General features: G+C 47.9%; 9 protein-coding genes across 33 annotated transcripts in view; 8 read left to right on the forward strand and 1 right to left on the reverse strand.

Moving 5' to 3' along the window:
- The window catches only part of KDM4A (lysine demethylase 4A), a gene marked incomplete at its 5' end in the record, with an annotated part of 16,490 nt that extends 9,608 nt beyond the window's left edge, over positions 1-6,882 (forward strand). Inside the window, 5 exons of the mRNA XM_081144363.1 lie at positions 276-461; positions 2,563-2,733; positions 4,702-4,821; positions 5,088-5,180; positions 5,311-6,882. Of these exons, the coding sequence (XP_081000489.1) occupies positions 276-461; positions 2,563-2,733; positions 4,702-4,821; positions 5,088-5,180; positions 5,311-5,451 (711 nt within the window). The 3' untranslated portion in view covers positions 5,452-6,882. The remainder of the gene's footprint in view (positions 1-275; positions 462-2,562; positions 2,734-4,701; positions 4,822-5,087; positions 5,181-5,310) is intronic.
- Positions 6,883-8,560: 1,678 nt separating this feature from the next.
- Positions 8,561-152,129, forward strand: ST3GAL3 (ST3 beta-galactoside alpha-2,3-sialyltransferase 3). 4 transcript variants are annotated; one of them, XM_081143646.1, is made up of 12 exons: positions 8,561-8,776; positions 25,654-25,798; positions 53,406-53,453; positions 70,901-70,943; positions 89,208-89,300; positions 124,673-124,767; positions 128,656-128,719; positions 129,594-129,689; positions 129,985-130,171; positions 146,946-147,092; positions 147,259-147,405; positions 151,084-152,129. In XM_081143646.1, exons 2-12 carry the CDS (start codon positions 25,684-25,686, stop codon positions 151,171-151,173), a joined length of 1,125 nt encoding a protein of 374 aa, XP_080999772.1. In that variant the 5' UTR covers positions 8,561-8,776; positions 25,654-25,683; the 3' UTR covers positions 151,174-152,129. The 4 variants fall into 4 exon arrangements, with proteins under 4 accessions (XP_080999772.1, XP_080999773.1, XP_080999775.1 ...); XM_081143647.1 differs by lacking the exon at positions 53,406-53,453 and having other exon boundaries at positions 8,572-8,776; XM_081143649.1 differs by lacking the exon at positions 70,901-70,943 and having other exon boundaries at positions 8,610-8,776.
- Positions 152,130-154,532: 2,403 nt separating this feature from the next.
- Positions 154,533-158,016, forward strand: ARTN (artemin). The gene is made up of 4 exons (XM_081145191.1): positions 154,533-154,858; positions 156,527-156,588; positions 157,116-157,254; positions 157,320-158,016. Exons 1-4 carry the CDS (start codon positions 154,753-154,755, stop codon positions 157,799-157,801), a joined length of 789 nt encoding a protein of 262 aa, XP_081001317.1. The 5' UTR covers positions 154,533-154,752; the 3' UTR covers positions 157,802-158,016.
- A 6,848-nt stretch (positions 158,017-164,864) lies between these two features.
- On the forward strand, positions 164,865-185,325 carry IPO13 (importin 13). 2 transcript variants are annotated; one of them, XM_081146226.1, is made up of 21 exons: positions 164,870-165,738; positions 167,537-168,115; positions 168,206-168,273; positions 173,702-173,842; positions 173,953-174,094; positions 174,203-174,369; positions 174,569-174,689; positions 174,776-174,923; positions 175,358-175,539; positions 175,622-175,648; positions 175,821-175,955; positions 176,158-176,301; positions 177,655-177,735; positions 178,511-178,648; positions 178,846-178,942; positions 181,856-181,908; positions 184,118-184,184; positions 184,278-184,336; positions 184,491-184,580; positions 184,878-185,059; positions 185,154-185,325. In XM_081146226.1, exons 1-21 carry the CDS (start codon positions 165,655-165,657, stop codon positions 185,248-185,250), a joined length of 2,802 nt encoding a protein of 933 aa, XP_081002352.1. In that variant the 5' UTR covers positions 164,870-165,654; the 3' UTR covers positions 185,251-185,325. The 2 variants fall into 2 exon arrangements, with proteins under 2 accessions (XP_081002351.1, XP_081002352.1); XM_081146225.1 differs by having other exon boundaries at positions 164,865-165,738; positions 167,537-168,273.
- Positions 185,326-187,515: 2,190 nt separating this feature from the next.
- On the forward strand, positions 187,516-191,687 carry DPH2 (diphthamide biosynthesis 2). Of its 7 annotated transcripts, none has more exons than XM_081143741.1 (6): positions 187,516-187,872; positions 188,092-188,204; positions 188,455-188,678; positions 188,878-189,561; positions 189,646-189,822; positions 189,904-191,687. In XM_081143741.1, exons 1-6 carry the CDS (start codon positions 187,726-187,728, stop codon positions 190,026-190,028), a joined length of 1,470 nt encoding a protein of 489 aa, XP_080999867.1. In that variant the 5' UTR covers positions 187,516-187,725; the 3' UTR covers positions 190,029-191,687. The 7 variants fall into 7 exon arrangements, with proteins under 7 accessions (XP_080999867.1, XP_080999869.1, XP_080999866.1 ...); XM_081143743.1 differs by having other exon boundaries at positions 187,518-187,820; positions 189,904-190,674; XM_081143742.1 differs by having other exon boundaries at positions 187,537-187,848; positions 189,904-190,674.
- A 3,212-nt stretch (positions 191,688-194,899) lies between these two features.
- On the forward strand, positions 194,900-198,365 carry ATP6V0B (ATPase H+ transporting V0 subunit b). The gene is made up of 8 exons (XM_081143749.1): positions 194,900-195,263; positions 196,006-196,054; positions 196,290-196,373; positions 196,502-196,579; positions 196,788-196,857; positions 196,970-197,021; positions 197,178-197,368; positions 198,070-198,365. The coding sequence occupies exons 1-8, from the start codon at positions 195,197-195,199 to the stop codon at positions 198,094-198,096; spliced, it is 618 nt and encodes a 205-aa protein (XP_080999875.1). The 5' UTR covers positions 194,900-195,196; the 3' UTR covers positions 198,097-198,365.
- Positions 198,366-199,279: 914 nt separating this feature from the next.
- On the forward strand, positions 199,280-209,116 carry B4GALT2 (beta-1,4-galactosyltransferase 2; the record flags this gene model as incomplete). Of its 4 annotated transcripts, XM_081146098.1 has the most annotated exons (8): positions 199,280-199,640; positions 200,491-200,670; positions 201,199-201,554; positions 201,771-202,006; positions 204,895-205,085; positions 205,257-205,379; positions 205,493-205,597; positions 208,246-209,116. In XM_081146098.1, exons 2-8 carry the CDS (start codon positions 200,621-200,623, stop codon positions 208,394-208,396), a joined length of 1,212 nt encoding a protein of 403 aa, XP_081002224.1. In that variant the 5' UTR covers positions 199,280-199,640; positions 200,491-200,620. The 4 variants fall into 4 exon arrangements, with proteins under 4 accessions (XP_081002224.1, XP_081002227.1, XP_081002225.1 ...); XM_081146101.1 differs by lacking the exon at positions 200,491-200,670 and having other exon boundaries at positions 199,311-199,640; XM_081146099.1 differs by lacking the exons at positions 199,280-199,640; positions 200,491-200,670 and adding an exon at positions 200,036-200,057.
- A 356-nt stretch (positions 209,117-209,472) lies between these two features.
- On the forward strand, positions 209,473-213,375 carry CCDC24 (coiled-coil domain containing 24). Of its 6 annotated transcripts, XM_081143676.1 has the most exons (9): positions 209,526-209,604; positions 209,773-209,928; positions 210,151-210,326; positions 210,468-210,584; positions 211,281-211,358; positions 211,937-211,991; positions 212,472-212,541; positions 212,637-212,715; positions 212,795-213,375. In XM_081143676.1, exons 2-9 carry the CDS (start codon positions 209,803-209,805, stop codon positions 213,024-213,026), a joined length of 933 nt encoding a protein of 310 aa, XP_080999802.1. In that variant the 5' UTR covers positions 209,526-209,604; positions 209,773-209,802; the 3' UTR covers positions 213,027-213,375. The 6 variants fall into 6 exon arrangements, with proteins under 6 accessions (XP_080999806.1, XP_080999802.1, XP_080999805.1 ...); XM_081143680.1 differs by lacking the exon at positions 209,773-209,928 and having other exon boundaries at positions 209,473-209,604; XM_081143679.1 differs by lacking the exon at positions 211,281-211,358 and having other exon boundaries at positions 209,572-209,604.
- Positions 213,335-249,798, reverse strand: SLC6A9 (solute carrier family 6 member 9). 7 transcript variants are annotated; one of them, XM_081143669.1, is made up of 14 exons: positions 249,653-249,798; positions 244,011-244,126; positions 227,322-227,478; positions 226,599-226,730; positions 225,949-226,219; positions 220,144-220,276; positions 219,820-219,954; positions 219,623-219,726; positions 218,974-219,211; positions 218,765-218,899; positions 218,559-218,658; positions 218,371-218,471; positions 214,716-214,886; positions 213,335-214,610 (listed from the first exon to the last, which is right to left on the reverse strand). In XM_081143669.1, the coding sequence occupies exons 2-14, from the start codon at positions 244,038-244,040 to the stop codon at positions 214,419-214,421; spliced, it is 1,899 nt and encodes a 632-aa protein (XP_080999795.1). In that variant the 5' UTR covers positions 244,041-244,126; positions 249,653-249,798; the 3' UTR covers positions 213,335-214,418. The 7 variants fall into 7 exon arrangements, with proteins under 7 accessions (XP_080999795.1, XP_080999799.1, XP_080999797.1 ...); XM_081143673.1 differs by lacking the exon at positions 219,820-219,954; XM_081143671.1 differs by lacking the exon at positions 249,653-249,798 and having other exon boundaries at positions 227,405-227,478; positions 244,011-244,100.
- Positions 249,799-282,022: the final 32,224 nt, after the last annotated feature.

Genomic DNA, 282,022 nt, shown 5'->3' on the forward strand with positions numbered 1-282,022 from the left:
CATAGCCCTTCTGAGGGCAGCCTCTGCTCCACCAGTGTCCAGCTTTTACCCCTTGGTTTTGACCAGGGTTTGTGATACTCACCCCATGGTTGAAAGTGCTTGCTGAGGACACCTGTAATCAGACACGAGATTCTGAGAGGGGGTGTGTACCCTCCTGTTCGGGAAGGAAGTTGACTCCTGCTGGCCTGGCTCTGCTTTGGGGCGGGGAGGGGAGGATGATAGAGGTGACTGTACTGTCAGTTCCTGGAATCATTGGCTTACTTCCTGTGCTGTAGAAATGTGTCTTCTGTAAGAAGCGAAGGAAAAGAACTGCCGGCTGCTGTGTGCAGTGTTCTCACGGCCGTTGCCCAACTGCTTTCCACGTGAGCTGCGCCCAGGCTGCAGGAGTGATGATGCAGCCAGATGACTGGCCTTTTGTCGTCTTCATTACCTGCTTTCGGCACAGGATTCCTAATTTGGAGGTGAGGGAGGGTGCCATTTTAGACTCCTCCTGACAGTTTCCAGGATCATTTTCTCTGCAGGTTGTTCGTTCATTGTCTCAGCAAGTATTTCCTCAAGCATTATGCTTTATGGAGAGTGCTAATGAGTAAGGGATTTAGACATGGCCCTGTCCATCTCTACTCCCTGCCTGGCACTTCCTAATCCAGTGGCACCAAACTGCTTGTGGCTGATTCCTTTTGATTACCTGTTTGTTTGCCTCTCCTCCAAGGTAAACTCAAGGGTCCATATTTTATTAATCTGAGTGTCCCTGTTACTTAGCACAGTGTCAGGGACATGGCAGAAACTCTGTAAATGTTGTGAACAGACAGGGAAAGCTCCCAGCAGTTAACCATTAACCACCATACAGTGGAGACTTTGAACTTCTCTAAATGTTGAAGCTCAGAGAAAGTATATGTAATTTTAGCTGGAGGAGTTATGGAAGGGTTTCAGTAGAAGGTAGCATTTGAAGGGGGTCTTAAACAAGAGTAGGAATTGTGAGCCGGAGGGCATTCAAGGCTTCAGAAACAGAACAGACAAGTCTCAGAAGAATGAACATGTAAGACTGGTTCTGGCATCTTTGTGGGGATGGTATTGCAGGGCAAGCAGCTCCGGAGGGTGGAGGCCAGGACTGCTGTACTGCCAGTAGATTGGGAGAACTGCTCCAATATTATGATTTTAGCTACACTTCTTTTATTTGTCACTCTGGTGGAGTCAAGGATTGAAGGAATAAGAATTGGAGGCAGGGAGACGAGTTAGCCTACAAGAGATGGGAAGTCCGAAATGGGAACATAGAGGCAGAGCTTTGGTGTCACATCTAACCCTTTTCCCTCTGCTATTTGGGATTATGGAAGAGGACTTGTTGGCTGACTGGATTCTCCTCTTTCATAGAAGTATTTTACTGAGCACTATACATGGTCAGGGTGGGTGAGGGGCTTAGGAAGGTGAAAAAATAGTGGATGTAAGAATGAAACTCTGGAAGAGTAATGGCCTGAGATAGTGTTGGGCCCTGGCTCTGGTTGAGAAACAGAAGTTTTGTTGTGGAACAGGATAGTGATTTTGTGATTATCAATTGCACTTCACATCCTTAAATGGGTGGCCATAAGTTGCTGATGCTGTGAGGAAACGGCTGATGCTGTTGAGTATTCATTAATTCATTCTTTACTTATTCATCTACCACATGTCAGGAAACAAGTAAATATATAGTATATTAGATGGGGAAAATTGCAATAGGTAAAAATAAGGCAGGATAAGGGAAGTGGAAAAGGAGATCGTGAGGAACGGTGTCAATAAGTTGACATTTGGATGTGAGGGAGCAGCATGCATATAATGGGACTAGCATTTCAGATAGGGGGAGATGCAGTGCAAAAAACCCCAAGGTGGGAACACCTTTGGCACATGTGCTCAGAGAACAACAAGGAGGCCAGCATGGCTGGAGTGCAGAGCTTGGGCAGTGTGGGGAGGAGTGGTTGGACACGAGGCCACAGATGCTCTGTGATCCCATCTGTATCAAAGGCAAGTTCAGAATGAGAAGAAGGGTGATGTGAGGGTCCCAGAGATGGCAAGGCCCTTGTAATGGAGAGCCCTTTGTCCTATGCACCTGAGGGCATCCAGGGAAACTCAGTCTTTGTGTGCTAGCCGTGAGGGTAGAGCTAGTGCTAAGATCTGTGTGGAGCATTTTCTGGGGGCCCTAGACCTCAGATCACCTGTCGAATGTCTACTTTGATGTGTGTCTAAGTTGTGTGCGTTAGTAGGTGCTATTTGGTCAGTTCCTGGCAACAGGTAGGGAAGTTACAAGAGTGTTCAGGGAGTTTGGGGCAAGACAGTATGGTATGAGGACAGTTGTGGCCTGGGAACTAGGGAGGAGCAACATTTATGTAAGAAAATATACTAGTTTCTTCCAGTGTCCTGGCTGGGGTGTGTGTAATTGGAAAGACCTGTTTCAACTCCCATCTCTTACTCCTTTTTACTATTCCATTCCTTTGCTGTCTTTCCCTGGTAAAGAGGAACCAGTTGCTTTTTGGGCCCCATTTGCCAAACCTGTCAAGTCAACGTGGGAGTAACCCAAGCCTCTGTTTTTTCCAGCGTGCCAAGGGCGCCTTGCAGAGCATCACTGCAGGCCAGAAGGTCATTAGCAAGCACAAGAACGGGCGCTTCTACCAGTGTGAGGTGGTCAGGCTTACCACTGAGACCTTCTATGAAGTCAACTTTGATGATGGCTCCTTCAGCGACAATCTCTATCCTGAGGACATAGTGGTAACTTCTGAAAGGAGCTTCTTGTGCAGTTTGGGACTGGGGTATTCCTAGGTCTGGATGGCAGACTGGTTGTGGGCCTTCCTTTTCTAGTCAGGCCCGTGGTTTCATCAGTTGGTCCCAGAACAACAAGAAGCCTGGTCTTTCTGTACAAATGAAATTGTGTGCTGCTCGGGTACTGTGCCTCCTCTAGAAGCTTTTAGGAATCAGCGTTTCTGCATTTCTTTGAAACATACTTGTGTTTCAGTCTAAACTACCCTTGAAGGCATTCTACTGCAGTGAGAAGGCCCAGGCTTTGGGATCAGGCCCATGTGCATGTACCAGCTCCATTGCTTAGTAGCTGTGTGAATTTGGAATTGTCCAGCTAGCTCTCTTTTTCTATCATGCCCTATTAGTACATAGATGGCATTGGCTTTTGGTTCTTTACACCAGAAGGCTTTGGGGCTTAGCAGAAACTGCTTTGAGACACCCCTAACCTGCTTATCTCATCAACACTTGAGACACAAAGCCCTGCCTGGACCCAATCCTAGGTTTCCTGGCTCAGTACTCAAGACTTAGTTCAGGTTTCCCCCACCCCTACCCTGCCTTTTCATGTGTTAAACTAAGCATCAAGGTAGTGGGATCGAGCCACTTCTTTTAACAAAATCAGTTATTTTCCCCATTTATGCCACATTAACAATGTAGTTGCTAAAAGCACATTCATTAGTTATAAGGTAGTAAGAATGATAGTAACAGTATTTGTGGCAATAAAATAGCTATGATTTATTACGCTCTCCAGTGTGCCAGGCAGTATGCTAAGTGCTTTATGTCAGGTGTTTCTGTCACCTCTCATACCAACTCTGAGAAGTAGGTGGTGTCATCTATAACTTACAGAACAGTGATTTCAGGACTCTCCTCTAAATGTTAGTGAGGGCCCCAAAGAACTTGTATTTTTTGTGGGTTTTGTCCATCAACAGTTACTCTGTTAGAAATTAAAACTGAAATTGATTTGAAATATTCCACTTTTAATAAAAAAAAATAGCTTCCTTTTATTTTTTAAAAAAGTTTATTGTTGAAGGTAAAAACAACCTTTTAAAACGAAAAATATTAGCAGGGAGAATGCCATTTTTCTGTAATTTTGCAGGTATCTTTAATGTCCCATCTTCAGTCTGTTGCAATGTATTGTTTTGGTTAAACTATATGAAGAAACTTCTGTGTCATAGACACATGTATTTGGGAAGTGGAAGAGTGTTTTAATATCCTTTCAGATAATTGTGGTTATTTCTCTTTAATATTACACCAAAACTCAATGAGTGCTCGTTTCTTAAAAGGTAGGTACAGTGTGGGGTGTGAAAGCAGGTCAGTGAACTCTGCATACTGTTACATTCAAATCTATTGGGCGGTCTGCACTGAGAATGGGTCTTTCGCCTATCTATGCATGGTTTTACAACAATATCCATATTGGAGCATTGGGCTCTGCAGACCTTTCCAGTGTTAAATTTTCTTACACACTATCAAAATCCCATTCATTTGTATGACACATCTCAGAAAAATCTTTAAGTTTTGGGAAGCCTCAAGCTCATATTGTTGATATAACTTTCCTTAATTTCTAATTTGTGCTTGAAAGCTTAGATTTTTATCATTGGCAATACTAGATACTGTCAGTTGTTTTCCTTGACATGACCGGCTCACTTCATTCATTTTTGAGACAGTGTCGGCCAGTACTCAAGTCTGAATAACCATCGTTTGTTGCTCAGTCATTTTTTTCAAGTAAAGCTTATATTCCATGGAAAAAGCAGCTGCTTCAACTCACAACTCAGTTACACAGGATTTTCCATCATGCTGCACGTAGCAAGTGTCTCGAATGTTTCCATACAAGCAGGAATTCGTCCTGGTCACTCTGTCCTGGTCCATTCTTCTCACAGTAGATGGCGGTTACCACTGTGTTCAGGTGGACCTTCCTTTCACTCCTCTCTCTTATTGTTCCCTCAGAGTCAGGACTGTCTCCAGTTGGGTCCTCCTGCTGAAGGGGAAGTGGTTCAAGTGCGATGGACAGATGGCCAAGTCTATGGAGCCAAGTTCGTGGCCTCGCACCCCATCCAGATGTACCAGGTAGCCACAGGTTTTTGCCAGGAGGTTGGGAGGGTACTTGATTAATTCAGTGTTTCCTCTTGGGCCAGAGGTGTGTCTTTGCTCTTTGGAGAGCTAAGGGAGTTAGTAACAACCCTTTCAGAGCAAGGGACAGCCCTGTGTCCAGTCTGCCAGATGTGGCTTCAGTCCTTCAGTGTTCTGAATTCTTCCTATGTCAACAGGAAATTGCCACTGTGCAGGGTGGCCCAGGGAGAAAAGCTAGTCAAAGGCCTCTGTTTCCTCGGTAGGTGGAGTTTGAGGATGGCTCACAGCTTGTGGTTAAGAGAGATGATGTGTACACCCTGGATGAAGAGCTTCCCAAGAGAGTCAAGTCTAGACTGGTGAGTGTGTTCTGTGTGCTCTTGGTTCCTGTCTGGGAGGAAGGGAACAAGGCAAGGATGTGTCCCTTTGGTTTTTTTCTCCTGGTGGTTGGCCACAAAGTGCTCATTTGGTTTGTCTATTCTTCTATAGTCAGTAGCCTCAGACATGCGCTTCAACGAGATTTTTACAGAGAAGGAGGTTAAACAGGAAAAGAAACGGCAGCGAGTTATCAACTCAAGATACCGGGAAGACTACATTGAGCCTGCACTGTACCGGGCCATCATGGAGTAGGTGCTTCCAGGAGCCAGGAGATTCCCAGCCACCAAGGCACGAGCACTCTGGAGGTTCCACAGCACAGCAGACCTTTTGAACTCTGAAGTCTCTAAAATGAAGTTGTAAAATGCAAAGGAATGAAATAACCGACCCATTATCCTCTCACCCAACCCTCATTGCATTCTCCCCTAGTGAAAGGACAAGCCGTTCTTGGACTCGTGGCAGCAGCCGCTGAGCTCCCAGCTGAGGAGCTGAGCACTGGAATGCTGTGGCTGCATGGTCTCGAATGGGGTCGACTATGCTAGCTGGACTGGTTGCCCTGTTCCTGGCCTAGGACTTAGCTTCCTAAAGATCACCTGCACCAACTAGGAAGAGGTGCTGGTGCTTGCCCCCTCCCCGTCCCCTTTTTGTATTTATATGTGTGTGTGGGTGGGTGTGGGTGTGTGCGTTTGGTCTGGACCAGCTTTTGCCAGCCCCTGGCCTTTACTTCCTTCCTTGCCTGTCCAGGGCAAACAAAATGTGAAGTTCTGCCCTCAGCTGAGCTGAATAAGGGCCCCTGGGGTTGGCTGGAGATGGGTGTGGCATCTGTCCCTTGAACTGCCTCAAGGGAGGGTTGGCAAAGCTGCAGTGTTGAGATTCTAAGGAGTTAACACCACCTCTTTGCCCTCTCTTAAGAAGATAGAGGTAACATGGGTGTGTGCACATCTCTCTAGGCACGAGCCCCTGTGGCACGGTATTAGAGGGTGTGAGTGGGGAATACTGTGCAGGGGTATCTTAATGATGGAAGCAGGCAGAGCCTGGTGGGCGATTCTGTCAACAGAAAATTGCAATCATGCAGGGGCTGGGAGGATTAAGATGAACTGGGGCCACGTAGCCAGGGGCAGGTTTGCCCCTGCTCTGGGATGGGAGGGAGTAGATTTGGGAGGGGGTGGGGCGGGACTGGAGGGCAACACTGAAGGGGTGTTAAACAGGTTTTTGCTCCTCATGAATTTGTTTGCCTGAGCCCAGGCTTGGAGGGCTTCACACCTGTACCCTGTGTATACAAGAATCAGATTTATAATACTTCCCTGTTTTTTGTTACTTACGAACGCTATAAACCAAATTATTTTGAAAACTGGTGCATCACCTTGTCCTTAGCAATAAAATGTCTCGAGCAGAGGATTGGTTGTGTCTGCCCCAAGGAGCCTGAGTGGCCCAGGGTCAGGCTGGGGGTGTATCTATAGTCATAGGCTCTGGAGCAGGGCCATGTATTTTAAGACTCAGTCTAGAAAGATCTAGGAAGTTGTCCTAAAGAGATGGGTTCCTTGTCAAGTTCTGGTACTGTAGTTCTGTATTAGGCTAAGCACAGTGGAAAGGGGGTGCAGAGGCACCTCTGTCCATGAGCACCTGTTGCTTCCCCTGCTTTAGAGATTGGAAGGAAGGGGTAATAAAGGAAAGACCAGACCACCACTCAGCCTATAGAACTGAATTTGATCTCTCACTTCTGACTCTCTTCATTAAGCTGGTCAGGTTCATTCCAATGTGTTCCATACAGATTGTGGAACCAGCTTGAAAGGAAGGGAGTACATTTTAGGTCAAGCAAGGGACTTGACCCCCAGAAGTATCCCAGTGGAATCCTGATGCTGCTCTGAGCTGTCTGTAGTTGGTGAGAAGCTTCCCTGGAGGAAGACCTAGTCCCTGTGCCTGGTGGGCTCCTAAGGTCCACGTGGACAGCTATAGAGCAGCAGCAGGCCAGGGAGGAGCCAGTGAATAGGTGCAGGACTTGGGCACAGCAGAGCTGCTCTAGTAGGTCCCTGGATGGTCAGGCACTGTTTTATGGCCCTGTCCAGGTGCAACAGCGGCTTGTGTCTGCCCAGCAGCTCCAAATGCTTTTGTCCTGAAGCTTGGGAGGTGCCTGCCTCCTGGTGTCTCATTCTCACAGGCAGAGCAGTAGGTTTCAAAAACTATTTTATGCCAGCTCCCTCCTGGGGCCAAGGAGGAGGTTGGCTTTTTTGTGCAGCACCCAGTGATTCCCAGGGGATCACTGGGTAAGACTGGGCAGAGGCAAGTCTTAATGGATTGGTGAGCCTTGGGAGCCCATACCTTTGGAGAAATGGAACACTTCCCCACACTTGGCAGGGTCCCACTACCTCCACTGACCCCCCTTTGGAGGACCTGCATAGCTAAGATTCTTGATCTGATCCCAGCAGAGTTCACTATTTGTCTAGAAACTTTGTGCTTTTTATGTTGGTCAGGCTAATAACCGTGGGGAGACCAAAATTTAAAGAGGTCATATTTTACTTAGATTGCACATAACAGGCAGTTCTCTCCCTCACTGCCTGCCAGTTTAGTCAGCACCAGGCCTCAGAGGACCCACTCCAGGGAAGAGTGTGCTCTCCTGTCTTAGGCTCCTCCTGGGCCTTTTTTCCAGGGCAAGCTGCCCTCCTCTTAGGATTTTTGGGTTGGCAACCAAGGATTGCAACCTAACGGTTCCTCTTCCCACCTGAGGAATTACGTTTTAAATTGTTCCCTGGCGAATGCCTGGGCTCAGCTGCTGGAACGGAGTGGAATGGGAGAGAGCTCGGACCTCCAGAGCTGCAGAGGCTGACCCAGTGGGGCCTCCAGAGCTGCAGAGGCTGACCCTGTCCCCGGACAAAATTTTTTGCGAGGCTCAAGTTGGTCACCCTGAAGCGCAGCCTGGGAACCCCGTCCACTCTTATCCCACGAGGTTGGGCAGGGTCGCTCAGCCCTAGGAGGGCGATGTCTTGGGCCTCCGGGAGCGCACTGGCAGCGCTTCTGGGCGTGGACCGGCCGTGGCCCCCCGCATGGGTGAAACGGGCTCTGGAGAGGCTGGGTCAGGCCGGCTGACAGCGCGCCCTGCGGGCACCAGACGTTGGCATCCCAAACGCGCCCCCTCTGGGAAGCGAAGGCACCCGGGGAAGAAGCCTCCCGACGCCGCACTTGCTTCTGAGAGCCGGGCGAGCGCGTCCGCGCCCAGCGCGAGCGGGGACCCTCGAGCCCCCTGCCGCCCCGGCGGGCGGGCCGGGGAAATTTGGGGCTCCCGTGCCATTGGCCCGCTCTGTGCTTGCGCCTGCCCACTACCCCGCCCGCTTCCGCGCGCCGATTGGCCGCGGATGCCCGACCCGGCGAGCGCGCCGAGGCGGAGAGCGGGATTGGTGGTCCCGCCGCCCCGGGCCGCGGGCGCGCGCCCCGCCCGCCGCTGCGTCCCCACTATGGCGGCGCCCATGCCGCCCACAGCGTCCTGGGCGCCCTCCGGGGTCCCCCGCGGCTGCCGCCGCCGCCGCCTGCGCCGTGGCCTCCGAGTTCCCGCCCGCGTCGAGCCGGGCGCCGCCTCCCCGCTGCGGTAAGGTGTCGGGCGCCGCGGCTGCCGGCTAACGGTCACCCCGCCGCCCCTCCCCCGCCGCCCGCGGCTCCGGGCCCCGCGCGGCGCCGGCGCGCGCTCCGCGGGGGCGCAGGGTCGTGGCGCTGCCCGGCCTCTCCGAGCGAGGAGGTCGGGCTGGGACCGGGGCTCGGGCGCGGAGAGCGGCCCCGGGCCGTCCTGCCGGGGTCGGGTCAGGGGCCGCCAGGCCCGAGGGCAGAGGAGAGCGGGACGCGGGCCGCGTGGCCCGAGGTCAGCTGGCGGGAGAGCCCGCAGCGCCGCGCCCCTGGCCGGGGGGCGGGGGCGGGGGCGGCGCGGGGCGAGCCCGGGCGGAGCCCGCGGCGGGGAGCGGCGGCCGTGGCGGCTCCCTGCTCTCCCGGGCCGGAGGGGCCGGGCTCCCGTGGCCGGCCGGGCAGCCTCCGGGCCTCCTTTCGTGCTGGCCCTTCTCCCGCTGCGCGAGGAGAGCGGGTTTGGTGAGGACAGTGTCCCACGGATGCTTTGGATCCCTTTTTACAACAGTGCCATTTTTATAATTCCTTAATAAACCTTATTTCTATTCGTGTTCCCCTGACATGAGGAAGGAGTGAAGCTGAATTGAATCATTGTAGTTAATTGAGAGGGACTCACGAAGGCAGCTGTTACTTTGTAAACACGCCCGCACACACACAAACTTTTCTATGGATATGCTTTGAATTGTCTATACTAGCGATTTTCAACCAGTGGGCTGCAAGAATTTTTAAAACATGCAGTACCTCTTTTCCCTTAGCTTGTCAAATAAAAAACAACAAAAAACGAAACAGCCAACAACAGTAGCCATCTGGTTTGAATGAATCAAAATTTTACTTTTTTTTTTTTTTTCTGATTAACAAAAAATAGAAGACATTTTTTGGTGTGCTGGAGAATTTTAGTAACTAGTTTATCTGTGCCATGAGATGAAAAAGGTCAAAAATCGCTGGTCTAGCCCTGCCGGGCGTGGCTCGGGTTGAGCATCGACCTAGGATCCAGGTGAGCAGGGTTTGATTCCTGGTCAGGGCACATGCCTGGGTTGCGGGCTCAATCAATGATTCTCTCATCATTGATGTTTCTGTTTCTCTTCCTCTCCTTTCCTCTCTCTGAAGTCAATAAAAATGTATTTAAAAAAAAAAAAAATCGCTGGTCTATATACTATAGGTAGTTGAACAGGAAGGTAGGAAAAAGCACGTATTAGGTTTCTGAAAGTAAAATAGTCATCATGGAAAATAAGGTTATTTCTAAGTCATAATCACCCTGGAGTGATGATCACTGAATTGTGATATACCTTCAAGTCAAAAGAATTAAAAGGAAGCTGGCACAAAAATGTATGACAAAATGGTATTTTCAGATAATCTCCTAAAGCAATAGTAGCTCCTAAGATTAAAGATTCTTAACGCAAGGACATTTTGAAGTGTTAAATGATGAACCTCTCCATTCCACAAGTTACGCGAAGAACTAAGATGTGCATATTCTTAGAAACGTATTGACTTTGGATCGTCCATATTGTCTATTGCGTGTATATTGTGTGCAAGGTAATACAGCTGTGGGGAACCCAAGACCTGTGAGAGGTAAGACTTACTCTAATGGGCCTGTACGTTCATTGTGGGAATGAAGGGCACACAGGAAATTGGTAACTAATAATATGGTCTCTAGATTTCTGAGACAGTGGGTACGGTAAGACTGCAGCCAAAGGAGTTCAGCTGAGCCGTGAATGGGAAAGCCAGGGTGGACGATGAAATGAGAAAGCGAGGACGGTAAAGGGGGCAGGGGAGAACCCGGAATGCTCACGGTGGTTCCAGGGGGGTTCCTGTTGGGAAGAGTGGGCGATGAGGTTGTACCAAGAAGGTGGCATCAAATCAAGAAGTAGCCTTTCGTAATATTTTAAACAAATACAGTTTTAAAAAGAAGTCACCTTTCCTGGGTGGAGCAGTGGAGCAAAGGGTAAACAGGCAGTAGAATTCACTCCAGGCGAAGCTGCCGCCAGCCATTGGAAAAGATGCACAGCAACACCTCCCGGGCTTTCTGATCCTTTTCTGGTTGGCCTCGGCTATGTGCAGTGACAGTGCTCTCTGCTGCCGGGGAGTCATACTTCAAGAGTCATCCTCGCCTGTCTTTCTCTCCCTCTGGGCTCAGCTGGTTGCCAGGCCTTTTGATACGGCCTCGGCACGATTTCTGGCGTCTGCTGCTCTCGGTTCCTGCTGTCATCACACTGATTTGGGGCCTTCGATATATCATTCCCTTGAATTATTGCAGAAACCCCCTAACATTGTTTTCTTTCCTCCCATCTATCTTGTGTACTACCATCGCTTTCAGATATCGCACTTCCCCAGCCAGGATTTAATGGCTCCCCGCTGTCTGTTGAATTACGCACAGACCAGCCTGGCATGGGCACTATGGGTAAATTCTTTTTTTTTTTTTTTTTTGCCATTCCCTTAGATGATATTATATTTTCCAGATCAGTGGAACTGTTTGATCTTTGTGCTCTATATCTTTGCTCATGTTGCTTTTTCTATCTTAAATGACCCCCTTCAGTCTCTAATTGTTGGTTCTCACCCATGTTTCAGGGCCGTTTGATATGGAATTTTCTTTGTGCAACTTTTCCGTACTCTTCTCCCTGTCTAGATAGGACTTGTCTCTCATTTAAACCGTTATAACTCCAAAGTCTGCCTTTTTGGCACAGTTGCCAACATAAGACTGAAGCTCTTTCAAGACACGTATTGTCGTCTTCATCATCTAGCACAGTGTTTTGTACAGAGTAGGTGCTTGGCAAACACATTTTATATTGAATACAGTTTTCAGCCAGGATGGCTGCAAAGAAAATTCTTTGCACAAACAAAATACTCATCACAAAATCTGTAAATAAAGTTACTTGTGTGAGAGAATTACTTAATGAGAGATCGGGTGTATTGGTTTGGAGCCTGGGTTAGGCAGCATTCACGAAAACCCTTGAGACTTCAATGGCTTAACAGAACAAAAGTTGTCTCTTTCATTCCACATGCCCAGCAGTAGTGCATGGGGAACTCTGCTCCTCACGGCTACTCAGGGACCCAGGCTGGTGGAAACTCCATCTTAACATGGTGTTTCATGATCTTTTTGATCGACTGAAAAGTGGTGGTCAGGGGACACTGGCTTTTAAAGTCTCTGTCCCAAAGTGGCATGTGTTACTTTCACATTTCTTTGGCTAAGGCAAGTGACATGGCCATGCATAACTTTAGATGATTGATTGATTGATTGATTGATTTGAGAGAGAGAGAAGCATCAGTTTGTTGTGCCCTCACCCCGGGAGAGCAAACCCGCAACCTTGGCGTTATAGGTACAGCACTCTAACCAACTGTGCTACCCAGCCAGGGCCAGCCATGCCTGACTTTAAAATAGCTCAGGGAGTTGCAGTCTTATCATGTGCTGGAAAGCAGAGCCGGAAATAATTTGTGAATAGCACAAACGACTGTTATATCCCTACAAGTATCATGGCCCGTAGAAGATAAGAGGTAGCAGAATCAGATGGGCTGCTAGAGACAAACTTTGACAGTAGCAAGAAATAATAGCTCTAACTAGGCATGGGAGTGAGGGTGGATTTCGAAGTCAGGACTCCATTATGAGCACTGGAAATGCTCACAGGCCAGTGCTGTTGATACAAGGGCCATCTACTATATCCCAGTGCAGTCATTCCTAAGGGCATGCTGTTTTAAAGCACCTAGGTAATGAACACAGGGATGGTCCTTAGGCATCCTGAAACAGTTAAGTTATATTTAAGGCATTCAATTTAAGATGCCAGGAAGTGTGTGATAACTTGAGGCACATTTTCACTTGAATGGTTAGCATAAAAAGGAATCTTACTTCAACCTTATTGGTTTAACGGGGTTTAATTGAGGCCATCAAACTTTGGTAACGGGAGGAGATTTTACTTTTGATGAGGAATAGAAGCTTAGAGTGCTGTTTGGAGCCTTGGTTCAGGAGATAAGATCTGGGTTGAAATCTTGGCTCTGCCACTGATTGTCTGACATTGAGCAAGTGTCTTGTTCTTGAGCCTGAGTTTCCTTATCAGTGAAATGGTAGGGCAGTTATGAGGATTAAATGAGTTCGTTTGTGTAAAGTGCTGCGCACGGTACCTGGTTCAAAGTAGGCACTCGTGGTCGTGCTCCGCAGCAGCAGCAGGATTTGAAGAAACTGAGAAACCAGGAAAGGAAACCCTGGAATGTAGGCCAAAGGGTTCCCCCAGGGTTTCTTACCTTTTTTCCCTTCCTTGGATAGCATTCTTGCCACACCTTTATTATTTTCACATCTACCATACTTTACTTAGTTGTATACATCTTTGTGTCTCTAACTAGACTAGGCGCTTTTGTCATCCCACAGATATTTACTGAATACGAACGAGCTCTGTGCCAGGCTCTATGCTAGGTTCTAGCATTAGGCATGATAAACAAAAGGTGTGTCCCTGGCCTCAAAGACCCCATGGTGTGGTGGAACCAAGAGCCAGTAAACCAGCGGTTAGAATATATTGAAACAAGGGCTGTGTTTGTGGGTCCTGTGGGATCTCCTGTATTCACACTGGGAATATAAATAATGGTTTTCCAGAAAAGTTCACACCTATCCTAAGTCTTGAAGAATCACTAATTATTAGCTGGGTGGATGTGGGTTTAAAAGGCATTTAGACAGGAAACAATGGATGCAGCGGCCTAGATACATGAGAGTGGCTACATCCTGAGGACGCTTGAATGGCAAGAGAATGTTTGGGGAGTGTGTGGAGGCTGCAGAAGTCAGATTGTGAAGGCTTTGTGAGTCCAGGGGTGACAGCTCTGTGTTGCATGTGATCAGGAGCCACTTGAAGGATTCAAAGGTAGGACATGGCTTTTATCAGCTTTACCTTTTAGGAAGAGTACTGCACGTGGAGGAAACAGTAGCAAATATCCCATTTCCTTGGCATGGGAAGTTCTGAGGTTTGCGACCATAGTACTGTGCCTCCTACACGACAGTCATAAAATATTTATGTATAAGGAGAGATTAGAATGAGGTGAGACTGGTGGGAAGGATACCAGTTAGGTTGCTGCAGTAATACAAGGACTGTGTCCATTTCCTTCCTGGGGTAGAAGAGAGTACTATATATGAGTCAGTAGACCAGGATTTCAGTCATGTGTGACCTTGGGCAGAACCTCTTGTGTCTTCTTGGTTTTCAAATTTTTTAAATGGGGATAAAAATCATTTTTCAAGGTATCTCTTATAATGAAAGTACTAGTTTTAGGATTTCTCATGTTTAATATATTACCTGGTTCATGGTAAGTGGTCGTTAGCCTTAATCCCACCGCCTAGACATAACCACTGCCAAAATTGTCATTTTATTTATACATCTTAAATGATTGGTGATGCTGGTTTGGGATTGTTAGGCATGAGGGAATTATTCTGAACTTGAGAAGGAAAGAATTGATATGAATATCATACTGACTTAAACATTCTTTAAATGCCAATAGATTACATATGGCTCTTCAGCTGTCCCCAGCCCTCACTCAGAAGTCACACATGCACATGTGCATACACTTGTGGCACTGATATTACCATGTGCTCACTGCAAGGGCCGCTAAAATGTATGCACTTTTCCTTCAGCCTGTCTGTCGTCATCATTGCTGCCTGCCTCCCCCTGAAATTTTCTTCCTCCTCAGTCTTCTGAACATGTTTTTAAAGACGGTAATGGGGTTTTAATTTAGGCTTGCTCTCCATTAGATTCCTCCCTGGTCATCCTGGCTGACGGGAGTTCCTCCTCTCTGAACTCCTGTACAGCTTAATTTATGTTATTCTTTTTTTTTTCTTTTTTTTTTAAATATATCTTTATTGATTTCAGAGAGAGGAAGGGAGAGGGAGAGAGAGATAGAAACATCAGTGATGAGAGAGTCATTGATCGAGCCCACAACCCGGGCATGTGCCCTGACCGGGAATCTAACCCCAATCGCCTGGATCCTAGGTCAACACTCAACCGCTGAGCCACGCCCGGCCGGGCTAATTTATGTTATTCTGATGAATGTCATCTGCTGCCTTATTATTTATCTACATGTCAGTAAATTTTCCTTTTCCTTGATGTCAGTTTTTCTTACAGAACAGTGGAAAGATGGCATGGTAATGTATTTTTAACATGACTTGAAAACCCACTAAAACCTTGTGTTTGAAATATGTTAAACATAGGTTAGAAAAATTTCATTTAATAAGTTTTTAAAATATATGTCAGTGATTCTCAGACTTCTTGGTCTCAGACCCCTTTATAAGTTTAAAAATTATTGAAGACTCCTAAGAACTTTCATTTTTGTGGGTTTTGTCTATTGATACTTAATGTACTAAAAATTACTGAGAAATAGGTAAATCACAAGAGTACACAAGCACACACTCCATTTGCCTCTGGAAAACTCTGCTGGATCCTTGTGAGAGAGCCAGAGTGGACAAGGCAAATAATATCTGGGAATTACTATGAAAATGGTTTTAAACCTGTGGATTCACTGAAAGGGTCTTAGGGACCCTCAAGGGTCCTTGGGTCACAGTTTGAAAACTGGCATACAGATGTGAGAGGGTTTTTTAATTATTATTTTAAATTGGTTTTAGGGAGAGAGGAAGGGGGAAAGAGGGAAGCATTAATGTGAGAGAAAAACATTGATCAGTTGCCTCCCATATGCACACGGACTGGGCATCAAACCCAAAAACTAGGTATGTGCCCTGACCAGGAATCGAACCCACAACCCTCTGGTGTACAGAACGATGCCCCAGCCAACTGAGCCACCTGGCCAGGGCAGATGTGAGAGTTTTTATAAGTGACACTTTTACATCTTTTTGGCGACGAAAACAGGGATAGAAAAACTGACACGCATGTTTTCAAAATACACTCAACATAGTTTCTTTTTTTTTTTTTAAATTATTTTCTATCTTTTGTGAAGACATCTCCTTTTCTTTGAAAGGACAGATGTGTGTATTTTTGGAATATCTGCTAAGTACATCCTTCTCATAGGCATCTGCCATCCCGGAAAAGGTCAGCAAGCTTGGAACACCAGTATTTTTGTAAGAGAAAAATATACAGCTGTTCTTTAAGTTCCAGAAATCTTCTATGCATTTGACCAGATGAGAACTTCTTTGAGGTGCAAGAATTTGTGGTTATTCATCATCTCATTGTCAAGTTCAGCTATGGTCTTATGGAAAAGATCTGTTTTTTCTGAAACTGATCCCATTGGTGCCATTTTGTAGCACATGAACTGCACTGCATCACAAAAGAGTGAGTGAGCGAGGACACCGCTGCCCCCACGCTCCTGAGGACTCTTCCTGAACCTCGTGTGCCACAGGACCTGTGACACGGGTTGTGTGAGGAGGCCGTGGTCAGTCAAGTTGGTAGGCGAGCGTTCCGGTGTTCTCTTTTGCCACCGAGGTCGATCCTTTTGAGTACCTTTTGGGATGTACAGTTGGCTCTGTCTCTGTGGATTCCACACCTGTGGACTCAGCCAGCCGAGGATCGGAAATATTTGCAGGGGCTGGGCTGGGGGGAGTGTTACGTTGTGGCTGAGGCACTCTGTAGGCCTAGATGGTCGTTCCCTAAGCAATACAGCATAACAACTGTTTACATAGCATTTACCGTGTATTAGGCATTGTGAGTAATTGGGAGGATTTAAAGTACGTGGGGGAATGTGCGTAAGTTATATGCAAGTACTGAGCCATTTTTTATAAGGGATTGGGGCATCCGTGGGCTTTAGTGCCGGGGGGCCCCTGGAACCAGTGCCCCTCAGGCCCTGAGGAAGGACTGCATCCATCCTCTCTGAAGAGGAGTGGCCTGAGGGCTGCGGTGAGCCCATCTTCTTGCTCTCGCCTTCGCCTTCTCCAGGCCGCCCTCCATCCGCGGTGCTGCGTGAGTGACCTTCCTAAAATACAGATCTGACTAGGTCATCTCTCTGCGAAGTGGTTCTTCACTGCCAGTGGAATAAATGTCAGACCCCTTAGCGTGGCATCTAAGGCCTCTACTGCCCTTTTGCTGCTTCGGCTGCTGCGCTGAAGCTTTTCCTAAACCTCACCGAGGACCAGTCTCCACCCTCTCCGGCTGCCTGTGCCTTGTTTCTGCCCCACTGTGTGCCCCCTGCTGTGCCCAGGCGCACAGGAATAGCTCCCGTCCGGCTGAAAGGCTGCGGAGCTTCCAGCCTTGTTCCGCAGTGCTAATTTCTTTCCTTGCTTTTTATTTATTTATTTTAAATATGTCTTTATTGACCTCAGAGAGAGACAGGGAGAGGAAGAGAGAGAGAGAGAAACATCAGTGATGAGAGTTTCTCACCATTGATCGGCCGCCTCCTGCACGCCCCCGACTGGGGATCGAGCCCGCGGCCCGGGCATGTGCCCTGACTGGGATCGAACTGCCATCTCCGGGATCCTAGGTCGATGCTGAACCGCTGAGCCACGCCTGGCCGGGCTCTTTCCTTGCTTCTTAAGAAGAAGGTGTGGGCAGATAAACAATAGGGAACTACCACCTAGGCCTGAGACACCTAAAGTCTCAGAGAAATAATAGCAATGAAAGGGAACATTTACTTCATATTTTCTTATGATGTATTTCACATATACAAGAAGAACAATATGGTGATACCTATCATTAAATCTTAATATGACATTGTGTCAGTTTTTGTGTTTTTTTAAAAGAAATAGAACATTACATTTTGAGTAAATGCCTCCTATTTATTTTCCTCCGGTCTCCTCCCTCTTTCACCAGAGAAGACACTGTCTTGAATTTACAGTTTTTAATTTTCATACATGTTTTTATGCTTTTGCTACATATTGTATATCCAGAGACAGTACATAGCAGAGGTTGGCCAACTGGCCTGCAGGCTTCATTGGAACACAGACATGCCCATTCATTTCAGTATTATTATAGACTGCTCTCGTGCTACAATTGTCTGCTTTCAGTTTTCTGGACATATTGCCATCTCCCAGCTACCTTCAACACCAGCCACTGCCCTTTTATTTCAGTTGGCTTGGGCAAAGGAAGGTTATGTTTTCAAACATTTCAGTTGAATTTTCTCAAGATGGATTGCATTCAGCATTTTTAATTTTTCACATAGAAGTCACCTTTTTCCAATTAAAAAATAATATATATAGAACCCTTATCCTCTGAGCACCATTAAAAAAATAAGCAAAACCCCAATAAAACCAAACCTTAACAGCTCCTATTTTGGTTAAAAAAACCCAAAAAAAACCTAAAACATGAAAAACAGAAGGCCCAGCTGGGCGTGGCTCAGCGGTTGAGCGTCGACCTAGGATCCAGGCGATCGGGGTTCGATTCCCGGTCAGGGCACGTGCCCGGGTTGCCAGCTTGATCGATGAGTCTATCATCATTAATGTTTCTATCTCTCTCTCCCTCTCCTTTCCTCTCTCTGAAATCAATAAAGATATATTTTAAAAAAAAAAAAAAGAAAAACAAGGTTTTGTGCCGTTGGAATTTTACCCCCTCCCCTAGGCTTTTTGTTAGTTACTTCTAAAGGGAGTATCTGACCAGAGACAAAATAGTTTTCAGCTTTTCTCTTCTGTCCTGGATTTTTTTAAAATTGATTTTGAGAGAGAGAGAAAGGGAGAGGGAAAAAGAGAAACGTTGATGTGAAAGCGTAACATCAATTGGCTGCCTCCTGCACGCCCCCTGCTGGGGATCGAGCCCAAAACCTGGGCATGTATGTGCTGTGACGGGGATCAAACCGGCAACCCTTTGGTGCATGGGACAACACGCAGCCAGCTGAGCCAGGGCTTCTCTCATCTATTTTTAAAACCTAGGTAGATATCTGATTTCTAGTTAGAAAGTCACTGACTGCCCATGTTACAGGAGTCTGGGTCCAATCAGGAGAACAAAACCACATGGTCCTTTGGGCAGGTAAAGTTTAATGTAAGAATTATTAACTATAACAGAGAATTGAAGTAACATGAGATAAGCTAGTAAGAAGTAAATAATTAAGCACATGGAAAGATGCCCAACATCATTAGCCATCAGGAGATGCAAAGCAAAAACACAATGAGATACTTGCGGGGCCTCCACTCATCTCTAATTTTTTTGCATATCTTTTTTGGTTCCATTTGCTTGGGTGTCCTTTTTTTTTTTTTTAGCTTCCAGTTATGCTTATGCTGGATCTCCTATGAATGCCATTGCTACATGTTTTTCATTTGTTTTGGAGGTTTGTTTTGGTAATCCTTTTAAACTTTAAAAAAAACTTTCATGTTATCATACTCATTTTTTAAATTTATCTTTATTGATTTCAGAGAGAGGAAAGGAGAGGGAGAGATAGAAACATCAATGATGAGAGAGTCATTGATCGAGCCCGCAACCCGGGCATGTGCCCTGACCGGGAATCGAACCCGGATCGCCTGGATCCTAGGTCGACGCTCAACTGCTGAGCCACGCCTGGCCGGGCTTACTCATTTTTTTTAATCCAGCATGGTCTTCATGACTCTTACTGTATCTTCAGCAATGTCTACTTTGCTCTCTTCCATTGAAGCTTTTGTTCACTTTTACTGAGTGCTAATTTAATTTATTTTTAAAATATTGTTTTACTCTTGTTTTCCAAGAAGCTCTCCCTTTAACCTCTGCTTTCAGTTTGCTTTTGTTTTCTAGAGCCATTTGGGAGTGGGTGGGCTGGGAGAAGCTTTGTTAATGATCTTTACCTGTTCTGTGACAAAAATTTTTTCTGTTGAGGGATCTTCATCCCCCTTTCCCCTTCCCCATTCGTGTTCTCCACTTCAGTATTTTTGTTGACATCCTGTGCTGGTTCCTTTTTATTGTTGTTCTGATAAACTCTTGCCTCTTCAAATGAAAAATGTTATATAACTGAAGCCAGATCATTTGGATTTGAATCCTGGCTCTGCCACTTATTAGCACTATGACCTTAGACAAGATAATTTGACCTTTCTGTGACTCAATTTCTTCTTTATATAATGGGAATGATAACCTCATAGGATTGTTGAGAAGATTCATTGAGTTAAATCATACAAAACTCTTAGAACTGTGGTTGGTTCACAGTAACACATTGTTTGCGGGTAGTTTTTATCGCGCACTCTACTACCAGTCAACGTAAAACATATAAATATGTTTCCCGCGTACAATGTGGTAAGTGATATATGAATATTAGCAATATTAATTATTTTACCCCTTATATTGACTTGCAGTTAGAAAGTGCACAGCTCTTCTGCATAGAATAATTTAATATATTGCATGTTGTTAATTAACTACTTAAATCTGCTTAGTCATGCATAAAGTCTGAATAGGAGGTGTGCATTCAACAAAAATGTTATTAAAAATTGACGAGCTTTTCAGTAACTTGTTTGGGAAGCTGGGTAATAAATAGTACGTAATAACTTCTAATTAGCTTGCCTCAAAAATATTCACAGGAGACATGCTCAGGAAGTACTTTGTGGTTTTCACTGTGTGTAATTTTGTTATAATTGAATTCATATCTATTATGGCTGATATTTGAAGGTTGGCAAAATCCTGATATTTCAGACAAAATTATTGCCTGGTATAATTCTGAAAAAAAGCCATATTGTAGGATTTTTTAAAATGACAGGAGTTTGGTGAGTTTGTTTAGGTGAGTTTAAATTTTAATTTTCTTTTTATGGCTAATTAAAATAACCTAGCTTTATGTACCTTATTGCCTTTTTACCTTTTTTTGTACATACTATTACTGACTGAATATTAATCAGCAAAAAGATAGTTTTTGAATACCTAGCAGGGATACACTGGTGAACAAAATAGACATGTTTCCTGCCTGGATTAGCCAGAATGTAAATTTTAAACAGATACTCATAAGATTATAAGTGCATTAGGTGTTGGGATGGGGCTATACAGGTGCTGTGAGAATTTATAATAGGGAGACCTAACCTAACGTGTGGAGACAGGTGTGGCTTCTCGGGGATTAACCTTTAAGCTGAGACTTGAAGGATGAGTGGTAGTTGGTCAGATGAAGTCCTGGGGTCAAGAGGCTTTAGCTTGACGCTGGGAGATGACATGTTCAAAACACTGAAAGACGTGCAGTGTTGTAGACTTACAGAGGTGAGGTGGTAAGAGATGGCAAGAGATGTGGGGGGAGCGGTGGTCAGAGGCCTGATGGAGCAGAGTCTTACAGGCCTGTTAAGGGGGTTGGGACTTACCCTAAGGATGGTGGGAAATTTACGAAGTGAAATAAACTCAGCTAGCTGCTGTGTCAAGAATGACTTGGGGAGGATCAGGAACGGGCGTGGGAGGCGTGTTAGGAGGCTCGGGTAGTAGCCCAAGCGAAAGATTCCAGTGATTTGAAATAGGATGGCGGCAGGATGGATTTAAGGAGTATTTAACAGGTAACATTCGTAGGACCTGATGACTGATTGTGTTTGGAGGGCGAGATGAGAGTGAGAAGGAGGTTCAGAAGTATTTAACAGGTAAAATTCACCCTGGCTGGTTTTCTCAGTGGTTAGAGCGTTGGCCCTCGGACTGAAGGGTCCCGGGTTCGATGCCAGCCAAGGGCATGTCCCGCACGGTTGCAGGCTCGATCCCCGGCCCCAGCCCTGGTCAGGGCTCGTGTGGGAGGCAACCAATAGATGTGTCTCTCTCACACTGGTGTTTCTCTCTCTGTCTCTCTCCACTCTCAGAAAAACAATGGAAAAATGTCTTCAGGTGAGGATTACAAAATAAATTTTAAAAAAACAGGTAAGATTCATAGGACCTGATAATTGATTATATTTGGAGGGTGACATGGGATGAGAAGGAGGTTCGTGTCAAGGATAATTTCCAGGTTTCTGACAGAAACACTTGTGAAGGTGTTGCCTTTTATTGAGATAGTGAACACGAGGAAAGAGGAGGTGTATAGGGGAATTCTGAGGGCTCTGTGAAACACCGAGATGGTCTTATAGAGTAGGAAGTTAAAAAATGGATATGGAACTTAGAGATGTCTAGACGGGATATATAAAGTTTGGGATAAAGATGGTAAATGAAGTCACAGAAGTGGAATGAGGTTGCCTTGGGGATATCTGTAGAATGAGAATTTTAAAAAGCCTCAGTATCCTAAACTTTTCTCTACATTTAAAATGTATATAACCTTTAGTATATATTACTTTTTGGAATGTGTACAAACTATATTATGTTTACAGTTGGGGTATATAATTAGAAATACATTAATTTATTTAATTTTAAACATACTTCTTGAGTGTTGCTGTGTATTAGATGCTATGCTATTAAATGCATGATTCACAGACCTGTTATGGATTCTGCTTTCAAATTGTATGCCAATTCTTTGCAAAGACAGAAAAAGAAACAAGATGTTTTATAAATGCTCTGGTAGAGGTAAGCATTGGTGTTATGGGAGGACAGCCAGCCATAGCCTGTGTAGGGCTGTAATTAAGGAAAGCTTCCTGAAGGAGGTAAGACTTGAACAGAATCCTAAAAGATGGGCTGGCATTGCCAGGCAAAGAAGACAGAGAAAGGGCTCTTACCACCATGCTGTGTCTCCTCTCACGGGGTCAGGTGCTGATTGGAAGCCAGATCAGGTCATGGTGGGCTGAAGAATGAACAGGAAGTGAGAAGGTGGACAGCTCCTAGGACAAGGGTCTGAGTGTCCTCTGTGCCTTGCACAATCCCTGGCACTTAGTGTTTGTTACAGTAGCTTTGGACAGAAGGGTCACCCCCTTCTCTGAGATAAGATGAAGTGTGGGGGGGGCTGAGTCCAGATCACTGTGTTCCCTCTCCGTGCTGAGGGGAGCTTCCTGTGAGCAGCTGCAGCTCTTTACCTGCGAACCTTTTTACGGCTGTGCAAAGGAGGCCGGGGGCATCCCCACGGGCAGAAAAATCCTCAGCAGAAAAATCCTCAGCGTTAATCTCTTAGCTTTTTATGTTTCATTCTAGTCTTTTTTTAAATTGAGTATATGATACTTGTATCTTTGTATCTTAACATTTTTTCAATATTATATCCTGTGTTTCCCATGCGAAATGATTAAAATATGTTCATAAACATCTTAAGTGGCTACATAATCTCTTATTTGGAGTTTACTCCAACATTTCTCTGAGTATTTAGTTTAAAATTGGTTTTTCTTTTTTTAACTTAATTTTAAAATAATTTTAGACTTAAAAAAAGTTGCAAAAATATTACAAAGAACTTCCCACATGTATCTTCAGCTAGTTTATGGTAGTGTCTGTCAGAGTTCTCCATTGTAAAGTTACTTTCCCCCCCTCTGTAATTAATAAGTATCTTGTGGGGAGATACTTGAAGACTATATATGATCCCATTTCTCAAATTTTTACCCTTAATTTTAGCATCCTTTTTTTTTTTTAGCTGAATTATTACTAAAATGTTTGCTAAATGGTGATTTTCGTAATTACGTTATTCCTCCTGTATTCATTAGTTGACATTTCACTCTAAAAGAGCATTTTCTCCTCTCCATATTTATTACATTCTTATTTAATAGTAAGAATAAGAATGATCTAGCCAGTAGGAGCCCCTCGAACTGGCTTCTTTTTCCTTTTTACGTGTCCTCACTCTTTGAGCATTTTCCCACTTTCAGGCACAGTTGGTTTTGATATCTGGTAAAGCAAAGCCTCACCTCATTATTTTTACTTAAAAAAAAAATCTTGGCTTCTCTTGCACATGAAGTCTTCAAATTAACTTAAAAAAATTTTTTTTAATCATGGATTTTTTTTTTTTTACTAGAGTTAGACTGAATTTATAGAGAAATGGCATTTCAAAAGAACTGACATATTTCTATCATTGAATCTTCTCACTTAGGAACTTGTTATATCTCTGTATAACAAGTATGTGGATTTTTTTATGTCCTTTGGTGAAAATCTTGCCAGTTTCCTCCTAAGTTTATTTTTAGATATTTTATAGATTTTGTTGCCATAATGAATGGAATTTTTTTTTCTTTTTTTAAAAATATATCTTTATTGATTTCAGAGAGAGGAAAGGAGAGGGAGAGAGAGAGAAACATCAATGATGAGAGTCATTGATCAGCTGCCCCCTGCAGGCCCCCCACTGGGGATCGAGCCCGAAACCCGGGCATGTGCCCTGACCGGGAATCGAACCCTGATCGCCTGGATCCTAGGTTGATGCTCAACCGCTGAGCCACGCCCAGCTGGGCTGGAAGTTTTTCTAATTGGTTATTACTGGTACAGTTTTTAAGAAGCTTTTGATTTAATCTTATAATCACCTACTTCCTGTTAGTTGTAATGTTTTTACAGTTGATTCTCTTGGTTTTTCTTGGTGGGCAGTTATATAATCTGCAAATGATAACTTCCATCACTTCATTTATAATATTTATACATAATTTCTTCATAAGTTATCTCATGGCTAAGATATCTGAGTGGGGGTGGTGACGGGTGATCCTGGGAAGTCTTCTTGGCTGATGTTACATTTAAGGGGAGTATCAAAGAATGTGCAACAGGTGAAATAAGGTGGTGGAGAATGAATTCCAGGCAGGCCTAAGGGAGAGAAACAATAAGGCAGTGGCCAGTGAATGGAAAGTGGCTTAGAGCATAGGACGTAAACGAGGTTGGAAGAAGTAAGAGATGGGTTGGAGAGGAAATAGGAGCATAGTCCAAAGCTGCTGGATTCTCAGAGCAGTTACTTTATTCTAAAGAAATTGAGAATTTAATGAAAGGTGTGTTAGGTAGAATGGCCCCCCAAAGATGTTCATACCCTAATCCCTGGAATCTGTAAATATGTTACTTTACATGGCAAAAGGGACTTTGCAGATGAAATTAAGGCAATGGACCATAAAACGGGGGGTAGATTATCCTGGATTTTTTTTTTTTTAATTGATTTTAGAGAGAGGAAGGGAGATAGAAACATCGACATGCCCTGACGAGGGATAGAACCCGGATCAAAGCCACAACCTGGGTATGTGCCTTGACCGAGAATCATACCCGCAGCCTTTTGGTGTACGCTCCAGCCAACTAAGCCACATTGGCCAGGGCTATCCTGGATTATTTAAGTGGGCCCAGTCTAATCACATGAGCCTGAAAAGCAAAGAAGTTTCTCTGGCTGGAAGCAGAAGCAAGATAGGGTAGGAGGGGAAGTTGGAGAGACTGAGTGAGAGGTACTTAACCCACCCTGGCTGAAGGGGACCACGTGGAAAACATGAGCAGGAATACAGGAGCGAAGACTCTTATGGCTGACAAGGAAGCAGGGACCTTGGCCCTACAGCCGCAAGGAACTGAATTCGGCCAACAGCCTGAGTGAACCTGGAAGCAGACTCATCTCCAGTGTCTCCAGAAAGCCCTGCTTACCACTTGATTTTGGCCTTGTGAGAATCCATGCCGAGGACCCAGCTGAGCCTACAAAACTCTGAGAAAATAAATTTGTTTTATTTTACAGTGCTAAGTTTATGGTACTTTGTTACAGCACTGAGTACTAACACTGAGGGGTTTAGGCAGGGAAGTAATGTCAGATTTTGTGTTATTAACAGACTACTCCTGTGCTGCATGGAAAATGGATTTGGGAGAATGCAATTTGGAGGCAGGGAAACTTGTCTCCTGGAATATAGTGGTGGCATGGATGGAGGGTAGTGATGGTGGGGAGGGGATGTGATTTAATACTTATTTGGGAGGTTGGAATTACCAGAATTTGGTGATTAATTGAATGTCAGCAGTGGGGGAAGGCGGGACACGGATGACTGCTGAGTTCTGACTTGGGTGCTGAGTGACTGTTGAAACTGTTCCTTGACACGGATGAGCAGATGGGAAGGTGCCGTGTCATAAACTTATGGTAATTCCAGGTGATTCTTCATTTGAAAATTCTTCATTTGAAATACTTATTTTAGGGTAGAGTATATCAATAAGATGATTGCTTTATCTTTTAAGATGACCTAAATTGGTTTTATTTTGTGGTTTTTGTTTGTTTTTTTAGGTCATGTAGGAAGTCGGAAATCATGTGAAGATGGGACTCTTGGTATTTGTGCGCAATCTGCTGCTAGCCCTCTGCCTTTTTCTGGTACTGGGATTTTTGTATTACTCTGCATGGAAGCTACATTTACTCCAGTGGGAGGACTCCAGTAAGTATGGTCCCTCTAGCCTACCCCCAGGAAAAGCCTGTTGCAGATCAATTATTGGGTTTTCTTGTGGCTGCAATGTTCTCATATTCTTCAGAGATGGGCAGTGCAAGTAAATTGACCGTTTCTGCGATTTAGGCTTAGATGTTGACTACCACTTTCGTTGCTGTAGGTTAAGAACTTAAAAAAAAACCACAAAAAACTGCATGCCATGGCAGATCCTTTTATGAACGCAGTGAAAGTGCCTTCTTCAGTGTAAACTCAAACTGTGTCAGTACTTCTAGTCCTTGAACGTTGCTCGTTTTAGTCACTGTAGTGTGTTGCTGCTCCTGTTTGCCGTTTATTACCTTAGGGCTTGGGAGTGAAGTTGGTTTTCTTTTGCCTTTAAGACTTCATCTTTTCCTTAAATTTTTAATTTAATATTGTCTTTGTTTTATTTTCTGAAAGAAATTCTGTCTACTTAATCTTTTTAATCTTTTTAGCCTTTGCTGGTACTGAATTTGTAGTGGCTTTCCCACCACCCATCCCCGAGCCAATAACTCCTAATCCCTTCTTTCCATTTGGATCTCAGATCTTATGTGCTACCCAGCATGTTCTATATAGCTACCCGAACCCCTTGGACTTGGTTTCAGTTCCCCCAGTGTTGCCTGTATTGTGGTTTTTGGCTTGCAGTTGAAGGGCTTGTACTGAGAGACACCAGCTTTGCAAGTTCTCTTTTTGGCAGTAGCTTGAAGTATCACACAGTGACAAGTAGTGTTCCTTTTGGTTCTTTGGCCTGAAGGGTGTCTGAGCTTGTTGCAGGAAATACTGGGTAGTCTCTTCTGATTCCTAGTGAATGTCTCTTCCTTAAAGTAGTTTTATTTTCACAAACATCTACCTGATACCAGTGTAGAATTCACTTGAGAAGAGAGTTAGGCTCTCACTGTGAGGTTAAAATGTTAGAATGAGTTGAGAGAGGCATCTGGCAGTTGGTCTCGTGTTGAGACCTTAACATGGGAACCATTCCTATGAAGTAGTTCATTTATTTCTCAAATGGCCCAAACTACTGAAGCAGTTTCAAGCCAGTTTAAAAAATAAAGTGTTATATTTTTAATTCATTGTTTCATATGGAATGTTTAAGTGCCTTTTAACTGTTTAGCTTGTAATTATCACTCATTACTTTGTGTTTCCAGAGTTTACTTAAATTTGTGTTCCAACTTATTTTTAAAATCAAGACTACACAAAATAAGGAGTGTTTATATCAGTGCAGTGCAAAATTCTGTGGTTAGAGGAGAGGCATTATCTATATCCAAAATGGATAAATTCATCTGTATCCATTAAAATCATGGACAAGGAATGGGGATCTCCTTTTCTGATAAGGGCTACTGACCTGTAGAAGACATAATCAGGGATTAGATAATATTTTCCTAGATAGGTCAAGAAAGATATTAACTTTATGCAAGACCTATTGTGTGTCAGGTCTTAGGCTAGACAATTTATTCATTTAATTTTACTCAGTTCTTACTATAACCATGTGAATATGCTATTATTATCTATTTTCCAGTTGAGCACACTGGCATATTTAGTTTAATTAGTTTACCTAACTTACACAGCTCATTATTACAACTGGAATTTTCTATTTTTAGGAATACTGATTTTCTGTCTTTAAAATGTATGTTCATTACTTTATTGAAAAGTGTAATAAGTACTAAGGATAGGATTTAATTCTGTATTCTAATTGGTGAGAAAGGAGAGAGGAGAGGGACTCAGAAAAATAATAGAATGTCAGTCAGGAGGGCGGTAGAGGGAAAATAGAAAGGAAAGTAAGGGGAAAGGAGAGCGAAAGTTCTCCATTTCTCCAGGCGACAAAAGGGTTTATTAGGTGGAGGTGACAGGGCTGCTGTTCACTAGTGCTGTAGGCTTCGGTAGCTTATTAGTACTTATCTGCTGTCCTTTCAGTTAATTGTTAGCTGACTAACCACTATTCATATCTTTTCTGTTATTTTGGCCCTCAGGTCTTTTAGATATTTGACTTTGAATAGGTTGTTTAGACCTTCTCACTGTAGCATATTATATTCTGTGCTTAATATCAGAGACCAGAATATGACCAACCCTGATGGCTTATCGTATCAGAGAGGGGTCCTTTACTCAATAAACAAAGTCAAGCTGAAGAGGCTCCCCGGGCTTCGGTTTAATAATATTGTTGATAATACTAATGATGATAATGAAATTAAAATAACATTTTTATTGCGAGTCTACTATATGTCTGGACTGTAATGGGAACTTTATATTCATAATCTCATTTGATCCCATAGTTTCTATTATTATTACCCTCTTTTACAAGTGTAGAATCAGGCTTCAAAGAGGCTTAGTAATCACATTTGTATGTCTTTCATCTGAGAAGCTTAGAGGGCATTTTCACGTTTAAAAAGTAAATGCCCTTAGCATTATTTTTTCTTAATTTTTATACTATATATGACTTACCAAGATTACCTATTGGAATTCCTTCATGGTGGGGGGCAGAGAGGAATCTAGAGCTTTTTATTATTAAATTGTTCATTCAATAAGCAGTACGTGCCTGTTATGGTTTATGTACTATTCTGTGTAAAATGGATATGAGATGAGCATATACCTTTATGCTCTCAGCCTATAACTTGAGAAATAAAACAACTATCATTTTATCCTTTCATTAATCCCAAGACATCTTGTTGAAGGATGCAGACTGCTTTGTTTTGAGCAGCTGAGAGCTACATGTGGCCAAGGCTTAATCAAATTGCCAGGACTTGGGTCAAGTGTTTAACCGGAAAGCCTTCAAGAGTAATATTGGTCCAGTTACCAACATTTTTCAGAGTTCTGTAGCTTCCAGTTTTCAGTTCCACATGTTAAGGAGCTTGGACGTTGCTGCTCTGTCCTAACAAGTAAAAAGCTGAACAGACTGAAAAAAATCTAGTAGCTCTTCTTGGATCCATAAGAGAGGGGAGGGACACAGGGCAAACTGCTGCCCCCAAGATTGGAGAGGCAGGTGAATGCAGAGTCTCATGTGGAAACTGTCACCTGAAATATACACATGAAATTAATGGCAGCAGTTACACAGGAATGAGCAGTAGGAATTAGGATTATTTTGTTAGTATAGGGTAGTATAGTGGAATGGTGTTTAAAAGTGGGCTTGAATTAGTTGTAAATATGTATTGCAGACTCTGGGGCAACCAGTAAAAAAAAGTAAAAACAGAAGTATAACCAGTATGCTAAGAAAAGGAAGAAAATGGAATAATTTCTATTAAAAACACCAAAGGTGTAGAAAGTGGAAGACGAAAATCGGAACAGAGAATGAGGGCAGCAAATGGAAAACAGGAATGAGAGAGGACCAGGTATACCAGCTAAGGGGTGCGCGGCATGTGGTCACTCCTTATAAAGTCACCCCGAGTGAACAGTGGTTCTTACACCTTTAGGAAAGCCTGGGAAGAAGCCTGAGCAGCCAGGGAGATAGGAGGGAAGGTCAGAGGAAGAAGTTTCAAAAGGAAGGGAAGCAAGGGCATGTGCATTTCCACTTCTAGAGTTCGTCTACGGGTATTCTCGCATACTTGTTTTTAATAACAAAAGCTTGGGAGCAACTGAGGTGTTCCCCAGGAGGGGCCAAGTTCAGCTCTCCAATGGGGTGCTGGACACCTGAGGATGAGGGGGCCTTAGCCAGGCCGTGACTTGATCCCCGAGATCCCAGGTTGATTCCGTCAGGGCACACGCCCCAGTGGTGGCTCGACCCCCAGCAGGGGGTGTGCAGGAGGCAGCCAGTCGATGGCTCTCTTATCATTGATGTTTCTCTCCTTTCTTGTCTCTTAAATCAATAAAAAAATATTTTAAAAAAAGAATGAGGATTCCCTGTACATGCTGATAGAATAAGATTTCTAAAATATGTGTAAGAAGCAAGGATCAGGAGTTTTGTTTGGGGCTTAGAATGTTTTAAACTGTTACCATTGTTCTGAAAGCATATAGCAGATTATCATATTCTTTGTTTTAAATTTATCTTTATTGTTGAAAGTATTACATATGTGTTGTCCCCCTGTTGACCCCCTTCTCCCCACTCCCACCCCCTCCTCAGGCCTTCACCGCTGTTATCATTGCAAAACACTGATTTTTATTCTCAGAGCTCTAGTATTCTGTTATTCTTAGGAGCTTTCTTATTACAAGGAATAGTTGGCACGGAAGAGTGGGAAAATCAGAAATTTAGGTTATTAAATCTGCTCCATTTTGAGCCAGTCACAGTTGCCTCCTGCTGGTCTCTGTCCGACTGCCAAGTGCCTTTATATGGTATTTTAAGCTTTTTAATGGAGCTTTGATTTGTAACAGCCTCCTTGAGCCACAAGAGGGCAGAAGAACCTTCCGCTTGCTGCAGGACAGGCTTGTGCTGGGTCTCTTCCTTCTGGCAAAATCCAGCATGGGATTGTTCTTTAATTCATTCTTTCGACAGTGGGCACCTAGAAGGCAGGGCCTGTATCTGTCATCAGTGGAAGCAATCGAGGGGTGACAGGAGAGAATACAGATTTGGAATCACATATACTGTCTTTTGTTCTCCCTCCCCCCCCTTGCAAAATCTTAGTGAACTAGTTATAGTACTTGAACTCTCTCGGAGCTCGAATACGCAAGACATATATGCAATATGCAAGATTATGCAAGACATACCAGGGAGTTGAGGCTTTGGGTCCTAGCTTTGTGACTGGGTAATTTATTTGCTCTCTGAACCTGAGTTTTATCACCTGTAGAACGAGTTAAGGATTTAATGAGTGAATGCATGTAAAGCTGTTAGCATTGTGTTGTGGTGAGCACTCAAGAAGTAACTGCCCTAATTATAGTAATATCAGATACCAGCACAGATGGATAATAGATCCTCAGTAATTTTTGTTATATGGCTCTTGTTATGTACTTAATAATTCTTTTATTTGATTGCAAGCAAGGTGGTGATATTATCTTTGGGACAATCTCAAAGCTCCTTTTCTCAGAGGGGCTCTCAAAATGTTGTGGTTTCATTTATTTTCTTGCAAGGAATTAGTCTTTTAATAGTATAATACATTCTGAATTTCTCTGGAGAGTCTCAATTTTAAAGCCTTCATCCCGTTGTAATTTTGTGTATTTTCAGTTTTGATTGGAAAGTATGGGATTTGTGCCATATACTGAGGCAGAGTTGGGCAACATGATACTGCAGCAAGGATGCAGTGCCTGTCTCGGGCTGGATCATAGGGAAGTTACTCTGATAAAAAGATTAGTGTGTGGAAAGCTTATTAGGGAGTGGTTTGGGGATCAACGACCCTGGAAGGAAATGCATGGAGAGGGAGGAGAAGGAAGCATGATTTTACAGAGGACAAGTTGGATTCAGCCCCAAGAAAGACTCAGGCAGCCCCACAGGGATGGGAAGTTGGGATGGTACTGAGTTAGGGGGAGGAGACTGTGTCTTTATAGTTCCTCCTTCACGGGCCGTTGGATGCCATAGTCATTAGAGGAGGCTGCCCAGGAAGGGCATGACTCCGGCAAGCAGCTCTCTTCAGCCAGGGCATTTCCTGAAGAGGGCTGCCACTGATCCCAGCAGCTGGGGACTGGTCCTTCCTTCCTTGAGGGGGTATCTGAGGGGTACACTACAGCTTCCACCAGTGCCCAAGTCACCTGAAAGGGAAAATAATAATAGGCTGGTATGGTGTAACAAAAGGTAGCTGTAGACAGAGTTGCTTATAAGTAATACATAATTGTTACTTTTAACTTTAAGAATTCAGGATAGTATTTTAGTCAGAGTGGACTCTGTACTGTTACAGACCACCCCAAAATTTCAGTGGCTTAACACAATGAAGGTTTGTTTCTTTCTGTGACAGTCTAGTGCACGTCTGTGGGGACTGGGGAAGGAGTTCTGTTCCACCTCATACTTTCAGGGACACAGATTCCTCCTGTCCGGTAACCTCGCCAGCTGCTAGAGCCTTGAATCCTCCACTAGCTCCTCTGATGCAACTCACAGAGGAGAAACACAAAAATTTGGAGAATATGCAGGTCTCTCTGGGCTAGGCCTGCAGGTGATGTCCTATAGCCCACAGTTCATTGGCCAGACCCCAGTCACGTGGTCCTCCTGTCTACTTGGGACCTACTAGAGTAGTCGGGTGGCCAGCAGAGGGAAGGACATATAACCCTCACTGCTATGGCATTATATTGCTCATACCCTTGTGGTGCCCGGATTTTCTCATTATTGGTGAATTAAAGACACTTCAAAACTGTATGTTTTTAATTTCCAGAGTTAAATATCTAAATTGCCACCATCATAATATTAAGGTTTTCTATACCTGGGAGTATTTTAACAGGCTGAGGGAAGCAAAATTTTATCAGAGAGAAGGGATAGAGCAGAGTATTAAAGAGCTGAAAATTTAAGAATTCTTAGCTCAGGAAAGGCAAAAAGAGGCAAAATAACTTCAGGTGTGTGCAGGGGTATATTTATTTTTAGTGGTACAGAAGAAATTTGCAAAGCCCTTGATCCTGTCATATGACCATGAAAACAAGTTCTCTCCCTCAGCTATATGGCAGGAGTGTCTTCCTCATGGTGACATGGAGGAAGTCGTGAGATAATGGGATTACAAAGAAACTCTCATGTGAACAGCACTGAAAGCTCCTTGCGGGGATTCCTGTGAATACCACTCAGGCAGCCCTGGAGTTGGAGGAAGAGAAGCCCAGGGAGAGGTATCAGTGACTTTTTCTGGCAGTCAACACTATTACTGCTGAGTGACAGTTGGTTACGTCTTCACCTTTGTTCCAGGTAGCATGGGGCACGTGGGAAGGGCGGGGCAGCACTGAGCAGTTTGCACACTGCACGCTGAGGCTCAGAAAGGGAGCGAGGGTGAGACAGGGCCAGGTGAAGTGTGTCAGATCAGAAGGAAGAAGTGAAATCCAGGCAGCCTTGACAAAGAGATGGGTTCTGAAGCAGGGATCCTGACAGGTAGGGTAGGACATTTGGGGACCTGGGGCATGTACTCTAGAGAAGTAGAACATTAGCAGTATTTCTGAATCGAGTGTGATTGCTGAGAGCGACCTGTGAAGAATGGTGGGGGGCGAGGGGTTGTGAGACCAGAGATTGGAGAGGGAGGGCAGAGCCAGGTATCGAGGGCCTTAATGTCAGTTTCGAGTTTAGGGCCGTTAAAGGTCCGTACACTTAATAGAAATGCCTGGTGGAAACACAGTGTTCTGGACTTCTGTGTGGAGAATTAACAGAGCACAGAAGTTTCTTTTGGAATTTCTATTTGAGTACCTAGAATTTAAAATCACCCTTATTTCCTCAGTGAAGTTCATTTCACAGCCATTTATTCGTACTTATTAAGATAGTTACTGTACTGATCTCTAAAGATGAAAATTAAATAAGCCTTGGTCCCTACTTTTGAGGAAATTACATCAGATTAGGTAAGATATGTTTAAAAAGTAAGTGTTCTTGTGTTACATATGCTAAGACTGAGGTCTGTATAGCTGTGCACACAGTGCTCGCCAACCTTCTAAAAACCCCACACTCTCCTGTGAAAACATTGAAACCTTACAGTCCTCCTTAATTGCTATTTAAAAATAAAGTAAATACCATAATTAAAAATTAATGAAGGGAATTGCTTTCCTCCCATTCCCCCTGATTATTACCGTTATACAAGGAGTGGTTCATTTGACTAGAAGTGCAGTGTTAGGGGCCGTGTAGGAAAGGCTTCCTAGAGGAAGCGGCTCTCAAGCCTGGACTTGAAAGATGAATGAGTAAGTGAGAAGTGCATTTTGGGCAGAGAGAATGCTGCGAATAAAGGTATAGGGGCCTGGAAAAGGGCCAGGAGACCGTCTTATATGGAATGCTGAGTTTCAACTTTGAGCCAGAGGGAAGCTGCTGGTGAAAGGATTTTGAGCAGGAAAGAAATGTGGTCGGGTTTGCATTTTAGGACAGTAATTCCAGAAGCAGAGTGGAGTATAGATGAGACAGAAAGATGGGAGGTAGGGATACCAGCTGCCCCAGTACTTCACCAGCTAGGGGAGTTCAGGGATGGAGAGACTGCGCGGTGGAGGGACGCCTGAGCCGAGGAGAGCAGGATAGAGAGCTGCAGGGGCATTTCTGGCAAAGGGAAGATCATGGGCAAAGGCACAAAGCGTGGAAGAGCGTGGCGTGTCTGGAAAACTGGGGGAAGTCTAGCATGGCTGGCAGGTAGGGTACAAAAGGGGGGATGATATTCACCGGCTGGGTAGGTAATGACACAGGTCACATTAAAGAGTTTAGACTTTATCAGGTAGATGAAGAGGAAGGCACAGACCGTATATAAGACAAATCTCAGCCAGTTTCCAAGGATATATAGCATGCAGAACAAATTCTCTGACCATAGTGGAGTTAAGCTACAAATCAGTAACAGAAGGATAACTAGAAAATCCCTGTATACTTAGAAATTAAGAAATAAACTTGTAAGTAGTCATTAGTCAAAGAAAAAATCATAATGGAAATTGGAAAATATTCTGAATGAAATGATATTAAAAATATTACATGTCATAACTTGTATATAATGCTGCTAAAAACCAAGCTTAGAAGGGAATTTATAGACCTCAACACATATATTAGAGGAAAACAACAAAAAACAAAGGCTGAAAATCCATGATTGAAACATCTGTTTTAAGAAGTTAGAAAATGTTCAGTAAATTAAACCAAAAAAGGAAAACATAAAATAATAAAGAGTAGAGTTTGATGGGAAAAGCCAAACTTACAATATACAGGATTAACAAAGCTAATAGTTTGTTCTTTCAAAGACTAGCAAAATTCACGAACTTTGGGCGAGACTGGCCATGGAGGAGTGGGGGGCAGAGCGGGGGAGCAGCGGTTCCGGATGAGTAGTGCCAGGAATGGGGGCAGCACTAGAGAAGCCACCAGCAGAAAAGGGTAAGAAGAGGCTGTTACACGCAATTTTACACCAAAAGTTTTGAGAATTTTGTGAAAATGAATCAATTTCTAGAATAATATAACTGCCCAAAATCAACTCAAGAAGTGTGGAAAACCTTAAAATCCTATAGACATTAAACCAGTGAAATCAATGATCAAAAATATTTCCACAAAGAAAATTTCAGGCTCAGATGGATTTACTGGAGATTTCTCCAAAAGATTCAAAAGAATAAATAATTCCAGCTCCAATACAGACTCTTCCAGAGAACAGAAGAGGGATACCGCCTACTCGTTTTTTGAGGCTAGCACATCCTTGATACCAAAACCCAACAAAGGCAATTTGAGGAAGAAAAAATACAGGATATAAAAATATGGATATAAAAATCCTGAACAAAACTTTAGCAAATCCCACAATATACAGGGTGAGGCAAAAGTAGGTTTACAGTTGTGAGTATGCAAAACACAAGAGTTTATTCTTGTATTATTATTTATTAATTATTGTATTATTTTCCGTACAAACAACTGTAAACCTACTCTTGTCCCACCCTGTATGCAAAAGATGATACATCATGATCTAGATGGGCTTATCCTAAAAATGTACGTCATTGATTTAACAGAGAAATTCATCAATGTAGCGATTCACATTACTAAGTTAAATAGATTTTAACAGATTTTAAAAAATCATATTTCAATAGATTTGGGGAAAAAACAAAAATTCAGCATTCACTGATGCTAGGACTGCTTAGCAAACAAGGACTAGTAGAGAACTTTACTCTGAAAAGTTTTCATCCAAAAAAAAGTCTTGTTTAATCGTGAAATTTTCAGTTTGCTTTTCAAGATCAGAGAAACAAGACAAGGTCCAATCACTTCTTTTCAGCATGAAGCAGGATGCCTCACTGAGTGCAATGTGATGAGAAAAATTAAGAAAACCTAACCTGAGGAAGTGATGGATGGAGGCGCCAGCACGGGCTTGAGAGAAATTTAGGACGCCTTGCTGTGACGTGGGTTCGTTTTTATTTTCATTTAGTACAGTTGGTCAATAAATTGAAAAAAAGGGGGAAGTACTCTTTTCTCTTTCGGCTAATACTGCCTTTGTTTTTAAAACTTTTTGAAAAATCACTATATTAATGAATTTCTTAATTGGGTCCTGACTCGTAAGTAGGAAAATGGAAGTGAGAAAGGAGGAAGAGTGAAGGGGCAGAGTGTTCGAACTACAGGGTAACGCCTTCTCCGTTACCTCAGTCTAGAGATGTGCATCTAATCGTACTCTAGTGGCTATGTTTTTAACTCCTGGCTGACATCCTACCTGTGATTTTTTTTTACATTCTTTCCCCCCAAAAGAGTAGAGAGATTCTGCCTCAAGCCTTGGCATCTCAATGTTACCCTTACTGAGGTTACTGCATGCTCTGGTTTCAGGGCTTCAATTGTGACCCATCCTTAATCCTATTTATTTATTTATGTCACCTCAACTTTTTGCTTTTGAAAAATTACACACAGTGGAAAAGTTGAAAGAACAGTACAATGAATGTCAGGATCCTTTCAACTAGAATCTGCAGCTAACATTTTAAGGTTTTGCCACATTTGTTCTATCTACCTGTCTATGCGGACAGATAGACACACATTTTTCTGTACTATTTGAGAGTAAGTCGCAAAGTTTTTATTTTTAAGACTTTATTTTTTAGAGCAGTTTTAGGTCACAGAGATGTTCCATAAACCCCCCCTCCACTATCAACTTCCCACCAGAGTGGGACATTTGTTGTTGCAGTTGATGAACCTACATTAACCCATCATTATCACCCCAAGTCCATGGTTACATTAGGGTTCACTCTGGTGTTACACATTCTGTGGCTTTGGATAAATGTATAAGCATGTATCCACCATTATAGAATCATACAGAATAATTTCACTGCCCTAAAAATCTTCTCTGTCTGTTCATCAATTCCTTCCCCCTATTCCCTGGAACCACTGGTATTTTTACTGTCTCTATAGTTTTGCCTTTTCCAGAATGTCATATATTGGAATCCTATAATACATAACATTTTCAGATTGGCTTCTTTCACTTAGTAATATACATTTAAGGTTCCTCCATGTCTTCTCATGATTTGATAGTTCATTTGTTCTTAGCACCGAATAATATTCTATTGTCTGAAGGTGCCACAGTTTATTCATTCACATACTAAAGAACATCTTGCTTGCTTCAAAGTTTTGGAAATTACGAATAAAGCTGCTATAAACATACGTGTGTGGGTTTTTGTGTGGACATAAGTTTTCAACTCCTTTGGATAAATACCAAGAAATGTGATTGCTGGATCATATGGTAAGAGTCTATTTAGTTTTATAAGAAACTGCCAAGCTCTCTTTCAAAGTGGCCGTACCATTTGCATTTCTCATCAGCCCTCATGAGAGTTCCTCTTGCTCCACGTCAGCATTTGGTGGTGTCAGTGTTCCAGATTTTGGCCATTGTAATAAATGTGTAGTACCTTGTTTTAATTTGCTGTTCCCTGTTGATACATGATGGGGCATCTTTTTATATACTTATTTGCCATCTGTATATCTTGTTTCATGAGGTCTTTAAGTCTGGTGTGTCTGTTAAGGTCAAGGGCACATACCTTCGTTACGGGCTCGATCCCGAGCCCTGCTCAGGGCTTGGGCAGAGGCAGCCAATCAATTTGTCTCTCTCACATCGATGTTTCTCTCTCTCTCCCTTCCACTCTCTGTGAAAAGCAGTGGAAAAAATATCTTCGGGTGAGGATTTAAAAAAAATTTTTTTTAGTTGTATAGGTTTTATGTGTACAATTCTATAACATATTATATTGTATTGCATGTTCACCACCCCAAGTCAAGTCTCCTTCCATCACCATTTATCCCCCATACCTTCTTCCACCTCCCCCAACCCTTCCCCTCTGGTAATCACCATGCTGTTGTCTATATTTAGGAGTTTTTTTGTTTTTTGCTTAATCCCTTTACCTTTTTCACTCAGCCCCCTAACCCCCCTCCCCTCTGACAGCTGTCAGTCTGTTCCTACCACCACCACTGTGCAATGGTTCAAGGCCACAGTTTGCTCTGGCATGGGGTACTGAGAGGCCCAGGGGTACAGGCCTGCCATAAATCCAGACTCATGCATGTGTTTCTGTTTTGTTTGTTAGTTTATTTTGTCTATTAGATTCCACGTATGAGTGAAATCATATGGTACTTGTCTTTCTCTGACTGGCTTATTTCACTTAGCATAATGTTCTCCAGGTTCATCCATGTTGTCACAAAGGATAAGATTTAAGGTTTACTCTCTTAGGAGCTTTCAAATATGCAGCACAGTATTATTAACTAGTCGCCATGCTGCATATTACATCCCCGTGACTTATTTTATAACTGGAAGCTCGCACCTTTTGACTCCCTTCACTCATTTTGCCCACCCTTCAGTCCCCACCTCTGGCAATCACCAATCTATTCTCTGTATCTATGAGCTATTTTTTAATTTTTAAAAAAATTCCACATATAAATGAAATCATATGGTATTTGTCATATTTCATGTAGCAGAATATCTTCAAGGTCCATTCTTGTTGCAAATGGCAGGATTTCATTCTTTTTATGGCTGAATAATATTCCATTGTGTGCGTGTGTGTTTGTGTATATCTGTGCGTGCCCGCGCGCGCGTGCGTGTCTGTGTGTGTGTGTGTACACCACATTTTCTTGATCCATTCATTCGTCAGTGAGCCCTTAGGTTGTTTCCATATCTTGGTGTTGTAAGTAATGCAGCAGTGAGCATGGTGGTGCACATATATTTTTGAGTTAGTGTTTTCATTTTCTTTGGAAAAATACCCAGAAGTAGAATTGCTGGGTCATATGGTGGTTTTATTTTTAATCCTTTGAAGAACTTTTATTGTTTTGCATAGTGGGTGCACCAGTTTGCATCCCCACTAACAGTTTGCAAGGGCTCCCTTTTCTCCACATTCTCACCAATACTTGTTATTTCTTGTCTTTTTTGAAAGTAGCCATCCTAACAGGCATGAGGTGATTGGTATCATTGTGGTTTTGATTTGCATTTCCCTGGTGATTAGCGATGTTGAGCATCTATTCATGTACTTGCTGGCCTTCCGTACGTCTTCTTTAGAAAAATGTCTGTTCAGATCCTCTGCTCATTTTTTTACCCTCACCCGAGGATATTTCTTCCATTGCTTTTCAGAGAGAGTGGAAAAGAGAGAGAGAAACATCAGTGTGAGAGACATATCAATTGGTTGCCTCCTGCACTTGCCCAGACTGGGGCTGGGGACGAGCCTGCAACAGAGGTACGTGCCCTTGGCCGAAATCGAACCTGGGGCCCTTTAGTGCAGGCTGGCACTCTTAACCACTGAGCCAACTGGCCAGGGCTCCTCTGCGCATTTTTAAATTGGATTGTTTGGGGTTGGGGGGTTTGCTATTCAAGTTGTATGAGTTCTTTATATATTTTGGATATTCAGCTCTTATCAGATACATGATTTGAAACTATATGCTCTCGTTTAGCAGATTGCCTTTTCATTTTGCTGTGCAAACTTTATCGTTTGATGTCGTCCCACATTTTTGCTTTTTATGTCTTTGCTTTGGTGTCAAGTCCAAAAAAATTATCACCAGGACCGATGTCAAGGAGCTTACTTACTGCCTATGTTTTCTTCTAGAGGTTTTATTTTTGTGTATGGTGTAAGATTGTGTTACAGAAAGAAACCCTGTACCCATTTTTAGTCTTGCTCCATTTTCCGCCAGCCACCCTAGCCCTAGGCAGCTACTAATCTACTTTCTGTCTCTATAGATTTAGCTGTTTTGGACATTTCATATAAATGGAATCATACAATATGTGGTCTTTTGTGTCTAGCTTTGTTTTGTTTCATATAATGTTTTGATTCATGTTGAAACAAGTATCAAGACTTAATTCCTTTTTATGGTGAAATAGTATTCTGTTTTATGGATAAACCACATTTTATTTATCCATTCATCAGTTGAGGGACATTTAGGTTGCTTCCACTTTTTGGCTATTATGAATAAACTGCTATAAACATTTAAAGTTCAAGTTTTTGTGTGAACATAAAATTTTATTTCTTTTGGGTATGTTTACCTAGTAGTAGAATTGCCGAGTCATATGGTAACTCTATATTTAACCTATTGAGAAACTCTCAGGCTTTTCCAAAGCTGCTTCACTATTTTACATCTCCACCAGGAATATGTTTCATTCCTCTCCATGCCTTCCATTCTTTTTTCTTCTTTTTTTTCCTTTTTATTATATCTTTATTGATTTTGGAGAGAGAGGAAGGGAAAGGAAGAGAGAGATAGAAACATCAATGATGAGAGTCATTGATCAGCTTCCTCCTGCACACCCCCTACTGGGGATTGAGCCCGCAACCCGGGCGTGTGCCCTCACCAGGAATCAAACCTCAATCTCCTGGATCCTAGGTCGATGCTCAACCGCTGAGCCACGCCCAGCCAGGCATGCCTTCCATTCTTAATACTTATGATGAATGATAGTGATAACAACCAACTGTAACTTTTCCTTTCTCAGTATGTGTACTGAGAGGTGTATATCCTATTTTTAAAAATAGAAATATTGCAAAGTAATAAGTATACAAAATTTGTCATGAGAGAATATAAAAACTTCGTTGAGCAACTTTTTATTTTGTTCCCTCCCTTTTTCATAACTAAGTTATCTCTTGAGAATGGAATGGTACCATGTTCTTTTAATTATAGCCTATCAAGTACATCTTTTTCCCAGATGAAGGAAAGAATGTCATATGGCAAATAACTTAAGAGTCTTATCCTGTCCAAGGGTCTCTGGCACATGTGAATAATCCAGGCCATGCTTCCACAGAGATTCATATCTTTTATTATTTGGGTTTAAAAAATTACATTGGATTTTAAAGTAAATCCCAGACATCATGTCATTTTAACTATAAATACTTCAGTATGCCTTTCTAACAGATAAGAACTTTTAAAAATGTGACCATGTTATTATCTCACATTAACTAGTTCCTTAATGTCTTCTTTTTTTAGCACATTTGACGTGGTAATTTATTTTTTTAAGTTGACTTAAGAAAATATTCACAAGTTATATTCATTACAGCTATATTTATATGAGCACAAAATTAAAATGAAGTCTCAATTATGGGCAAACAGTTAAATGGTGGAAATATGTATAATTCTTTTAGAGTGTTAGTGTAGAGGCATTAAAAATCATATGACAAAATAGGTCCAGAGGCATGGATGCATGGAACACATTGACAGATCTCAGAGGGAAGAGGGATGGGGGCGGACAGGAAGAATTAACCAGAGAACTTGTATACACATATATACATAGCCCTTGGACACAGACAGTAGTGTGGTGAAGGCGCTGGCTGGAGGGGGACGGGGGGGTGGACGGGACATCTGTAATACTGTCAATAATAAAAAATGAAGAAAATTGTTATATGAAATATTTTTAATAACCCAAGGAAAAGCTAATGCTACAATGCTACATGAAAAGGGCATAATATACAAATATATGTATATAAAGTATTAATATGATAGATATTTCATATAAACGCATGCATACATAGGTGTATGTATGCATACATACAGAGAACTGCCTTAAATGAAGACATCTGTGCTAAAATTTTAACAGTACCTAATTCTGCTAATTATTTTTTTAATGAACTAAAGCCCATTCTTTATTCAGATTTCCTTAGTTTTTACATAATGTCCTTTTTCTGTTCCAGGATCCTGTCCAGGATGCCATGTGACGTTTCACTGTCACATGTCCTTAGGCTCTTCTTGGCTGTGACAAGACTTTCTCTTTTTTTATGATCTTGACAGTTTCTTTTAATTTGTCCATTACAGTTGGCGTTCAGTATTATTTTATATTAGTTTCAGGTGTACAGAATAGTAGTTAGACATTTATATAATTTGTGAAGTGATCCAATAAGCCTAGTACCCACCTGGCACCATACATAGTTATTACAATATTATTAACTATACACTGTACTTTACATCCCTGTGACTATTTTATAACTACTAATTTGTACTTTTTAATACCTTCTTTTTTGTTTACCAACCCCCCAACCCCTCCCCCTTCTGGCAACCATCAGTTTGTTCTCTGTATCTATGAATCTGTTTCTGTTTTGTTTTATTTTGTTCTTTAGATTCCATATATAAGTGAAATCATGTTATTTGTCTTTCTCTAATATATTTCACTTAGCATAATACTCTTTATGTCCACACATGTTGCAAATAGTAAGATTTCATTCTTTTTTATGGCTAAGTTATATTCCATTGTATATATGTACCACATCATCTTTATCCATTTGTCTGCTGATGGGCACTAAGGTTACCTCCATACCTTGGTGAATTGTAAATAATGCTGCAATGAACATAAGGGTACATACATCTTTTTAAATTAGTGTTTTGGATTTCTTCAATTAAGTACCCAGAAGTAGAATTGCTGGGTCATAAGGTAGTTCTATTTTTAATTTTTTGAGAAACCTCTATACTGTTTTCCATAGTGGCTGCACCAATATGCATACCCACCAACAGTGCACAAGGGTTCCCGTTTCTCCACATCCTTGTCAACACTTGTTGATTTATTGATGATGGCCATTCTGACAGGTGTGAGGTGATATCTCATTGTGATTTTATTTTTTTTTCCATTTTTTAAAAAATTTTATTATTGTTTAAAATAATACAGATGTCGCTTTTTCTCCCCAATGACCCATTTCTCATTGTGATTTTAATTTGCATTACTCTGACAGTTAGTGACATTGAGCATCTTTTCATTTGTCTATTGGCCATCTGTCCTCTTTGGAGAAGTGTCTGTTCAGGTCCTTTGCCCATTTTTTAATTGGATAGTTTGTGTGTGTGTGATTTGTGTATGTGTTGATTAGTATGCGTTCTTTATGAATTTTGGATATTAATCCCTTATCAGATGTATTATTGGCAAATATCTTCTCCAAGTCTTTAGGTCATCTTTGTTGATGGTTTCTTTTGTTGAGCAAAAGCTTTTTAGTTTGATGTAGTCCCATTTGTTTATTTTTTCTTTTGCCTCCCTTGTTTGAGGAGATACATCAGAAAAAAAAATTACTAAGAGCAGTATCAGAGAGTTTACTGCCTATGTTTTCTTCTAGGAATTTTATGGTTTCAGGTCTTACATTTAAGTCTTTAGTCCATTTTGAGTTTATTCTTGTATATGGTGTAAGAAGGTGGTTAGTTTCTTTTTTTTTGCATGTATCTCTCCAGTTTTCCCAATACATTTTATTGAATAAACCGTCTTTACCCCATTGTATAATCTTGCCTCCTTCGTTATATGTTAATTGACCGTATAGGCATGGGTTTATTTCTTCGCTTTCTATTCTATTCCATTGATCTATGTGTGTGTTTCTAATGCCAGTAGCATGCTGGGGTTTTTGGTTTTTTAAAAAATATGTTTTTATTGATTTCAGAGAGAGGAAGGGAGAGGGAGAAAAAGAGATAGAAACATCAATGATGAGTCATTGATCGGCTGCCCCCTTCACACCCCCTACTGGGCATCGAGCCCACAACTTGGGCATGTGCCCTGACCGGGAATCGAACCCCACTCTCCTGGATCATAGGTCAGTGTTCAACCACTGAACCACGCTGGCTGGGCCAGTACCATGCTGTTTTGATTACTATGGCCTTATAGTATAGCTTGATATCAGGTAACATGATACCTCTACTTTGTTCTTCTTTCTCAAGAGTGCTGTGGCTATTTGAGGTCTTTGGGGTTCCATGTAAATTTTAGAATTATTCTGTGAAATATGTCATTGGTATTTTGATAGGGTTTGCATTAAATCTATAGATTGCTTTGGGTAGTGTGGATATTTTAATTATGTGAATTCTTCCCATCTATGAGCACAGTATGTGTTTCCATTTATTTGTATCTTCTTCAATTTCTTTCGTCAGTGTCTTATAGTTTTCTGAGTGTGGGTCTTTTACCTCCTTGGTTAAATTTATTCCTATGTATTTTTTAATATAATAAATGGGATTGTTTTCTTAATTTTCCTTTCTGATAGTTTTGTTATCCGTGTATAAAAATGCAACTGATTTCTGAATATTTTGTATCCTGCTACTTGACTGAATTCATTGATCAGTTCTAATAGTTTTTTGGTGGAATCTTTAGGGTTCTCTATATAGAGTATCATGTCATCTGCAAATAATAACAGTTTTACTTCTTTCCCAATTCAAATGCCTTTTGTTCCTTTTTCTGGCCTGATTGCTGTCGCTAGGACTTCCCTTTAATATCTTCTAATACCTAGTCCATATTCAGATGTCCCTAATTATCTTAAATATGCCTTTTCACAGATCCAAACAAGGTCTACACATTTGGTTGTTTTGTCTTTTAAATATCTTTTATTCTAGACCATCTTTATAAATTTAGATCAACTAGATTTGAAGCCTCAGCCCTGCTACCACTGAAGGTTGTGTAATATTGTGCAAGTTAATTCAGTGTTTGTTCTTCATAAAGTTATACATGTGCATAGTTCAAAGAGACAATTCTATAAGGCTTTTTACCAACAAAAATGAACTGTGAAAAGGCACTTCCCCATTACCACCACAACTTGATTTTCTACCTCCATAGGCATCTATTTTTAACTCTTTTAATTTGTTTGCTATTTACCTCCAAATCTCTAAATAACATACTTACATTGCCAGTTCTTGATATTTCTGTTTTGAGTATTATTTCTTGACTTTATATAGTGGAAGATGAAGATTTAGTACTCTGTCACACTCACTACTTTTCCACCACAGATGTGAAATCTAACATAATTCTAATATAATTAGAACAACATTCAGTCTGTTTACTATGACCATGAAAATGCTATTTTTAGATACCATGATTGCAGTTTCTTCACTGCACATTTTGTTTTTTCTGAAGTCAACAATACTTTTACTTTTTGTTTTGCTTAATTTTCCATGTACTTATTGCTGTGCAGCCCTAAATGCTTCCCCAATTATATAAATCTTTTCTCCATATGTTTAAACATATTAGGTAGTCTGTCAGTTCCATTTTCTTGAAGAAATCTCTCTAGGAGCCTTCTGACATGCACTATTCTTGAGTGTTTGCTTTTTGTTCCCGCTGCCCAGCTATAGACTTGGGTCTCCATTTACCATCATCCTCATGGGATCTCATTTCCTGGGTCCTATGGTTTTTTCATTTTCTTCTTCATTTTGTGGAACACATCCTCTGTTAATTTTCTGGGAAAGAATGAATGAGAAGTAAATTTTTGAGACCTTGCTTGTATGAAAATGTCTTCATTCTAATCTCATACTTAATTGATAGTTGACTGGATATAGAGTTTTTGATTGGAAATTACTTTCCCTTGGTATTTTGAAGATGTTGGCCCACTGTGTTTTAGGCTTTCAGTGTTCCTGTTGAGGGATCTTATGCCATTCTGCTATTTTATTGTTTATATAAAATTTATTAATTTGTTACTGTTCTCCCCAGAAATTTTAATGTTTTAAAATTTCATGATGATGTACCTTGATAGAAGCTATATTGAGTTGTGTAGTCATGGAGCTCTTTCAGGTTCAGAAAACTCAAATACTTTAGTTATGGATAAATTTTATTAAATTATTTATTTGAGTATTTTCTCCCTTTCTCTCTTTTTTTTTTTTTTTTAGTTTTCTCTTCTGGAATTGTCATTTTTAGATGTCATATCTCCTACACTGGTCCACTTAATTTTTTTTTTTTAATTTTCTATCTCATTTTTTATCTTTGTTTCTTGCTGTACATTCTGAGAGATTTCCTCTACTTCTTTTCCAATCCTCCTATTTCTGCTATCATGTTTTAATTTTCAGGAGTTATTTTTTTCTTTTTAGTCATTAAATATACCATTTTTAGAAAATGACATCTTTTGCCTATTTCATGAATAAAATGTCTTCTCTGAGGATTTTAATGATTTTTTTCTAAGTTTTCTTTCATATATATATATTTTTTTAATTGATTTATTATTTATTTAGTTAGTTTGAGAGAGAGAGCGAGGAAGGGAGAGAGAGAAACATTGATTTCTTGTTCCACTTATTTATGCATTAATTGATTGCTTCTTGTCTGTGCCCTGACCAGATATGAAACCTGCAACCTTGGCATATCAGGGCGATGCTCTAACCAACTGAGCTACCTGGCCTCTAAGTTTTCACCACTGCATGTATTTTTTGTTTTTCCACATTGCACTTCTTTTTTATTTGTTTTGGTCTCTGTCTTTACATTAAATACTTTTTTCTAATGCCTTCTGGTCTTGGCTGTCAGCCCATAATTAAGAGTGTGGTATCTTGTTTTTAGTATCGTCTTCTCTCCCACTTTCAGTGACACCTGGTCTGCCAGTGATTGAGTCTTTACAGAGCTCTCGAGTGTATTTTAGGTTGCTTTTCCCATTACTAACATAGGATTCCACTTTCTTGAGTTTGATGAGTCAGTTCTACTTGTTTGCTTTCCAGCTTTCAAACTGTTGTTGCTCATGTCTCCTCTCCTGCTCGCTTTGTTCTTGTGTACTTTGACTCTACAACAAACAAACCTGTCATTTGAGGGTTTTGGAAGGGATCAGAGGTGTGTGTGTAATCTAAATCAGGGTTCAGCAAATTATGGTTCCTATGCAAAATGCATCCCTTTCCTATTTCTAGGGCACCAGTACTAAAACTTTCTTATGCCCCTGAAGATCCCAACCTCATCCTGTTGTCTCAGTTTCCGTTTCAGCACATGCCTACTTCCATTTGTACTCTGGCTGCTTCTGTTGCACACACAGGCATTTGTAAGCAGTGCCCACCCTTCCCTCATTGATCCACCTCCTAGAGGGCAGAGGCTATTAGGATTCCAGCTGCTCCCAGATTTCCTGGTCTCCCTGTGGGTACTGATGTCCCAGGGGGTGTCATGCCCCTGATCCTCAGCCAAGTGCCTTTTGTCTCCTGAATGACATAGCAGTTTCTCTCTCAATTTCATGGTGACTCACTTTTTAAAAATAGTCTTTGATGTGTCAAAGCCTTTTTTGAAAGTCTAAACAGATTGTATTGACTAGTTCCCTTTTAGTCACATGCATTTTTACCTTCTGAAAGCAGTGATATATTATTTAGGTATGATTTTACCTTCCTGAAACGACACAACCCTCCCTCACTTTTCATGCTTCAGTGCTTCTCTTTAGATGTTCCCACCCTACCAGCACAGCCTGTCCCATAAGGTCATCTCATATCCGCTCACATACTATCTCCTCCTTGTTTTCCCAGGTTCTCCCAGCAAAAATTCTTTCTCTTGCATCTGAACTTCTATAACAACTTCTCTAAAGGCTTATAATATAGTTACTTGCATCTCTGTTATCCTCTTAATAGTTCATAAACTCTTTCATGTCAGGGACCAATGCTTCATTTTTTCATACAGTCTCTTGAGCTTAGTAAGAATTCCACGTGTGTTTGGTAAGTTAAATTAATGACATAAATCTAAGGAAAAACTTCTTGAAATAAGTCTAGTTAGTATATCAACAGCCTCCATTTAACTCATTCACAGCCGAGTCCCCAGAGTTGATCATTGTACGGAAATTGTTCCCACTAAGGTTACCAACGCCCTTTAATGAATAATTCTGGGGTATCTTTCATCCAGCAGCTTTTTCCGTTTCTTTGCCACACTTGAATATTCCTTCTTATAACCAAGTCTCACCTCCTCTGGCTTCCTCTATGCTGATACTCCTTTTTTATTATTTCACTGGTTTTCTTCTTTATACCACATTTCTGTAAGTTAATGCTTTTGTTTTATTTTCTGTCCTCAGCCTATTTTTAGCCTCACCTGAGGATACTTTCCCGTTGATTTTTAGAGAGAGTGGAAGGAAGGGAGGGAGGGACATTGACCAGGCCGGAGATTGAACCACCCCTGAGGTACATGCCCTTGACCAGGATTCAAACCTGAGACCATGTGGGCTGCCAGCCAACGCTCTAACCGCTGAGCAAGGGCTGTGTCCTCAGACTTTTTTTCCTCTGTGTATCTTCAGGAATCTCATTTCTCAGGTTTTGTTTCTTTGGGATGGGGGTTAAGGAAGAAATTGAGGGTTTAAAATGGGGGGTTAGCTTCTCTCAGGACCTAAGCAATGGAGAAAGTAGAATAAGACACAGGTAGCCATCTGGCTACTAATAAACTCTGTTGCCAGAATAGTCAATTTGGTTCCCACATAACAATCAAAGTTTACATTTAAAAATATAAATCAGATCACGTTATTCCCCTGGTTTTAAGCAGAAGCTTTTCCCTGCTATTGTGATACAATGCAGACATCTTTCTATGGCCTCCTCTGCAAGGCCTCTTATGGATCTGGTTCCTGTTCTCTCTGACCTGATTTCCCACCCTTCTTGTGTTTTCCATGCTCTGTGTTCCGGCAACACTGGCCATCTCTCTGTTCCTTAAATGTACTACAACTTATTTTCCCTCTGCATGGAATTCTTTTACCCTTGATCTTTTCTTGACTGGCTCCTGTCTTCAGGTCTCAGGCCATATGTCACCTCCTCAGAGAATCCTTCCTGAAACACCCTGTCCAGTATTGCCTGTACTTCCACCCTTGGCCACTGTTACATCATTGAATAATCTTCATCTACCACTTATTACTGTCAAATTATTTTGTTCGTTTATATGTTTACTTGTTTTTTTAAATCTCCCTGACCAAATTATAAATTCCTTGAGAGTAGTAACATTCTTGTTCTTGCTTACCATTGCATCCCTAGGTCTGGTGTGAAGTATATCTCCTTCATAACTTCCATCCCTATATATTATACTTAGCTTTCCCCCAGATTTATTGTGATAGAATTGACAAATAACATTGTGTAAATTTAAGGTGTACAATGTGATGATTTAATATACATATATTTGTGAAATAATTACCACAATAAGGTTAGGTAGCACATCCAGAACATTTAAGATCTAAGATCTACTCTTAACAAATTTCAAGTGTACGGTACAGTATTGTTAACTACAGAATGCTTAGCTTTATATGTGTTTTTATTTTACCTGTTAGCTACTTGGGGGAACTTTTTACATTCTTGCATCTCTAAGACTCACATGTTGTGGCTAGCAGAGTATATGTGTTAAATGTGTACTGTGTCAGGTGGGACTTGAAAATGTAGCTTGTTCACTGCATAATTGGAGCTTTGCAAGCTTCTCCAGTGACTGGAAATTCTGAGCCCCATTCTTCTTACTTTCTTTGTATTCCTTTTATCCGCTTCAGAAACCAGACACAGGAAACATCTGACCATAATAAAAGATTTGCAGTGAATGCTAGGTTTCCTCATTGGGCAAAGTCATGTGCAGCAATGCTCTGTTGGACTTTGGTCTGGAATTCTGTTTGGTCACTTATATAGCATACCACATGGCTGCCTCTGGCCTGGGAGCCAGGCACAGCTGGAGCCTGGGCTGCTTGAGGTAAAAATGACATATTTGTTAGCCTGAGATAGAGAAGTCTGGGTATTCTCGCTCTGTTGCTTGCAAAACAAACTTCTCACCTTGTTGAATACTGAATTTTCCTTTTTGTTGGCAGAGTGGTTTATAACTAAAACGATCTTACATCCTTTAGAATAAACACAAATAATGATTGCCCATACTGATTCTCAAGTCTGTGGCTTTAATGCTCAAAGCAACATCAAAACTTACACAAAACACAAACATGCCACTAACTGCCTCTAGAAATTTCTACTCTCTCGTTTGCATCTTCTGCAGTTTAAAGACATGTGCTTTTGAGAGCCTCCCACTACCACTGGAAATTATATTTGTGAAAACTCTGACTTTTCTTCCAGTAAGGCTGCCATCTATCTGGTGCTTACTCCTTGCATACCCATGTCACACTTTATTTTAAGTGGCTATTAACTTGTCTATCTTACTTGGCTGGAAGGCAAAAACTGTCTCTTATTTGGCTCCACATCTCTAGTACAGGCATACCTCGGAGATATTGCAGATTTGGTTCCAGAGCACTGTAATAAAGCCGTGTCACAATAAAGCAAGTTGTAATCTTTTTGCTGGTGGAGTGTCTTGCCTTCAGTTTGTAAAAAAAACAACAGCCCTTGCCAGGTGGCTCACTCAGTTGGAGCGTCGTCCTTACTCCAAAAGGTTGTGGGTTCCATCCCCGGTAGGGGTGCGTGTGGAAGGCAGCTGATCGACCTGATCAATGTTTCTCTCTCACATAGATGTTTCTTTCTCTCAAATCAATAAACATATCCTCAAGTGAGGATGAAAAAACACCACGACACCTGTGAAACACTATAAAATAAGATATGCCTGTATCTGGCTCATAGTAGGTACTTGATAATATTTGTGGGAAGGAGGGAAGGATTTTTGAAAAGCTCAGTCTTTTTAGGAATTGATATAGCTGATGTGTATTTAAGTGGCATGAAACAAGGATACCTCAGTAACTAAGGAGAAAAGCTGCACAGTGAAGGTGGTCAGGAACCTTCCACCCTTCTGCATTGATACCAGTGAGCTAGAGGTTGCAGTCCTAGAGCTGGATCAGAGAGTTCTTTTTCTAATGTTTTTTCTACATGTTTCCTGTAGAAAGTTTTCAGAAATGCAGAGAATAAATGTCCCCTGCAATTATTTCTCCTGGAGAAGGCCACTATTAACTTTTAGCCTTTTTTCTTTACATTTAGATGGAGAAGTTTAAGAGGTTATTTCAGGACTGCTTGTGAGTACAAAGAAAGTAAATTGCCATTGGAAAAATACTTGTCAAGTGCAATAAAAATTTGAGATGCTGTTTTTATTGTTAATCTGGGCAGTGAGCTCCTCAGAAAGCCTTTCCTAATCATCTGGTGAGGGTGATCTCTCACCTAGAAAGCTCCTTGGGCACTTTTCTAATTCCCCCTGCACTGATTTGTAGGAGTGCTTGTCTCTCCCTAGGATGGGGCCAGGCTTGAGCCTGCGAAGTGTCGCAGTACAAGGACAGTTCCAGGTTGACTTGAATTGAATGAGAATGTATATGCGTAATGGATTTCCCCCCACTGAGTGAAGTGCCACTCAGATAACATCACCTTTGAAAGAAAGCAAGGACATTTACTAGTTTATTCCTTTAATAGACATACTGATTACTTTCTTTGTGTTAGTCACTGAGCTAGGCACAAAGCCTCAGAAAGAATAGACAATCCCTGTCCTCAGGGAACTTGCAGTTTAATGAGAGAAAAAAGAAAAGTAAACAAGGATTATGTTGCCATATAATAATGCCCTCATAGCAGCTCAGTGATGGCCTAAAGAAGAGAAAGGGCAGAATTGATCAGAGGAGGCTTCAAGGAGAGGAATGATGAGTTGGGTCTTAGTGGAAAAGTGAGGGTTTTCAATGCACACAGGCAGAGAACAGTATGTCCGATGTCTGAAGATATGAGGCGCATATCTCTTTGGGGAAATGGAAGCAGTTTGGCATGTCTGAAACATGGAGCATATTAGAGGTGCACATGGGGCAAGATGGTGAAGACCTTGAATGTCAGAGCTTGGACTTTTTTTATAGGCTGTGGGAAGCCTCTGCAGCATAAGAGCAGAGACACAGGCAGGTATACTTCTTAGAGGAATCCTGCAGGTATACAGGAGGATGGAAGGGGCCGAGTTAAAGGTTGGTGTGTGGGTAGGGGCTCAGAACAGTTCCAGCAAAAGAGGATAGGCAGATGTCTAGAAATGGCAAATCTAGAGAGAGAGTAAATTAGCGGTTGCCTGCAGCTGGAGGTGGGAACAGGCGTGACCATAAGTGGGCACAAGGGACCTTTTTAGGATGATGGAAATGTTCTAAAACTGCATGTGGTGATGGTTGCACAGCGTTGTGAATTTTCTAAAAATCATTGAATGGTACACTTTAAAATGAGTGAATGTTAGTTATATTATGTAAATTGTACCTCAATAAAACACACACAGAGAGAAACGGGCTTCTTTTCTGAAAGAGCAATAGCATTAAAAGGAGACGGATGTGAGAAATGGTGCTAAAGAAGTAGAATTTGTAAGAGTTGGATGTTGATTTAGCTCACACGATGGTCACCTGTTTGGTGGGTTTCAAAGCATTTGGATCTGCCCTTAACTAGCAATACAGAATATGTGCCTCTGGATTCTTATAAAAAACCATATCCTCTAGTGCTCTGCTACCCAGCTCTTCATAAACACTTGGTTATGAGGGGGAAAAAATGTGTAAAAGATTGCCTGAAGGATATGTAGTCCATTCATTTCTCTGGGATTGTTATGCAGTGGTAGTGAGGGTCAGATCTTTTACTGGTAACAGCAGGGAATAAAGCAAATATAGTGTCTGCCTTTATGAGGCTTACAGACTAGCATTGGGGCAGATGTTATTTACAGTTATGATAACGGTTGTGTCAGATTTATGTGTGCACTAAGGGAAAATGACATAAAAATTGAGACCTGAAGAATAATGCTAAGGGGGGTAGCAGTAGACAGTGGTCCTATATCTATTCAACTGGCATTCTTTTGTAGTGAGTGAACCTTTTGAATGTGATCTCTTTGGAGTCTGGAGTCTTTGAGGTTATCCTGGGTCTTAAATGATCTTGGTGTCCCTTATAATTGCTTTTATTGAAGTGTACACTGGCTTTATGCCGTCATTTGTATTGGTTCATGTTATAAGAAACAATCATACAAGATTCACAGTTATTATTATAGGAATGTTGTAGAAGATACAGTCTTTGGCATCATGCTTCATCCCCGTTTATTAAAACCCAGAAGAGACTGATCATTGTAGAGTATTTGCTTTTATGTTTTGGTCTTTTAGTTGCTCTGAAGCACTCTATTGCGTCTTGCTCCAGTTCTCCACAAGGGACATTCTTTCAGCCTAGAGTGCCCCATTCCATTCTTGTTAGGTTTAACCCTGACTTCTCTTTCAGCTGTTAGTTCAAGTGTCACTTCTTTAGGGAGGCCTTTCCTAACCACCACCCACTCCCCCTCTAAACTAGGTCTGGTTCCTAATAGAAACTTTGGTAACTTTTTTTCTCTTGTAGACTGATGGCAGGTAGACTCATGAGTGTAGAGACCATGCTTTTTTTGTTTGCTTCTGTATCTCAAAGTATAGTGTTTTTCTTGCACATAGTAGATGCCCAATAAAAATTTACTGAACAGTGGAATGAATGAATGAATGAATGTGGCCACTGACTCTCGTAACTGTTCGTTTTCTCCTTTGGCTGTTTGGGAGCTCAGGCCTCCTCGATTCTAGCTATAGTGTTTGTATAGGTCCTCATGGCATGCATTTTGTGCACTAACATTTCCCAATTACACAGTGTTTTTCCTTTCTTTGACTTCATCATTTTTTTATTCTAGTGTGTACTGTAAATTCCTGCAGGCCATGTTAAGCCTTCTGGAGGGAGAAATAATAAATAATTGGGTATATGGGTAAGAAAAGAAAGGGAGAAGTCAAAGGGAAATGTTACTGTCTTTAACTAGATGTAGGAGGGAAGTTTTCTTTTGCTTTGTTTTAATTTAATTTCACTATGAGAAGGAAAAAGAAATAAACATGTCCCTTAATCTGGCAGGAAATGCCTCTGAAGAACTCGGGGCCTGTCTCTGCCCTGAGATGTTCCTCCCTGTGGCAGGAGGCTCAGGGATGGGCGTGGCAGGGCCTGCTGGCCCAGTGGATGGGTGGGCATGGGCCTGTGGAGGCTGGCTGTGCAGCTGAATTCCATTGTGGTTGACTGTCCCTAGGGGAGGGTTTGGGCAGAGCCAATGGGAGCTTGCTTTTTTTTACTGTGAAAAGGAGAAAGAAATGAACTTGTCCTCTTGTGTTGCAGATTCAGTGGTTCTATCCTTTGACTCCGTTGGACAAACTCTAGGCTCAGGTACCAGTTCCTTCCCCTGTCATCCTGTCAGCAGTCAACATTGGCCACATTTGAAATGGAACCTAATGAGGTGGGGGTGTCTGGGGGTGGCAGTGGAATATCTCAGAATTGTGGGAAAGCCTCGAGGAGCATTTCTAAGGACACATGGTCTAGGAAGCAGAGTGGGATATAATACCCAGAAGACTTTGCCGTGGCTTTAAAAGTGTGCACTGAAGAGTTTGCAGGAGATGTACCTTCCTCATTCTACATGGTTCAGGTTTACATAAAAGTATGTTTTCTGTCACAGAGAGTGGTTCAGAGGGCACTGAGAGACGCCAAGCTCTGGGTACCCTGGAGTAGATAACCATCAGGGCCCCCAGCAGAATGCCAGGCTGGTGAGAGCATCACAGCTTCCTGAGGGGACACACCTCGTTGCACACCTCCACTCACACCCTCCAGGAGGTGCACTCTCTCATACGCTTTTCTTTACTTGCACTCGTGCCAAAACTCATGCAGGTGGCACACTCCCGCTCTTCCCTTTATCTGCAGTACAGGACACACAGATTGGTACCCCTGCCCCTTTTACACAAAATCACCCAGGCTGATTTGGGCTTGGCTTTCACACAGCTGTGCTGTTGGCAGTGAGCGGAAAGACAGGTTACGTTGGTTCTTCAGCTTGCTGCCGTTGTGTCCCTGTGGGAGCCCCAGAATGACATTACTTTGTGAGAAGAGTATCTCTGTGCATCAAGCCTGTTTTTAGTTGGAGGTGATGGTGGGTGCTGCTTGCGAATAACAGGGAGACTTTGCTGGCCAGTGGGGGCAGTTAGTCCCAGATGCAGTAGACAGATATTTCACAGCACAGCTGCGAGGTTCAGGCAGTTGTGGCAGTGTGGATAGGAGAACAGTGTTCAGAGAATATGGTCACAGCTGCCACTGTTTACCGAGTACCTGGTGGAGCCCACAGTGTGCTAAGTGCTTTACACACATCTCACAAGATAGTGTGTCTTTACTTATAGATAAATAAGCTGATGCTCAAAGAGATGACGTAATCTGTCCAGCGCACTCACTGATCTCTGTCCAGCTCTGGGGCCTGTTCTCTCCCCTTTGCCGTCCTGCTGTCTCACACCTGGTATGCTTGCGGTGTCCCCACCACAGTGCTGGGACGGGAGGTTGCTCTAAGACTGGGCAGGTAGAGTTTTTATTCACATAGGAAAAATTAATCAATTTTATTACATTAAAGTTAAGAACTTTTGTTCATTGAAAGACACTATTAAGAGTGAGGAGGCAGTCTAGAGTGAAAAAAAAGATATTTACAACACACATAACCAACCAAGGGCTTATTTCCAAAATAAAGAGCCACAAAGATCAATGGGAATAAAGAAACAACCCAGTATAGAAACAAGCAAAAGACCGAATAGGCATTTCACAAAAGAGGAACTCCAAAGGGCCAGTAAACCTATGAAAAGGTGTTTAACTCAATTGATATGTAGGGGAATACAAATTAGAATTTATTGTGAGATACCGCAACACAGTCACCAACACGGCAAAACTTAAAAAGCTTGATGTGCCAGTGCTGGTGAGGACATGGTACAGAGGAAGCTGAGTGTCTACTGGTCAGAGGATAAATTGGTTGCAACCACTTTGGAAAAGATTAACTAGCCCTGACCAATGCTGCTCAGTGGTTGGAGCATTGGCCCTCCCACCAAAGGGTCATGGGTTCGATTCCTGGTCAAGGGCACGTTCCTGGGTTACAGGTTTGATCCTGGGCTCTGGTTGGGGTGTGTGCAGAAGGCAACCAATTGATGTTTCTCTCTCTCTTCCTCTCCCCCCCCAAAAAAAGTCAATGGAAAATATATCCTCGGGTTAGGATTAACAACAACCCTAAAAGACTAGCTAGCCCTAGCTGGTTTGGCTCTGTGGTTAGAGCGTTGGCCCACGGACTAAAGGGTCCCTGATTGGATTCTGGTCAAGGGCACATACCTCGGTTGCAGGCTCAATCCTGGCCCTGGTCGGGGTTCATGCAGGAGGCAACCAATCGATGCATGTTTCTCACGTCTCACGTCTCTTTCTCTCTCTTCTGTCTATCTGTCTGTCTCTCTTTCTCTCATTGATGTCTCTCTCCCTTCTGCTCTCTCTAAAAGGCAGTGGAAAAAAATATCCTCTGGTGAGGATTTTTTTAAAAACCAACTAGCTAAATTTGAATATACTCCATGACCTGGTAGTTCCTCCCATAAGTATGTTTATGTTCTCTGCATAAATGGATGCTTACACCCACACCAGGGTATATGGACAGGGTACATGTATAAGAATCTATCTCTGTCATTGAATGTAGCTAAAAGCCTGGACGTAAAGCATTTAGCAGCTATTTGAGAACTCTGAAATATAAATAGTAGCAGATAGACTGGGGTCAAAGACTAGAATTAAAAGCACTGCCATACTGGCAGTGGATTTCTCATTTTTCTTCTGGTATCCCGTGTCATGGACCTGAGACAGCCCAACACCCAGCAGTGGACACCAGGGCACAGAGAGAATTCCAGAAGATCTCTAGTTATGGCTAGGGAGCAGGAAAAGGGCTCTAAGGTTCAAACAGAGAGGGAAATCCCAAGGGTTATTTTTATCTCTCTTTTCTCATGCCCTAGTTCCCAGGCAGACCCGTGGTGGTGGTGGTGGTGGTGGTGGTGGTAGTGCCAGTGGCAGCAGTGGGGCCTTCAAGAACCTAAAACTGAGGAAGGAAAACCTTCCTCTCTGATTAAAGGAGCTGTAATCCCAAGAGGATGGCTTGAAATCCAGTTGATTTTTTCTCTCTGCATTCTTGCTGCTTGGCCCCAGATTTGAGTACAGATCAGGAAAAAGGTGGCAGAATATAGTAATGAAAACCTCAGTTTTCTGGCCAGAGGACTGAGAAGAGGAAGCCCAATGAACTGTAAAGTGCAGGAGGAAACAGAGGAAGGATCTCAGGAAAGTGACTCCATGAAGCTGTTTATGAACTTTCAGGCTAACCCCTGAGCTGTACATGTGTGCATCTGGTTCTAACCAACATAACAAAGACTCTGAGAATTGAACAGAGGAATAGACCACAGCCTGAGTCCCAGACTGGACACTGTGGTGCACACAGAAGACACACCTGAATAGGTTTTGAAAATGCAACTGGCATTGAAACCACAACCCACAGAGGGCTGGTCAAAACTTGCTACCTAAATCCAACCTGGTTGATTATCTGGTAAAACAAAAATATCAACATTCTCCACTGGATTTAAATAATACCTAAGGTTTTATAACATAATATTAAAAATACCAAAAATTAATCATTAATTCTTGAACAAGGTGGCAGTGTAGGTAACCGCTGTAGCTGCCACATCCCACAACCACATCAAAATTACAACAAAAATACAGAACAGCCATCTCTCAGAACCTCCTGAAATCTAGCTGAACAGAAGCCCTACAAGGAAGGAACTGAAGGAGCAACAGACTGGTAGGAGGGGCGGAGACCTGGCCGTGGGCCCACACCCAGTGCCGAGGTTTAAATCCGGGAGGGATATGTTGGCGGTGGTGGTTTCCCAGAGGAGTGAGGGGTCCCAGCCCCACATCAGGCCCCCCAGCCCAGGGCTCCAGGGCCAGGAAGAGAAATTCCCACAACTTGAGGCTGTGAAAACCAGTGGGAGCTGTAGCTGAGGGATGAGGAGGCTGTGGGAGTCCTAGGCAGCTCCTCTTAAAGGGCCAGTGCACAGACTCAGACACGTTCCCTCTGAGCTCCAACACTGGGCAGCAGCATGAAAAGAGCCTAGGACATTTGGGGAGGAACTAACTTGCCTGAAATTGGGGCGAGAGGTAGAGGGGCAGCTTTCGCCCAGACAGAAGAGCTGGCAGAGGCCATTGCTCCTTTGGCAGGCCCTCCCCCCACACAACTGGCAGGCAGGAGCCATATTTGAATCTCCAGCACTTTACTCACACCTTTGACTCCAGAGACCAGACCCCTCCCTACTTGCAAGCTCATCCAAGCCATTTCCAGTGGCTTTCCTATGCAAGTGGCCTCTCAAGCCTCATGCTTAGGACTGTCTTAAAATCTCTCAAACAAGCAGCAGCGTGCCCCATATGGCTTGATAAGTGGCCCCAGGCCTGGCACTAGTGGCAGCTTGCATTGGTTCATAGCGTGGCCTCTCCTGGACACCTCAAGGCCAGCACAAGTGGCATCCAGCTACGGTTTGCTGTGTAGCTCATGCTGGGTGGCCCTGGGCAAGGCACTGGCAGAGGCTGACTTTGCACCTCCCGGGAGGCCACAGAGGCAGTGCACCTGGTGGTCAGACTTGACCACGCTGGATTACAACCCCACCACATCCACAAGTGACACACTCAAGGGGCGCTCTTGGTGAACACCAAAGCTCCGCTGAAGTAAATCCTGCTCCATAGGGGTGTCTCCAGCACAGCAGCTCTCTGACTATAGTTGCAGATGGTCCTCACAGCTGATTGGTCTGGGGGTCAATCCCTCCCAGTTACGCCAACAGCAACCAAGGCTCAACTGCAACAGGACAGTGCACACAGCCCACACAGGAGCACCTAGAAGGCCCAGCTCGGGTGACTGGGGAGGCTGAGTCACTGGACCCTACAGCACACCTACTACACAAAGCCACTCTACAAGTTCCAGGAGACATAGCAGCTCTACCTAATACATAGAAACAAACACCTGGAAACAGCCAAAATGTGGAGGCAAAGAAACATGTCACAAAGGAAAGAACAGAAGAGATCTCCAGAAAAGGAACTAAATGAAATAAAACCAAGCAAGCTACTAGATACAGAGTTCAGAATTATGGTTATAAGGATGCTCAAGGGTATTAGTAAGACTAATACAAAAACAAGTGAGACCATCGATGACATAATAAAGTACCAATCAGAAATGAAGGCTACCTGAACTGAAATGAAGGATAATTTACAGAGAATCAACAGTAGTAGAGGACGCTGAGAATCATATCAGCAATTTGGAATATGAGGAAACAAAAAACACCCAACCAGAAAAGCAAAAAGAAAAAAGAATCCAGAAATATGAAGATAGAATAAGGAGTCTGTGGGACAACTTCAAGTGGCCCAACATTTGCATTATGGGGATGCCAGAAGGAGAAGAAAGAGAACAAGAAATTGAAAACCTATTTGCAAAAAATATGACAGAAAACTTCCCTTACCTGGGGAAAGAAATAGACTTACAAGTCCAGGAAGCATAGAGAGTCCCAAACAAGAGGAAGCTAAAGAGGCCCACAGCAAGATACATCATAATTAAAATGCCAAAGGTTAAAGACAAAGGGAGAATCTTAAAAGCAGCAAGAGAAAAACAGTTACCTACAAGGGAGCACCCATACAACTGTCAACTGATTTTTCAACAGAAACCTTGTAGGCCAGAAGGAAGTGACAAAAAATATTCAAAGTGATGAAAAACAGGAACCTACAACCAAGATTACTCTACCCAGCAAAGCTGTCATTTCGAATTGAAGGTCAGATAAAGAGCTTCTCAGACAAGGAAAAGCTAAAGGAGTTCATCACCACCACACCAGTACTACATGAAATGTTGAAGGGTCTTCTTTAAGAAGCTAATGAACAAAAGAATCTGACGAACTAAATAGATCCAGAGACATTGACACATGCAACAGACAATCATATTTCAGAGGGAAGAGGGACAGGCGGTGGGAAGAGAATAACCAAAGAAGTTATATGCATATATGCATAACCCATGGGCACAGTCAATAACAGGGTGAAGGCCTGGGGAGGGGGTGGGAGTGAGGTGGAGGGGATCAATTGGAGGGGGGAAAATGGGACACCTGTAATACTTTCAACAATAAAAATAAATTTAAAAATAAATAATCATCATCATTTGAAGAACCAGGAAAATCTCGACTTGCATGGGAGAGGCAGTAGAGATGCCAGTGCTAAAATGACACAGATGTTGGAATAATCTGATAAAGACTTTAAAGTGGCTATTATAAAAATGCTCCCAAAAGGAAGGGCAAGCACTGTTGAGATGATTGGAAAGATAGAAAGTGTTAGCCAAAAAATTAAAAATTAAAAAAAAAATAAAGAAGAACCAAATGGAGATGTAAGAAAAAATACAATAAGCTAAATTTAAAAAACTCAACTGAATGAGCTCAATAACAAAAGGGAGATGACTGAGGAAAGCATCAGTGAACTTGAAAATAAGACAATAGAAACTTAACCAATCTGAACAATAAAAAGCAAAAAGATTTAGAAAGTTAAACAGAGCCTCAGTGACCTGTGGGACAATACCAGAAGGTTTACCATCTGTGTCATTGGACTCCCAGAAGAGAAAGAGTGCAGTACAGAAGAAATATTTGATGAAATAATCGCTAAAACTTCCCAAATTTGGTGCCCAAATGGGGTTTATCCTGGGAATAGGAGGTTCAACATTAAAAAAATCAGTCCATGTAATCTACCATATTAACTGTCAAAAGAAAACTAATGGCCATGTCAATTGGTGAAGAAAAAGCATCTGACAAAATTAAGCATCAACTCATGAATTTAAAAAAACACACACACAAAACTCTCAGCAAGCTTAGGAGGGAACTCTTCAACCTGATATAGAGCATCTACCAAAAGCCTACAGCAAACATTATACTTAATGATAAAAGACTGCCCTCCCCCTAAGATCAGGAGCCACTGCTGAAAGTCCTTGCCAGTGTAATAAGGCAAGAAAAATAAGAATACAGATTGGAAACAAAGAAATTAACCCTCCTCATAGATGACATGATAGAAAATCCCAAGGAATCTACCCCAAAAAAACTTCCTAGAACTAATAACTGAGTTTAGCAAGATGATAGGATACAAGACCAAAACACAAAAAATTAATTGTATTTCTCTATACTAGCAATGAACAATTGAAAATCAAAAATAAAAATTATACAGTATTTTCCCCAAACCAAAATACTTATGTATAAATCTAATGAAACGTGTAGGATCTGTATATTGATACTTGTTCTGCTTCCATTTTTTCTTCCCTGTTTACCCACCTGTTGAAGCCACCACCTAGGAATGTCCTTGATTGTTCCTCTTCCTCACTCTTTCCCATTTTTTAAAATCTCCACAGTGGGTCTTGTCTAGCCACTTCTTTCTAGCACCACTGTCCAAGTTACCGTCATCTCTCCCTTAGACAAGTAAACATCTAACTGGTCTCTCTCTGCTCATTTGTTGCCTCCCAGCAGTTCAGAGTGATCTTTGCAGCCAGAGTGATCTTTTAAAAATGTAAATCAGATCATACCTTGTTCACACTGAAATCTCTCCAGTTACTTCATGGTGCACTTAAAGTAAATCCAAATTATGTGACATACAGGGCCCTACTTGCTGGCTCCTACTCCAGTTTCTCTCTACTTATCTCATCACTTTAGTCTGCTTGCCCCCCACTGACCTCAAGCCACATCAGCACTCCTGCTATTCCATGAATATGCCAGATCTCTTCCTCCTCAGGGCCTTTGTACTCACTGTTTCCTCTACCTAGAATGTTCATACATTCTCCTTTGCCTGACTGTCTCAGGTTTCTGTTCAAATATCACTTCTGCAGGAAGGTCTTCCCAGACCCCTTTATCTAATGTTGTCTACTCTCTTGACACCCAGTCCTTCTCTAAGAAGGTATGTCTTTATTCCTTCTTAACATTCATCCTTCCTTCAAATTATCTGTTCATTTACTTGTATGATCTCAGTCTTCCCTCCTAGAATGTAGGCTTCATTTGGCCAGGGACCTTGCCTATGTTGTTCATCACTGTGTCTCTGGTACTTAGAACAGTACTTGGTACATAATAGATACTCAGTAAATATTTGTTGAATGAAGAGTAGAAAAATAGAAGCAATAATGTCCATCACTTAATGGACAAATAAGAATTACATAAATAATAGCACAGCCATGTAGAAGAATACTGCGATGCCATTGAAAATGATGATGCAGTTTTATTTTTATTGACCCAGAAGATGTTGAGGATATCGTTGAGTGAACTGAACAGAAACAAACCATGTGTATTGAGGCCACATGTAAGTAAAATTATATATGCACCTTCACACATGTATGTGTGGAAAGATTTCTGGGAAGATGTTCACCAAAATGTTTGTAGCAATTAAGTTTAGATGAGAGTTTCAAATGGTTCTTACTTTATTCTTTGTAAATTTTTTACATTTTGATTTTTACAATAAGCATGTGTTATTCCTACAACTGGGAAAAATTAAATTATTTTTGTTTGGAGAGAGGGACACTGTCCTGTTTTGTGTAATAATTGCTTGGTGGTCGTTTGTCCTTGTAGACCTCCCCGCCGTGAAGTTTAAGGTACAGACTGCAGAATGAGCCTTTTTCTCCCCTGTTTCCTGTTCCAGTTGTTTGTTTTATCCTCACCCGATGGTATGTTTATTGGTTTTTTAAATTTATTTTTATTTTTATATTTTTATTGATGTCAGAGAGGAAGGGAGAGGGAGAGAGAGACAAACACCGATGTGAGAGGAGCATTGATCGGCTGCCTCCTGCACCCCATTGGGGGCCCAGCCCACAAGCCAGGCATGTGCCCTGACCGGGAATCTGTCCAGCAAGCGCGATGCATGGTCAGCGCCTAGCCACCGAGCAACACCAGCCTGGCTGCTTATTGTTTTTTTTCAGAGAGTGGAGTGGGGGAGAGAGGGAGAAGAAAACATAGATGTGAGAGAGAAACATCAGTTGGGTGCCTCTCATACGAGCCACACCTGGGGACCGAACCTGCAACCTAGTTATGTACCCTTACTGGGAATTGAACTCGCCACCTTTCTGTGTACGGATGATGCTCCAACCAGCTGAGCCACACTGACCGGCCAGGGCCCAGCTGTTCTTTTGACATGCTCTTCCTCATAATCCTCCTGCAAGGTGCCCTGGCATGGTCTGGACACACTTGATATTATGAACTGAATTGAATTTACTGCATGCCCAGCTCTAGACATCTGCTATTTTCCCAGAATAGAGGGGAAATTGATGCATGACAGCTTTTCCTTCACTGGTATGGGCCTCTACCTCCCACTGGAGGTTTCATTCCATTGACCCCCAGCGGTGGCCCACTGCAGAAGCGCTATACTGTGCTTAGACAGAGGGCTCCTAGTTCCATGGGACCCTGTCTTACCAGGAACTTCTTGCTAGGTCTCTCCCCTCCCCCATGCCAGCATCCATCCATTTGAGACTGGATTTCATTTTGTGATCCTCCAAGTTATTTTACTGGGTCAGTTAATTTAGTCTAGGTCAGTGAATTTTTCTGTGTTTATTTTATAAAACTGCTTTTCCTATTTTAGTTTGTCTTTGATTAATTGATCCTATGTTATGATTTATTTTCCTGACTTGAGATGATGTGGGAAATGTTTGCACTTTAGCCAGTCCCTCTCAGGGCTCTGTGGACTCCCACAGTTTATGTGTGGGCATGGCTAGGGTCTTTTGACACCACCCTGGGGTGGGGGGTGGGAGATAAATAGTAGGTAATTCTCTCATGGCAGCTGCTCTCCTAATATGACGGTCTCCTTTTTCGTTTCCGAGAGTCAGTGAGACGTAACATAAAGAGGCTTCAGAGTTAGGCCTGGGCTGGATCAGCAACATCCCAGCTAGTCTGCTTTTTGGTTGGGGATATAAAGCATGTTGTTTCCCCTTTCTGAGTCTGTTTCCTCATCTGTAAAATGGAGATAATACTTCATACGGTTGTAAGGATTAAATTGAGAGTATAGGTAGAGTTACTGAGAGCAGCATGAATACACAGTAGATGCTCAATAAGTAATAGTTCCCTTAAGTTTTTTCCTTCGTCTGGCATGTGTGACAGTTCATTTGTAACTGTCACCAACTTTCTCCTCCACCCAGACCATGACGTGTATTACTTACGTTTAATATAACCCATGACTTTTATTGGAGACTCTGCAGTGCCATGTCTTCAGAAACGAGCGACCTCTTTTGGTTAAGATAGGTCCTCGTTTCCTTTACCCTTATGCCCTTTGCACTTAGCCATTCATCATAGCTCGGAGATTGGAGCTAGAGACCCCTTTTAAGATCTGGCAGCAGAGCTGCTTCTCCTGTGTGGCTGGAGTTGTCCTGCCTAATGGCCTGTCCTGCCTTACTGGCTCCTGTGTATTCTAGTATGAAGCACTGCAATTTTCTGATAGAGTGAAGTCCATATATTTTTATCCCACAAACTAAACTTTATAGACCTCAGTAATGTTCCTCAACTGGTCTTCGTGGGAAATACTCATTGTTGTCAGCAGCAGTAGTTGTTTAATAAGTGCTTTGTGCAAAAGCACAGTGATGGTTGATGGGAATTTGTGGTGGTTCTTTAGGATGAAAAAAGAAAGTGGGTCACAGGCGACCAAAAATGCCAGTGGCACCTTTGGCTCACGATGTACACCTGTGGTCCTTGAAATTCCATTTGGGGCCGGCCGGGCGTGGCTCAGCGGTTGAGTGTCGACCTAGGATCCAGGTGATCAGGGTTCGATTCCCTGTCAGGGCACATGCCCAGGTTGTGGGCTCGATCAATGACTCTCTCATCATTGTTTCTAACTCTCTCTCCCCCCTCCTTTCCTCTCTCTGAAATCAATAAAGACATTTACAAAAAAAAAAAAAAAAGAAATTCCATTTGGGGCTCAGTGGCATGAAGGTGAGCCTAGAGTAGGACAATGGGCCCCAGGGAACTTTCAGGGAAGTCTCCTTTCACCCTAGAATAGGATCTCATTGTGTAGGGTGCTCCCCGCTGTTTACACATGAGAGCATAGGTAGAAAGTGGTAATGTTTGTACACCACGCTGAGATAAGCAGGAGGGGACTTAGGGTTATCTAAACAAGGCATTGTGAAAACATAATTCTCTTTACATTGTAGAATTATGATGAGCAAAATGTTTTACAGAATATATTAAATGTTGACTAAAAAGGAGCTTATTTCAGTGTTCATAAATTTTTATGTCATGTTTTATGCCTCACCGGTGGTCAGTTTTCATAAATGTCCCATGTGTGCTTGAAAAGAATGTCCATTCTTTACTTGTTGGATATAAGGTGCTCTGTATATCAGTTGGTTCAAATTTATTAATTGTTCTGTTCAAATCATTTGAATTCTCACTGACTTAGTGAGTCTGAGTTTTCAGTGGTGTATGCGTTTCCACTGTGATGACAGTAGACCCATTGTATATTTCTTGTAATTCTGTTCATTTTGCCTTATATACCAAGAATTTTCATTATTAGGTGCATACACACTTTAGTGCATGGCCTCCTTTTGTTTATGTCCAGTTTCTGAACCTTCTAGGAGTTTATATGAGTTAGAACACAAATTTATCCCTTGAAATAGCAATGGAAGAGTTAATGATTAATATCAAAGACTTTCAGCGTCTGAAAAAGCATTTTAGGCATTCACAGGTCTGACTTGGTGCAAGTGCAGAAGGAGAAGAGCAGAGATTTGCACTATTGATGCCACTTCCCATCTGGAGCCAGGCAAAGGACACACAGGGGTCCTCTGTCAGGGGTTTTTATAATGCTGGACTTTCCAGCCTGGTTGAGGCAGGAAGCCTAAACCACCATACTAAACACCTCTCCTCCGCTGCACAGTTGCAGGCTTGCTGCTCTGACACCTGGGAAGAGAGTACCCTCAGGTGCAGGGAGAGCTGTATGTGCACATCAGTGTATATTGTGCCTGGCTGACTTGGGAGTCCCAGAGTCTTCTGTTCATATTACAGATTTGGGATCCATGGACTGCCAGGGAGACCTGGGCTTCATTGAAAGTTTCCCAGTGGACTAATTGTCCCTGAGAGTTGGTACACTCAAAATAGCATTTCCATTGTATACGCTGAATTCACATGCAACTTCAAGAACACGTTTGTATACAGTGAGATGTTGTGGGATCTGCAGCCTTACCCAAACCCAACAGTAAGAAGCTCTGCACTCGCACAGTAGTATGCCTGGGACTTCCTGGTTGCTTTCTGTTCTAGTTTATGTTTCCTAAAGATTATACTTAAGCTTTCCTGCTAGTCAGGGACACTGTGAGGAACTGTACAGATTAGACCATCAGTAACAGTTTATGACCATGTGGCATATTCAGTAACAGCTTATGAATATGAGAGTAGAGAGCTTGTCAGGTAAGATCCTTGGCTGAGTTGGAGATGGGGCAGTCACTGGTTACTGAGAGCCTCAGGAAGCCTCGGTGGAGAAGGTTAAATATTAGGCTTTTATAAATGACAGGAGGGAATTACCTTGGAAAATTTGGAGTCATCAAAAGGGAACCCCATAGTAAAAGCCAGAAACTGAAATGAGGAAAGTATGCCTAGGAAGAGCAGCTCAGGCTCTCCATAGGCAGGTGACTGTGGTGTAATTCAGCTGGACAGGGTGGGAGCCAAGAGTGTTCAGAGCCAAGGAAGCGCTGGTGTACAAGGTGCCAGGCTAGTGCTGCCGTTGCTTCCAGCGCTGACATTGCCCTCACAGCGAGGGAGGAGAACGACAAAGGATCCAGGACTTAAGGCTACCTATTAGGCTCCCTTGGTCATTTGGTTACTCCATTTATTCTTCCATTTATTCATTACGTTTATGGTATACCAAATCTGTACCGTACCCTAATTAGGTGCCAGAGATACAGAGAACATATATAGTTAGGATTGTTTAACTGTAAGCAACAGAAATTGACCCTGGCTAATGCAAAAGAAAAAGAAATTTACTGGAAGGACATGAGTACCCATAGAATCAAATTAAAAGCCAGACAGCTGGTACTCAGAAAGGACATGAAGGGCAGTGCCAGGAATCTAGATGGCAACAAACGGTCCATCTCTTTAGCACACTGTTTTTCTCCTTGGTGTCACTCAGCTCAAAAAAAAGTCCAACCAACCTAGCATTTGCCAAGTATCTATGCTTTGGATAAGGAAAACCCATGGACAATCTCACCACTTGCCAGCAATGATAGAAGAGTAGATCCTGGAAAGAGATTTAAGGGGTTTGCTTCTAAAAAGAAAAAGAAACAACAGATGTGCACTACAGACTCATGAGCAACTAATGGCAGAAATGCATTAAGTTTTGTATGTTTGGTGATGAGCCTAGATAAAGGGCATTTGGGCTAATAGTTTAGATCAGAGAAGGTGGTGTTCATTCACCATTCTTTTAACACGGCAAGCACAGTGTTGGTGATGATGCCTTAGTAGAACTTCCAGTCCCGTGGAGGAGAGACATGAGTCAAAGAGTCTGATAAGTGTGTAATTCCAAATTATACACTTTGGTGATCCGTGAATCTGACCCATGAATCTGTGTGAGGAAATGACTGGAAACCAGGGAAAGAACACCAGGAAGGAACAGGCAGAGTAATCCCCACAACAACATTCCATTCACTTTCAGTTATCCTGAAGCCCTCTGCACCCTGGCCCTTCCCATGCTTTGGCTATGTGAACCAATTACCCTATTTGCCTAAGTTAGTGCAGCCACTATATTGAATGTGGAAACATTGGGAGATAAGCACAGACACCTTCACTTTGTCTTCCTCTGTCCCCTTAAACTATTTTCAGTGTGGGAAGTCCAGAGAATTTTTTATACCTCTGAGGTAATATGAATCCCATGGTCACATTGAGTCACCAAGTCCAAAATTAGAGTGTCCAGCCTTATGTAATAGTCATAGCTTTCAATTCATTCAGTTACAGTGACTTCCCCACCTCGTATTAGGTTTCACCCAGAAGTGCCTGACCCAGGGAAGAGGGTGCACTCTGCTTGTCTTTCTCCTTCCAGTCCTCTGCCATTGCTAGCTGCTGTGTCTGACTTGACTTCTTTGGAATTGGTGGGGAGGGGAAAGAGAGGCTGTGAGCAGAAAAGACATAAGGTAGTGTTGGAATCTTTGAACTGGCATTCTTGTGGGGTGTTCTTGTAGGTGTTTTGGAGACCCCCTCCAACTGGTGACCTCTTCTCTGCAGTTCCCTGCTGTGGGTAACACACGCACCAAAGCCTGTCACTCGCTCCTTCTGCAGCTCCTGGGATTCCCAGTGTCTTCCCCTGTTACTATCACTGAAGACCTGTCAACCCACTGGGCAGATCTTTTGGAGAGGACCTGAAACACTCCCACACTAGCTCATGCATCCTTTTCTGCAGCAAATTCTGGTCGTCAGGCCAGTTCCAGTGCAGCTCGCTCCTTCGCAGCCAGCTTGTCTCATGTCCTTTATACTTGTCAGGTAGAAGTTGGGCACCTGGCAGTCCATTGTGCCATTCTTCAATGGTTATGTTAAGCTTCCCTCACCAGACTTGACTGAGACACAAGTATGTACTACCCATTCTACCCCTTAAGGGAGATGGAGTTCATAATACTGCTCTCTCCAAAGAAATTCTTCAAATCCTTTTTCCCTTAATCTCACAGCCAGTTACTTTTTACTTAATGTGGGGAGGGCCTTTAGAATTGTAGAACAAGTGTTCAGATATTTCCTTTGAAAATTTCATCTTAGTCAAGCACCTCACTTTAATGTCTGAAACTTACCATCCTAGAGGATTGGCTGAAACTTTCTTTTTAGCATTTGGGCAGACTAATTTGATTTGGTTTTGTGGACGTTGTGACCAAATAATCCTGATAACACTCAACAAATATTTACTGACCATCTACTGTGTGTAGCCACAAGAGAGAAGTGCTTCCAGCCCTCGTGAGCTGCTGGCCTAGGACAGAGTTCATCAGTTGTTAGCCCACTGGCTGCATCCTGCACATAGACATATTTTGTCTGAGCCTCATAATCTTTAAATTGTTCTTTCATCATTGCCAATATTTATAAGTTGAGAGACTTTACCTTAAAAGATCCAAATTCTTGGTTTTGAAAAAATTAGAAGATGTGTCATTCATTGATGGGCCAGCATCGCTGCCCGGCACAGCTTGCTGTTAGGTGGAGCTGGTGAGGCTGCCCCCTTTGACAGGGCATGCGGTCTCCAGATGGACGCCATTCCCTCTTTGCTCCGTGCCCTGAAGCCACTGTCAGTTGCTATTTATCATCATTGAGCCACAGTTGCCTTTCCTTAAAGAATAAAGTGAAATATTTCTAGTACTCGTGTCTCTTAACAAAAGAGAGAAACATAGTTTTCTCTTAAGAGAACTGTGGAAGGGACATAATTTGTTTAGAAATGCAAAGTGTTCTTGCATGTTTAATATGCAATTAGTGTGTGTATGTAAAATAAAACTTAAGATGCCATAAGAACCTGGCCTGTGTGGCTCAGCGGTTGAGCATCGACCGATGATACAGGAGATCAAGGTTCGATTCCCTGTCAGGGCACATGCCTGGGTTGCAGGCTCAATCCCTGGTGGGGGGCGTGCAGGAGTCAGCTGATTAATAACTCTCTCTCATCACTGATGTTTCAATCTCTCTCCCTCTCCCTTCCTCTCTCTGAAATCAATAAAGATTTTTTTTAAATGCGGTGAGAAACTAAACCACAGATATAATTATGATTACAGAGAATATGTGGTTAAAAAAGACATTTCAATAATTTGTTTTTAACACAACCAAAATAAATGATGTGCATTGCTGTGGGAGGGTATTACATTCTCCAACATCTCTCATTTATCTTACGTTCTTTCTTGGCCCCTGGCATTTGAGTTTGCACCAGGAAGAAAACATTCTGTGGCCTCTCTGGAAGGAATCAGCCAAAGTGTGGATTCATCCTATGCCCATGGGGCCCAAGGGGGTTATAGCTCAGGCCTAAGGAGCAGTTGCAAGATAGTTACCCCAAGGTTATGACTACCTGGGGGGAAAGCGACAGGTGTTTTCCAAATTAATGAGATTTTATTTTTCATGGAATGATACAATAGGATTGTTGAAAGAGTGTTAAACTTTAAAACTAACTTTGTGCAAATTTTGTTTTTAGTTTACTTTTTTAATTTAAACCTTTTTTGTTTTTCTTAATTGGTTTTTATAAGTTCCCGACATTATTGAGCAAATCCTCTCATCCATTTATCTGAGTTAGAGCAAAACCAGAATTATTTTGAAGAAAGGTGTTCACTTGCCCAAACCTGTTCTCTTGGGAGGCAAGCCTTCTGTTGAGTTATGTGTCCTAGTCAGTATCTTCAATTTTAAGAAGAAGAATTAGTCTCTCACTGCAGCTTAGCTGCTTATGAAAGCACTCGAGGCTGGCCTTAATCGGCCTGCAGAATGATTCGGGTGAGGTGCTTCCCTGTCTTGGCCATTCATTGCTTACTGAAGGCTGAGTTTCTCGAAAGCTTGCTGCCTAGCCCTTTCCATTTAGTTGCTTGGCCTTAGTGTTCTGGTTTATCCTCAGGTTAAGCCAGGCAAGCTGAGAACTGCATTCATAAACCACCTTATTTTGGTGATGCCATTCCACGCGCACACACTGCAAACATTGAACAAAGTTAGAGGAAACAATCCTATGACACTTCCTGTCATTTTTCTTCGACAAATATTTTTGGGGACACAGGAAATTTCCCTCAAGTCTTAGTATCAGGAATAGCTGTGGTTCTCCTGGTTTATTTACATCAGTGCTTTGCGTTTAGTTTTAGCTGTGAGAAATCTTGGGGATAGATCTTCAGTGCTCCTCCAGCAAGCATGGAGGACCTTAGGACATCCACTTTTGGTGCTTTTGTCCTGACTGCATTTTATTATTTTTCCTATGCTCATTTACTTTTTGGCCCCCATATTTCTTGTTTTTAAAAGAAGAAAACTTCATAGTTTTTTTAAAAAACTGCTTCAACTTCATTTTAGAACGAGGCAAGATATAAAGAACTTAAAAAAATATTAATGATTTATCATTTGTTGTAAACATCAATTTGTTTTTAGATTTCAATTTAAGTTTCCTATTCCTATGTAATCAGATCTATCAATTTTTTTTTTATTGATTTTTAAAAATTGACTTTTAAAGAGAGAGGAAGGGAGAGGAAAAGAGAGAAACATGGATTGGCTGCCTCCTGCACACCCCCTACCGGGGATCGATCCCGTAGTCCTGGCATATGTCCCAACTGGAAATCGAACCGGCAACCTAACCTTTTGGTGCATGGGACAACACCCAACCAACTGAGCCACACTGGCCAGGGCTGTCAATTCTTTGTGATTGTCATGAAGGGGATCACTGCCATGGATTTGAGGACCCCTTGGCTGCCATATCTTCCCCCCATAGTTAACGTGGTTGGTTGAGCAAAAATTGTGTTTAGAGCTTAGGGGAAGCAAAGATTACTCTGACCCACTTACCTTTTCAGGGGTCCGGTTTTGTGGTTTACTAAATTTTAGTTTCAAGCACCACATTTAAACAGGAAGACAACTATAAACCATCCGGGGATTGGTTGGCCTAGATGTCCTGGTGTAAATACCTGGCTTGAACCTGGTCCTTCACAAAACGGGTTCAGTAAGAGTTTTGTAACTTAAATTGAGTTGTGGCTTATGTATTTGGGTCTGTTCTTTGAAGCAGTTGTCTGTCTCCATGGTCGAGGTCTGGGGAACGCAATCTTCTAGTGTCAGCAGGGCTTCCCTTCAGTGACATTTTCTGCCCTTTTTTTTTTTTTCCAGAGTATGATCGGTTGGGCTTCCTCCTGAAGCTGGACTCTAAACTGTGAGTAGAATGAGAAAATGCCTTGCTCTGTGGCAGAGAGGTCTGTGAGAGCTGGCTTCCGACTTTGAAGGGTCAGCTCTCATCACCCCTGTGTGTTAGGGGGTTCCCAGGGGCTTCTGTCCTCATTCTGTCAGCAGAATTTGGAGTATGTTACAGTCTGCAGGGGGTTGCAGAGGATGGGATAGTGGGTGCATTTATAAGGCCTTAGATTTGGCTGGCACAGGCAGCTCATTAGAGAAGGAGCCAGTGCAAGGAGATTGAGGGCAAGGAGGCCCCTGGATGGAAAGGTTTCTGCTCCAGAGTGGAGGGTGGTTGAGTGGCAGCAGGAGGCAGTGGCCTCTCAAAGGCACTCTGCAGCCTGGCCTGCAAAGCCTTCCATGGTCAGGCCCCTGTCTTCCTCCTGTCCTTCTCCCACAGGTACACCCTCCGTTTTCCAATACCCTTGCATGTGTTTGTTATCTGTGCTTGAAATTTCCTTTTCTTCTTGTCCACTAGGAAAACTCAAAGACTGCCTCCTTTTTACAGAAAATTATCTCTGCTTCCTGTGAATTTTCTACCTCTGTCACCAATTATCTCATTATACTATAATTAATTTTGTAATGGTTATTAATTTATTGAGAGCACAGGCTCAGAGCCATGCAAAGCTTTGTTCAAATCCCAGATTGTCATTTATTCTCTCATTGTGATTTGGGACAAGGTACTTAACTACTCTGAGTCTCAGTTTCTTCTGTCATATGAGAATAACAATATACCTATATCACAGTGTTGTTGTAGGATTTAATTGAAACAGTTAATTCATAGTGACTTTCAAGTAAATGGTATCTAATCCTTCCCAAATCCTTCCCTGTTCTTGCCTTCTTGGTCTCCCTGGCACCTACACAATGCTGGCATCTATTTGTTACATGCTCAGTAATCACTGAGCCCTGGCTGCAAGGATGGGTGGATGGCTAGATCAGGAAGCCTCGAGGTCAGGCTCTGCCCACTCTGTGTGTTCATGCCCCGCACAGGACCCCTCCCGTGGTTAATGTGTGATATATGGTTGCAAAACTACCTGTGGCTTTTCTCTGTTGTTGGTCATCTGAGTAGACCTCTGGCCCATGTCCTGTACACGAAAGATCAGACTGTGTCTCCTTTTCCTTTCTTGCATGAGGCCTTGGCCACAGCTGCTTCTGATGTTGATGGCTGCACCTGTGTATAAGACATCGAATCTGGGGCTCTTTGGGTTTCCCACTGAATTATCTGGCATCTCACCCCTTTTCCTGGTATCTGGCTTCTTGGCTCTGGTGCCTCATACTGTGAGTTTAGGAGTTGTAATATCCCAGCTTTTATGCATCATGGAGGCAGCCATCAGGGAAGAATGGTCTGCTCTTCATACCAAGCTAGTAGAGAAATGTAAGCTACATGTTAGCAGCCTGGGGAATGGGGCTTGAACATGCTAGAAGGCCACAGTCTTCCTTTTAGAAAATTCTTAATTTAGGGCTCTGGACAAAGAAACAGATCAAGTATAAGCTATAAGCAAGTGAAATGCCGCCAGAATGAAAGATGTAGTGATTACCAAGTTGAATCACGATGAACAAAAGATGTTATGTAGGACACATTAACTATAGTGTTTAAACTGTCCTCAAGAGTGTAAGGAGGGGAATTAGGAGGACCCTCCTGCCCTGCTGTCCTGACAGTTGGATGGTACACAGCAGGTTGTTGTATAGCTTTCTGCTGTGTACCATGAACCCTTTGAGTTAGCTTTGTCTTTAGCCCAGGGAACTGGCTTGGCCTTGTTTGATTTAACTCATAACTTAATATACAAGTTAGAACTTTACTTTCTTACTACAAAGGCTTTCTCAATCCAATACTGTCTGCAGAAGAAAGCACAAATATGTGGGAAGGATTTTTACCTGCTTCCAGGGAGAGGTTCCCAAGTTAGAAATTCTGTTTTTGAGGGGTAGTTCCTTAGGAATAATCAGATCTACCCTTATAAAGTCTTTCTCTGCTGTGTTGTGTTCTGTTTCTAACATATAGAAAGGAGTTGAACTTGGATCAGAACTGGATGTGAATTCTGCCCCTGCTGCTTAGATAATTCATTTTAGACGTCTGAATCCCATTTTTTCCTTACAAAAAAATGTAGATAATGATACCTACTGCTAAGGTTTAATGAAGAATAAAAGAAAGGGTTCTATAAAGTATGAATATGAATACAGATGTAAGAATTTGTTTTCATTTATTTTGATTGGATTTATTTAGCTTTTTAAGTATAAGAATGCATATGTTCTGAAAAAGTTTTAGCCATTTCTCTTTAAATATTGCCTCTGCTCCACTGTCTTTCTACTCTTCGTTTGAAATGCTGATGAACTTTTAGAGCTTCTCATTCTAGCCTCCAGGTCTATTAAATGTCATATTTCCGTCTTTGGTCCATTCCACATTAAATTGGAACCCCAAAGGACTCAACATGAGGATAAACTAGAACTAAGCCTGCACACCCAAACCAGGACTGCAGTAAAGATTGTCAGAGCTCTGAGAGGATCAGAGCAGTAAGCTATTAGAACAGAAACACAACAGTCACCGCCAGAGTTCTTATCACTCAATGAACTCAGTTTGAGTATTCCAGGCTGGCAGTTCCTCCAAATCCTGGCAGAAGAAAATGCAAACCCTTTCTGGAGAAAGACATGAATTTCTCACAAATAACTTTTCAAGGAAATGAGTAGCTGACAGTAAAAAATAACTAGGCACACAAGGAAACAGGGCTTCATTAGTGAGAACCATGAAAGACAATAGACAACAGAGGCAGACTCACAAAGACTTCTGACATTGGAATTACCAGACACAGTTTTTAAAGCAGTTATATGTACTATAAAGAAATAAAGGACAAGATTAAACTATATACATGGAATAGGGAACTATAAAAAGTAAAATATTAGCCTGGCCAGCATGGCTCAGCAGTTCAGCGTCAACCTTATGATACAGGAGATCACAGTTTGATTCCCTGTCAGGGACATGCCCGGGTTGCAGGCTCCATCCCCAGTAGGGGGCGTGCGGGAGGCAGCCGATCAAGGATTCTCTCATCATTGATGTTTCTATCTGTCTCTCTCTCTCTCCCTTCTTCTCTCTGAAATCAATAAAAATATATTTTAAAATAAATAAAAAGTAAAATACTAGATTTGAAAATAAAGAACTTCTAAGTTGAAAAACTTCTAGAATTCAAAAAATACAGTGACCAAAATTTAACAAAACTCAATCGGATTTTTTTCTTTCTTTTTTTTTTAATCCTCACCCAAGGATATATTTTTTATTGATTTTAATTTTAATTTTTTTTTTTATTTTTTAGAGAAAGAGAACACTGATGTGACAGAGAAACATCGATCTGTTGCCTTCTGTACGTGCCCCGACCAGGGACTGAACCCACAACCTGTCTATGTGCCCTGTCTGGGGATCAAACCCACAACTTTTTGGCATACACATAGGACAACACTCCAGCCAACTGAGCCACACTGGCCAGGGCAGAAATCTCAATAGGATTTAACAGTAGATTAGACACAACTGAAGACAGAGTTACTAAACTGGAAGATAAGTCAGAAGAAATTATCTATAGCAGGGGTTGGCCAGCTTTTACTATAAAAGGCCAGATGGTCAATATTTTAGGGTTTGGGGGCCTTATTGTTTCTGTTCTAACTACTCAACTCTGCCGCTGTAACATGAAAGCAGCCATAGACAGCATATAGACAAATGGGTATAGCTGTATTCCAGTAAAACTTTATTTACGGACACTGAAATTTTTTATTTATTTTTTTAATATATCTTTATTGATTTCAGAGAGAGGAAAGGAGAGGGAGAGAGTGAGATAGAAACATCAATGATGAGAGAGTCATTGATCAAGCCCGCAACCCAGGCATGTGCCCTGACCGGGAATCGAACCCTGATCGCCTGGATCCTAGGTAGACGCTCAACCGCTGAGCCACGCCCGGCCGGGCTGAAATTTTAATTTCATATAATTTTTATGTGTCATGAAATATACTCCAAAACCATTAAAAATGTAAAGCACACTCCCCCCCCACACACACACACACTGTTAAAGTGTTTTAATATCAATGTAAAATGAGAGCAGGGTATCATAAGCAAAAAGACATTCTTAACTCAAAGGCCATACAAAAAACAGATAGAAGGTTGGATTTGACCCACAAATTATAGTTGGCTGGCCCTTGATTGAGAATGCAGCACTGTATAGCTGCATGAGAATTGTCTCTCCACCTCAGGTGTTTTTTATTCTTGAGGTCCTGTTATATAGAAATGCACTTAAAATATCTCTGTATCCAATGATACTCAAAAAATCTAGAAAAGATGTTTTGGATTTTTTATCTTCACTATATTCTTTTAATTATTTCTTTGTAGAATAAATTGTTTTCTGTTTCCTTTGAGAATTCCATGCTGCTTATATCTGCATAACAGAATCACTTGTCAGCACTATGAAAATTATTCAGGCTACAGACCTTGCCTTTTAACTGCAAGTTCTGTTGTTCAGGGGGGACAGTGGGTTTTGAAGGTTAAAAATATGGGCAGTGAAGTCAGACATACATTTTTAAAGCCCAGTTCCACATCTTACTAGCTGTAATCTTTTTTTAAATACTTTTTATTGATTTTAGAGAGAGAGGAAGGGAGAGGGATAGAGAGATCTAAACATCGATGAGAGAGAAACATCTATTGGCTGCCTCCTGCACACCCCCACTAGGGGCTTGAGCCCGCAACCTCGCCCGGAATTGAACCCGTAACCTCCTTGTTCGTGGTTCGCCAACTCAAACCACTGAGCCACACCAGCCAGGCACTAGCTGTAATCTTGCATAAGTTATTTAACTGCTAAGCCTCAGTTTCCCAGTATAAAGTGGGAGTAATAGTAATTGCCCAAGGATGAGATTCAGTGTATCAGTGTCTGGTAAACTGGGAAGGATATAGCCCCAAAATGAGATTCAAACCTCAGCTTTCAGCTCGCCTCTTGCTTCATGCCCCAGATTTCATTTTTTCACTTATTCATTTAGTAAAATGTTTCCTGAGCACTAACCATGCGCTTTATAGCTGAGATAAAACTGAAAATTCTAAGCCATATGGACAACCATCTAAGTTTGATTGGAAAGGATGTCGTGAGCTAAAGTTTTAGTGAATGGAGAGAGAGTGAAAACAGCAAGGGAAAGTAGGAGTTAGTATTTCTAGATAGCTCAAGCAATGAGTAGGTTTTTGTTTTGTTTTTTAAATAAAGTGGCTTGGAAGCATAAATGGAGTACAGAGGATACAAGGGATCCTCCTCAGGCGCATGGGGTATAGAAGAGCAGCCTCCGTCACACAGGGTGTATAGAATAGGTGTTCTCAGGGCGAGCTAGGTGACTGTGAAAGCTGCAGGCAGCAGGCGGTTGCTGTGGGAGCCGAGGAGGACATGAAGGAACAGGCTCCAAGAGCACACTGGACATTAGAGTGTGGTGCCGGGGTGGGGGGGGAGATTGGTCCGAGAAGCAGCAGCAGAGAGCCGTGGCTTGAGGAAGAGAAAACTGACAAGGATGTAATTGAGAGAGAACCAGAATGACCAGGATGTGAGGCTGGAGAGCTGGGTATTGCTGGCTGTAGGCTGCCTGAGAATCAATCTTGTATTCCCTCGGGGGTGGGCACGCAGGCTGCTCAGTGCACTCAGGCACAGTCCCACTGGGTATCTCCAGGGCGTTCGAGTCTGGTCCCAGGCCCTAGTCCCTGGATTCTCTGAAAGGAGCCTTCTGTTCAGAGTTGAGGGACCTGGGGAAAGGCTCAGGGCTACAGGCTGCTGCCCCCACGTCAGGGTAAGCACTTCCTTAGTCAACAGATTTCTTGAGCAACTGCTTACTATGCCTTAGGCAGTATTTCATGCTCTGAGGCTATACCAGTGAACAAGACAGTCAATAAACAAAGTGTAATAATGTTTTCAGTATCTTGGAAGATGGTGAGTGCTAGGACAAAGGAAACTGGAGAAGGGATTGCAACTTTAAATGGGGTAGTCAGGGTAGGCCTTATTGAGAAAGTAACATTTGAGCAAAGAATCAAAGGAAGAGATGGGGTTGGCCCTGCTGGAGGCAAAGCGTTCCAGACAGAACACTAAAGGTATCTCAGTCTCAGTTGTGAGGAGGAATATGACCCCGTGAGCCAGGAATGTGCCCCTTAGTCCAGCGGAGAGAAGAGCCATCTGGAGCCGCGAAGGAGCCAGACCCTGGTGTCCAAATGTGTTTCCTGAGCTGCTGTCAGCCTTCTGGGAGCTGATTTCACTTAGTGGAAGTTTCGTCTGTCTCAGCAGGGTGTGGGTAGGTGCTCCAAGCTCTCAGTAATCTCTGGTCTGCTGTGACAGTGTGGTGTTTCCTGGTTGCCGTGTGGGCAGCTGCCGACATGGAGACTTGAATGCTCAGTCTAATTTCATAAGGAATTGCTTGTGAAGATACAAAGATATAAAAGCCGAAACCAACAGCGTTAACCCCCAAAAGGCTTGTGAAAACCAAGATTGTGAAAGGCCCGTATACATGGGCAGTGCAAATTACACCCTAAAGCATAGTTTACTGTTTCCAGAACAGCCTGCCAAGTTCCCTGGGGCTACAAGGTGAAAGTGTTTATTGAGCAGGTATTATATGCTAATGCCATACTAGGTCCTTTCTGTGTTACCTTTTCCTCACAGCAGCCACCTAGATGACCTCATTCAGTCTGTGGCTTTAAAGATTTATATGTTGATGACTCCCAAATTTATAGTTCAAGCCCGGTCTTCTTTCCCCACACTCCAGACTCATTTATCCAATTACTTGCTTTACTTGGATAAATATTAGACACCTCACACCTAACATGTTCAGAACCAAACTCCTGATTCATACTCCCTGCCTCCCAGAATCTTTCCTATCCCAGTAAGTGGCAGTTTCATCCTTCTAGTTGCTTGGGTCAAACATCTTAATACTATATCTTTGACACAAAACTAATCATCAGCCCTGTTAGCTTTGTCTTAAGTATTTCCAGATCTAACCACTCCCACCACCTCCACCATGATCCCTTTGTCCAGACAACCATCATCTTCTACCTCATGATTGCACTCCTGACTGCTCTCTGCTTTCACACTGCCTTCCCAGTGGTCAGCTTCCACACCGCAGGCAAGTAATCCTGTTGAAATGCAAGAGAGATCTGGTTACTGCCATGATCAGAACTCTCCTCCCATTTCTCTTAGAGTAAGAGCCAGAGTTTTTGCCCTGCCTAACCAAGGCCTTACATGACCTAGATAGACCCCTGTTTTCTTACTACTCTCTCCTTGTGTATTATTCTATACTGGTTCCTTGCTGTGTCTCATATCTCAGACTCTTGGCAATTGCTCTGTGCTTTGTTTGGGATTCTCGTCCCCAAATACCTACAGAAATTACTCCCTCACCTTTTCAGACCTTAGCTCAAATGCTACCTTCTTAGTGAAGTCTCCCCCGCCCTCCCATTGAAAATTATAACCTCATTCTCCATCAGCACTCCCTGTTCCCCTTAGCAGGTAATTTTCTCCAGAGTACTTATCACTGTTAGATATCTGTGTTTTACTTACTTGTTGATTGTCTCCTAAAGGGAAGGCAGGGTGGGGGTGGGGGTGTCTATTTTGTTCACTGCTGTTTTCTAGCACCTAAAACAGTGCTGAGCACTTAGTGATTGCTGAATAAATATCTGTTGAATGAATGAATGAATGAATTGGTGGACAACTCTATGAAGTAGGTGGTTATTTAAATGCAGTTTAACAGTTGAGAAAGTAACCGTAGAAGTAATTCACCTGTGTTCATGGAACTATATGTGATCAATCCAGCATCCAAACCCCCTCTGCCTGGCTCCGAACTTTCTACTCATCACCCTATTCAACACAGCCTTCTTTTTTTTCCAAATCCACACTGTCAGTTTGATCTTAAGTCTGAACAGCTACATCGTAAGCGTTATTAAGACTGGAGCTGTGAGTGCCCTGCTCACAGATGTATTCCCAGTGCCTAGTACAGTGTTTGCAGTACGTAGTAAATATTCAGTAAGCATTTGTTAAGTCCGTTAAGGACAGAGGGAGAGGCTATAAGAAAGAGTAATGCCGTCTTCACTGAGCAAACCCAGACCCCCAGGTGTCAGTGTTGGAAGAGTTGGGGGGAATGGGAAATGCCGTGGCGAGGTCTGCCTTTAACCCTGAGTTGCACCGTCTCCTAGAGGGCCTCTCACTTCAAGAACTGCTGCCACTGTCCTGTGGACAGAGAGCGCGGTTCTCTTTATGCTTTAAAGAGAGAGAGAGAGAAACAACCGCAAAACAGGCAAAAAAACACTTTTTCTCTTCGTTCCTCTATGCAAAGCTAAAAATATTTCACTAAAGATTAAAAGGGCCACAGGGGCCCTGGCTCAGGTGGTTAGAGCGTCATCCCAACACGCCAAGGTTGCTGGTTTGATCTCTGGTCAGGGCACATGCAAGAAGCAACCAATGAATGCATAAATAAGTGGAACAACAAATCGATGTTTCTTTCTCCTCAAATCAATAAAATTTAAAAATAAAAGAGGACAACAGGGAAATAAACCCTGAGAGTTTATTAACCAGAGTCACCCCAATAAATTTAATTAAAATAAATAAAAAATAAGAAAACCCTGAGAATATAAAAAACTAAAGAAGTAGTCTGGTTTGCAGAATATAGAGTTCTATCTAATTAGTAGATAGTTCAAGACAGGGCTACACTTAGTTCACAACAGGAGAGCACAGCATTGCAGGATTTGACTGGGTTCTTTGCATCATAACTTTTACCCTGTTTCATAACCCACTGTTCAAAGCCTTCCTCCTAGACATCTTGATGCCTATGTGACCAAGCCCCCAAAAGCCAAAGTCTCACTTTGTAGCTCACCCGGAGCTCTCAGCATAGTGGTTCTTAACCTTTACTGCATATTGGAATCAATTACTGATGCCTGCATGTACACCCTAGAGATTCTGAAGTCATTGGGTTGAGGAGTAGCCTGGGCATTGAGGTTTTTAAAGCTCCCCAGGTGAGTGATATGCAGCTAAGTTGACAACCATTGCTCTAAAGTATTCTGTTTCCTGTCTGGGAGCGCTCCACTTTCCCAGGTGATTGATACCAAGAATAAACTCACCTTTGAGGTAAGGCCCCTGCCTACATGTAGGAGTATGTCTATATACAGTGTTTCTCAACCCAGGACCTCACCACCCAGAGATTCTGATTTAGTTGATCAGAAATCAGGCTCAGGTACCTTAATGTTATAAAGTTCCCCCAGTGATTCTAACATGCCAGGGTTGAGAGCCATTGAGGGTGTAGCCTTCAAGCCTGTCACTATAATCATATCTGAATATAACATAATAACTACTGCAGAATGTAATAGTAGTTATGATAGTGGGATTGTGGGTACTTTTTTCTTTTGAGTTTACATTTTCTGTATTGTCTTTATATACCTTTACAATGAAAAAAAAATTGGATGTGCCTTTTTTCTATAATTTTTTTCATGCTTTCATGATTATCTCTTGGTCTCTATTATCTCTTAAACACTATTTTTAAAAATCCATTTTACATTAATATTTGGCTACCAAATATTTCTTTAGTTTTTTCTTCATGGTCTTTTAAAATCTGAATCAATGGAAGAGTTTCCTGTACATTCTGTTGGCCTATTTAAGTATCTCTCCCTTATCTACAGTTGAAATACATATTTGTGTAGAGACTTAATATCTGTCTTTTCTGTGCTGTCAAAGTTCTAAGAGGTCTGAGGGTAAAGCATGGTTAGTCTGGAGGAATGGACAACAAATCATGCAGGGCTATGGAAATATAGTAAGGAATTTGGGCTTCATCTTGAGGGCAGAAGATGCCATTGAAGTGTTTTAAGCAGGTGAAAAACAATTGATTTTGATGTATAGGACAATGACTTTCAACTGCGAGAAGGCAGATGGATTGGAGCAGAGCAGAAGTGGAAAGGGAAATAATACTGTACCTAAGAGGCCATCATAGAAGCAGAGGGAACACTTCCTAACTTGGTCTGTGAGGCCTGCATTACCTTAAAACCAAAACCAGATTAAGAATTGTAACAGAGGAAAACCACAGATCACTATCTCTCATCATGTAAAATCCTCAATAAAATATTAGCATATTGAATCCAACAATGTATAAAAAGAGACACACACCACAACCAAGTGGGATTTGTTCCAGGTATACATACTGGTTCAACATTAGAAAATCAATTACTGTATTCCATCATATCAACAGCTAAATAAGAAAAATCATATGATTATATCTATGAGTTGCAGAATAAACATTTTATACAATCCATATCCAATCGTTATTTTAGAAAAAACTCTCAGCAAACTAGGAAAGAAAAACTTCCTCAATTTGATAAAGAACACCTACAAAAAATCTACAGCTAACATCACACTTAATGATGAAAAACAAGATGCTTTTCCCCTAAGACTGGGAAAAGGCAAGAATGTCCCCTTTCACCACTCCTATTCAACACTATACCGAAAGCTCTAATTCAATAAGAAAAGAAAGAAAAGGCATAGAGATTAGGAAGGAAGAAATAAACAATCTGTCGTTGTTCACAGATGACATGCTGTCTATGTAGGAAATCCCAGAGAGTTGGCAACAACTCCTGAAACTAATTAGCAATTATAACAAGGTTGCAGGATACAAGGTTAATATACAAAAGTCAGTTGCTTTCCTATTTACCAGCAAGTGAACAACTGGAATTTGAAATTAAAAACATAATGTTATTTATATTAACATATACACAAAGAAATACTTAGGTATAAATCTAACAAAATACACACACACACACGGAAAACTACAAAACTTTGATGAAAGAAATCAAAGAACTCTAGATAAATGGAGAGGTATTCCATGTTCATGGATTAGAAGACTCAATATTGTTTAAATGTCAGTTTTTCCCAACTTGATCTGTAGATTCAACATAATCTCAATTAAAATCCCAGCAAGTGCCTTGGCCAGTGTTGCTCAGTGGTTAGAACATTGGCCTGTGCATCAAAGGGTTGCAGGTGTTTGATTCCCAGTCAGGGGCACGTACCTGGGTTGTAGGTTCGATCCCTGGCCCCAGTTGGGGTACTTGCAGGAGGCAGCCAGTTGATACGTCATTGATACTTTTCTCTCTCCGTTTCCCTTTTCTCCTCTCTCTTCCTTCCTTTTCCCTCCCTTCCTTTAAAGATCAATGGAGAAAATATCCTTGGGTGAGAATTAACAACAACAACAAAATTCCAACAAGTTATTTGTGGATAGCAACAAACTTATAGGCAAAAGACCCAAAATAGCCCACATAAAACTAATGAAGAACAAAGTTGAAGGACGGATGCTACATGACTTCAGACTTACAATAACACTACAGTAATCAAGTATTCTGTTCCATGGTATTGATAAAAGAATAGACAAACGGGCCAGCGGAATAGAATAGAGAGTACAGAAGTAGACATACACAAATACAGAGGTGCTCCACGACTTATGATGGGGTTATGTCCCAATACATTCATTGTTAGTTGAAAATATTGTAAGTCGAAAATGTAAGTAATAAGCCTAACCTACCAAACATCATAGTTTAGCCTAGCCTACCTTAAATGTGCTCAGAACACAGTTTCCAAAAAATGCTGGCAACATAGTACGTTGTAGAGTATCACTTGTTTACCATCATGATCACCTGGCTGACTGGTTGCTGCAGCTTGTTGCTGCTGCCCAGCATTGAGAGAGAGTGTCATACAGCACATGGCTAGCCTAAAGCTGAAATCAATGGTGAAAAACTGGAAGTTTTTTCCTCTAAGATCATGAATAAGACAAGGATGTCCACTCTTGCCACTTTTATTCATTAGAGTACTGGAAGTCCTAGCCAAAGCAGTTGAGCAAGAAAAAGAAACAAAAGGCATCCAAATTCAAAAAGAAGTAAAACTGTATTTGCAGATGACAAGACATAAAAAACCCTAAAGACTCCACCATAAAACTACTACAACTATTAAACAAATTTAGTAAAATTGCAGGATACAAAATCAGTACACAAAAATTAGTTACATTTCTATACACTAATAATGAACTATCAGGAAGAGAAATTAAGAAAATAGTCCCTCCTATTTACAATTGTATCAAAGAGCATAAAATACCTAGGAATAAGTTTAGGGATGCAAAAGACCCATATACTGAAAACTGTAAGACATTGATGAAAGAAATTGAAGAAGACACAAATAAATGGAAAAACACTTTATCTCATGGATAGGGAGAATTAATGTTGTTAAAATGTCCATACTAAAAGTAACCTACAGATTCAACGCAATCCCTATCAGAATTTATCATTTGAAATTTTATAGTTTAAACATAGAACAACACATCTTTCAACTGTGTCTTCTGGGTCTCTTTCAGCCCTGCATGCCTGGGTCTAAAGGCTATACTGTCTTGGAGGATTATTGTAAAGCTAAATTAGATAATTAGGTCAGCTGTCTGGCACATGATTTATGCTCAATAAATCTTAGTTTCCTTGTTTTTTTCACTACCACCCAGAAAGAGGATGTGTTTCTTAATTTGCAAAGAAACAAAATTGAATTGCAGCCGTCATAACAGATCCCTGGCGGAGAGTCTGTGAGAATTGTCTATACAGCTCAAACTAAAGCATTTGCAAGAGCCTACTGAAGAGCATATTCCCAGTAAAAATGAAGTACATTATAAGACCTTGGAGACAAAGTTGAAGTGCACTCATCATTGAATCAAACAGTAGAGTAGCCTGGTATGTTGAAAATATACTGCTGTGCCTACTAACAAGAGCTGGAAAGCAGGGCCTCCGGAGCTGAGAAATACCACAAATTCCAGATGGCTCAGATCAAGCAGTTCCTTTTCTCTCAAAGTGATGGAAGAAAATGAGAAAGCGCTGCTGAATTTAATCACTGATCGCTGTTAGGCAAAAACTGTATAGAAGCCCAAGTCTGCTCTGGAGTTCACAAAGGTCAGCAATACTCAGGGCACGATAGATCGACAGCACCCCAAATGTGAGTGAATGAAGAGACACATGATATTGCAAGAAGAGCCAGCAGACCTGTAATAATGGGTAATGGGGTTGGAAGGGAGAGGCAGTCAGGAGAGAGAAAATTGTCCTTAAGAAAAGTTTCCATCTTGGAGCTTAAAAGGATTTGTGGCAGTATTAAGTAACCTTTCTTACATTAAAGCTATTTCAGCAAAAAAAGTTAAAATAAAAAATGCTTTATGACAGAGTAGGATTATTAAATCTAACCTAAGCTTTTTCGTTCATTTCCCAAGTAATGTCATTGTCCCAGAAACAACCCTGTAGTAATCGGAGAAAAGCATCTTCATGAGGAAGGCGAGAGAGGACACACGGAAGAGGCAGTGGGCGGCGAGCTCTGTGCTGAAGCTTCTTATCTGTGTGTTTACGCCAGTCCTCCCAGCACAGTAATGTCAGCTACCTTTAAGTTGTTTTATTTGCTTGAAAGGAAACTAATGTTTATTAACTATTATTTGTCAGACAGTATGCATGGTGTCTTACATGATCTTATGTCACTCTCAAGTCAGTTCCTTGACCTCCACATCAGTAAACTAGAACATGGAATGAGGGAGGGGACATAATAGGGGGCTGATCTGAGTTCAGTCCTCTTTGAGAGAGTCCTAGAAATTAGATTGTTGGTCACAATCACTGATCTATAGAGTCCTCAGAAATAACTGTTAAAGTCGTTTCTCCATTTTCCCCAGCCATCACCATCTCTCCCCACACTTCCTGTCAATTCACTCTCCAAGTCAAGGTAACCAGTTATGTTTAGTCCAACCAACATTTTGTTGGGTACTTATGTGCTCTGTGCTATGCACTATGCTCAGTTTTCATGGTCTAGGAGAGAAAGATACGTAGATGGATAGTTACTCTTCAGTGTAATGAGTGCCAGGCCATGACTCTGTCCTAGTCATCATGTATCCCTAACCCCAGGCCAATGTCTAGCACTTGGCAATGAGACTGTCACAGTTAACATGTACTGAGAAAGAAACTATGTGCCAGGCATTGTACTAAGCACTTTATTTTAAACATAACATAACCCTCACAATTTTATGAAGTGAGTGGTGGTATAATCTTGTGGAAATTAAGACACAGAGTAATTAAATATCATGCCCAAAGTCACACAGCTAGGAAGGGATAGAGTCAGGATACAGATCCAAAGAGAGTGACTCTGTTGCCTCTAAATATTTGTTGATCAAGTGAATGCATGAGAGGAAGGAAGGGAAGGAGGTGGGAGAGGAAGAGAGAGTATGGGAACGAGTGAGCAAGCTAAAGGTGAAAGTGGGGTCCACAGGCAGAATGGGTTGGTTCTGCTCGGAAGGGAGGTAATGAAAACCTTCATAAAGGAAGCAGTGCTTAAACTGAGTATTGCAAGACGAATAGGTAGTCGCAGGGCAGGATGAGTAGAGCTAAGGCCAACTCTTATTTTGTATTAAATTCTTTCCCTTCACTTACTCAAAGACACTTCTACAACTGTACCATCTTGATTGCATCATGAGCTTTTCTCTTATTCTAAGCAGATATAAACATGCTAAAATATTTCCTATTCCCCCAAAAAACATTTTCCTTACTTCTCCAGCTGTTGTCCCATTTCTCTGTCTCTATACCAAAACTCCTAAAAATAGTTTAGATTCCATGTCTCCAATTCTTCTGTTTACTCTAAAACCTAGTGAAACCAGCATTTCATCCCCCACCCTCACCCCTCACTGCAACAGCTCTTTTCAAGGTCAGGAGTAACCTCATGTTTCCAAACTCAATTGTCAGTCCTATGGCCACACCAGGTCTACCACTCTGTCTGGCACAGTTGATCCCTTTGTCCTTCTTGAGATGCTTCCCTTGGCAACTGAGACACCACACTCTCTCCTGATTATTTCTCTGCCTCATGGACTGCTCCTTTCAGCCCCTTGCAGTGCTACTCCTCACCTCCCAAATGTTGAGTCTTAAAATGCATGTCGGCCAAGGCACTCTCCCACTGGAAGTCACTCAGTGACTCTCCCCATGACAAAATCCAAACTTGAGCCAAGTGTTCAAAGCCTCCGTGACCTTCCTACCTGCCTCTGCCACCTCATCTTTCACATTACATGTGTGGGGCTCCCGTCCAAGTGGCTTTCTCACCATACCCTCCCAAGATCCCTGGGAATTGAGTGGTTCCCATTTGCAAATGAGGAAGCTGAGAATCCGATTTTCCATCACTTGCCCAAGGTCACACAGCTTGCTAGTGTCCTCTGAGAATGTTTCTGATTCCAGATACTACATTCTTCCCATTTACAACCCATGGCTTGGCCTGATTTCTTCAACACGGTGCTTCTGAGTGAAGTGAGGAGTGAAGTCTGGTTCCTTCTTTGGATTCCAGCCCGTCCATCTGGACTTCCCCTTGAGAGTGCAGTGGTTTACACTCTTCACCCCAGGGGCTTGGTAGTCACGTTCATAGGACAATGGGTGCTCTTACTGGTTGAAACGCTAAGTCTCCCAAAATGAAAGGCCAGCTGCAAAGTATGAGAAGAACAAGGGCTGAATGATTTGATCAGACATCTGTGGGGGCCTCCTGGCATTTGGAGTGTGAGTGCCTTAGAGAAACTAACTATTCTGGCCTGAGGGAGTTGGCGACTGTTAGTCTTGGTGGTTTTGACCGCTAACTGCCCCAGAGGTCCCAGCCTGCTGTATGACTCAGAGTCCCCAACACTCCCCCTATTCTTCTTTCACTGGGATAGTCAGGAGGCCATGTCTAAGGCATTTTAATTTGGTAATAACCTGACTGGCCTGCTGAACCAGGACTGTATGTTTTTCAAGTTACTGTTGCTTTTTGAATGGGCGGGGAGTGGGGGTTAGAGCTGCCTTGATGTGACTACCTTGCACTGCCATGGGAAGAGCCTTTCCTGCTGGGTCCTGGCTCCCCTGTGCTCCAGCTTGCTAGTGCTCCCTCTTCTCCACTATAGATTACCTGAGTCCATGCCCCCTGGACTGTTTCATAGCCCTTATTTTTGAAGCACCTTCCCAGAAGTTGATGGTGTAAACTAGAGAGGAAAGAGGTGGCCAAAGGTTTGTCTCTTATTGTACATGTATTTCTGCAACACTGTGTTAAAGAGGCAACTGCCATTCATCTTTCCTCTCCTTTGTGAGACTTTCTGGAATTCAGAAAGACTGCAGGAACCCACTGTACAGGGCGGGCAGGCAGGTGGGGGGGGATTGGGAGACAAGGATATGAAGGACTCATGGTGCCTCGCTGCTCATATACACACTTCTTGACCCTCTTCTCTATCCCATCTCCAATTTTACTGCCACTTGTGCGCTGCGCTGGACTCTGCTTCCCTCTGTGATGACACTGTGATCCATGCTGGTGGCAGTGCCGTGTTCAGAACTTCTGCACCAGTGTTAGAAACCGATTCAAATCCAGTATCGGCCACTTACTAGCTGTGTGATCTTGGATAAGTCTCTTCACCTTTCTGAGCTTGTGTGGAAATTAATAATAAATAGCACATGGCTATTAAGAGGAGTAATTGAAAAAACCTATAATGTTTTCATTGTTGTACCTAGTCCAAAAGCTTCCAGTAAGTTTAATAATTGAACTGAAGTTTATATTTTGTTTCTGAAGTACAGTCGTTTACATAAGAAAATATTGTTATGCAAATTTTCTTGTTAAGCCTTTGACTTTCTTTTGCCTATCAAATAAAATCCCTACCCTGGTTTGTCACTCAGCATTTGCTTTTGCATTTCAGGCTTTAAATTTCATTGGTAGGGGAAGCTAAAAATTAGATGGCTTTCTAGAAGAAATTGCACATGGATATAGATGAGTTTGTCTAAATTCACTGAGCAGTTACTCTCAGGCTCTGGGCTAGGCCCTCAGGCACATGAGTGAATCACACATGACACGTGACAGGCAGTGGCATCATCGTTTCTGGCTATCTAGTACAGGTGCTCCCTCCCAACACCACCACCTTATATGACACCAGTCCCCCCAGAAAGCAGCCCTGAGAGAAAATTTGCCACAGGGCCCCAGCACAGTTGAACAGCTGGGCATGAGGGTAACCAGTTTTGGCAGTGGGCCCAGGGGTAGAGGAGGGGGAGGTTGGGGCTGGGAACTGTCAACCAGCAAGGACTTCCTCAGGTGCCCCAGTACACAGGGCGTCCAGCCCCAGCAGTCACTGAATGTGTCCTGTTCTTCCATTGTGGTTTTCTCTAAATGATTCCAGCCCACATTGAACACATAAAGGCATTGACGCCCAAAGCTGTAAGGTGACTTGACCACAGTCAAATAGCAACAAAGCCAGGGCTAGAACACACACATCTTCTGAAAAATACTCAACCATCTCTGACTTCTGGGTTCCCAAGATTATCTTGGTTCCAGTCCAAGTGCAGTGAGACTCTTGAGTCATTTTGTTCCTTGATAAAATTATAAATATCTTCTGTTTGCTCATTTCTGTGCAAGGTACTGGGGGTGCAGGGTTAAATCACACTCTCTGAGCTCGGGAAATTACAGTATACAGAGGGAGACATACTATTAACAATTACAGCACAGTATAGCAAGTGCTGTTGGGGGTGAGCATGTAATGTGGGTGGCAGGGCAGGAGGGGGGTCGAACTATAGGAACACAGAAGAGGCACTTAGCCCAGCCTGGAGGTCAGGGAATTACTCCCAGTGAAGCTGGCATCTGAGCTTAGTTTTGAAAAACCAGTAGCCCAGCCAAGTGGAGAGGACAAGAAAGAACGTTCTAGGCAGAGAGAATAGAAGGGGACGAGAGCAATCTCAGCTCAACATCTGATGGCTGCAGCCATCACCCCAATATACATATGATCTGTACCCAGGGCACTGTGAGTGGTTCCCACTGGCTGGAGAGAACCGAGGCAGATGAGGCAGCCATGTAGGATATAGAAGGAAGGTGGAGGGAGCAGCGCCGCTGACTTGATCAAAGCCCGAGCAGCTCTCTCTTTAGATCTCCAGGCTCCACTCTCCCAGTCTGGGAGCCTGGAGTTCCTGGTTTCCTTGGTATCAGCGTTACCGCTGAGAACCTGTGTGAGCCCAGTGAGTTCTTTACCAAGTTCCATGGATGGGTATTGCTTATTTATCTACCTGTTCCTTTAGGATTTTTTTTATTTGGGGGTTTTTGTACCCCTAAAGCCTTGGTGTAGAAGAGGGACTTAAGTGCTGATTGTAGGGAATGAAGCTCTGTTCAAGGTTTAAACACCTACAGCTCTTCACAAACTATTAGCCTACTGACTGCCAAGTGCCTGGCAGGCTGTGACTCTCCTTTTCTTCCCACAGGCCTGCGGAGTTAGCCAACAAGTACGCAAACTACTCAGAGGGAGCTTGCAAACCTGGCTATGCTTCGGCCTTGATGACTGCCATCTTCCCCCGGTAAGTGCTCCTCTTTCTTCCCACGGCCGAGACAGCCTGCCAGGTCCATGGCGCAGGAGTCAGAAACCCTGCCCTCACGGCACACGATGGCTCCGGAGAAAACAAGATTCTGTCTTAACTTCCCTCTGTGCGCTCCAGTCTGTGGGTACCTGGAAAGGACTTTGCTTTTACTTGGTCCCACCCCAGTCCCACTCTATGCCCTTGCTATACCTTACCCGCTGTTCGCCTGCCAGCACAGCTTGTTCTGTGGAGGAGGGAGAGAGGGAGGGGGCAGAACCTCTGTGGTTGCCCTGTAGAAGCCAGGCAGCCAGAGGCAGCCAGACAAGGCTATCCGGCACAGATGGTCCTAGTCATAGTGTCAGTGGCCAAACTATTTTGGAAGCTAGGAGAGGCATATCCAAATAAAGAAGGGACCAAAGCGGAGTTTCTGAGGCTGGCTGTTTTGGCACCTTCTCTCCTGTCCACTTTGTATTCTGGTTTCCTGATTTCCTTGATATCAGGCTTGCTGAGAGAAACTGTGCCAGACCCTGGGAGTTCCTTTTACCAAATGCTGCTGAGGGACCTCGGTTTCTTATCTGCCTTTTCCTTTCGGGTTTTCTCTTCCTGAAGCCTTAGTGTGGAGCAGGACCTGATGTGCTGAGATTGTCTTGTTTGCAGCCTGGAGTGCAGGGAGACTGTCAGAACCGTTTTGTTCCTTCAGAAAGTTATGGAGGTGTCTGACCTGGAGGGGCCAGGGGAAAGGCTGCTCAGGACCCTCTGGGCATCGGGAATAACACTTGGACCACCAGAGGAGCCCTAGGGGTGGGCTCTGTGCACTGGGGAAAGGGCTTGCCACCCCATCCTTAGAAGGCTGAGGTTAGGGCACACAGTGTGCTTGCACCAGAGTGCTGAGAAACAGCCCGAACGTAAATCCAGGATATGTGGGCTTTATGCTCCTTTTCTTTTTCTAACTGAGCGATGCATACTCAGCTCCTAGTGTAAAACGGGCTCTGCTGGCTGAATATCTGGGGTTCAGATTGAGCTCTCTTTGCACAGGGTTTACCTTTGAATTGAATCCAGGCATTTTGCTTCTTCCAGCTATTTACTAAGTACGTCTTAAGTGTCTGGCACTATGTCCCATGTTCTTACATGTGTTTTCTCAGGCCTACATGACTCTGTCCCCAGGCCAGACACCTGTGATTTTCCTTGACCTGGATGTAGTTTCTTTTACTTTTTCTAACTGAAAGTAATGCAAGCACGTGGTTTTAAAAAAATAGACAGACAGCACAAAGGATATATACTCCCCCTCTAGACCCCTTCCCCAGAGATAGTCAGTATTGCCACAAATGGGAACATACTGTATTTATTGTTCTGTATCTCGCTTTTTACTCCTAACAGTGTATGTTAGAGAATATCCTGTTCCCAGCATATATGGATCCATCTTGTGTTTTTTTTCTTTTTTAATGTTTTTATTGATTTCAGAGAGAGGAAGGGAGAGGGAGAGAGAGAGAGAGAAACATCACTGATGAGACAGAGTCATTGATCAGCTGCCTCCTGCACGCCCCCCACCAGGGATTGAGCCTGCAACCCGGCGATGTGCCCTGACCTGGAATAAAACCATGACCTCCTGGTTCATAGGTCAACACTCAACCACTGAACCATGCCAGCTGGGCAGATCCATCTTATTTTAAAAATGATTTCATAACATATAGTTGTATGGATGTGTCATACTTTTAGTAAAAGTTAAGTTTCTTGAAGTTTAATGTACATGCAATAATATTTACTTTTTAGTGTAGTTGTATGAATTTTGATAAATGCATGCCTTTATATAACCACAACAATCCTAGAACATTTCAATCATCACCCCCAAAAGTTTCCTTTTGCTCCTTTGAACTTAACCCTTTGCCTGACCCCCCAGTCCCTGACAACCACTCATCAGTTTTCTGTCCCTATGATATTTCCAGAATGTTGTATAAATGGGATTATATAATATGTAGACTTTTGAGTCCACCTCTTTCATTTATTAAAATGCATTTGAGATTCACCCATGTGTGTATCAGTTGTTTGTTCGTTTTTGTTTCTGAATAATATTCCTTTGTATGGATATAATAGTCTGTTTATCTGTTCAGTAGTCAAAAGATATTTGGGTTAATTCCAGTTTTTAGCTACTAAAACGAGAGCCACTATAAACATTTGTGTACAGGATGTATACTTCACTTTATAAGAAATTTCTAAACTTTTCCAAATTAACTACATGATTTTGCTTTCCCGCCAGCAGTATATGAGAGTTTCAGGTGTTCTACATCTGTGCCATCAGTCTTTTTAGTTTTAGCTATTCTAGTAGGTTTTTCCTTTGTATGTAATGTTTTTATTTTCCTTTGGCTGCTTTTTGAGTGTTTCTTATCACTTTTTCAGCACTTTGATTATGATGATCTTGTTGTGGTTTTCTTTATAAACCCATGGCTTGGATCTTTGGGTTCATAGTTTATATTTTTAATCAAATTTGGATGGTTTTTGTCATTTTTAAAAATATTTTTCCTGCCCCACCTCCTCAGGATTCCAGTTACGTGTTATACCATTAGTCCCACAGGCTTCTGGTGGGTATTTTTGTTCTTTGTTTTTTTATTTTTATTTGATCCTCACCCGAGGATTTTCTTTACGTTGTTTTTCAGAGAAAGTGGAAGGGAGAGGGAGGCGGGGTGGGGGTGGGGGGGCATCGATGTGAGAGACGCATTGATTGGCTGCCTCCCGCACAGCGCCCCTGCTGGGGCCAGGGATCAAGCGTGCAACCAAGGTGCGTGCCCTTAACTGGGTTCGAACCCAAGACCCTTCAGTTCATGGGCCAATGCTCTAACCACTGAGCAACCGGCTAGGGCTCTTTGGTTTTTGGTTTTTTATTTGTTTTGTCCAATCTTACTTCTTTCTCTGCTTTATTTTGGATAGTTGATATTGCTATGATTTCACACCCACTGATTTTCCTTTTATAGTGTCTAACCAGCTGTTTATTCCATGGTGTATTTTTATTTCAGATATTGTGTTTTTGATTTCTGTAGTTCCATTTAGGTCTTTTTATACCTTCCATTTCATTCCTCATTATGTTCCTGTGTTCTACCTTCTTGAACATATGGAATGTATTTTTATTGTCTGCTAATCCCATCATCTCTGTCATTTCTGGAATGGTTTCTATTGGTTGATTTTTCTCCTGCTTCTGGCTTATCTTTTTCTGATTCTTTTTATGCCTGCCAGGTAATTTTTTATTGGAGTCCAGACAATGCAAATTTTACATTTTTCTGTGCTAGATATTGTTATATCACTTTAAATTGTGTGAATTTTTGTGCCCAGACACGGTGGCTCAGTTGGTTCTCCTATCAGCCGCATTGCTGGTTCAATTCCTGGTCAGGGCACATACCTGGGTTTTGGGTTTGATCCCCAGTCAGGGCATGTGCAGGAGGCAACCAATCTGTGTATCTCTCTCACACTGATGTTTCTGTCTCTCTCCCTTCCTCTCTCTAAGCGTATCCTCAGATGAGGATTAAAAAATAAATAAAAATAATTTAAAAATCCAAGCACTGGAATGTAAGCTCTACGAGGGTTAGAGATTTAAAAAAAAAAAAAAAAAAGTGTGAATTTTCTTGGGCATTTAGATAAGTTATTTGGAATCAGTCATATCCTTTTGAGGCTTGGTTTTAACATTGTTAGTACATGTCTTGAGCAACCGTTTATCTAGGGCAAATTTATCTCCACTACTAATGTGGTACCCTTCTGAGGACTGCCCAGTAGCTCGTGCATTAGGAGGTATTTTCAATCTGGCTGTTTTATTTGCACTCTGGTTTGTGTGAGTACAAACAATTCCCAGCCCTTGTGAACACCAGGAATTGTTTGATCTACTGCTTCCTGATGGCCTTTCCTCAGCCTCAGAGTTTCCTCTCATGTATGCACAGACCAGTGTTTGGCCAAAGGTCTGAGAGGACCCTCTTGCAGGTCTCTAGAGCTTTCTGTGCAGCTCTGCCCTCTGTGGTAGTCTTCTCCACAAGTTTTAGCCTGCTTGGCCTCCCTAAACTTGGACCTGTTTTCTCAACTCAGAAAGAACACTGGGCTCTATTCAGGTTTCCCACCTTTTCACTGGTCCGAAAGTGATTGTTTTATGTATTTGACTTGTTTTCTGGTTGTTTAAGGTAGGAGGGTAAATCCCACCCCTATTACTCTGTCATGGCTGGAAACAGAAGTCCCTTGCCCTTTCCTACACAGCCTTCCATTGTAAAGATGCACTGTACTCTAGTTTATCAGGTGCCTGTCCGCGGATATTTAGGCAATTGCGAATCTTCACAACTAAAATATTAATTCAGTGAATAACCTTTTTCGTACAGTTTCCCACATACGTGAGATTATCTAGAATAAAGTGATACTTCTGGACCAAAAGTAATTTTGAAAGTTATTGGCAATTAACCTACTGTAGCAGTTTTTGGATTTACATCCACTTATAGTTTGTAAAGGTGCCTTCTTCTATGTTTTCTTCCAGTACATTTTTAGCTTTATTATTTATATGTGAATTCTTAATCCATCTGGGTTTTTATTGTTTTGTTTTTTGGTGTTAGGAGTGATCCCTGGTGTTAGGATCTAGGTTTGCATTTCTGGTTTTTTTCCTGGTGGGTAGCTAGTGTTTCTTGATATTTTAACCAAAATTCTAAGTAAATTCAGAATTTTGAATTTTGTAGCAACAATATTTTGACACAAAAGGTCTTCAGGTAGCTCTTGATGTGTTAGCTTTGACATGATCTAATAAAACAAGCCATTCAATCTTTCTCTTTTTTTATTACCAAGTGCCAGATGAAGCACATTCTTACTCTCTTCCTAAGCCTCACTCCTCCTGTGCTCACCCAGTCACTGACTCCTACACCTGTGCACCGGTAGCAGGTCAGGCAGTGGTAGTGGAAGGATGCTAATGTGCCCTACTGTCCAGGCTGCAGAGTCCTGCTTCTCTGGGAAGCCAGCTTATTTAACCCTTTCACACATTTGTGCTGTCTGCTGAGAAAGCCTCCTTTCCTTCTTATTCTTGAAGCTTGCCTGCCTGCATACATCTTCCTCTAATGAGAGAGATGGGCATAAGATCCAAAGGAACTCAAATTTATTGAGCATCTTCCCTGCTCCATTGGATTGGGCCTTTCATCTTTTTGTCTCATGGAATGGAAAAGTCTTCCCTGACCTCCTCCCTCTGCATGCACCCAGTTTCTCTTTCCTCAGCCTGTACTACCACAGTGCAACACACATAGCTCTGTTACTGTATTTAGAGTTTGTTGATGTTTCTTCTACTATAGTAGGCTCTGAACTTCTTAGCATAGAGACAGGGTGTTTTACATGACTGCCAACACTTAGCAGAGCCTTTAGCACATAGTAGGCAGTTGCTGTTTGCTTTATGAATGGATATTAATATCTGCCCTCAGGAGATTGAAAGTCTGAGAGTGCGAGAAATGTTTGATAAAACCCTCTTCCCGTGGAGAGAGTTACTGAAGAAAAATAATTATTTTGACACATACCAAAAATGATAGATTAGAAAGACATGAGATTTGGAGACAGAAAGTTCTCATAGCTTTCTTACTTAACAGGCTGTGTGATCTTGGGAAAGTCTGAGCATTACTTAACTCATTAGTCAAGAGGATGAGTTGAGATGATATATCTTGGGGCTATAAATGTTATCATTCCACCAAAATTGTTAGACACTTACTAAGTGAATTCTCATTTTCTCAATGACTTTTATTATAATCAGCTAAGTTTTTCAGGAAGAAATAAAGATCCCAGAATAGGTCATGGTAAACATTTAAGCTGTAGATTTAAAGAAAAAATATAATGCATATAACCGTAATTGACACACCCATTTTCCTGGCAATGCATTGCTGTGTACATTTGAGTGACTTTTTGTGCTTGGGTGAGCCACTCAGCATTGGGAGCGATTGTGGCATCCACAGGCTAATAAGCCAATGCCAAACACCTTCAGCAGAAAGCAGAACCCAACTCCAGACCACGGCCCTGCTGCGGAGCAATCACAGCAGCAGTGACCATGACAGCTAACACCTGCTGATGTATCAGTACCGATGTACTAAGACCTTTTCCTTTTTTTTTCTGTTTTAATCCTCCCAACAATCATATGAGATAGGTATTGTTATTAATCCATTTTAAATATGGGAAAGTGGAAGGGTAGAGAAGTCAAGCAGTTTGCCTGGAGTCACACAGATAGGAAGTGATGAAGCCAAGTTTTAACTCTAGCACCCTAACCACAGACTCCACCTGCTTAACTGCTGCATTCTACTTCCTCTCACAGCTGCTGTCTCATGGACAGGCTGGCTGGTCGCCCATGTGCAGAGGTCTACCAGATGCCTAGTGGTGACTAAGGACGTATGTATAGAAATTGCCCTCTTGCCCAGCTCTACCAAGAAGAGCTTCACTGCTCCTGAGACACTTTGCTCTGGGAAGGCCAGGTGCACAGTGTTTATCTGTGTACGTCTACTATTCTCACTGCTAAGGAGTCATTGCCGTGGTCCAAACCGATGAATTCCCCAGAGCACAAGGATGGCCTTTGAAACCTTGCTGAGCTCTCTGAGGCAGCAAGTCTGGAGTATTGACAGAGTCCCAGCTGCCTGTTTTAGGACCCTTGCGTGAGAAGGTACAGGAGGCCTATTACACTGCCCTGAGGGTTTTGAGAGCTTGTGGGCTCCTGGCCAGGGTAGCTGGGTGTCTGGTATCCCCACATTCCAAAGCCCCTCCCTCTGCCATTCCAGAGAAGGACTTTACGTCCACTTCTACAGAATCATTGTCTTTCCGCACCGGGAGCCAAGTGAGCCCCCACCTCACCCGTGAGTGTGCAGGAGACGTTATAATTGCTTTCTCCATTTCCCTCTCTTCCCACTAATTCTTAATCTCTGTAGTCTAGCTTCCTCTCCCATGCTCCCCTTCCCTACAATGCTCTAGTCCAGGTCACCAAAACAGACTGACAAATCCAGTGGTTAGACCTTCCCTCTCCCTCCCCCTCCCCCTCCCCCCCTCCCCTTCTCCCTCCCCTTCTCCCTCCCCCTCCCCTCCTCCCCTCCCCCTCCTCCTCATTGTCTCTGAAGCACTTGACAGTAATGACCTTTCTCCAATTTGAACATTAGAAACTCTCTTCATAAATTTTTTGTCCAAACTCCCTTTCAGTTCTCCTTCTTCTCTGATTGTTCCTTCTCAGTCTCTTTTGCAAACAATCTCCCTTTTCTGTGCCAACCCTTAACCGTTGATGTCTGCCAGGGTTCATCATGGCCCTCTTCTCACTCCACTGCTTCAACTAACACATGTGTGCTGATGATTCCCAAATCTCCTTGGAGCCCAAATCTCTCCTGATCTCTAGACCCAAATACCCAACCTCCACTTGGATGACCCTTAAGCATCTCAAAGTTAGTGTCTCCAACTCACTGAATTTCCAGTAAATCAAATCAGTCCACTTTGCCTATTGCAGTGAATTACACCACTATCTACTCTGTCACAAGAGCCAAAAATCTGAGAGTCATTCTTTCACCTTCCTTTCTCAAGCAAATAACTATATCCAGTTAGTCATTGAGTCCTGTCACTTCTACCCTCTAGAATATCTCTTCTCTGAGGTCAGTCCCTTTCCTGTGCCCTGATTCCCCGACCTCTCCTGGATCTTGGGCCTGAAGATCCAGGAGCCCAGATCTTCATTCTCTTTACTGATTCCTTCATATTGCTATTTAATCATACTCAAGTTTCTCCCATCCCTTAAGTTGCCACATGGACTCTACTCTCCTACAAACCTAGTGATAATAGCTACCATGTCATTTATTCAGCATATCTTTATTGAGCACCTACTATGTGCTAGACAGGTTTGTAAGGCTAGGTGTTTAAGCATTGTATAAGATACATAAAATCTTTCCCCTCAAAGAGCCTCCATTTCATTGGGAGACACAGATAGCCTGTGTAGATAAAACGTCACAGTTTTATAGAGCACTTACTGTGTGCCAGCCACAGTGCTAAACACCATAAATTCATTATCTCATTTAGTCTTTTCAGCAACCATATGTTTTTTATGCCCATTTTACAGACAAAAAAGCTATAACTTACCCAAAGTCACAGCACAGAACCAGCAATCAAACCCACCAATCCTATCTTCTGTCCTAAGTCATGGCTCTGAACCATGAGCCTATAGGGGAATGCAGATTCCTTTTGCTTGGAGAATATTTTAAATAGTAGATACCCCCTTCAGCGAAATCCTTAGGTGCTGGGCCTTTCCAGGAAGAGCAGGGAGCTCCTCTCAGCAGAGTGTTCAGGGTTGACAGCCCTGCAGGGCTTTGACAGACAAAGTGGCTGTCCTTGACCTGGACTTCAGCTTGAGACTGGAAGAATAGCCATCTGTGTCCTCTTGATTTCTCTACCATCAATTTTTCTTCATGTGTTCCTCAGTGTTAGTTGTTCTGACCTCCTCCAGGAACAAATCCATGTTCTACTTTTCAATTAATTTCACTTCTTGTTTCAGCCTATACCTTCTGCCTCCCCCACCATTCAAGGAATTCAGCCCCACAGTACCTTATAGTTACACAATCTAACTTCTTCCTCTTCTCTCTGTGTTCTAACCCTCATAGGTGGGTCTGCAATAGATGGCCAGAACTTGTGATTTCTTTGGACAAATCTCCTTCCCTAGATGACTAGGGACCCACACTCTTGCACAGGTGAATATTGCAAACCCACGTGTTGGGTTCTCCCTCATTATAAACTCATCTGCTTCAGGCAAAGTGCTAGGCCTCAGTCTGCTAACTGCTCCCAATGGTATCAGAGTGTGTCTTTACGTTTTCCTGCCCCAGTTCAGGACTTATGTCTCATCATCTCTCTAATTTCTCCTGAAGGTGAGTGCTAGGCACAGTCCTTGGGAAAATTCCCCTGCAGGTCATCTGTCAGCTGGGAGCCTGTTGAATCAAAAGGGATATGAGCTGGTCTCATTTTTGAGAAATTGAGAATAAAGTTTTAGAAATGTCTATAGCAATTAGAGTAAGTTTATGTCAGGTGACCCTAATAATTAAAAGATGAAGCTTTATGTGTTTTAATTTTTCTAGTGATTCACTTTTTACTGTACTTTATGAAAGCATCCCTCTGTGACAGAGTTGAAATTTAAAAAGCAAAACAAACTGGTCCTTCTTCACAGATGTGTGCTAAGCATTGGACCGCAGTGATAAGAGCATAGGCTTTGGGTTGGCTTAACTTCTCCCAACCTCCCTGTCCTCATCTGCACCTACTGAACTTGGGGTTACGGGAAGCAGTGCATGGATACAAACATAAACACATATCCAGGCACCTGTGCTCTGGAATTGGTGAGGACAGAGGAGGCCTTAGAGCGGGAAGGGGTGATAAGAGATTGATCGGGGGACTTCCTGGTGCAGGTGATGCCTGAGCTATGCCCGGAAGGATGGGACTTCAGTAGCAAGGTCAGTCACTCTGGGGGAGCAGCTTCTTCCCTTGCAGACCCAGTTCCAGGCTCTGTGGGAAGTAGGAACCCGGCATGCACTTAGAGCGCAGCCTCTAGTGAGAGCAGGCAGGCGGGCTGCATTCCTGTGGTATTTGAAGATTGATCTTGTCAGATTAGCAGCTTTGCTTTTCTTGGTTCAGGTACAAGATCCCCACGTGGGGAGCTCTGCTCCTGGGTAAGAGCAAAAGCTGAGGAAAGCAGGGAACGTGATCTTGGCCCTTCTCCCAGTCTGTGCAAGGCTGCAGGCCAGGAACCGCCCTGCACAGGCTCCTCAGTGAGGGCGAGTCCAAGTCTGAGCTCCACTCACAGACCCAGGGTGAGGCAGGAGCACTGCAGAGAGGAGGATGCTGGCACTTTGTGACTTGGTCCTGCTCTCCCTACTCTGTCTGCACCCAGGGGCTGGGGTGCAGAGGGTCACAGCTGCATGTAGAGTGCCTTCCCACATAAATAGCCGGAGCTAGAGGGGAGAAGTAGGACTGCAGCCTCACTTCTCCCAGATGCAAGCAGGACACCTGTCCTTTCCTGCTTCCTGTCATCTGAACTTTCTACTCTCTGCTCCCGTTCCATGCATGGAACCATGCTGTACTCCTAGGCAAATGAAGGAGCCAAAGGGAAGCCACAGCCCCACCCAGGGAGCCTGAGTTCAGTGAATCTCAGGAGAGAGATCTGGGCTAGAATCTTAAAAATTGGAGATAATCCATACAGAAATCTCAGAGGATAGATGAGATTATCCAGGATGATGTGAGAGTAATGGGCAACATGGCTCCTGCTCTTGGGAGACCCTGATGGGGAAAATGCAAGCCTGACCACTGGCAGCATGACAAAGAAGGCCTGTTGACAGCTGGCCAGAGGCATCTCTGTACCTCTTCTGTTGAGATCAACCCATTTTTCTTTTTTGTGTTCCACACGCTTAGTTTGGGGAAGTTTCCCATACCAGAACAACTTGAGAACACAGTTTGAAAACAGATGGTTGGCAGAAACAAAAGGACACCTGCACTCTTGCTCAGCCCCTCAAGAGTGTCTAGGCCAGAGACCAGCTGTAGAGCTCACCCCAAGAAGCGTGCCTACAGTGGAGCAAGACCCCCAAATGGGCCAAGGCATGTGCAAGGGGCCTGGGCTCAGAAACAGCTCTGTGGGGCCTGATTAGAGATGGTTCTGTGACTACCATCCCCACTGACCTTACTCCCACACATCCATGGGTGGCTGTGATCAGTGAGGCTCCAGCCAGATAAAGGACTGTCTCCACCTCATTCCCCATCTCCTCCATCCACCCTCCCAAACACCCTCAGGACAAGCAAGGGGGATTAAGGGCAGGACTTTGTTCAGCTCTGTGTTTGTCCTTAGGATCTTTTGTACCCTCTCTAAACCGCGGCCCACACACCTGTGCCTTTTTCTTTCTGCTCAGAGGTTGTTGCGTGCACAGGTGCCCCTGGTATCCAAGGTCCCTTGTCTCCCTCCTCCCCTACACCCAAGGGAGGGTGCAGTGAGAATGACCACTGCTTTGATTAGGTCCTGTGAGCCCATGAGGTTCTACTGATGGAAAGAATCCTTCCTCAGAGGCAATGACCTTTTTTAAATAAGGTGTGGCCAGTTCTGCTATAGCCTAGTATTCCTGAGGTAGGATAGAGAACAGTACCACGGCAACAGGCCGCGCACAGCGAACCATGCCCTGGTGCTGGCAGCTCACCCAGGAGACTTGGGCCCTTGACCCAGCCCTGTCTCCAGCAGGCTCCAACAAAGTCACTGACTCTTATGGAGATGCATTCCTTTGCTGCCACTCAAATTATTGGGAGGAAACAGAGGGTTCAGGGGCTATAGTCTGGCCAGAGAGAGCTGTCAGCACAGGCACAGCTGCAAATAGGTTGCAGGTTCAGGAGTGAGCTTGATTCATCTGTCTCTATTCAGTACTCACTCAGGGACTCCACGGAGGAGTGTTTGCTGAAGGGAGAAAGGCAGGACCAGCCATGCTCTGCCCTGCATCTGGATCCCCAGGGCTGACCTCTGTTAGCAGCAGGTCTTGTCATTATCCAACCTTGGGCCCTTTCAGGCAGGACTTGGGAATCAGATGCAGAGAGGGTAGGGCAGGGACCCAGATTACAAGGCCAAAGCCACCATGTTTCCTCCAGCAGGAGACTGTTCCTTTTCTTTCCTTGCCATGGCTAGACCTAAGTACAGGGTACATTTCAGCCCTGAGGGTTGGCGTGGATTTCAGAAAGTAGAGCACTTTGTAACGGGGGCAGAAGTGGTCCAACCCTACTCAGATGACCATTGCTTGGTGCTGGGGTGAAGTTGGTCAGGGGAAGTGGGGAGGGGCATCTCTGTTGCCCAACTTCACCACTGGGTCAGGGATCCTTGAGATCGAGACCTTGCCAGTGCCCGTGCCAGGTTCACAGCACCTCATTCATGCTATCTTAACAAAGATTGAATGGGGCTGGGGGCTCCCCTTCCTCAGTCTGGGCAGATGAAACGAGCTTGGGTTTTGGAGTCAAGCAAACCTGGGTTTGAATCCCAGCTTTGCCACTTAGCTAGCCAAGTGACCTTGGACAAGTTCCTTAGTCATACCCAGCTTCAGTGTCCCCTTCTACAAAGTGGGAGTAGCAGTCCCTGCTTCACGGGCAGTTAGGAGGACTCCATAAGCTGGAGCCCCTGAGGCCTGAGGCCTGGTGCCTGAGGCTGACCGACTGATGCTCCGTCAGTGGTGATGCTTGTTGTTGCCACTCTATCTCCTCACACCCTGATGGCCTCAGCTCTTATCGAGACATTCTGGTATGTGTCTTGACAGGAGCCGTCAGGACTTGTATAGACTGTGCATACAAACCCCGGTGATTGGCATTTGTTGATACAGGAATGCTTCCGAGTATGGGGAAGTGTGACTTTTGGAAAATCCAGCCACACAGGATGCAACTGATAACTTGTAATTTAGTAAAAAAGGCTTCTGACCACGTGACAGGGCTGTCAGAGCAGCAGGGAACTGATGCCTCCTGGTGCCCTAACCTCTGTGTGGCCCTTGCCTTGCAACCCATAGTCTTTTACACCTTTGTGCTTTTCACATGCTGTTCCCCCACCAGGAGTGCTCATCTCCCAATTCTCTGCCTTAGAACCACTCCTTTACTTTAACAAGCAGCTCACATTTCACCTGGCACAAAGTATGGTGATCTCTGGTCAAAGAGCTGCTTATGGTGGCCTCTCCCTCAGAAGGGGCCTGGGCGAGGCCTGCACTCAATTTTGGGGGTGCCATGTGCATGTGCTGCCTGGAGTGGCCCTCCTCACAGTCTCCACCTTTCAAACTCCAACTCAGATGTCCCCTCCTCGGTGAAGCTTTTCCTTGGGTCCCCAGGCAGAGTTAGATATGGGGCTCCCATAGCTCTTTGTGCATCTCTATCTGTAACACTTAACACGTTGCATCGTAGTTCCCTCCTGGGCCCTCCACTAATCCTTGTCTTATTTTCACCTTTAATTTACCCTGTGTCACTCATTGAGAATGAGTTGGGACAGTTCCCATTTCCCCAGCCTTTGTCTGTCCTATTAGCACAGTTGTCACAGCCGGCTTTGGCTTGGAGAGGGAAATGAAAGTGGGGGATCCACTGACCTTGCGCTACATCCAGGCCCACTATGCTGCTTTAGCCAGGCACTCTGGGCTTCCTTCCCAGCAGCCACACCGACAGCATCAATAGTGGGAAGAGTCTAAATGATTCTGAGAAGATACTAAATTCTAGATAATTCTCCTCTCAGAACAATTAGCTTGATGGGCTCCTAAAATTAACTCAAATAATTGGGAATTGCATATCTATTCACTTGTTTAATGCATTTTTATTAAATGCCTGTGTTGGACACTGGGGAAGTGGCTTTGAAAAATGCAGGCGTGGTGCCCAATCACCGTCTGGGGGGCGTGAGCTGAAGTTGTCCCTCAGGGTTCTAGTGACATTCAGGCAAGGTTGAAAAGTGAGAGGCTTGGCTGAGAGGCCCCACACCTGGCTCTGGGGTGGCAACAGCACACTCCGTGGCTGAGTGAGTGTCACACAGTAGCTCTGTGGGCTGTGGCAGGACTGAGAGGATGACAGCTTTGGAGACTCAGAAAAGCTGTCTGTGAGTAGCTTTCATGGAACCGGGTTATAGAAAGGCAGAAATGACATCTGAAAAGACTCTGAGCAAGACTTCTTGGCATGTTCCCCCAAGTCAAGTCCAAACAAAAGGCCGTTGATGGCATGTCTTCCGCATAAGTCACGAAAAGCTTCAGAGGAAGGGTGAACAATTATTGCTTTGCAATTCAGAGACCATAAAGAATGAAGAATGGCTGGGGGAAATCATCTGCCCCTAGATTTAAGCACGTCTGTGCAGCATGTGATCTTAATTCCTGTGCCCCCTGCAGAGGTGCCCATGTGGCAGAGAGTGCCCGCGGGAATGGGAGAGAGCCTCTCACATCCTCTACTGTGGGGGCCAGAACCAGGCCTCAGAGATCCCCATTTAGACCTTGCGCATGGTGACTGCTTGTCCCACTCCTGACCCCAAGGGACCCAAGTTAGATTCTGCCCCTCCCTACCCCTAAACAACCCCACTCTGCCAAGCCTTGTGCAGGGCTTTGGGGGGACCATGATAAGTAACAGTTGGCTGCCCCCCAGAAGCTGAGTGGATGAGAAAGACAAGAACAGTGTGGTGACTGCAGTAACAGAGCAAGCCAGGGAGTTGTGCACCCCCAGCTTAGGGCCCCTAACCAGAGTGGGCAGGAAAGGCTTCCTAGAGGAAGTCTACCTGTGCTGACTGTCGGAGGACATTAGAAACTGGCCAAGCAGAGAACCTAGGATAGGCAGTTACACTGAAAGAAGGAGACACACTGGCAAGTAATTTCGGCTGCCCAGAGTACAGGCCCTGGGGTGAGAACAGGCCATGAAGGCCATGCTGAGGAGTTTGCCATTTTATTTTATTTTCAATTGCAGTTGATATTCAGTATTATTTTATATTAGCTTCAAGTGTATAACACAGTAGTTAGACATTTATAATTTAGGAAGTGATTCCCCCCATAAATAGGCTTTAGTACTCACCTAGCACCATACATACTTATTATAATATTACTGATTATATTCCCTATGTTGTACTTTTTATCCCGTGACTGTTTATTGTTATAAAAACTCTTTATTATGAGGTCAGAACTTTAGAAGTTTTAGAAAGGTCATTACCTGAAGTGGAGGGGAAAGGGTTAGAGGAGGTGACACTGGGGAGGGAGATGCTGGGAGTCAGTGATAAGGAAGGGTCGGTGAGATGTTAGGGAAGGAGAAATGGCATTCGGTGGCTCCTCCATAGGGGGGAGTAAAAACGGACCCCCAGATTCTGTCCCTCGCAGCTGGGGAGATGGTGGCACTACTTCCTAACCTAGAGAGCACAGAGGGGAGGGCAAGTGTGGGGGCAGCTGTTGAGTTCATTTGGGGAAATGCTGACCTTGAGCTTCCAATGGAGTATCCAGTAGAGAGGTGAGCACCACTGTCCTTTTAGTTTTGTTTTCCAATTTTTTTCTTATAAACAACATTGCTATGAATAATATTCATATAAATAAGTCATTATGCAGTTCCTTGACAATTCCTCATGTCCCTGGCATAGTGAAAGAAATTTTTTCTTGATATTGCCCTGGCTTCTTGTATTTATCCCTTTTTATCACTGGGCATCTCAACTTGAAATCTGTTTACCTAAACTTCCTTCCCACTCCTTCCCCTATCATTTATCTTACAAGCATTTCCATATACTGGGTACCATGTTAGGTACTAGGATGCAAACTAATTTTTACCCTAGACCTTCAGTCTAGTAGAAGGGGTGTCAGACATAAAAACAAAACTGTAATGTAGAGTGTTGATGTTATGGTAGCTGAAAGTATAGGATGCCTTGAATATACTGAAAGGAGGCACCAAATTAAACAGGGGTCAGAGAAGGCTTTTGTTTTTCTAAGGAGGATTCCTAGGCTTACTCCTCTTCTACCATTATTACTGACAGTACCTCTTGATCTTCATTGTAATTATTTGCTTCTAGTATTTAAAAGCCAGAGATGATCCTCTTATTGGTTCATTGATAAGTGGTATCTCACCATCATTTAGTTGAAAACTTTTTTTCCTGTTTTTGTTTTTATTTTGTATTTAGCAGGGGTAGGTGCTACATGTGTCAGTGGGTGGGATAGATATTGTCAGTAGCTCCTTAAAATATGTGGTCTGTGGACCTGAAATGTTCATGGGCCCCTCAAAGCCATACCCAACAAGAGCCAAAGAGCTGTGCCTTATCCTGGTCTCCTGACCCCCTCTGGAATCACTTGCTGTCTGCCTCACACTCCCATATTCTTTCATCACTACCTGTTCTCTAAGATATCCAGGTAAGGACATTGTTATGGTCCCCTTCAGCAGCCTGGACAAAATGCTGGAAGTTCCTTTCCCTACCCGACTATTAGCCAGCAGCACTGGGAGTATGTATACCAGAGAACACCTAGAGAAACCATCTTCTTTGCATGAACTGGTTAGAGAAGGATTTTTGAAGGAAGTGGTATTTTATCCAACTTCTTAAAGTTGCATAGGGCCCAGCCAGGCGTAGCTCAGTGGTTGAGCATCGACCTAGGATCTAGGAGATGGGGGTTCGATTCCCGGTCAGAGCACATGCCTGGGTTTCGGGCTTGATCCCCAGCAGGGGGTGTGCAGGAGGCAGCCGATCAATGACTCTCATCATTGATGTTTCTCTCTCTCTCCCCCTCTCCTTTCCTCTCTCTGAAATTATTAAAGACGTATTTAAAAAAAAAAAAAAAAAAGATTGCATAGGAATTAGGCAGTTGGAAAATGATATGTGTTCTAGACAGAGGGAATGTATAAACTAAGAGCACTGAGAACCACAAGGATAGTCAGAGAACTGCAAGTGTTTGGACATGCTTGGGGCACAGTGTTATATCCTAAAATGTTGGAAAACAGGCTGGAGAAGTCATGAAGGGCCTGGGACCGTTACAGGTCACTCTAAAAGGATTTTGATTGTAACCTGAAGAAAATGGGGAATTATTGACATGTTTTAGACAAGAGTCAAGAGAGTGACATCATCAGATTTGCTGTTTGAGAGACTGTTCTAACCTAATATGGAAGGTGCATTGGAGGAGGGTACATCGAAACGTGAAGATCAGTTAGGAGACTGTTGCAGTAACTGCTGAAGGCAATTCCATAGGGATGGAGAAGAAAGACTTGGTAACACTTAGTAAATACAATCAAAGTGTTCCTTCTCTCCTCCCAGAACATCTCGTGTGGCATTTCTACCACCACCACCACATCTGATCATAGCACCATTATGTCTCCACCTCTAGGACCAGCAGCCTGTCATTCCTCTCTCTGGCCAGCCCTAGCACCTATTATGCCTACTGACTTGATTTCATGATTAACTAGGTATAGAAGGTTGGGGAGAGGGAAGAATATGGAATGACTCCCAGGTTTCTGTCTTCAAAGATAGAAAAAAAATAGGGATGCCATCCGTTGAGATTGAGAACCCAAAAAGAAGGGCATTTGTTTTTGGTTTTGGTCAGGAGGAGAGGAAAGGGCAGAGATCTTGAATTTGGTTGTGGACGTAATGGTTTGAGATGCCTCTGGAACACTGAAGGAGAGAGATGGAGTGGCCACATGCATGTGTAAGTCCAGAGTTCAGGAGAAGAGGTCAGAGCTGGAGCTGAGGCAGTGGGAGCTGTCAGCATACAGAGGAAGTTTTGGCAGTGGATGAGGTAGTGTAGGTCAGGTGTGTAGACTGGTTCCCAAACTGGCAGCTTATTAGCCACATCCACCTGTACACAGGCTTCGTGTGGCTGGACTGTGTTTTCAAATAATGTGAATACTTTTAGGCATTGAGTCCACTCTAGCTTGCTATGACCCTGTTACTTTTTGTTGCCTTACATCTGGTCCAACTAACATTTATAGTATCTTCTTGGCCCTTGTAGGCATTTGAGATTATAATTTTGGAGGGAGAAGAAGAAAGCAGAAGAACATAACTCTGGGGAATACTAACTCATAAGGGATTCATAGGAGGAAAAACTAAGGAAGGAAAAAGGGAAAGAATGGACAGAGGGATTGGAGGAACTCATGAGAACAGTATTTTGTTTTCTTCAAAATTATGGAAGGCAATATAGGCAAAATGTAATAAGTATAAAACGTGGATTCCATTTGATCCAACAGTTCCACTTCTAGTATTTCACATAAGGAAATAATCATATTTGTGCACGCAAGTTATAATATGATGCTTGTTGCAGCATGTTTATGATAGCAAAAGATTGGAAACAACACCAATGCCTCCTATATGAGAATGCTTAAGTAAATATTGCATGTCCGTGTGATGAAATAATATGTAGTCATTAGAAGTGATGATGTCAGACTATATTTACTGACATGCCCCCACAATTTTTTGTTAATTTTTCCAGAGCAAGTTATGGAACAGTACATATAATTCCATTTTGTAGAACGTCTAGTTGTAGAAGGAAACGTCTGGAAGCCTTCACACACAAATCACAAGAGCCTCCCAATAGCTAAATCCAGGAGAACTTTCTCTGGGGCCTGTGTCTTTGACCTTTCTGAGGCTTTTGACATTGTTAAACTTTCTTGGCTTCTGCTCCTTGTCATCTTTCCCTGAGGCTGGCAATCAGGACTGAAAAATGGCATACTCGGTCCTGGGAGAGAACTTCAGAACTGGCAGCTTGTTTATACCCTAGTCACACTCTAACAGGGCACTTACTGGGCAGTGCTCTGGAGGGAGTGGTTATGGACAGTGCTTCCCTGGTCCTTATTCCATTTGAGTCTTCATAACTCTTCTGAAATGAAACCCTTCCCAGGTCTCTGGTACAGGTTTCCTCTCTTTGCCCACCTCCCACACTCTCTAGCAAAATTCCCTGGCTATCCCCTCTCTCCCATGCCTTCTGTTCAATGAAGGGGTTATTTTTAACAGTGTTGTATATACCATGCTTAAATCCTGGCAAAACACCAGAGCTTTGGAATAGACACAGAAATAGTCTCCCACAACCCTTCCTTTTCTAAAGTTTTTCCTTTTAAAGAGATAAAACAAGTTATCTAAACTGTGGGCAGCCCTACCAAGAAAGTCCCTAGACACTAGCACTGAGAGACTGAGCTTACAGCCTTGGCCGCAGAGGTTGGGCTGGAGGCTGGACCTGCTGCCACTTTGGGACTTGCTTCAGCCCAGGGGGAGATGGTTCCTGACACTTCCCTGGGCTTGGTGGGTCTAGAATCCCTGTGTCTGAGAATCACAGAGAGTACCTAGTCCATCCCCCATTCCCAATAGCCAGAAGCTCTTAACCTCCAGAAGCAGCCCATCCACTTCAAGATACTCAGTAACTGGAGAGTTTTAACTAAGAAAAGCCAAAATCTGCCTTCCTATAACTTCTACCTATGGGCCTAGTTCCACCTGCCTGAGCCACACAGGATATGTCTAATCCCCCTTCTCTGTCAGATTTTCAGAGATTTGAAGCTGGTGATCATGGGCCCTCAAGTCCTCTCTCAGCAGACATCTCTGCTCTGAACGCCCCTCCCTGTCATGTTCTCATCTCTGGGTCGGTTCCACTTGATTACTGTTCCTTTAGGAGGTACCCAGAGTGGAGCTCATGCTTGCTCAGAGGTGGCCTGCCGTGCGGAAGGGATCAGGATAATCAATCCTCCCATTTTTAATGCTCCTCATAGTGACTGCCACCCAAGAGATGCTACTTTGGTGGTCATGTCACATTGACTGTAAGCCTGTTCTTGACGTGCTGCTGCCGAGTCCCCATCCCCTTCCTCCTCAGGACTGATAGAATGTATGGGCCCAAACCATGCCTGGCCATGTAGCTGCCTATTGAGAGCTATTTGGATCCTCCTTGGATTTCCAACATAAGCTGTTTCTTTCCTTTCTGTTTGTCTTCCCTAGATTTGATGATTGAGCCATTCTATCTTTGTCCAAGGAGTATACATAAAAACAGAGACCAAGATAAGCCTAGAACAGAATCTGGCCACTGACCTGGTAGGTGTGAGCAAAACTCCACCAGCTACCAGACTTGCAAACCACTCTGCCATTAGCCCACATTGCTGTCCCTCTCTCATACCTCATATCATATCCAGATATTTTCTGCATGCTCTTCTATGGTCCGCATGTAGTATCTACAAGCTCCATGCACAGACTCATCCTTTATAAGCACCACAGAGTCCTAGAAGGAGCACCGATTTTGAAATCCAAAATCTCAGGTTTCAGACCTGGCTTGTCACCTTCTCACCTTGGACAAATCACTTCAACTCTTTGAACCTCAGTTTCTACATCTGTAAATTAGGGGGAATGCCCATCCTGCTCATTTCAGATGGCTTTTGTGAAGATGAAAGCATTACAGTATAATGAGAAATGGTAGGCAACAGTAAGGTGATGATAATTCATAAACATTTATTGAAAACCGCAGTGCTTAAAAGTAGGGATCACATACGCCTTGTTGAATGTTTTCCATCAGGAGGTTTGATGTGCCACTGCCCATCGCAATGACAGGTCCACCAGGAGGAAGGGAGCTAGAGCCTGGGGGTGGGGGAGTCAGCACTCAGGGACTTGGGGTAAAGTAGCGTAAGTACTTCCCAGGAGGGTCTGAAAGCAGGGTAACAGTCGGCCTTTGCTAGTCACGTTTGGTGTCAGGACACATGTTGAGAATACGAGGCTTGAAACCTGCAGGAGGCAAGGCAGGAATGGAACCTCAGAGGTTGGAACTAGAGATGGAGAAGTCCTCGGTGAGAGCTGGGTCTCTGGAGTGGTGGGGGTGGAGGCAGCCGACGTCAAGCTGAATCATGAGGTGAGGATCTATGGTCAGTGCGTGTGGGCTGTTCTGGAGGAATGAGCCTGGGAAGGGAGAAGAAAGACTGGCTGGAAGCCGGGGCGAGCGTGGCCGTGAAGGGGGAGTGGGCGTCTGGACCGGCAATGGGAAGGCCCCCTTATGCAGACTGGAAGAGCAGCGATACAGAGAAGAATGCTGGCGTAAATGATACAACAGGTCCTTAGGACAGTGAGGGCAAGGATTGGCCTTTGATCTCAAGAGGGACACTCTCTCATTTGGTAGCAGGTGCTGAGAGAGAAGCTTGAGAAGAGTGGACATGTTTGTAACACCACTGTAGAGTGGAAGAGACTGCTTACTGGGGCAGCCCAAACACTGTCGGGCAGCACAGCAGGCCAAGCGGAGACCGTGGATCTATAGTGGCTCCAGTTGGTGTACTTGTGTGGGTTTTCTCCAGCAGGCTTAGTCGTCCAGGTATAGGGACAAGGATTCTGAAAGAAGTAACTCCAGACCGGAAATTATGTCCCAGATTGACTATGTTTCCTAGAGGATTTCTCTGTAGGGAACGGCTTCTGTCCCGAAAGTAAGGAGAAAGGTGCCGGAGTTGGGGTAGAGACAGAGCTCAGGCCACTCCAGAGGAAGCAGCCATGGCCAGACCGTGCTGCTGCCAGATAAACAGCTGGCCACGGGCAGTTAGTTGCCAGGACCCTCCTGGCCTGTAGAGCACTCTGGCTTCCCTGGAATGAGGTGGCCAAAGTCCTTGGCAGGTTGTATGCTAAAGGTGGAGGATCCCAGAACCCTGGTGGAGAACTCTGGAGAAGGGGGCTAGGAAAGCTGGCGGGCAGCATCGCAGCATAAGCCTGTGAGACTCAGAGGACCTCTCGCCCATGGGTCAGGGCCATTGGAACTATGGTGATGGAGAGTATGCAAGAGGCTGGACTATGAGGCACAACAGTCCCTTGGCCTTTGATACAAAGATCCAGTCTGAGGACAGGACTTCTAAATACCTCACTCAAGTCATTCTGGAGCCTTCAGCTGCCTGAGGTAAGCAAGGTGGCTCACAATCTAACCAGAGGAATCAACGTCTGGGAGCAGGGCCCAGCCTGGCCCAGGGAGGGAGTCCTGGTGGGGCTGTTGGTAGTTATTGGTAAGACAGCTACTACCATCAACCCTACCTCTGACCTGGCACTCCCTGCAGGAGAAGGAGGGCATGACTGATACCAAAACTGGGAGGGAGCGAAGGAAAGAACGGATAGCTATTGAGCAACGGTGTGCCACGAACTTTGCATGTTTATCTCATTTCATCTGTGAGGTAGAGGTATTATTAGCCCTGTTTTTCATTCATTCATTCAACAAATATTTATTGAGTGCTTGCCCAGTGTCAGGTGCTGGAGATACAGCTGTGAGCAAAACAAACATCCCCGCCTCTGTGGAGCTCGTATTTTAATGGGGAAACAGGCCGAAAACCCAGATATATAAATAAAATGTATAGTACATGAGATTGTAGGGAGTGCTAGAGAAATATAAAGCAGGAATGCTGAATAGAAAATTAGGGAGGGTAACTGGGAAAGGTGACATTTAAGTAAAAACCTCAAGGGCCATATCCAGTTTTGCTCAGTGGTTAGAGCAACGGCCTGCGGACTGAAGGGTCCCAGGTTTGATTCCAGCCAAGGGCACGTACCTCGGTTGCAGGTTCCCTGTCCCCAGTCAGGGCACGTGCAGGAGGCAACCAATCCATGTGGATGTGTCTCACTCTCTGTCCCTTCTACTCTCTCTAAAAAGCAATGGAAAAAATATCCTCTGGTGAGGATTAAAAAACAAAACAAAAAAACCTAAAGGAAGTTGGGGGGGGCATGCTGATATCTGGGCGAAGAGCCTTCCAGGCAGAAGAAACAGCCAGTGCAAAAAATGTTGCTGGGAAATAAGAGATGAAGTCAGAAAGTTAAGAAGTGTAAAGCATAGGGACACTGTAGGTCATTGTAAGGATGGAGGAGTAACAGGTTTTCAAGGATCACTGCCTTGATGAGAGTGGACTGTTGTGAGGCAGGGAGTCAATAGGGGGCTATTGTAATAATTATGAGAGAGATGACGGTGACTCAGACCACAGTGGATAGTGAAGGCGGTGAGGCATTGTCATGTCCAGGATATATTTTGAAGGTAGAGCTGACAGCTCAGAAGTAGATATAAGGGAAAGCAAAGAATGTAGGCTGACTTCAGATATTCTGCCTGAGCAACGAGAAGAGTGAAGGTCCACTTAACAAGAGGGAGAAATGACTGCAAGAAGAGCAGGTTTTAGGGGGAGTATTAGGAACTCAAGCTGGAGATGCCTCTTAGACATCCAAATGGAGATATTGAGAAGGCAGAGGACTGTGGGAGTCTGGCATTCAGGGGAGAGGTCTAGTCTATGAAAATGAGTAAAGGTAAACGGAGAAGAGTAGCAGGGACTGAGTCCTGGGGCATGCCCACGTTTAGTGCTGCAGGAGTTGAGGAGGAAACGACAAAGGAGGAATGCCCAGTATGATCGTAGGAAAGCCAGGAAAATGTGGTATTCTGGAAACCAAATGAAGAAAGTATTTCAAGAGGAGTAATTAGCTATGTAATATGTTGCTGGTAGGTAGGGTGAATATATAAGTTATTGTCCAAACTCAAACACTTCTGAGAGTGAAAGTGCACATTATTAATAATTACTTCAGGATAAGACACATAAACCAAGATCATCCCAGGCAAATCAGGATGTTGTGTAGTCACTCAATAAGAATTTACCATTGGGGAATATTATTCAGCCATAAAAAAGAGAGTGTTTTCTTTTGCGACAGCATGGATGGACCTAGAAGGTACTATGCTAAGTGAAATAAGTCAGTCAGAGAAAGACAAATATCATATGATTTTACTTATATGTGAAATCTAAAGAACAATATAGACAAAAAAACAGAAACAGACTTATAGATACAGAGAACAGACTGATAGTTGCCAGAGGGGAGGGGGCTTGGGGGACTGAGTGAAAAAAGTGAAGGAATTGAGAAGTACAGATTAAGGATAGTTAAAGTAAAGTGTCTTCCCAAACCAGCAACGTGTTATAGATGGGAAAATCATTTTGAGAGAGACACCATAGTAAATTTTTCCAGCAGCGAATACATACAATGCACTCGGGAAAGTGAGACAGTAAATATGAAAGGAGCTAAAGATAGCCCGTGTGTACTGGTACTTTTTGGAGATACCCAAGTGTCTGACAAAGTATGTCATGATGAATTGACTCTCCTTTTCCAAGTATATAACTACACCATTGGATGCTTTTATTTTCTGTTGCTATTGTGCTTTCCTCCATTTTTTTGTTTCCTTCTGTTAATTGCTATAAGTTATTATAGTAGACATGAGTTTGATTTTAAAGCTTTCTCTGGTATATTCATAAAAAGTATGTGAAGTGAGTACCATGAAAACCTGATAACAATATCTGATCAGGACCCTTCCCCCCTTCCCTCCCTCCCTCCCTCCCTCCCTCCCTCCCTCCCTCCCTCCCTCCCTTCCTTCCTTCCTTCCTTCCTTCTAGTTAATCCTCACCCCAGGATATTTTTCCCATTGATTTTTAGAGAGAGTAGAAGGGAGAGAGGGGAGGGAGAAAGAGACACATTGATTAGTTGGAGACAACTGCCTCCCATATGCGCCCAACCAGGGCCAGGGATGGAACCTGCAACCCAGGTATATGCCCTTGACCGGGAATTGAACCCACAACCCTTTAGTCTGTGGGCTGATGCTCTAATCACTGAGCAACACCACCCAGGACTCTTTCATCTTGTTCCTTCCATGATGTTTGTTGTTTTATACAAAGCATCTGTTAATCTGATAATGCTTAAAAATATTTTTTAAAGAAGTAAGTTTCATTTCAGAATGAGGATAGGTGGGTCCAACTGGACCATCCTCACTTTAGGGTTTGAATAATATAGAGAATATTTCATTTTCTTTAAAAAGAATTGACCATTGTATTTAGCAACATGAAAGTCATTGGTGACCTTGAATGATTAGTTGAAGAGTCATTGGAATGGATTCAAGAAAAATGAGAGAATGATCAGCAATGGCAGGTGTAGATAACTCTTTCAAGGTATGTTTCAGTAAAGAGAAAGAAACAAATGTGTGGTGACTGGATCAAGGTGGTAGGTGCATAGGTGACTGTTGTACTATTCTTTCAACTTTTCTGTATGTTTGGAAAAGTGAAAATCTTAAAGCTTTAATAAAAGGGAGGGAGTGTTTAATGTGAGAAAAATAACATTTGCATGCTAATAGGAATGATAAGCTCCTGGGAGCAAAAGTTGGCCGTAGTTACAAGTATGGGCTGTTTAAATTGAAAGGAAGGTCGAGAACATAGGCACAAATGCAGGCAAGTGGCAGTGTGGAGCAGGTAGAAGTGCTAGTCTGGTTGTTTCAGTCATGTCAGTGCAGTGGTAGGTAAGCAAGGTCGACTATTGAGATAACAGTGAGGGAGGAGGTGCTGGAAATGTGAAGAAAAAGGAGAAAGTATGAATAGTTATCTAAGAGAATGGGAGAATGACTGGGCTGGTAGCATATGGTACAGCTGCCAAGGCAGTAGGAGGGTCTCACTCACTTGTCCCAAAATTTTCAAAGTCATAAAATATCTGGAGCCCCTAGGCTAAAGTAGGTAGCTGGAGTATTTCCTTAGAGGAACAGAGTGCCCAGCTAGGGAACTTCAAGAGCAGCCTTCATTATTTCATTGCTCACCCTGGGGTGGTGAAGAGGTATGTGATGTAATCCACCTGCATGGTTCAGGGCTTCAGACTTCCCTGGCCAGCGCAGTAGGCACACCCTTCACACTTCTCTACAGAGAGAAGCAGTTAGGCCATACTCAGGCCCCAGAGGCAGTGAACAGCCAGATGGTTTGTCCCCTAGTCTATGACTTGAGTACTCTTTGCTGGAGGTGGGAGGGAAGAGGAAGAATAGGTTTAGGGGAAGATAATGGACTCCTTTTAAAAAATATTTTGAGCCTACGTGCCAGTAGGACACTTTGGGCAAGATGGTCCAGATGCAGTTGTGTATGTAGTTCTTGAACTCAGAATATAAGGCATGAGTTTGATACGAGGATTTAGCAGCCACCAGTTGGTCATTGGCATCTGGATGTTTGGAACTTGAACCCTCCAGAAACAGTTATATTTTTCAGTCTTTCCTGAGACTGTAAACAATGGTGGGATACAGAGCAGATGGTGGTCAGCAGTGACTGCCCTTGTGCCCTTAACCTAGGCTGCCTTCCTCAACACTCTCTGAAGGCAAATGGTCATATCTGACAGGTCAGCTTCTGCTCATCCACTGACATGCCTCATTCCTAAGCAGAGGGGGAAAATGGCTGACCCCTTCCTCTGGGAATTCTATTTATCTGTGGCTCTCAGAAAATAATATACCTGTATTAGTTTCCTGTAGCTGCTGTAACAAATTGTTCTTTCACAGTTCTGGAAGCCAGAAGTCCAAAATCACCATCCCCAGGGTGAAATCAAGGTCAGCAGAGCCATTCTCCCTCTGGATGCTTTGGGATGTTATCTGTTCCTTGCTTCTTCCAGCTTTTGGCTGCTAGCATTCCTTGGCTTGTGGCTGCATCACTATAGTCTCTGCTCCTGTGGTTACATTGCATTTTGCTCCGTATGTTGTAAAATCTCCCTCTGCCTCTCTCTTCCAAGGACACGTGTGAATTTAGGATCCACTTGGATAATCCAGGGTAATCTCTTCATCACAAGACTCTACCATTATTAGGCTTATATTTTAACCAGGAAACGCAGACTAATAAACAATAAGTAAATTATTGCAAGATAGTAAATTAGAGCAAGATAATATTTGGGGGAAAAGAAAGAGCACGGTAATTGGAGGTTGTAGTATTATATAGGATGGCCAGAGTTCCCCTCATGGGCAGGGTGATGTCTGAATAAAGACTAGAAAGAGGTGAGTGAGTAAGCCAATAAACATCTGGAGGAAGAATGTGCCAGGCCTAGGAAACAGCTCAAGTAAGGGCCCATAGGCAGGAAGGAGTGTGACTGTGGTACAGTGAGCAGGGGGAGAGTGGTAGGAGATGAAATAAAAGAAGAAATGGGGGAGTGGGGTGTCAGGTTCATGGATGGCTTCACACTTTACTCTGATTGAGGCAGGAAGGCATTGCATGTGTGGAAAGATTGATCTTTGATAGAAGAGTGGACACTTTTTCAGTTTTATAAAGAGGGAAGGAGGAGGAAGTGGAGTAGATGCAGGCAGTTTGCAGACTTGGTGGGAGGCAGACTCTGATCCCACTTAGCAAATATTGAGCACAGTTCTAGGTTCTGAGGGATGTGGCAGTGAACAAATTAGGCAGGTCTCTCTTCACTTAGAGCTTACATTCACCATATTATAATAAACCTACTACACAGAGCGAATAAGTAGAGGAACAAGATCACTTTAAATAGTGCTAAATGTTTATGAAGAAAATAAGACGAGTGACAGTGACAGAAAGAAGAGACTCATGTTCGATACAGGAGCCGGAGAAGACCTCTCTGAGGAGGTGACATTCAAACAGAGATCTGAATGAAAACAAAGAGCTAGCCTGGGAAAGATCCAGAGGTGTTCTGGAAAGGTATAGATGTGGAAAAAGTTTGTCGTATTCAAGGACTAGACATAAATTCAATATACTGTAGCAGAGTGAGCGGGGGTGGGGGAGGGGGAACGGGACTTGAAACGAGGTTAGAGGTAAATGAGGACCAGGCCATTGAACCTGTTGCTGGGTTTATTCAGAGGGAAGTGGGAAGGTTTTAAGCAGAGGAGTAGCATGATATGGTTGATGATTTAGGACTATCGTTCGGGCCTTTCCAGAGGATGGATTGAGGGGCAAGAGTGGAAGCTGGCCCCTGACCATCACAGCAGTCAACAGGTGATGATTTGGGCCCTGGCCGAGTCGCTCAGTTGGTTAGAGCGTCCCCCCAATAAGCCAAGGTTTCTGGTTTGATCCCCTGACTAAGAATCAACCAATGAATGCATAAATAAATGGCACAAAAATCTATTCTCCCTCACTTCCTCTCTCTTTCTAAAATCAATTTTTTAAAAAATTTTTTTTAAAGAGGTGATTAATTGGACCTGGGTGGTAGCAGTGGAAATAGAGATTAGTAGATGGATTTAGAATATATTTAGAGATTAACAGGATTTGCTGATGAAATGGATGAAAGGCAGCCAAAAAAAAGAGATGAGTCAAGAATGACTCCAGTTGGTTTATTTGTGAAATAGGTGTTCCTCTCTGTAGAATGTGATGATCCTGGGCTCATGGGTAAAAAGAAAAAGAATGACTCCTAGGTTTTGCTTGATCAACTACATTAGCCCAGCCTTGCCTTCCTCACCATCAAAGCCAGAACTCCCGCCCCTACACCATGGTCCTATGCATCATTGGTATTCTTACCATTTCTTCAAGTTTCCATCACACTCCTGTCCTTCTCACTAACTTCAGGCAGCAGGGCCCAAACAGCGAAATCTATCCAGCCACCTTTTCTGTGTCTGGGCTGCTGAACTGTTAGCGGAGACATACAAATATATGCCTTGGCCCCTCTGTGGCTTCATGGTCTCCAGCGTCTGCCGAGTGCTCAGCACTGCCCAGCAGTCCTTGTCCTTGGTTGACTTAGCATGGTGACTCTTTAGCATGCAATCTTTACCATTCATAAGTTACCACAGTCCATTCTTCCACACCCACAGTCCCTAACCCCAGAGATTTGCCAGAGAAGAGAGTCAGTGTGGTGAACACCCTCTCAGGTGCCTCCCTTCTCTAAACGCACCTATCAGAGTAGCCATCTTCACATCCCCCCCCCCCACTTTTTCCGGGGAAAGGTATCCTGCCTTCTGTGCCCCTCCCCTTATACTCTGGCGCTGTCACCTCCCAGTCCTTGGAGCCTCACTCTGCTGTAACCTCTGTCTCTCGCACCTGTCCTTTTCGGCTTGTCTTCAGAGCACCAGAATACAAACGCGCTCAATTCTCCCCCCCCCCCCCCCCACTCGCCAGCTACCATTCCATTGTCATCTTCTCCTTCACTACCAAGTTTCTTTAGAAAATGTCAGATCTCTCTTTTACACTCTCTCATTTCTCTTTCTCCTCAACCCCCAGCAGTCTGGGTCTGTCCTCTCTCCACCCCTGATATACGCTTCCCTAAGGGGCCAATGACTTTCATGCATTCCCAAAAGCAGTGTGATAAATAAAAATATGGATGTAAATTGTGTAGATCCATGAGAATAGTGTGAGGGTGAAATAAGATAATGTGCGTAGAGCACTGATAAGTGTCTAGGATATAGTAAGAGCTCAATAACTGTAAATTACTCTTATTGTTGTTGTTATTGTGGCATACATCATATATTTCACAATTACCTGTGTCTGTATTTGGCTGCCTCACCCATTATCTATGAAGGCAGGGACTCAGAGCTGTTTATTATCATATTTCCAAAGACTAGACAGGGCCAGGGATAAACTGGGGCTTTCCACATATTAGAGAGATGGATGGTGGGCACTGGAGACAGATGGGACCATGTCCCTGGGCTTTGGGTTCTGTTGCCTCTGTCAACAGTCCAGCTATCATCCAGGCTTTCACTGGGGGAGGGGCACTTGCCTCTCATAGCAGCTTCTCAGCTCACAGTTCTCTCCTCCACCTCCCCATGCTTCCCTCCCCTTACAGAGAAGTTTGGGCCCCTTCCCTCCCTCCTTCATTCACACCAGGTAAAGGCTGTCAGCACTCAGCGGGAGCCCTGTCAGTAGGAGCCCAGGCACTGCCCCCTTGAGGGTCACTGTCTTAGCCTTTCCACTCCTCCTTCAGCATAAGCCTCCCTGCCTGTCATACATGTCATGCATGTGGCTCCAGCCTGTCTGGACATATATGTGGCCACAGTCCCTAAGCATGCAGTGGGGCAGCAGCTGGCAGTGTTTCTGACCTGAAAGGGGTTTGCTATGAAACAGTAAGGGATATCGCTGGAAGCCTGGACCTTTGGAGCAGGGAAATCAAAGTGTTGTGAAGAGCCCCACAAAGGCAGCCCTCCACCTCCCACCCCTCACCCCCCCCCCCACGGACCTCCACAGGTGAGCAGAAATTTGGCCACACTATGGTGCCTGTCTCCCTGAGTGCTCCTCTTCCAGCCAACTGGCATTTACTGAGCACCTGCTGTGTGCTTGGCTGTGTGCTCAGGGTGGAAGCAGCCAATTATATCAGTGTGTGGCAAGTACTATGAGGATGGACTTCATGAAGAAGAGTGGAGACCTGAGGAGGGCTTGGTCATCCCTGTGTATAGGTAGAGAAGCTAGAGTCCTTTGAAGAATGGGCAGAAATTTCGCATGTGAATGAGAAGGGTGGGGAGAATTCAGGCAAAGGAACAGTGAATGTAAAGGCATGGAGGTGTTAAAGAGTCTGGCAGAGTCTAGACTCTCTAGTAGTTGGCTACGGCTAGAGCTTAGGGAAAGGGAGGAGAAGAGAGGTGCCAGATCACAGGGGCTTTGTGAGCCAGACTGAGAGCTGAGACACCATCCTCTAGTAGAAGCTGCAGTGTAGAAACCCATATTGAACTAATTTGAGCAAAAAGGAGATCTGTTGTTTTATAAAACTCTTAAGTTCAGGGTTAAACTGTCAGAATCTAGGGCTCAGTGTCTTTCTCCCCATATCTTGGCTCTGCTTTTCTCTGGGTTTGACTGTTCTATAGACAGCTTCTCTGTGTACCCACAGAAGATGGCTCCAGCAGTTCTAGGCCCAGGCTCGGCACATTTTTTTCTTAAAGGTCCAGATAGTTGATATTTTCGGCTTTGCAGCCATATATTCTCTGTCACAACTACTCAGCTCTGCTGTTGTAGCATTAAAGCAGCCATAGACATTAGGTAAATGAATGAGTGTGGCTGTGCTCTAATAAAACTTTATTTACAAAAACAGGCAGCTGGCCTATGGACTGTAGTTTGCACAAGCCCTGTTTTAGGCTTACATGGTCTGTACAGCTCACTATCTGAGGAAAAAAGAGAGACTCCCTCATCCTCCATTGCCCAAATGGTAAATCCCAGAGAAGAATTTGATTTGTCCCTCTTGGGTCAGGTGCCCATTGTGGAGCCAATTACTGTGGCTGGGAGGACTGAAGTATCTTAATTGGCCAGCCTGGGACATATGCCAGTCCCAGTAGTGGTGGTGGGGTCAGCGCAACTGGGACCATATGGAATGAAAAGTGGGATGTGCTTACAAGAAAAAGGGGAAGAAATGAAGATATCCACTGCAACGTGTCAACAAGAAAGCGTGAACTGAGTGCCCCAAGTTACCAGTGATGATCCAGCTTGAAATTGGTCCTGACACAGCCTCAGGGCACCAGGCCAACCCTGGCAGCACCGATGCATGCCCTGCCCTGGCTTTTCCTCTGTGCAGTTTGCACCACAGCTGCTTGATTTACACCCAGTCAGAATGCATTTGCCCACTCATTCCTTCTTCACACCTTGCTCCACCTGCCTGGGTGGGACTAGAGGGAAGATTCACTGGGAGAGGGTACCTGGCGGAAGCTACTCTTCCCTGGGCAGGTGTTGCTTCACTGTCCAGCCTCAGCAGTCTCTCTCCTTGTCTTGATGAGAAAGTTCTCTTTTCTCTTGTGCCTTCACCTACACTACCCTTGTCCTTGAATACCCTTCCCAGCATTATCCACCAGACTTAGCTCTGTCTTGTCGTTATCTCCTTCAAGATTTTCCTGTACCCTTAAGTTCGTCTAAGACCTCTGTATCCCTACCTATTCCAAATCATAGGATGTGCAGCCATCGTTTTGTGATTATTTGTTTACCTGTATCTACTATTTGCTCCTTAAAGGAAGGACCAAGACTAATTTACATTTAGGTCCCCAGCCAGCACTAAGCACAGGACCTGGCACTGAGTAGACAAGTCGTTTTTGGACGGGGCAGGAGCTTCGTGCTCATACTTGGGATAGTACTTATGGGTGATACCTGCAGTTTGTCGTCTTTGCCTCCGGGCTACTTCCCCCTGGATATATGCCCATCAGCCCTTCAGATTTACCATCCTTTCTCCTCAGACTCCTGCTCTCCTGTGAGATCTATTTAGGTGGTCAGCAGGGACAGTGGTAGTTAAGCTTGAAAAAACATTTAGAAAGTACCCACTTTGCTTATTTGCTTGGACATGTGCCAAGGTCTTACTGTGCAGGGCCATTTATGGTAGGGCTGCCACAGCAAGATCCCAAATAAGACCAAGGTAGATTCTAGAAATCTGTGTCCCTCTGCTTTGTCCACCCCCCACTTCCCAGAGCAGGTTTTTGGAAGATGGATCTGTGGGGATTGGCTTTCACCCCATTTAATGACAGTCTCACTTTTGGGGCCAAGACCTGTGGCTGAATCTAACAGGCTAATTGTTGTGGCCCCTGGTCTCAGGACTCACTACTGGGCCCTGCCTCCCTTTTGTCTCTTGGGCTGGTCATACTTACAGGAACAGTGTCTAGAGGGCTGGCCACCCAAAGAAACAGGCACAGATGGAGAGCTGAAGCTGTGTTGCCCTAATACACCAAATCCACACCTTGGGGCACCTTTTTCAGTTGGGTTGCTGGGAACTGAGATGAAGACCTTACTCTGAGGCTGCTGGTGCCCACACGCAACTAGTCTCCAACCTCTAATAAGACCCAATCACCTTTCCTGCTGATGGCCTGGGCCTTAGGAAACAGTTTAAGTCGATGAGCTAGAATTGGGGACATTACCTTCTACACAGCACCTCAGCCATACCACTGACCATTATATGAGCTGGAACATCCTTTCAGAGGGTCCAAGTTGCCCTTCCTGACTGGTCAGAGTCTGTAGATCTATGGGCATGTCAGCCTCTTGGGTCCTAGGGTCCCAGCCTTGCTGGGAGAGGCACCCTTAGCACGTGCCTTTTTAGAGCCCCAAGTCCCTAAACTACTACGCTCTAGGATCTAAGGGGAAAAGACAGGCAGATCCCAGTGCAACTTCCGTCTTCTCCTTCCCCTGTTCCTTCTCACGCACTCACACACACCCTGCTGAAACCTGATCCTAAGGCTGCCTCGCGTGCTGGGCTCTCCACAGGGCTGGCGGGCTAGGGCCTGTCTACTGGATCCTGCCCCACCCTGCCCTGCTACCCCCTAGGCCAGGGCAAGCAGGTCAGGCACCCCACACCCCCACTAGTCTGACCAGTCATTCTGCACCTCAAGGGCCACCTCCACCCTGGCCAGACTCCCAAACTGGCACCCTAGTCTGGACAGAAGCCCTGGGTTCTGTTCCAGATGCAGCATGAGGCTCTGCCCAGGCCACCTGCAGAATTAACACAAACACACACATACACCACCTCTACCCTCACCCCACCCCATTTCCTGTTGTTTATGGCCCTATTCAGCTTCCAAGGCTCTGCAGGCACTGAGCCACCTCATGGGGGTTCAGCAAAATATAGTGGAAACATTAGAGGAAGAGTACAAGTCTCTGCCTGGGGGAGTGGGGCAAGACTGTCCAGAGGAAATAGCATTTGGACTTAAAGGGGTTTTCCAGGCAAATAGAGAAGGAAGGGGGTTGTGTATCCTTGTACATTTAATTGGGGGGAGGAGGGGTGTGATTTGTGGCACATTACTAGCAACTTATGGTTATTTGACCTATTGTGAATTAAGAGAAAGTTGTGTCCATTTGCATAGCAATGTTTTTATGACATTATAAACTGAAAAAAATAGTCTACAGAGCTGTCTAAAAAATAATATGAAAAAAGGAAAATCAGTACAGATGTATACCAAAAAGTTAATTGTCTGTGTTGTGGGATTATGGGTATTTTTTATTGGTTTCGTGTGTGCATGCACCTATCTGTACTTTTCTCCAAAATTAATGTAAAAGTGACATAAAAAAATAAGAGTTCCCCCCCCCCCTCCCGGCTAGTGTTGCTCAGTGGTTGAGCCGTCCCATGAACCAAGAGGTCTTCGGCTCCATCCTTGGTCAGGGCACATGCCCAGGTTGCAGGCTTAATGCCCAGAAGGGGGGGGTGCAGGAGGCAGCCGATGGATGTCTCTCTCATCAGTGTTTCTCTCTATCCCTCTCCCTTCCTCTCTCTCTAAAATCAATAAAAGCATATTTTAAAAAATAATAAGGGGTTTTTAGCCCTGGCCCGCGTGGTTCAGTTGGTTGGGCGTCGTTCCATGCACCAAAAGGTTCGATTCCAGGTCAGGGCACATACCCTGGTCGAGGGCTCGATCCCCGGTAGGGGGCGTGCAGGAGGCAGCTGATTGATGTTTTGCTTTCATATTGGTGTTTCTCCCTCTCCCTTCCTCTCTCTCTCAAAATCAATTAAAAAACAATTTTTTTTAAGGATGTGTTTTTTAAAGTAAAAATTAACATAATGAACTTTCTAATCAGCTGAAAAAGGGGGAAGGGAGAAGAAAAGAAAAAATATGTTGAGAGTGTTTGGCTAGATCTTAGGAGATTTCATTAGCACATGACATCCAGTACGTATTGGGAGCAGATAAAATCCTGTCCAAGCCTGACTGAGGAACTTGGTAAAATTTTATCAGCTCAGCTCCAACACAGAAGGAGAGGTTCTTGCTGCAGGCTTTTCTAGGGACCTTGTTTCCTTTGCTGTTACACATGGACTGTGGCCAGCGTCCTCAGTGCCTCTAGTGTACCATCAGATATATTCTCTCAGGTGTTAAGTGCTCGGTATGAGAAACATGCGTGACCCTTGTACACAGAAGGGAAGTGTGCTAACTCAGAAGTGTGAAGGAAAGCTGCTGTGCACCTCCCCATGCTATCAGGTGTGACATCTTCCTAGCAGCGAATAATGGGGAGAAAGCAGGATCAAAAGTTTTCTGCCTCTTTCAAGCTCACTTCAAAACCTCTGATAATATTAGATGTCCAAGTGATTACTGATTTCATTTCTCCTGGGCATGGAGATTATAATGGTGCTAGTGATGATGGAGATGAGAAATGTAGGCTTGAGTTAGAGTACACTGTGGGATAAGTTGTAGGGCTTAAAGGGCCTCTCCTCCAGTCTTCAGTTTTTCAATGGCTGAGTTAGTTGAATTAGAAATAAAGAGACAGAGTCACCAAGGCCTAGGCTTCACACATTCATTCTTGGCCAAGAAGGCCCTAAGCAGCCCCACAGCAAGGACCAGCACAGTAGATAACCAGGTGCTGGCCACCTTCCAGGATGCCAAGCACCCTGAAAAAGGTCTCTAAGCCTGGGTGTTAGGTTTCATGTGAAGCCGTGTTGTCCACACGTCTCTGAAGAGCTTGGTTCCTCCTGTACCTTTTCACTCTTCTCCCACTCCCTTCCACATCCTGTGTGACTTTGTCCTGTCCTCCCCAGGCATGCACCCTGCCCTGTCCACTCTTTCGCTTTCCCAAGAAAAGTGAAATTCACCTTTTCCCTTCTCCTCAACTCAATATCAGTTCACCCTTCCTTTCTCTTTTCCCTCCTACCTGTCTTCCAGGCCAAAATTACCCCTTCTCCTTAAGCTCCATACCAGTCCCTCACCTCCGAGCTCTGCGTTCCCTCTGTCCTCTCTGTCAGCAGAAGTGCTCAGGCTCCTGCTTGTCTGAAGCCTCCCCTTGGCCCTGCCTCCCAGCCTCCAGATACTGCAAATTTTCTCTTCTAAACCTCTCCTGTGGCTGTTCACCAACTTTGCCCTCTCATCATGAATTCTCCTTCTCCTCACCCTGGGTGGTCCACCTCTCAGAATTCTCTCCAGGATTCTGTCTCCTTGCACTCGCTGTGTTTTGAATTATTTTCCTGCTCCACTGGACAGTATCTGGTCTCTGTGTTCCCATATTGCAGGAACAGTGTGGGCAGCAGTGACTATTTGATGGGTGCATGCCTGGATAACCTGCCAGAGGGCTTCCAGCTTAGAAATATTGATCCCTGGTGAGCAGGTCTTGTCTCTCCATTCCTGTAGCTGGCCACATAAGGACTGGCCAGATCTGCTCCTTTAAACTCGGGATCTGCTGAACAAGATCTGTCAGACCGCACACAGCAGCTACAAGTGAACAGGCTGGGGTAGCAGGGTATGCTGGTATATGAAAGGTGGCCTCCAGTAGAGCCATTGGCAAGAGAGATGTACAGAAGAGCCAACCAGTACTCCAGCCTATTGCATTTGGGGATCCTCAACAGCCCTGTTGTATTCCAGGTTCTCCAAGCCAGCACCCATGTTCCTGGATGACTCTTTCCGCAAGTGGGCTGGGATCCAAGACTTTGTGCCACCTTTTGGGATCAAAGGTCAAGGTATGTTGAGAACCCTGACCCACTCCACACTAATATCTCATTTTCCAGACTATCTCCCTGCACTTCAGGACAGGGCTGTATCCTCGGAAGTGCCTATGCTGGGGATCACCCCTCTCCCACTCTCAACAATGCCTTGTAATCTCTTCCTCTTTTCCTTTCTGTATTTTTCCTCACTTATTTATTTTTTTATGCTCACCTGAGGACATTTTTTTCATTGCTTTTTAGAGAAAGTAGAAGAGAGAGAGAGAAACATCAGTGTGAGAGAGACACATCCATCGGTTGCCTCCTGCACATGCCCCGACCAGGGCCGGGGATTGAGCGTGCAACAGAGGTACCTGCCCTTGGCCAGAATTGAACCCAGACCCTTCAGTTTGTGGGCCTACGCTCTAACCACTGACCAAAACTGGCTAGGGTTCCCTACTTCTTTAATGGAATATTTACTCCAAGCCCAGCACTTTGTCAGGGCTAGGAATATAAGAGTGGAATAGACAGATATGGTCCCTGTCTTCAGAAAGCTTCAGGCTGGTGGAGATACAGACATTCAGAGTGCAGGACAGTCAGGGATCTGATGAGGGAAGGAAGAACATGGTGCTGAGAGATCATAGAAAAAGTGGTAACAGAGATACTGGCACTAGAAAACTAGGTACGAGGTGGAAGATCCCAGAGAAAATAGAGGCCATCCCCCACAAATGCCCCCAGGCGCCTCCTTCATCCCCTCATGTTTTTCACCTGTCCTGTTACTAGGCCCCCCATCCAGTCCTTTCCTATCCTGTCCAAAGCCAACTTTCTCCCTATATTCTCAGAACTCTATCTGCTTCCGTTGCCTCAGGGACCTCACTCATGTGGGCCCCTCCTAACGTAGACTTTCCCACCCCTGATAGTTTGACAGTTCCGTGTCTTTGTCAGGCTCCTGCACTGTTTCACAGAATGGTAGAGTATGAGCTTTAGAGTCAGATACAAAAGGATCAGATCTCAGGACTACCTTTTTACTAGCTGTGGCCTTAGACAAGTTACTTAACTTGTCTGTGCTTTAGTTTCTTCATCGGTTAAGTGGAGAAAATAACATCATTGTATTAGGTTGTGGTCAGAATTAAATAAGATAATTGTTAAAGGGGTACTACCATGTGGCCAGGAGACCCAAGAATACCTGAATCCTCTATTCAGCCAGCCCAGCCCTCCCTGGAAAAAAAAACAAAAAACAAAAAACAAACCAGTGGCCAGCAAAAGGACAAAAGGTTTGACCTCAAACCTCCAAGGACAGATCTAATAGGTTGGACTGAACCATATGAAAAACTCCTTTTTCCTCCCTCGGTGCTGGTAGCCATGCCATCTACTCTTTTCTCCTAAATCCTCACTCAACACTATGGTTCTACTAAGCTACAAAGGCCAGCAAAGGCCATTACAGAGCTCATCAGCCAGCAACAAAAGAACATTCAAAAAGTTTATGCCCTTTAGGCTAAGGTTCCACCTGCTAGAAACAAAAGCCCAATCCGTATCCTTGACCTTGGCCAATTAGTGGCAAGATGGTTTTCCTCAGAGGTGAAATTGGAAGTGGGAAAAAGGAGGGGACCTATGGCCTTTACTGAAGCCCACCATAGAGGATACTGAAGGCACTTAGTATAGAACATTCCTTAAAGATTTGTTTCCTTACCCCATTCTCATTCAACTTCTGTAAAGATTAGCTGTGTCTACTGTCTCCTCTTTCTCACCATGTACTCCTGAAGAAAGTTTCACCCCCACCATTCCAGTGAGATTGCAGTGCCCAATGCAGAGCATACTTTTTAGTCCTTAACTTGACCTCTCAGCTGCATCTGACAATGTGGTCCATCCCATCTCAAAAAATGATGAGGTGGTTATTTTTAAAGTTGGAGGCATCCTTTTTTCACATGAAATATTTTAGGCACATAAAAACTAATATAATGAGCATCCACGTACTCTCTACTCAGCTTAAGAAATAAAGCATGAGATACAGTTAAAGCTCTGTGTGGCCGTTCCCACACCATGCCCCTCCTTCCCAGGAGACCATTACCCTGGTTTTGGTGTTATCATTCCAATGCCTGTTTATATATTTCTACAATGTATGTATATATCCATTAAGTATATGACATTCTTTGCATATTTTTAAACTTTACAAATAGTATTATGTGTGTGTGTGTATATATTTTTCAAAAAAAATTTTTTTGGCTTATGCTTTTCAGATTACCTGTACTGGTACATATCTCTCTAGGTCATCAATTTCTCTTTTTTTCTTTTTTTTTAAATTACTGTGTAGTATTCTACATACCACATTTAACCTGTTTTCTTTTGGTGGACATTTACCTTGCCTCCAGTGTTTTGCTATTACAAACAATCTGCAATGAACATTCTTGTACAAGTCTCCTTAAACAAATGTGCAAGTGTTTTGATGTTCTCCACCTAGGAGTAGGTCTATGCACAGTCTGTGCACATCTGTATCCTTACTTAATATTATTAAGATACTCTTCACATGCCTGAAATTAGCTTCAAAACAATAAAGTGATGGGGGAGAGAGATATAGATGATAAAAGATTGGCCCAGTGTTGTTTATTACAGCATGGTTGTTATTTTTTAATACTGTTCTCTCTACTTTTGTATGTGTCTGAAGTTTTGCAAAATAAATTGTTTTTAAAAGTGCTGGAACATAGTATGGATGGTGTAAATACTATTATTATATGCTTTATATTTATAATATTTATAAATACGTCTTTTGTTTGCCAAACAAAAAAGATACTCTTCACTATGGTTGTGCTGATTTACTTACTTATCTATAGATCTTTATATACATTATCTTTTTATCTTTTTAACAACTCTGCAGGGTAGGAATTACCGTCTTCATTTGCAAGATAAGGAAACTTAAAGCTCAAAGAAATTAAGTGATTACTCTAAGGTCTTAGGTAGCAGAGCCAGGATTTAACTCTAAAACCAATATTATTATACATGATATTATAATCTCATTGTAGCAGAATTTGAAAGGAGAGCAGTTATCATTGCAGACGCCAGAGAGAGGCCAAGAAGAAAGAGGTCTGACTAGTGGGCATGGGATCTGAGAGCACAAAGGTCATGGGGCCCTTGCTGAGGGCTGCCTGAGTGGAGTGCAGGCAGGCAGATGTCAGGCTGCAGGGTGTGAAGAGGTAAGGAAATAGGCACAGCCTGGCAAAAAACAGGATTAGAGATAGACAGTGTTCAAGGAAGGAAGTGAGGGGAAGAGTGTGTCAGAAATGAGGCAGAGCCCTGGCCAATGTGGCTCAGTTGGTTAGAGTGTCGTCCGGCACACCAGAAGGTCGTGGGTTCAATGCAGTCGGTGCATATGGGAGGCAACTGATCAATGTTTCTCTCTCTTTCTCAAATCAATAATAAAATAAAATAAAACATATCCTCAGATGAGGATTAAAAAAAAAAAAAGAAATGAGGCAGACTGGTCTGGCTGGGGAAGCTGGTTGGGACCGCTGTTCTTCATTCTTGGTTGTCTCCTCATTGGTTCTCTGGTGTCTGCTCAGTGGGGACACAGAGGTCAACATAATGTGGTCTCTGTCTCTGAGCAGGTACTCTCATTCCGGGCAAGTCCCAGGCCTGACTGCAGAGCTTCCCAAAGCCAAATGAGACTGCCGGGGAAGGGCTGGGAAGAAACTGCATGCCGGTGCTGGGGACTGGCTCCAGGCAGAGCTGAGTGTGCCTGCCTGTTCTCCTACCCCCCTCTCCTTTTTCAGGGAGAAAGTTAAGCCAGCAGCCCCACCAAGCTTGTTTCCAGAGCTCCCTCTCCCCACCTCCACCTCCACCCTAGCCCCAGGAGCCTTCAAACTGTCTCATTGGAAAACATTTCATGGAAACCTAAGTGCCCTTCTAACAGTAACTTCCTTCTTCTATCCACAGACAATCTGATCAAAGCCATCTTGTCAGTCACCAAAGAGTACCGCCTGACCCCTGCCTTGGACAGGTAAACTCCTCACTGCCCGGCCTCCTGCTCCTCAGCTACCTGGCATGTTGAGGCCCAGCTGGCCTTTCCTAGACATGAGTAGATTCTCCAGCGCATCCACATGTGCACACATAGTACACATGCTGGGGTGGGTGAGTAGACAAGTGGGGCCATCTAGCTTGGCTTGCATCCCGTGAGCTACAAGCACTTAGCAAGACATCTCAGTCCTCAGACAGCAGAGGTCTCAGGGTAAGAACTGGAGATACTGGTCTGGGATGTGCCCCGCTTTGGGACTGAGGAGCTAGGTGGTCAGGACAGCTGAAGGGGCCAGGGCTTACATCCAGGAGGGAGTGACACTTCTGAAGCCAACAGACCCTGGATGAGAGAAACCCCAGGATCAGGGGCAGGAGAGCAAAATGAGTAGGGTCCCCTGGTGGCTATTGGGAGCAAGAGAGCTTCTGAGTTGAATATAAGTCCTGGAACCTCCAGTCCCATTTCTCTGTTCTTACTTTTCTGTCATAGCCCTGAAGGTCAGCCTACTTTCCCTCTCTCCTAAATGCTGCCTAAACCCCAACAACTCTTGGGGGAATCTTTAGCCCAGAGTGCCATCTTACCAGAGCCTCCTTCCTCACCTACGCGGAGCTAATGCACGAGCCCTTTCCACACCCATGTTTTCCTGGAGAAGTGTCAGGGACTAGGGATGTCTGGGTTCCAAGTGGCCCAACTACCACAGTATGGTTCTGGCCTCTTCTTAGAAATGCTGTCAGAAGCCCATTGGCTTTCTTCCTCTATCCCAGACTATGCCTGGTTAAGGGCATGGGGTCGAGGGCCAAAGGGGTTGGGGAGAAGGAGACTTGGTGGATAGCTCTCCAGAGGCCTCTGCTTCTCCTCTCAGCCTCAGCTGCCGCCGCTGCATCATCGTGGGCAATGGAGGTGTCCTTACAAACAAGTCTCTGGGGTCACAAATTAATGACTATGACATTGTGGTCAGGTAAGCTCCCCAAAGCAGTACCTCAGGCACCTGCATGTCCTGGCCCAAACCCTGGTGCCTGTGTCCACTGAGAACCATCTGGCCATCTGGCCATTTGGGCTGGAGGTCAGCAGAAACCTCAAGAAGAACCTGGGTTGGAGGATTTTGGAACTAAAAGCTAGATGGCTCCTGGTGACCTGGGCTCCCCATTCTCTCTACCTGGGGTATTCTGGGGTCAGAGTGCTTCCCCAAACGTAGACCGCAGGCCACATGCAGTGAGCCCAGGGCAGGCTCTGACTGGGTCTGCTCTCTGTAGACTGAACTCAGCACCTGTGAAAGGCTTTGAGAAGGATGTGGGCAGCAAGACCACCCTGCGCATCACCTACCCCGAGGGTGCCATGCAGCGGCCTGAGCAATATGAGCATGATTCTCTCTTTGTCCTCGCTGGCTTCAAGTGGCAGGACTTCAAGTGGTTGAAGTACATCGTCTACAAGGAGAGAGTGGTGAGCTCCCTGTGCACCAGCTCCTTCCCTTCTCATCTTGCCCTGGCCTTGCCCAGCTTCCAGGTCAGCCCTTTCCTCTGAACCCAGCAAAGAACAAAAAGGAACCTTGCAAAAGGAGCATTAATGACCCAGAGTTGAAACACCCAGACTCAACCAAGGGTGACTGGCCCAGGCTTCTGGAGTTGATATGCCTGATCTGCTCCCTGCCTCCCGATACCCTGACTGTAGGTCCTTTCTCGCCTTCTCTAGCCACACCCCAACCCAGACCCCAAATCTCTCCCCAACAGCCCCTGTGGGCCCTTCTCCTGCTTTAGATCCCTGGTAAGGAAAGCTCTGAGTCGGCTAGCCCTAGCATTACTCCTAATCTTCATACACTCCTGCCCTGCCCTTGTGGCTGCTGCCTCAAGTCCCTCTATCCTCTCCGAGGCCTCTCTGGCTCTGGGTCACATGGGTCCACCCTCATTCCCAGACAAAGGAGGAAGGCCTTATTTGGACCCTGGGGCCGTTCTGCAGGGACAGCAGACCCATCAACTTGAGGGTGCTAGTTCCCAAATTTGTGTAATATGGTCTCTCCCTACTTTGTACTTTTACCACTGACCTGCAGTTGGGCCCCCAACTTGCCATTGAGACTGGTTCCATTCTGGGAATAGATTCTCTACTCATGTCCTAGGCAGGCAAGGGTTGGGGCCTGTTTCTTCAGGGAGCTTATGTGGCTGAGTAAGCTCAGACTGCTCGTTAGTGGACCACACACTGAGTCCCCTCCTCAGTCCTCTATATCTCAGCTTGGGGCCTATAGGGACGCCTGCCAACTTGTCCAGGCCCATTCCCCGTCTCCCCTCAACCAGCTGTCACCAACCACCCCAGGGGGAAGGGCACTGCAAGTTTAGGCCATTCATCTTCCAATACCCATGCCTCCTACCAGAGAGAATGGTTACAAACAGCCCTCTGCCTACAGTAAGGAGCTAGTTCTTTCTGGATGTTTGGAGGAGAATTGGGGGTGGCCGGAACAGCTTAACCTGCCAGTGGAGGTCTCAGTGTAATTTGGTTTAACGCCACAGCCCTTTTCTCAGGCAAGGCCAAGTGCAGACAGTGTCAGGTAGGTAGCAAGCAAGAGAGAAGACAGAAGTCAGGTACAGAAATTCAGGTAGATGGGACAGGAGGGAAGGGGAGCCCACCTCAGAGCCAGGCTGAAGGAGGCAGCCAGGCTCCTCTGGTCCAGCCTGGCTCATCAAATGGGAGAAAAGGGTTTGTCTTCAGCCAGCCCCAGCTGCAAGCAGGCCCGCCCACTGCCACGCAAACCAGGCAGAGAATGGGGGCGAGGGAGCCCGTCTTTAGTTTTAGAACTAGAGTCTGATGCATTAGTGTCCTCAGAGCCCCTTTTTGTCTTGAAGGCAATAGAATTAGAATCACAGGTAGGTACTTTTAAGGGAGAAATGGGAGCAAATTGGGTCTGCTTTGGTGAACCTCAGGGAGCCTAGAGGCTGCTTTCCCACTCTGGCCTTCTGACTGTCTGCCCTCCCTCTCCTGGCACATCCTTTCCTCTGACCATGGACACCTGTCAGAGGAGCTCCCAGAGGGCAGGACCCTGGTCCCATTTGCTTTTTTACCCCTTATTGTCCAACCCCCATAAATTATCTGGAATTGGCTCAAACACCAGGCCCTGCTTCCTGCTGGGATAGGACAAGCAGCCTAAGTCAGAGGCCAGCAGGGTGGGCCAGGGCCAGCCAGGTGCATGTTATCATATGTTCCTCCCAAGAACATCAAGGTCAGTTAATTCGAGGCTCTTACAGTTCATCCAAGGGAGTAAGGAAAGAAAGAAGAAAAGAAAGTAAGCCAACTAGAGTCTGAAAACTCACTGTACTCGGGCCACTCAGGGAGCAGACAGCAGGGCCTCACGTTTCCCAGGAAGACTGAGAAGCTCACCGCCTAACCTGGCCTTGGCAGCAGGATGATTAAAGGTACTAGACCAGTTGTGATGAAGTGTGGGCTGTGCTCAGGCACACTCTCACCCGTGCTGATGTCTGTGTCCTGTCCTGTCCAGGCCATGCTCCGGGATCTGGGACCGGACTTGTGTTGGTGAGAACTCCTTCGCATGGTTGATGGGGTGAATGGGAAGGAGAGAAAAGAGATGGGGAGGAATCCTTTGAAGTTCTATAAACCTTCCCTGCCTCTAATGTCAAAGATAATTTGGGTCTTGAGAATGAGCTGCCAGAGGGAAGCCAATGATGCCCATGGCTTCACCAATCTCAGCACCAAAGTGGGCCTGCCCAGGCCCTTCTGGCTACCCAGGAAGCCTCTTCTTAGTACTCTTCTCCACTCCAAACCCAGGACTAATGCCTTCAAAGGACCTCTCTGCTCTACTTCATTTCTCTGGGCTCCAAGACCCAGGTAAATGTGGGAGTCTCCTTCTCCAGGCCCATCCCACCTGGTGCTCAGCCACAGGCTTGTCCTGCTCCTGCAGTGATGTCTCCGACTGTGCAGCCACTGGAGAGCTCTCTGCACCTGTCTGGAGCCTCACCTGCAGAATTCTGGCAGGAGGTGGCTCTATGTTCAGGAGCCAAGGCCTGGCTGGGCAGGGCTGGAACAGGTATTAGCCTCAGACATGGCTGCTACGTGCCGCTTGCTATGTGAGCAGTTGCTCATTGTGTGTAACTTTCTGGTACCCAGGAGTCTTGATGGGATATGGAAAGATGTGGGAAAGGAAGACCAAACCCCAAAAAAGCCTGTGTTAGGACTGGCCCTACTTACTTCATCCGTATGGGACCTCTCCTCGTCACCATTTGTTGTCATTTGGTTTCCTGATTCACTGGACAGTAGCACCAATAACTCCAAATAAGTTAGCAAAAGGCCTTTTATCTCCCAGATCCCAGGAGCCCTGAGCAAGCCAGTAGATGGAGGAGTTCCCAGCAGGTTATGTGTGCTCAGGACAGGTCGGACGAGCACCGGTGGGCTATTGAAGGGGGAAGCTGGGACATGAGGCATGGGTATATATATGTAAGCCCATGGTCGGGGGGGCAGCCTCCGGCTCTCGTGAAATTCTCAGAGGCACATGTGTCTCCATCCTTCCACACTCATTTGCAGGCATCATTGAACTGTTCTCTGTGCTGGCTCCGTGCTGCTCCCTAGGAATACAAAGATGAATTAAACATGGTCTTTGACCCATAGTCACTTATAGTCTAATGGGAGAGACAGCCCTGAGACTAGTTGTGATGCAGCATGGTAGGTTCTGTGGCGTGAGCACCCTCCTCCTGATGTTTGGTGAAGGCTAGAGACTCCCCATCCATCGTCCTTAAGCCTGGAGAGGACAGGACATGTGAGACGCAGAGCTCACTGTGCAGTCACTCAGGCCCTCTTCCTCCTGCCTCTGCCAGTCTCCCCCAGTCCCTTCCCCAGGATGCCTGGTAGCAGAGGGCTTCAGCAGCCCTGAGGAGCTGCCTTCGCAGTCCCCTTGCCACCTCCTCCTCACTCCTGAAACTGGGAAGCTGACCTCAGTGCTGAGGGGCCTCTGACTGGTGATCAGCTCATTGTGGCTTAGAGGCCTGGGTGGGTTGGTATGGGAGTGGTTCCAGTCCAGCAGGGGAGAGAGGAGGACAAGGGTTGGGGGTTAGCCTCTGGACAGTCTTGACACAGGCTTGACCTTCCAGCCATAGTTTAGTCCTTGGGGAAGGAAGGAGGGATTTAAGAGCCTGACCAGGACCCCTACATTCATGTATAGGGGGACTGGGCCCGAATTTGAGGAAGACAACATGGTTTAAGAGGGAAAGGCAGTTATAGAGTTATATAGATGTAGGTTGAAATTTGGACGTTGTCACTGAGCTGGGTACCTTAGGCAGATTACCTAGCCCCTTAAATTTAGTCTCATCTGTGAAATACGAGTGGCACTACCCATCATTCAGAGTTTTTAAAATTAAACCAAATTAAATATAGAAACACCTAGCATAGTGCTTGACACTTAGTGCTATCTATGCCAAATATTAATGCTATTTGTTATTTTATTATTATTGGTGGTGTTGCTGTTGGAAAAGTTGTATTGCACTAGGGAGTGAAGCAGTCTAGGCTGTAGGGCCTGGCCTAGGAAGTGGCCTGAAAGCAGAGTCAGAGGCCAGGCCTAGAGTAGGGAGAAACGCGGGACCTCCTGGGAAAGGCAGTGGGGTAGGCTAATAGTCTGGGAAATCCACAGGGCAAACAGGGCCACCAAGTCCCCATATAGGAGGCCTTGTTGGACCAGGCCCAAGACATGGATTGAATGTCCATCTTCACCTAAACCTATATTCTGTCCCAAACCTGAGAGGGATACAAAGCTTTGGGATGGGCTGTGCCCAGAAGGAGCTCATTATTCACACCACTTCTCCTTAAGAGACACTCAGTGCAGGGCACCTAAAAAGGTTGGTGAGGCTGGGACACACCGTGGACTCTACTGCTTGACGAGGTTTGTCCTGAGCCAGCAGCCATGGTCCCCACCCCACCACTGCCTCCTTTCCAGACCTCTGAGACAAGCTCTCCTGGGATACCATTTCCTTTGCAGCCATCTCCGGTGGATACCACTCTTTCACACATACCCCTTACCCCGTGTTCATTCCCCATTGCCACATCCTAACCATTGCTCCTCCACCCTCAGATAAAAAGTGCTCAGGACTTGGGACTCATGTCATCGCCACCCCCTGCTCCTCTTTGTCACTCTTGTCTGTGACCCCTTGGTTACTCTGTCTCATAATCGTCATCAGTGTTCTCTTCCTTCCGCCACCTCTTCCCCTTCCTGCCTCCTTCTCTCCTCCTTTTCCTCCTCCTGCATCCATCATGCTCATCATAGCTGTCATTTATTAAGCTCTTCAGTTTACCAGCCTTCTTTGAATTCCTTCATCCCGTTCCCATAATGTTCCTACTAGATGGGTACTGTTATTATCCTCATTTGGGGGATTAGCAAACTGCGGCACAGAGAGGATGAGTTACATGCTCAAGAGTATAAAACTAGTTAAGCAATAGAGCTAAATGTAGACTCAGCTCTGATGGTTCCAGGGACAAATCTGACCACATCACCCTCCTGCCTAGAGCCCTCCATTGATCGGCTCCTACCTGCCATGGCCTATGAGAATGGGAAGAGCTACCATTGCTGAGCTCTTCCACCTGCTGGGCCCGGACTACCTGACTGACATGCACTGTCAGCCAGCCATCCCAGCAGCCCTGTTCGGACAGTGCTGTGAGTAAGTGGTAGAACAGTGTTTTGGACCAAAGCTGTCCCACTGTAACCATCGCACTGTAACACCTCCCATTTATTCATTGATTCATGCATTCAGCAAATCCAAGTAAATCACCACAATCATGTGGATCCCCAGGCTTCAAATACTGTTTCTCACTTGACTATTTCCTCTTCCCATGACTTCTCATCCAGCCATTCCAGTGCCAGGGAGTCACCCGTGGAAAGAGAAGCTGCAGCTGAGATGGCAACACTTGGTAGTGTTACCCAATTAGCATCTTGCTGCTGCTCCCCACTCCTGTGTCCTTTCCCTTGTCGTCGTTCTCAGAACCTACTCTCACCATCTTCAGTTCTGCTGTACCTCTATCCCTGTTTTAAGCAGACATCTCACACCCAGCCTGCAGGGAAAGTAAAGGTCATCACCAGTCAGGAACTCTCCACTTCCCAGCCTTCAATCTGCAAACTAGCCTGCACCCCCACCCACCCTTACACCTCTCCTCCACCTTCCTTTCTGTGCCTCTCCTGTTCGAGGTCAGTTGTCTGGTGCTCTGGATGCCATCTGCTCCCACCTTCTCAGGAACTGTCTTATTTTGTTTATCTCTTTTGCCACCTGTTTACTGGATCCTCCTCTCACATCTATAAATTTGTTCAGGTCTCTTTCACCCTAGAAATAAAAGCCCTTTCTTTAGCTTGTGTTCACCCTCTCTCCTTCCCTTTTCTTTCAAGTTTCTAGAAAGAGGCATCACCTGTCTGTCCATGATGCATTTCCATGTTTTTTCCTTCTACTTCTCAACCCTCTCCAGCCAAGCTTCCAAACCTCTCTACTGGCAGTGACCTTCTGATTCTAAATCCAGTGGACTTAGCCTCTGCTTTCCTTTAAAGCAGGAGTGGTGAGCATCTGGCCCACAAAATCATTTGGTCTGGCCTTGCCAAGGCAACTGCAGGCAGGACTCAAAATTCAATAAATCTAGGAGCTTTTATCATAGCTAATTTTTAAGTTGATAATTTTGTATGGCCCATGAGTTACGTTATAAATATCCAAATGGCCCTTGACAGATAAAAGGTTCCCCACCCCTGCTTTAAAGGAAGAGCTTGCCAGCAAATATTCAGTGAGCATTTACTGTGTACAGTGCTTAGTTCTAGGGATAGTCCTTGATTCTTACAAGCTCATGGCCAAAATCCTGGGAAGCACGCTCAGTTTCTCTGATTCCTCCCCCATAACAAGCCCTACTCTATTATACCTGAGGGTTTCCTTATCTGTTAACTCTTACAAGCCCCTGGGAGGCAGGAACTGTCCTGTTTGTCTCTGTTAGCCCATCACCTCCAAGAGTGTTTAAAACATAGTTGGCATATATAAATGAATAAATAAATGTGGAAACTGGGGCCTGGAGTAAGGCAGTAACTCCTGGCACAGTCAGGATCCCAACCCAAATCTTCTGCCTGTCAGTGAGGTCTTTTTCTTCTTTCGTTGCCCTGGGAGATCATTCTTTTAGATTCACACTCTTCTGTGCGTCCTTTTGCTCTCTGCTTGCCTCTCCCAGGCATCTCTTTCCTCTTAGCCATGTTTGATCTCCTTTCTGTAGTTCCAAGATCATTGTCCTTGATAAAGGAATGAAAACTAAACAGTCCCTGGCGCTCTGCCTCTTTCACTTGTCTGTCAGCATCACAAAATCGGCCCCGAGCCGGCTCCTCTGTTTGTTTATTGTGTTTTCCAAATATAGCTTTCAAAAAGGTTTTTGACCCTCCTTGTAGCATACATCGAAATAAATTCCAAATGGACTAAAAAGTAAAAGATAAAATACAGCCAAAGGAAGTTTTGAAGAAAATAAAATAGAAATTGACTCCCTGGAGGGAAAAGAACTTGTAAGGGACAGAAGTGCTAGGAGAAATCAGATGTGATAATATGTGAAAATATAAACTAAATTAACAACAACAAAAAGACTGAAAGTCTATTTAGGAAATATGGCAGACATATAGTTATTATCGGGAAAGTTGACAAGAAAACCATTAGGACCCCAGCAGATAACAGGCAGGAGACTAAACAGATCACACAGAAGGAAATAAAACTAGTAAACAACAGAAATATGTTTAACTTTCCTTGCAGCCAGAGAAATTCATGTGAAAGCAACAGGATGCCATTTATCACCCATTACATCTTTAAAGAATGTGTTTAAATTGTAATACATGATTTTGGCAAGAGTGCAGTGACAGGTGCTCTCAGAGGCTACTGGTCAGGGTATAAATGGGGACAAGCTTTTTAGAAAGGAAATGATACTTCCCACTAATGATACTTCTTTTCCATCACCCAAAGGAAGGAAAAATCTGCACACAAAGATTTTTACTATAGTGTTATTTGTAATGGCCAAACCTAAGCGTAAACTAAGGAGTTTATAATGTAAATTATGATTCACCTACTTGCTGGGTTATAGAGCAGCGGTCCAGCCGCCCTGCAGGGGGTGTGGGCACTTGGACCAGCATCACCGCCACTCTCGCCCTTGATCCTTCCGTGCAGGTGAAGTCAGTAAAACAGCACTGGACTTGGAATTGAGAGCAGAAACCATTCTCTTCCTCTGCCTCAGCCCGTGTCTTCGAGTTTCATTTTCTCCTGTACAATGGAGAAAGTAAAAGCTTCCCTGCGTGGCTCCCTGTTACACCACTAACAGGAGTAAGTGAGACAGTGTACGTGACACTGCTCATCTGCAGATGACAATCTCCTTTGGAGAAGTGACATTCAGCAAGGCAAGCACTGCCTGCCTACTGGGCAAAATGCCCAGCCACAGTGCCCAGGAATGAGTGTGGAAATGAGATTAGCATGGCCTGGTGCAGGGCAACACATGCCACCCCGCTCAGGAAGGTACAGCCACCCCATTTCTTGGGCTCCAGGACACTTATATAGGCCCTGACCCCTAACAGGCTGCTTGCCCAGGCTTCTTATAGTTGTTGGCCAGATGATGATGAAGTTTCAGGCACAGAGAACAGCATTGGCAAAAGTGGTATAATTGAGTATAACTGGTGTGTGGCATGGCTGCAGTAGTGCCCTTAGAGCTGGGCAAGAGGGGTGCCTAGCTCTCCTCCAGCCATACCCTTTGTGTGGAGTGAGGAGGACTTTGCAGTCCCATCCTCCTTTGCTAGACCATTATCAGGTACTAGAGGCCTCAGAATCCCGTGCCCTCAGTCAGCACCAAGTTCACTTCCATTCTCCTGGGGGCAGAATACACTTCCCTGTGCACATCCCTAAGCCCAAGGAAGGCTGTTTGCGGAGGCTGTGAACAGAACTTGGATGTGCAGGCTGGGAGTCCACACACTGCACAGTACTTTTCATGGTGTGGGATGGGACCAAGAGGGAACAGAGGGAGGCGGGCTGGGCCTCGCTCTCCATGCACCACCAGGTTCCAGCACCGATCTCTAGGAGTCAGAATTCTGCGTTCAAGCCTGGCCCCCAGGTCATTTTTCATGGGAGGATAGAGTATATCTTATTTAATAGTTTGATGCCTTGATTTGTAACTTTCAAATATTTAGAATCTAAAATGTAGGCACATGGTACATGGACTTCCATTTGTAATTTTGTCCCTGGCTGCGCAAATGTGAGGGGTGAGCCTACGTGGATAGGGGGTGAGGGCTGGAGATGAGGCTGAGAAGGCAGGGGACAGACAGTGAAGGGTCTTATAAGCCAGAGTCACATCAAGGAGCTTGGACTTTATCTTGAGGACTAATAGTAGCAAAAGCTAAGGAGCTGACTTTGTGCCAAACATATTATGTGCATGACTTTTAATTGTCAGAGCACAAACACACAGTGAGGTGCAAGTAAACTAGCCATTTCCCGCCTTTTGGAGACAAGGATAGTGAGACTTAGAAAGGGCCGAGAACTTGCCTAGGGGCGTGGGCTTAGTAGTCAGGGTGTCAGGTCAAAAACAGTTACTGGGGCATCCCTGTCTGCACACAGGGGCGGGCTGACAGCGTGATGGCGGGAAGGGCACAGTGGTGGGATGGTCTGCACAGAAGCCACAGCCACAGGCTGGGTGTTTGCTTGGTTCCTGGGGACAAAGGAGAATGAGGGTTCCCATCTGAGTTAGGAAAAATGGTGGCGACATCCCTCGAGGGAAATAGATTGGTTAAGAAGACAGACCTGTTGGGCCTTGGTTTCTTTAGGAGACTGGACAAGATATTCTTAAAGGTCTCCTTTCATATTATTATAATCCCTGTTTTGAGGACTGTTCATTGTCCTACAATGTTATAGCATATATTTGTACAAAAAGCAAGTGGCTTATGTCTAACAGGCACTCGTATTTGTTGATCGGTCGATCCAGGTTAACCTTAGCTCTGTCAGTCTTTCCTAGCTCTTCTTCATTTTGCTCAGACTTAGTATGTCGCCTGGCTCCTCCTCCCAGCTTATGTACTATGCATGTGAATATTTTGTAGATATGTCTTATATGTATATATTTTAAATAAGTATAGCAGATGTCTTAAGCCTCTGTTTCTTTCTCACTTCATAACAATCATACGATGTATGTACTGAGATATTTGTATGCAACCGTCTTTTCCACTGGGTTGCAAACTCCTTTGGGGTAAGAAAAACAAAAACCAGACCTACGCTCTGAATTACCCTGACAAGCTGGCTCAGTGAACAGTGGAAAGCCACGGAAGATTTTAGCCATGAGAGGGTCAAGATCAGATTTGTGTGGGGAAATGAAGGAATTAAAGGAAGGCGTGATGGAGGCAGAGAGACCTGGTGGCTGCCAGGGTGACCCCAGTGAGAGCTGGTGACCTGCCCTAAGGCAGGAGAGGCAGGGAGCAGAAGGAGCGAACCCATCTGCCCTACCCTTGACTGCAGGAAGCCAGCCCATGGCCAGTCTCTCTACTCCCAGACCTCTCACCTTGGCCCCTAGACTGCTTCTCTCCTGACAGAGCAGAAGGAAGAGCCCTGCAGGGCACGGGAGACATTGCGGTGCCTGGCTGGGAAGGCGCTCTTCCCAGATGCTTTCCTCCATTGCTCCTGGCTGTTCTGACAAGAGCAGAACAAGTTGCATCAGCAGGAGACTGGCGGCTGCACACACATGAGCTGAGTCCAGACTTGACTGAGGCAGAGACATTCCTGGAGGAGGAGGGATTGAACAAAGAATGCAGTCCACAGCTGGCCTGGCAGAGAGGTCTGACCATTCCAGGGCCAGCGTCACTGGCATCTGTAGGCCTCTGTGTTGTGTCCTGTGGGTCAGGGAGATGAGATGTGAGAGGCCTTGGGCCAGATTTGATTAGGCCTCCTGGGCCAGGGCTTTGATTGGTGGCAGGCTTGGCAGTGTCACCCAGCAGCAGTGCCCACTGCCCTCCTGCAGGAACCCAGAGGGAAAATCTGGCTTCCCATTTGAATATATGTGTTTGTGAACCGGCCTCCCACTGGCACCTGGCATCGCCGACCACACCCTCAGCTTCACTCTCTTGGCTTCTGTGACACTCACTCATGATCATCATAGATAAGATTTATTGAGCTCTTACTGTATGCCAAATGTGGTATGTAATCTTCACAACTGTCTGGGAAGTAGGTCTTGTCATTCCTATTATGCATGAGGAACTCGAGGCCTCAAGAGATTACAGGACGTGCCCAGGTCACACAGATGTGGCATCCAGATGTAACCCAGGCTTTCCAAACTCCAGGGCCCACAATGTCCCACTGTACCACACACTTCCTAGTGTGACCTCCTGCAGTAGGATGCAAACTGTAATGTGCATGTGCCTGTGTGTGTGTTTTGAGAAGAAAAGCCATAGCTTTTCTTTTAGGAGACGGGCTGAGGTTTTGTTAGTACTGGATATTTTTTTATAGCTGGGGAAACACAGAAATGCCCAAATCACATTATAGTCTTACTGTTCCTCCTTTCCCTGAAATTCCTGAAGGGGCTCTGCATCAGGACAGTGACAGATGGGGAAAATAAAATAGAAATCCTGGATTGTGCCAGTCCCCAGTGATCTAATGTAGGGCACAGGCCTCCTTTGCCCCAAGTGCCAACATCTTCTATGCCGCCCTGGTGGCCGGCCCTAAGCCTGATCTGAAGAGCTCCCAGCACATGGTGAGCGAGGCAGAGACCAGGATGCTGCCCCAAGGAGGCAGGCTCTGCCTCCACATACTCCCTGCTTCATAGGAGCAAGGAGTTAAAGAGAGCTGGGGGAGGGGTGGGGAGGACTTTTCACCTCATACCAGTAAGTGTGACCCACTCATTGTACTCAAATGTAAGCAGTCAGATCAGTCATTTTTCCTCCCAGGAAAGAGTGAAGGTGGGAAGAGAGGCAGAAGCTTTTCCCTCCCCACTGAAAGAGGGTAACCTCCTACAGTTTCACATAGTGTTTGCATACGGGACTTTTAGCACATGGGAAAAGCCTGAAGACATGATTTCAGAGATGGCATCTCATGTCATGGACATACCCAGGTTCTGAGGTTGGATTCAGCCCAGATTCTCCCAGCTGTGTGTGCATCGTGGGCAAGTGCTCTCTGTGAAACAGGATGTGGGACCCTTACCTTAGTCTTCCTGAAATGGGAACAGTTGTGATAATATGTTAAGGCAGAAAGAACACCCATCTTGGAGTCACGATGCTTGTGTTTGAATTTTGGCACAGCCACTTGCATGACCTTGAACATGTTGCTTCATCTTAAGTTTGTACCTGTGAAGGTGGTGAAGGTTGATGAGATGTAAATAATGTCTGTGAAAACTAGCCTGGAGCCTGGCACACACCCCCAGCTGTGCCCATTCCTGGCTCTCCCTACCCCTCCCAGGCAGCCCCTGCACTTTTTCCTCCTTAGGTGTGTGTGGGGCACGCATGGGCAGGAACCCCAGGTGGGGCACTGTTGGGGCCTGCCAGGCTCTGGAGAGGGGACAGGGGCTGTGCCTCACCTGGCACAGGCTGGCACCTGCCATTCCTTTCGGTCCACATCTGGCTCTCCCAGGCGGGGCTTCTCCCCAGTTCTATATAAGATCTTGGTCCCGTTTCTCTACCCTTCCCTTTCCTACTGGGTTCTGGTATCCCTACCTTTACCTCACTTGCACACAAAGAGGGAGGCACAGGAGCAAGACGGACTGAGGTCTGCTCTGTCTCACTGGTGCTGAGACACAGGGAAGTTGGCTCCAAGGACCTATCCTTTCAGCTGACCCTTGGAAGACAGATAGAATTTACCAGAGAAAGATATGTTGCCACTGAGGAGGGGAGACACAAGGAGGGCATGGCTGGAGCAGAGACAGTCCCCTGAAGGCAGTGGAAGGCAAGCCTGTAGAAGTCCTGACCAGTGGGGGGGGGGCTCTCTTTTGCTGCTGAGAGCAATGGAGGAGCCTTGGGTGGATTCCGTGTCTCCTTTAACACATACTGCCAGGTGCTGTGCCAGGCTACAGAGGTGGATCAGATGTGAGCCTCAACCCTGCATGGCTTAGGGTCACAACACACCACTAATGATGGAGATGATAACAGCCGATCAGGTGACTGTGAGCTGGCACTCAGCCTGAATTATCTAATTCTCACAAGAGCCATAAGATAAACACTGCTAGTATCCTGGTTTATCCTAAGGAAACGGTGAGCTCCTTTCCCAGAGTCTCCATACAGTGAGTGACCAGAGCTGAAGTTTCATCCAGTCCATTCAGGCTGCTATAATAAAATGTCACAGACTGGACAGCTTATAAACAACAAATCTATGTTTCACCATTCTGGAGACTGGGAAGTCCAGGATCGTGGTTCTGGCAGAGTTGGTATTTGGTGAGGGCTTCCTGGTTCACAGGTTGCCTTCTTTTTGGTGCGTCCTCACTTGATGGAAAGGGCAAGGGATCTCTGGGACCTCTTCTATAGGGTGCATTAATTCCACTCCTGAGGGCTCTACCCTCATGAACTAATCACCGCCTAAAGGACCCACCTCCTCATACCACCACATTGGGCATTAGGTGTTCAACATGACTTTGGGGACCTGGGGGCAAGGGCACATTCAAACCATAGCAGACTTAACAATATATTCCTTCACCTCCCAAAGGTTAGAGGTCATTTATGCCTGGGGAGGAATGGGGTTAGGAAGGACATGCAGAAGAAGGATATGCTGAGTCTTTAAAATGCTAGTAGATTGAATCAGGTGGATAGATGTGGGAAGGCCATTAGAGATAGAAGGAGCAGCATCAGCAAAAGCATGACGTCATGAATTAGCAGGTGGGGACTTCGATGGGCTGGAATGGAAACCGGAGAGACAGACGGGGCTTACGGGCTGCAAAACTCAGATCTGTGGGCAGTGGTGATGTGATTGATCTGCTTCGTACATAGAAAGATTATCTGGCAGAGAGTGGAAAGTGGTTTGGGAGGCACTCGTTACATGTTTGTTGACTAAATGGGTGGACTTTAACAATTACTCACAATTTATGTTCCAGTCACTCTGCTGGGCTCTGGGCTCTGAGCAGTCAACTAGACAGATGCTATGAATGGCCAGTCATTAGGATAGTCCCATTGAAAGATGATGAGACCTGGACTTCTCTGGTAGCAGTGGGTTTGGAAGGGAGGGACGGGTCTGTGGGATTTTAAGAAGATAGAGTCAAAAGAATTAGATGACCAGTAGGACAGGATGGGCTGGAGAGATGAAAACTAATCCAAAGTTGATTCTGAGGTTTCTGGTTCATTGGAGGGCACTAGAACGTAGGGAGCACAGACGGAGCAGGAGCAGATATGGGGAAACCAGAAACAGTTTAGGTGTCTAACCAGCAGAGGGCTGGTTAGATATGTTATGTATATCCCTGTGACAAAATTCTTAGAAAACATTATTTTGATGTCTGTAACATTTACTTAGAGAGATGTATTGTTTAACCAAATCTCTATTGTAAACTTTTGGATTTTTTTCAGGTTTTTCACTTTTATAAATAACACAGTAATAAGCAGATTTTTACAGAGGTCTTCACCATTCTGATTACTTTTAGAAGAGAAATTTGCAGTCATCATTTATGAACAGGCTTGAAACTTTAGAGTCACATCCAGATTGCTTCCTAGAAAGGCTGTGCCGGATTTTACCCCAGCGGCAGTGGAGGCGAGTTCTACCTCGGCTCAGCACCACAGGCCCTGAGATGCACGCACGGATACACAGGCATACAGGGTGGGCAAAGTAGGTTTATAGTTGCGAGTACACGAAACAGTTTATTCTTGTATTAATTATTTATTAATCACTTATTTATTAATCTTGTATTAATTATTAATTACTGTATTTTCCATACAAACCACTGTAAACCTACGTTTGCCCCATCCTGTATTTCAGAGGATAAAAAATAGTATCTGGTTATTTTAATTTGCATGTTTGTCACTATTGAGTTTTTCACGCTTACAAACCTTATTTTATGTTCTCTTCCCATTTTTATGAGGTCTCATTTATTTTTCATGAATTTTTAAAATATGTATTATTATTTGTGACAAAATTTTTCCCACTTCTTTGTCTCCTTCCTAATTTTGCTTATCATATTTTTGATGTACCAAAGCACTAAAAATGTTTACAAAGTCAGAATTTGTTTACCTTTTTATTTCTAACATTGCGTTAATATTTAGGAAGCTCAATAATAAAATATACATCTAAATTTTCTTTTCATTTTACTTTTTTAGCATGAGAGTAAATAAGTGGATCTTTTTTATCTAAGCAAATTTTCATAATTCTTTTTTTTTTTTTTTTTTTTTTTTAGTTATTTTATTTATTTATTTTTCAATCCTCCCCCAAGGATATTTTCCCATTGATTTTTTTAGAGAGTGGAAGGGAGGGAGAAAGAAAAAAAGAAACATCAAGGTGAGAGAAGCACATCGATTGGTTGCCTCCCACAGAAGCCCTGACCGGGGCCAGGGATGGAACCTGCAACTGAGGTATGTGCCCTTGACCAGGAATCAAACCTGCGACCCTTCGGTCCGCAGGCCGACACTCTAACCACTGAGCCAAACCGGCCAGGGCAGCAGCCAATTTTCAAATGTCTCTTGCTGAGAAAATCACCTTGTTCCCACTCATGGTGCAGCTTCCTTTATTGTATAACTTAAGTGCGTGTGTGCACACAGACTGATCTGCTTCTGGGCTGTTTTGTCTCATTGGGCTTTGTGTTGATTCTTAGACATCTATCAATGTTTAATAATTAGAAATTTGTAATATACTCTACTATCTAATTTTTAAATTTGGGAGGGCTGTTTTTACCTGTTAAATATCTAGATAACCGGGTTTTTAGAATTCTGTTGGTAAATTTCAAAAAAGAAATTCTGTTGGGATTTTTCTTAGAATTATGTTAAGCCTACATTAATCTGACAGAGAGTGGCATTGTGTTAATATTCAGCCTTCTCATCCAAAATATGGCTTGTCTCCCATTTTTTTCAAGTCATTTTTTACATCTCTCAAAAAGGATTGTAGCTTTTTTTCTAACTATAGGTCCCACATATTAAGTTTATTGGTCAGTATTTGATTATTTGTTGTTTGGATTGCAAATGGGATCTCTTTTGTATTCTGTCTGGTGATTTTACTTTCCTATTGGAGCGCAGATCCTATTACTAAATCATTTTATCCATTAAGTTAAGTTGATTCTTGGTAGGTTTTCTAAGCAAGTAACAAACTCCCTGGAAATACCAGGTTGGATTCCCTGGCTTGGTGATTCCTCCAGTCTACAGGGCTGGTCTGTGACTTTCTCCAGCAGTCCGCAGGAGCCCAGTTTTAAGGGTGGTAAAGAGTTGATGAATGGGTTGATGCCAAGTTCAGGGCTTTCCTGGGCTGGGGCAGTAGAAGGGCAAAGGGCAGGGAGTTGAGGAGCTCAGGAGAGAGTGGCTGAAGTGATACGCTTCAGGGTCTTGAACAGAAAGGCAGGGCAGAGGATTAGAGGAAGGGAGGGAGTGAGGAGGAGAGGAAGTTGTGGCCGCGGAATGCACACTGGGACGTCAGCTTTCAGAGCGGATGCCTTTCCTATATGGTACTGAGGTCTCAGGGAAGAATGATCCCTTTTGCAGTTAAAGAAACTGAAGCTCAGAGAGTTGCCACTGACCAAAGTCACCCAGCTCTAGTCAGTGGCAGAACTGGGATTTGAGTGCTGTTCCGGGTTGCCGTACTAGCTCACATTCTGTCTTTATTTTTCAGGTTCACTTTAGAACAGTTGACTGAGAGCCAGGAGAGACAACAGAAGGGAAAGGAAACGAGCCCAGCAGAGCAGATAGGAGAGAGAGAGGGCAGGCTCCTCCTGGGCCCCTTAATAGCTGTGAAGGGGTTGGGGGACAGCTGGACCATTGGGTTTTCCTGTTGACCCAAGAACCCCCTCAGGCCAGAGCAGCCCACCCCCACACCCTGTGCCCCCACCACGCAGCTCACTCTGGGTCCTCCATTACACACTGGGTCCTACCATATGCTCACTGGTCCCACCACATACCCTTGTCTCAACATATTTCGCATCCCCAGCACACACCGGGTCCTCCTTCTACCATCTATGTTTATCTCACATGCCCCAGGTTCTCCAGTGTCACTTTGTGCCCCCCACCTTGTTTCTCATTTGCCTGTAAACACGTTGGCTCCCTGCCACACACAGTCCCATCACAAGCTGTGTGCCCAGCTCACGCCCACCTGTGCTATGTCCACAGAGTGCCTCGGACGGCTTCTGGAAATCTGTGGCCACTCGAGTCCCCAAGGAGCCCCCAGAGATTCGTATCCTCAACCCGTATTTCATCCAGGAAGCTGCCTTCACCCTCATTGGACTGCCCTTCAACAACGGCCTCATGGGCCGCGGGGTGAGACAGCTGGGCCCCAGGAGAGGGAGGAGGGGAACTGGGGCAGAGGGGCCTTGGGAAGGAAGGACAGGGCGGCAGGGTGTGGACTGAGGGCTCAGTCCTCAGGAATGGAGCTCAGCCTCAGCCCTCCAACTGAACTCTGCGCCTCCTCCCTCCTCTCCTCCAGAACATCCCTACCCTTGGCAGTGTGGCAGTAACCATGGCACTACACGGCTGTGATGAGGTGGCAGTTGCAGGCTTTGGCTACGACATGAGCACTCCCAATGCACCCCTGCACTACTATGAGACCGTGCGCATGGCAGCCATCAAAGCGGTGAGGGACTGGATGGGGCCAGGCCGGGTGAGGGGCACTTCCCGCACAGAGGACAGGCTCTGAGGAGCCAGTGGCTGCTCTGGCTGCCCAGAGCTCCCAGGAAGGTGCTACCCACCCCAGCCAGCTAAGTTGGGATGCCAGAGGTCCATCCCTGCCTGCGGGCCTCTGAGCGTGAAGCATCCTCTGTGCTCCCTCCCTAGCCTTCCCAAGAACTCAGAACTCCCTTCCCCGTTTCCTTCCTGAACCTTCCCTCTCTGGCCCTCTCCCTGCCTTGGTCCTGCACCTGCCTTCTCCTTGCTGTTCCCCAGCCATCATATGTTAATCTTGGCACCACCCTTTCCTACAGCCAAGTACTGAAGCTCGTTACCACCCAAAATTACCTCCCAGGTGACCAATATACTCGGGCTCCTTAAAGTTGAAGAAGCATTACAGTTCTCCCAGCCTGCCAGCCAGCCTCTCCTACATCTCTGCCCTCACAACCAGACGCCATGTGGAGAATTGGGACCTCTCTTACAACTCCCTTCATTTCTACCACTAGCCTTTCCCTGATCCCAGCCCGGAACCTGGACGTCTTGGGCTAGTGTGTGGAGGATCTCCCCTGCTCCACCATGTGTGTGGGGATGCTGGAGGAAATCTGTCTGTGCAGATCCTAGTTCTCTAAATGTAGGGGTTCTCATCTCAGCTAGCCCTTATTCCTGCTCACCAGTCCTTGCACGCCCTTCTCCAATCCCCAGCGCACCGTTGCAGAGCCTCACACTCTCGGAAGGTCCTCCACTGCCCCCTCCTCCAGTGAGAACGCAGCTGCAGTGGGGACAGTCAGCTCCTGCTGGGTTGTCCCCTTTGCACTCCTCACTCCCACTTGGCCCTTTGCCCCTCGAAGCCTGGCTGACCTTTTCACCTGATGAGACTCCCCTCAAGGTCACCAGTGACTTACCTCAAGGCTGCTAAATGCAATGGACACATGGAAGTCTCACCTTTGCTGATCGCCCAGAAACACTTATGCTGAGGCTTCTGAGTCAGTAATTCCTAGTGTTCCTCTAGTTCCACTTGTTGGTCTCTCTCGTTCTCTTTCTCAGTGTCAGCATTAGGCAGGGCTCCATCCTGGACAGTCTCTCCTCACACCACATATTCTCCAGGAGATTGGCATCCCCATCCATGGCTTCAGTTACCATCTAGATTGTTCTAGGCTTTTTTGGTTCATTCAGGCTGCCTCAAGTAACTGGAAGTTCTTTCAGGGGTATAAGAAGGACTTGGAAATCTCATGGGAAACAGTAACGGCCTTCCGGCTGGGCCTCCTATTGCCTGGAGTGAGGTTCAGGAGTGGAAGCTCCTCCTGGGTGCGGGGCAGTTCCAGACTGTCTTACCCTCTCACCAGTGGCTCTTGCCCTGCCTCCTTATTACCATGACTGTTAGTTGTTCCAGCTCTATGTCTCTTGATGTATCTTCTTGCTGCTTTGTCCCCTGCCAGTACCCACTCCAGACTGTCCTCACAGCTTTTACCTGCCCCCAGCTTCTGTTTACTTACATAATTTGCTCTCTTACATACTCTTTGTAGGTAAACTTGAGAGACCGTAGATATAGGCAGTCACTAGATCGTGAAGGGCTTTCTCTGCCATGGTGAGAAGTTTGGACTTTGCTCTGAAGGCTGGAGGGAGCCACAGAGGCAGAAGCATTTTAAGCTGAGGAGTTACATGCAGCCGGGTTACTGTGGCTGCAGCATGAAATAGAGGGTGCAAGGCAGGAATAGAAACCAGCCAGCAGGCTGTCCCAGCAGCCGAGGCAAGAGATGGAAGACTCCTGAACCGGAACAGAGCAGAGAAGTCCAGGCTGGAAGTGCACGTGTGAGCTGCCAGCATAACTGCATATTCAGAGCCAGGGCGGGCATGGATGAGACCTCAGGGAGATGGGAGACTGAGAAGTGCAGGTAGTCAGGGCGGCACCCTAGGAGCACCAGTATTTAATGACTGGGTGAGGGGAGAGGGCCAGAGATGAAGACAGGAAGGCTCTTCTGAGAGAATGGCTGGTGAATGGGATGGACATCTGCATCCAGAATCAGAGGTCCTCCTGAGGCTGGGGACCTGGGACCCGAACTCCACCCCAGCCCATAGACAATGCTGAGGGCTCTGGTAAGCTCCTGCGCTGTCTGCAGGGAAGGAGGAATTAAGGAGAGAGCACCAAGAGGTGGCATTGCCTGGGCTGAGAGCTGTACCCCAGCCAGACATTTTTTGTTTACTCTTTTATTATGAATTGTCAAACATATTCATAAATAGAGAATAACACACTGAACTTCCATGTTGCTGTCACCTCCCTCCCCAGTTACCAGCACATGTTGTTTCACCTGTTTCTCCCGTTCATAGTTTTACTTCCCACTGATTACCTGGAAACAAGCCTCAGATATCATATCATTCCAGCCATAAATATTTCAGTAAGTTCCTCGAAAAGATAAGGACTATTTTCTGCTATCATAATACCACTATTGGGGTTCAAAGAAAAAATAATATTGCCACTGTCACACCTAGAAAAATTAGCGATAATCCCTTAATATCATCAACTATCCAGTCCTCTGCTGCCCTTCCACTCCTCGGTGGCTCCCAGTGGGTGCCCTTGAAGCTGACCCACCAGACGGGATGCTTCCTCCTGGGGAGTGGTGAAGGGGCGGGGTAAGTAAAGAGCTGCATGAGTTGCTCCACTTGCTTGGATCCTGGCCCTGCCATTCTTTCAAGCCTCCATCTTCTTACCTATGAAATCTAATTTCATTCAACACATATTTATTGATCACCTACTCTGTGCCAGATTGTCCCTGCCTTCAAAGAGGTAAGACAGATGCTTGAATCTTTAAGGAATGAGGGAAATCACCCAGGAGTCTGCAAGGAGGAGGGGCAATTCCCTGAGGCAGAGGATAGTGACAGGAGAGCGTTGCCTGGAGCAGAATAAGGAGCGGGCGGCTCTGTGAGTTCTCAGCACTGCTGCGCGGTGGCTGCTCCGATGGCTGTGCTGAGGCCCAGTGCTGGCCTCTGGGTCCCAATACAAGGCTGTTGGTATCCATTCATTCAACCCTTTTTCTTTCTTTGAGAGACTTAGTCACCAGAGCTTCCTGGTGAGTACTGAGGATTGGAAAGAACCTGAGCCTGGGTGCAGTCCTCCCGAGGAGAAGGTAGCAGCATCTTCCCTGTAATTTCCATGTTAGCAGTGAGATGAGCCTGTTGCCCTCTGGCCTCCTGGCGCCTCTGAGAGGCAGGATTTCATCAGCTGCCCCCAGGCCTGGGAAAGTGGATTACATCAGGCCAGAGAATGACTAAGCCACCTCACACAGCTCTTTTCAGCAGGGTCCACCCCCCAGGCCTGGGCAGGACCTAATGACTCAAGTTGCTTGTCCTCAAGGTGTCTAGGACCTAGGTGCCTTGGACGTGCTGCTTGACAAGGAGTTGATGTCTTTGGGAACAAGGTTGGAAAGCTTGTATCTCCTTAAGATTATAAGAAGTTAAGAGGCAGTTCTTCTGGGATGGGAAAAGGGCTTAGAGGTTATGTTCCCCCAAGGAGGGAGGAGATGGCACAGAGCATCAGAGGGTGGTAGCCAGAGGAGGGCACTGCACTCTGGGAGGTACATTTTAGCAGGGCTCTGTCCCAGCAGCCACCCAGGCTCCCCACCTGACCGCTTCTCCATCTCTTCCCTTCTAGTCCTGGACACACAATATTGAGCGAGAGAAAGAGTTTCTGCGGAAACTGGTGAAAGCGCGTGTCATCACTGACCTTACCAGTGGCATCTGAGATGGGCCCGGCACATGGCCACAGAGGTCCCGGCACCGCCACGAGCAAGCAGCAGCCACCGCCACCTGCCCACTTCATTGGCCTTGGTCTGGCTCTGCCTAAGAGGCACAGGAGTCTTCAGACCCAGAGAAGGACAGTGCTGAGTGGCCCCAGGGGTGGCGAGGCCTTGGCAGGGCAGCCAGAGCTGTGTCTGTTCAGAGACCAGCACTCGGCCTCACTCTCAGCCTGGATTCTTGAAGCCAGAGCGCCAGGAGGCCGCTGGCTGTGCCCAGCAGGCCCAGCATGCAGGAGGTGGACGTTAGGCAGCAAGGCTGCTGCTGGAATTATTTCTCCAATCAGTGTTTGGTGTATTATTATTTTGTGAATTTGGGTCGGGGGGAGGGTAGGGATAATTTATTTTTAAATCAGGTTGGAGATGTCAGGTTTGGTCCACTTGTCATGCAGAAAGAGGCCCGGTAGAGGTCAGGCAGTGGTGCCAACGGGCTCCCTGTAGAGTGGGATGCCATGACTAGCCTGTACTCTGCTCCAGAGCTGCAGGGAGTATGCAGGATGTCATGCCAACCCTCTCCAGCTCATAATCATGACACTGTTTGGCCTTTCTTGGGGAGAAGATGGGGTATTCCCACATTACCAGCTGTTAGCTGTCCCACAGGAAAACCCTGGAGCCATCCTTTAAGCTAACAAGACAGTACCTGGGCTAGAGCAGAGAGAACTTAAGAGCTCAGGAGGTGAGGCCTGGCCCAGCCCAATGGGAATGGCCCCCACCCCAGCTGCTACTGACCTGTAGGACATTACCCCAGGCCTGGACTGACCAACTTGGCAGCTGTTCTGGGTTTCAGCAGTGAGACTGCCAGGTCCTTGGGTTCTGCCTTGAGCCTGGACCAGAGAGAAGTGAGGCTTAAGGACCTTACCCATCCTGGGCAGCCATCCTGGAAGCAATAAAGCTCTTCCCTGAACCTGCCTCCTCTTGCTTTCTCTTTCCTGGAAGAAACAGGAATCTGGGGTCTTAGTAACTATGCTAAACCCAAGGGCCATCTCTCCAGCTCACAGATTCCTGGGTTACTCTCACATCTTGTGTCAACTCCAGGACCTGGGTAGCCACCCGGGGGCCTTCTGGAGCCCCTCTCGTTGCACACAGTCTGCACCCTCTTTGCCTTAAAAGAGGTAGACTAAGGGCATCAGGGCCTGCCCCAGAGTCCACCTGATGCCTGCTAAAAGAGCCAGAGGGCAGGGGATTGAAGCCCACAGTTCTAGAACAGTGCCTCTGGGTCACCACAGGGCCAACAGTGCAGGGACAGGTTCCTGCAAGTACAGGAATGATACCCTGCTGAGCCCCCAACACAGATAGACCCACAGACCTAACCCACTCCTGGTATCCCTGGTTGAGCCCTGGAAAGAATGTGCCCCACCCCAACCCTTAGCACCCCCTCAACCCCCCTCTCTTCTTACTCAGATCAGGAAGACACAGCCCAGCTCTAGGCACTCTTACAAATATTAGGAAAGATGTTTCTTCCCATCTTACCCCCTTAGGGCTGTGGAATGTGACCCCCCCCTTCCTTCCCTAGCATCCCCATGCAGGCCTGAGAATGGGTGGAACACATGCCAGCACCTCAGGACATAAAGTGAGCCTTCAGCCAGAGCTGCCACCTTGGCAGTAAATGGGACTGGCTGGCCTCTTCGCCTCTCGCCTACCATCCCCATCCAAGAGTCCTGGCCATCCCAAGGACCACCCACTTCCCACATGTCCTCAGGCAGAAGTCTCAGCTGAGGGGAAAGCAAGTCCCTGATTGAGGGACAGGCAAACTCAGAAACTCTCTTCGGGTTCTGCTGGGTTGCTATGATGCACGACTTCAATGCACATCATATTCTGCGTGAAGGGCGCCCCCTGAAGTTGTACAGGGCATAGGCTGTATGCCTGTAAGCCACAGCCATGGCTGAAAGCCCCAGGGAAGCCACCCCAACTCGGCAGCCAGTTGTGGGAGGCAGCAGACAATGGAGCTGCTTACCACCTGCCCTCCTGCCCCACAGGGGTCCTTCAGGCCTGTAGAAAGCCCCCCACACCACCAGCAGTTCTCTGCATTCTGGCTTGTAGTCTCCACCTATGCTCAGAAACTGCTGTCGCAAAAGCAGTGGTTCTCAGCCCTGGCTATGCACCAGAATCACCTGTGTGGATTTGGGAAGTAGCACATGTCCACACCACAATTCTGATTCAGGTCTGGGGTGGGGTCTGGATGTGGGTAGTTCTGAAAGGCCCACCGGTGGTTCCAGTGCATAGCCAGGACATAACTGGTCCACACACATTCCTGAGCACTTTCATTTCCACCCACGGTTTCCAACTGTTAGTTGGCTGACAGTTCCCAAATTGCCATCTCCAGCCCAGCTCTCCCCACTTCACTCCAGGCTTCACATTCAGTTGCATCCTGAACTTTTCCACTAGGGTAATCCACAGGTCCTCCTTATTCGATATGTCCATCACTGAACTCATGAGCTCCTGCCCCTCCTCCAGGGAGCTCCCCTGCCAGAATGCATCCCCTCCACCTGGTCACCCATGCCAGAGGCATGCCAGTGTCTGCCCTACCTCCTCAGCCCATCCAGTCAGGCACCAGCTCAGTTCTCAAAAAGCTGTGATCCTGAAAGGGACCGTAGTAAAGTGGCCCCCAACTCTCCCCACCACTCTGCTACCCACTCCACTCCTCCAGCAGCCTCCTGACTTCACCTGTCCTTTCCAAACTGTCCTCCCCGCTACAGCCAGAGAAATACAAATCTGTTACACCATTTTCCTGCCTGAAAGAAACCCTTCGGTGGTCCCCAGTGTCATTAGGAAAAAGTCCAGACTCCCTGGTATGACACAGCATCTGCCCTTTCCTTACCTCTATCCATGTAACTCACCCAACCTCCACCCCACCTGCCAAATAGCCACAATTAAGCTTCTGAAATATTACCCTCCAGCTCCTCCTCAAGCATGAGCACTGCCCCCTCCTCCGTGACCCCTTCTTCAGCCCTGGGCACCCACGCCTAGCTGTGTGGGTGAGCAGCGGAGTCTACAGGCGTGTCTCTACTCCAAGCTCCAGGCAGCAAGGGAGTGGGGCAGCAGGGAAGCTAGAGCAGGGTCAGACCTTGAAAGCCCCAATGCAGTGCCTGGCCCACCCAATGAGTTCGATGCATCTGCTAAGAAGAAACTAGAGGTGGACCAGAGAACAGTCTGCCGGGTGGCCAGCCAGAACCCCGGAGACTGCGCAAACCAGAGGGCCAGTGGCCCAACTCCCCTCCCTCTCCCGCCCTCAGCCCGGCCTCCCAACTCCCAGCTTCGCGTGTCTACAAACTGAACGCCCACTTTCCTCGCCTCGCCTCTGCTCAAGTTCTCCACGCTGCGTCCCGGGTTTTCCAGTCCCCAGCGTCCTCCCCTTCACCTTGGGGGACTTCGCTGAGCCAGGGGGGGACCGGATCCCAGCGGTGTAGCAACCAGGTGAACTCTGAAAGGTGGGGCGGGGCGGGGGCACTTGGGCCCCACCCCGGGATCCGGTGACGCCGGGGCTGGAATTTGACACCGGTCTGCAGCAGGCATGAGGCTGCTGAGGGATGGAGTTGGGCCCGGCCCCCAGACACGGCCCACGGGCTCCACCAGCAGCAGGTCCCTCGGGCCCAAGCCCTTGCTGTGTCCCGGACCCAGAGCCCTGCACTCGAGGTAAGCCGACCTGTTGGCCCACCCCTCATCCCAGCCCTGGGGTTAGAGGGAGCAAGCAGGAGAGTCCCCCACCACTTTCTCACATCCTCCCTCTCCTGGGCCCGCTGCGCAGCTCTTCGCCCCTCCCAGCCCCCTCAGTCCCTCTGGTCGCTTGTGGGGACTGTGCTGGCCCTGCCGGCCCACTGTAATGTGAGGCTCCTGCTGCTGCTACAGGGTGCAGACTGGCTGCCAAGGCCACGCTTTTGGCTAAAAGAGGCACTGCCAGGTGCACAGCCCTGGGCATGAGCCTTTTGAGCTGCAGGGAAAAGTCTAGCACTGGCCCCAAGGAAGGTGACTAGAAGAGCACAGTGCAGGACCCTCGTGGTGAGTATCCCGCTGGCAGATGGGGAGGACCATGTGGCCCCAGACCACCAGAGAGGACCTAGCTGCTCTCAAGAGACTTGCTCCTGGGGTCCCCCTAGCACAGGGGGTCCTGAAGACTTTCCCTCGACCAGTGAGAACAGTCGCTGGCCTGGCCCCTCAGTGCCCCTATTCAGTTAATTGAATACACCTGGACCTGAGATGGACCACACCAGGAAGGCCTGTGGAGGTCTGACCCACAAGTAAGCAGACATTCTGTGTGCTAAGAGTTGAGGGTGCAGGTGACAGTTGGGACCTAACAGCAAGCCAGCTCGTGGGGCCCCAAGGGGTGTTTGGGAGTGCCAGCCAGTGTGGGCCCAGGAAATCTGGTGGGGATCAGGAAGGCAGCTGGGCTGAGAAAGGATGGCTCTTGGAGGAAACTTCTAGAAGTGGGGCCAGGCTGTCAGATCCACAGAAAAGTGGAAAGGGGACAGACCTGAACCAGGTCTCAGGGCAGCTCAGCTCTCAGACCAGGCTAGTGAGGAGCTCTGGCTGGCCCTCCTGGGAGGTGCTCGGGCCTGAGTCTGGCTGAGGGTAGGGAAAAACCCACCCACTTTGAGCCTGCATGCTTGGCGGACACTGCCCCCTGGTGGTCATAGGGAGCCATGGCCCAGGCCCCATGTTCTTAGAGGGCCCATCAGGCCCCACCATCTGCTGGCTCTTGAAGGACATGTGATCAGAAGAGAGAACTCAGGTGGCTCTGGGTTCAAAGATCACAGAGGAACAAGATTCAGCAGCACTGGGTGGGCAGCACAGGTTGAGGCCTGAACCTCACTATCATCAGATAACAGGTCAACCAGCAAGCACCCTAATTCTTCAGGCCACAGCTTCCTCCTGTATGGCTTGGAGAGAAAGCTGTCTGTGGGACCAACAGGGTCCAGCTACTCCCTTCTCCAGCTAGTCCTGGCAGCTCCATCCGAACACTCCATTCCCCCCAGCTGTGTGGGCCTAGCCTTGCGATCTTAGACAACTGCTGAGCTGCTCTGAGCTCGTTTGGAAAATGGATGTACCATTTACCTCATGGAGTTGTAAGGACACAGGTAAAAAGAGAGAACAGGTGCAAAGCACCAACACATAGTTAAGTTCCTGATGCAGCTACTTCTCCTGGGTTGAGTCTACCTATCCAAACCCCGTGTTCCTCACCTGGAGACACTGAAGTGGAGGGATGACCTTCTCAAAGATAACTCACCTCTCAATGTTCCAAGCTGCATCAAGAAGAGGGTGGGGGGACAAGGCAACTAGGCTGATGGGAGATCCTGATATTGACAGAGATGGAGCCTGGACGTGGAGGTCCCTCTATGCTGCCCCGCTGGCCCCCGCCTAGGCGGCAGGTGAGTGGTTCTCCTGATGACTCCCACCTGGTGTTGAGGAACGGTGGCTTGGCTGGGGAGAAAGGCCAGCGTTTGCCCTGGGCAGGTGCCAGAAGTGAAAAGGAAAATGGTCGGGGAGGGAACAGGAGTGTGGAGGAAGGCTGATGCCCTCGGCGATTTCTCCTCCTGGCTCCCTTAGGCAGCAGACCCATTATCCTCCAATCTAAGCTTTTCCAGGGCTCTCCCCACCCATCTTGAGGCCCATCTTCTCTGGTCTCTGTTTTCCCAGCCCTTCCTGGGCTTCCTCCACCCTGAGACCACGGGGGGAGGGGGGGGTCTTCCTCCCTGAGACCACGGGGGGGGGGGTCTTCCTCCCTGAGACCACGGGGGGGGGGTCTTCCTCCCTGAGACCACGGGGGAGGGGGGGTCTTCCTCCCTGAGACCACGGGGGGGGAGGGGGGTCTTCCTCCCTGAGACCACGGGGGGTCTTCCTCCCTGAGACCACGGGGGGGTCCTCCTCCCTGAGGCTCCACTGTGTCCCCGCGCAGCCTGCCCTGTGGCCAACCCTAGCCGCCCTGGTCCTGCTGAGCGGTGTCGCTGAGGCCTCCCTGGGCCTGGCGCCCCGCAGCCCCGCCACCCGCGAAGGCCCCGCGCCAGCCTCAGCGCCCCCCGCCGGCCACCTAACCGGTAGGTGAGAGGGCAGGGGGCGGGGCCTGGCCCAGAACCCCGCCACTGACTCCGCCTTGTTCTAGGTGGGCGCGCGTCGCGTTCCTGCGGCGGAAGAGCCCGGCGGCCGCCCCCGCAGCCGCCCCGGCCGGCGCCCCCGCCGCCCGCGCCCTCGCCAGCGCCCTCCCGCGGGGGCCGCGCCGCACGGGCCGGGGGCCGCGGCGGCCGCAGGAGCCGGGGCGGCCGCGCGCGGGCCGCGGGGGCGCAGGACTGCAGCCTGCGCTCGCAGCTGGTGCCGGTGCACGCGCTCGGCTTGGGCCTCAGCTCCGACGAGCTGGTGCGCTTCGGCTTCTGCAGCGGCTCTTGCGGCCCCGCGCGCTCCCAGCACGACCTCAGCCTGGCCCGCCTGCTGGGCTCGGGCGCCCTACAGCCGCCCCCGGGCTCCCAGCCGGCCAGCCAGCCCTGCTGCCGGCCCACGCGCTACCAGGCCGTCTCCTTCATGGATGTCAACAGCACCTGGCGGACCGTGGACCGGCTCTCGGCCACTGCCTGCGGCTGCCTGGGCTGAGCCTCCCCACGGACCGGCAGGTGGCAGCCGTAACCGACCTTCCCGCCTGGAAGGGACCAGGGTCCTCACCCACGAACGGACATCACTAGGCCGCAGCTGGGCGAGTGATGGGCATCAGCCCTGGAGGGACGGAGGGAGGACAGTCCTCACCCTGCTAGTCCCAGCGCTACAGACACCGGAGACCTCAGCTACGGAGCCCGAGGCCCCGCTTCTCACAGGCCTGGCGCTGACCGCCGCAGACCCGGGGCTCCTCTCCGGGGCAGCCGGCAGTGTCTGAGGTGGAAGCCTCAGCCCAGGCCCTGGGGGGACGGGACTGGAGGAGACACATTGCAGGCGCACTGCTGAAGTGCCTTGCTGGAGCAGACCTGTATTCACTCCTGGGAACTGGACCCCTATTTATTACTTCTAAGTTATTTATTTACTTCTGTGTTTTGTCAAATCCTTTCCTGGGCAGTGGGAGCTGGATGGGTTTAAGCAGCTGGCTGGAGATCATGCCCTAACCTTCCCACTCCCAACTGCAGGCTGACTCAGCAATCACAGGCCCCCTCCGGATCTCCACCTGCTTCCTCTACCCCGCAGCTCTGGGACATAGGGGCCATGGAACAGAGTGGGTGGCAAAGCTTCCTTTACCAGCCCTGGCACGCCAGCTTCCAACCCCTTGCACAGTCTCCAGGGGCTTTGGGTTACTGGTAGAGAAAGCCCCTTGTGACCTCAGGCATCCTGGGGGGCCGTGCTTAATGGGTAATGACATAGAAAACCACACATTACCCCACCCCAGTCATTGATCAGTGCCCTACCCTCAGGGCACCCTGACAGGTGCATTCACTGCCTCCAATTGCAGATGGTCCAGCATGGGGAGCTCACTACCCACATTGCATGAAGCAGCCCAGGACAAGAGAACATCTGAAAAGGCCAGCGGGAGGCTGGTTTGGGGGGATGAAGCACAGAGCATCGAAGGGCTAAGAATGCAGGAAAAGACTGAGAGCCCCAAGAGGGACCTGCATCTTGGGTGGTGAACAAGAATATTCATTTATTCATTCAACAAATATTTATTAAGTACACCTTATTTGTCAGATACCGGGGGAGGCATCAGGGACACAGAAGTGAAGGGAACATGATCTCTGCCCTTCAGGTTAAACTAGGAAAGACAGACATTAAATAATTACATAAATAGCTATTTAAATTTAATTTGGCAAACAGTATGACAAAAGACAAGAAGCTAAGAGTTACACACCTTCATCCGGAAGGAAGAAGTTAGTGCTGACCCTGGCCTTTCACACTGTCCCTGGGTCATCTCCAAAAAGTTAGTGAATCCCTCTGAGCTTCTCTGCGTGTCCCATGAAACCTTGTGTCCTGGGTCCTGTGAATTTGTCCTATGTGATTTTCCTCTTTGGAAATAAGATGGGGACATGTGTTTGGAAAGGATGCTGAGTCTGAAGAACCATGGGACATCCAGAGAGGCCGTCAGGAGGCAGCAGGATATGCTGGTCTGGAGCTGAGCAGGGAGGTTTGGGCTGGAGGTTGATTTGGCAGCTGTGAGCACAGAGGCATTAACTGCAACTGGGGTGCATGCAAGCACCACAGGTGAGACAGGTTCAGGGTGGGGTCCCTCAGGCATTTGACTCTGCTAACCAAAGTTCCTTCCAAACTGCTGAAGTGCCTGCCTGCTTTGGCACAGGTGCCCCTTTTGCCCAGGCCAGAGTGAGGAGCTGGTAAGAGCTCTCTGACGACTGTTCATTCTGGGTCAAGGAGGAGAAACAAACCTGTGCTTCCACTCTTCTTTGTTTACTGCCCCAGTTCTAGGTGCTTCCCAAACTTCGTTGCTCTCTTGCTACCCTCAAGCACTCCCTTTGCCCCTCTGTCTACCACCAAACTGATTCAGGATCCTCAGTCTCCAAATACCCCTGCAACCCCCAACTCCAACAAAGAAAATGGTAACAGTGCCATACAGTTTGCACATACCTCATAAAGGCCTGGGCCCTGGCCCTGGTTGAGGGTAAAGGGGGACATCCTGTTAATTCCAGCATCATTGGGGCCAGTGAGCCCCTGCTGGAGAGACTTGAAAGCTTGGCCTAGTTCCCATACCCTGCAACCCCTGCCCCTCAGTGGGCATTTCTGCTCTCAGAGCCACTTAAGGAGATGGATTGGAGCTCACAGCAAGAGATGCGGGTCAGAACTCAAGCCAAAGGTGCTGGTTCTCAACACCCCCAAATTGACAGTCCTTGAGGGAGTAGGGTCCCCCTAACTCAAGGCTGCATTCTGGGCCCAAGGGAGATTGCCCAACATCTCACAATGTCCCAGATGAAATGGCAACTTTTCCAAGAGGAACTTCCCCGCAAGAACTAGTCTCAGTTTGCAGCTTACAACAACCCAAATCCCTCAATAATAATAATAATAATAATGATGATGCTATTTTCCCCAAAGAAAACAAGAGCTGCACTTCTTTGCCTACAACTTAGCAGAGGTCAACACCGGGCAGAGCGCTTTCACCCCTGGGGGCCACAGGGGCTCTAGTAGCTGCATTTTCAGCTATAGGCTTTGTTTCACATTTAAAATGACATTGCCTGTTTTGAGTGGCCTTCCAAGAATAATGGTATGGTCTCCTCCAGAGGAGTATCAAGTCACCACCTCTTGCAAGACAGAAAACTACAGGTGGCTTTGAAATGACTGTTTTTCCACTTCAGGGATCACCCAAAACTTTCCTCTAGATTTGTTTCATCCAAGAATCAAGGTTCAGGGTTCCATGTGCTCCCCCTACCCTTGCCAATTGCTTTCCCCCTCTCTTGCCCAGGGGTTGCCATATTTCCCCTGGCTAGAGACCCCTGTGACAGAGTGTATGTGGGCTGGTTGAGTTCTCATCTTGAAAAGGACAAGATGGGTAGAAAGCTGAGAGATCAGAGAACAGATCTAGGAGAACTGTGCCATGTGAGATCACCTTTCTTGTTCACAGGAGGGCTTCTTAACCTGTTTTGGAATTGTAGAGTCCTTAGAGAATATGATGAAAGCCAAGGATCCTCCCCCACCCTCTCAAAAAAAAAAAAATGCTTGTAAACCTCAGATATATAAATCTGGTAAACAATTTTAGGTGGTTCACAGACGCTGAAGCTCATTCAGATTCCTTAGGAGTCCATGTCCCTCAAGGTATCATGCCCCGTTCTAGATACTATTATTAATGTCCTCCTGTAGCTAGATTAATTCCTCCATCTGTACTCAGGACGCCATATCAGGACACTTGGTCTCAATTATTTACAAGCCTCCCCACTCTTCAACCTTTTTAAATTGAATATTTCCTTTCCCTCTGCATTTAAACCTGCTCAAATATATCACAGCATTAAACAAAATTGACACTGATTATAAACGTGTGTGTGTGTGTGTGTGTGTGTGTGTGTGTGTGTGTGTGTGTGTATTAGCTTCCACCTCTCCTTCACTAAAAGGGCTCTTGCTGAGGTCACCAGTGACCTTATCATTACTAAATCCAAAGGCCACTTCTCAGCTTTGTCCTTTGAACTCTCAGAAGCACTCAAATTTGTCATCCCTCCTTGAAAACTTATCTTCCATTGACTGTCTTGATCCCATACTGTCTTTTTCTTCCACCCCTCCCCTCCAGCTGCTCATTCTGAGACTACTCTTGGGCTTCTTTTCCTCTCTCTGCCTCTCAAGTGTTCCTCGGGGCTTTCATATAGACCTTCCTCTCTTCCCAGTCTACTCTCTCCCTGAGCAACATCATCTACTCCCATGGTTTGTTACCACTTCCATGCTGATGATGGTCACATTGTATCTCCAACCTGGACCTTTCTCCTGAGTTCCAAGTCCATATTTCCAACACTTCTATCTAACATCCTCTGAAACCTCAAACTTAGCATATTTATCCTGGAAATCTTCTGTTTGCTCCTTCCGATCCACTCTCCATGCTTTTCTACCCTGCTCTGAACCTCACATCAACCATCTTCCCTGCTCTCCAGCTTCCAAACCTCCTCCAGTGTTCCCCCCTATGTGAATGGCACCAACCTCCATCCAGTGACACAAGCCAGACACTTGGGCAACATCCTAGACTCCTTGAGCTCTGTGACTTCCCTTATCCATTGGTCCTCAGATCTTTAGATCTTGCAAGTCCATCCCCTATTTTGTTGAAGCCTTTATGATTTGGGGGATGGTTTATTGCTCATCCTCTTAACTGGTTTCTGTCTCCAGTCTGAGCTCCCTCCTGTCATTCTCAACCCTGAAGCCAGAGAAGTCACTGTTCTCTTAACATTAATTGAGCACTAACTGTAATGCATTGGGCTAGTTATAGGAATTCAGAGGTCAGCCAGAAACACGTTCTGCCATTAAAGAGACCATAGTCAGAGGTAGGGGTGGGGGTGGGGGTGGAGGTCGGGGTGGGGGAAGGTGCCAGGTTTGGCAAATAAAAATATAGGACATCCAGTTAAACTTGAAGTTCAGATAAACAACAAATACTTATAAGTGTGTCTCATGAAATAATTAGGTGATATTCAATGCTCTCCCCATTTTTAAAAATTTTTTAATTTTCATTTTTTTTAATTTATTGTTTTTTTTAATTAAAAAAAAAATTTTTTTTAAGTGAGTTTCAGCCCTAGCCAGTTTGGCTCAGTGATTAGAGTGTTGGCCCTCGGACTGAAAGATCCCAGGTTCGATTCCGGCCAAGGGCGCGCACCTTGGTTATGGGCTCGATCTCTGGCCCAGGTCAGGGTGCGTGCGGGAGGCAATCAGTTGATGTATCTCCCTCACATCGATGTTTCTCTCTCTCTCTCCCCCTTCAACTCTCTCTGAAAAGCAATGGAAAAAATATCCTCAGATGAAGATTAAATAAATAAATAAATAAAGTGAGTTACAGAAGAAGTCAAGGTCTTATGGCTAGAAAAAGTCAAAGACAGGTTTTGAACACAGGCCCAAGTCTCTTAACCCTCCTCTACCCACCCACCCCCCACCTTCCACAGTGAAATCTCCAGTCAGCATCAGAGTCAGGGCATTTCACAGCCCTAGGCACAGCCCTGGAATCAGTTACTTTATTTCGGCTTCCTGTTTCCTCCTTCCAAATCTCCCCTGTCTCTACTCTTTCCTCCTTCAATTGTTGCTACATACTACAGGTAGACTTTTCTAAAATGCAAATCCAGTCACCAACGCCCACTGGAAACCCCATCATGGTTTCATATTGAACTTGGGATAAAGTCTAAACTCCTTCAGGAGACTACTGCTCCCAACTTGTCTTTCCAATCTCACCTGTTACTCATCCTTCCCTCTTCCTCTTCCTCTCCGCACCTATATCCCCTTAGACTGAACACAAATGACTGGCTTGTACTTGAAACATTTTTTTTAAATTTTATTTTTGATTAAAATATTACAGATGTCCCTTTTTCTCCCCAATGACCCGTTCCACCCCTTCCATCCCCCTCCCCAGTCCCTCTCCCCACCATTGTCCGTGTCCTTGGGTTGTGCATATATGCATATAAATTCTTTGGTTACTCTCTCCCCCTCCACCCTCCCGCCCTCCTCCATCCCTCTGACATTCGTCAGTCTCATCTATGCTTCCATGTCATTGAATCTATTCTGTCCATCAGTTTATTAAGTTCTTTAGATTCCACGTATAAGCGAGATCATGTGATGTTTGTCTTTCTCTGCCTGGCTTATTGCACTTAGCATAATATTCTCCAGGTCCATCCATGCTGTCCCCAAGGGTACGAGATCCTCTTCTTTACAGCTGCGTAGTACTCCATGGTGTGAATGTCCCACAGCTTTTTTATCCATTCATCTACTGATGGGCACTTGGGCTGTTTCCAGATCTTGGCTATTGTAAACTGCGCTGTTATGAACATCGGGGTACATATATCCTTTCTGATGAATGTTTCAGGATTCTTAGGATACATTCCTAGGAGTGGAATCCCTGGGTCAAAAGGCAGCTCCATTTCTAATTTTTGGGGGAACCTCCCTACTGTTTTCCATAGTGGCTGCACCAGTCTGCATCCCCACCAGCAGTGTACTAGGGTTCCCTGAAATGTTTTCTTGATAAAGATTTGTTGAATGACTGGATTCCCACTGGACTTTGCTTACCAGCTCACTGAGCGCTCCGACTCTCAGTCTCTCCATTCAAGTGTCTCCTCAAAGCAGCCTTCATCTGCCTTCTCAGGCCTGAGCAGCTACTGCCAGTGCCAGTTTCCCCCATTGAACACAAGTATAGAGGTACTTCCCCTACCCTAGGGTAGCTGGCAAGAGTTAATAAAAGGACAAGTGGTAAGGGGAAGGGACTGCTGGGGTGTGCCCCTGAGCATATCTGTTGGTGATCTCTGCTACCCTGAGTGTCCGGGGACAAGAAGCTCAACTTTCCCCAACCTGTTTCCTCATCTGAAAATGGTGCATGAAAATCCCCGCCTTAGAGTTGTTGAGAATTGATGCGTAAGGTATGCAAAGCACTGTTCGTAGCGCTTAGGTGTGAGCTAGTCTTATTCTAATTACACATAAACAGAAGTGGTTTCCAAAACCTTATGAAATTCTCCGAGCACTGTCCATGGTATGTGGTTTCCTGGTTGCTCACTGGGTGGTTCTGGGAGCCGTCCTTTTTCATTCCTGAGGCTCACCAAGCCTCCTTTCTTCTCAAAGGGGTGCTGACGCCTTCTGCCAACACGGCCCCTTTCCTGGGCCCCAGGATGCACCCAAAGCGGAGCATCGGCGTGAATTACCCTCCACCCGCACCCCCCACACACCCCTTTTCCTCCAGCCTGGGCTGCCACCTCCCTCCACCCCCCCCTTGAGAGTCACACACTCCGAGGGAGCTCCTCCGCCGGTCTGACGAGGAGTGCCGGTCGGCCGGGTAAGCCGGGCGCTCGCGGGGCTCCGCGGGTCCGCGGCCCACGTGGTCCCGGCCTCCGCCGCGAGGTGCTGCTCTCCCGTTAGGTGCAATACGGCCTACATTTCCCAGGGTCCTCGGCGGCGGGACCTTGGCTCGACGGGGGCCTCGAGCGGCGCGTAGCTCCGTCGCCTGATCGGGGTCGCGCGGGCTGGCGCGAGGACAGGACCAAAGACCCGGAATGAGTTTCCGCGTAGTTCCGCTGGGCCGGGCCGGGCTGTGCCGGGCCGGGCCGGGTCACGGCAGGCGCGGGGGACGGTCGGCGCCTGAGTCGGCGGTGCCGGGAACAGGCGCTCGGGGCAGCCCGCGCCTAGCTGAGGTCCCCGCCCCGGCCCGGCGCGACCGGCTCGCCTGTCAGTCACTGGGGCGGAGGCAGCGGCCGTAGCGGGGCCGGAGCCGGACGGTGAGAAGAGCGCGGGCCAGGCCCAGCGGAGGGGACCTGCCGCAGCCCCTCAACATTACGAACCCTTCGCCCCAGAGTGTCGAAGCTGCACCCCCGCGCTTCGTCCGGACGCCTTCCGTAACCCGCCAGGGGCTCTTTTCCTCGTGACCTCTCATCCCAGTGACCTCCTCATAGGACCCAGGAGCGCACTCAGAGGAGGGTGTTGTGGGTACAGGCCATCGACCTTGTGACCCTCTCGGGCCAGGGGCTCTGTTTTCCCCACAGGCCTCCCTCCCCTATGACTCCCTTCTCACAGATTCTGGAAACTGAGCCGTGACCTACCACTAGGACCCCCGCCTGAGAACCCGTCCCTGACGGCTCCTCGGAGCCCCCCTCAGTGAATCTCCTCCTAAGAGCACCCCTTTTGATTTCCGGCAAGCCCCCCAACCCCAGTCGAGGTGGGGAGGCCTCGGCAGCCATGCCCACCCTGGGTCCCCTGTCAGCACACCACTCCCTGGACACCCAAGCCGGGGTCTAGCAAGGGGCCAGCAGCCAAGGGGCTGGGGCAGGAGACAGGTCAGGGTCCACCTCCCTGCTGGGGAGGGAGCAAAGATGGACCGGCGGGAGGAGCAGCCGGGGGCTGCAGGGGCTGGAGCAGCGCCAGCCTTGGACTTCACTGTGGAGAACGTGGAGAAGGTATGAGGGCCCTGGGGTGGGCACTCTAGTGACAGAGCAGAAGTTCTGGGCACTGACACTAGTGCCAGAGCCCTGGCCTGGGCTGGGTGCCCGCTGGGATGGTGCCCCCAGGACACCTGGCATTTGCTGTTTTTCTGGGCAGGCAGGACAGCAGTGTTAGTGTCCTAATGGGCTATATTTGGCTTTCCTTAGACGGGGGTCCTCTGTGGATAGATACTCTGGGGTCTTGGGGTGGTCCCTCCAGGGTGTTGATGGTTTAGACCTCCAGCCAGATTGGCTATTCTTCAGCTCTGTGGGAACTGCATGAGTAGTGAATGCAATGAGAATCCAGGAGTCCAGGAGACCTGCAGCTCAGTCCCTAGGAACCAGACTGATGTTGAACTATCCTGGACCCTTTTTGTTGAGCCAGGGGCTCAGAAAATCTGGGACTAAGACAGTCTGGGTTATGTTTTCACTCTTTCTTGGAGAAGGGTCCTTCCTTTATTGGATGAAGGCAGGCAGGAGTATGGCTGGCCCCCTTTGTTTTGTGCTGGATCCAAGGGGCCTGGTTTTACTGGCAGCCTCGGGGTTCTTTCCTACTCATCTGCCCATGTAGCTCCCTACCATGGCCCTCCCATACTTCCCCACTGCCCAGTCCATCTTTTTTGAAAAAGGCTTCTCTGGTTGTCTTCTGGGTTCTGCCTACAGAGGCCTGGAAGGCAGAAATGCATCCCTCTCCCCACCCCCAGGATTAATGGGGAGGTAGGGCTACCTTGATGGAAAATTAGGAATAGTTGCAAATACTCATTTGCTATTCTTGAGCCCTGTTTGCCATATCAAATGGTGAGGATACATCCTTCTGCTTCTGTTCTCTGCCTGCCTCTGCATCCCTGAGCAGCCAAACAAGGACAGTGGCCATAACAGGCTGTCAGATGGACAGACAGAGCTAAGCCTACTTGGATGGAGGCTGCTTAGTCTGTCAGAGTCCTGGTCTCACTATTCCACTGCCTGGGGCTGGGCAGGTGTTGGCATGGTGGCTCGCTGTTCCATGTGCTACCAGGGAGATAAACCTCTGTTTTCTTACTGTGTGAAGTCCCAATGGAATTGGGACCCTGGGGATTCAGTACTTAGTGAGAGCTCCAGGCTAGGCATTTGCCGGGGCTGCAAGGCTAAGACTTCTCTGGACCAGCTCTTTGGACTCTCCCATTCGCTCTCTGAGGGTCTTGTCATCCCCTTTTCCAGTATGTCTCTGCACAAGGGCTGCCTGGCAAAGTCTTAGTCCTTCTCAAATTTCACACTGGCTTTGGTGCCAGCATCTAGAGTGACCTAGGGATGATCCTGGGGGAGCTGAATGGAGCTTTTGGAGTTGATGGGAACAGCTGTGCCTGGGAAGGTCAGGGCCCCTCAGGCTGTTTCATGCTCTTCTCAGGCTTAGCTTCCTCCCTGTGGAGCCATTCCTTCCACCTAGGCCTTGCCCTTTACCTCATATGCCTACCTTTTTGGTGAATGCAATCTATTCTTTGTGTGTGTGTGTGTGTGTGTGTATGCTTTTTTGTGGAGGTTCACTCTTTGAACCCATAATGTTTTGCTATAAGGAGAAGAGAATATGGTAGAGCATGAACAAAATTCAGGTTCTCAGGGTATCAGCAGGATACCCTGGGCCCAGGAAACTGCAGAGCCCTGAGCTCTCCTTTTCTACTCAGCCTCCCAGTGAGAAAGAGAGCAGTCTTGCAGGACCAAGTCACCCCCTCTTTTCTGGGCCCTGGCCAGAAAAAGGCCAGAGTGGCCAGCACCTGCTCAATCCTGTGTTGTCCTGCAGGCACTGCACCAGCTCTACTATGATCCCAACATTGAGAACAAGAACCTGGCTCAGAAGTGGCTGATGCAGGCCCAGGTCTCCCCACAAGCCTGGCACTTCAGCTGGCAGCTACTACAGCCGGACAAGGTGCCTGAGATCCAGTACTTTGGGGCCAGTGCCCTGCATATCAAGATCTCTCGCTACTGGAGTGACATCCCCACTGACCAGTATGAAAGTCTAAAGGCACAGCTCTTCACCCAGATTACCCGCTTTGCCAGTGGTTCCAAGATTGTGCTGACTCGGCTTTGTGTGGCTCTGGCCTCACTGGCTCTCAGCATGATGCCTGACGCTTGGCCATGTGCTGTGGCAGATATGGTACGACTCTTCCAGGCGGAGGACTCACCGGTGGATGGCCAGGGTCGCTGCCTGGCTCTACTCGAGCTGCTGACAGTGCTGCCAGAGGAATTTCAGACCAGTCGCCTGCCCCAGTATCGCAAAGGCCTGGTGCGGGCCAGCCTGGCAGTGGAGTGTGGGGCTGTCTTCCCATTGCTGGAGCAGCTGCTACAGCAGCCCAGCTCACCCAGCTGTGTGCGTCAGAAGGTACTCAAGTGCTTTTCCAGCTGGGTGCAGCTGGAGGTACCATTGCAGGACTGTGAGGCTCTCATTCAGGCTGCCTTTGCTGCTCTGCAGGACTCAGAGCTCTTCGACAGCAGTGTGGAGGCCATTGTCAATGCCATCTCACAGCCTGATGCCCAGAGGTAAGTGGGTCCCCACCTTCCCAGAGAAGGACAGTCTGCTTGGTTCCTGCATGCATGCATCCATCTATCTGTTCAGTAAACACTAATTGAGTACCTACTGCATGTGTGGTCCTATGTTGGAGATATACCAAGGAACCAATCAAGACATGGTCCCTGTCCCATGGTTCAGAGAGGGAGACAGACGTTAAACAACTAACCATCCAGTGAATTATTCAGTTAAAATAGTTGACTCTTCTCTTTCTCTCAGCCAAGCTCTGACTGTTCTGCACCTAACCATATTGCAAATCTCTTTTTTCCATTTCCACTGCCACCATTCTAGTTCAAGCTGTCATCACCTCTTCCCAGATTACTGTAGAGTTTTCTCACCAGTCCCCTGGTTTTTACTCTTATACCCCTTTCATTGTCCACCTAGCAGCCAGAGTGATCTTTTGAAAATGAGAATCTAATTTTTCCTTTCTGCTCAGAACCCGTCAGTGGCTTCTCACTGCTCATAGAGTAAAAGTCAGAATCCTTAATTTGATTCACAGAGATGCTGCACAATATGGCATCTCCAGCCTAATCTCATGCCATGCTCCTTGCTTTCTTCACTCTGACAGTCTTTTCAATTCCTTGAATGTCCCATGCTCCTTCCAGGCTATGAACCATCACATGTACTTGACATATTACCTCTGCCTTAGCTTAAACTTCATATCCTTCATGATTTTTAAGACTAAGTTTGGTCTTCTCTATTATTTTATCTCAGAGCTCCCAGTGCTTTTCCTTCTTAGGTTTCATTATAAATTAATGTATATCTCCCCATTAGTCTCTCAGTTCTGTGAGGTTAGGCACTCTGTCATTTTATTTTGTCACATTGTGCCTGCAGCACTTGGTAGCACTCAATACTTTTTGAACGGATGAAAAGTAGGAGTTGCCAAGTGATGAGGAGTGGAAGAGGTTGGAGTAGGGAATGTTGCAGGCTTCAGAAAAGACAGCAGGTGCAAAGGCCTGTGTTGGGCAGCACCATGGTGCATTCAAGGAGTCGAAAGAAGGTGAGTGTAGTAAGTAAGGTGTTTAGCAAATGTTTGTTGAGCACCTGTTTGTGTGTTGGGCCCTGTAATGAGGACTAGGAGCATAAAAGTGAAATTGATTTCTGCAAGTCAGGATATCATAACGTAGTGGATACATGAATGGGCGAGTATATGCAATGTGATGAATACTCTAATGGAGAGAGCAGAGGGGCTGTAAGAACCCAGAGAAGGCATTTACCCAGTCTGTGGGTTGTGAAAGGCTTCCCAGAGGAAGTGACAACTGAGCTGTGCTTTGAAGGCTGTGTAAGAGCTGGTCAGATGGCCCGGCTCGTATGGCTCAGTTGGTTGAGCGTCGTCCCATGCTCAACCTGGGTTCAATTCCTGGTCAGGGCACATGCCCAGGTTGTGGGCTCAATCCCCATTAGAGAACGTGCAGGAGGCAGCTGATCAGATTGATGTTTCTCTCTCATCAGTGTTTCTCTCTCTCCTTCTCACCCTTCTTCTCTCTCTAAAATCAATAAAAACATTTAAAAAAAAGAGTCAGATGGAGGTGATACATATGGCAAGGACATTTCAGACAGATGAAGGAGCCCAGGCAAGGGTGTGAGAGAGCCTGGTAGCCTGGTGAGTGGGTCTGATTAGACAGCAGGTTTAAGGAACAGTTGTAGGAGATCCAGGCCCAGATCATGTAGGACCTTGTCAGCCAACTTAAGATTTCAGTCTTCATCCTGAAGATGATATAAAGATATTAATGGATTTTAAGCAGAGAAAATGGCATGATGAAATTTTTGGAATAAGGTGGATTGGCCTGGGCAAGACTGGAGACCTCACACTAATATTTCAGAGATGGGGCTTTGGGAACCCATGGCAGAATTGGAGAGGGAAAAGCAATGAAAGAGATAGCGTAGGTGAGTGGTTAATGGTGCTAACCTTGGCATTAGTCACATCTGAGCTTGAATCCCAGATGGTCCATTTACTAGCTATGAGACCCAGGTAAGCCTCAGTTTCTTCATCCGTAAAATGAGTGTGATATCAACCTCACAGTGTTTTAATGATTTAACTAGGTTAATGTGCACAGGGTCTGTCCCTTATATTCTATAAAGAATATTTTATTATAAGGATTAAATAAGAGAATGTCTGTGAAAGGTTTAGAATGGTTCCTATGCACTCCATAAATGGCAGGTTGCTAGTATTTAGTGTCATTGTTGCATTAGCAGTTAGTATGATGCCTTTCCCCTGGTTTCCCAGGTTTTCAACTTAAGCTGGGTAACAAGTCCCAGGTCAAAGCCTTTCTTGGCATCCAGAAGCTCAAGTGCCCGCTGTGCTCAGACAGTTGGGTAAGGGGAATTGTCGAGGGCCAGTATGTGGGTGATGTAGGATGTCCTTGGATACACCCAGGTTTACCCACCCAGCCAGTCTCCAGGGCTTTGGCAGGTAATTGATGCCTCTTGTTCTTTGAACGAATGAGCAAGCAAGAAGCCAGTGAGGAAACCAAAGCCTCCTGAGCACCTATTGGCTGCAGCTCCCTTTGTTGCTTAGCAACTCTCCCCATTTTCAGCTCTGCTCCTGGATCTCTAATTGCAGGTCTGGGCTGAGCTCAGTGTGAGTGGCAGCTAAGGAGTCCCAACAGCCCTGTCCCAGCAGCTCAAGCTGACCGACTGGAATCAGCCCTCTTAAACCCAGTCTCAGCCATGCCCCTGAAGACATCCTCTCTTATCTCCCTCCCCAAACCTAGAAACTTCTGGTCTGTTTTCCTGTCTACTCACAGGTCTCAGGCATAGGTGCCAAGGGTAGGAAATCAATGCAAGAGTTTCCCTGATGGGTAAGCTGCACCCAGCCCAGAGTCAGAGTTTCGACCTTGCTCTACTGTAGTCTAGTTTCCTAGCTTTGGCTTGAGAAAGTCACGTTCAGTGGTTTTGACTTCTGGGTTATCTGGCCACTGCCTTACCCAGGTTGCTAACATTGGCCCTCTCCTTGGCTAAGTTTGCACTCGTCGCCCTTTTCCCTCTCTTCCACAGCTAGTTCCTTGCTTAGCTCTCTCTTCTTTGAAATGTTTGTGTGTGTTTTTCCTGTAATATGTTTTTAATTCTAGAAAAACTTTTCATTGGGGGAGAAGAGAAGGTGAATTAGACAGGCTCTTGGAGGCCCCCATCAGTTAGAACTTGAGATATAGGCTGACATTAGCATAGATCCTTTGGGGAAATTCAGGTTGGACCCTGAAAGGGAAGCAGACCTACAGCAGTATAAGGGCCTTTCTCAGCCCGGAACCTATCTCTAACTTGCTGTGTGACCTTGAGTGATACTCTGAGTCCTTCTGGGCTATATTGTCCTTGATGTATTTTATTATAAAGCTCAGATGAGACAAATTAAGAAACTTCATTGAGGACCTACTGCATACATGAATTTTGGTAGATGTGAAGCAGCTTTGGAATGCAGTGGGGGTGTTATGGGGGTTGGGCACTACCTCCTGCCCCCATCTGAGCTGCTGGAAACTCATGGGTCATGGCCTTGGCCCTGCTCCTGCTCTTTGTGCCAGATCTGATCTGAAGGTGCCTATTGTCTGGTGGTACAGCCCGTGTCAGGGTCATGAGACTGAAGCTATCGCAGCTGTCTCTAGGCAGCGCCCTCTGGGGCTGTCTCTGGGCTGGGGATTCTCCTGGTATGGACATCTTATCTCACCAGAAAAGGGATGTGGAGAAGGCCAACATATTGGGCTGGTTGCCTCTGTCCACATCTTACTCCTAAGGTTATAAGGCTACCTACCTAGCAACCTGCTTGGGGCAAGTCCAGATGGAACTCCTTCTGGACACCAAGTACCCCACACACACCTCTCCATAGATTGGTATGGTGATGCTATGATTGACAGCAGAGGAGTCCCAAGCATCTGATTCCCCCCTGAAAGTGTCAATGCCTCTGCTTAATCTGGTCTCCACAGAGCAAGCTACTGGGGACGAGTGCAGTGGGATGGAGCTAGCCTTCTCTCAGTCTCTTTTGTGTACTGTTCTTCCTCTGCTCTTTAGGGATCATTGTGCTTCAAGGCTCTGAGCTGGACCATCTTTTTTCCCCTCATTCAATACTTTCTTCCTGGGCAATTTTCATCTACTCCTATGACTCCAATTACCAGCTTTTCTCTGATGACGCTAAGATCTATGTGCCTTGCTCTAATCTCTCTGTTGGGTTTCATGTTTTTATATCCAACTCTCTGGACACTTCTACTTGCATATCTCACCAGATGCCTCTGATTCAACATGCCTAACGCTGAATTTATCACCTTCCTGCCTCCTATTAAATGTGTTACTGTCCTCCTCCACCTACCTCTCCAGATCTCAGTAAATAGCCCCATTATCTATCTAGTTGTTTAGTCAGTAACCTCAGAGTTGTCCCAGACTCTTTCCTATCTTCACATCCAGTCAATCATCAAGTCCTGTTCATTTTGCCTCTTAGTTCATCATCTACTTTCCCTTCCTACTGCCACCAGAGTACATAGGAGTTAGAATTTGGTAGGAGGTGGAGTGGAAGGTGGGGATTGATGCTCTTAGGAGCTGTTGCTGCTTTTTAAAGTCTTTAACAGGGTTCCTGAGCCTGTGTTAACTCTTCTATCTACCCATCCTGTTCAGTCTCCTCGAATAGTATCTGTGTTAGTTTCCTAGAGCTGACTATCATAAAGTACCGCACACTGGGTAGCTTTGAACAATAGAAATTTACTGTCACAGTTGTGGAGGCTAGACGTCTGAAATCAAGGTGTTAAGCTCCCTCTGAAACCTATAGGTGATTCCTTCCTTGCCTTCTCCTAGCTTCTGGTGGTTTGCTGGCAACCTTTGGTGTTCCTTAGCATACAGCTGTATAACTCCAATCTTTGCCTTTGTTGTCACATGTCATTCTCCCTGTAGATCCCTGTCTTCATATGGATGTTTTCTTATAAGGACACTGGTCATATTGTATTAGGAGCCCCCCTACTCTGTGACCTTATCTGCAGTGACCCTACTATTTCCAATTAAGATCACATTCTGAGGTACCAGAGGATAAGACTTCAACACAGTTTTGGAGGAGACAAAATTCAACCCCTAACATTCTACCCTCTGGTCCCCCCAAATTTATGTCCTTCCTACATGCAAAATACATTCACTTCATCCCATCCTCCCCCAAAGTCTTAATGCATTCCAGCATCAACTCTAAGTCTAATAGGAAAGCACAATTCAACCCATAATACTGACCTTATACTCCTTTCCAGAGTTCTTCTGGAGGTCTCTGACCTAAGGTTCTTCCCAACATGGGCCCTGTAGGCCCTGACCTCTTTTTTGCTTTGGATTTGATATGGGGAGGGGGACTTTAATGGGAGATCAGGAGAATGTACCTTTCTTTTATATCTGGTGAGGGATGGGCAGACAACTCTGATGGGTCTCCTCCTCTCATGCCTCCAGGTATGTGAACACACTCCTGAAACTCATCCCACTGGTTCTGGGACTGCAGGATCAACTGCGACAGGCAGTGCAGAATGGGGACATGGAGACCTCCCATGGCATCTGTCGCATTGCTGTGGCCCTGGGCGAGAACCACTCTCGGTGAGGTGTGGGGCAGCTGGGGCTGGGACAGCAGGGCACTCTAAGCGGGGAGGGTTATGGAGCCCTCTTGGGGGCAGTGGAGTGATCTTACTATATCTCCTCCCTCCAAGGGCCTTGCTGGACCAAGTGGAGCACTGGCAGAGCTTCCTGGCCCTTGTCAACATGATCATGTTCTGCACGGGTATCCCTGGCCACTATCCTGTCAATGAGACCACCAGCTCCCTGACCCTCACCTTCTGGTATACACTGCAGGTGTGTCTATGTGACCTCCAGAAGGAGGGGGCCATGATGGAAGAAGGTGAATAATGGGCTTCTGTAGCTTCTGGTGAGGTGGCTGATACTCTTCCCTGGCTCTCTCAGGATGACATTCTGTCCTTTGAGGCAGAGAAGCAGGCTGTGTACCAGCAGGTGTACCGGCCAGTCTACTTCCAGCTGGTGGATGTGCTTCTGCACAAGGCCCAGTTCCCTTCTGATGAGGAATATGGATTTTGGTCCTCAGACGAGAAGGAGCAGTTCCGAATTTACAGGTGATGGTAGCAGGCCAATCCTAGCTCTAAATGGAACCCTGAAATAATGAAGGCAGTGAGGGGAGGGGCCCAAGGCCAGACTTCCTGAATCCTTTTTCTATTCTCTAGGCACTTTTACAGGGTTATGAGGGTACCAGGGTGGGCTCCTGGGCTTGGGGGAAAGATCTAGCTGTGTATAAGGTCTTCATCTACTTCTCAGGGTGGACATCTCAGACACGCTTATGTATGTTTATGAAATGCTGGGGGCCGAGCTGCTCAGCAACCTCTATGACAAGCTGGGCCGTTTGCTCACCAGCTCAGAGGAGCCCTACTCCTGGCAGGTACCCCTCAAGCCTGATTCCCTCAGCCCTCCCAGATCTGTCACACCCTGCTCTTCAGCCAAGCCAGTGGCACCCTCTTTCCCTAGCACACAGAAGCCCTGCTCTATGGCTTCCAATCCATCGCAGAGACCATTGATGTCAACTATTCTGATGTGGTGCCTGGGCTCATTGGCCTCATCCCACGGATCAGCATCAGCAACGTGCAGCTGGCGGATACCGTCATGTTCACCATTGGTGAGACCTGATACACACCCATGAGCACATTCTCAGAGCCATAGGCACCCATCCCCAGCTACAGCCAGCCTGCTGGGTCCTATCCAAAATGAGAGAGACACACATGCCCACACACGCAGTCAGTGCTGCAGCCAACTAACTGTCCTGGCACGTCTTAGTGTCCTTCCTACTGATTGTACTGAGCTGCAATTCAGTGAGGCTAGTTCACTGTCAATGGAATAGCAGTGCAGGGCCTCTACTGAGTAACTCCTTCCTGCCTCTCAGCTTTAAGGATCATGTTTGATCATGTGCATACATATTTGCCCATTCAGTCCTCTGAATGAGCAGTGCTCTGTACTGGGGCTGCAACTTGACCCTGCCTGGGAGCTCTGCCTGCTTCGCAGGGACATGGCCTGCCTCAGATATCCTCTCCTCTCTCTCCCTTCTTCCTCCAGGAGCTCTGTCTGAATGGCTGGCTGACCACCCCGTCATGATCAACAGTGTTCTGCCCCTCGTACTGCATGCCCTAGGCAATCCTGAGCTCTCTGTCTCTTCTGTGTCCACCCTCAAGAAGATCTGCCGAGAATGCAAGTATGACCTGCCGCCTTATGCTGCCAACATCGTGGCTGTCTCCCAGGTATGCAGGGGCCCTGGGTGGAGCAGGGCCTCAGGCACCCTCTGCACTGCTGTGATACCATATTTCTTCTATTTATCCCCAGGATGTACTAATGAAACAGATCCACAAGGTGAGCTCAAAAGTTTCTAGGGGGCTCCCTGGGGATATTGTAGGAACCCACAGAAATCCTATCTTCTGCCTTCTTCCTTATTCTCTGTTCTTGGAAGCTTCCTCAGTTGGTTCATTCTTCCCACCCACAACCAGATGTGTCCAGGACTGACCCTCCATGTTCTGTCCCACAGACAAGTCAGTGCATGTGGCTGATGCAGGCACTGGGCTTCCTGCTGTCAGCCCTGCAGGTAGAAGAGATCCTTAAGAACCTGCACTCGCTCATCTCTCCCTATATCCAGCAGCTGGAGAAGCTGGCAGAGGAGATAGTGAGTGAGCTGGGGTGTGTGTGTGTGTGTGTGTGTGTGTGTGTGTGTGTGTGGCCATGGAGGAGCAGGGGTGGGATTCTAGGGCTTCCCTTTGTGTGGCTGTGCTGCTGAGGGGTGGGGTTGGAGCTGGTAGTCAGGGCTGGAGCCAGGGGACCAAGCTGGAACTGGGAGAATTCAGAACTTGGTTCACTTCTCCCCATAGCCTAATCCCTCCAACAAGCTGGCCATTGTCCACATATTGGGGCTCCTCTCCAACCTCTTCACCACGCTGGACGTCAGTCATCATGAGGATGATCATGAAGGCTCTGAACTCCGGAAGCTGCCAGTGCCACAGGGACCCAACCCCGTGGGTGATGTTGTCATTGCCATTGCCCCCATCCCCAACCCTGTGGGAATGTCATTGTCACCTCCAAATCTATTGGTAATATTGTCATTGTTCCCTGTGGCATATGCATTTGGTTCTCTGACCCTGTGAATGATCTTATCATTGCCCCTCACTTTCCGGGGAGTGATGTCATTGTCTTACTCTGTGGGTGGTATCTTTGTCCCCAGCCCAACTAGGGTGATGTCTTTGTGATTTCCCCACCCCACAGGGAACACTGACATTATCCTTCAACTCCTAAGTGATATAATTATTGGCCCCTGTTTAACCTACAATTCTGGGGGTTAGAACTTCAGCATTCACTGTCCCCTCTGGGCACTGAGGATGCTTACATGTTCCACATGTGATAGTTCTTACCTTCGCGTTGCTCCAAGTCTAGAGGAAATACATGTAAACAGATTGTCGCAAAGCAGTGTGATAAGTGCTATTGTAAGCTACGGCAGGCACAGGGGTTTGGGTGACCACTTATAAGCTATTTGATCTGGGGCAAGCCTCAGCTTCCCACTCAAAACTGTGAACTTCAAAATATTGGCTTGCTCATTTCATAGAACTGCTGGGTAGCAGATGTGGTCTCATGTGAAAGTACTCTGCGTACAGTGAAGTTTTGTACAAGTGTGAGGGACTGCTTTGATCGTTGTTCCCAGTATCCCCTTCAGAGTTTCTCCTGGAGAAAAAGAAGCCAGTGTCCTGGTCCCTCTGCTCAACTCCCCACCCCTAGTTTCAGTTACTCTTTGGCTCCAGACTAAATCTCTCCCACAGAGCCCCTTCTTCTGTGATAGTCATCACCCTGCCTTCCCTCACCTCCCAGGACCTCATTCTGCTCTCTGCCCCTTCATAAGCTGCCTGTATTATGCATCCCTTGGGGCTGTCTACCCTAAGCCTATCTGGGGCTAGCCTGTAGGCTTTTGGCACTAAGAGTTTTACTGATCAGAAATGGATAGGAAGTGATTTTTTAAAGTTGCAAAGTTTTAGTAGTTTTTTTTTCTCTTTATTTTGTTTTTTCCCCATCACCATTTATCCCTCATATACCTTCCTCTACCTCCTTACCCCCCACAATTTAGTAATCTTATGAAGCACTCATAATATCCCTGCTTTGCAATTTGAGGATTCTTCTAAGAGGATCCCTAGAATTCAAATATTCTCTTTTATTCATGGAGCATTGAGCAAACACTCCTTCCACCAGGGTCCCATTCATTGAGTCTTCAATACACAGTTGGGGGTGATAGGTTTGAATTTGAACTCCTGGCCTACTTCCTACTATAAGGTCCTCAGGTGGGTGACAGTGGTGGTGGGGGCATCTTCTTCCTATGTCTCCAGGTGGTAGTGGTGCTGCAGCAGGTCTTCCAGCTTATCCAGAAGGTGCTGAGCAAATGGCTGAATGATGCCCAGGTGGTGGAGGTGAGTCCCAGCCCTTGCTCTCTGCCCCATGGTGACTTTTCTCAGAGGTGGAGCAGGAGGAAGGTATTGCTGCCATACTTAAGCTTGTGATAGTCTTGAGGAAGTAAAGGAGGCAAATCCTGTTCCATAGATACAAGGAACCTTTTGGGAAGGCATTCAGAACTTCCAGTATCGACCAAAGGACAATGATGTGGCTGAGTGACAGTCAGGAATCCACTTTAGCATCAGAGACCTACCTTTGGTCCCTTTTCAATTCAGGATTTTGTTGCTGTTGCTGCTCCCTGAGAGGAAATGGTGGAGGTGTAAATAGGAAGAGTTGAGTTACAAAGTTCCATCCTGAGCCCCTCTGAAAAGGCCCTTTTTGCCTCCTGCCTTTCAGGGTGAGGGTCAGACTTGTTTACCTTCCTTGGTTCGCAGAGCCAGGCAAGGCTTATAGGTAAGGGTCCCTTCTTAGGCCTCTTCTGTGCCAGGCCTCCATTTTATTCCAGCCGATTGTGACTTGCTGACCAGGGCCTTTTTTTTCCTTCTTTCAATTGAAATATATTTGGCATATAATAATGTGTTACTTTAAGGTCTACAACATGTTAATTTGATACATTTCTGTATTATAACATGATACAATTGCCATTATAGCCATAATTAGCACCTCTATCACATCACATACTTAACATTTCTTTTTAGTGGTTAGAATAATTAAGATCTAGTCTCTTAGCAAATTTGATGATTATAATACAATACTGTTTTCTATTTCATGGCCCCTTTGCTTCTTCCCAAGGCTGTGTGCGCTATTTTCGAGAAGTCTGTTAAGACGCTGTTGGATGACTTTGCCCCCATGGTGCCACAGCTGTGTGAGATGCTGGGTCGGATGTATAGCACCATCCCCCAGGCCTCTGCTCTTGACCTCACTCGACAGGTGGGCCTTCTTATTGGGACAACAGTGTTCTGTATTTCATCCTAGTTAGAGATCTGTCTGACCCAGGATGGGGTAGGTGGGCAAAAGGGATTGGTGATTGATTGCCCTGGCAGGGGTCCTCACTGGCATTCCAGGGATGCTCTCCTATCCTGGTGAGACAGGGCCTCAGCTGACCAGCATTCCCTGCTTTGTTATAGCTGGTCCACATCTTCGCTCACGAGCCTGCCCACTTTCCCCCAGTCGAGGCCCTCTTCCTGCTCGTCACCTCTGTCACACTCACTCTCTTCCAGCAAGGTAGGTCCTGACCAAGGTCTCTGCTGCTGCCGCCACTGCCACTGCCTCTGCTTCCCCGATTGGGGAGCCAAAGCTGCACACTCTGTTCTCCTCTGTCCCCTGAGTTGCACATGGGACTTGATGGGAAACTTGTGGGATCAAGCACAGCATAATTATCACCTTATAAATAGTTGACACCTTAGGTTGAAGTGGATAAGAGAGTGAATGATGTCTTCTACTGGCCTGCTGGGCTAACGGCCAGTCTGGATGGTGGGGAAGGTGGAGCCAGAAGCTCTGAGGGGCTTGGGGTACCAGGCTAGCTCCTTTTCTTTGGGATACAATGAAAAGTAGAAAGAGCATAGGCTTTGAAATCAGGTACACCTAGATTCTAAGTTCATCACCACCAACTAGTTGTGTGACCTTGGGCAAGTCACTTACCTTTGCAGAGCCTTTGTGGAAATGGAGATTTTTTTTTATACTTGATAGGATTGTTATAGGCGTTAAAGTAGCATCTTTTGGGCCCTTGACTTGGGGTTTCTGTACATTAAGTACTCAGTGAGTGCTGATTCCTTTCCCTGCATAGAGATTTATTCCCTTCCAGGCCAAAAGCCTACGGCTGTGGTCCCACTTCCCACATCCCCGTTTACTGTGCCTCTTAGGCTGAGAGAATTGGGAAAAGGAGGCTCCAGGCTTCCCCTGCTGTCTAACCAGGCTTCTAACTTGGAAATGAAACACATTGCTCTGCCAGCCTCATGAATCTTGCCTGGACTCGTGGTCACAGGTTTGAGGCTCACCAGGGTTCTCAGCTGGAGCCAGAGTGCTCTCTGCTTATATCCTCAGTGTCTGGTCACATGATGCTGGCTTCTGCTTCAGGGGGCTATGGGTAGGTCCAAAGTGGGGAGAAACCTGAGCCAGAAACCCAGGTGTGGTCATCCTCAACATCTTTCACTCCTCCAGTCCAGTTGGAGATAAGTCCTGGTGGTCCTGGCTGCTGATTATCCCATAGTCTGCCCCTGCTCCCCACCCTCCAGGGCCAAAGTCTCAGTATAGGGTGTCTGGATGACCTCAACAATTTTCTAACTGGTTTTCCTGATATCTGCCCTTCTCTCCAATTCATTCTGCACCCTGCAGCTATAGTGTATTTTATAAAACACAAATCTGAGCATTTCTCTCCCTGGCTTAAAACCCTTTCATTGCTCCCCATTGCCCTGTTTATCATCCCATTCCTACCACGTGATGTAGCTCCTGTGTACCTCTCAATGTCCTCTCCTGCCAGCGTCCCCATGACTCAAGCAGTCCAGTCACACTGCTTCCCTTACTATGTCCCATTTGATCACTGTGTCCTGCTCCTCTCACTGGATTGCTCTAAGCCCTTTACTGGGTGAGCTCTCACTCCACGCCTTACCCATGCATTATTCCTCAGAAGCTTCTCTGAGGCAGAATCTGACTTCCTTGCTGGAACTACATCATGTACACACTGCTGATACAGCACCAGTTACACTCAATAATCAGCTTTCATGTCTGTCTCTCTCCCTAGACTGAGCCCCTCAAGGGCAGGGCTGGGCCTCTTCTCTCTGCATCCCTAGTGTTCAGAATGAGGCCAGCATAGAGCAGGCACCAGACACTTGAAGAAAGGAAGGTGAGGGCTCCCTGCCCTTGGAACCTTTCTTCTTCACTGTCTGAACCAGTGCTAGCAGGGCAGCTGTTGAATGTTGAACCTGTTGTCTGCAGTGTGACCCAGGCATGGGGCACATTGGGCTCACTTTTCAGGACTTGGGTAACTTGGGGCTCAGATGTGAAAGGAGCAGGTTTTATCAGTGGCTCCTAACCTGGAGAAGGAAACAAGGAAGAGATTATTATCTGCTTTACAGTGGAGAAACTGAGTGTTTGTGGCTTGCGCAAGATCACACAGCTCCTTAGTGGTGTCTCAGGCAGGTGTTCCTGCAGTGCCTCCTCTTGAGAGTGGAGTGGCCCGGGCAGGAGCTCCAGGTGCATGCCTTGTTCTTACCACAGGTATCATCAAAACTGGAGGCAGAATAGTGTCCAACATCCTATTCGTTGGGCTTGTTGGTTGTCTTGCTGGACAGGATGGTCCCCTTACCTGTATGCTGTCCCAGTCTTGCCATCCCTTCCTCGGGCTCTGCCCTCCCACTGCACCATGGGGCAACACACTAACTGGTTTCCCTCTTTCGTCATGTGGGCTAATGGTGGGAGCTGGTCGTCAGCGCTGAGCTTGGCTCTCTGCTGAGTTTGTGTCCATGTGGAGGGGCTTTGCTGGGTGGGACTTTAATTTGGGGGGGTGGGGGACTTTCAATGCCCTTCCAGTGGGTTGCCTGGCCATCCCCACAGCATATTGAGCACTGCCCTACCCAAGAAGGAGTCCTCTGGTTTAAGTGGACCCTGTAAGTTCCCTTCCCTGGCCAGACCAAGAACCCTACGGCCATTGAAGTGAGGGGTCACCTGCTCAGGGCCTGATGCCCTGGCCATTTCAGGGCCTTCAGCCACACCTCCAAAGGAGGTACCAAGAACCAACCAGCCCTGCCCTCATGTTCGTTGGCTAGTTATGGGGAGGTATGTGCTGAGAAGCAGTATAGGGCCACCCTAGAGTGTGGGGGCTGTTTCTTTAGCTATGTGGAGACCAGCATTGCTCGAGCACCACAGGATCACTTGAGGGACTCACCTAGGAGGAGCAGGGAGTAGGTGGAAGGCCCCTTGGGAGGGAGCTGGGGCAGGCCCGTCCTTCACTTTGCCGTCTCTTTCTGTTGGGCTTTTCCCAGTTCATGGTTTTTGTATGTTTTGTTTCTTTATCTTGCTTCCTGCTGCTCATGTGCCCCCACGCTGTCTCCCTGCAGGCTCTCAGTCCCACATAACTATATGAGGTTGAGTTGCTGTTTGTATAATTTTTTCTTAAGTTCCATCTTTATTATATTTTAGGGCCCAGGGATCATCCTGATATTGTTGATTCATTTATGCAACTCCTGGCACAGGTGTGTTTTAGTTTTATTCATTCACGTTCTGTTCTCTCTCTTTCTCTTTCTCTTATGTTGAAATTCAATTTAAGCCTATTTTTAGCTTTCTGTTGACAAATTTTTTTTCTGTTCAGTTGAATAGAGTTTCTTCATCTGTTTCCGTGGAAGTTGACAACCCAACATCCTCCTTTAGTGTCCCTTTGCCTCAGCTAGCTCAGTCTTCTACAAAGACCAGGGAGAGGCTGATCCCAAAGGGAGGGAGTTGGGCTGGCCTGGTGGGGGTCGGGGAAGGGAGGGGGTGGTAACTGCCCAGCAGCTCCTGTATGGCTGGGGTACCCAAGAAGTTCAGGGGTAGAACTGGAGTTTAAGGGCTTGGGGTTCATTGTCCCCGTGCTCCTGCCGGGAACTCCCTGCCTCAGTGCCCCCAGCCTGCTCTTGAGAGGTAGGCTGGGAGGAGCTCTGAAGGGAGAGGCTGATATGAATGTGCTTCAGTGGAGCCCAGAGTTGGGCTGTTAGACAGGTTGTGCTGCTGCTGGGAGGCGGGGTCCTGGCTCCATTGTGAGACCGTGTTAGGATGTGTGTGTGTTTAAGTGTGTTGGGCCTTACTTTGTATGTTTTGAGTTTGGTTTGGGAGGAACAGAAATCTTGTAACTGCTGTAAGTAGTAGGTGTAATATGTTGGATGTGTAGTTCAAGTGTGGACATGTGCATTGATGTGTTTTATGTTGATGTGTTTAGGCATTGATGGATTTTGAATGTTGATATGTGTTGGAGGCATGTGTGTGTTGGGCTGTGGGAATGTGTAGTATGGAGAATAGGTGTAATATTGTGGTATTGGTATGTTTGTATTAGGGTATGTGTGTTTTGGGAAAGATATGTGTTGGGCTGTGGGGATGTGGGGTTAGTATATGGGAGTTCTGTGTGTTAGGAGGTTCCTGCGGGTTGGGGGAATCCTGTGGATTAAGGTAAATAATGTGTGTTTTTTGCTTAATCATTCCACAAATATTTATTGAGTGTGTAATACATGCTTGGTACTCTGCTAGGTGCTGAGGATATAATGGTGCACAAAAGCGAGCACGGTTCTTACTCTCTTGTAACTTATAGTTTATTTGGGGGGCAGGGTGAAAGGGGTGGTGAATAGGGAGAGTGTTCTGGGCCTGGATGGATGTGTGGATATCTGTGAGGGTGAATCTTTGGGGGTGAGATTATTTGAGTGTATATTTGTGGATGGCTGTGTTGGGAGATTACATGTGCTGGAAGATTGGTAGATTGAGGGTGTGATGTGGAGCTGGTTTGGGGATGTGAGGGGTTTGGGTATGTGACTATGTAGTGAGTATGTGTTGCAAATGTGGGAGGGTGTGTGTGTAAGGGATGTGATAGAAGTGTGTTTGAGGGTAAGTAGGGTGCTTCAGTGAGGGTGCGTGTGAGTGAACATGGTGGAGGAAGGTATGTGAAGGATGTTAGGGGTCTATGTGGTATGCATTGGGAGGCTGCTGGGGAACAGCAGCATGTGTTGACTGCTAGAGCTGTGCAGAGCATCTCCTGTGACCTGAGGATGTGCCAGTCATGTCCTGGTACCACTTGGGGTGGGCTCTCTGCCCCCTGTACTCCATCCATTCCCCCCACATGGCAACACGGCTCCTGGGCTGGGTATGGTTGAGAAGGCCCTGGACACAGGGTACCCTGGGTGAAAGGTAGGGCCATGGCTCCAAGGCTCCTACCCTATTTTTCCTCTTCCTGATCTGAAGGGTGTCGGCAGAATAACAGGACATAGGAGGGGGCTGTTGGACTGTGTTCCACGTCCAGTTGCCATCTCTTTTTTCTGCTGCTCCTTTAATAAATACAGGGGGGCTAAACTGCCTCAATGAATCAAAGCGAAACCACTGCTGGCTACCTGTAGCCTGCAGGAATCTGGCCCTAATGGAAGGGAGAGGGAAAGGTGTTTGCTTAGGGAGTAACTTGAGACACAAGCTATCTGCATTATGACCCCCCAACCTCATATACACCTGTGCATTCATGTACACATACATGTACATAGCATTCCTTGGCTGCTCCTCTCCTGGCCTACAGAACTCTGGGATGGTCTGGTTCCCCCAGAGATGGCTGGGTAGCTGGTTTTGACAGCCCCTACCTGTGGTTCGTGAAGTTGGGCCCTAGGGTGGCAGGTGAGTGGGGGGATGATCCTTGCAGTTGGCTGGGGCTGGGCTTACCAGCTCCACCTCCTGCAGGCTCTGAAGCGGAAGCCAGATTTGTTCCTGTGTGAACGGTTGGATGTCAAAGCTGTGTTCCAATGTGGTAAGTGGGGTGGGGCCAGTTGGACATGTGGGTCTGGGACCCCCTGGGGAGGATCCTTAGGCCCTATGTGATCTGCCTCTGCCTCTCCCACAGCTGTGCTGGCACTCAAGTTCCCTGAGGCACCTACTGTCAAGGCCTCCTGTGGATTCTTTGTGAGTCCCATGCTGACCCCTGACCCCCCCACCACTCCTCTACCCAGCCCTGCCTTGCCCAGGACTCCAGAGGGTAGGGATGTGGTGTGCAGGTCTTGCCTCCAGGATGAGGGGGGAAGGAACTGGGGCTGACAGGCCTCTTTATCCTCTGCAGACAGAGCTACTGCCTCGATGTGGGGAAGTAGAACCTGTGGGAAAGGTAGTACAGGAGGATGGCCGTATGCTGCTCATAGCAGTGCTGGAGGTGAGAAGAAGCAGGTGGGGGATTGATGGGAATACGGTGGCCCTCACTGCTGTTGCAGCTGCCCTTTTGGGAATCTTGAGCCTTTGGTTCCCTAAACTCTCTGATTCTGTTTCTTCCTCACTTAAATGTCTGAAAGTTGTCAGAGTTGCTGTGAGGATCAGCTGGCTCTCAAAAAGCAGCATTCACTTGTTATATGCAGTTTGCCTGAGGAACTGTCTGAGGGAGGTGGGGTGTGACTCGGCACCCTTGCTACGGAAGGGGCAAGGCCCTGGCATACTGAGAACCTGTCTTCCTCAGGCCATTGGAGGCCAAGCCTCCCGCAGCCTCATGGACTGCTTTGCCGACATCCTATTTGCTCTGAACAAACACTGCTTCAGCCTCCTGAGCATGTGGATCAAGGAGGCACTGCAGCCGCCTGGTTTTCCCTCTGCCCGCCTTAGCCCTGAACAGAAGGACACCTTCAGCCAGCAGATCCTTCGGTGAGCAGAGCTGGTGGGGCCTGGGCTCAGGACTGGAAGAGGAAGATGAGGTAGTGGGGGATGGTGCTAACCTGCTCTCCCTTCTCTCCTTCAGCGAGCGAGTGAACAAGAGGCGGGTAAAGGAGATGGTGAAGGAGTTCACACTGCTGTGCCGGGGACTGCATGGCACAGATTACACAGCTGACTACTGAGGGGCATTCCCGTCCCACCACACCTCCTCCTCTCTCCTCCTTATCCCCAAAGAGTAAACCTAGACCCTTACTGCATGTTGTCTCTGCTTCCTTTCTACTGCCACAGTCACCTAACTGGGTGACTCCAGAAGGTCTGGGGTAAGGATGGGAGGGTGCTTGGACCCGGGTCTTGGTAGGGAGTACTGGAGCCAACCTCTAGTTCCCAGGGTAGAAGGGGTACCGCTGAACCCAGCTGCTCCTAGGCTCAAGCCATTCAGAATACTGCCATTGCCCTTGGGGTGGGGTGAGGATTGTAGTAGTGTCAGCACCCCCTCCCTTTAAATTAGTTCCATGTTCATGAATGCTTACATTTATTTAATCAACAATGTCTAGTACTGGGCCCCTAGTTCTGCCTCACCTTGTTCTGTCTAAACAAAGGTTGATCTAGTGCATAGCTAATATGCTAAGCTGGGAGAATGGGACCAGTGAAGGAAGGCTGCGTGGAGGAAGTTTTATCTCTGATGCGAATGGGAGGCTTCCGAGGTAGAGGACTTGGTACTCAGGCTGGGTCCAGTTGGGAGGGAAGAATTGGAGAGTGGCTTTGAGTTCCAGGATGGGTTCCTGGTGTGGGATTATGGAGGCACCCAGATTTGCACATGATCGGTGAGAGGTATAGAAAGTGTAACTGAGGCCCTAGCTGGTTTTGCTCAGTGGTTAGAGCATCAACCCTCAGACTGAAGGGTCCTAGTTCAATTCTGGCCAAGGGCAAGTACCTCAGTTGCAGGCTCAATCCTTGGCCCTGGTCTGGGCACATGTGGTAGGCAGCCAATCGATGTTTCTCTCTGACATTAATGTTCCTCTCTCCCCCTTCCAGTGTCTCTGAAAAGCAATGGAAAAAATATCCTTGAGTGAGGATGTAAAAAAATGAAAGAGGGAGGGAGGGAGGGAGGGAGGGAGGGAGGGAGGGAGGGAGGGAGGGAAAGAAGAAAGAGAGAAAGAAAGAAAGAAAGAAAGAAAGAAAGAAAGAAAGAAAGAAAGAAAGAAGAAAGAAAGAAAGAAAGAAAGAAAAAAAAAAAAAGTGAGGGACTAAGCATGTGTAGGAGGAGGCATTGCAGACCCCAGAGGAAGAGGAAGGCAGGACCTAGTGTTGTCTGTGTATTCGTAACTCCCCCACTCTATGGTACCTGACCTGCTCCCAATGATCAGCGCCTGGTCAGTACCAGGGACAGCTCCTGTCTTTGTTGCTCTCCTCCCTCCCTTTCTTTCTCCTCAGTCACAGTTCCACCTGGGCTGCCTCTCAGGCACCCCAGCCTTCTCAGTAAGATCTGAGGAACAGGCCTGGGTTCTCCCCACTCCTGTCTGTGAGCTTGAGTCTCCTTAGAGGTGATAGAACTGATTACTTTTATAACTGTCTCCTTCCCCTGTTCTTTTCCCAACCTTTGCACAAATTCTGTGTTCATTCTTCATTCTTGCTTAATCTCTTCCCATGCCAGTCTTTCATGTGCCATCCCCTGAGGCCACTCTGTCCCCCTGCCCCTACCCCATTCTCACCTTACTCTTGATTTCTCATTCAGTTCTCTTCTACTACATGCTATCTAGTGTCTTCCTCCTCTTCTCTCCCTCCCACTAACCAATATAGCACATACAAGACAGGAGAATGAGAAGTCAAAAATCCCGGCTTCTGAAATCTCACCTGGGTTTATACTGAATGTGCTACTGACTCGCTGTGTCTTGTTAGACAGGTAGTTAGCTTCTTTGAATCTCAGTCTCCTCACCTATAAAATGGGACAGTTCTTACTGGGAAGACTGTAAACGCTAAGAATGTAGTGCGCAGTGAGCAGTAATGCTGAATGTTTGCCTGCCTGACCGACTGTGGGTAATAGCAATGCTTTCAGTACATGTGATATACAAAGGACTACTTTGTAAGGTTTTATGTCTAAATTGTTTTGACCCAACAATCCTATTAGGAGTACTATTGCTACGAGCCCCATTCTGCAGATTAGGAAACAGCCATGGAGACGTTGGAGCTGCTCAAACTGGAGTAGCTATTTTCAGGGAGTGGGCGTTTCTGGAAGGCCGGCATTGGGCTGAACCTGAAAACGGCCAGAGTGGAGAGGAGAGCCAGAGGAACTACAACACCCGCAAGGCTCCGCGTCTTCCCCTGAAGCACTTCCTATTGGCCTTGGGCTCTGTGGCCAACCATTGGTTGTGGCAGGTTTGGTAGCGAGGATTGGAGGGCGGGAGCCGTGCTGGTTTAAGATTGGTAAAATTGCTGTTAGCCCCGCCTCAGAACCCGGAAGTAATCTCAGGTTGACTCACGTGTGGTGAGCAAACGCTTGTTCAGATGCGCGGCTGGGTCGTCCCGTTTGCGGAATGACTGACTCCCTAGCTTCCCGCCTTCACCAAGCGACTCTGACCCACTGAGGGCTGCTTTTGAGGCCGCGTGGATCGGTCGAGGGAGGTCCTCGCAGCTTCCCGTCATCTAAGCTCTGCCTCATGGAGTCTACCTTCAGCAGTCCCGCAGAGGCGGCGCTGCAGCGGGAGGCGGGGACCGCGGGGCTGCTCACTCCTGATGCGGACCTGGACCGAGTGTACGAGCTGCAGCGAGTCGTCGAATTTGTTCGTGACCTGGGGTGTCAGCGGGTGAGGGCTGGTTAGGGAGGAGTGGCTCACCTCTTTGGGAACGGGTCGCCCAGAGGACCAGGGTCCTGGGGTAATTTTATGGGAGTGGGCGAGGCGCTTCTCCGGGACGAGCGAGGCATAGAAGGTTGGCTGGGTAGGGACTCAACCAGGAAGGTTTTCTTTGAAGAGACCCTCGGTGAAGGAGACCAGCTGGGTTCCTGACCATGTTTATGCTTACAGGTGGCCTTGCAGTTCCCTGACCAGCTATTGGGAGATGCTGAGGTTGTGGCTGCGCGACTGGAGGAGACTACAGGGTCGAAAATGTTCATTCTGGGGGACACAGCCTATGGCAGGTGTGAACCTGAGCTTAAGGATGGAGTGTAGGGTAGGCCTAGGGACCCAGAGTTTGTGATGTTTCCCCCCTATTACAGTGCCTGCCCCTAATGGCTGTTTCTCTTTGATGATTATTGATGACTGCCCTGATACTAGCTCCTCTCAATGACAGTGTCTTTTCTAATATCATTTTCTTCACTGACCACATTTCCCATTGATGACCCCAACTTTCTGATGAAACCCTTCTCACTAATGGTATCTCCCTTGCAGCTGCTGTGTGGATGTGCTGGGTGCTGAGCAAGCTGGAGCTCAGGCCCTTGTACATTTTGGCCCTGCCTGCTTAAGCCCTCCAGCCCGCCCACTGCCGGTGGCCTTTGTCTTTGGTCAGCGTTCTGTGGCCTTGGAGCTCTGTGCCAAAGCCTTTGAGGCCCAAAACCCAGACCCCACAGCTCCTGTGGTGCTGCTGAGTGAGCCGGCCTGTGCCCATGCCCTGGGTGAGGGGTTTTGCCTGTGCATGCAGGGAGGGTGGGTCAACTACTTTGTGCCTTATTTCCCCATTTCAGTACACTCCCATAGAGTTCTCGATATGGACTTGACCCCAGCCTTTGATTTTGGGTCACACTCAGTCTTCTGGGGTCTAAGGGAGCTCTTGCTTTGCCAGGCCCCAACCCTGACACCTCCTCCTTCTTCCAGAGGCGTTGGCCACTCTCCTGCGCCCACGGTACCTGGACCTGCTTGTCTCCAGCCCAGCTCTTCCCTGGCCAGTGGGCTCCCTCAATTCAGAGCCTGAGCCCCTGGAGCGTTTTGGGCGTCGCTTCCCCCTGACCCCAGGGAGGTGCCTGGAAGAGTATGGTGCTTTCTATGTAGGAAGCTCTGGGGCCAGCTCTGACCCTGACCTTGACCCTGACCTGAGCCGGCTGCTCTTGGGCTGGGCACCAGGGCGGCCCTTCTCCTCCTGCTGCCCAGAGACAGGGCGGACTCAGGATGAAGGTGCCCGGGCTGGGCGGCTAAGAGCACGAAGACGATATCTGGTAGAGAGGGCCAAAGATGCTCGTGTGGTAGGGCTGCTGGTGGGCACATTGGGTGTGGCCCGACACCGTGAGGCACTGGCACACTTGCGGAAACTGACTCGGGCTGCTGGCAAGCATAGCTATGTGTTAGCTCTGGGGCGGCCCACACCTCCCAAGCTTGCCAACTTCCCTGAGGTAGATGTCTTTGTGCTGTTGGCCTGTCCTCTTGGTACCCTAGCTCCCCAGCCTTCTGGTAGCTTCTTCCGGCCTGTATTGTCACCATGTGAGCTGGAGGCTGCCTGCAATCCTGCCTGGCCATCTCCAGGCTTGGCTCCTCACCTCACACACTACGCAGACTTATTGCCTGGTGAGTGGTGGGGCACTGCCTGAGCTGGAAACATTTGGGGCATGGAATCAGGGGGCCAGTATGGATCATCTTTTTCCCTCCTAGGCTCTCCCTTCCATGTGCCCCTCCCGCCACCTGAATCGGAACTGTGGGACACCCCAGATGTGTCACTCATTACTGGGGAGCTCCGACCCCCACCTGCCTGGAAGCCATCAAATGATCCTGGATGCTCAGCCGTCACCCCGCGGCCTCAGCTGGAGCTGGTTGAGAGCAGCCCTGCAGGTAAGTGTGCCAAGTCTCTACTCCCATCTGAACTCTTCTCCCAGATTCAGCCCACTCAGCTTCAGTCTCCTTTCTTTGCAGCCTCTTTCCTTAGTTCCAGGAGCTGGCAAGGGCTGCAGCCTCTCCTGGGTCAGACACCAGTGACAGGAGCTGTGAGTGGAAAACGAGGAATTGCCATAGCCTATGATGATGAGGGAAGCAGCTGATACCATGTGGAGACAGAGACACAGATGGACTTAAGAATCACTGCTAACTCTTCCAGTCCCAGGCGCTTTGGGAGCTGTGGGCTTCAGTGCAGATATGGCCAAGTCCAGGAACCACACCATGCACAACCAGTTCTGAAAATGGCACAGAAACAGCATCAAGAAGGAAGTAGACCCCAAGTTCCTGAGAAACATACACTTTGCCAAGAAGTACAACAAGAAGGGCCTGAAGAAGAGTCAGGTCAACAATGCCAAGGCCATGAGCACACTCACTGAGGCTATCAAGGCCCTCATAAAGCCTAAGGAGGTCAAACCCAAGATCCCAAAGAGCAGTAGCCACAAACTCAATTAACTTGCCTACATCACTCACCCCAAGCTTGGGAAATGTGCTTATGTTAGCATTGCCAAGGGTCTCAGGCTCTGTTGCCAAAGGCCAAGGCAAGGCTCAAGCCAAGCCTCAGGCTGCAGCTACAGCTGTAGCACAGGCTCAGGCTTCCAAAGGTGCCCAGACCCCCATGAAGGCTCCACAGTAGAGGCCTCTGTCTGCCGATGTGAGGGCAGAAGGACTGGTGACCCCTGGGCTGCTTCTGCATGGAGCTGGTGTCCTCCTGTGCTAATTGTACAAATAAACTTGAGGCAGGATCTGTCAAAAAAAAAAAAAATCACTGCTAAGACCTTTTAGTGCTCCCTGTACCAACCTCACCCCTCTGGCAGGATCTTTGAAGGAGCCTGGATGGAGGGAGGGCAGGCAGCCTCTCACTGAGGATAGGATCCAGCTTTGCCTTGTTCTGGCACTGGCACAAAGCTTAGCACATACTGGCTTAGTAAATGTCTGATGTTTGATGGGGACCGATTTGGAGTATTCCTAAAGGCTTCTAGGCCCATCTGTTCTGGGAGCAGCCCAGGACCTCTGGCTAATCCCAGTTCTGATGTGCAGTTGAGGGTCTGCCATTTTCAAAGGCAGATTATAGATGGTCTAGACCAGGGTTTCTCGGCACAACTGACATTTTGGGCCATATAATTCTTTGTTGAGAGTGGCTGTTTGCATTGTAGCATGTTCAGCATCATCCCTGATTTCTTCGCACTAGACGCCAGTAGCATACCCCTTCCCAATTGTGATAATCAAAAATGTCTCCAGATGTTGACAAATGTGCCCTGTGGGGGCAATATTGCCTCCAGATGAGAACCGCTGGTCTACACCTGTGCCATCCAGTATACCAGCCAGTAGACACATGGCTACTTAAACATAGTTTAACTGAGATTAAAAACTCAGTTTCCTTCCCTGGCTGAGTAGCTCAGTTGATTAGGGCATCATCCTGATGTGCCAGCCACGGTTGCAGGTTCCAATGAATGTGTGAATGGGTGGAGCAACAAATCAATGTTTCTCTCCCCTTTTCTCTAAAAAAAATTAGAAAATCAATCAATAAAAAATATAAGAGGATAACACAGGTATAGGACATTTCCTTCATCACAGAAAGTTCTGTTGGAGCCCAGCCAGGCGTGGCTCAGTGGTTGAGCATCGACCTAGGATCCATGCAATCAGGGTTCGGTTCCCGGTCAGGGCACATACCCAGGTTGCGGGCTGCAGCTGATCAATGACTCTCTCATCATTGATATTTCTATCTCTCTCTCTCACCCTCCCTGAAATCAATAAAGATATATTAAAAAAAAAAAAAAAAAAAGAACTGTTGGACAGTGCTGGTCTGTACCGACTCTGATTTGTTTCTCAGGGAGATCACAGAAACTTGAATAAACCAGATACTTTTTCTCCTGTTTTTTGTTTGTTTTTAAATATATCTTTATGGATTTCAGAGAGAGGAAGGGAGAGAGAGAGAGAGAGAGAGAGAGAGAAACATCAATGATGAAAGTCATTGACTGGCTCCCTCCTGCATACCCCCTACTGGGGATGGAGCCTGAAACCCGGGATGTGCCCTGACTGAGAATCATACCATGACCTCCTGGTTCATAGATCAACACTTAACCACTGAGCCACGTTGGCCGGGCCTCCTGTTTCTTTTTATTCATCACACACTGCAGGTCCTGCACAGGTCCTGTGTGTGGAAATCTGAATTGTAGTTTATTGGATTCCTGTCCTCACAGTGTAATTGGGAAGAGAGGTGGTTAAATAGGCACTTACCACACAGTGAAACTAATCTGTGAGGAGGGAAGCCCACAGGGGCAGCTGGAGCCCAAAAAAGGCTTCCCAGAATGAGTGATACGTAAGCTGTATCTCTTGGAGGAAAAAATAGGAGAGAAGTGAAAAGGACATTTAACAAAGGATACACCATGCTTAAATACACGCATGACCCAGCACGGGGGGGGGGGGGGGGGGGGGGGGGGGGAGGCGCCTCTGGCAGGGTGGAGTTGCTGGACCCTAAAGGCTGAGGAGTGAATGAAACAACTCACTTCATTCCACACGTTTTCTGAGAATCTTGGCATATTGGCATTGTCCAGGGTGTTGAAAAAGCAGGTGAACAAGGAAGATGTGGTCCCTACCTTTAGGGAGTGCCCAGTCCACTGGTAGAGGCAGATCTATAAACTGACCGTGGTAACTGGATCAAGATGGGCACCAAACATGTATTCTACAAAAAAAGGAATTTCTTTTGTTTTTTTGTTAATCCTCACCCAAGGATATTTTTTCCATTGATTTTTAGAGTGGGAGGGAAGGAGTGTGTGTGGGGGGAACATCGATGTGAGAGAGACACATCGATTGGTTGCCTCCAGCATGTGGGATTGAACCTGCAACCCAAGTATGTGCCCTTGACCAGGAATTGAACCTGCAACCCTTGGTGTGCAGGCTGACACTTCAACCAATGGGCCATACTGGCCAGGGCCAAACGTGTTTTTGTAACCAAAATGTCTTTATTAAGATGTAAGACACACATACACACACACCCATAAATACCTGAAGAAAACAATGAAGATACAACCTTCAGTATATTAAAATGTGTGTCACTGTATAGCAAACCAACACATCAAAATTGAAAGGGAGCCCAGCTGGAATGGCTCAGTGGTAGAGCATCGACCTATGAACCAGGAGGTTACTGTTCGATTCCCTGTTAGGGCACATGCCTGGTTTTGGGCTCGATCTTCAGTGCTGGGGGTGCAGAAGGCAGCCGTTCAATGACTCATCATTGATGTTTCTCTCCCTCTCCCTTTCCCTCTCTGAAGCCAATAAAAACATTAAAAAATAATTGAAAGGGATCAACCAATTGAGAAGATAAAATGTTTTGCAAATGTAGTGTAAGCATCTTTAAATTATATGTATGAAATGAAAATAAACATCTGCGTGCAGAAAGCAACATGTACAATACGAATAAGTAAGGTTTAGAAAATGGTAAATGTGTATATTTATTTATAACCCACACTTATAAAATTAATGTTTATAAATAGTAAATATGTAGAAATTAAACATTGTAGATGCAAATTAAAATACAAATTTTGTATATCAACTGGGAAGAGCTTAAAAGGAGATTAGAAATATTGCTGAGTATGACTAGATATTCTTTTATTTTGTAAACTTAATACTTTTTAAAACTCATATAAAAAACAATTTCAACATATAATCAATAAACCTTTTTCAATTACAGTTTACTTTCAGTTTTATTTTGTATTAGTTTCAGGTGTACAGTATAGTAGTTAGACAATCATGTTCTTTACAAAGTTTTCCCCCCCACACGTCCAGTACCCACCTGACACCAAACATAGTTATTACAATATTATTGACTTTATTCCCTATGCTGTGCTTTACATCCTCTTGACTACTTTGTAACCACCAATTACAAACATGCACTGAGCACCCAGTGTGTTCCAGGCACTGGAAATACAACAGTGAGATCAACAGAAATCCTTTCATGGTGCTTACATTCTCATGGGTGGGGAGAGATGGATAACCAAAACACTCAGTATGCCAGATGGTGATAAGTGCTATGGAGACATAAAGCTGGGAAGGGAGTGCAGGGGAGAGGGGTTGCTATAAGGTCCCTGGTAACCCGAGTCCAAAGCTCCCATCTTGGTGGGAGCAGCCCAGAAGCAGGAACTTGGCAACCTATAAACCACAAAGTGACCACAAGCCCTGCCAAAGCACAAACGACCAGTGAGAATACCTGCACCCGACTGCAGGAAGGACAGAAAGCACAGGGGAAACAGACAACATTGATTCTTTATCCAACTCCCCACTCCTCACTCCCCCTCCCGTCCGAGGAAGCCCTACAGAAAAGTCTCTACCTCCTCTGGGGTAGTGACTGCCCACTGAGCCTCACCCCACCTGCACCCAGGTGGTTTCAAGTTAACCTGTTTTTAACTCTCAACAGGCCTCCTAGGTCTCTCCCTTGGCAAATGCCCCAGCAGTGGCAATATTAAACAGGATGGTCAGAGAAGGCCTTTTGAAGAGGTGAACGAAGCCTGGAAGGATGACGCCGAGTAAGCCACAGGGTAAATTCGGAGAAGCAGGGAGAACGAGTGCGAGGCCAGCGTGGTGAGGGGACGGCTGGCATGTTCAAGGAACAGCACGGATGCCGTGCAGCCGGAGCTAGCGGGGGCGACAGACGGGCAGTCCGGAACCACGCTGGGAGCGACCTAGAGGCCATTAAAAGAACGAGGGCTTTCGAGTGGAGTGGGAGCCATCAGGGGGGCATTTTGAACGGGAGGGGCGCAGCAGGCCGGAGGGGCCTCCCAGAGCGGGCGCACACCACGCCTCGGGGAGGGGCGGCGCCCTGGAAGAGCGGTTTCTGAGGGCCCGGCGCCAGGCAGCGGGGAAGCGCGCCGCGGAGAGGCAGCAGCCCGAGGAGCAGAGCTGGCCCCTCGCGCGCCTGGGAGGGAAAGCAAGGGCGGGGCCCCGAGCAGGCTCGGGCGGGAGGCAGGGCCGGCGGGCCGCGCAGGGGCAGCGAGAGAGACCTTGAGAGGTCGAGGCGCCCGTCGGCAGCGCGCCGGCGCCGCTCCTGAAGCCGGGACCACAACCACCACAATCCTCAGCGCCGGCAGTTCCGGCGGCGCCGAGCCCGCCCCCGCGGCGGCGCCGAGCCGGCCCGGGGTCACGTGGTGCCCGCGCGTCACGTGGGCGAGTCAGGTGACCGTGCGGGCCGGAGGACCGACTGCGGGGCGGACGGTGGACGCAGGGACGCGGCTTTAGCTCTGTCTCCGCCGACCCGGGCCCCGCCGCCGCCGCCGCCATGACGGGGCTAGCGCTCCTGTACTCCGGGGTCTTCGTGGCCTTCTGGGCCTGCATGATCGTCGTGGGTGAGGCCGGGCCCTGCGGGCGGGGCCCGCGTCCGGGCGGAGCTGGTCCGCCTGGAGCTCAGCGGGGGCGGGGGTCCCGGGACGGCTGAGCTCCAGCGCGAGCTCTGTGCCCCGGGCTCCGGGAGTTGCCTCGCGCCTGTCGGGGCCGGTGACCCCAACGGAGGAGACCCGGATCTCCAGCTGCTCGAGGGGGGGCGCGGGCGGGGGTAGGTGGGGCCGCGAGAGCAGCCCTGGGCGCCTTCGGTCGTCGCCGTCACCGTCCGCCTCCCCGGGCGCGCGGCCGTCGTCCCTCTTGCTTCTGACCGGCCTGCTTGGGTCGTGGGCCGGCTGCTCCAGTTCCTCTTTTTCTGGTCGTTGAGCTCTCCGCCCCCCCAGCTTGTTGAGTAAACAGCGGCGCGGACTGGGCCGGCGGGATCCGGCGGGGCCTGGCCCGAGCTCTTGCTCTCCCGTCCTCCAGGGTTCTCAGGCCTGCGAGGTGCTGCCCGGAAGGGTCTTGGTCTGGGAGGTGGTGGCACCGAATGCGATGTTACTGAGGGAGTGGCAGAAATGGAGGCCCGAGCAGAGGCATCTGTATAGACAGCCGTGCTTTCCAGAGGGGGACCAGCCTGGGGACTTTCCCTTGACTTAGGTGTAGGCAGACCTTTGAGGAGGTGGCCCATCAGCTGGGCCGCAACTTCATGTCTAAGTTGGGGAGCTTCTCTCTGAAGAGCAGCCCCTAACCCCTTTTTTCTCACTGCTGCAGGGATCTGCTACACCATTTTTGACTTGGGCTTCCGCTTTGATGTGGCATGGTAAGGGAAGGCAGGGAGAGGACTCCCCTAGGAGCTGCTTCTCTGCAGCCTTCCTTCGCTGATTTGTGCCCCCTCCTCCACCCCATCCCCGGCTGCCTGGGATGTGGACCTTCCGGAAACCTGAAATCTTTTGTTTTAGCAACCAGTACTGGTGGGGTTGGAGGTGTGGAGGTTTGAATTTTGTGCCCACTTCTCCACCAAGGCTGAATTGCTTTCCTCCCTGTCTTCACACCAGGTTCTTGACAGAGACTTCCCCCTTCATGTGGTCAAACCTGGGCATTGGCCTAGCTATCTCCCTGTCTGTGGTTGGAGCAGCCTGGTGAGTGTTGGGGTGGTGTGATTGGGGGAGGGGGTGAGTCATAGCAGGTGGTGGTGTTGGATCCTTAGTCACCCTGGGGGCACTGTCTAGCTTGGCCTCTGCTCATTGGTTTCTTATCCTTACACCAGGGGCATCTATATTACTGGCTCATCCATCATTGGGGGAGGGGTGAAGGCCCCTAGGATCAAGACCAAGAACCTGGTCAGGTAAGTTAGGGCCCTTGGAAGGCTGTGTGAACCAGCTGCATTGGAAGCTGCCCATTTGTTTGACCTGACATCAGCTCCTCACCAGCCTCCTGATGGGGTGGGATGCTAGTGGGGGAAAGGTGACTGGGGACTCCCTGAGGAGGAATGTTGATTTCTTTCTCATCTCTTTTTCCTCTCAACCCCCTTTGCCCACCACTGTTGCTTCCAGCATCATCTTCTGTGAGGCTGTGGCTATCTACGGCATCATCATGGCAATTGTCATTAGCAACATGGCGGAGGTATGGGGTACCAAGGCGGGTTGAGCATCCATTCCAGTGTGTTCTGTACATTGCTTGGGGAATGGAGAGGAGCTTAGAGATTGGTTTCTGATTACTTCTCTGCCTTCCTCAGCCTTTCAGTGCCACTGACCCCAAAGCCATTGGCCATCGAAACTATCATGCAGGTAGGTGGGTATGTGAAGGGAAAAAGCTAGGGCACCTGCTTTCCCCTTTCCACCCTCAGTTTAGACTCTTTATTTTGATATTCTGTCACCTACTTTGGCCTGCTTTGCACAGTTGGGCTGGTGATTGGCCTCAACGTTCCCTTTCCATCCCTCCAGGCTACTCCATGTTTGGAGCTGGCCTCACAGTGGGCCTGTCTAACCTCTTCTGTGGAGTCTGCGTGGGCATTGTGGGCAGTGGAGCAGCCCTGGCCGATGCACAGAACCCTAGCCTCTTTGTGAAGATTCTTATCGTGGAGATCTTTGGCAGCGCCATCGGCCTCTTTGGGGTCATCGTTGCGATCCTTCAGGTGCTGAATGCTGGGGAGCCTCTGTCCTTGTCCCTAACCCAGCCTCACCCTCCTTCCAGAGGAGCAGCAGTGCTCCCTCCTCCACCTGTAACCATAGAACCCCTGAATAGCTTCCACCACTTCATTCCCATCTTCTGGTTTTCCCCTTTTGAAGCTTTCAATTTAGTTTTGTTTCTAATCTGGAAACACTGACAATTGTCTTGAGGGGTTTTTCTGTTGCTTTGTGTCTGTATGTTTCATTTAGTCTCTTTTTGTTTGTCTCCATGGGTTGAGATCTTGTCTGTGTCCAAATAAGTCTGTCTCAGTGTGTTTGACTGTTTAGCTGGGCCTGTGTGTATCTCTCCTGTCAGTCGGACAGCATGTCTGAATTGTGTGTGCCTTATCTGTCTGGCAGTGTGTGAGTTTGTGGCTAATGATCAGCTTGAGGATCTGAGGGTGACTGTGGGTGCCTGACTGGGTTGACTCTTTGTGACCAGCACTGTCTATATGCCACTTCTCTTCATCTATCTGTCCCACAGCTTAACTGTGGTGGTTTGACTGTCCATGTTCATCTGTGTTTGTCTGTCATAGCATATCCATTCTGGTCCAGTCATCCATCTGTTCATCTCACCATGAGTTTGTTAGGTCTGGTCTTCTGTCATTTGTCACTGTCTTATCTGTTTCTCTGTCTCTACCTGATTTTTTCTGTTCTTTTTTTGCAGACCTCCAAAGTGAAGATGGGTGACTAGATGATCTGTGTGGGTGGGGCCGTGCCCCACTCTTATTTATTTGTGGTTTTACTGGGACAGCTGGAGCTGTGCCCCTTTCACAGGGCTCGGTGTTCTGGGCCCTCCCTGCACTCACTCCTCGCTGCCTGTCGACTTGGAGGCTCTGCCTGGCTGGATCCTCAGTGTGGGGAGTGGGTTGCTGATGACTGTGCAGCTCTGCACCTGTGTCCCACCTCCACCCCCAGCCTGTCTTCCCAGTGTTTGTGAAATAAACGTGGTATTTGTCTGGATCAGTGCTGCTTTTGTTGCTCTCCTTCACCTTTCACAGAAGGGTAAACAGGCCTATAGGCCTCAACCTCATGCCAGCCTCTTGCCATTCATATCTACTGTCTCTGCGCTGGACAAAGCTGGCTCCTGGGTGGGATGGGAAGGGTGCTGGGCTGAGGACTCTGTACCCCTGAACATCTGTATTGATGGGCATGATGAAGTCGGGGTGGGGAGAGGTATGGGCCCAGGTGTTTGTGTGGGGGAGGATGGGGAGTGTCCTAGTCCTATGCCCTCGGGGCTCTGAAAAATCCAAATGACCTATCTCTGCCCTCAGGCATCCATCACTCCCTACCCTCCTGGGGCTTGGAGCTCATTCATTCATTTGCCTCTGCCTATCCCAGCACGCCCTCTGTCAGTGACTAATTTGATCCCGTGTTCCCAGGGCCTTGTCCAGCTCCTTCCACTTCTATCCAATCTAACCCAACCTCCTGTTACCCTAGAAGCCCCAGCCACCTCCAGGCCCTAGCCACAAACTTCTGTCCACGCCTTTAAGGGTCCTGCCCAACTAGGGGCCCCTCCACTGACCCCTGGCAGACCTTTAATAACGCTCCCATCAGTGCGTTGCCAAATCCCAAACCTCCCTGCCCTAGTCAGCCCCTTTGGCTGAGTTCGTGCTCCAACCCAGACCCCGCTCCTCCGTGATGGGTTTGGCTTATCCACACCCTCTCCGGTTCAGACCTCGAATCCAACCCCTTAGATGAGCCTTATCGATTTCTTACGCCCCTCCCGGGTCCTGTGCCACCTCTGTCCCTTCTGTCTCCTCGCTCCGCTGTGCTTGGCCGCGGGCAGGGGCGGGCGGCGGAGGCGCGCGGAGGGTGCGGGCGCGCTGGAGGCGGGGGACCGCGGGCGCGCGCGCGCGGGTGCGCCAGCCGGGCCTGCCCCTCCGAGGCGCCGTAGCGCGGGAGGGAGGTGGTGGCACTGTGGTCCATCGGCTCGCCGGTCCGTGGGTCTGCCCCGCAGCCCGGCCCCGCCCTGTCCCCCGGGGCGGCTCCGCACCATGGCCCAAGGCGGCGGCGGGAGGCGGCCCAGGGGCCACGGGGGCCGCTGACCCGGTGGCCGGAGGCGGCGGGGTCGGGCCATGGGGGACAGAGCCTTCTGCATCCGCTGGAGCTGGGAAGCCCGCCCCAGCTGGAGCAGCGCCCCCTGCTGAGCGCCGGTGAGAGGGGGGCCCGCGTGCGGCCCCCAGCGCCGGGCCCCAAGATTCCGGACCCGGCCCCGCGATCCCCGCCCAGGACCCGGTGAGAGACGCTAGTGGCCAGACCCTGGCCTAGCGTTACCCCACCCCATCCCCATCCTTCAGCTCCCCCCACCGCCCCCCACCGTGCCTCTGCCCGCCCCCAACTGGCCTCCTTTATTGTCCCGGCTCGCCCCAGCCTCGTGGCGTGGGGAGGCGCTCCACTCACGTTTCCCCTTTGCCTGGGCCCCTGCCCCACATCCACGCCTCCCCACCCCCAGGCTCCACACCCTCCGAGTCTTGAGTCTTCGCTGCCTCCCCCGTGCTGGGGTGCCACGTGTTCAGGCAGCTCAGCCTTCCAGCCCTGGCCAAATGTCCCTCGCAGCCGGGTGGTCAGCCTGACCCAGAGCCCCTGCCCCAAGGAGGGATGGGAATGTTTTCACGTGGGGCCCGGTGCTGTGAGATGTCCGGGAGCTTGTAGGTATGGCTGTGTAAGTGCAGGATCAGCGGCTTTGTTTTTGAGTGTGTAAGCCTTGTGTGTTCCTGTCATCTGGGTGTGTCTGTATGTGGTTGTGTGTGCATCTGAGTGCAGGGGCCTATAGCTGGGACCAAGGGGTATGGTGGTATGATACTAGGTGTCCATGAGTGAGACTCACGCTGCAACCTCAAGTACCGCCAGAAGTAGCCACAGAAGTGTTGCTGCTCTGTTGGAACCGCAGCTGGAGCTGTGGCCCAGGCAAGACCCTTTCCTTCCATGCCGAGTGCTGCACCTCTGTCTCCAGGGCTCAAGTGTTCCCCGTTTTAGGAATCAGAACCAGCAGGGCTGGACAGGCCCCAGAGAGTTCATCCCAATCCTTGAGGTCTTATAGAGGGGTGTCCTGTGCCCCACCCTGTATTTTGACCTCTTGCTCCAGAAGGAAGGGATCCCATAAACATCCTGTATTTGGGCCATCTGGATGCTGAGGGCCACTTCCCAGCCTGGTTCCAGCTGGCCTGGCCTGCTTGCCACTGGGACCTGTTTGACCAAACCACTGACTGCCCACCATGCTCCTGGGAGGACTAAGTGAAGTCAGAGTACAAAGCACTCCTGCATGGTAGGTGCTCAGTACGTAGTCGCCCTTCCTGACCTCGAGTCCTGGGATGACGATGCTGCCCTGTGGGGTGTCTGTTCTTTGGGGCACAGGTACACATGTGGGTCTGTAGGTACACGTGTTTCCACGTTTAGGTATGAACCATCGTGGTCAGAGGTCACGTGTTCATGTTCCTGGGAACACATGGGTGTGTGTGTGTGTGTGTGTGTGTGATTGTGTAATAAGGGCAATTACCTGAGTGTGGGGGGTGTGAGGCTGTGCTTGTGTGGGTGTGTGTGTAGTGAGGGAAAGGAATGCAAGCAGACATAGGTAAGTACTCAGGTACGTGAGGATGTGTGGGTATGGAGTTGCTAGGGACTGTCTGTGTGTCTGTCTGCAGGAAGAATGTGAGCCCATGAGTGTTAGAGGGTATACGCCGGGAAGTGTGAGGATGTGGGTCCGTGAGTGTGAGCAGTGGGCAGGAGGTGGGCGGGTAGCCTTGCCCATCCAGCCCTGACTGGCTGGGTTGGTTTCTTTCCTACCCTTGCTCAGGCCGGCAGCCGGATGCCCGGGCCCACTGGGCGGGCCGGAGGCCGCCTGCGGGATGAGCAGACTGCTGGGGGGGACGCTGGAGCGCGTCTGCAAGGCTGTGCTCCTTCTGTGCGTGCTGCACTTTCTCGTGGCTGTCATCCTCTACTTTGACGTCTATGCCCAGCACCTGGCCTTCTTCAGCCGCTTCAGTGCCCGAGGCCCTGCCCGTGTCCTTCACCCAGCTGCCAGCAGCAGCACCAACTGCTCCCGGCCAAACGCCACTGCCCCCAGCTCCGGACTCCCAGAGGCCCCCAGTGTCCGGCCTGGCTCCACGGCTGCCATCTTGCCGCCCTGTCCTGACTCGCCACCTGGTCTTGGTGAGCCTGCAGGGCAGGGCTGCCTATAGGGGTGGGCAGAGGACCTAACCATTTCGACTGGGGGAATGGAGTCTTGACCAGTTGGGTGCCAAGGGTCCAGGTCTGTTGTAAGAGGGCTGTTCCTCGGGTTCCCTTGCCCACCCCCAGGCTGAGGGAGAGGGCTGGTGTCCCTGGATTCTGATGAAGGCCTGATTCCTGCCACCGTCCTGCCTGCAGTGGGCCGACTGCTGATTGAGTTCACCTCACCCATGCCACTGGAGCGGGTGCAGAGGGAGAACCCAGGTGTGCTCCTGGGTGGCCGCTATACACCACCCGACTGCGCCCCAGCCCAGACAGTGGCGGTCATCATCCCATTTCGACACCGGGAGCACCACCTGCGCTACTGGCTCCACTATCTGCACCCCATTCTGAGGCGACAGCGGCTGCGCTATGGCATCTACGTCATCAACCAGGTGTGCTGTCTATGACCCCAGGCTGGGTACTAGCCACCAGGGAACCACTGGCACCTGTGGGTTTGGGGGCATTCAGGGTCCTTGTCTGTCTGCCCATGGTTGTGTAGATATGTGAATTACCTGTGGGGGTACCTGTATGTCAATGTGCGCATAGGAAGGTTTGCGAATGCGTGATGGGAAGTACACGCATGTGAATGTTGGCATGCACACTGGCGGGTGTGTGCATGGCCTTAATGCGGATGAGCCCCATTGCCTGCCTTTGATGGGCCCCATCGCATGGTGGTGGAGGCCTAGAGTCTGCTGGCCCTGAGGAGATGTTGAGGGCCTGAGGAGAGGAAGAGTTAGCCTGTGAAAGTGCTGGCCCTAGGAACTTGGCTCACTGTCTGAGCCCTGCCACGGGCCTGGCTAGGGCTGGCTGCTGGGGCCCAGAGAGGATCTGACTTAGGCCCTCCTCCCCACAGAGAACTCCCAGACTTGGATTTGGATCCCTGGAGGCTCCAGGATGATGGTGTGTGTCTGGAGTTGGAGTAGGGGGCTGTGGAAGAACCGAGGGGCCAGGTCCAGCCCTGGGCTTGGGAAGTGATGGTTGAGATGGGCCTTGAGGGATGAACAGGCATCAGCTGGCAGGGGACTGGAGGAGGCGGGAGTTCTAGGCAGAGGGACCTGGCAGCCCCAGCGAGAGAACTGGTCCCGTGTGTCCAGGAATTGTTGGCTGAGCTGTGGGATCCAAAATGAAGGGTGGGTAACAAAGATGAGGCTGGAGGAACTGATGGAGGCCAAATCCATAAGGGTCTTAGGAGACATGTTAAGAACTTGAAATCCAGCCTGAAAAGGTGGTGGGCACCATTGTAAAGTTTTAAGGGGGAGTGAAGTGTACGTTTGCTTATAGAAAGATCACTGATTGCACATGGAGAATGGGCTGGAAGGGCAGACTAGCGGCAGGGTGACCAGTAGGAAGAGGCTATGATGTTGAGGAAAGAAATGGTGGACATGTGTGTGAGTCAGGCAGTAGTTGTGGGGTTGAAGGGAAAGTTGTGATGCAGGTGGAGAGTAAGGAAAGGGAGATGCCAGGACAGCCCGGGTGCTTCTGTCTTGGCTGTTTGCTGTGTGGATAGCTGCGCCTGTGAGCAGGATGGAAACAGGAGCTGGACCAGGTCTGGGGGAGAGCGTGACTCTGAATTCTTTTCTGCATGTGATATGTTTGAGTGCCTGGGGGAAGTGTGAGAGGAATGATTAGCAGGCAGTTGGACAAATGAGTCGACCTAGGAGTGAGGTCTGAGGTGGAGGGAGGGATTGGAGAGCCACCAGTATGTAGATGGTCCCTAAAACCAACAATGTCCAACCTGCCCAGGGAGCATGGGGCCTGAGAGGAGACAGCCACCATGTAAGAGATGGGTGGAAAAGAGAGAGATTGCCACAGAGCTGCCAGGACTGGCAAGAAAGGTTTGAGGGGACCCAGGAGAGTGCAGTGTTCTGGAAGCCCAGGAATAAGTGTCAAGAAGGAAGCGCGGCAAGTGCGTGAGCACTGCCGGGGGAGTGAGGAAGTATGTGGACCAAGAAGCGTCCAGTGGATTTAGCAACAAGGTGGGCCCAGCGAGAGCCATTTCAGGGGCATGGTGGGGGCGGAAGCAGATTGCAGTGGGTTGAAGAAGGAATCAGATTTGACAAAATGAAAATAGGCAATTGGAGACAACTCCTTAAAAAAAAACAAACCCTGCCAACAAAGGACAGCAAAAGGTAGGGTGGTGGCTAGAGGGAGGTGTTTTCTTGCAGATGGGAGAGAATTGAGCATGCTTATGAGCCATGTGGGAGAAACCTGGGGTTCCTGGCTGGTGAGAGGTTGGAAAGCAGTTCTAATGAGCCAGGAGATAATGGACAGTTGTTCCAAGGGCTGGTGGGAGAGAAGGTGCAGGGGAAGAAGGGAAGAGAACAAGTGGGGCTGGGTGGTTCCGAGTTCCGGGGTAGCAGCTCCCACCTCATCAGGCACAAGCTGGCTGGTGGAGAGGAAGGGCCACTATTCCTTCTCTCCTTCCATAAGGAGAGAAGACCCCCAGTGCAGGAGCCTCTCTGACTCCAGCCTGGTGTTCGTAGGTTGGAACCCCAGGCTCACTGAATCATGAGTGCCTATAGCCTGTGCATGTCATTTTCTTGGGAGACAAGTGAACCTAGCCCGGTCCTGTCCTAGTCTTAGAGGGTCCCCAGGGAATTGGATGTAGATCCAAATGAGCCAGAGGGGACAGGTGGCTGAGGCTCGTAGCTCAGTCCCCAGGGTTTCTGGTCATTTGGGGCATTCATTGTTTGTCTCACTTCGTGACTGCTCAGTAGGGATGCAGTGCGCTCAGGGCTGCTCATCTCCAGGATCTCCAGTGGCACAAAGAAGATGCCTGGCACAAAGAACAGGGCCACAGGGCATGTTTGAGTGAAGGGAAGATTGAAATAAGAGCCCTAAATCACAGTTTAAGTGGACACTGGCATGCGTGAAGCACACGGGAGGGAATGAGTAATGATACTGCGGCAGGAGGTTCAGGGAGGCCTTCCAGACATGAGTTTGACAAGTAGAGGAGGGCATTCCAGGCAGGAGGAGCTGTTCACACCAAGGCCAAGGCAAGAAAGAGTCTTGCATGTTCTGGGACCACTGAGGAGTGTAGTGTAGCTCTGCCTTGGCGTCTGAGGGCAGTGGCCAGAAAAGAGACTAGAGCCAAATCATGAAAGGCCTTGGAAGGGCAGGTCCAGGGTAGGGAGTGGACTTGATCCTAAGAATCTGAAGGAGCCATGTAGGGGTTGGGTGTTGGGTAGTAGGCCGTGAGGGCCATTCTGGACAGTGGTAAAGTGACAGGTGCTGGCCAGTCACAGGCCCAGAGCTGACCTGTCCCCTCCACCAACCCCAGCATGGTGAGGACACCTTCAACCGAGCCAAGCTGCTCAATGTGGGCTTCCTAGAGGCACTGAAGGAGGACGCCACCTATGACTGCTTCATCTTCAGCGACGTGGACCTGGTCCCCATGGACGACCGCAACCTGTACCGCTGTGGTGACCAGCCCCGCCACTTCGCCATTGCCATGGACAAGTTCGGCTTCCGGTGAGTTTCCTTCTCAGCTGGACCCAGTGCCACGTCCCACTCCCAGGCCCTCGCTCCCAGCCCCAGTGCCCCCCTTGCTCCTGGCCCCGGGCACACTGTCCCCCACCCCATCTCCAGCCTCCATCGGGAACCCTCAGGCCCTTCACTGACGCCTGCCCTCCCACACAATAGGCTGCCCTACGCTGGCTACTTTGGAGGCGTTTCGGGCCTGAGCAAAGCCCAGTTTCTGAGAATCAATGGCTTCCCCAACGAGTACTGGGGCTGGGGTGGCGAGGATGACGACATCTTCAACAGGTGAGTAGGGACGGGTGGAGAGTAGACTGGGAGTGCGAGAGGGTGCAGCGCAGACTGGGGGGGCTCCTTGCCCTTCCTGGTGCCTGCTGTAGTCCATCTGTACCCATCCCCAGGATCTCCCTGACTGGGATGAAGATCTCGCGCCCAGACATCCGCATAGGCCGCTACCGCATGATCAAGCACGACCGGGACAAGCATAACGAGCCCAACCCTCAGAGGTGACCCCCAGCACCCATGACCCCAAGGGCCCCTAACCCCTTTCTTCCTGGGGGTGACCCCCAGTGCCGTGGATCTCCAGAGGTGATCCCAAGGACCCCGACCCTTGACTCTTAAAGATGAATCTCAGCACCTCTGACCCCTGTTCCCCACCCCCCAGCTCAGCCTCACCCTAGACAGCTCTCACCCCTGGCCTGATTCCTAGTGGTGACTAAAATGCAAAGGCAAGGCTCAAATCGCCATTGAGCAGATAGCATTCCCCTCAGTGTCCCCACAGATTTCAGTTGTGCCAGAGCAACTAGAATAAGAGATAGCCGGCACTGGGCTCAGCTCCTGGACCTGGGCTCAACAAAGGTGGCCTGAGCACTGGGTGTGGGGTGGGGATTGGAAAGACATTACTGACCCCTCTGAGATTGGAGCAGGGGGCTCTGTCTCTGAGGATGTAGCAGCACTTGGTGTCTGGTGCTGGCTGGGAGAAGTGCATGAGAACATGTGAAATGTAGACAAGGGCTTCCTGACCCCATTCAGGGACCGTCTGGTGCCAAATCTTGTGGGGGAGGAGGGCCCAGGCTGGATGTCCCACATGAAGTTCATTCCAGGGAGGGAGACAGGCAGTTACGGCACAAGGTGATCAGGGCAAGGTACTGTCCTGACAGAGCGATAGTGGGAGGCTTCCTGGAGGATGTGATACTAAGCTGGAGTGTGACAAGAGCTATTCATTCAGCAAGTATTTGTCACACACCTACCTTGGGCACAGTGCTGTATTCACCAGGCTAATGGAAGAGGCCAGTTTGGAAAAAAGGAAATAGTGTGTGTAGGAGTCTGGAATGTGAATGTGCATGGTATATGCTAAGAGTCTGAAACTCATGGGTATTAAAAGTTCTGAGGGCCGAGACTGACAGTGAGAGGGTCCTTGCTGGGTGTTCAGGGTCTCAAATCCCAGGTTGGCAGTTTCACCTTTGTCCCAGGGGCGTTGGGGGCCATGGAAGAGCTATAAGCAGGGAAGGAGCAAGATCAGATTTGGGTTTGGAAGTACCACCCTTGGAGCTTGAAGAAGGCGAAGGGCTGGCAGAGCTGCTGGGTGGAGCTGGGGGGAAGCTGGCCAGGCCCGAGGGAATCAGTGGGCCCCAGGGGCGTGCTGGGCATGAGGCTGCTGTGTAGCTAGCCGGAGCAGTAGGATTGTTCTGCTCTGAACCCAGGGTGTAAGAGTGGGGAAGTGCTGCACTGATGCAGGGTTGATGTTTGGCAGAAGCATGAAGCACCAGGCGCCCAGGGAGCTGATGAAAAAGCAGTTCAGTTAAAAATCATGGTGAGCAGGGGAGGGACAAAAGACTGGGAGAAGAGGGCTTCGGGGCATCTGAGAGAGAGTGCTCCAAGTCCCGGTGGCTGCAGAGGGGTCTGAGCTGAGCTCAGGAGGACTGGGAGGACCAGGACAGCTGGGATGAGCGTGGGCGTGGAGATCTACTAGAAGCACATGCCAGGAGCCTCGGGCCTGTTTCAGGAGCAGCCAGCATCAGTTAGTGATGTCTCCCTTGGGTGGGGGAATGGCAAGAGAGCAAGATGTTCTGGCTAAAGGCACCCTGTGGATGGTGGCTCCATCTACCTAGCAGCTGCATTTGCCTCAAATCTAAGAGTTCTGGATTCTTCTTCCCCTCCGCCTACATGTCTGAACCATCAGCAAGTCATATCTGTGCCAACCTCCAAACATATCTGAGCCCATCCGTTTTTTTCTTTACTACCTTCTATTTTGCCTGGACCACTGCAGTGACTTCTCACTAGTTTCCCTGCTTCCCCATTGTCCTTCTGTAGTTCATGTCCCCTGTCCCTCCCTCCCCACAGACTGGGCTAAAACCCCCTCGGTGTCTTCTTGCTCACAGAATAAAAAACTGCTTCCTCTGACTTACAGAGCCCTGCTCGTACATTCTGTAACCTCCAAGCTAATCTTACTCTGTGTCTTCCCTTGGCCCATTAGGGTCTAGCCACTCTGCTGTGCAAATTCTCATTCCCAGTTTAGGGTCAGCAGGTGGTGTTACCTCTGCCTAGAATGCTCTCCCCCCTGCTGTCAGCTTGATGTCACATACTCACCCCTTCCAAGTCAGTCTTCTTGGTCTCCCTCTCCTATGTCCCTTAGCACTGTGATGTGTCCCTTGTTTGTTACCTGTTGCTCCTAGTGGCATAGACTTGCCATGAGAGGAAGGACCTTGTTGTCCTGTTTATGGCTGTGTCCCTGGTGTTTAGCATAGATCCTGGCACTTGGGGACCACTCAGCAAATAGATGGCGAAGGAGTGACTAAAGGATGAGGAACAGAGAAGATGGCACAGAGGTGATGGATTTGGGGAGTAAAGATGACACATCTGGTATAGGACATGTTGCATTTGAGGTGTCCATGGGAGGCCCCATGTCTGGGTCTAAAGCTTAGAAGGAAGGTCTGAGATGGAAGATTTGTGAGGATGTCACAATTCTGGACTCAAGGGGGTGAGATCTCTGTTTTGAGGTCCAATGCAAGCGCAAAAGGGCTCCAGATAGGTGGAGGGGTGGCAAGGAGAACTGAGTCACCCCTGGAAGAAGCCAGGGTGGCTTGACCCTTGGCCCCAGAGATACTGGGTTTGGTCGTTAGCCCTGATCTGGACTCATTTCCATCCTATCTAGGTTTACCAAGATTCAAAACACGAAGCTGACCATGAAGCGGGACGGCATTGGGTCAGTGCGGTATCAGGTCCTGGAGGTGTCTCGGCAACCACTCTTCACCAACATCACAGTGGACATTGGACGGCCCCCATCCTGGCCCCCTCGGGGCTGACAATAAAGGACAAAAGGCTCCTGTGCCAACAATTGCTCGCCAGAGGACTGACCTACAGCCTGGCTGGCGGCTGCTCTGTGGGGGATCCCCCAGGACTGAGACTGTGGGCTCTGTCTTCTGAGGGTCTTCAATAGGTCCCCCCAGCTGCACCTGGAAGTTTCACAACCTACTTTGGGGGAGCTTCCATCCTGAACAGGCCCCTCAAGTGTGGCCCTCTGGGGTCATCCCTCCTTGCCCCTCCCTCCCCAGCCCAGCCCCCCTCACTGTCAGGATTGGGTCAGCCCCTGCACTGCCTCACCGAGTGGCCTGGGCTAGGTCACTCCACCTCTCTGTGCCTCAGTTTCCCCTCCCTTGAGTCCCCTAGGGCCTGGAAGAGTGGGAGGTATGACTAGGGGGCAGTGCCACTTCCATGGGGACTTCTCAGACCTGGGGATCCCCCTTGCTCCCAGGGGAGGGGAAACCTTTTTCATTCAACATTGTAGAGGGCAAACTCTGGTGGCCCCCTGCTGAGAAGCAGCCCCAGGAGGGGACCAGAGGGGGCGCTGTGTTACTGCCTGGGATCTTGGGGTCGGGCTTTGCATGGGTGGCAGGTGGAGCTTGGACCAGTCACTCTGGTTCCACCTCCCTGCCTCGGAGAGAAGGCAGTAGCCCCAGGGCCGGATCATGTTTGTATATTGCACAGAAACTTGTGTGGGTGCTTTAGTAAAAAACGTGAATGGAGCAGCCCCTTTGTCTGTCTGGGGACGGGAATCTGGGTCCCTGGATCCAGACCCGGGGGTGTTGCGGGAGGGTGCCGGCCCCACCCGTGGGGCTGTCCCGGCTCCCGGCCCTAAGGCTTCCTCGCACCGCCTCCGAGCCGGAGGAGGCCACGGCGTCATCAGCCCGGCGCGCGCAAATTCCTCGGTTCTCCCACCTGTCCCGAAGCCGGCAGCGGTCAGGCCCCTCCGCGCGGTCCCGACTCCAAAACCGCGCGTCCGCCGCGGGTCCGACTCGGCGAGCGGGCGGGCGCCGCCTCCCAGGCCGGAGGGGGCGGGGCCTGGGCGGGGGCGGGGCCGCGGGGCGGGGCCTGCGCGGCGGGGCGGGGCCTGCGCGGCGCGGTTTCCCGGGCGACGGCCGCGCGGGAGAGGCGGGACTGGGCCCAGGTCTCCCACCGTCAGGCTCCCGGGGCCGTAGCCAGGAGCCGCGACCCGAGGGACGGCCGGAGCCGGGTAGGAGAGCGCCGGCCGGCGGCTCGGCGCCGGGTAACCCAGCCGCGGGCCCGGCGGCAGAACGAGGGCGGTGCTTAGCAGCGGCGGGCGGGCGGGCGCGCGGGGCGGGGCCCGCGGGCCGCGGGGGGGCGTGGCGCGCCCCTGGACCGCCGGCCGTGCGTCCCGCAGGTCCCAGCGCCGGGCGCGCGCGGGCGGGCCATGCCGGGGGCTTCCCCGTCGGTTTGGGACCTGGTGGAGGAGCACGTCCCGCTCCCGGAGCAGCCCGAGGTGAAGAGGCTTCTGGGGGAGACGACGGTGGACCTGAGCCTGGAGCTGCGGGCGGAGGTGGGGCGAGTGGGAGGGCGGCCACACCCCGGGCCGGCCCCCGGGCTCCAGGGTTCCCCACCTCTGGGTTTCCGGCTCTGCGGGGTAGCTGGAGACGCTCTCGGGTCCCACGGCCCGCCCGCCCGCCCGCTCGGGTTTGGCTCCCCCTTCCCCTCTCCTCCCCCGGCCGTCCTCCCTCCCGTCACTTCCCTCCCGGTCGCACGGAGTCGGCTTTCCTTGCAGGTGGTGATGCTGCGGTCGCTGCTGCGGGAGGCTCGATCCTCGCAAGGCCCTGGCTCCGGCCGCACCACTGACCCCGCCTCCCTTCTGGCGCCGCCGCCCCTGCTACGAGACCTTGTGCGCCAGGAACTGCGGCTGCTGCTGCAAGGCCTCCGCCAGAAAGCCATCTGTGAGGGCAGGTGGGAGACACACCTGGACTTGGGCCCGGGCCCCACAACTCAGATGGGCTAGCCCTGCACCTGACTGGGGCCAGTCAGGGTTGCCTTTCCTGTGGTTCCCCGGGAGGAGCCCTGAGTTTCCTTCGTGTTCACCTTCTGCAGGGATCAGACCCAGGCTTGGGTCCAGTATAGCCCGAGGGTCCTGCGCTTTGCCTTGGAGGAGCCCAGGCGTGATTTTCCAGAACAGGAGATATTCCAGATGGGAGCTAGTGAGCCCAGGTAAAGGGATAGGAGAGGAGGGATCTGTCCCTGCTTGGCAGATGACTCCAGCTAATCCATGGGTCCCACTTGGATCCATGCAGGAGCTCCTCCTCTGGGGCTGGACACTTTCACAGCCACTTGTGGTAGGTATGAGCACCTGAGGGCTGCAGAAGCACCGGAGACACCTGCCAAGCTTGGGTGTAGGCAAGGCTTCCTGAAGAAAGTGACTGGTTTGGTCTGGGTCTTGGAGTAGTACCAGGAGCAGATGAAAGAGAGCAGAGCTTTTCAGGAAGAGGAGGCACTATATGCAAACATGGGTGAGAGGAGAGGAGGCGGTGTCCAATAATCACTTGTTCTCCAGGCTTACAGAACAGGAGTGAGGACTGGGCTGCAGAAGGCTGGGGAATGAATGAGATAAATGAGCAGGAGTGTGTTCATAAGAAGTGAATGGCAGCAACTTATTTTTAATTCTCACACAACCCTGTGAGGTGGGTGATGTCCCCATTTTGCAGATAAGGAAACTAAAGCTCAGAAAGAATCATCAATTTGCCCAAGGGTTGCAGAGCCCATTTGCAAACCTAGACTCCAGAACTCCTCGTTGTACTGTGTCATATTGCTTTTGTGAGAAAAGACACAAAATCATCTAGAAGTGACATTTGTATCCTAAAGGCCTCAGATGAGGCAACATGGAGTGATACTGACCTCATCTCCCAGTAGCAGTCACAGAGACCTCAGTGTTATCAAGGACCAACTGAACATGTCCAACATTGACCAGGTTGCCGGACACCTGCGGTGAGGCCCCCAAGTGTGTAGTGGGGGTGGAAACCGGGAGGAGGGGACTGGATAGGTCTTGAGGTACTGGGACTGTGAGAGGAGAGGGAAGCAGCATACCTGGGGGGGAAGGGGAGCCATGAGAGTAAGACTGAGAGGTGGAAAGGACAGGTTGCTGCAGGGCTGGTGAGGTTGCTGCCAGGAAGTAGCCAAGTAGCATTGCTAGCAGGGGCCATGGCCAGAGAATTTTTATCTTGAGGTGGGGGGGGGGGGCACAGAAGAGTTTTAAGCAGGGGAAGAGCTTTGATGTGGGGGAGAATGGAGGCAAAAGAAGTCGCAGGCCCAGTGCAGTAGTATGAAGAGATAATGGTGCCTGTCAGAGTGGATGCTGTGAGGTACACAAAGAAAAGACACATTCTGCCCAGGAAGAGGCTTGGCAGGGGCTGGAATGCTGTGCTGGGCAGCAGAGGGCAAGGTGGGCTGAGAAAGGAGGGCCAGGATGATCCTGGTGAGGCTGGAGGTTGGGGCTGTGTGGAGGGTTTAGCTGAGACCTGGTCCTGTGGCACTGGTTCTGGCTGCTGCGCTCCCACGTGTTCCAGGGAACTCCTGGAGGACGAGTGTCGCACCTTGGAGAGGGAGATCCCCATCCTGCAGGTGAGCTGCAGCCCTGCCCCCACCCCCAGCCCTTCTACTGAGTGTAGACAGCCACCTCTCACCTGGTGTATGAGTCCATGTGCATGTGTCTGTGTGCCTACGTGCATGTAAAGGCTGTGTGAGTCCTGTATCCATTTCTCATGTGTGTACTTGTGTGTGTGTGTGAATCCAGAAGCCCAAGGTTCTGAGTGAGCACCTAAGTCCAAGTCAGCACTTTTAGATTAACCTCCTGGATTTGTTCCCCTGTCTTTTGCCTTCTTCCTTTCCCTAAGTCTGGATCTAGGCCAGCCACCACCTCGCCAAACTGGGCTTTTTAGGGGGGCCGAGTTCCCCTGGGGGCTGCCCTCAGGTGGTTGAGATGAGGGTGCTCGCATGGGCTGGTTCCTGGGCCCTGTCAAGGAGATCTTGGCCTCTGCATCCTGCCCTGGCCTATCCCACCCCTGCTGTGAGGCTGGGGCACTGAGCCAGCTCTCCCTACAGCGCTGCCTGGAAGAAGAGTGTACAGGGGCACGCCAGCCCTCTGAAGCAACCCTGGAGCCCACCCTGGCAGGTGAGGGACCTAAGCAGACCCCTGAGTACCCAGCCTCCTCCCCACCCCATACCCTAGAAGAGCTGGGCACCGTGTCTGATATTCATCTCCTCCAGAGCTAAAGGAACAGAAGGCAGCCATGCAACAGGAGCTGCAGGCACCTCTGAGGCCTTCCTGTGTCTCCCCGAGCCACAGGTAAACTAGAGCAGATGGACGCTGCACAGGGTGGGCTAAGGGTCAGGCTATGGCCCTCTCATGGCTACTCCTTTTTCAGGCAGCAGCCCTTGGGGTCCTCCATCCAGGGCCTCAGACTCTTGCCTTGCCTCCATGGAGCTGCTGGAGTTTGTGCCAGGCCTCTCCAGCGCTACCTACCTGCTCCTCCTTTGGAACACAGGCCTCAAGGCCTGGCTGCCACCTGCCACTGGGGAAGGAAGCTTCAGTGCAGGCCCAGGAAAAGGCCAGCTTCCACTTCAGTGTCCAGTGCAGTTCCCCAGGCCCCAACCTGATGGCTGGTCACAAAGTAGGCTTTGGCTTTCACTGGAACTGGCCCCACCTGCTACTGCCACCTCTTAGTTCCCATGGTCCAGCCTGCTTCAGATCTAGTCTTAGATAGGACCCCAAGGCTGTCTGTCTGTCTGACCGTCATCCCACCCTCTTGCCAAGTCCCTGGTGTCTGGTCCTGACCAGCACAGCCTTTGGCCTTTCTCCTCCCAGGCCTCCACAAAAGCCTGATGAGTGTAGACAGTGCAGAGGTCTCATCCCAGCCCCAACTCTTGTCTCCCTGGGGGACTCAAACAAAGCACAGTAGCAGCTCAGAGACAGGAATAGAAATTTCATTAAAATCTATGGACTTTAAAATCCTAGTGGTGCACGGATGGGCAGGGGTGGGTGGCGCACCGTTATTGCTACAGAGAATTAGAGGCGGCTCTTCCGGGGCTGTCACTGCACAGAGGGGCACAGAGGGCAGACAAATGGACATTGCAGGGCTTGGGGGAAGGAGCTTTGGCTCCAGAGAGGGGATGGTGCACGTGGGCTGGAGCCATTTGGCACGTGAACAAAGGCAGCCCAATTTGGGAAGACTAGGCCTTTCGTCTGGTAGCTGGAGGGCAAAGGGTTGTCATGTAGGGTCCCTTCTCCAGAGCTCTGGGCTCAAACCTCCTGCTGAGCAGCACTCTACCCCTGACCCCCAGGAACTAGTGCTTTGGGCGGGCTGCTGAGTCACGGGCCTCTGCTAGGTAGGCCTGGCAGCCAGGGCTGCAGTGAGTCTCAGAAACTCCAGAGCAGCTGAGTGAGGTGCAGGCAGGCCTGGAAGACAGATGGGGCCTGAGGTTGGGGGCAAGGGAGTGGCAACCACAGATAAGACAATTTTTACAAAAATAATTACACAGACAAACAGGGCTGGGTGGCATAGACTGACAAGTAACACTGCACAGCCCCCTACTCCCTCACCCTGCCTCCAGGTAGGAAGACCCAAATTTGCCTGGGCAGAGGCTGGGGTCTGCTCTGAGGGCACAAGTACTGGTCAGGAGGCTGGAGGCCCAAGGACAGGGACAGGTAGGGGCCCACCCAGAACCTTAGCTCAGGGCAGAGTGTGGGGGCATCAGAGGCCACATAAAGCGAGGCAGGCCTCTGGGTACCTGGCCCGAGACCCCTTCAAAGTGCTTTGGCCCCCACCGGCAACCCTGCCTTCTCCCTCCCCTGCTCCCCCAGCTTCCATCTTGGCATCCAAAGGACCTGTAAACACTGGGGACACGAGCACAAATGACCGCACTAGCAGTGGTGGCCAGGGTGACAGCAGCTGCCCTGCTCAGGGCATGGCAGTGACACCTGTCCACTGCCTCCCCAGTCTCTGTGGTGGGAGCACAGGGTGGGGCTGGGGCACTCCCCAGCAGCTGTACTCATATCCGGGAGTCCTGCAGACGGCTGCCATTACTGCCCACCATGGGGATCTGGGCCTTGTCGGGGTGCAGTGGCTGGACCTCAAGCCCGTCTTCAGGAGAGGGCAGTAAGATGGGGGCATAGCGCCCAGTCCGGTGCTCCAGGAGGGCGGGGCCCCAGTCCCGGCTTGGCTTCGTGGCATTTTTCAAACGCTACAGGAGAGGTGGGGGTGGGGCAAGGCATGTCAGAAAGGAGCCCTTAAGCCCCATCCATCCACCCCTTCCCGGTTCGTCTGCTGCCCCTCCCCCACCCCTCACCTGGAGGAAGGTGTCCCCATCTGTGCGGCAGAGCTGGAACAGGGCGTAGAGTGGGATGCAAATGACGGAGGACAGAGCCATGAGGAAGCCGATGGCCACTGCCCAGCCTGGATACTGGTAGTGGTTATAGGTGATTGGCCGGTACTGGATCACCGTGAAGATGAGAATGAACTGCAGAGAGTGGGGGATGGGAGTGGGCATGAGGCCCACCCAGCCCCCCTATCAGCACCCCTTCCCTTCCTCTCCAGTTTCCTAAGAGAAAGGTATTTGGGGGAGAGCAGGGCCAATGTCAACGTTTGGGTGGCGGAAGAAGCAGGTGGAACTGGGTCCAGGACGTGATTGGCAAGTACACACCGTGGAAAGGAAAAGGTCTGGCTTCACCATAATTCTGAACCAGTCAGGGAACAATTAAGCTGCTGTCACCTTTGGAAGTCAGTTCTGCTCAGACACTTGCAACAGCCTACTGAAGTTCAGACTAAATTCCTAGCCTTTTGGGCTTTTACTTTCTCACATCAAGGCCTCAGCTTATCTTTCTAGCCACATTACCCTTGTCTCAATGTCTCAGCTACACTCAGCATTCTCCACCCCTTTCATTTACTCTGGAGAATCCTCCGTGGCATCTTCCTCTGGCAAACCCTATCTGTGCAAATGCCACCTCCTCCAAGAAGCCTCTCCAGTCCTGGGCCGTGTGGTTGAGCACGGTCCTGTGCACGAAAAGTTTTCAGGTTCGATTTTCGGTCGGAGCACATGCAGGAGGCAACGGATTGATGTTTCTCTCACATCAATGTGTCCCTCTTTCTCTCTCTCCTTTCCTCTCTCTAAAATCAATAAAAAGGCCTATCCTCAGGTGAGGATTTAAATAAAGAAAGAAAGAAATGGTAAGAAGCCTCTCCAGATTTCCCGTCTCCTCCTGAAAGGCATTTTCCATCTGCTAAGCATTTGTTTAATGGTCCCCACAGGCCTGGGAGCTCCTGGGATTGCATCAGCTCTGGGTCTCCAGTGCCCAGTATAGCGCCTGGCACAATCTCATTTGCTGATTTGAACTGACTTCTGCAGAGAGGAGGGAGCAATGGGGGGAGGGGAGGGCAAAGCCCTTTGGTCTATGGCTGTGGACAGCCTGGGGAGGCTCCAAAGGCTAGAAATGTTGAGTGTCAGGCTGGGGGATGTTCTCAGGAGCCTCATTGGAAAGAGATGAGATGAGAAATAAAGCCTGGCAGCTGCAGTAACATAAAAACTAAAGGAAGTAATAACTATGTATGGTGTCAGATGGGTACTAGACTTATCTAGGAGATCATAAGGTATATAAATATCTAATCACTGTGTTGTATACATGGAACTAATATAATACTGTATGTCAACTATAATTTAAAAAACTAGCCCGGCCAGCATGGCACAGTGGTTGAGCGTCTACCCATGAACCAGGAGATCATGGTTCAATTCTCGGTCAGGGCACATGCCTGGGTTTTGGGCTCAATCCCCAGTAGGGGGTGGGCAGGAGGCAGCTGATCAATTCATTGATTTTTCTCTCTCTCCCTTCCTCTCTCTGAAATTTAAAACCAAACAAACAAAAAAAGATTATAAAAACAAAACTACCTCCTCTGGAACGCAGGCCTCAAAAAAAACTAAAGGAAGCAGAAAGATGACGGGCAGGTGGCTCATGGGCCACCCAGAGGGCCTAGTGTGTGTGCTGCTCCCCAGCAGGGCTCAGCATTCGCCTCCTGAGCCCTCAGCTGTGTCCTAAAGCTCAGGCTCCTTCAGCCTTCCCAGTGACCAAGTTCTGGAGGTCAAGACCCACAACTGGACACTGCACATAGTAGGAACTTAAAACAAGTTTCCTGAATGAACCTAGATCCTGATCTAGGTGTAGACAAATCCCTTATTTGAGCTGACAAAAGGATGGAGTTTATCAAAAAGAGCTTTTCAGAAATCTAAAAACATGTCCACAGACCCTGGAGTCCCCTTAAGGTTAACTTCAGCTGCTTTTCTTTGCACAGAGAGGGCACTGCCACTGTGCCTTACTCTCTCAGACATACTGGACCCGGGATGAGGCTGCCCCCATGGACCCTCCTGGTGCCCACCTCCTCCTTGCCTCCTTCCCTGCCTATGCTGGTGCCCCAGCTCCCCAGGTGACAGCCTCCTAGGGGCTGTGGGGGATGCGCTCCACTCAGGCAGGGCCTGGGTCCCAGCGACCCCCCCACGGCACGGGGCTTGGCAGCAGTGCCCGCCCTCCGGCCTCTCGCCACTTACAGGAGACTTCCGCTCCTCCTGTTTCAAGGCTGGGCCAGTGGCCAGAGCTGGTGCCTCCGCCAGGCTCGGGGAAAATCCCACACTCTATGTGGTGGAGGCTTCAGCCCCCAGGGGCCTTTTGTTCAAACACATGAGCCAAAGTGAAAACCCGATGCTGACCTGTGGCAGTTAGGTGTGACGGGGCGTGACTCCGGACACTGCCCTCGCCACTAGGCTGACCCCTGTCACTCAGAGATGACCTGCTGCTTCTCTGTGGAGTGGCCATTACACTATCAGACCCCTTATGCCCCTGCTTCTCACCCTGAGCATAAAGGAGAACATGTAAAGGAAGCACCAGCTCCTTCCTGTGGTGGCTTCTAGTGTGGCACCGGCCTGGCACACAGGCTCCAGACTGGGCTGCCTGCTTCCGCCAGTGGCAATGCCTTTTTTTTTTTTAAATATGTTTATTGTTTTCAGAGAGAGGAAGGGAGAGGGAGAGAGATAGGAACATCAATGATGAGACAGTCGTTGATCGGCTGCCTCCTGCACACCCCCTACTGGGGATCGAGCCCATAACCCGGGATGTGCCCTGACCGGGAATCCAACTGTGACTTACTGGTTCATAAGTTGACGCTCAACCACTGAGCCACGTCAGCCGGGCTACACTGCCTTTTACTGGCTCAGTAACCTTGGGTCAGTTACTTAAGATCTCTGTGCCTCAGTTTCCTCATCTGTCAAGTGGGGATGATAATGATACCTTGGAGAATTATAGTACATGAGTTAACATATAAACAGTGTGCAGAAAGTGCCTGGTTCCTGGCCACGGTGGGAGTTCTCGCCACCAATTCAGCTCCCAGATGGGGTTCCCAGGTGTTAGATATTGTTGGAAACCAAGACCTCCCCCTCCTGAGTCAGCCCATATCAGTGCTTGAAAGGTTTACAGGTTGCCCCTGATCCTGAGCTGACATCTGGCTCTTACAGCCTGCTTCTGGAATACTCATGCATTCACAGCACGGCCCCCGGGCACAGGAGCACCTCGGTTATGACGGATTGGAGACAGATGCTCAGTGAGGCTGACACCAATATCAATAATGGTTCCTGAGGCCCCTCCGGGGATCCCAGGGAGGGAGGGCCGACTCTCAGCTGCTGCCAGACTGCTTTCTCCTCCCAGGCTGGATGCTGTCTTCAGTCAGATTCAGTGCTCTGTGCTCCCTTCCTAACCCACGGTCAAGGCCAGTGTGGCTCCGAGTCTCCACATGCCTGTCTAACTCTACGCAACCTCCCTTAGACTACAATGGCCAGATTTGGGGAGCCCTCATGGGAACTCTGGCCAGATGGATGGGCTCCTGCTCTCCCTCTGGTGGTTCCCTAGAGAAGGGCACTTGCCAAGAGGCAGCAGGGTGAGGGAGAGGCCAGCCCAGGAACTTACGAAGATGATAGCTGGAGACACGAAGCGCCAGCAGATCTGGAAGAAGAAGGGTGGTGGGAATCCCAGCATCATCTGGATGTCCTGAAAGTAGTTCTGGTGCCCTGGAGAGAGGGGTGTCAGTGGCTGGGCAGGAAGCAGGAGAAGCCCATTGCTGGGGCTCAGGAGGCCATGGAAGGTTGGGCGCTTACCATAGATGTACATGATGGACACACACATGATGCAGGAGATGACGACCAAGGAGAAGCTGGCCGCGTAGTTGTCCATTAGCAGCAGCCAGTAGATGCCTGCCTGTGGGCCAGCGGGTAGCTGAGTCAGGGCACCGTGGCTAGGCTCCCAGACCCGTTATCACCTCATACCCTGGCCACTCCGGCCCAGCCTTCCTCTCAGCTCTTACTTGGCTGGTGAGGGGGATGCCCAGCAGGAAGCCTGCCACAGCCACGCTCAAGGTCACATAGGTCTTTTTCTGCAGGATCCACTCATTCCCCACCTCATCCACAATGGCTGTCACCAGCGTCTCTAGGAGGCAGAACTGAAGGGTATGGCCATCAGAGCAGGGGCCTGACCTCTGTGCCTTCCCTCCTTCCACAGTCCTGCACCTCCTACCTGAGTGCCCAGCCCCAGCAAGATGAGCATGAAGAAGAAGAGCAGGGACCAGAGCGGGGAGATGGGCAGCAGTGTGAGGGCCTCTGGGTAAGCAACGAAGGCCAGGCCGGGGCCGTGGTCTGCCACACGGGACACGTCCACACCCAGGTGATTTGCCATGAAGCCCAGGATTGAGAAGATGACAAAGCCAGCATAGACGCTGGTGGCACAGTTAGTGATGCTGATGATGACGCTGTCCCTGATGGGGAGGAAAATAGGCCAAGTTCAGGGCACAGAGCTTGCTCCCCTCTGCCCAGTTTGGGCCAGGAGAGGACTTGGAGACAGGGAAAGTCCTAGGAATGAAGGTGTTCCCAACCTCTTTTCTGGTCTACTCGGGACCTTTTTAAGTGGGCCTGAGGCTCTTGAGTCCTCACAGACCCCTCCCTGGGCACCGCCATCCCTACCCTCTTCTCTCTCCTGCCAAGGTTCTCTCTCCACCCTCCAGCGACTTGATCCAGACCCAGTGTTTCCAGGACCTCAGGTGAGTGGGAGGGAGGGCCCTGGTGGGCCAGGGGGCTGCACTGCATCTGGTGGGACTGGGGTAGCTGGGGTCAGGCTGTGGAGAGGGCAGGGAATGGGGGCGTCCCCAGGAATGGTGGGAGAGTCTCACCGGTAGCAGTTGTTATGGAACTTGTTGTAGGAAGCCATGGTGATGAGGCCTCCCCACGCGCAGCCCAGGGAGTAGAAGATCTGGGAGGCAGCATCCCCCCATACCTGTGAAAGGGAGAGGCCAACGAGGAGCTGTGGTTAGAGGCAGGTGTCTCTCTGCCCTTCCCCAGCCCTTCTGGGTCTCCCTCCACATCCCACCTTGGCCTCCAGAATCTTGTCCCACTGTGGGGTCACGTAGTACATGATGCCCTTGAAGGCTCCTTCCAGGGTCACTCCACGGACGAATAGGATGGTCAGCACCACATAGGGAAACGTGGCCGTGAAGTATACCACCTGCGCAGAACAGGCCCAGTGGACTCCTCCGGGCTCCTGCCTGGTCCACCTCCCAGCTCCAACCACCGCTCACACTCTCCCACGGCCCTTCACCCCCCCCCACACACACACACGTGCCCGCACGCCCCGGGCAGCAGAGGCAGGACCTTCCTGGGTGGGCACAGGCCCTGTCAGGGGAGGGGTGCTTACTTTCCCTGAAGACTTGACTCCTCGGATGAGGCAGAGGAACACAACCACCCAGGAGACACAGAGGCAGCCGAGGAGGGGCAGTCTCACTTCCCCAAAGTTCCCAATATCGTCTGACAGCTTCAGCACGTAGAGCCTGGGGAAGGGGATACTCTGTCATTGAGCGGCAGCCCCAGGGCCCAGCCTGGCAGCTCCCTTCTTCCCACTCACAGGTACTAGGAGCCCACTGGAGCCACTGTGGGGCCCCAGCTCCCTCTGTTTGCTGCCTCCAGGGAGTCCACTGCTTGCAGCCTCTCCCAGAACCCCCAAAGGTTCCTGGAGGTCACACCCCAGGCCTGGGCCACCCCCTCAGCCCCTGGAGTATGGAGATCTCTCTGTCCCCACTCAGGTCCACCCCAGTCCCTTGCTTGTACATTTCTCCCTTCTGGAATGCCCTCTCCTCCAGACTGGATACGTCCTATCAGGCATCACCTCCTCCAGGAAGCCTTCTGAGTTCACCCACATTAGTATCCTCCACCTCTGATGAATCCAGGGTGGCAGCAGAATGCTGAATAGACTAGAGGCTCTGGAGCACACAGGCTGGGTGCCTCCCCGGCGTATGTGTGGCTCTATCTGGCGCTCTATGCCCCACCAGCTGTGCTCCTTCAAGCACCTGGACATTTATGTGTCAGGTCTTGTGCTAGGTATTGGGCATATAGACCTGGATCAGGCATTGTGGGCACCGCCAGGAGGGGTGTCTCAACCCCATGGGGAGGAGCATGCTGGAAGGCTTCCCAGAAGAGGTGAGGTTTGAGTTAAGGCTTGAGAAATGGGGAGGAGGTAGGTGAAGACAAGTGGAAGTGTGTGCCAGGCTGAGGAAAGAGCACATGGCAAGGGGTGTGATGAAACAGCACAGTCCAGCCTGGGCTTGTCGGTAGCTCAGAAATGCTGGAAGAGAAGGTTAGAGGAAGAGAGGACAAGGGATAGGAAGGGACCAGATCGTATGAAGTCAAAACTAAGTTTGAATTTTATTCTGAGGGCAATGGGAAACCTCTGAAAGGTTTTTATAAGAGCACTTTCAGAGTCTCTCCTTGGCTCAAAACCTTGCAGCAGCTCCCATCTCTGGCCATGGAAAAGCCAGAGTCCTTACAGGGCTATGAGGCCCTATGTGATCCACTGTCCCCTATCTGCCATTTCTCCGATCTCCTCACCTACTCTCCACCTTGCTCACTGCTCCAGCTGCACTGGGCTCCTTGTTGTTCCTTAACCATGCCAGTCCCTCTCTCTGAAGTGCTCTTTCCCCCAATATCCATACGTACACATAGGTATGTGACCTGTGCAGTAATACAGGACCCCACGTTTAAAAAGGCCTAGTGCTTAGTTTAATGTTCTGCCATTGCCATCTTGAAATTCTTAATACATTTGAACAAGCAGCCTCATATTTTCATTTTGCACTGGGCCCACAAGTTATGCAGCTGAGCTTATCAACATGGCTCCCTCCTTCCTCACCTACTTCAGGTCTTTACTCAGGTGTCCTCTTTGCCAAGCAGCCTTTTCTAGCTACCCCACTTAAAACCGCAGCCCTGGCCCCAGCCCAGCACTCCTTACCCTCTTCTTTGCTGTAATTTCCTCTGCAGCACATATCTCCTATCATAATATAAATTTTACCTATTTATTTTGTTTGCCATCTGTCCTCTGTGAAGACAGGGGGTTTTGTCTGTTTTGTTCACTGCTATATCCCCCAGTGCCTAGCACAGTGCCTGGCACAAAGCAGTGCTTTATAAATATTTATTAAATGAATGAGTGAGTGAATGAATGAATACTGTGGTAAAAGAATTGGGAGGTAAAAAGGGAAAACCAGGAGGGAAACCACTGTGGTTGGTATAGTTGTCCAGGCTACAAATTATGGGCAAGAGACAAGCTCTTGAGCCTCAGTTTCCTCATCTGTACAATGGGCATATTAACACCAACCCAGAATAATTATAGATAAATTTAGGTAAATATAGGCTCCCTTCTTTCCCCTCTTACAGTTTGGACCGCTTAGCAATAGCTCATTCTTAGCTATTTTCACCTTTTCTCCCCCAAATCAGTTCTCAAACCTCATGGCAAGATTTTTAATACCTTGTGATGAGATGTCACTCTGTCCCTCATGGGATGATGTTGCCAGACCTGGTATTGGGTATTTGCTTGGCCAGCCTGCCAGGCTTGCAAGTACCTTGGTCTTCTTCCTTATGACCTGCAGAGGGTGTTGTTTACCACTTCCCTCTCCTGCCCAACACCTGCCACTGCCATGGTTCATTCAACAGAGCCAGGCCCTGGGCTAGGCCCTCTCCAGGCTCTTTTGTTGATGGGGGAACCAAAGACAAAGGGATGGGAGAAGTTCAGGAGCTGTGGCACCACCGAGGAGAGGCTCCTGGCCCCCTTCAGCAGTGTTCTCCAACCACTGTTCCTTTGTGGCACATAGAAAAAAATATTTTTGGCTCATTGGGGCAAACAGACAAGGTCACTCAAACCTGAAGTCAGCCAGAGACCTGGGCTTCCCAGGCCTTGCCTAACGGAGGGCACATTTATGATAAAAGCTCTGCCCACCAGAATAGCCAGAGTCCTTCTGCTGCTAGTACTGAGTCACTTTACTTCAAACACAAGCATTCAAAGTAAAGAAATCATTTTTGTTCAAAAGATTTTTCAATCTTAATTATAAATGTTAAACTGACAGTGTTTTATACTATTTTTTATTGCAATACAAGGGATTACAACACTGGCAATACTAGCACTACAATACTGGGGATTAAGGAGTTTAAAAGGCTAACCTGGGAACCAAATAATGAATTCAACCTTTATTTTTATGGCACCATATTGAGTTTTTGTTTTTGGCTTTGGACCATGTCCTTTTGAAATCAAACGTTTAACTTAAGAATTCTGGGAACCCAACATATTTACAAGTTGGTTCTTGACGCAGTACATCTCTGGAATAATTCTGCATTAGTTTTAAATTTCCCAAGCCATATGGTAAATACCTTGAGAACAGGACATCCTAGTCTATTCCTCCGAATCTCCAGCAGTGGCAATCATTGGCCTATAGTTCTTAGTGATTTATGCTGCATTCTCATTTCATCTTTATAACAATAGGTAAGTGCTGTAAGCATCCCCATTTAATGGATGAACAGCTAACATTTAAAGAGGTTTGATGACTTCCCAAAGCCACACAGGTGGTCAACGGCAGAGCGAGGATTTGAATGAGGTCTATGTGATGCAAGAGCTTCCATGAAGACACTAGGAGAGGGGTGCTGGGATCCGAGTCCCACTGGGTGCCGGGTGCTGTGCTGGGCACCCCAGGGGCTATAGGATGAAAGGGCATGGTCATGCTCTGAGCAGGAATCAGACCAGCACACAGAGGACTGCAAAACAAGACTAAATAGTTGCTGAGGCAGGGAGAACTGTAGGCCAGAAGGGCGAGCAAGAGGCTGACATGGGATCAGAAATCTGCCCTCGGGGCTCCTCTCACTTCAGAGGAGCAGTTGTTTAATCTTTCTTTTGACTTGCTTTCCTCATTTGTAAAATGGGAATATTTAATAATATCTGCACAGGCTAGCTAATAAGGTTGTTGTAGGGCTCAAAAGAGATCATGCAGCTTTCCAAGGGGGCGCTGGAGAGTGTGGACCAAGAACACCTGCCGAGTAGCCTTGGTCTAATTAACACCAGGCGCCGGGCACAGAGGAGCCACATGGAACCCAGAGCATATATCCTGATGCAGAAATGCTGCCTAGTTCCTTATCCTCTGAATGTCGGTCTCTAAATCTAAAAAACAGGGATGATAATGTTATCTGAGATAATACGCCTGGCACATAGTAGGTGCCCAAGAAATGGGGGTGCTCACTCCTCCCTTTCAAACGACCCTCTCAAGGGTCATTTTCCCAGGCTCTCCAGGAGGGGGCGGCAGGGAGCCATTCTGCAGGCAAGGATTCCAGCCTGGTACCACAGCTAGGTAGGCAGGCCTGGCTCCAGCCCTGGCTGAGAAGCAGAATTCAACTGGCCACCCAGTTGGGCCCCCACCCATGACCAGTTTTCTTCCTCCCCTCTGACTGTACTGGATAAACTCTCCAGAGCTTTGCCCTGGGTGACCCCACTGGGCTGGGAATCCCTGGCAGGCAGCCCCATGGCAAGTTCTGGAACATCCTGGGGGGTGTGGGTGGGGCTTTGTGCATCTGGGAGCTTCTAGAGAGTTTCACCCCAAGTCTAGGACAAGTTTCCCAGTCCACACCATGCCTCAAATGCAGAACACATAAATGGGTACTTATTTGCTTAGTTTTCCCATTAGATGTGAGCTCCGTGAGAGCAGTGTCTGTCTTACTCCCTTCTGTCTTCCCTCTGAAGGCAGTCCCTGGTACCAGGTGCTCAAGAAATGCACTGTCCAGTGACTGACTGAGTCTGCCCTGTTGTCTACACAGTGAACCTGGCACCCCCAAGGGTAGTGGACCTCTCAGCCCTCTTTGAATGTCTGTAGCCCAGGATGGAGGCTGGCTATAGACACAGGGAAGCTAGGCCACAGAGTTTGAGCTCTAGGACGGGGCTTAGAGGATATGGACCTCCTAGGGCTTCAGGTATCACTGGGGTCTTGGCCATCTCTCTCATGGCTCTCATGACCCAGTGGAGAAAGCCTCAAACCCTTACCCTGGCCTAAGAAGCCCTGCTCCATATGATGCCTGCTGGCTTTTTCTGTTTCAGTACTCTGTATCCCACCTGCCCCCAACCCTAGCTCCAGTTTGCCATCTCCTCGCCTCTGCTTACCTGCTTATGTCTCTCCCAATCCCTTCTCACCTCCCCCTCTCCTTCCTCTGAGAAGCCTTCTTAGCCATCTCATCTTGCCTCCATCCCCTCAGGCCTGACCACTACCCCCTCATGCCCCCACCACACCACTGCACATACCTGCACCAGAGCACCTGCCCCTGGTCTGATTAGCGACCTGTCTCCCCATTGGACTGTGAAGTTCTTAGGGCAGGAGCCCCAGGCCACTCACACCCCATGGACACATGGGGCCCAGGAGAGCTATGTAGTGCATGTTTGTGGAGTGGATGAATGAGGCTTACCCATCAGCCCCCAAAGCCTTCTGCCCACAGGATCCCCAACAGGACATGGGGAATTTCCTCCAGGATGGCCTGCTGTGCCCTCATACCCACCCAGCTAGGACAAGGTGCTCCAGAATAACTCCAGTAGCAGCTGTCCTTCAGCCGGCTCTGAGGCTCTGGCCTCCTGTTACCACAGAGCACAGTGGGACCAGGCTGTCTTTCCCAAGCACAGCTGGATGATGACAGTCCCAGGCTCAGGAAACTTCCATGGTGCCTGTATTCTGCAGCATTAAATCTAAGCTTAATTCTTATAAGTTCTCCAGGAAGGCCAGTGCTCCCTCCTAGGGCACTTTACAACCCATGTGTTCCCCACATATTTGTTACTCTCATCAGAACAGGTTCCCCTTAGTCTCAAGACCAGCTGTTGCTCATCTGGGCCCCAGGGCCTTTGCTCATACTGTTCTCACCAGGAAGTCATCCCCCTTTTCCCTGACTCTCTGCAGACTTGCCTGACTGCTAGCTACTTCATAAGGACTCCCCAAATCAACGTCTCATCTTTCACTGTTCCCTGATGTGTCAGCCTCTTCTGAACAAGCCATGAACTCCTTACATCTCTTCATGCACCTCTGCCATGCTCGGTGCCTAGCAGAGGGCTGAACATGCAGCAGGCACCCTACCAAGTCTGCAGACTGTTGCCTGATGGTGAGAGGACTGAGGGTTGGCACCAGGTGTCCCCACAGCCCAGGTCTAATGGGGGCCTCACCTCCAGTATTCCTCACTGGGGCTGGTCCTCTGGAGGGTGCGGTTGAGCAGGTGGGAGAGGTTACTGGGCAGGGTGGCAGGCTGGGAACCATTGGTGAGGTTGGAGGCGTCCAGCACACCGGCGCAATCAGGTGTGTTCCAGGGGTTATTGCAGTAGGCCCAGGGCAGCACGTGTGTCATGGACGAGAAGAAGTAGTAGAAGGCAATGCAGATGACCACATTGTAGTAGATGCCGATATACGTAGACACCACCATCATGCCATAGCCCACACCTGGGGGAGGGTGGAGAGAGCAGCAGCCTCGCACATCTAGCTGAAGGAGGCGAGGTTCATTTTAAAGGGCCGAAGGGGCAGGCTTCCATGGAAGGCCACAGAAGGGACAGGTCAAGGCCTTGGCAAGTGCAAACGGGGGGGGGGGGGGTGAAGGGGTTTTGTATATACACGTGGTAGGAAGGAAGGGTGGAGGCCAAGCAAACATGGATCCCAGCATGTGACCATGGCCTTGGTCATTGATGTGAGGCATGGAGTCAGCATCATGGCTCCATAGGGGTTGGCAGTGTTTGTACAGATGGGTTGGCAGTGTCTGCACAGCCCCCATAGGCCCAAGTGTGTGTGTGTGTGTGTGTGTGTGGGTACCCTGCCCAGGCCTCACCTTTGAACATGGGGCTGATCCTCCAGACCCCCAAGCAGCCCTGACTTGCAAACTGGCCGAAGGAGAGCTCCATGAAGAAGAGAGGGATTCCGCAGAATGTCAGCATGATGAAGTAGGGAAACATGAAGGCGCCTGGCAGGCAGGGAGAGGGCTGGCTCAGGGGCAGGCTCGGGCATCCCTCCCTCTTCCTGCTTAGGACCCAATAGCCAAACCTTTCTAACTGGCTAGGACCCAAGGAGGGTGTGCTGTGCACTGAGCAGGAGCCTGGGTCTGAGGCACACTACCCATGTAGCCTGACTTTGATCTTGACAGAGGCTCCCAGAAAGTCTGCTCTGAGCAGAACCCAAGCCCCAGAGCCACCACGTTTAGGTGGAATTTGATGGCTCAAGCCAGCAATTTCATAAACATTAGTTGCTGGAATCCTCAAATGTCCCTGAACTATTTAGGGGTGGCTATTGAAACACAGGGGATAGAAGACAGGGAACCTCAGGAGGTTGGGATGCTTTTTTCCACCTCTCTTCACCCTGAGGGAGCAGACTGCCAGGGTCAGGGGTGGTCTGCGTCTTAGGTAAAGGGCATCTAAGCCAGAGATGGGGCCAAAGGAGACCAGGGTCAGAGGCCAGCCTGTCTGCAGTGAGGTCTGTGCCAGGGAGGGGCTGGTCTGGGCCCTGGTGGGTGGGCTCTATCCAAGGGGGTGGTCCCTGCCCTGTGCCCATTGGGTACCTCCCCCGTTGCGATAGCAGAGGTATGGGAAGCGCCAGACATTGCCCAGGCCCACGGCATAGCCCACGCTCGTCAGTACAAACTCGATCTGGTTGCCCCAGTTGCCCCGTTTGAGGTTCTGGTCCCTCTTGGTGGCCTCGCTGGGCACAGCACCATTCTGTGGGGATAGGAAAGAAGTTTCCATCAGCAAGGCATCTGTGCTTCCATGGCTGACCCTCTGATCCTCCCCCAGTGGGGACACCATGGACCCTCCAAGCTCCTGCCCCCCACACTGGGCTTCCCCTTTGCTGGCAGGAGCCACAGGCAGGCCTAACAGAAGAGGGGAGCAGGGAGGAGTGGCTGCCAGAGGGTGCCAAGTGGGGCTTCCCTCACCAGCCCCTGAGCAGTCCGTGCCAGGGGCACCAGCCCACCTGAGGAGTTGCTGCCAATATCTGACAGGTGAGATACTGAGAGGGAGCAGGAGTAGAGAGCATCCCAGCCCCAGTTCCTCCAAAGCTTCCTTTTCCCCTTTGGGTGAGGATCTGGGAGCAGCTGAGCTTCATACTAAGCAGCCAAGTCAGGCTGGGCACAAAGGGGCCTGTGTCCAGACAGCACCCCCCACCCGCCACCACCACATTGCCAGGCTGAGCACGCTGCCCATGACAGGCGGCTGCAGAGGAAGGGATGCTGGACCCCTCCAGCCGAAGTCTTTTCCTGGGGGCACTGGGTAGGCAGGGCTGTGGGGTAAGGAAAGGGGGGAACAACTGAGCAGGGCCAGACCTGGGGAAGGCATTCTGGGACTCAGGATGGGAGAGCCCACTGGAGCCACCTATATTGCCCGCGGCTGGGAGGGGGCCCTGGGGAAGCTGACCTGAGCTGGGTGTTGCTGGCCATGAGTTGGGAAAGGAGAGCAGAGTTGTAGGCACCATGCCAGACTTGGAGGACATACTCTGCTAGGGGACACGGAAGGCATGATTCCAGGAAAGGGTCTCTGAGCTGAGAGGGGGGAGCTGAAGAAGAGGGGGCTGGTCAGGACGGGCAGAGAAGGGGATTTGCCCCAAGGGAAGGATGCCAGACCTGCCTGGGAGCTATAGGCCTGGGCCGGGTGGCCGGAGGCCACGCTGCGGGCAGTGCCTTTCGAAACCCCACCAGCACAGTTGGGACTGGCTCAGCAAGTCCCTTTAGAAGTGTGAATGTGCGCCTTCCCCATGCCGTACCCCTTCCGCCCCTCCCAGGTGGGCAGGAATTCAAGCCACCCTGAGCCAGAGCCCGAGGGGTCAGAGGGGTCTCACTAAGAGACACAGGGACCCCAAGAGTCACCAACAGAGAAGTACAGAGAGTCCTTGAGTGACAGAGACAGTCTTGTAGAGATAGGCTCTTCTCCTGAGAGAGACAGACAGGAGTCCCTGGAGAACACCCGGGATCAGAGACAGCAGCACGGCCTCTAAGGAAAAACAGGCAGCGACGCTGACCCTCGGCTTGAAAGAGACATATTCAAGGGCAGTGGTCATGCTGGCCAGGAAACAAAGAGTCTGCGCTTTGAAATGCTGTCAGACCCTGACACTGGCTGACAAAGGCAGAGGGGAGGAATGGCTTCACGGGGACCTGGGCACCTTCCGGAAAGGCACTGGGAACGCAGACACGAAGGCCCCATGCCCCGCGGAGGCCCAGCTGCGCACCCCTTGCTTCCACAGTGGGCTCGCACACTGCGACTACTATAGCACAGACACCCCTGTGGAGCGACTGTACTCCACACCCAATCCTGCACTGTCCCCAGCAGAGACGCTGGGAGTTTGGGGCACAGCCCCAGGAACTGTGCGTCTCCTTCAAGAAGCACCCAGAGCAACTGGCAGGCTAAAAGAGCCTGCGTATATTCATTTATTGATTCATTCGTGCGGCCATGGAGATCTACTAACACCTGCCGTTGGCCAGGCGCTGCACCAGGCACTAGGAATTAAGCAATAAACAGACATACCACCCACTCAGAGCTAGAAGTCTAGTGAGGAGTAAACCATCAAGGAAATAAGCAAAGACATAATTTTTATAAGCAACTCCAACCTGACCACAAAGGGGCATGTCTCAAGTTGAAGGAGCATGAAGGAGGATGGGGGGACGGGGGTGTCAGGGAAGGCCACCCTGGTGCAGAGGCTTGAAGGCCAGCTTGGCTGTGGGAGACGGTGGCTCACAGCCCAAGTGTGCCCTCTGCGAGAGGCCCCTACAGCATCCTGCCTAGGCCTGTCACCACCTCCCAGGGCCTCCTTTGGGACAAGCCTAGCAATGCCGCAGGGTCAGGGGGCGTTTTTTCAGAGGGCGTGAGGCGTGCTTCGGGTAGTTTATTCATTCCCAAACAAATCCCAGCCAGGCAGCGCTCCTATATATCGACCCTACAATAACAGTTTCATTCTGTCCAAGGCTTGTTTACTTAGGGGCACAATGGGAGATTGTGGAGGCTGCAGAGTACTTGGGTGGGGTCAGAGCAGCAGTTACAGCTGTAAAAGAGACAACAGAGGGTCCAGATGGCCTCATAGGCAGGGCGAGGGTAAGGGCCCCGGCAGACAGCAAGGTCCCCAAGGCTTTAGGTTTGAGGCCTCTCTCCTGGCCCTAGCCCCCGCAACCGAGTGCTGCAGGAACAGACTTGGATCTCTGCGGTCTGCTCGTTGCCTGGCATGGAGGGGCCTGGGAGGGCCCCTGGGTGATGCTCCCAGCCACGTGCCACAGGCAGCCCCTGGATTGAGTCCACAAGAGCCAGCGTGCTCCGTTAATGAGCAGCACACAACTGAGCACGCGCTAACCAGTTCAGCTGTCGGGAGCCCCCAGGACAGGGGCTGGAACTGGCGGTTGGGGCTTGCAAGCTGATGGGAAGGTACCCAGATTAGGGGTCTGATGTGCAGAAGGAGCTGGAGGTCAGTGAAACGACAAGTTGTGCAAGATGCTCCCAGCAAAAGCAGCACCCATGTCTGTTCCCTGGCCCTGGATCTCAGCACTGTGGTGCCAAAACTGTGGGAGCTGTGGATGCGGTGCCCTGGCCATGGGAGCCTCGCCCACAGCTAGGCCTCTGACTTCAATTCCAGCACAAGCCACTTGGAATGTCTGGGTACCTGTGCTGGTGAGGGCTCAGTCCTCAGTGGACAGAGCAAGCCCACCTTTCTCCTAGAACATGGAGGGAAAGATCTCCAAAATACACTGGCAGGGGGATAGGGTCCCAGAACTCCAGTTCCCTTCCTTCTCCAGCCCGGCTCTGGGGACTCTCGGCTACTTCCTTCCTGGGCAGTGAGATCCATGGCTGGCGAGCCTTTTTCAAGGCTGCATAGTTATTTCCTCCTTGTATAATGTTCCCTAAACTAAGCCTCTTATTTTTTTGATCTGCTGAGTGGACAGCTGTGTCACTGATATTAACGGTCACTGCAGTGGTCGCCGTCTCTGAAGTTGCCCATGAAAGAACCCCTCTGTGCTCAGGGTTTGACCCAGACTGGCGGCTCGGCTGCGTAACCTGGCTGAGCCCCGCTAACTGGCCAGGCTCCAGGCTTCTCTTGCCCATTGCTCATCTCCCACTGTCCACCCCTCACCGCTCTCCCTTCCTCCCTTGCTCATACCTTGAAGATGAATTAAACCATAGTGGCTTGGGGCCCCTCTGGGTGGGCACCTCCTCCCCAGACTCCTTGGACAGTCCCTACCCTCACCCCTGATGCCCCCACCATTGGCCTGGTGGGCAGTCTCCAGGATGGGGAATACCCTGCCTTGTAACCAGGCTCCCCCAGGCCAGGCAGAATGCAGACTTTGGAGCTCTCTTTCTAAAGTGACCCCCAACATACAGAGACGCACACACATCAGACCCTCAGATGCCCCTTCCCCATAGAAACAGTCGTTGAGGCAGCAGTGTCCTTCCCTGCACAGGACTTGCGACTGGCCCTGGGTTAACAACCCCCCACCCCCAGCGGTCGCTTACATAAGTCCTTCACATAGCCCTCTGCCCAGCTTATTTGCTGCTCTGGATGAGCCTCAGGGATTAGGGCGGTTCAGCTTTGAGGGCGGAATCTGGGTCTCCCACTATGCCCTGGGCTTGGCAGGGCTGGACCCTGCACTGGGGGTTAGAACCCTGGCATTCTGAAGCCTGCTCCCCCAGTGACCCTGGGCAGGTCATGTACACTCTCAGCACCTCAGCATCCTTACGTAGGGAATCAAAGGAGAGACTAGACAACCTCAATAGACCTAATATTCTGTACTTCTGCCTTGCCTGGAATTTTGTTATTTCTGACTCTCTCCTGTATTTTCCATTAGTTCCCACTAGCTTTCTAGACTACTTTTGAAAAAATGTTATCACTTTTCTTTCCAATTATAAAAGCATTATAAGCTTATCACAAGCACAAAAATTGGAAACTACGCAAAGTGTGAAAGAGAAAACAAAGCTGTAAGCCTGCTCTCAGAGGTGACCAGCTCCACGGGATGGAACCCTCCTCTCTCCATGCAGGACTCAGAGAGAACCCAGATTTCCACCCTAGGCTACGGCTCTGTGCTGGCTCCTCACTCCTGCCCTCTTAGATCAGTGTCCACTGGATATTTTTGTGAATTGTGAGCTCCCTCCTCCTGCTCTCAGAGGGCTCTGGAATCCTGGAGCTGCCTGGCTGGACAGCCCCCCTGGGACCCAGCAGGCTGCTTGTTTGGGACTCTGGAGCCCCAGGGTTTGCTCATGGGATGAAGTCCATCCAAGACAAACTTTATGGAGAACGGGCAAGACCCCCATCCCAGACTGACCTTGAGCCAAATCCAGATCACTGGCAACTTTCTCTGAGCCCCAGGGGGGAATTTAAGCAGAACAGCCATTACAGTAAATTGCAGCTGCCTCAGAGAGCCCACGATCTCCTCACACCCCTCGGTTCTTGTTCCCCAAGTTCTCTCCCATCAGTCCAGGGACCCGGCTGGCTCTTAGGCAGCATCTGTCCTGCAATGACAGCCTTCTGTCCTTCACCTGGCGTCTCTTATCCAAGCATGTGAGAGAGTCAGGGTAGCGGCCAGAGGAAGGGGGTCATGGAAAAATCTACTTGAGGCCCAATCAGGGCACAGGGGTGATTAGTGCCTTCTGCCTCAAGGAAAACCTAAGAGTAATCTCTGGGCACCTACCAGGAGTCCGGGCCCTCATATAGCAGGTGAGATGGCAAGAACATGCCTTGTGCTATTTCACCCCAGAGCCATGATTGGCAGAGAGCTACCTGCCAGTTTGGGGAACAGCAGACAGAAGACACCCCCCAGTCGTGCCAGGCTCTGCTCCAGGCCTTGGGGAGCAGTAAAGGGGGGCATTGGGTGGGCCCTACCTCTGCCCTAGAGAAGCCCAGCAGCCCGCTCCATGCTGCAGCAGCAATGGGCAGTCTCTACCCCAGTTGGTTGGCAGCGGGCTGGCACTCTGGAAGCGGCTTTGATTTTTGACCCTGGCAGTAACTGAGGTTTGAGCACAGCTCTGCATAATGCTCCTCAAACTAACCCACATCTCTCCAGAAGACATTCCTTCTCTTGCTTTCTGAAGGTCAAGTTAGGATGCCCTACAGGATGGAGGGTGGCTTTCCTGGTCCTCTCATCCTTGCTGCCATCAGCCCCATTGCGCCTGACAACCTGCCTATGCCTGGCTTCCAGGGATGAGGGCACACCAGCACTCACCCCATCTGGGCACTTGCCCTGGACACTAGCGAATGTTCCATAGGGTCTCACCTTCCAGTTGAGAGTCTCGCCCCATCCCTCTCCCCCACCCTCACCACTGAGCCCATGTACTATGTCCCCCTGCCCCCTCACCCAGTCTCCCCATAGGAGTAACTGCCGTGGCAGACAATGGGGCTGTATTGATTAGTACAATTCCTGGGCACCTCCGGTCCGTCTCCCCGGGAGCTAGGACAATGCAGCTTTGATACACAGAGCAGATTCTCAGCAGGTCCTTGGGCTGGGGGAGCCCTCACACCCCCACTCTCCTCCCCCATGTCCCAACCACACAGCTAACTCTTCCTGCACTCCTTTGCACAGTTGCAACTTTCTGGGTCACTTTGGCTGGTGTCTGTCTCACTTGCTGGCTGTGCCTGCCCCTCCCTGGCACAGATCACTCAGCCCCTCTCCCTACCCCCAGCTCAACCTCCCAGACTGCCTGGCACCAGGGAGAGGGCTCGACCTTCTGGAAGGTGACTGACCTGTTCTGGGGAGGAGGGGGCCACAGGTCCATGAGCTGCGGCCATCCCGGGTGAGCACTCGGAGAGGAGCACGCGTGTCTCCACCGCTCATTCACACCTCTGCCAGCTCCGGCGACACTGCCGCATCCCCTGCCTCTCCCACTGCTGGCTGGGCAGCAGCAATTACTTTCACCTCATCTCCTCCCGAAGCTCTGCCTACCCCTCCCCTGGCCCTCCCCCTCCGGCCAGTCCCCATGCAGCCCAGCGAGGGTGCTCCAGAGCTGGAGTGAAGCATGGGGTTTGTTGTGTTTTTCTCTTGTTCCCAGCAAGTTATTGGAACAAAACACAGTCTCACAACCACAGAGTGAGGCAGAGAGAGCTCAGGAGAGAGTGAGAGGGTGGCTCACTTCTTGCCCTGAGCTGGGCTTTGGGGCTCAGATACTTCTGAGCTTGTAGGCCTGGCATTTGGTGGCCCCTGGTAGGGTGGTCGGGTGCCATTGGGCACTAGAGATGGGGGGCAGGAAGAAGGGGGTACAGCCCACAGGGCACTACTAAAGCACCTCAGACTTCTTAGAGTGGTGTGGGCTGGGGATGCTGGGCCCTGGAACTGTCTCCCCACCCCAGACTTAGGGCATCCTTGTAGGAGAATGTGACTGGTGGTGCAAGAAAGCTCTGGCCTCATGAACTGTGCCTTTACCTGCCTGAGGAAAGATGGCATTCGCTAAGAAGGGGGTCACCACAGACTCTAGGCAAAGGCGGGTCGTGAAATAAGGACCCCTGGGGATTTGTACTGCGTTGCCCAGAGACTGAGGTGTTGCTCTGGGAGTGTGCACTGCGTGGGCTGGCAAAGTCCAGAGGTGTCACCATGACTGGGGTAGGATGTGACTCAGACCCACCCAATCCCTCTTCTCTGAGGCCACACTCACTGGTCAGTCTCCAGCTGATGGTAAGTGCCATAAGCCAGTGGCCAGGAAGGTGGGCATGAGTGCTCTGGTCCTGGGAAGGCATGGCTCTTTCTGGAAATTCATAGGCTGGCAGAGGGCCTGATACATGGTTGGATCTTAGTAAACATTCATCAGGTGGAAGCATGTATAAATTTTGTTGTAAAGAACAGCTTTCCTGGCCTGGCTGGCATGGCTCAGTGGATTGAGCGTTGTCCCATGTACCAAGGGGTCATTGGTTCCATTCCTGGTCAGAGCACATGCCTGGGTTGCAGGCTTGATTCCCAGTACGAGGCAGCAGATAGATGTTTCTATTTCTCTCTCCCTCTCCCTTTCTCTCTAAAAATCAGTTTAAATAATAGAGAAAGAAGAAAAAAGAAAGAGAAAGAGAGAGAAAGAGAAAGAGAAAGAGAAAGGAAGAAGAAAGAAAGAAAGAAAGAAAGAAAGAAAGAAAGAAAGAAAGAAAGAAAGAAAGAAAGGAGGAGGGAGGGAGGGAGGGAGGGAGGGAGGGAGGGAGGGAGGGAGGGAGGGAGGGAGGGAAGGAAGAAAGAAAGAAAGAAAGAAAGAAAGAAAGAAAGAAAGAAAGAAAGAAAGAAAGAAAGAAAGAAAGGAGGGAGGGAGGGAGGGAGGGAGGGAGGGAGGGAGGGAGGGAGGGAGGGAGGGAGGGAGGGAAGGAAGAAAGAAAGAAAGAAAGAAAGAAAGAAAGAAAGAAAGAAAGAAAGAAAGAAAGAAAGAAAGAAAGAAAGAAAGAAAGAAAGAAAGAAAGAAACCTTTCCTGTAGGTTTGGTAAGGGCAGTGACTCCAAAGGGAACAGGCAGGATGACAATGAAATAAAAAGGGAGCAGGCTGTAGAATCGAATAGGCTTGGATGCCAATCCCAGTTCTGCCAGTTTCTCACCATATATAACCTTAGGCAAGTCACTTAACATGTCTGGCCTTAATTTCCTCATCTCTAAAATGGGGATAATATTCACCCATTATTGAAGCTAGTGAGCATTAACAATAATAGTAACATAACATATTAAGTGCTTACTATGAGCCAGACACTGTCCTAAATACTTGAGATATATATGTGTGTGTGTGTGTGTGTGTGTGTGTGTGTGTGTGTGTGTGTGTGTATATATATATATCAACTCATTTAATCCTCCCAACAATCCCTTGAGGCAGGTACATTTTTATCCCCTGTTTTCGGGAAAAGATGGAGACCGTCCTTGGCTCAAGCAAGTATTATTCTAAGAATGGCCTCAGACCCCACTGACTCAGCCACTCACTGGGCCAGCCTCGTGCAGCCAGGCCCCCAGACATGCTCTGCTGACTTCCTGCAGGCACAGACTGAGGGCCAAGGCCCTGGCTGGGCCAATGGCTCCAGGAAGGCCCAGTCACCCATGATGCCCAAAAGCTCACTTCCACCCAGGGTGGGCTCTGGGCTCTGGCTGCCCTGGCCTGGGCCCGGTGCCCAGAACAGGCAGCCCTGGCTGGATGGCTTTCTCTGGCTCTGGCCACGAGGACAGGAGGCGGCAGCAGCCCAGCTGGGCCCTGGCCGTAATGAGGCCTCATTAGTGGGATCCAGCTCCCCCAGCCCCACCTCTGACTTTTCTTAATAACAGTGGGCATGCTTCCAGGGGGGCAAAGAGTCTAGGGGCTTTGTTGTGCCCTGTGAGTCTGAGGGCAGGTCCTGCTGAGCTAGGACTGAGAAGTGCTGGGGATGGGAGGAGGGCTGCAGGGAAGCTGTATGAGGGGAGGGGAGGGCACAGGACTGAGTAGGTGGGTTTCAGGGAGGGTGGGGAGGGGGAAGAGACCAAGGTTTCAGGGAGGGCAGGGTCCTAGGTCCAGAGAGGGAGCTTGAGGAAGCTTGGGCCTTATCCTTTGGATCTAGGTATTGTCCATTTCACTGTGGAGGGAGTAGTTGCACATCTAGCTGATCATGTAGGCTGTCCTGGCTCAGAGAGCACCTCCTCTGTGCTAGGCATTATATAAAGAAAGCACCCACTATGGGCCAGGACCTGTGTTAGCAGAGTGCCCACGATGGGCCAAGTCCAACAATGGAAGAATGCACAATATGCCAGGTCTGTGCTAGGAAAGCACTCACTATGTGCTAGAACCTGTTTTGAGAGTGCCCACTGTGTGCCAAGTCCAATGCTGGGAGAGCTCCCACTGTGTGCCAGGATCTGTATTGAGAGACCATTCACCATGTGTCAGCCCCACATCACGAGGTGAGTGCCCCATGTGTGCCAAATTCTGTGTTAGGTGAGGACCAAATGCATGCCTAGCCCTGAGCAGGGTGAGCACCCACTGTGTGCCTGGCACTGTGCTATATGAGTGCCCACTGTGTGACAGGCTCTATACTAAGGAAGTGGCCAATGTGTGCCAAATTGGTACTAGTTGAGCACTTGACACATGCTGGGACTTGCGCTAGGTGAGTACCTAGTAGGTAGCAGGCCTTCTACCAAGGGAGTGCCCAATGTGTGCTGAGCCTATGCTAGTTGAGCACCTTCTACATGCCAGGACTTGGGCTGGGTGAGTACGCACTGTGTGCCAAGCCCTGGGATGGATACTATAGACAAGAAGTATCCGAACGCTCATGTCAAAGCAAAACGGAACTGGTCAGGGTGGGGCAGCCCCAGGCAACCTCTGGTGCTTACAAAACCTTCTACGGGAATTTGGATGTTCTGGCACCCAGGGACCTGGCCAAGGTGACTGCTTCTATTAGTCACAAGGCTTCCCAGTGCAGAAGCAACCACTGAGTTCTGGGGAGAGACCAAAGAGGTTCACCAAGGCCTCTACTGCCCAAGACACTGCATGAGTCGGGAGCTGATACAGGGGATGGGACTGAGTCAACCAGCTTGTGCACTTAGTGTGAGGCTGCAGGATTAAAGCTGACCCAGTGGGGCTCTTCCGTCCTGGCCTCCTCTCCTCCAGCTCCCTGTCCTCTGAGCCCTAGTCAGCACCCCCCCCACACACATGTACAGAGGTATGAGGTCTCCATGGAAGGACCACCCCACCCACCCCCCAGTGCCCCTAAGCATCCCAGCTGCTCCCAGGCTTAGAGGCACCCTGATCAGCTGGGTTTTTGCACAGCCCTGTCCTAGAAGCTGCTGAGGCGTGAGGAAGGCAGCTGAGCTGGTCTGGCAGAGACCATCTGGGCTGGGAGTGGGGGCAGGGACACATGCAGTAGGCATGTGGACCTGGGCACGTGCTGGGAAGTGGCCTCCTCCTCCATGGGGCACCTGCCACATGAAGAGCCGGACAGAAGCTCCAAGGATGGCACAGGATGTCTGTGGACACTAAAGAGACCCAGGGGTCCCAGGTCCTCACACCCAAACCTAGAGCAAAAGAGGATGGAAGTGAAGGCACTGTCCTCACAGTGAGGCCCACTCCCTGCATACTGGGGCACAACGGGCAAAAACTGAATGGAGGAGGCTTCAGTTCCAAACTGGGACCCAAGAATAGCAGAATAGCGTAGCCCAAGGTCACCAGTAGAACTGAAAAAGAGGCAGGAATGCCCGGCCAGGTGTGGCTCAGTGGGTGAGCATTGACCTAGGATCCAGGAGATACCGATTCAATTCCCAGTCAGGGCACATGTCTGGGTTGCGGGCTCGATCCCCAGTTGAGGCAGCTGATCAATGACTCTCTCATCATTGATGTTTCTATCTCTCTCTCTCCTCCCTTCCTCTCTCTGAAATCAATAAAGATATATTAAAAAAAAAAAAAAAAAAAAAAGAGGCAGGAATAGAATCTCAGCAACCACGGGGTTGCCCAGGGGACAGATGCTATGAGCCTAAAATGAAGCAGCAGCAGGCAGAAGCCAAAGGGCAGAGGGCACCAGGAAACCGAGCCCCAGCTATCTTTAGGCACATCCTGGTGCTGGGAACGGAGTCCCAAAGTAGCATTCCCTTCCACAGACAGGCTGGCCTGCAGTCCCAGGAAGCTCAGCTCTGGCAGGAATTCTGGGACATTGTGATTCATGCTCCCTACGGCCCATTGTGGGTCCCACATCCCTCCTGCCTGATTGCCTCAGTCCTTCCAGGGTCACTCCAGAGAAAGAAGGGCAGCCAGGGAGTACGCAGAGGGTTTCTTAGGTTTCATGGGGCTCAGAATCTCTAAGTTCCTAGACATGCCCATGGCAATTCCAAGACTTCCCTGGGAAAGTGGAGGCCTTTCTTGGTTCTATCACAACATCCACCCTAGCAAGTGTTCAGGTCATGAGGCTTCCATTTCTGTTCATTTCTGAGCACCCAGAGTTCAGGATGCCTCAGAAATGCTTTCAGAAGCTTGGTTCGTTTACAGTTGTTCCAACCAGAACGGGGACAGACTAGAGCAGGCCTGAGGGGCAGGATGCAGGGCCCTGAGCCTGGAGCAGAACCACTCTGGACGAAAAAGGGACCTCATACTAAACCTGACAAGCAAAGAGACCAAAAGTAACCCTATAAGGATGGTCTGAACATAAAAATTCCTAACTAAAAGCTTCATTTGTGGTAAGTAGTTAGGAGTGGAGCAAGAACGATGGGCCAGGTACAGGTCACCAGAATGAAAAAGCCCTGGCTGAAGGCTTTTGTTGGGTGGGACCTTGCCCCCAGGGTGACCTTTCCTCCCTAGAGATAACACCTAGGTCTCAGTTGTATTTCAGCTCCAGGCCCAGAAAAGCAACAAAACCTGACAAGGGATGCCAAGGCTGACCTCAGCTGTATTAAATAATGACCCCCTGCCCTGGCTTTAATCAATCAATCAGTGGAGACCTAGACACTGAAAGGACATACCTGAAAAACTGCTGAATATTCTATTGAGATCTTCTGCTGGGACTGCCCTAAAATCTCCACCCTTAAAATCCTTAGGACGAAAAAAGATCAAGTAGGAAAAATAAGATGGCAGCGTAGGTAACAGCTGCACCCGCTGCCTCCGGCAACCACATCAAAATTACAACTAAAATACAGAACCACCATCACTCAGAGCCTCCTGAGATCTGGCTGAACAGAAGCCCCACAACCAGGGAACTGAAGCAGCACCGAGACCGGGAGGAGGGGCGGAGACACGAGCGGATCGGGGCTGAATCACAGAGACGTGGCCACCGGCCCACACCCGGCACCGAGGTTGAAACCCGGGAGGGAATCTCAGTGGAGGTTTCCCGGAGGAGGGAGGGGTCCCAGCCCCACAGCAGGCCCCCAGCCCAGGGCTCCAGGCCGGAAAGAGACGTCCCCACAACTCCGGGCTGTGAAACCAGCGGGGACTGTCCCTGAGGGTCGCGGAGGCTGCAGGAGCCCCAGCAGCTCCTCTAAAGGGCCCGGCACAGACTCACTCGGACGCGCCCTCTGAGCCCAGCGCCGGGCAGCAGCCTGAAAGGACCCGGGACACTCGGGGAGGAACTAACCTGCCTGGAATCCGGGCGAGAGCTGGAGGGGCGGCTTCCTCCCAGGCAGAAGGGCTGGCAGAGGCCATGGCTCCTTTGTCGAGTCCTCCCCGCACACAGCCAGCAGGAGGCGCCACATTTGAATTGCCAGCACCTGACTCGCACCTTTGGCCCCGCCCCGTGATTCCCGGAAGCCCTGCCCCTCCCCACCTGCAGCTCATCCAGGCCATTTCCAGGGGCTTTTCTGTGCAAGTGGCCTCTTGAGTCCCATGCTTAGGACTTTCCTAAAATCTCTCAAACAAGCAGCAGCGGGCCCCATACGGCTTGATAAGTGGCCGCAGGCCTGGCACTAGCAGCAGCCTGCACTGGCTCATAGCTAGGCCTCTCCTGGGCACCTCCAAGCCCAGCACAAGTAGCAGCCAACTATAGTTTGCTGTGTAGCTCATGTGGGTGGCCCTGGGCAAGGCACTGGCAGAGGGTGACTTTGCACCTCCCGAGAGGTCCCAGAGACAGTGCACCTGGTGCTCAGACTCGACCACGTTGGATTACAACCCTACCATATCCACGAGTGACACACTCAAGGGGCGCGCTTGGTGAACACCAAAGCTCCACTGAAGTAAATCCTGCTCCATAGGAGTGTCTCCAGCACAGCAGCTCTCTGGCTGTAGTTGCAGCTGGTCCTCACAGCTGATTGGCCTGGGGGTCAGTTCCTCCCAGGGACGCCAACAGCAACCAAGGCTCAACTACAACAGGACAGTGCACACAGCCCACACAGGGGAGCACCTAGAAGGCCCAGCTCAGCTGACTGGGGAGGCTGAGCCACTGGACCCTACAGGACACCTACTACACAAAGCTACTCTACCAATTCCAGGAGACACAGCAGCTCTACCTAATACACAGAAACAAACACCTGGAAGCAGCCAAAATGTGGAGGCAAAGAAACATGTCACAAAGGAAAGAGCAGAAGAAATCTCTAGAAGAGGAACTAAATGAAATAGATCCAAGCAAGCTAACAGATAGAGAGTTCAGAATTTTGGTTATAAGGATGTTTAAGCAAATGGTTAGGGAAATAACTGAGAAAATTGATAACATAATAAAGTACCAATTTGAAATGAAGTCTACAGGAACTGAAATGAAGAATAATTTACAGGGAATCAACAGTAGAGTAGAGGATGCTGAGAATCAAATCAGCAATTTGGAACATGAGGAAACAAAAAACACCCAAGCAGAAGAGCAAAAAGAAAAAAGAATCCAGAAATATGAAAATAGTATAAGGAGCCTCTGGGACAACTTCAAGAGGCCCAACATTAGTATTATTGGGGTGCCAGAAGGGGAAGAAAGAGACCAAGGAATTGAAAACCTATTTGAAAAAATAATTACAGAAAACTTCCCCTACCTGGGGAAAGAAATCGACTTTCAAGTCCAGGAAGCACAGAGGGTCCCAAACAAGAGGAACCCAAAGAGGCCCACAGCAAGACACATCATCATTAAAATGCCAAAGGTTAAAGACAAAGAGAGAATCTTAAAAGCAGCAAGAGAAAAGCTGTTAGTTACCTACAAGGGAGCACCCATACGACTATCAGCTGATTTCTCAACAGAAACCTTGCAGGCCAGAAGGGAGTGGCAAGAAATATTCAAAGTGATGAAAAACATGGAACTACAACCAAGATTGCTCTACCCAGCAAAGCTATCATTTAGAATTGAAAGTCAGATAAAGAGCTTCACAGATAAGAAAAAGCTAAAGGAGTTCATCACCACCAGACCACCACTACAGGAAATGTTGAAGGGTCTTCTTTAACAAGAAGCTAATTTACAAAAGAATCTGATGAACTAAATAGATCCAGAGACATTGACACATGCAACAGGCGATCATATTTCAGAGGAAAGAGGGAAGGGGGGTGGAGGGTGGGAAGAGATTAACCAAAGAAGTTATATGCATATGTGCATAACCCATGCACACAGTCAATAACTGGGTGAAGGCCTGGGGAGGGGGTGGGAGCGAAGTGGAGGGAGTCAGTTGTGGGGGAAAATGGTATACCTGTAATACTCTCAACAATAAAGATAAATTTAAAAAGTAAAAAAAAAAAAAAAAAAAAAAAATCCTTAGGACGGAGAACACAGTTCGCTCTCCCTCACCTTTCCCCTCCCCTCCTCTGCCCTCCCTTCCCCCCAGGCACTTTACCATTACCTTCCTCATTTTCCTCAGCCCATTTCTTCTACAAATTACTCCTTCTACCTCTGTGATTTTATAAATAAATGTTCCCTTGCAGTCAGAGTAGTGGCTCTGAATTCTTTCCCAGCCAGAACTCAAGTACTGAGGTTGCTGAACCCAGGTCCGGTCTGACCTCACCAGTCTAACACCTGGTGCCGTTCTCAGCACCCACAACACCTTGACAAAGCTCAATCTTTCTTTCTTTCTCTCTTTCTCCCTTCCTTCCTTCCTTCCTTCCTTCCTTCCTTCCTTCCTTCCTTCCTTCCTTCCTTCCTTCCTTTCTTTCTTCTTTCTTCTTTCTTCTTTCTTCTTTCTTCCTCCCTCCCTTCCTCCCTTTCTTTCTTTCTCCCTTTCTTTCTTTCTCCCCTTCCTTCCTTCCTTTTTCTTACCCGAGGATATTTTTTCCATTTTCAGATAGTGGAAGGGAGAGAGAAATAGAGACATCATTTGAGGAGACACATCAATTGGTTGCCTCCTGCACAAGCCCCGGGATAGAGCCTGCAACCGAGGAAATGCCCTTGGTAGGAATTGAACCCAGGACCCTTCAGTCCTTGGGCCAAGGCTCAAACCACTGAGACAAAGGAGCCAGGGCGACAAAGGTCAATCTTGACCTTACTGAGCCTGTCTATTGTCATTTTGCATCTAAACTAACATACCTTTGAAATGTTAGAGTAATCTCCTTTTCCAGAACCCTCAGAGCACAACCATCCACATCAGAGCACAGAACCCCTCATTGTTATCTGGTTCCCCAAACGCCATCTCTATGTGCTATAAATGTTAATTGTTAACTGTCCTGTGTCCATCGACTCTGTTTTACTCTGTATCCATTCTCAGAGGTTTCCCCGCTTTGCTTCTCCAGCCTCCCTAATCTACCACCAATGAATTTCATATAACCCCCTTTGATTGTAATGTATAAAATACTGCAAAATACATCTCCTCCTTTGATTGTAATGTATAAAATACTGCAAAACTGCCATTCTCCAAAATATTTTCTCCATCCATTGAGATTTTTCTTCCCAGCAATTGTCGGTAGTTTGATCCAAATAAACTCATAAAAATTCTCTACAGGTTGGGACTTTTCTTGCAACACCTCCTAGCTATTCCTTTGGACAAGGTTGGTTGTCCCAGAAATCTTTGGTGACAGACAGCTTGTTTTGGGAGGGCTCAGCAGAGACCATAGGCCAATTGATACTTAATTGAATGAGAAAAGCAGCAGAAGGAATTGAGGTGGGAAAGGGAGGCACCAAGGGAGGAGCCAGGCTCAGTCACTAGCTTCCTCCCCTGACAACACCTCAGTCTAGCTTGTCCCTGAGGCAAGGTCCCAAGTGAGAAGGAATACAAGCACTGTCCTTGGGACAGGATCTGGCACCTTTTCGCTAGTTCCTGCTGCCAGTGCCATCCTACTCTGTCCATCAGCCTGAGTGAAAGCCTTCACCAGGCCCTGCTCTCACCCTCTGCTTCTCAAGGTACCTCACCACCACCTCTCCTGTGCTCTGAGGCAGCGGGCAAAGGAAGGGCCATGGCTTGGGGAAGGGGGAGAGGGAGGTTTTCTGAGAGGCCTCCGGAGAATGGATTTAAACAAAATATTCTTTGTTATTTTTCAGAGCGGAAGTACACAAAACCCAGCCAGGTTAAAAGGACCCTTTGATCAGCACATACTGAACACTCCCTGTGGCAGGCAGAGCACGGGGCGGGGGGGGGGGGGGGATCCCATCCCCAGGACAATGCCAGCAGTTCTGCTGTCCTCCCAGCAGGATGAGCCTGAGCCTTCTCTCCAGGGTGTCTCTAGTGACAGGATGGGAAGTGGACCTCCTGCCTCCTAGTGGGCTCTGTGGCAGAATCTGCCCCGCTATGGGTCAGTTCGGAGCTGCAGCGCCAACTAACCAGCCAGGTGAGGGGCTGCTTGCCAGGGCCTGGGACAAACCCTAGGGCTCAGGAGCCCTGGCAGTGCCAGACTCAGGCCCCATGGAGCCTCCTAGGCTCTCCTATCATACGGCAAGCAGCTGGCAGAAGGCTCCAGAGGGGGCAGTGCTCATGCCCCACCTGCAGTCTGGTCCCGGTACTTACCAGCATCCCTTTGGCACCTTTTCCCACCATGGTGGCAGTGGGTTGGGGGCTCTGGACTCCCAGGCCACAATCACAGGCTCTGCTTCCAGCACTTTTCAGGCCACAGACCTCAAGAGCTGTGGAAAGAGCAGAGAGTGAGGACCTAGCGGGTGCAGGCAGGGACAGAGCATGTGTGGCCCTCAGGGCTCTCCAGAGCAGGTAGTGCAGGGCCCAGGCCACCAGCTGGCAAGCCTCACTTCCTTCCCACCATGGCCACCCCTCTGCCAGGGCACTTCTCATCTCGTTCCTTTCTTGATGACTCTGGATCAGCTCCTCCCTAGCTCCTCTCCCGACCCTTCTCCTGCATCCCTTAGTCTCCAGACTTCTTGTCCCAAGGGGCAAAGGTCTATTTTTGACTCTCCAGATGCTTGATTCTATAAAAGATAAAAGAACACAAAACTGGACAGGGTCCAATTCCTTCATCGTCTGTGAATGGCTTCAACCTTTCTCCTAAAGAGGAGCCAGCTTGGATCAGCACACTCACCCCACCCAGGCAGCCAAGACGGTCCTTCTTTGGCACGGTGCCACTCGGCTTGGGCTCTGGACACATGAAACATGCCATGTGTGGGCATGCTTTCCAGCCCTTGCCCAGGCTGTCTGGTCTGCAACACCTTCCCTCCTGTTCACCAGGTGAAATTCTTCCAATCCTTTAGGACCATGCACAAATGTCACCTCTTCTCTGTAGTCTTTCCCTCACCAGAATGAACAAATTGCTTCCTCCTTTCTATTAGTGTCCTTATCAACTCATTTTAGACTAATTTGCTTTTAAGTCTGTCAACCATGAGTCAGGGAGTTGCCTGAGGGCTTGGGTCTGTTTCATTTACCCGTCCGTACCCAGCACCTAGCACAGTGCTCGGCTTGCAGGAAATGTGGGTTGGATGGAGGAAATGGGTGAGGCTGAGACACTGGAATGAGGGTCCAGGTCAGCCAAGATCTTGTAGGAAGCATCTGAGAGGCAATGTGGGGCTGGTGAACTGGAGGGGCAGAAGACAAATGGAAGGAGCGGACAAGGACCGTGTAGGTGTACATAGGTTTAATCTTAGATGCAGGTGATAGAGGGCAGGTTTTGACAGGCCACAGGAGAGGAATCAACCTGAGGATTCCATAGGAGATGAATCAACCTTCAGGGAGACTCAAAGAATTCTCTCATAGGAAGAAAAACCTAGGTCGGATGGATAAGGGTGGTCAGCCTTCACAGAGCCTGGTCCGAGGAAGGCTTGGGCTCTGCTTCTGGGGCCTTCCCTACACTCCCAGGGAGCAGACTCTACTCCAAAGGCTTTTCCGTGCCACTCTGCCCCACCTGCAGTCACCAGTCAAGGGCCACCTCTCACCTACAGGCCCAGGAAGTCTTTGGAAGGCACAAAGAGACAGGGAAAAAGCTCTTTGCTTATGCAAACCAGCCTTTGCTCCTTTAGGCCTTTGTCCCGGCCCCTAGGTCTCCTGCATAGCCCGCAGCAGGTGGGGATGTAACTTGCAACCATTTCCCTTTTGTCAGTCAACCAGGCTGGCCTCCGACTCTCAGAGTGGACTCCTAAAGAGGCCCCCGCTCATGACTTTGGTCTTCTGGGGGCAGTTGGGGGTGGGAGGTTGAGGGGATGTACTCCCTTTAAGATCATACCCTTGTCCTCCTCACTCACCACGTCCCTCCCTCCAAGCTGTAAGCTCTAGACTTACCTTCCCCAAAGCTGTTCCTCTTCAGCCAACAAATAATAATGACAGTGATGACAGTAATAATAGTAGATGGCATTAAGAGCCACCTCATGGATTGGGGATTTTTATGTCTTCTGGTCAGGTGAGTAAATTAAGGACAACTCTGTCCTGGAATTTAGGCTGCAGAGTGATCTCACCCAGAGTATCCCAGAGCACTGATTGCAAATCCAGTCCATGCCCTCAGGGTGTTTACAGATTAGTGGGGAAAGGTGGCTTGTTGGCTGCTCTAAAATAAGTTAGGTGTAAAGCTTTGTTGCTACTCCAGCCTCTGCCATTTATGTTAAATGGCCCCATCCATCCATTCACAAAGAACCAACTGAATGCCCATGATATGCCAGGCCCTCTTCTAGATGTTGGAGACCCACATTACCCAGGCACCAGACCTGCCCCTAACCCATTAGGGGCCACCATTGACAAGCTGTGGGTCTGAAGTTCAGCATGCAGTGAAGAGCTTGGGCTCTGGGGTATGGTCGCCCTGGGCTGGAATTCTGGCTCTGCCATTCACTAGGTATGTGACTTCAAGCAAGTTACTTAACCCCTCTGAGGCTCAGTGTTCTCAGGTGGTGCCAATAATCCTTTGTAAATTCTGAAGTTTCTGCTTCATTTTTTCTTCACTATAAGTCCCTGGTATTTTCCTCCCCTCCAATCCATAAATCTTCCCAAAGCCCCAAAGCTCTGATTTTCTCTAATAGTTCTCCAACCGGATACGGCCTAAATTGTTTATCAGGCATTTGAGGCTGGCCACAGTTCAATTCATTTATTCCACAAGTATTTATTTCATGCTTGCTCTGGGCCAGACCTGTGCTAGCACCAAGAACTTGTGGGTTTCTGCCTTCCTGTAGCTTACAGGACAGGGGGAATGAGTGAAGCTGGTGTCTCAAATGTATACAATTAAAGACTGAGATAAAGGGTGTGGAGGAGAACGATTCTTAAAGCAAGGGGTCCTGACCTGTCTGAGAGTCACAGAGGGCTTCCCCGAGGAAATGCTATTTGAGAGTCAGAGGGAGTTTAGGCAAAGTGGCAATAGCGAGGAAAGGAACAGGAAGAAATATTTAAGCAAATGAAGTGGGAAAACCCTGAGGCTGGGGCTCAGATAGCCAGGGAGAAAGCGGCCAAACATGAAGGTGGACAGATGAGCAACGTCAGGGCCTTTGGGGCCTGGGTTTTTGTCTTTATCCTGAGGGCAATGACAGTTACTGAAGGTTTTAAAGCAGAGTTGTAATTGTAGAGGAGCAATTGGTGGAATATGCATTTTGAAAACATCACCCTAGATACAGTGTGGAGAAAGGACTGGAGGGAAGGGAGAGTGGACCAGAAGAAATCAATTAGAAATAGGCCAGGCCAAAGATGAGGTCTTGGATAGGAAGGTGACGATAAGGTGGGGAAAAGTATACAGATTTGAGTAAAATATAGAAGATAACATTGGTAGGAGTTAGTGATGAATTGGACATTGGGAGTGAGAAATAAGGAAGGGTCTTTGGTTTTTGCTGGTGCAACAGGAGAAAGCCAGTGTCAGTTCCAGAGGCAGGAATACTTCAGATTTGGGTGGGGAGAGAATGGGCTGGGTTAGGCAAATTGGGTTTGAGTTGCCTGTGAGCCACCCAAAGGTGCATGGTGAGAGGGTAGTCGCAGGACCTGGCTCTCTTTAGTCTCATTACTGTTTTTGCCTCTCCCCAAAACAGGACTGTCAGAGCAGTCAATTTTAAGGGTCCATCTGGGCCAAGCCCTGGAGTCCTCTCTAGGGATGGAAAGGGGTCAGGCTCTTTCCCTGCTTCTAAGGACCTCACAAGTGAAGAGAGAGGGAGAAGCATAATCTCCATTCACTGATGGAGGGAGCGGAGGGACTATGGGATCAGGGAAGGGTCCTTGGTTCTGCCCTGAGTCCAGGCTGGTTATCCAGGGCCACTTGTGGCCGTGTGGGACTATTCATCATTCCAAGGGTTCTTGCCTCCGTGCCTTTGCTCAGGTGGTTCCCTCTTCCTCCAGCATCTTTGTCTCTGCTTCCATTTGTATATATCCTATCGATTTTCAAAACCTGTCCCTGTGCCACTATCTTCAAAGGCGCCTTTTTTCCTCCTTCCAGTTGCAGTCAACCTTTCCACTGTACCACCAAAGCACGCTGTGTACATCTGATTAACACTCTCGTCACAAACAGTGCAGCAGCACAGTTACTTGTGTCCAAATCTGGCGCCCTACCAGCCGGAGAGACCTTCCAGGGCAGTGGTGCGATTCTTCTGTGTCCCCAGGGCTGGGCACTGAGCGGCACCGCCGCAGTCCCAGTGTAGGCCAAGTAGGGGGGCGTTTTCTCTGCGGTGCTTGTAAATATTTGGGCATGCTCAGTGTCGCCCATTAGTCTCTGGCTAAAACCATCCCCTCACCCACTACTCTCCAACCTTCTGATGGCCCCTCACTTTGGGAGTCTCTAACCCCTCAGGTCCTTCTCTCCTCCACTCCTTGACCTTCAACCTTTACCTAGCAGCCACAGCAGCATCAGGCTCGGTTCAGCAAAGAAACAGACCCAAGCTTTGTGCGGGAACTGTCAAGAGAATCGGGGACGTGGCTCCTTTAAGAGAGACCAACGAGGGGGCGTGGCCTGCGGAGAGCAGGCCCGAAAGTAGGCGCGGCTCCTTTAAGAAGCGGCCCGCTCACTGGAAGGAAGCCCCGGGCGGCGGGCTGGGGCGCGGTCGCTTTTGGGGCTGCGGCACCGCCCGTAGCGCCCCGATTCCTCGAAGCGGGGCGCGTCCTCTTTAATCGGGGTGCGAGGTGGGAAGGGGGGGCTGGTGTTACATCAGCTCCCACGTGTGGGCCTCTCAGCTGGTTCGGAGGCTGCAGTCCCGCCCCCGCCCCCTGCGGTGGAAAAGTACCGGGGCGCCCAGGTACCCGCCCCCTGCCCCGCCCCGGGCCGACTCCGGCCCCTCCCGGGCCTCCGGGCAAGCCCCCGGCCGGGTCGCGTTCTCCCTCCCGGCCTCGGCTTCGGGGCGCGGGGCGCCGTTGGGGGCGCCCGGGCTGCTAGGCCCCTGCCCTCACCTGTGGCCGCCCGAGCCCGCCCTCCAAGCGCCCAGGAGGAAGGTTGGGGTGGGGAGGGCGCGCGTTCTTCCCGGGGTAGCAGCCCCCAAAGAACTCAGCGGCCAGAGCCCCCTTCCGAAGCCGTGGCCCGGAGTCGCTGACAAAGAGCCGAGGGCGCCGGGACTCCCCGCGCGGCTTCCCCGGACCCGCGAGCGCGGGAACCCGCGCGGGCCAGCGGGTGGGCGGGCAGATAGGGAGCCGCGCCGGCTGGAGGGGCCCGATAGGCAGGCGGGCGGCCCGCGGGGCCACGGGCCGCGCGCCGGGGCTCGCACGCGCCGGAACCCGCACGGGCCAGCGCGCAGATAGGGAGCCGCGCCGGCTGGAGGGGCCCGATAGGCGGGCGGGCGGGCGGCCCGCGGGGCGCGGGGCCGCGAGCCGGGGCTCGCACGCGGGGCGCAAACGCGGCCGCCGGTTCCCGGCCCCCAGTGCCCCCGGCGCGCAGACCCACGGGCGCCCACACCGGCCGGGACGCGCTCCGGTTTCGGCGCTACCCGCACAGCCCTGTGCCGCCGCCTCCGACCGAGCGGGCGCCCGCACGCAGCGCCCCACCGCGCCTTCCCCGCCTGCTTCGGCTCCTTGGCGACCGCGGAGACTCCCAGACGCGCGCACCTACCCCGACCTCAGCGACGAGACATACACCCCCTTACGTGCACCCATACTCTTACCCAAAGATGCCGCATGCGCGCGGTCACACTCACACACTCACTCACACTCACAGTCACACACTCACTCACACGCGCGCGCCGCGAGCACACCGGCCCTCTGGCTCGATCCCGGGGAGCCGCCACACACCCAGACGGCCGGCGGGACGCCGGCGGCGCGCTTACCATGCTGCGGCCGCGCCGCGCCGGCCGCTCCGCGGGCGCCCAGGTGGCTGTCTTAAAGGGAAAGTTGCATCAGCCTCCGAGGCGCGCTGCCGCCTCGCGTCCGCCCGCCCCGCCGCGCAGCTCGCGGCTCCTCCGGAGCTTGTTGTGTTTTGGTTTCGGGGAGGCGGGGGCCAAGACTTTGGTGAAAGTTTGGAGACTGGAGAAGGCTTGGGAGACCTAGCCAAGTCCCTCCCCTCCCAGAACAGCTTCCCTGGCTGCCCAACCCCCCCATCCCCACCCCTCCTGGCCGACTTCTCAGGCTCCTCCTCCCAGGGAATAAAATTACAAATCGCTCCAGCTTTCAGATGATTGATCCCCTCTAACCCCTGGGAGTGGGCTCCACAAAAGAGCCCCCTTCTCCGTCCCTGCCTCCCTGCCTTCCAGCTGGGGCCCTTGAAGGAAGCAGATGTCGTCCCCTTCGGGCTAGGCTGGAATGAAGCCAGAAGGCCTGGGGCGCTTCGGGGGGCTGGGGCTCCGGTTAGCCTGCCAGGTCCCCTGCCTTCTGCGCCTGCGTTCCCCCTAGAGAGAAGTCTGAGCAAATTCCATTCCCTTTGGAGCAGCGCAGCCAGGGACTGTGGGCACAGCTGGGTAAGGCCAGGGTCCTACTCGCAACTGGAGGTCTGGGGGTAACCTTTTCTCTAGGGACCCTCCTTTGGCCACTGACTTGTTCAACCCTACTCTGGCCATTGTGTTAAAAGGCTGCGGACACAAACCTGGGCCTCTTCTTCCCTCCCTGGAGGGAGACAGACCAGGGTTCCAATATCAGCGAAAGGAGACTTGGCCAAAAGGAGCTTTGTCCAGCCTCAGTTTCCTCCCTGAGCTAAGGTAATACAGATACTTCTGTGTGAAACACGTTGCTCCAGGTGCCTCTGGGAGAGACGTTTCGCAGTGGTGTAAAGGAGCTCCACATTTGCTTACCTTGTGAGAGTCACCAGCTTCCAGGGAGAAGGGCCAGTAAGTACTGGCTGTCAGAATAGCCCTGTTGTCCCAGCCTTACTGGGGCACCTACTGGGGAAGGGGTTCCCTGGAGAGAGAGTCTCCCCTCTGCACCCTGAGTACATCCCTCACTGTTGTCTGTCCAGGAAACAGGTTTTATTTGTCCCATGGGGACAATCAGCCTCCAAGAAGCTGAGGCACACATGCCAAACTCCCACAAGATCAATTGACGAGTGAGAATCCACTTTATTAATTTACAGTCAGAGGCACAGAGCAAGATAGCTGATATCAGACACAGACACTTCCTGCTGACCGGACTCAGGCCATACTCAGTGCACTCCACAAACCTTCCCCGGGGCCCTACCATCTCAGAACTTACAACCTGTTTGTGTTGGAGACTTGATCAGACGCAGGAAGACAGGCTGGTCTCATCAGCAAGACTTTCATTTTTACTTTGTTCCCAAACCTAGCATGTTTGGGATTTATATTCTCCTATGAATGAACTGTATCTTGTGTGTGTGTGTGTGTGTGTGTGTGCATGCATGCACCTCTACTTGAGCAGTCTGTTGTGTCTGTGGATTTGTGTAGGTGAATCCGTGTGGAAGAGTGACTGTGTGTGCACTGCAGCAGCTCTGTGTAGTGGTGTGTATGTGCGCCTGACTCTGGGGACTGGGCAGTTCTGATCCAAGCCCTCCTTGCCTCTCCTGCCAGAACATACATTCTGCTTCTGGTTCTCCCTCCCCACTAAGGCTTGTTGAAAAGAGCCCCCACACAGGGAAGGCAGGAAGGAGGCTATTGAAAGAGGTCTCCATGTAATGGAGTAGGAACAAGGAAGAGAGTGAGAGGAGGGGGCAATGGCTTTCTTCCCCCTTGACTGGGGTTGGGGGAGCAAGAGGAGGGCACAGTGAGTGTCAGTGAAGGTTCTTAAATTGTCATGGCCCAGAGAAAGTGGGGCTTCCAGCTCAAACTTGGAGACACCATACAAGGGAGGCTGGAGGGGTATTCCAGATGCTCAGAGCCAGAACCCCAGGAGCCCCTCAGGCCCGGCTGGGGGTGGGATGCTCAGGATTCAGCCTTCTGGGGCCCTATCAAGAAGAGAGGAAGACAGAGAGTTTGGGATTAATCTGAGGTCAGGGAGGCAGCCTAGTACCTTAGCCCATGGGGTGGGGGGAAGATTTTCCCTGGGATGTTTGGGAAAGTTAGGACTTTCCCACGAGGGTTTTGCTAGGCCAAGGTTGGTGAACCTTTTTCTGCCAAGGTCCATTTGGGTACTTATAACATCATTCACAGGCCATAAAAATTATCAGCTTAAAAATTAGCTATGAAAAAGCTCCTAGATTTATTGAATTTCAAGTCTAGCCTGCAGTTGCCTTGGCAGAGCCGGACCAAATGATTTCTCGGGCCGTATACAGCCCGCGGGCCGGACGGTCCCCACCCCTGCTAGACAAACAGATGACATAACACAAAGTATATTTGTATACATATAGGAAGATTTATGGATGTGTGTATTTTGCCCATCTTGATACAGAAAGGATTTCAGGAAACCACCCAGTGAGTTGAATCCCAAGAAACTTGTGAGAAAAGATTCTAGTTTGAAAAGTCGTTTCCATGAGACAGGGACTAGAGCAGCCGTTTTTTTCCAGCCAGAAAGAGGCCCCAAGGGAGGCAGGTCTGGGCTGAGCCCAGGTCAAAGCTGGGATGACCTTCATCCTTTGCTGTGAGCTTCTGGCTGTGGGCAGGGTATGTGGACAGAGTAGGGGGGATCAGGCCTGAGGACAGACAGGAGGACTACTGGGGTTAGATATCTGGCCTGCTTCTGTCTGGAGCAGGGCAGAAAGAGAACAGGCAGCTGGCTGGGCCCCACCCACTGTGGGCTAAGGCGTGTCTCAGGAACCTCCAGTCACAGTGCTATTTCCTTGGAGGACTGCGCCCAGCATCAGATCCCCAGTGCTGGTTTCCTCAGTCATCAGCCTGCAGGATCAAGGCCTCTGTTGGGACTCACAGAATCAGTATAGGTGTGTGTATGGTGGAAATAGGGATAAGGGCAGATGTGGGCCACTTCTGGAGGGCACTGTAGAAGCTGGCAGCATTGGGCACCTTGGTGGAGGGGTGCTGAGGGACTCTGTTGAGAAGTTGGGGGAGGGTGGACATTGCTTTGAGTTGCAGCCTGGCCTGACCAGTGGTCTCCACCTTCTTGGAGCCCCAGGAGCTAGAAAACATGGTCAGTGGCCTGTCTGGGCTCTGCTGTCCTCCCTTGAACTTGGAGCACAGTGGCTAGTGCCTGCCACCTTCCCTCCCTGTCCCAATGCAGAGGAGCAAGTTAGATTGTTTCCAGATCTAGAAGCTGTCTCCAGGGCTCCATGTGCCCCTCAGGACACTCTGTTGTTCTTTCTCTGGCCCTGGTCCATGAACCAATCATGGTGCTCAGAGCAGGGTTCCAGGCTCTGAGTGGCCCCAGGTAAAATTAGGCATGGGGGGGGGGGGCAGGAGGGGATGGGGGCAGCCTTGCTATCCATTTAGCACCCAGACAGCTAAACACCTTTGAGCTCCCAAAGTCCAGAATTCCTAATGCCAAGGGTGCCAAAGCTCCCCACACTATAAACCCCAAACTCAGAGTTCCCAATACCCAGAACCCCCAGTGCCCAACACGCAGGGGGCCTAATGCCCAGGGTGCCCAACATCTAGACCACTCAATATTCTTTTTTTTTTTTTTAATATATCTTTATTGATTTCAGAGAGAGGAAAGGAGAGGGAGAGAGAGAGACAGAAACATCAATGATGAGTCATTGATCAAGCCCACAACCGGGCATGTGCCCTGACTGGGAATCAAACCCTGATTGCCTGGATCCCAGGTCGATGCTCAACCGCTGAGCCATGCCCGGCCGGGCCACTCAATATTCTTAACACTCAACTTTCAGAGAGCCAATGTCCCAGTTCACTGGAAAAGAACCTGGAGGGGAGGGAGTGGTGCCCCTGCATGACCCAAGTCCCTTCAGTGATGGTGTTCTCTGGGGAGTGGCCGTCACTGAAGCTGGGGCTGGGATTAGTGCTGGAAGCAGCAGCAATTCTTCCTTGTTGCTCCCTTCCTGGGTCTGGAGAGGTCAAGAGGGGCTGCAGGAGGGATAGCTTCTCCCCAGCTCCTGCCCCACCTGGGGTTGCAGGACCTGTGTAATGAATGTCCATTTACTCACCACCTATGAGTGATGTCTAGTGTGTGCTGCGAACTGTGTTCCCGTTCTTCTGTATGGGTCATGCAACAGTGTGCCTGCCAATGTCTCCCTGGAGGAAAGAGTTGCTGTGTGTGGCCCATGCATGAGAATGAATGGCTGTTGGCATGTGATAGTGCTGGTGTGAGGCTGTGAGCACAGACTGTCAATAAGTTGACATGTGTGACTGTCGGGGGTCTGATTATGTCCATCTGGCTGGCCATCCTTGTAAACCCTCCCTGCCTCACTGCTTTTCCAACGGATGGGATGTTAGGCCTCTCTTCCCTCAGACCCCCAGGTTCTGAGGCTCAGGCCTCCCTGTGGGAAGCAGAAGACTTATCCCCAGAGCCGCTTGCAGCAGGCCTGAGATTCCTCCCACAGGCCCTCTCCCCAAAGCCTCCTTGGATTGGGAAGATAGAAGGAATGGTGCCTATAAGTGGAGCAGCCAACACAAAAAATAGCCATCCACCCTGGGGAGGATCCTGTGACACCCCTGCTGCCTAGTCCACCCAGCTTGGCCTACTGACTTAGAGACTGGATAGGGCTCCTGTCTAACTCTACTTCCCCAATTCCATCTAAGTAACCCCTTCAGATCTGAAGGAGGGGCAGAGCAATGGTGTCACTACAAATTATGACATCAAAGGGAATTATGATGTCACAGGGATTGACACCAGGCTTGGGTATGGGTGATGTGTGGCTGCCTGGGTGGGTGGGGCTCCATCTGTTGGCACCTCCTCACAACTCCCAGCAGCTGGGGATGGCAGGCCTGCCTTATCTGTCTCACCCATATGCCTGATAAGCCTCTTACCATGTGTTGCCCCGCAGAGCAGGTAGGGAGCTGGCAGGGACCTGGCTGGAAGAGGGGAAAGGTTCAGCTGGGGCTGGCTGAGCTCCAGGACAGACAGCTGGGTTCAGAGTCCTGGCAGCATCTCAGGAAGAGGGAGGGGAAGGGTCCCTGGGAGAGCAACATAGAGCAGTGGTTAGGAGCATGAGTTCTGAAGCCAGGCTGCCTCATTTGTATCCTAGGTCTTCCACTTAATAGGGGGCAAACTGGGGCCTCAATTTCTTCAATATTCCTCAATAAGAATACCGTTAGTAGTGACTCAATCACCACTAATTATTGTGAGGATTAAATATGTGTGAGGTAGGCACAGAAGAGGCCTGGTATATGGGAAGTACTCATCCTCCATCCTGTGATCAGGATGTTCCCCAGGAGGTGCCCACCTTACCCAGCAGCACATTTGGGTGGCCTGGGCCTCACTGGGGTTTCCAGAGGCTGCATAGCTTCATGCACATCCCTGCACTTGGCCTTTCTGGCTCGGTTCTTCTAGCAACCCCCACAGACACCTTGGAGCCCTGGTGCCCTCTGGTGACAAAAGCCATACATGGCAGTTACAGCTGGATCCCCAGGGCACATCTGGCCAGACAAGACAACGTCACTTGTCTGGTTATTTTATGTCATCTTCACATCAAGTTTACAAGGTAGGAATTATCTCCATTTTCTAGAACAAAAGTTCAGACAGGTTAAATAATTTGCCCCAGGTTACAGAACCATAAGTGGTAGAACTTGAACTTGAGCCCAGGTTGGTCTGTCTCCAAAACCTATGCTCTCACCTTAAGAACATTATGTACACATAGATGCATGGTGACCCAGTAGAGGTTTTATGTGCCATATTGTTAGTTAGAGTGAAATTATGATTGGGTGTATGGCCACTGACATTTTCCAACTCACGGTTACAAAATAGTATGAATTGGTTTTGAGCACAATAAAGTTGAGTGTTTGACTATTGGGAGTTTTTGTGTAGCTTTGCTGTGGCTGTATGATTGTACTGTGTGAGTATAACCATGGTTGGGCTCCTCATTTATGTTGTGTGAAATTGGTCTGCGTGTGTGTGTGTGTGTGTGTGTGTGTGTGTGTGTGTGGTGGAGCGGCGTGTTGTGGCTAGTGAGACTGTGGGGGAAGGTGACAGAGGGCCCTGAGTTCCCAGCACCACTTGCCCTTGCAGTCCCAGGACTGTGTCTGCTCACCACAACACACATGATGGATGACTTCACATGCCTGATGCGCTCCCATGGGCCTGCCCGGTTCTTATTCCTCCCCTACCCCCTGCCTTTTTTTTTTTTTTTTTTTTTTGGCGGAAGTAAAGCAAATAATACCACAAATGGAATTGGCTCTCATTTTTTTCCATGAAACATTTGTGAAAGCATTTTAAAAACCTTTGAGTGATATCTCAAAAAAGTCATTAAAGCCCGGCCGGGTGCGGCTCAGCAGTTGAGCGTCGACCTAGGATCCAGGCGATCAGGGTTCGATTCCTGGTCAGGGCACATGCCCGGGTTGCGGACTCGAGGCAGTCGATTGATGACTCTCCCATCATTGATGTTTCTAGCTCTCCCTCTCCTTTCCTGTCTCTGAAATCAATAAAGATATATTTTTAAAAAAACAATTAAAAAGTCATTAAAAAAGGAAAGTAAATATGGCTATTCTAATTCTTTAACTTGAATGTATCGGTTCTCATTGGTTCTCAAGGTGGTGTTCACAGATTCTGGGGGTTTCCAAGACCCTTACAGGGGATCCACAAGGCAGAAGTCATTTTCATAGTAATCCTAAATTGTTACTTGCCATTTTCACTTTGTTGATATTTGTGCTGATGATGTAAGAGCAGCAGTGGGTAAGACGGCTGGCACCCAAGTAGGAATCAAGGTGTGGCTCCCAGCTGTTCTAGTCCTTGTATTTGTCTCTGCCAGGATACATCCATGGGAAAGAAGAAAGAAAGAAAGAGAGAAAGAGAGAAAGAGAGAAAGAGAGAAAGAGAGAAAGAGAGAGAGAGAGGGAGGGAGGGAGGGAGGGAGACCAGTTTCACTTAGAAATCTCCTTGATGAAGCAGTAAAATTAATGCTATCAACTTTCAACCCTTGAGTATATGTCTTCTTAATATCTTGTATGACTAATGGGAAGCCTAGATAAAGCATGTCCCCTGCCTACTGAAGCATGATCACTATCTCAAGGAGGAGTACTCCCGAGGTTGAGTTGTGAGCTGAAAGTCACTTTTCTCACTGAACGCTAGTTTTACTTAAAAGAACAAATGACCAAAAAATAAAAAATGAAAAGTTAATTCAGACTTGGATGTTTGACATACATTTTCTGGAAAGTGAATGGATTGAGCCTGTCACTTCAAGGGGAAAAACTTAGTGTTTATTGCCAATGATAAAATTAGAGCTTTCAAGTGAAAATTAGAATTTGGAAAACTTTTATCTGTTACTGTGATTTTGAAAGCTTCCCAATTTTGATGAGATTGGTAATGACATTAATGAATGTGGGGTGGGGGGTTGCATTGTAAAATGAAATGTATCAATATTTGGAAGATTGCATAACTCAGTGAATAACTAGTACTGGAAGCAAATCATGCATGGATAAAAGATTTATTTAAAGTGCCAGGCTTGCACCAGCCAGGTGGCTCAGCTGGTTGGAGCGCCGTCCTGCACACCAAGAAGGTTGCAGTTTCGGTTCCCAGTCAGGGCACGTACCTAGGCTGCAGGTTTGGTCCCAAGTCCCGGCAGGTACCAGAGGCAACAGATCAATGTTTCTCTCTCACGTTGATGCTTCTCTCCTCTCTCTGTTTCTCCCTCTCTCTCAAAATCAATGAAAACACCCTCGGGTGAGGGTTTAAAAAGAAAAATAAGTGCAAGACTGCCCAATGGATTTTAATGTAACAGAATATGAAAAAAATCATTGATAGCACTTCAGATTCCACACTGCAATTGGCCTTTAAGAAACTACACCTGGCTTCGTTGCTCGCCCGGGACACTGCCTGAGCCCACTGAATTAGAGCTACTCCTATTAATAAACGAGCAGTGCACATAGGTGCATGTTATGAAACATGAATCACACAGAGCTCTGCAGTTTTACCAAGTGGTATGTGTGTGTTTGGTTTTCTTTTCTTTTTTCTTTTACTATGCAAAGATGGGGAATGTACAAACTTTTCAAAGACTAGTGTCTGAAGAATTTTACGAACAATACTTGAACCCGTTCTTTAAAATCATACCATCGTATTTTATAGCTGTTCCTTCCATTGTTTTTTCATTTTTAAATGGCTTGTAACTTTTAAGTGCACAACCTGAAGTTTAGTTTGATTTAATAAATTCATTCATGATTTTGTTGGCTGCCTATGAATGGAGATTCAGTACTCAATGTGTGCATATTTTAGTCAAATCTGTATTAAAACTTTTGTGAATATAAATGTTGTAGCTTTATATTTTGATCACTTTTCATATCCCCATTTTCTGTGTTCTCTTGTATTGTTGAATAACTGGCCATGTGCCTGATATTAAAAAAACACACAAAAACTACACCTGTCGAGTTTGGTATAGTATCAAAGAAGAATATCCACAATTAACTGAGAAGGCTATTTAAATACTTCTTTCTTTTGCAACTACATATGTTGTGAGGCTGGGTTTCCTTTACATATTTCAACCAAAACCACATATTGCAGTGGATTGAATGCAGAAGTGGGTATGAGAATCCAGCTGTCTTCTATTAAGCCAGACATTGAAGAGATTTCCAAAAGTGACACTGTCCTCATTAAAGTTTTTATTTTGGAAAATATGTAACTATTTTTCATGTTTTTTCTCTTAACATATAATACATTTATATTATTATTTTGAATTAATACATATTTTAAATTTCTCACAGTTTTAATTTAGAATACAATGAACATTAATAGATAAAACCAACTTAAATAAAACTCTTTGGGTCCTCAATTACTTTTAAAAGTGTAAAAGTGTCCTGAGATGAAAAAGTTTGAGAACCACTGAATTAGAGTTTTATTTTTTTTTAAATGATAACTGTATTATAAACATTAAACTTACTAAGAGACTAGATCTTTTTTTTTAAAGCATACTTTTATTAATTTCAGAGAGAGGAAGGGATAGGGAGAGAGAACGGTAGAAACATCAATGATGAGAGAGTCACTGATTGGCTGCCTCCTGCACGCCCCCGACTGGGGCTCGAGCCCCCAACCCCGGGCATGTGCCCTGACTGGGAATTGAACCACGATCTCTTGGAGGATCTCCTGGGTCAGAGGTCGATGCTCAACCACTGAGCCACGCCAGCTGGGGCAAGAGACTAGATCTTAATATATGATGTGATAGAGGTATTAGCTAGCACTACAGTGGCGATCACTTTGCTGTATAAATGTATCAAATCAATATCTTGTTCACCTTAGACTTACACAATGTTATATGTCTAGATAAGAAAACCTCAGAGAGGTTAAGAGAAACTTCTAGGAATGTAACTGACCTTAAATCCCTTTTAATTTATACATTCAAAAAGTCATTCATCTAAAGTTTAGTACTTTAACAATTGTTTTAGTAGCAATTCACCACTAAAGGGAGAGGCCAGCCAGCACAGGTCCTCACCTGAGCCGTGCCTGAGCTCTCATGTTTGGGTCCTTTACTCTGAGCCTCATCTGAAGCCCATGTCATGTCCAGGGCACGTGTGTCCCAAACCTGAGCCCTCACACAAATGACTTCCTGGATTTTTTCCAACCTTTATGCCAAAACTTCACACTCCTCCTCCCCACTGGAACCTCTCTGAGTCCTTACCCGGGGCAATATGCTTCAGCTCCCAGCCTGAGCCTCGTACCTGAGCCCCTCCATCAGCCCTCACACCAGAACCTGCGCTTGGGCTTTGAGCTGCAGGCGGACTCAGACTCGGAGCAGCAGAGGATGTGGAGCCTGGAGCTGAGGGGAGTGGGTGGAGATGGGCCTGAGCTGAGAGAAGCAGGGGTGGAGATGAACAGTGGGCTTTCTGCCCAGCCATGGCCAAGAATGGTCCCAGACAGCACCGACCGCTCACTCCAACCCGCTTCGGCTCAAGGCCCCCGGCCCCCCACACGCGCTCGTGCACACACCAAGAACCAACAGCCGGGGAGGAAACAAGCTGGCGGCGTAGGTAACAGCTGCACCCGCCGCCTCCCGCAACCACATCAGAATCGCAACTAAAACACAGAACCACCGTCACTCAGAGCCTCCTGGAATCTGGCTGCACAGAAGCCCCACAACCAGGGAGCTGAAGCAGCACCGAGACCAGTAGGAGGGGCGGAGATGCGGGTGGATCCGGGCTGGATCGCAGAGACGCGGCCACGGGCCCACACCCGGGACCGCGGTTTAAACCTGGGAGGGAATCTCGGCGGTGGGGGTTTCCCGGAGGAGTGAGGGGTCCCAGCCCCACAGCAGGCCCCCAGCCCAGGGCTCCAGGCCGGGAAGAGACGTCCCCACAACTCCGGGCTGTGAAACCAGCGGGGACTGTTGCTGAGGGTCATGGAGGCTGCGGGGAGGCCCAGCAGCTCCTCTCAAAGGGCCCGGCACGGACTCACTCGGACGCTCCCTCTGAGCCCAGCGCCGGGCAGCAGCCTGAAAGGACCCGGGACACTCGGGGAGGAACTAACCTGCCTGAAGTCGGGGCGAGAGCTGGAGGGGCGGCTTCCTCCCAGGCAGAAGGGCTGGCAGAGGCCATGGCTCCTGTGGCGAGTCCTCCCCGCACACAGCCGGCAGGCAGGCGCCATATTTGAATCGCCAGCACCTGACTCGCACCTTTGGCCCCGCCCCGTGATTCCCGGAGGCCCCGCCCCTCCCCACCTGCAGCTCGTCCAAGCCTATTCCAGTAGATTTTCTGTGCAAGTAGCCTCTTGAGCCTCATGCTTAGACTTTCCTAAAATCTCTCAAACAAGCAGCAGCAGGCCCCATATAGCTTGATAAGTGGCCCCAGGCCTGGCACGAGCGGCAGCCTGCGTTGGCTTATAGTTTGGCCTCTCCTGGGCACCTGCAAGCCCAGCACAAGTAGCAGCCAACTATAGTTTGCTGTGTAGCTCATGTGGGTGGCCCTGGGCAAGGCACTGGCAGAGGCTGGCTTTGCACCTCCCGGGAGGCCCCAGAGACAGTGCACCTGGTGCTCAGACTTGACCACGCTGGGTTACAAACTTACCACATCCATGAGTGACACACTTAAGGGGCACACTTGGTGAACACGAAAGCTCCACTGAAGTAAATCCTGCTCCATAGGAGTGTCTCCAGCACAGCAGCTCTCTGGCTGTAGTTGCAGCTGGTCCTCACAGCTGATTGGCCTGGGGGTCAGTTCCTCCCAGGGACGCCAACAGCAACCAAGGCTCAACTACAACAGGACAGTGCACACAGCCCACACAGGGGAGCACCTAGAAGGCCCAGCTCAAGTGACTGGGGAGGTTGAGGTACTAGATCATACAGGACACCTACTATACAAAGCCACTCTACAAATTCCAGGAGACATAACAGCTCTACCTAATACATAGAAACAAACACCTGGAAGCAGCCAAAATGCAGAGGGAAAGAAACATGCCACAAAGGAAAGAACAGAAGAAATCTCTAGAAGAGGAACTAAATGAAATAGATCCAAGCAAGCTACTAGATACAGAGTTCAGAATAATGGTTATAAGGATGCTCAAGGATATTAGTAAGAGTATGATGAAAATAATTGAGAAAATCAATGACATAATAAAGTACCAATTTGAAATGAAGGCTACATGAACTGAAATGAAGAATAATTTACATGGAATCAACAGTAGAGGATGCTGAGAATCAAATCAGCAATTTGGAACATGAAGAAACAAAAAACACCCAACCAGAAGAGCAAAAAGAAAAAAGAATCTAGAAATATGAAGATAGCATAAGGAGCCTCTGGGACAACTTCAAGAGGCCCAACATTCGTATTATTGGGGTGCCAGAAGGAGAGGAAAGAGAGCAAGAAATTGAAAACCTATTTGAAAAAATAATTACAGAAAACTTCCCTTACCTGGGGAAAGAAATAGACTTACAAGTCCAGGAAGCACAGAGGGTCCCAAACAAGAGGAACCCAAAGAGGCCCACAGCAAGACACATCATCATTAAAATGCCAAAGGTTAAAGACAAAGAGAGAATCTTAAAAGCAGCAAGAGAAAAGCTGTTAGTTACCTACAAGGGAGTACCCATACGACTATCAGCTGATTTCTCAACAGAAACCTTGCAGGCCAGAAGGGAGTGGCAAGAAATATTCAAAGTGATGAAAAACATGGAACTACAACCAAGATTCCTCTACCCAGCAAAGCTATCATTTAGAATTGAAGGTCAGATAAAGAGCTTCTCAGACAAGGAAAAGCTAAAGGAGTTCATCACCACCAGACCAGCACTATAGGAAATGTTGAAGGGTCTTCTCTAACAAGAAGCTAATTTACAAAAGAATCTGATGAACTAAATAGATACAGAGACATTGACGCATGTAACGGATGATCATATTTCAGAGGAAAGAGGGAAGGGGGGTGGAGGGTGGGAAGAGATTAACCAAAGAAGTTATATGCATATATGCATAACCCATGGACACAGACGATGACGGGGTGAAGGCCTGGGGAGGGGATGGGAGCAAGGTGGAGGGGGTCAATTGGGGGGGGAAAAATGGGACACCTGTAATACTTTCAACAATAAAGATAAATAAATAAAAAAACACAAAACAACAACAGCCACCTCTGGAACAACTGGAGCATCACCATGGCAACCGGGCCAGGCCAGCATGGGAGTGGGGTGCGGCTGCTTTAAAGCCTTTTATTGCCCCCAAACATAGGCCTGATTCTCTCATATTGGTAATGCTCAGGGGCCCTGTGGATTAGGGGGTCCAGAAAAGGAGGGACCGTCCATTTCCTAGCATGTCTCTCAACTCAGAGGAAGAAGTTTCTCTAGTCCCAGCCAGATCCTTTCTGAGACAATCGAGTGGGAAACGCAAGCTCTCTGTCCAGACACCCCCTGGCCCTCACCAACACTCTAGAATGTCTAGATGCTGGTGGATGTCTCTTGTCTCCTCCTGGCATTCTGCTGGCAGAGCTGGAGGGGAGGCTGAGAGGGTCTGACCTCTTGCCCCCCCACCTCCCGCCCCAGTGTCGTATCAGGGATGAGATTTTTGTCAATGGAGTACCTGATGGAGGAATAGAAGAGTGAATGTGGGGGGTAGGGCTGCTCAGGTCTTGGTGACCTAGACAGAGGCCTTGTGCGGGTGATTAGCTGTCACGTTGGGTCTAAGCTCCTTACCCTGAGAATCCAGCCTCCCCACACCCAGGTCTAATCCTGAGGTGGGGGGAGGGGCCTTGGTGGGTCCCCAGTGACCCATTTAGCATAACCAGCTGTGGCCTTTGTGGGGGTCAGGCCTCTTTCTGTCTCCGTCTTTTTGAGTCTTTCTGTTTCTGTGGGTTTCCCTCCCCATCCCTGCCTTGTGTTGTGCATCTGTGTTTCTGCCTCCAAGTGTATTTTGTGCCTTGTCTCTATGAAGAGGTCCGTGGCCCTCACCCTGTGAAACTGGTTGGTGGCGGAGGACTTAGACCACTGGGTAACATTACTCAGATTTCAACAAGACAGTGGATGACAGGAAGTCTTAGGACGCAGACTGGTAGGTGACATGGGGTTTTAGACAACACAGGTTTTAGGTAGCAATGCATTGTAGGTGGCCCAGGGTTTGAGGAACACTGGGTTGTTTGTATTTGACACATAGGTTCTGTGACCCTGAGTTGTGGCTAACACAGGATGTGGATGACTCGCTTATAGCAATTCAGAAAGGATTTTGGAGGCAGTAGAGAAACAGCGGTGGTTTTCAACCGGGGGTAATCCCCACCCCTCCCCGGGGACTTTTGGCTATATCTGCAGACACATTTGGTTGTTACAACTAGGAGGAAGATGTGCTACTAGCATGTACTGGGGAAAGGCCAGGGTTCTGCTTAGCATCCCACAAAGCACAGGAGAGTACCTCACAACGGAGAATGATCTGGCCCAGGCTGAACTCACAGCTCTCACACTCTGAGACCTTGGGCAAATCTCATCTCTAGCATGGAGAACTCAAGTAGTACCCTCCTAAGGTTACTGGGATTACTGAGTCGATACTAGTACAGTGTTTAGAATAGTGCCTGGCGTATAATAAGTGCTGTGTACTGACTCCTCTCTGGAGAGAACAGTAGATCTGGATTCAGGGAGTCAAACATTCTCTCCCTTCTACTTACAGTTCCTGCTTCAGACAAGCTTCTTCCATTGCAGGAAACCACACGGCCAACAGCAGCTCCGAAAGTCTTACATCACGCTGGCTCAGTGATGTCAGAGGGCAAGACACAGGTTTTCCCTGCTTTAGGGCTTATAAATCCGGAGACAGGCTCCGTCTGGCTGCTTGGTCCTGAGATTGCCCATGTTTTGCAGGGCGCCCTGATTGAGATCAGAACCACCTGATTGGGGAGGGGAAGTTGTTTCCATGGGAGAAGGGATGCTGTTAACAAAGAGGGAAGGGCACCTGTGAGGCCACGATGACAGATGCCCCTTCCCCAGGGAGTGTGGATGAACCTGGGCTGATGCAGGATCTGATCTAAGGGTTATAGGTGGCACCATGGTGTAAATGGCTTCTGAGAGCGAATCTGCCTTAACTTCTGAGAAATATTCAACTCTCTTGACCAATCTCCTTCTTATACGACTTTTTAAAAAAATATGTTTTTATTGATTTCAGAGAGAGGAAGGGAGAGGGAGAGAGAGAGAGGAACATCAACAATAAGAGAATCATTGATCGGCCGCCTCCTGCACACCCCCTACTGGGGATCGAGCCCTCAACCCGGGCATGTGCCCTGACCCAGAATTGAACTGTGACCTCCTGGTTCATAGGTCCATGCTCGACCACTAAGCCACGCCGGTCAGGCTTTATAACACTTTTTCTCTAGCTTTTTTTGATAACATCATCTCTTGATTTTCCTCCTTCCTCTCTGGTGGCAACTTCTCAGCCTCCTTTCTGGTTGCTTCTACCATTATCCTAGAAATGGTGGAGGTGCTCAAGGCTCAATCCCATACTCGCTTTTCTTTCTCAGCCCTTTCTAAGTGGCTCATGGTGCTATCTCACTGGTAACTTGAAATTGCCATTATGGGAGTGTTTACACCACAGAATGTGAAAACGCTACAAATCAGAGTTCCTTGTTTTTGTTGGAGAGACAATAGATAAACAGTTGTCAGCACACTACTGCCCATTGACATGAAAACGTGGTTTTATCCAGACCTTGTCTTACCCACAGCCCCATGTCACTGAAATCCTTTCTCAACTCTAACCCAGTTTCACATACAACCCGGTGTTACACTAAAGCTATTTTAACCCCAGTTTAATTAACCCTAAGCCCATTTTCATCCAGAGCGTGTATTTCCCACTGTCATTTACCATTTCAGTGTTCTCTAGATGCCGTTATCAGCACACAGAATCACTCTTCCTAAGGTGCACGTAACCCAACGTCATCGCCAGCTAATGTGACACAGATTTGTGCCATCCAGACATAAATTCATTGACATCCAGTCTTGCCCTATGTAGAAAAGCTATTTGTATTCCATTTAGGTTGAGCTTACTTGGGAATATAAATAAAGAAAACGAAAGTGGATGTTGGCCTGTGTCTGAGGAATTTTCCACAACACTTGGTGAAGGATTATAATAGCCAACACTTACTGAGTCCTTACTAGTGTCAGGTCATATACATATGTACTAATTCTTCTAAACGTCACAACAATCCTGTGCAGTCAATACTCTTACTTTCCTCTTTAACAGCTAAGGACACCAATGACAGAGGCTAAGTAACTTGCCCAAGGCCACTTTGCTAGTAAATAGCAAATCCAGGATTTGCTCCAAGGCAGTCTGGCTTTAAAACATACATTCCCAACAGCCACCTTCTAGAACACATTTATGTTTAGATATTGGTTTTGATTATTGTACATTTGATTTTAAATGTACAATAAGAAGTGATGTTATATATTTGGCAAGGCTTGGTCATAGAACTGTTTCCATTACGAAAGTTTGCTCATTTTTGTTTTTCTAAGATAAAGCAGTTGTGCTAATAGCATTAAGGCACCCATTCCTCTGAATGGGCTAATGAAAGATTAATCATGACTTTTGATAGAAAAACCTTGGGGAGAGAAAACAATAAGAGCTGGTCCTGGGGTGAAGGGTGGGGGGAGAGGAGAGGCAGAGGAGGTGGAGGAGGGAAGATGTGGCGATGACCAGGAGAACTAGTCTAGATAGGACCCAGCCTGGTCAGGAGATAGGGCTGCCATGGTTGACAAATCCTTTATGTTTGAGTGATGACCCAAGACCCACCCCAACCTTTTGACTTTTCCTGGAGCATTGACGAATATCCAGCACAGTGAAATCAACTTCACGAGTAACACATCTGCCATCAGTCGCATACGTCTTGAGGGAAAGAATGCCTGGATCACGAGAGTATCTTGCCCTGGGGCCAGGGGCGCGAGAATAGGGGCATGTACGGGGTGCTACTTCCTTCCTTATTCTTGTCACCTATTTCCTTCTTAGGTGCTTAGTATAAGGAATAATCAGATAGAAAAATGTGAGTGGGTTAGATAGGAAGAGGAAGATGCCCCTGGGAATTTCCAGAAACCATTCTGCTACAAATTAGTGCCAGAGGTGGGGTTATAGTTCCCTCTAGTGGACGTTTTAGGAATTTACACAATGTCAGATTTTGGACATGGCAAATTAAGGCAGGCTAAAGCCACCAAGGGCAAGGTTATTTACCAGAGTGATTAGAAAGCAGGCCCAGAACGCTGGGAGGAGAGGGTAAAGGGGGGTAAAACTGGGGGACATCTGTAATACTGTCAACAATATAATGAAAGAAAGTAGGCCCATAGGAGATGGCAGTGTGTGCGCCAGGGCGTGTGTGTGTGTGTGTGTGTGTGTGTGTGTGTGTGCGTGTGTGCGTGTGTGTGTGTGTGTGTGTGTTGGGAGCTATGTGGCTTCTCTCAACTTCACCATGCAAAAGTCAGGGAAATAGTTAAAGAGGCAAAATGTGAGAATAGCTGATGGCAATGACCCAAAAATGCGAGAAAACCAAAGGCTGTGGAGGTAGGAACTTTCCCCCTTTCTGGAAGCAGACTGAGTGGGGTGATTTTAATAAGAAGCTACAGCCAGTAACTTTCTAAGCAGAATTGGATGCATGCCTGGTGATTGTGGATGTCCAGTTAAGCTGAGAAGTACTCTGATTCCACTGATTCCTTTGGTTCACCCGGAGCAGAAGGAAGACCGAGAGATATCACACCCACAGTGACATGAAGTGGGTGTCTGTCAGCAGGGAAATAGAAGGGCTTAGTGGGGAAAAAGGAGGTGAAAGCAGGTGAGTTAGAGGTTTCTTCTTTTTTTAAAAAAAATTTTAAATCCTCACCAGAGAATGTGTTTCTATTGATTTTAGAGAGAGAAGGGAAAGAGAGAGAGAAACATCCACGTGGGAGAGAAACATCCATTGGGTGCCTCCTGCACGCACCCTGACCAGGGATAGAACCCACAACCTTTTGGTGTCTGGGAGGACCCTCCAACCAACCGAGCCACTGGCCAGGGCACAGGTTTCTTCTTAATGGTGGCTGTTTACGTGTTTAAATGTGTATTTAATGTTTTCTCCTTCTAAGAACATACTACACTCTTTGTGTTTTGAGCCTGAAACGTTTTTGATATGATTGAATTTAAAGCTTGTTGGTTACAAATTAGTGTTTGGAAATTTAGAAAACATTCTTTTTGCTTGAATGGCTTCTATTAAGTATGCAAATAAATTGCTTCATTGTGAGCCTAAATTTCTCCTGGTGAAATTGTCTTTATGTGTTCGACTGGCCACAGTATAATTTAATAACACTTTAATTTATGAACACAGTAAGATTTATCTATAAATTAGAAAGGTTGAAAAGTTGATTTATTTTGATAATGTTGTTTTTCAGTTTTGTGTGTGCAAATAATACATAAATATATTAGTTTAATAAGCTTAATTGAAATCATTCACACAGAAAAGTTCATAAATCATAAATACATAGCTTAATGCATTACAACTTGAACACATCAGTGTAAACATAGCTGTTTCGGTCTGCTCAGGCTACTATAACAAAATACTGTAGGCCGGTGGCTCAACCTGCAGACATTTATTTCTCAGATTTGGAGGCTAAGAAGTCAAGTTCGTGGTGCTGGCAGATTCAGTTCTAGGTGAGAGCCCTATCTTGGCTGCAGAGAGCCGCTTTCTTGCTGTGTCTTCACATGGTGGAAAGGGAAAGGGGGAGGAAGAGGGAGAAAGAGGGAGAGAGGGAGGGAGGGAGGGAGAGAGAGAGAGGAGGCTCTCTAGTCTTTTCTTATAAGGGAACTAATCTCATCATTGGGACCTCATCAAACCGAATTACCCACCAAAGGCCCCACGTCCTAATACCATTACACCAGGGGTTAGAGCCTCAGCATATGAACTTTGGGAGACACATTCAGTCCATACAACAAGCAGTAAGAATAAAATCCAGTAAGGATGCCTCCCATTGCTACCCTCTCAGTATTCCCCAAGGCAATCACTATCCTGACTTCTAACTCCATAGAGTACTTTTGCCCATTTCTGAGCTTTATATAGTTAGAGTTATGCAGCATACATTCTTGTATTTGTGAGTTTCATCCATGTTGTTATGTGCAGTAGCAGCTTGCTCATTTCCATTGCTGTATAGCATTCCACTGAATGCATACATAATCAGTATCCATTCTAGTTTTTCAGGTTTTGGCTACTATAAATAATACAAATCTTTTGGTGCACATATTTAGGAGTGGAATTGCCCTCTCCCAGCACATGCATATGTTCAACTTCAGTAGAAATCTTCCAATCATTTTATAAAGTACCAGATACATGTGAGAGTTCAGCCCTGGTAAAAGTATTTACCCCACAGAAACTGGCAATTTCTACAAGTCAGACTTTCTCTCTTAAAGAGCCAGTTGTTATATAATATTTATTGTTAATCCTCACCTGAGGATATTTTTCCGTTGAGCTGGGGATCGAACCTGCAACCCAGGTACATGCCCTTGACAGGGAATCAAACCCAAGACCCTTCAGTGCATGAACCAACTCTCTAATCACTGAGCCACACAAGCCAGGATAGAAATAATTTTATAATGTACAATGTGAAATAATTTCTCATTAGGGATGTGCCAAAGTTTATCTGCAGACTGGGTATTTGGCTCACATCTGCTCTTCAGCTGTGGCTTTGGCTTTAGTCCTTAAAAACGTCAATAGCTGATACCTACTTCAGTATAATTTCTGAACTTGTGTATGATCCATGGTCAGGACTGTGTAGATTCCCACAATATTTCATCAACATAACAATATCAGAAAGTGAAGCAAGAAGTGTTATTTACATTTATTATTAATATCTAAATATTCACTTTCAAATATAGATAACCATTCAAGATGTAGTATCTCAGCAAAAATGTCCTTTGGTTTATATGCTGAATTCTATGTCAGTTGAAGTACAAATGTGTATTTAATATTTCATGAGTAAAATACTATCATAATTAACGGTGATTTGAAAGCTTTGAACTGTGTATACGAAAACAATGACTAAGAATTTTCGAATAATTAGATGTAGAAATAGGTTGACAGTTACTCAATTTTTAAGATAAAGTATGTTAACTAGGTATCTTTAGGAAGAACTTTATATTTTTTAAAGTCAAGAACTGTTTATAAGACTCATAGATGCAGAAAACAAATAGACGGTCACCAGATGGGAGGAAGGTTAAGGGGCTGGATGAAAAAGGTGAAGATATTAAGAAGTACAAATTGCTAGTTACAAAACAGTCATGAAAGCACAGCATAGGGAATAGAGTCAATAATATTATAATAACTATGCTTGGTGTCAGGTGGGTACTAGATTAATCGGGGGGATCGCTTTGTAAGTTATATAAATGTCTAATCATTATGCTGTACGCCTGAAGCTAATATAATATTGTATATCGATTGTAACTGAAAATAAAATTAAGTATTTAAAAATATAATAATATTAAATCAATGCCAAAAAAGAACTGCTTATAACCATTTAAATAATAATATAAATCAGAATACCAGTGATCAGGTTGTATCATAACTCCAATTTTAGAGAATTGTTTGGTGTAAAATTATTCATAACATTAATCAAAATACTCTTTAACAGCTGTGTATTACTTCTGTTTATTTAAAGACACTTCAGAAGAAATAAAAATTCAAGCCACAAGCAAGGGGGAGATATTTGTAACTCATATAAACCAACAAAAGATTAATATTTAGAATATGTAAACAACTCCTATAAGACAAGAAGAAAAAGAGAAGCAAAAAAATATAGTAAAAAAAATGACAAATGGCATTCTCAGAAAAGGAAACATGTATGGTCAATAAATTAATGCTTATTTTATTAATAAGCAGGGAAATGTAAATCAGGACCAGAATGAGATACCATTTTACATACATTCAATTGGCAAAACTAAGTGTGACAAGACCGTTGAGGAGAACTTGCATCAGTGAGATCCCTTATACATTAATAGTGGGTTTGCAAATTGAACAGCTACATTGGGAAACAACTTGGCCTTACCTTATCCTATTGAACAATCACATACTAAGAAATTCCACTCTCAGGTATTTACCCAAGGGAAAATTTTGCCCTGTATGTCAGAAACGTGTGACAAGGATGTTGCCGATGACACTATAGATTGTGTTATGTTCACACAGCAGTAGAAATGAATGCTGCTCCTTTACATGCCACAGCACGGATAAATCTTAGCAGATAATTGTGAGCAAAAGAGCAAGCCTCAAAAGACTACTCTTTTCATAAAGACTGAAAACAAATAAAACAAAACAATATCTTATTTAGGCATCTACATATGTGATAAAACCCTCAGACAGTGGTGCCCTTTTGGGGACACATGGGTACAGAATAGGAGAGGAGCACGTGCGTAGACCTAAGTTACTGATATTTTAGCTGTTGGGATGAGTGTCAGACTCATGAGTGTTCATTAGGTTATTAAAAAAACAAAAACAGGAAATAAAGAAATAGTCCTCACTGTCTCATCCTCTGATACTAACAGGGTGTTCATTGCCTTCAAACCCAACTAGGTCAGATGATCAACCCCACTCCTAGGCCAGGCTCCCTCTCCTTCTCCCTCGAGGGCTAGTTAGCAACTGTTTCTGTGAATCATTGTATTGGTCACGGTTCTTGGCTGAAGACCACAGAATCTGTAATACACAGTTTAAGGAGAAAGGGACTTATTATAAGGTATTAGGTACTGGGTAAAGCCGAATTTTCAGAGACAATGGGCTGTAGCTGACAAGGTGTTTTGGATAATGCTGGTTATGGGTGACACAAGGCTGAGGTTCCTAGAACAGAGTCTGCCACGGAGATTCTGACTTAAGCGATTTATTGTAGTTCTCTCAGGAGAATAGGAGTGAGGGGAGCAGTAGAGGACAGGGGAAGAAAGTTAAGCAAGGGTGTGGATGTGGTTTCACCCAGAGACTATTCTTGGCCTGGTTCTGCAGGGAGACTTGGGGCATGGATTGTACCACAGAATTGGCTCCTGTTTCAGGCAAGTGGGAAAGGACAGCCCTTTGCACCCCAGTGAAGGCGTGTAACCCCCTGGGGGAGTTGATTTTCAGATGGCTGAGGGATATTATTCAGAGGAGGAGCCACCAGCTCCCTCAGTGGCTCTTGCTGGGTTGGGCGCACGGACCAGGGCCGAGCACCAGCAGTGACCCAACACCAGACTGACCTTAACGGGAAGGAGGGGGCGGTCTGGGACCAGACGAGGATTAGGTGGGGGGTGGGCGTGGAATAGGGCGGTAGAAGCTGTACACATATACTTGGGGCTGTCCGTGAACCTTGGAAGCACGAACCTGGGTGCCTTGAGATGTGCAACAGAGGCCTCTCTTCCCCATCTGGGGAAGGACACGGGAAGGACAGGCCAAGCCCTCCCCTTAGCTCTTCATTCCAGTGAGTCCCAAGCACCTCATCACCCCACCCCCAGTCATCAGGGTCACCCTCCCTCTTACTCAGACAGAGAGAACTGAGGCTTTTATCAACCTGCCCCTTCCATCCCCTCCTCCCGCCTTGGCCTTGATCTCCGGCTCTGAGAGTGCGCCATTCAGCGTGGTATCTGATTCACTGGGTGACGGGCAGTTTTTTCCCAAGCTGCCTGCCTCATTCCCGAGTGGAACATTCTGGCCTTGCAGGAGGGCAGGCCAGGGGCATTAACCCCTGCTCTGCCACCATGATCCTCCAGGGCCGGAACCCCGGGTTCTGAAATTGTTTTCTCTAGGGTGGCATCAAAGGGAGCCTTTGGAGGGCTTTAGACCCTCCGAACATTCCTCATTCTCACCCGGCCATCTAAGAAACAATCTGAGTAAAAACTGTGTGTCCCCTGGCCCACTCCTCTTTCCAACACAATTGCCACCCTCCACCATTCTACCTAGACTTTCTGGGGTCACCACTGTGCCATCACTAACTGAGTGACGGCGCCGGTGCCTTCTGCACGCAGTTCCCCTCCCCAGCAGCATGCCCTCTGCGGGCCAGGGCCCACCCCAGCAGGAATTGTATCTCCAGGGGCCCTCCCACAGGACGTCAGAGCCCGCGCACCCCGTGGCAGAGGCTGACAGGCCTGCGTGGGAGGCAGTTCCCCCATCCTTCCAGCTGATGGATAGGGGCCTGGGCAGCCGTGAGAGCGTCCCCAGGAGGGGCCTTGGCCAGGGGAGGCTCAGCAGGCCCTGCCGGGGCTGGTGGTCTCTCTTCCTCCCTTCGCCCTCCTCTTGGGGGTGCTGAGGCAAAGGCTGTGTCTACTTTTACCACCGACAGCTTGGGTGAGTCAGGGAACCCTGTTCCAACCCAAAAGGCGCCAGCTAATGAAGCAGAGAGAAGAAGTATTGGAGGAACAGGACCCCTGAGGGACTGAGCGGGGAAGGGACCTACTCCCTGAGCAGAGGGGCTGGCGCGAGGCGGGGGCTCCTCCGAGCGGTGGCCTGGCGCCCTCTCCCCCCACCGCGCCCCAGCCTCTGCTCTTGGGAGAGGCCTTTCCCACCACCCTTCCAGGACGGTGCCGCCCGTCTCCGTCTGCCGGGTTATCCTGCTTTATTTCCACGCGGAGCATTTCCTCCAGCAGCAGGACATAACAGATTGGCTTATTTCTGTCTGCGTCCTTAGAATATAAACTCTGCGTAAGGAGAGACTTGCCCTTGCTCACCCCGATCCCAGAGCCTCACACAGCAGCGGCCCAGTGACCCCCGGGAACCGTGCCCCCACGCTCCTCCCTCCCTCCATTCTTACTTGTATCACAGTCTTCTGTAACCCACAGCCCTTCCCGTTCTCCTTCCCCAGTCACTCATTCATTCATTCACTCATTCATTCATTCACTCATTCATCCACTCATTCATCCACTCATTCAGGACACCATTCAGTCCCTCCTCCACCCCACGCACTCCCCATGCCATCCTTGCCTGCGGGTACCCGGCCCCCTCGTCTGCCTCATCTCCCGGGCCCTCGCCTTAACTCCTGCCCTCCTGTCCACCACTCACCTGGATTCCTTCGCTGGAGCCACGAGCCTCACCCCCGCTTCCAGCGCTGCCCCTGTCCCCCCCCTCCATTCTCCTGCCATCAGCACACAGTGTCCACCTCCGTGGTCCCCTCCTCCCTCCCTCCTGCCCTCCTGGCGCCATCGCCACCTCATCCCTCTCGTGGCCCCGGGACACAGCCACGGCTTTGCCTTGTGTGTTGGGTAGAAGCTGTCAGGGCCACGGTTACCTCGGGCAGCTGGGGCAGACAGGGGGACCTGCTTCTTCTCATAGTGACTTAAGTAAATATTAACAAGCATGTTTTATGAACTAGCACGGTTCCTTACCATAGACATAATGAATGACTTTCTGAAATTTTCTAAGGTATGCTTTGCAAATATTGGCATTATCACAAGCCTTGGGACTAGGGGTTCCGAGCCTGAGAGATTAAGACAATCTTTGTAGTAAAAACAATCTGATTTCTCAGAGGGCCCTGTTCTTAATGTCTGATGTCAGGAACCAGTGGGAGAATATCTGTAAGTTATGATGAAAAAGCAGAGCAGGAAGATTAGAGTGGGCAGTACCCTGGTGGAGTATAACTAACCAGTTACCCATCCCCTATGTCCCAATAAAAACAAATTCACAAGAAAGAGAGAGAGAGAAAAAAAAAAAAGCAGAGCAATTAAAATTGAATCTCACTTGAACTCCAGTCTCTGCCTCGGACTGAGTAGCCAGCTGACAAGGCTTTTTGCGGTGCTCACTGGGTTGTAAGCACCCTGCACCCTTCATCTTACCTTCAAAAGAAAGTATCACCCTAGCACCTGAATAAATAGTCTCAGCTTCCTGAGAGTTTGCTACTCTCCCCCTGCCAATTTGTGACCTTGACCTAGACTTCCCTTCTATTCAAGGCTGGACCAAATATATATATATATGCACACATGTGGGTGTGTGTGTTCTAACTAGTGAATGAGTTTATTATATAATATAGAGATATTATAATAAGTTTATATTATTATAGTTAATTAACATATAACTAGCTACTATCATATATTAAAAAAAACCTGTTATGCCCGGCCCGGCATGGCTCAGCGGTTGAGCGTCTACCAGGCGATCGGGGTTCGATTCCCGCTCAGGAAACATGCCCGGGTTGTGGGCTCGATCCCCAGTCGGGGGCGTGCAGGAGGCAGCCTCTCTCATCATGGATGTTTCTGTCTCTCTCTCTCCCTATTCCTTCCTCTCTCTGAAATCAATAAAGATATATTTTTTAAAAAAGAAACTATTAAAAAAAAAAAAAGACCCGTTATTCCCACCCTAGCCAGTTTGGCTCAGTGGTTAGAGCGTCGGCCCATGGACTGGAGGGTCCCGGGTTTGCTTCCAGCGGAGGGCATGTACCTCGGCTGCAGGCTCGGTCCCGGCCCCAGTCAGGTGAGCGCAGGATGCAGCCAATCGACGTGTCTCTCCCATGTTGATGTTTCTCCCTCTTTCTCTCTTTTTCCCTCCCTTCCACTCTCTCTGAAAAGCAATAAAAAAATATATCCTTGGGTAAGGATTAAAAAAAACAAACCAACAAACAAAAAACCTGTTATTCCCAATATAATTATGATTCCTTATGTCATTTTATTCCTAGTTTTCTTAGTGAAATATCAACCCAAGATCATAGGTCTCAACTTTCAGTCTGGTGTTTGATGCTTTTCCTTTGAAAATTTCTGGAACATAGAGTAGTGTTCTTCACTGGTGCTTTTTACTAGAAGAAAATCAAGACATGGAATTCTGTAAAATCCTCGGTTGAATTTGCTACCATTACTGTTGTATAAAAATTTGATTTAAAGAATGCCTGTTTGGGCCCTGGCCGGGTAGCTCAGTTGGGCAGAGCATTGTCCTGGTGCACCGAGGTTGAGGGGATCCTGGGCAGGGCACATACAAGAAGCAGCCAGTGAATGCAAAAATAAATGAAACAGCAAGTCTCTCTCTCTCCCTTCCTCTCTTTCTCTAAAATCAATTTTAAAAATGTGTTTGCATTAAGATCTAATAAATGATTTCTAAAGTAGGGATACATTGTCATTGAGATCAAGTGCATAGAGTCCTTGGACCGTGTCACTTTCTCTTCTACAAAATGTTTGGGTAAGTATCATCAATTCCACAATCACTTCTAAGAATCCTGCTTTGTTCAAGGTCCGTACTAACCAAGGTCCTTCAGATTGACATATTTTTAAGTTTTCTTATAATTTATTAAACAAATTATTGTTTTGCATCCCAAAAAGTAATATAACAAATAATAATACTGTAGGGAATGATAGTGTATAAGGAACATGGGGCATAAGGGGACAGCAGTGCACCCATCACCCAGCTTGGGAAGCAGAGCTTCACCAGTAGTTTCGAAGCCTTTTGCATTCCCCTCCCCCCTGCAAGGATAATGCCTATTTTAAATTTTGAGTACATAATCCCCTTGCTTCTTGTTATCATTTAATTACAGATTATGTACCTAACCCTAAAATTATTGTTAAATTTTGTGTATCTTTGAGTGTTGTGTAAATACTCAAATCAGCGATTTGCTTTTCTCAATTAACATTTTGTTCTTGAGTTTACCCATATGGATGTGTGTAATTGTGGCTTATTTACCTTCAGTGTGTTCAGTAAACAGGGTAAGAACAAACAACAACTTATTTGTCCATTCTTCTGTTGGTGGGCATCTGGGTAACTTCTGGCTTTGACCACTGCAAATAACGCTGCTGTGAACATTTGTGTGCACAGATTCCTAAAGGGTGTTAACCTGGAGTGAAATGGCTAGGTTACATGGCACGCACATCTTCATCTTCACCAGATACGGCCACACTTCCTCCTGAAGCGGTCGTAAGAATCCAGAATCCTGTCGGCAGTGGGTACGAATGTGTTTTGTTGTGACACAAACGTCACGTGGCGTCTCAGATGGCCTCAGCCGCCCCTGGTCACCGCCGCTTCCCGGTCTGGGTGAGATCCACACCCTGGAGATCTGCCAGGGCCTGTGGGGAGCAACTGCGTGCGACAGAAACCTGGACTAATAGAAGCCAGAAATGGGAGGGAGCCAGGAGCCTGCTTTCTCTCTTCTGAAGTGTAGTTCCTCTCCGCAACCCTTCCGGCAGGAAGGGCCGTTACTTTAATGAACAACCTGCTGCATGTCTTTGAAGCCTGCTGCAAAGTCATAATCAGACGGTAATAACAGTAGCACGTCACACTGTGTCCTATCTCTCCTTGCCTCACTCGTCTTCTTCCCTTACCTTATTGCCTTTAGCTGGCACATCCCAGATAAAGCTTCGGCATCTTAAGCCTTGTCTCAGGCTCTGATTTCCAGAGTGTCCAGGCTAAGAAACTTCCCATCACCCCATTTCCTCACCCACTTGAAATTGTCAGACTTTGTCATTCTATCGGGTGCATCTCATTATGGTTTTAATTTACATTTTCCTTATTACTAATGAGGTTGACCAACTTTTTATGTTTATTAGCCATTGAATTGCCTAATTTGTGAAGTGTCTGTTGAAATTTTTTACTTAATTTACTACCGAGCTGTGTCTTTTTTTTTTAACCCCTTACCCCCCAACCCCCGCCCCTGGCAATCTCCAATCTGTTCTCCGTATCTGTGAGCTTGGGGTTTTTTCTTACTGATTAGTAAGATGTCCCAGTTAAATATTGCTCCATAGCAAATTACTCCAATACTTAGTGACATAGAACCACCATTTTACTATGCTCATGGATTTTGTAGTTCACGAACGGGACCCAGTAGGTATGGCTCTTTCTTCTCCGTGATTCTGGGCTCTCAGCTGGCAATACTCAAAGTCTGGGAGTGGCTCAATGATGGGGGCAGTGCTACATTTACCTGGAGGTGTCTTCCCTTACATGTCAGTGGCTGATGCTGGCCGATGACTGGTGCAGTTGGCAGGAACACTCTCCATGTGACCTGAGCTGCTTCAAGCACAGGGCTCAAGTTGGAAATTTTACATGTCAGTCAGATCAGAGTTCCAACAGCAAGCGTCCCCTCTGAACCCTGCAGGAGTGGAACGGCCTTGGGAGTTATGCAGTGTCACTTCTGTTGTATTCTGTTGGCTGCAAGGCCATCTCTAAAGAGGAGGGGACCTAGACTTTGGCTCTCAATGGAGGAGCACCAATTCATATTGGATAGGAGTACAGGGGGTGGGAGATGATGCCATCTCTGGAAAATACATATTTAGAAAATACGTTGGCCATGTATAGGAGTTCTTTATATTTTCTAGATATTAGTCCTTCATTTTTATAAATGCTGTAAGTTTCTCCCACCACTTGCAGGATTACTTTTCCACTATCTTGATATCTTCTGTTGAATAAAAGTTTATTTTAACTTAGTTAAATGATCAATCTTTTTCTTTATGGCTAGTGCTATAGTTGTCTTAGGAACACTAAGGCCATGAAGCTATTCTTTTATAATATCTTCTAAAGCTCTATGGTTCTACTTTTCACAAATAAGTATTTATGCAGTTATCCATTCATTACTGCTCAGCTCCAAATCTACCCTTCTCTGCCCTGCTTGGTAATGCTAGAGCTGAGTCTTATAAACGATTCTGACACAATGTTAGTTCTTGCCAGAAGAGGGTGCTGGAGGGACACTGCAAGAGGAGGGTACATTTCCTGGTTGGGATCCTTCTATTTCTTGTTCCAAGGGTGTGGCTGCCAGTAAGTGGTTTTTTGGCTATCAGGTGGCTTCTCAGGGAGTTTTGCTGGAACCTGACAGATGATTTCCTAGCAAGTTTCCCCAGCACCCCACTGGGCAGTTTCCTACATGCCCATCCTGGTCTGTGGCAACTTCTCTCCCATACAGTGGAGCCCAGCTGCACCCCATCCAACGACTTCTGCGTCTCAGCCTTGGTGGGGCTCTCTTCACAATTTGTTTCTTTCTTGGGTACTAAGCACTCCCCATAGAGGTGGTGGCTGTTCACTGCATCTGCTATGCCCATATTGTTTGAAGTTCTCTACTTCTTTAGTAAATCCCCTGTCACTAGTTAGTAATTCTTTTAAGTTATTTATTGTTGTTTATTTAGTTAGTAATTCTTTATGTTAAATTTTCCCAGTTCAAATTACTGGTGTGGTTTCTTTTGCCTGACAGCACCCTGACTAAGTATGTAATCTACCTGGAAATGATTTTGAATATGGTATGAGATAGGAGTCCAGCCTCACTCTTTCCATAGAGATAGCCAACTATCTCAGCACAGCTTAGTGAAAAAAACATATTTTCCCCCTTGCTCTCAGTGACAGCTCTGTCATTTATCAATAGTCCAAATGTGCTTGAGTTTGTTTCAGGATTAATATTTTATCCCATTTTTCTATTTGCCTGTGCCTGCACTAATGCCTTCATGTCTTAATTATTGTATTTTATAATAAATCTTGGTGCCTAGTAAAGCATATCCTTCCACCATTTAAATTTTTCCCACAATTACGCTGGATTTTTATCAAATGCTTTTTTCCCCAGTTGTAATGAGATTACCTTATATTTTCTTTATGATGAAGCACACTGATTGCTTTTTAAAGGTTAAACTCTAAATCTGTTTTGTTGCTGTTTCTGCCGAGTCTATCCTATGGTGGTTTATCTCCTCGTATTTTCTTTTTTTATTGTTTACTAATATTTGGCTAAACAATCTGTAAGATTAAGGTTATACAAAAACCCAGGACTCCAGAGAGGGCAGGTTCTTGGTTAAATCATCTCTGGGGAGGCTATTATTATTACTACTTTCACTCAATGTCACAACAGAGACAGACAGGATTTTCTTATTGCCCTGATTTGCATATGCCCAAGACCTGCCTCCCATTTCTTATAATGTCTACTTACCCCTCAAACTTCAGGTTTCTGGTTTTGGCAATTTTCCCATGATGGCCTACCTTCCATGCTGGCATATCACTGATTTCACCTCTTTGTATCTATCTGTTTTAGGCCCCTGGAGATTTTCTAGAGTGTCTCGAAGTTCTAGCAAAGTGTATGAATATGTATTCATTGAAATTTATTCAGTATTAGTACATTTTTAAGCAGGAGGGGTTTTAAAAATATCCAGTGAGCCATACTGCTGGTGGCAGAAGTCTTTTTGTTGCAATATCTTCTAGAGTGTCACTATATGTGACATTACCAACTTATTCTAAAATGTTAGATAATTTTTCTTAATGGACCTGGCAATGCCATATATTGGGAAAGTTAATGTCCAAAGCCTTTCCATTTCAGTTCTTTCTCTGAGATCCTATAATTTTGCTTAGGGGAGATACTAGAAGTGGTGCAGAACCGGGATAATATCCCCATAATTACATACGCCAGACCAATTCCTTGGGTGCCAAAAGTAAGCTCATGTACCACAGATGAAATAAGTCCCCATAAATGATCACCAACAGTCTAATTGGGCAATTGAGCAACTGAATAGCGGAAGATTAAGATAGAGTGATGTATTGAATTCAGGGAAATATCGTAAGAATTAATACAACATTCATTATAATTACATTGGCTACTGGCCACAGGAACTAATCCATTTTGAATGAAACATTAAAACCCTTTAATGGTGATAGCTATTTGTGGAAAGAGTATGGGAGTATTGGAAATTACACTGGAGACAGGACGCATTTGGAAGATTTTATTGGTCTTATTCCAGCGGCTATCAGAAACAACTTTTTTGTGTCCTTAGGCTCCAAAAGTCTTTTTTTTTTAAAATCCTCACTGGAAGATATTTTTTCTATTGCTTTTCAGAGAGAGTGGAAGGGATAGAGAGAGAAACGTCGATGTGAAAGACACGTCAGTTGGTTGCCTCCGGTACGTGCCCCGACCAGGGCCGGGGATCAAGCCTGCAACCAGGTACATGCCCTTGGCTGGAATCGAACCTGGGACCCTCCAACCCACCGGCCAACACTCTAACCACTGAGCCAAAATGGCTAGGGCACCAAAAGCCTCTTTGAGGAGGGACACTGGTATCGTGGGTACCCCGGGGGAACTGATCCAACGTCGGCAATGCTGTGGAGACTGCCCGGTGGAGCTGATCTCATCCTTTGGTGTCTTCACAGGAGGAGTGGGGAGCAGCACACTCACTGTGTCTATACACTTTTGAGATAAGAACTGACAAGGCCTTTTTTTATTGGTCCAGAGGGAAAAAATCACTAATTTTTAGAAGTTTTTTTATTTCTTTCAGAAGAGAGGTTAGTAACAGAATTATTCTCTTTAAAGTTGTAGCCTTTTATATTGCTCATAAACTGGCCCACCCTCAGCCCCCTTTGTTCAGATAAGTCTCAGTTGGTATCCAGAAAGCAAATAATAATAAACTATTCACCAAGTTGTTCTTAAGGTTAAAAGTCCATGAAATAGGTATAGGAAGTTGCCATGCCCTTGACACAGACGTCTTCTTGAAGTGGGAAGCCTGGACCAGGATACAGGGGTGGTAAGTATAAGCTGGGATGTCCCCCTCCAGTGAAGTTCAAGGGCTGCTGCTTTCCTCTGACAAATCTTAATGTATATTCAATCTTCAGTTTGTAGATTATAGCTCAGTTTTGCTAGGTTGATTGTTTAGCCTTCTTGTTCTTGTGAATAGAAAGTTTTGACACACTTCAGTAATGATTTTTTTAAATATGTGTTTTTAATTGATTTTAGAGAGAGAGGAATGGGAGGGGGGAGAGAGAGAGAAACATCGATGTGAGAAACATCCATTGGCTGCTTCCTGCATGCCCCCTATTGGGAATCAAGCCCACAACCCCGGCATGTGTCCTGACCAGGAATCGAACCTGGGACCTTTTGGTGCATGGGACAACACTCAACCAACTGAGCCACACTGGCCAGGGCACTTCAGTAATGATTTGTAATAATGTAGCAAAATGCCATTTAATGCATCAATGTTTTCCAAGTGGATGGCCACTGGAAATATTAGCAGAAAGTTCCACGAGCCCACCCAGTATTCTTTTGGCTATACCTCTCACAGACCTGAGAATTCTGAGCAAGACACCTGGCCATTTTGGTCTCCATATTTGGCCAATTACTCTGAAATCTCATTTTGGCTTGCAACCATCCTGAGCTAATTGGAGGTGATGTGAGCAGTGAAAGCACTGTTGTAAGACTTTACACACTTTCTGTACAATTTGACCTGAAAACTGAGGGCCCTGGTCCCTGTGGAAGGATCAAGTTGCCTAAACCTGGGAATGAAGCTCTTTAGAAGTCTTTGATTAATGGTGGCTGTGTAAGCCTTTGCTCATTGCTGAGTTTGTCTCTGTTCTAAAAACATACATGAATTACCAAGTCAAAACGAAATGAACAGCATTTCTTTGCATGGTAGAAATAACCAAACTATTTACAAATGTCCTTGTGGTAGAAGATGAGCTACTTGTATTTATGGGTAAGTTGGTGTTACTGTTCATTTATTCAGTGAATATTTATTGAGCACCTGCTATATACCAGGCACTGTTCCAGATGCTGGAGATAAAGAAGTGACTAAAGAAAGCAAGCATTCCTTCCTGCATGAAGCTTACATCCCAATGGCAAAGACAGAAAACAAACAAGGTACAGAAATAAAAAATATTATGTTAAGTAGTACTTATCGCTAATGAGAAAAATAAAGCAAAGGAAGGGGGTAGGAAGTGTGTATGTGGTAGACGCTAGGAGGATTGCAATTTTAGATACAGTAGCCAGGGCAGGGTTTCACTGGGAAGGAGACCTTCTAATAAATAAAGTCAGAAGGTAGTAAAAGAAAGCCCTGTGGATATGTGAAGGAAGAGCTTTCCAAGATTACTAGTAAGTTCTCTGCAGTTAAATTCCATTTAACAAGAGAGCAATGGTCTGGTGTGTTCCTGTTATTAGAAGTATGGGAATGCGG

Source organism: Miniopterus schreibersii (genome assembly GCF_964146895.1).
Source record: "Miniopterus schreibersii genome assembly, chromosome: 8".
Taxonomy (NCBI): domain Eukaryota; kingdom Metazoa; phylum Chordata; class Mammalia; order Chiroptera; family Miniopteridae; genus Miniopterus; species Miniopterus schreibersii.

Bases quoted from the DNA above. Each gene is read 5' to 3' on its own strand.
- ATP6V0B (XM_081143749.1), top strand. From the start codon at position 195,197: ATGACGGGGCTAGCGCTCCTGTACTCCGGGGTCTTCGTGGCCTTCTGG. The intron at 196,858-196,969 runs GTATGGGGTACC...TGCCTTCCTCAG, and splicing joins TCATTAGCAACATGGCGGAG to CCTTTCAGTGCCACTGACCC. The intron at 197,369-198,069 runs GTGCTGAATGCT...CTTTTTTTGCAG, and splicing joins TCATCGTTGCGATCCTTCAG to ACCTCCAAAGTGAAGATGGG.
- ARTN (XM_081145191.1), top strand. From the start codon at position 154,753: ATGGAGTTGGGCCCGGCCCCCAGACACGGCCCACGGGCTCCACCAGCA. The intron at 154,859-156,526 runs GTAAGCCGACCT...TGATATTGACAG, and splicing joins CCCAGAGCCCTGCACTCGAG to AGATGGAGCCTGGACGTGGA. The intron at 157,255-157,319 runs GTAGGTGAGAGG...GCCTTGTTCTAG, and splicing joins CCCCGCCGGCCACCTAACCG to GTGGGCGCGCGTCGCGTTCC.
- ST3GAL3 (XM_081143646.1), top strand. From the start codon at position 25,684: ATGGGACTCTTGGTATTTGTGCGCAATCTGCTGCTAGCCCTCTGCCTT. The intron at 25,799-53,405 runs GTAAGTATGGTC...CTTGTGTTGCAG, and splicing joins ACTCCAGTGGGAGGACTCCA to ATTCAGTGGTTCTATCCTTT. The intron at 130,172-146,945 runs GTGAGCTCCCTG...CTATGTCCACAG, and splicing joins TCGTCTACAAGGAGAGAGTG to AGTGCCTCGGACGGCTTCTG.
- CCDC24 (XM_081143675.1), top strand. From the start codon at position 209,803: ATGCCGGGGGCTTCCCCGTCGGTTTGGGACCTGGTGGAGGAGCACGTC. The intron at 210,327-210,467 runs GTGGGAGACACA...CACCTTCTGCAG, and splicing joins AAAGCCATCTGTGAGGGCAG to GGATCAGACCCAGGCTTGGG. The intron at 210,585-211,283 runs GTAAAGGGATAG...ATCTCCCAGTAG, and splicing joins ATGGGAGCTAGTGAGCCCAG to CAGTCACAGAGACCTCAGTG.
- IPO13 (XM_081146225.1), top strand. From the start codon at position 165,655: ATGGACCGGCGGGAGGAGCAGCCGGGGGCTGCAGGGGCTGGAGCAGCG. The intron at 165,739-167,536 runs GTATGAGGGCCC...GTTGTCCTGCAG, and splicing joins CTGTGGAGAACGTGGAGAAG to GCACTGCACCAGCTCTACTA. The intron at 168,274-173,701 runs GTAAGTGGGTCC...TCATGCCTCCAG, and splicing joins TCACAGCCTGATGCCCAGAG to GTATGTGAACACACTCCTGA.
- DPH2 (XM_081143740.1), top strand. From the start codon at position 187,726: ATGGAGTCTACCTTCAGCAGTCCCGCAGAGGCGGCGCTGCAGCGGGAG. The intron at 188,205-188,454 runs GTGTGAACCTGA...TCTCCCTTGCAG, and splicing joins GGGGACACAGCCTATGGCAG to CTGCTGTGTGGATGTGCTGG. The intron at 188,679-188,877 runs GTGAGGGGTTTT...TCCTTCTTCCAG, and splicing joins GGCCTGTGCCCATGCCCTGG to AGGCGTTGGCCACTCTCCTG.
- SLC6A9 (XM_081143668.1), bottom strand. From the start codon at position 233,512: ATGGCCGCAGCTCATGGACCTGTGGCCCCCTCCTCCCCAGAACAG. The intron at 220,277-225,948 runs GTGAGGCCCCCA...CCCCTTCCCCAG, and splicing joins CCCAGTGAGGAATACTGGAG to GCTCTACGTGCTGAAGCTGT. The intron at 218,659-218,764 runs GTAAGAGCTGAG...GCTGGCCCACAG, and splicing joins GCATCCCCCTCACCAGCCAA to GCAGGCATCTACTGGCTGCT.